This window comes from Ambystoma mexicanum, chromosome 13 (assembly GCF_040938575.1).
Source record: "Ambystoma mexicanum isolate Mex_15411 chromosome 13, UKY_AmexF1_1, whole genome shotgun sequence".
Taxonomy (NCBI): Eukaryota; Metazoa; Chordata; class Amphibia; order Caudata; family Ambystomatidae; genus Ambystoma; species Ambystoma mexicanum.
Genome location: NC_090938.1, coordinates 839316311 through 839604668, shown reverse-complemented (window position 1 = coordinate 839604668; position 288358 = coordinate 839316311). Strand labels below are relative to the sequence as shown.

Sequence of the window (288358 nt, the reverse complement as noted above, 5' to 3'; positions counted from 1 at the left end):
GCAGAATTCTGCCTCAAACACGGTCCTATCCCACGTGACCAAGCCGAACCTGACGAGATGCCAAGCCCAGGAGGAAGGAGGCGGCTGGATCCCTCGTTACAAGACACAGGCAGATACACTTGAAAGGATCAATGGACATCTGCAACGATGGGAGTAGTCGGCCGTCTAGCTCACGAATAAGTCTTCACATTGTCTGCAGGTACCAATAGTGAAACATTGTTGCAAATTGCAGGTACACCGAGAGCTGGGAACAGCGATGGTCCCAGGCTGGGAAGCTCACGGGCGCATCAATCAGAACATGGGGCTCTTATCACTGACGCCATTAACATCAACCAATCATTAGGAGTCTTCATGTAACAATTCTCATGTATCTAATTGTAGGGACAACCCAGATATATCACCTGACTAACCCTCAGCCACTCATATTATTCTCTATACGTATGCTATACTAACCCTACCACTCGAGCAACCAATTAAGAGTGGCGATAGGTTTTTTGTTAATCTTCTAAAGTGACGCGGGTAGCGCGTCATACAACAGTAAAAAGGGCCTGCGAGCCCCACGATTGTGTGTGTGTCAGGTCAGACGCGTATGATCCTTGACCCATCCCTGCCGTTTGTGTTTAATAAACAGCAGAGTCACATTGCTTCTTGTGTGTGTCTCATACTCTATCTCCTTTGGGATATACGGGAGGAGTTGGGGCCTCCCTGTCCGGAGGTCTGCGGACGGCCCGGCCGACCCCGGCAGAATTTTCCCCCCGACACCATCCTGATTACTCCAGATCAAGCCAAAAGATTCATTGTGGAATCAGATGCATCTCATCAGGCCCTTGGGGCCGTTCTGCTTCAAGAAAATGATCAAGGAATAGAATGTCCTATAGCCTATCTATCTAAAACACTGTCTCCCTCTGAAATAAATTATTCAGTGCTTGAAAAGGAACTACTGGCTATAAAAAGGGCATTTGAAGAGTGGAGACACCTGCTATTGGGAGCAAGACACCCAATTGAGGTCCGAACAGATCACAGTAATTTACGCACCTTACAATATTCTCAGACCCGAAATAGCCGACAGGCACGTTGGGCACACTTCTTTTCACCGTATGAGATTGTATTCACCTTTATTCCCCGGAAGAGCCAATCTCAAGGCGGATGCTTTGTCTAGAAAGGATTATAACTCCTCTACGCCCTTCCGAGCAGAGCCTCTGTTTCCCCGAGCCAAATTCGTGCAGGTAGTTACCACATTTCTTCAAAACGTGGCTAACTTGACTTTGCAATTCATCCAGTTGAATCCAAAATTTCTGTCAACCTGGAAACTTACCTTGGTCCAAGGATGTGCTTATAAAGACAAGAAGCTCTTTCTCCCTTCGAGTGCACTAAGAAGAACGGTTCTGAATCTTTGTCACGACTCTTACCTAGCTGGTCACAGAGGTGTGACTAATACTAAGGAATTGATCCAGCGAAATTTCTGGTGGCCGGAAATGACTCGAGACATCATAGACTATGTTTCCGCTTGTGCCATATGCTTGCAATCTAAATGCCCGCGATCTGCCCCTTCAGGTCTCCTCTCAGTAATGCCAGTTCCTAACCGTCCTTGGCAAATGATTTCAACAGATTTTATTGTTGATCTGCCAATCTCGGATGGTTGCACAGTAATCATGGTCACAATCGATTACTTTACAAAATTGGCACATTTTGTTCCACTTCTGCGGATTCCTACCGCATCCCAGATGGCAAAGATTTTTCTTTCGCGAATGTTCTCTCTTCACGGACTTCCTGAGACCATCGTTTCTGATCGAGGTTCACAATATACGTCTCGATACTGGCAGCAGGTATGCAAGAGTTTGCATATCTCCCGAGCGTTGAGTTCAGGATTCCATCCACAGACGAATGGTCAGACAGAACGTCTAAATCAGACTCTGGAGGGTTATTTGCGTTGTTACATCTCTTCCTCGCAAGACAACTGGTGTCCCTTGTTACCTTTGGCTGAGTTTGCCTATAATAACTCTCGACATTCAGCCTTGGGGTTCAGCCCTTTCTTTTGCTCCTACGGATATCACCCTATGTGTTTTCCCAGTGGTCCAATCTCTGCATCCAGGTTTCCCGATGTGGACGATCTCATCAATACTATTCAGACGGGACATCAAACAGCCAGGACCTCTCTTCTGGAAGCCCAGGCCCATGTCAAACGCTCTGCTGATAGACATCGCACTCCAGCTCCGAGATTGGTGCCGGGGGATTTAGTTTGGTTGGCTTCCCGATTTTTGCCTCGTCATCTGGTGCCATCCAAATTGTCCCCAAGATACTTCAGTCCCTTTCCCGTTTTGCAACGATTGGGATCGTCTGCTTACAGGCTCAAACTCCCTCCATCTTGGTCCAGGATTCATCCTGTTTTCCATGTGTCGCAATTGAAGGAGGACGTGGTGGATCGCTTTTCCTGAGTACGAATGGGTACACCCCCTCCTGTCATCACCCCGATGGGTCCTGAATATAAAGTGGCTGGTATTTGCGATTCTCGTCTTTTTCGGGGACGTCTGCAGTTCTTGATTGACTGGAAGGTGTATTCTCCGGCTGATCGCTCATGGGAACCTGCATCAGCTGTTCATGCTCCGGCTCTGGTCCGCCGGTTTTTTCGATCTCATCCGAATAAACCTGGTGGCCCGGGGCATTCGAGGGGGCATACTGTCACGCCCCTCCGAAGGCGGTGGTCCTTGTGGCATCGATGGACCTTAGGACGGCGGTGTCAGCCATTTTTACTAGCTAGATGGCCGCCGCAACTAGAGATGCGGGTCTAGCCTCTGCACGACTCGGTATCCAGGAAGTACTGTCTCCCTACTCGAGTGTAGGTATATATGTTCCTGTGATCAGCACACGAATGCGTTGCTACTCCGCTACAACAATGCTACGTAAGTTCGCATCTAGGTAATCCTGATACGTCTTGCTAATCACTAACCTTTCGGCATTCTAAACATTCCTATCCTGTCTCAATTTCAGTGCATTCTTCACCGCATCTCTGTCTCCCGATTCCACGGATTCCATCTCTTTCTCACCTAAGTCTGCCCGCCGGTTCCGTTCCGGAGCGCGGTAAGTTTCATTCAGGACTCACCGAGAACTGGCATATTGATTTCCCGTTTCTCAACCTTTTCCGACTCACTATTCCATCTTCCTTCTCATAGCTACAGGCATATGCTACACCGGTATTGCAACCGCCCGTGCAAAACCCTGCACTACCGAAACAACTCCCAGCTCCGCCCTTCTTGCCTCTCAGGTAAAGATTCCCCTGTGGCTTTCCCCTATTCAATCTAGTTCTCTTACTAGTTCTAATCACAACCTTTCCTTACTATCGTAGAGGTTCTCTGAAGTTTCTGACTGGCACCTTTTCCCGCACATCGTTCCTGTTTAAGGGTAATCTGCATTCCTAACCTCTTACATTTCCATATTTCACTTACCTGCTTATACTTACCAGTTTCTTTCTCTTTCAAGACGAACGTTCTCCGGACTTCAACTGAATCTCTGCTGCAATTGAAGACATCTTTCCCGCAACCTTCGACACAGGGTTTTCTTCCCCAGAGGGTTTCCCTGGGATCTCTTCTCCTATCTGGTTATCTAGGTGAGGGAAGAGGTACTTGGGAGGCTTTCACATTCATCTCCCCGTTTGGAACAAGGAGATTCTTCCCCTGCTGGACGGTGCCAGTCACAGGATAGGAAGAGAGGTAACGGTGAGTCCTTGGGGTAACCTGCCAGCAGTTAAAGTTTGTAATTATTATTGTGACTATCATCAATTCTGACAGTACGTGATCTGGACCAAATACATCGTGATGTCCGATTACATTTGCTTTGTGCTCAGGACCGTGCCAAAAAATCTGCGGACATGCATCGTTCTTCAGCACCGGCCTACCAGATCGGCTCGAAGGTGTGGCTTTCCTCCCGTAATTTGTGGATAGCAGGGAAGCGTTCTCTACTGCCTCGATTTGTGGGTCCTTTTGTTGTCTCTGCGGTCATCAACCCTGTTGCAGTCCGATTTTCTCTGCCTCCTTCCTGGCGCATTCACCCTGTTTTTCATGTCTCTCTACTCAAGCCCTTCATCTGCTCTACTAGATTGCCGAAATGGCCTCTTCCCATTCTGGTGGATGGTGAAGAGGAGTATGAGGTCTCCCGCATACTGGACTGCCGGTTTCCGGGGGGTACTGTGCGGTACTTGGTGGATTGGAAAGATCGCACTTGGGAACCTTTGGCCAACTGGCATTGTCCTGATCTTTTGAGAGAGTTCCACTCCGCCAGGGGGTTGCCGGTGACTTTGGGGGCAGATACTGTTACGTATTCCACACGGAATGACAGCGCTGGTTCATCCTCAGCGTTCACGCGAAGAAGAGCACACTCACTTCTGGAATCGATAGAGGTTGCCATGGCGCTTGTTTGCACGTCGGCGCGTCTCGTGTCAGCTGACACCTTGCAGGCGTAAGAAACGTGCACCTAAACCACAAACCTCTGTACTTTAAAGCACCGCTACTCGTACAGCTCTCTCCTGCTAATTGTAGCGTTACTCTCCTTGCGGTTACGTTCTGTATTCCCTTTTGACTTTCAGTCAGTGCTCTATTTTGGATCTTCTGGTTCCCGACGTTTGGCTATTCAATTTGGACTGCATTTGGATACTCCTTTGGTTTGGTTACGCCCGCTCCTTCACTGACCCGGACTTCTTCACGGACTGCCTGCCTTTTTCCTCTGTGACTTCCTGGTACTACGGCCCACTAAGGTAATTGGTTGTCCTCTGTTCTCATCCACGGCCTCTTTCTGGTTCCTGAGGCCATATCACTTGCTGCTATCCTGAACTGTGCATTCTAGTAAAAAAAAAACACTCTGCTGGATTTTTCTGTTATCCTTAACTTTGGAACTTGGTTTCTACATACTCTGGGACTTCAACATTCTACAGTGAACTACTCTCCAAGTGCATATTGACGCTTTCCGGTACATGCACCAACCCGTCACTAGTGCGTCCCTCGTGCCGCCCGGGTTACTCTCCTGTACTAACCTACCTTTTTCTTATTTTGTCCTTTCGTTGTTTTCCCTCTATTTGGACTTCATTCAATCCTGCCAGTTTCCCTTCAGGTCTGTGTTTGAATTATTTATCCATTTATTTCTGGGATGCTCTGGTGTATTACATTTATGTAGAGGGTAATAGTTTATTTCTTTTGTAGGTTAATCCTATAGCAGAGTCCACTTCTCAAATCCTATCTAGGTACTCCTTAGTACTATTTGTTTTCTTGCATTCCTTCATACCTTGGCTCCTCTAACCATCTTTGTATTTCTTTGCAACATTGGTTGGCGGTGTGTGTTCTCCCCGCTCTTTTAGGTGATTGGCAATTCTGCCTGTTCAGATTGAAACAGCAGAAGGGCATATCGCAGAAAAGAGCCCCTTCTTGAGGAAGCCTGAATCTTAGAATTCAGGGGGTGTCGGGTTACCAGAGGCTGTCTTGTGAATATCTGTGGAAACTACCGTCTCCAAGGTCGCCTATCTACAGGCAGTGATCAATCACCGGAGCGGTGAGTAACACCCCCGTAGCCAGAGCCCTCAGAGGAGGCCCCTCGATCTTGCTGGTTTAAAATATAGCCCCTAGTAGGAGATCCTCAGGGATAACCCCGGTGCCTTTAGTCACTGTACAGGAAACCTCGAGACTAGGCTCGGTATGTTTAGTTCCAGACTTGGAAACCTCAGGAATAACCCTGGTCAAAACAGCCCCAGAAATGTTGGACTTAACGCAGATGGGGAACCTCGGATGAATATCCGGTCTGGACAGCCCATTGACAGGGGGCCTCGGAGCAAACTCCGGAATCCAGGTTAGATCCTTTTCGGGACACCTCGAGGCGAACCCTGGTACCAGAGCCACTTGTGCCCCCCCCCCCTCCAACTCCTTGGAACCAGAAGACCCTGGGAAGGAGTGCCCTTGCCGGGGTGCCCGAAAAAGGAAGGAACTTACCGGATGCTTCCTTTTTTTCATTGATGAACTGCTGTAAAGCTGTAGGAGGAATCCGTTGGAACACCTACTACCAAATGACGAGCTGACGCTGGAGTGCACGGATGGAGAGGGGGTCGCAGTAGAAGCAAGAGTCCCACTGATGTTCTGGGGCCAAGCACTCCAGACAGCGAGAATGGGGATTCCGCCCTTGCGAAAACGACATTGCCACGAAGAACATGACACAAATCCCAGATGCTCTGGCATTGACGGAGTAAAGAAGACCATGGAACTGGAGCAGGAAGATGAAGGACAAGGGAACAAAAAATAAAATTTCCCTACGATGCAAGTGCGTGTGACCCCGACCGCGCAGAGAAAAGGACTGAAGGATGATGCGCGGGCCGAACCTCAGGAAGGCAGGGCTATGGTCAAGTTCGTGACTCCATGTCAAAATAGAAGGGCAACACGTTATTTTTGATGGAGGAAAGGGGACGGGACGTAAGAGTAATCAAATATATAAAAAGACAGAACAATTTGGGGACCAAAATGCACAATTGGCGTACACCCATTTGGATTGGAATTTCCTTAGTGGCCGCTTTAACTGTAGTGAGGCTAACTGTGAGGACTTTATTGCCGAAAGCATGAATTCTGCAGCCCTCATTTCCTGGTGGCACAGTGTATTTTTGAGCGGATGAGTGGGCTTTCCTGCCTGTCCACAGACTCCGGCACAGGTTGAGCCGTGAGACATTTTGGTGCTGCTTCCGGGGCCTTAAAGGAAAAAATAATTCCTAGTTTTAAAAAGGGTGTTTAAATAGTGAGATATCTTGTAAGTTGCTCTCCAGAGCTTAAACATTACATTAAATAGTTGTCAGTTTCAGGCTAGCATAGTATTTCCGGACTCACTGGAAAGTTAGTTCCATATTTTGTAACTGCGCATGTTCACATAACGTTCTTATCAGCTTGATTCTGCACTACGGTATCAGGTAATATTATCCCCATATATATGGTCGCCGTAAATAATATCGCCGGGAAAAGGTTGTGGCGATATTATTTGGGTGACCATATATATGGGGACAGGGTAAGTAAAAAAAAAAAATGCAACCTTGCCAATCAGGGCTTTAGATGACAGCATTAGCCGCTGAAAGCCAATAGTGTATTCAAAGTATGTGCTAAAAATGCTGACAGTAGTCTGTTGTAGCACTTCCATTATGCAGTAATGAGCTACAAGGAATATGCAGGCCTAGTATGAAATAGGTCACATTATGCATTGTTGATAGACAGGCAGGGAGAGGGCCCTAGCTCTGTAGCTAATAGGTATTTTTGGAGTGTTTGGAACATTATGGCACCTATATAGCGCTTAGATAGCCAGTCTTAAGCGCTATAAACACTAAGCTATGAGTGCATGCCTTTTAGAGCTTGCAGATGGGGTTAATACATCCCTGCTTCCCTTAGAATATTCAGCCTCACTAACGGTAGCCCTGGCCCCAAGCTAATCTTCCTTTTCTCTGGGAAGGCACTGATAAGACATTCCTGAGCTTTCGCAGATGGGAGCCAGGGTGGGGCTCAGACGGAGCAGTGGAAATTAACAGAGTTGGGTTTTTTTCCATGAGCCAGCCTATATTTTGCACAGGGAAAGTTCTGGGCCTGTGCGTCATGGACGGGCAGCACGAGATTATAAAATATCCATGCTCCCATGACTCGGGGGGAGATTGTCCTGTGGACTTGGTTCGTGCAAGGTCAAGTGCCCGGAATTGGCTCTGACGGCGTCCTGCAGCACTGTTCTCTGAGCGGGGCTTGTTTACAGCTAGCTTATGAGGGCCAGGGTCTCCCAGTGCTGATTGAAGGGACGTAAGACTGTGTTTCTCTATGTTTCTCTATATTTCTCTATGTTTCTCTATGTTTATCTAAGTTCCATGTTTCACTATATTTTGCATTTCTCTAAGTTTTATGCTTTGTAATATTCTCTAACTTGAATCCCAAATGTATATGAAATTCACTGCTTAGAATAAATATGCTAAAACTTATTTGAAGGTGTCATTTGTCACTAGCATGAGATCACTGCTCAGCACAATAGAACCTGTATTTTGGGCTGAATTGGGTATTTTTTGCTCTCAAAGGGCTGGCCCCGAGGAAGATTTTGCCCAGATCAAGACATTTGGTGGCAGCTTTGTGGGATTTGTGAAGAGCGGTGCCTTGCTGTGAAATGACAAATTGTGTGAGAGAACACAGTGTACAGTGGGGAGCAGGCTGTCGCATTTCCTTGGGGGTCTCACTGCAGCTCTGAGACTTCAAAAAGACAGCAGCGTTGTGTCGGCTTGCCGTGGCCGATAGCTTGTGTGGTTAAGACTCCCTTCAGTAAATCAGTCGTGACTGACTTATTGCTTGGGAATGGAGCCAAGGGAGTACAAGGCGATAAACAAGCGGGAAATGGCTTTGTTTAAAGCGCTCCGATGAATGGTCAAGAAAGATGTATGCTCAATTAGAAAAGAATTTTATCATGCGGTTTCCCCAGTTTAAAGTTGTAATTTGAAATGCAAAGTGAGACGGTGTTCTCATCTCTATTCTGTCATGAGGGCAGGGAAAAATAATTGCAAGGATTTGACATGCAAATTGTGAATAGTAATCTAACCATTGACTCAGCCCCAGTGTGCTAGCGAGTGGGGGGCTGTAATGTTCGGAGGCGAAGGATCGCTTTTTTAATGTATGCTTTTGAAGTGTTGACATTCCTGAAAAATAACGTGGGGAATGAGCCGTGCTTAGGAGAAAGAGTAACATCTGTGCTGAGAGCCTAAAGGGTTTGTTTTTTCTTTTGGCAACTGTAAATTCCATGTGCTAGTGGTGGCGAATTCTGTTTAAAGGAAACTCACTAAAATGGTTATATTGCATTTTAAGCTGTGCCATGCTTATAATGGGTGAGAGACTCACTTAAAAAAGGAAAGTGAGTGAATGTTATTTGGATTTTCGATTTTTGTGTATTGATTTGAAATTGCAGAATCAGTTTGCAATGGTTTGGGGGGAGAAAAAACAATTTATATTTTTCTAAATTGCCTCTAAATTGCCCCTGGAGTATTTTTGACTGTTCCCACGTTATGCCATGGATTTGTACTGTTGCCTTATAAGTGATGTATGATTTGGAAATAGTGACCTGTTGACTGTGATACATGGTGAAAAATGTTGTTGACACATTTAACAGCCCACAAGCAATATATAGAGTGTGGGTTGCTCTTGCAGGAAAAAACCGTGCAGGGAGCTGCACTAAACATGGCATTTTTATTTTTAAATGCACTGAAATAAGTGGTTATATTCTGGCAATGGTACAACAGAATGAAAATCTGTGTGTGATTAGACAGCACAAAGATTTAGTGGGTTGCGGATTCTCTTGAAAAGGCGCGCATTACATTGGATTGAGCTCGTGAAACCAAACTACAAGGTTACGAGGAAGAAGGAAAAAAAAAAACGTATGCCTTTTAAATGAGACATTAATCAGTTTAAAACAGGCTAAAGACGCTTTGACATTTTGCAAAATTACATGGAGTAGAATCTGATGACAAGAAAAGTGCCTCTTTTGAAAATAAGAGTCTTGCTGTGTGTGCAGAGCTTGTGCCTTGAAGCTGTCTTGGGCGAGGTGCGCGAAAGGAAGGCAGACAAAAGCAGAATACTGCACTTCTGTTTAGTGAAATGATGCTTCAGATATGGGAGCTTTTCTGAGTTGCTGGACAAGAGCAGTGCAAGAAAGAGTTAATCTGGATGAACTGTCTGAAACGAGTGCCTTTCCATTGAAGCCGCCACAGTTTAAGAGTTATAGAGCAAAGAGATAAGCTTGCTGCGTGCTCATGGCGCTGCCAGGTGCACACGAAAGATAAACAATGACATTCCTGCATTCCTTCCCCTGTGAAAAGACCGTCAGTGAGCAGAAAACTGAGGAAGGGGGTGCAAAGGCAGAAAAGAGACTTTCTAACGGCATGCAATAACAGAACTGATCAGAAGTAAAGAATTTGCCCAGTAACACTGGAAGGAAAAGAAAGGCTGCATGCAGGATGGCAGACGGGCACATCACATCTGAACATTGGGGAACCTGTGCATCTGTGAATGGGCTAAGAAAAGACAGCTGCCCATTCCAACAGACATTGCCATGCAAACCACATTCCCATGCACCATGTGATGTGATGTAAAGTGAAACGCTATTACTGTGCAAGCTGCATTCCCATGCACCATGTGATGTGAACTGAAGTAAAGCGCTGTGCACTGGAGAAGAAACCTCTAGGCGCTTTGAGAAGAGAGAATACACAGCTGGCAAACTGCAAGCTACATTGCCAGGGATGGAGTAACTGACAAAGACATTATGGCATTCCAGATGGAAGCAATACTGACAAAAGTGCTTAGCCGTTTTGCAAGAGACAACATGCAGAGCGGGGCTTTGGAGTACAACATGAACACTGCACATTAGCCATGATCCAGAAGCCTCACGGCTTAGTGCAAGAATTAATGATTTGTTGAAGCAACAAAAGAAACTGACTTAGACTATTGCGCTCAAAGGGGTGGTCCAAGAAACAGCAAACACCCTTTGAGAAAATGACAAGTGAAAAAACCAGAGGCTTGAAAGACACTAGCTGTATGGAGAAAAATAAACAAAGCTGCTTGTGCAACTGCAGGTGGTATTGGACTGAAAGACTTTACCTTTGAAATATGGAGTGATGCCAGCAGGGCAAACTAAATCAAGATCATGAGACACTGGAAGCAAGTTGGCGCCTGGCAGTCGTGATCGCTTTGGTGACAAAGAAAAGCATTGATCCATTGAGAAGTGCGACCTGGGTACTTATTATATGGCTTTTGTAAAAATCACAGATCAGTCTGAGGTACCATTGACCAACTATGATCGCATTGCACAAATGAGTTTGTGATTAGGCAGTTACACCCCGTATGGTTGAGTACAAATAAGCCCCCAGAAACATGCAGAAGGGTGATAAATAATTGCAGTAGCAATGATAGAGTGTGTAGTTACCTGATGAGACTTCTGAAAATGGGGGTGGTGTTCAGGGAAGGGGTGGATAACGCTGATATTGAAGAATAATGATATTGAAGTTTTGATGAAATCCTAACATTTCTGTTTGTATTTTGCCTAGGCAAAAAAGCAAGACAATAGCGTGTCCTTATTGGCGTAAATGTGTGCAGTATGTGGGTGACACTGATCTCAGAGAATATGCGAGTTACTGCGAGATGCGAGTCAACTTTAAACGTGTCCTGCACCGCACTCCATGCTGCTATTTGTTCTGCAACCTGCGAAAGGTGTCCAACAGAGTAATAACTTTTGCTGAACTGGCACGGTGCAGACTTGGCTAATTATCAAATATTTGATGCTACACATTCAAATGATTCAGTTGCTGGAAATAACTTAATTGACATGTCTTGCCTTTCTTGTTTAAAGGACTATGGACAATGAGTTGTGGACTGTAACATCATGCACCACAAACAGCTGTGTGACACAGCAATTGAATGCTAACACATTGAAAAATGGTTTTTAAATGCACCTTTTGAGATGAATCTGAAAAAACGAAATGGTTTTACTCTTCCAACTGAATTGCTTTAACCAGAGATGTTTTGTTTTTTGAAAAAAAAAAAAAACTTCTACGTTGCACGTAGGCAGAAGAATGATTTATGAATTGTTGGGGCAGCAGGATTATGCAAGCAGGAGCGTAATTTATTTTGAGATAAGATGAGTGCGCACATCAAAGTCACATGTACGTAGGTTAAGATTCTTAATTGAAGTAATGCTGCCAAGTGTGTGAGCTCTAATTTGAGATGCTAACCTTTGAAACACTGGATACTTTTACAGCCAGCTTAAGGCAGGTAAATGAAACCATGACTGACTTGATGTTTGATTTTATGACACATAGTGTGACACGGTTTTTTGTTAAACCAACCATTTTCATGTTTTTGTGGGGACAGCTGTCTCCAGCACACTAATGCAAAGAGTCACCTTTTGATTGTAGACATTTGGAATAATTCTTTGGAAAAGCGCTACAAATGAGTATCCACATGGAATTGCTAGCGTACTGGCCTGGCACATTGTCGGGCATCTTTTGTCACTGAATGGATACGATTTGTTTAATTTGTTTAATGTGATGTTTTTCTGACCAAGAACTGCAGCGAGTGCTCTCGCCAAGATTTTATGGACTATAACTTGACTAAATGCATTTTTCACAATGGTGTGATGAAACAGCCACTGCCGGAGGGTAGTATGGTGTTTGTGGCTAAAACTAATAATATGGTAGATATCCCACTTGAAGAAGGGTATTCTCCAAGTCACAATAGGTAGACACTGTGAACATGTTAGATTTTCCAGTAGTAAGCAACATGTAAATTGTAGGCTGGTAATGCACACCTCCATTATTACAGTGATACACTTAGACATAGAATTATCATGAGGCAATGTTTCCTTAGTACTACCAAGCTGCTACAAATGGAGTCCATTTCTATGGCCCATCACTAGAGTGCGCGTAGCTAGGGAGCTAGATTCATTAATTGCAGGAGCTTTATATGCTTGTGACATAGAAACTGTGCACAATAAGCTAGCCACTATGGGTTCTGATGCCAGCTCTGCTATAGAACTTCTAGCCTAGTGGGGTTCATTGATACCGCCCAACACTGCTACAAGTATTGGCAACCACTGAAGATGGCAGAATTTTAGGTATGAAGACATTTTTTCTGCCATAGGGCAGGTCAACAAGACTGCTAAATACACACGATGCATTGTATGGCAAACATTGTTTAATCAGCAGGTGTTGGACTTTTTACTGAGTGGGGGCGACCATCCTCCACACACTGGCACGCAGAGCTACAGTTACCGGCATACATATGGATCAAAATGCTTGCTTTTGATTGCATGAATAACACATGCCATGCTTGATGTAAATTAGTAGAATTGTTTTTATTTAGACAACCTGGTGCCCATGGGTTCACCTTGTTCACGAAATTAGATGGTTTCTGGTTGGGTTCCACATACATGGGGGAAGTGTCTAGTCACACAGCCCATAGTCACGTCTGAATGCCCTGGGATCAGGGGGAGGGTAGGCCCTTAGAGTGAAAGGCTGCCAGGTTTTAGAATTGGTAACCATACATAAATGCAATAGTGCATTGTAGATTAGACTACACTGGATTGCCTTGACATTTTAACTGCAAGCTGCTTTTTAACTGACAATCAGTTATACAATAATTATTTAGGTATTTTTATGTAGGCCAGGTTTTGGCTAGAGTAAATGTCCATGTTCACTTTGTGTAGGTATTTTTGTGTAGGCCAGGTTTTGGCAAGGGTATATGTCACTGTTCACTTTGTGTACATTTTTGTTTAGGTAGTGTTTTCACTAACCTTGCATGCCACGCTAACTAACCGCTAGAAGGTAGTTTACTTAAACCTCTTGCAAAGCCCCAAGGTCTTTATCACTGCAATAAATACTATATTGATAGGTATTAGTCAGCATGTGTCGCACACACGTTGAATAGGGGTGGAATGTAGTGATACACGAAATTGCAACCTTGCCAATCAGGGCTTTAGATGACAGCATTAGCCGCTGAAAGCCAATAGTGTATTCAAAGTATGTGCTAAAAATGCTGACAGTAGTCTGTTGTAGCACTTCCATTATGCAGTAGTGAGCTACAAGGAATATGCAGGCCTAGTATGAGTGATAGGTCACATTATGCATTGTTGATAGACAGGCAGGGAGAGGGCCCTAGCTCTGTAGCTAATAGGTATTTTTGGAGTGTTTGGAACATTATGGCACCTATATAGCGCTTAGATAGCCAGTCTTAAGCGCTATAAACACTAAGCTATGAGTGCATGCCTTTTAGAGCTTGCAGATGGGGTTAATACATCCCTGCTTCCCTTAGAATATTCAGCCTCACTAACGGTAGCCCTGGCCCCAAGCTAATCTTCCTTTTCTCTGGGAAGGCACTGATAAGACATTCCTGAGCTTTCGCAGATGGGAGCCAGGGTGGGGCTCAGACGGAGCAGTGGAAATTAACAGAGTTGGGTTTTTTTCCATGAGCCAGCCTATATTTTGCACAGGGAAAGTTCTGGAACTGTGCGTCATGGACGGGCAGCACGAGATTATAAAATATCCATGCTCCCATGACTCGGGGGGAGATCGTCCTGTGGACTTGGTTCGTGCAAGGTCAAGTGCCCGGAATTGGCTCTGACGGCGTCCTGCAGCACTGTTCTCTGAGCGGGGCTTGTTTACAGCTAGCTTATGAGGGCCAGGGTCTCCCAGTGCTGATTAAAGGGACGTAAGACTGTGTTTCTCTATGTTTCTCTATATTTCTCTATGTTTATCTAAGTTCCATGTTTCACTATATTTTGCATTTCTCTAAGTTTTATGCTTTGTAATATTCTCTAACTTGAATCCCAAATGTATATGAAATTCACTGCTTAGAATAAATATGCTAAAACTTATTTGAAGGTGTCATTTGTCACTAGCATGAGATCACTGCTCAGCACAATAGAACCTGTATTTTGGGCTGAATTGGGTATTTTTTGCTCTCAAAGGGCTGGCCCCGAGGAAGATTTTGCCCAGATCAAGACACGGGGGTGTCCCCCGCATGTTCCATGCAATAATGTCGCCACAAAAAATGGCCATTTTTCGCCGATATTTTTGTATGGCGAGATTTTTGTGGTGACATTATTACATGGAACCTTCACTACACAGTTTACGGAGTGTAGTATCTGACGTACGGAGACTTTGTTTTCTATCATTTCCTTGCATTGTTCTCCGCCAGCATCCACCTTTGTGTGGTGGAATTCGGGAACCAGATCCCTTTAGTTGCTCGCCTATGCAGTTCGGGTGCCGTTTTGAAGTCCAGCGTCGGGCACGCCACCGCTGAGAGGAAGGACGTTGGCGCAGATTCCCCTCCTGTGGTGGGAGGAGCGCTAGTTGGAGAGGTTTCTTGCACTGGAGGTGAGAGGCGCGGCACACTCCGCGTTGCAAGCCCAGAGACTGTTTGAAATAGAATTTCTTAGGTATAGCCTAGTGTTTGTCACAGAAACTATTCTAGTGCCGTATTCAGGAGTAGGCGCTAGTTTACAAGAACAGAGGGTCTTCTTCATAAAACTCAGTAAAAAGGATTTAATATGGAGTGCAACAAATAAATATGTATACTGTCAAAGGATTCAATTAGAAAATAGTTCATTAGTCCAAGATTTGTGAGTTGAAGACTCTTAGTTATTGACATTAGAAAGGACTTCCTTTGAAACCAGTTTGAGAATTGCAAGTTTCATGTTCAAATGTGAGAGCAAGAGACTGAGACAGGAAATGCAATTATTTTAGCTGCAATTGCCATGTGGTCAGCTGGACATTTTGATAAGAATCTATATTTCTTTGAAGAAGTCTCTACAGTCAAGTAAAAAGGGAAATTATTCCTTTATGAAGTTCTTTAAAACAAACTGAACTACCAAAGATAAAGATTTCCTCTGGGCCTCCCGCAGAGGAACCTCAGGTACTGTTTCACAGCTAAGGCATACGGGAGAGAAAGACCAAGGTTACGTTACACCACTACATTTACCTCTGTTTATCTCTATTCTTTCGTGCAGATTCACCAGGTTACTCACCGTAGTGACCACCTTACTCCTAGTCCATAGTCCCCTTTCCTCCATACTTATGGACATCTCTCCGTCCTGAGGGACGGGACCGGAGCACTTTGTAAAAAGCATCCAAAATGTTTCCAAAAATGTGTCCTTCCTCTCTTTCCTGCGCGGGGCCCGGTGTGCAGCCGTAACCCCGCCCACCTTAGCTCCGCCCCATGCATCGCTCATCAGTCCTTTTCTATCGCCAGATCAGAGACCTATTAGCAATAACAGAGGAACCTTATTAGAGTGGACAGGGGGCAGGCGTATGGAGGAAAGGGGACTATGGACTAGGAGTAAGGTGGTCACTACGGTGAGTAACCTGGTAATGCTCCTACATCCCGTCCCCTTTCCTCCATACTTATGGGAGATTCCCAATCACTCCTAACAGGAACTACGGGTGGATGGAAAGACTCTTTACTGATAAAGGTTCTTCAGCACAGCCTAACCAAACTGAGCATCAGCTCTTGAGCTCATGTCAAGACAATAATGCTTACAAAAATCAGACGGGGAGGCCCAAGTAGCTGCCCTAGCGATGGACTCCCAGGGGACATATTTCTGAAAAGCAATCGCGGCTGCCTTGCCCCGCATCAGGTGTGCGTGAATACCCTTAGGAGGTTTCAGCCCTTGGACAGTGAAAGACTCCGTAATGCAGGCGGCGATCCACCGAGAAATAGTCGCCTTAGACACCTGCTTACCCTGAGGGTTACCAAAAGTCACAAATAGTTGAGAAGAACTCCTAAGCTCGGAAGTTCTGTCCAGATAGAACTTAAGAGCCCTTCTGACATCGAGACAATGTAGAACCCTTTCTGCCTCAGAGGTAGGGTTCGGAAAAAAGACCGGTAGGGAGATCGACTGATTCAGATGGAATTCAGTCACCACCCTCGGCAGGAAAGCAGGATTCGTCCGTAGGACTACCTTATCTTTGTGAAAGACCAAAAAGGGATGCTCCACCAACAAGGCCTGGAGCTCACTCACCCGCCTCGCTGATGTAACAGCGACCAAAAAGGACACTTTCCAGGATAGGCACTTATGATATGATATGGCATTTATAACGCGCCTATACACAGGTGTTTCAAGGCGAGACGAGGCAGGGAGGGGAGGAACAAGGGGAGACAGACAACGATCCTACTAGGCCAGGTGTCATTCAGATCGCGCAAGTGCAGGGGTGGGGGAGGGGGAAAAGTGCAAGGGGAAGGGGAGGGGGGGAAGTGCAGTACAAGGTAAGTGGCGTAAAGTAATACATAAATAGGGCCAGCTGGTGGCAAGTGCAAGGTAAGTGCAGAACAAGTGCTGGAAAGGGGGGGGCTGTAGGGATACAGAGACAGTCCCGCAGTGCAGAGGGGATTCCAGGGCATCAGTGCAAGTGGAGAGTGGCTGGGCCCAGGACCGAGGCCGTTAAGAAAGGTCCAGTTGCAGAATCAGTGCAGTTTCAGTGAAGAATATTAGCTGTTCAGCAGGGGAGAGGGAGAGAGAAAGCAGAAGCAAAGAGGAAGGTTTTGAGGTGCTTCCGGAACCGGAGATGGTTCTCCTCAAGTTTCAGGGAGGCAGGAAGGCTGTTCCAGAGGGAGGCCCCTGCCGTGGAGAGAGATCTACCCCCAGCTCGTTGCTTGAGAAGCGGCTGACCCTGAGGGAGTTGGAGGCGGATGAGCGAAGGGCTCGGGAAGGAAGATATTTGGGAAGAGAGAGTTGAAGGTATTTAGGACCAAGGCCCCAGAAGGCCTTGTGGACAATGCAGAGGGTTTTGAACTTTATCCTCGCAGCCACTGGGAGCCAGTGTAGAGATTTCAGTCCTGGAGAGATACGGTCCCTGGGCTTGAGGCCAAGGACAAGTCTCGCAGTTCTGTTCTGGATGAGTTGCGGAGGGCGGAGAGTGGAGGCAGGCAGATTAAGATAGAGGCTGTTACAGTAATCCAGCTTCGAGAGAACCAGGGCTCGGGAGACAGTGAGCTTCTGGGGGAAGGAGAGGAAGGGAAGAATACCTCTGAGGAGGTGCAGCTGGTAGTGTGACTTCATAGCGACGTCAGAAATATGAGGAGAGAAGGAGGTCCACCGTGGCCATTGGTTCAAAAGGCTTATGGCACAACGCCGTCAGGACTACATTTAGATCCCACGGCGGGTGCGGACTATGAATTGGAGGGTAAAGGCGTGTCAAGCCTGCAAAATGCCTCTTAACCACTGGATTACACAGCGAGTAAGAACATTGGTCCGTAGAAAGATAAGCGGAGACCGCTGAAAGGTAAGTTCTGCATGACAGAACGTGAACACCAGACTCTGCTAGGAAGGATACGAAGGACAGCACCGTGTCAATCGTAGCCCCCCCCTTGGGTCTGACTGTTTTTCCAAACACCAATGACAGAACCTGAGCCATTTAATTCTGTATTGGGATCTAGTCAAGGGTTTCCTGGCTGCCTGGATAATATGCATGTTATCCGCAGACAAGTTAAGATGTTCTAAAGACTTGAACTCAGGCACCATGCCGCCAAGCTGAGCGATTGTGGGGAGGGGTGCCACATCCGCTGTTCCCCCTGGTGAAGAAGATCGGGGGTCACTGGTAACCTGATAGGCTGATACACCGACAGGTGTTGAAGTTCTGAGAACCAAAACCTGGCCGGCCACCACAGGGCTATGAGTAGAAGGGAACAGTTCACTGAGTTCTTCAACTTCCAAATTGCTCGATGGACTAGAGGGAGAGGCGGGAAGGAGTAAGCTCTCATGTCGTGCCATGGAATCTAGAGAGCATCCTCCTGAGAGGAGGCTCTCAGCCCCCTTCTGGAGGCATACTGAGGAAGCTTCTTGTTTGCCACCGTAGCAAAGAGATCCACCTCCGATGTGCCCCAATGCAAGAAAATCCATGAGGACCTCCGCCTTCAACTCCCACTCGTAACTGACCACTGTCCGCCAGCTGAGAGCATCCGCTGTGACATTCAGCTGGACCGGGATGTGCACTGCAAGCAGCCAAACACCATGAAGCACAGCGCACTCCCAAATCTGGATGGACAGGTCCACGAGGGGGGGAGACTTGGTTCCCCCTTGCTTGTTGATGTAATACATAAACACCACATTGTCCGTGCGTATGCGGACCACCTTGTTGGCTATTATCAGTCTGAATGCCCTAAGCGCAAGGACGATCGCCAGAAGCTCTAAATGATTTATGTGGAGGAGCTTGTCCTGAGGCGACCAGAGATCCGAGACCTGAAGAGGATCTAACGTCGCACCCCACCCCAGGAGGGAGGAGTCCGTCGTGATCGTCACCATGGGGCTGGGTCCTGAAACCCTGCACCCACCGACAGGTTGCTGAGAGATGACCACCATTCCAGGTCCACTCTCATGGAAGCCGGAATCATTATCAGCTTGGAATCCGGGTCCACAGCCTGACGCCAAGAACTCCGAAGAGCCATCTGGGTCCATCTCATCTTGAGGCGAGCAAGAGGAAGAGCCAACACGCACAAGGCCATGAGGCCCAGAGCCTCTGGAACCACCAGGCCGACATGCTCTCTGACTGCACAAACATCTGACACGTGGCTAACAGATCCGCCATTCTGTCCCGGTCAGGTACTCTCTGCAGTTGATCGTGTTTCAGCGAAAACCCAGGAAAATCAAGTCCTGCGAGACCGTCATGGAAGATTTCCGCCAGTTCACTGACAGCCCAAGATGGAACAGGAGCTGAAGGAGAGACTGAAGATTGCCCGCTGCTTTCAGCGGACAAGGGCTGCTTAAGAGCCAATCGTCCAAATACGGATACACATGGATACCCTGCAGACGAAGATATCTTCGTGAAGACACGGGGCGCCGGGCTGAGGCCAAAAGGAAGCACTTGAAACTGGAAGTGCTCCTCTCCCAAAGAGAAACAGAGATATCTCCTGTGTGGATTCCAAATCAGAATATGCATGTACGCATCCTGAAGATCCACCACACTGAGCCAATCGCCCATCTGCAAGGAGGACTATATCTGGCTGAGCGTGATCATCTTGAATTTCTCTTGGGGTAGGAAAAGATTGAACTGGGAAAGGTCTAGGATGGTGCGCAGGCCAGCCCGGTTGGGTTTGGGCACCGTAAACAGCCGGGAGTAGAAGCCCTCCCCTCGTTCCCCGAGCGGAACGGGTTCCACAGCTCTGAGGTCCAGCAGTTTATGAACCTCGGCTTTGAGGGAGGGCGAGCCCGACAGCTGAAAAGGAGGGTTGAAGGGTGGGGTAGGGGTAAGCAGAAGCCCGCCCGAGCGACTGTCCAGACCCATCTGTCTTCGGTGATGGTCTACCACGCCTTCCAATGAGACGCAGTGCATCCTCCCACCGGGGTCTTATGCGAGCGCGGAGAACCCTCATTTTGTAGGTTTTTCGGTGGTGTTGCCACCTGAACCTGAGGAGGAGGCTGAGGAGCGGAAGAAAACCCGAGTCCGTTGTTGCCTATAGCGGTTATTCCCTGAATCCCTGAAGGGGTATCCACTCAGCGAGATTTCCGGTCGAGGAAGCCCCTAAAGCCAGAGGAGGGTCGGCTTTGCGACAACGGTCTCTGGGTTTTGAAAGGGGTCTGAACAAGGAGCGACAAGGATTTAGCTGTCTGAGTGCTATCCTTCATCTTGGTGAGCTCTACATCTGTTGTAGAATGAAAGAGCTCCTTACCATTGAATGGAAGGTCCAACACCTTGTCCTGTACTTCTTTCGAGAATTTAGTGGCATGCAGCCATGCCTGCAGTGAGGTATCAACCCCCAGCATAAGGCCCCGAGCCGAGGTGTCTACGTGATGAGCCGCTGCCTCCAGGAGATCGTGGGCGAAGACCCTGGCATCGGATAATCCCCCCCTTAAAGTCTTCCAGCTTCTCGACCGGGATGAATTCCTCAAACTCCGACAGACCTTTCCACATCCGCATATTAGCCCCTGCTAACACCAGTTCGGCATTGGTCTGCCTGAGCTGCAAGGCCGAGTTGGCAAAGATTTTTCTCCCAAGGGAGTCAAGGAGCTTGTCCTGCTTTTCCCAGAACCTGAGTAGCCGTCGTGGAAGAGGATGCTGCAGGCCTGGACTGCAAAGTTGCTGCAGCCACCACTGTGGAGGAGGGGGGCGGACAAGATGACAGGGCCACCTCTTCCGAAGAATGCAGCCTGTATCTCACATCAATTTTGTTATTGGCGAAAAAGTCCAGAGTGTGGCTTTTCCCAGACCCTGCGGACCTCAGCCAAAACGTCCTTCTGCAAGAACAGGCCGGGACGCTCCAAAGGAGACAGGGTGAACGCCCCAGAAAGCATGCCCTCTTGCGGAGCGGATGCCTCGGGCACCGGAACATCTAAGAAGCACATCATGTCCAGTACCCGGTCATGAAAAGCTCTAATAGAGCGGGGCAGGTCCTTGTTGTCCTGATCGCCTTGCGCGTCGTCAGACAAGTCAGGATCCTGCTGAGCCGTTTCGGACGCTGCCTTGTCCACGGGGGACAATTGGGGTAAAGGTGGAAGAGTCGGGGATGGCACCGTAGGCAAGGGAGGCGCCGGCGGAACCACCGTAGGAACTGGTGCAGCCAGAGGCACGGGCGGACATATCTCCCTAAAAAGCCCTTTGAAATACTCCCTCATGGGGTCGCATGAGCATTTGAAATTTACTGAAAAAGGCGTCCTCCGGGGACTGCATTGGAACCTAAGGAGGCCTCTCATGAGGACGACAATTCCAGGGACGTAACGGGGAAGGGTGCCACACCGGCCCCTCCACTGATGTATCCACATAAATCAAAGGTTCATACCCCGTCGGCAATGAAACATTGTGCGGAAGGGGCATCCGGGCGTTCCAATCGTAAACTGGCCGATAAGGATGCGCACAAGGAACTCTATGTTCACCCAAGGAACCAAGCCCTACACCTGAGGCCGATGGCGTAGTTGTAGGGGTAGCACCCAAAATGGCCGCCGCGGTCGTGGCGGGAAAGGGCGCCATTTTGTCATCACCTGAGGGGAACTGCGGCACGTGAGGAAGTGAGGCAGGGGTCCCTGTCGATGGATCAGGGGTCTTAACTTTAGCCTTAACATAAGGAACCTCGGCAGAGCCGGTACTATGAGGCCTGGAATGTTTCTGCGACATACCAACCGCCAAATTAGCCTTCCTAGGCAGGACCTCGGCACTGCCGGTAAAAGAAGAACTTTCCTTCTTTGCCCCCTCAACTGATATGGTATCACCGCAAGAGCGGGAACGGTGAGAAACAGCCTTCACCGATAAGGCCTTGTCAGGCCTCTCAGAAATGTTGGTAACTTTAGCCTCTGTAAGAGGGACCTCAGACCCACGTCCCGTAACAGCCTTATCCGCGCGGGCCTCGAACATCCGTTCGGTGACACCCAGCCCCCACCAAGGCCTCGGGGCGCACCCCGGTCTTATTTTTTTAGGGGAGCCAATAGAGAGGCCTCAGAGCGAGCTCTGGTATCCCACGACTCAGTAGAACTGGATCTACAAACAGCCCCCACACGAGGGGCCTCGGAGAGTGCTCCGGCATCCACAGGCCCCTTACGGAGACCCTCGGAGAAAACTCTGGTACAATTATTAGGCCCAACGGGCACCTCAGGGCGATCCCCGGTGACAGAGCGATCAACGCTCCTCCCAGCCCGAGAGGAACCTGGAAAGGGTGCTCTGAAAAGTAAAGAACTTACCGGGCGTTTTTTTCTTTTCGTCGATGAACGCCTGAAAATGCGAAGGCGGAGTTCGTCCGAACACCTCCTCCCACCGCTCCACCTGACGTTGAAGTGCCTGGACCGAAAGGGAGTCGCAGTAAAAACAGGAGTCCCAACGGTGATCCGGACCCAAACACTCTAAACAAAGAGGATGGGGATCCGCCCTCGCGAAGCGACGGTGACACGATGAACAATCTGGAAAGTCTAGTTTGAACGACATAGACAAACTAGTACACGATCGCTAGCGAGAGCCAGAGAGGAAAAAAGGGAAGAAAATCTTCGAGGATGCAAGTGCATCCAGTCCCGAACTAACGGAGAAAAGGACTGATGGGCGATGCGCGGGGCGGAGCCAAGGTGGGCGGGGTTAGGGCCGCGCACCAGGCCCACATTTTTGGAAACATTTTGGATGTTTTTTACAAAGTGCTCCGGTCCCGTCCTACAGGACGGAGAGATGTCCATAAGTATGGAGGAAAGGGGACGGGACGTAGGAGTATTCCTTTTTGAAAGAAGGATCCAGTGTCCGAGTTTTTTGTTTTATCCACTTCCCCTCCTTTCCCCCAGGGATTTTTTGAACTCAGCTGAAAGTTTATAGAGTAGTTGAGAGCGCAACATCTTTGTGTGTCTGAGGGGTTCAGCAGCTCTTCAGGAACTTTGAAGACAGGACCTGACAGCTGCCACCACCTGCACAGTAAGCAGTCTTCTGCCCCCTCGCTTTCTGCCATGATTCCCCGCTGCACACCCCAACCAGTTCAGCTCCCTCCTCTCTTCCCAATCCACCCCTGTACGATCTGATTGGTGGTTGCTCCAGGCATGTGAATGGGGTTGACCTCTTATAAGGTCTCCCATGGGCAGCCTTTCCCGGGCAGCCATAAGCTAGAGGCCAGAGGAAAAGGGCAGATCTCCCCCTCAGCTGCTCCATTCCCTATTAGCCCCTGTTCACCTCGGGATGCCTGATGCAGACAACCTACAGTGACAGAAAAGGTAAGTGTGGTGTATGCGGGGAGCACAGCCATTACTGTACTCCAGTAAAACCCTGCCACTTATTAGTGTGATGAATCCAAGGATGGCATTACTCCTTTCCTTGGGGCAATCTTTCCCTATGTGGCCAGCGTAAAACAGGAGCTACCTGAACCTCTCTTCTTATTGATGATATATTTTATCCATCAGCAGTGATTTTTGGATAGCAAGGCTGGAGACTCATTACTCCATCTTCTCAGGTTAAGTATGTAGTCGTGGGTTAGGATTCTTCATGGTCCCTGTGGACTTGTCACGGTTGGGCTAGTTTCACAGGGTCTTTGCCGTGATGGGCCGCAGATAGTGGTCGAAATGGTTTGCAGTGGTGGCAGTGAGTCCTCTTCTCAGAAGATTCGGGTTCTGGTCCGGTCCTTGGCAGAAGTTCTTATTCAGCTTTGCTAGATGTTCGTCCAACATCCAGATGCTCAGTTCTCTGTGAAAGTCAGCTATCCTAGTGAAGAGTGGAGCTCCAGACGCTATCCACAGGGCTTTGTTCTGGACTATCGGAAGACACTTCCGGTGTCGCTCATGGCAGTTCATCCATGCTGGGGAGGCATACGTTAGGGTAGGTCTGATGATCGCCTTGTAGATGTTGATCTTTGTCCTGAGGGGCATGGACTTGGTCTTCAGGAGTGGGTACAGTGCTGCCATCTCAACTGTTGCCTTCTGCTGAGTATTCTCGATATGGCTTCTCCAGTTGAGTTTGCTGTCCAGGGTCACACCGAGGTAGCAGCTGCTGCTCTCCAACTTGATGGTCTCCCCGTTGAGAATGATGTGTGGGTGCTCCTTGATCCTCTTTCTGGTGAACGGCATGGCAGTTGTCTTGCTGGTGTTAATGCTGGTGTTGAGTTCTTTCCGCCAATCGCTGTACCACATTGAGATGGTATCCAATGAAGTTTGCAACTTCTTTGCCACTCCTTTTCGCTGAATGACTGGGAGATGACTGCAACATCGTCTGCATACAGTGCCAGGTCAGTCTCGTGGAGATCTATTGGGATGTCGTTGAAGATGTTGAACAAGCAGGGTCTGAGGTTCAATCCCTGTGGCACGCCTGCTCAGATGGGATGTAATGAGGACATCTCAGACTGCATGGAAACATGGAAGGTGCAGTTTTCCAGGTAGCTTGCAATCATCTTCACCAGGTTGTACGGAAATCCCAGGCCGATCATCTTGTGCAGCAGTCCCTTGTGCCAGACTTGGTTGAATGCTTTGGCGACATCAAAGAAGACGATTCCCGTGGACTTGTTGATGTTGAATCCGTGGCCGATGGTGTCCACCACTCTCAGCAGCTGATGAGTCATTGCATGCTCCTTTTGAAATCAAATCCAAACTGTTCCTTTGCTAGTAGATTTTGTTCAGAGGCGAAGTTGCTGAGACGGGCGAGGAGGACCTTCTCCAGGAGCTTTAAGAATCCAGAGATCAGGGGTAGTTTGCAGGATCCCTCAGTGGTTTGCCGGCCTTTGGGAAGACGATGACCCATGCGTCCTTCCAGGATCTCAGGAAGTGCTGAAGTCTCATGCATGCATTGAAAATCTCTGTGAGGTGTTTCCATTGATGCCGGCGGGAGGTTCTTAATTGCCAGGTTGGTTGTTCCGTTGCTCCCTGGTGCCTTTCCGTTCACCAGCTTCTCTGCAAGTCCTGCTACCTCAGAGCTTGTGCAGTCCTTGGTATCTCCTGCTCCCATACCGGTTCGGTCTTCTGCGAGATGCTCCTCAACTTCTTCTTCCACTCCGTCTGAAAGCCTGCTTGACTTGTTCAGGGTGAACGAAGCCTCAAGTGTCTTGGTGAGGACCTTTGTCTTGTCCTTGTTGCTGCATGCAAGGAGAGCACATCCCTAGATTGGTGGCCTTGGCTCCTTCTTCCCAGTCAGACGACAAGTCATTCTCAATACTGAGTTGTCTGCCTCCTTTAGCTTGGCTGTTGCGGCCTCCCACTTCTCTCCGCGGTGCTGTCTGATTTTCTCTCGCAGGAGCCTTGTGAGTGTGCTGTACTTCTACAGATCATCAGACATGCGGAACTTCTGCCACTGGTGTCGGACCCAGTTCTTGTCAGCGATTGATTGCTGGATGCCGCTTGGAAGGTCATAGATGGAACATCGGTTTGTCTTCTGCTTCAGAGCGCTGCTCTCGACTGCCTGCTGGACTGCTATCGTGAAGACTTCCACAGCCTTGTTGATGTCTTCCTTGGTGCTCAGGGAGGTAAGGTGTGAACTTGCTTTTCAGCTCTTCCTTGTAGCAGCCCCAGTCAGCTCTTCTGAAGTTGTACCTCTCGGACTCCATCTCATCTCCTACAGTGATTGCTACTGGGTTGTGGTCCGAGGTCAGCTCTGCCAGTGTTTCCAGCTCCACAGAGTATTGCAGGTTCTTCAGTAGCACAATGTCCAGCAATCTGAGTTGTGACTTGCTGCACAAGGTAGTGCGTGGGCTCAGTTGGAACTGCTACCATTGTAATTCTTCATGGAGTAGACAGCAGTGTCCGTCCCCTCTGGTTGGCAGTCCTGGAGTTCCAGCATCGATGTTTGGTGTTGAGGTCTCCTCCAATGATTGTCAGAACAGCAGAATCTAGCAAAGCATCCAGGTCTCCAAGGTCCAGCTTTGCTTTCGGAGGGAAGTAAGTTGCCATCAGCCAGAGTGGTCCCGTCACAGTCTTGACTTGCACTTCAGTGGCTTTGATGCTTCTGAGGCACGGGAATGCAATCTCATGGGGGGTCGATCGCTGTCTTCACTATTTGATTTATTTATTGTGAATTTGTAAGGCGCTTATACAACAAGTAAATTGTGTTTCAAAGCGCCCACAGGGCAACAGGGAGGGAACGTAGGAATGAAATTCAATTAAAACAATGAAGGATAGGGGCAGACCTAGTAGGCCTTGTGAGCAGTGGGGAAGAGGCAGTGGGCGTAAGTGCTAGATGTGCCAGGAGTGAAGTGCTCGGGAGTGAGCAGCTGTAAGTGCCAAGTAGAGGAAGTACTAGGGAGTGGTCAGCTGCCAATAAATAAGTGGAGCCCTGTGATGGTGCAGGCCAGTGGGTGCCAAGACAAGTGATGGGGGCACACAGAGGCTGAAGGCAATTGGGTGTGGGAGGCCAGAGCCCAGAAGGACACATAAGGGCCCTGCTCACCAATCTCAGCAACTGTGGGATTAGCAGCGGAGGTGAAAAGGAAAGCCTTGAGGAGCTTCAGGAATTTGAGGAGATCCGGCTCAAAACAAAGAGGAAGGGGGAGGCTGTTCCATAGGAGGAAGCCTGCTGAGGAAAGAGATTGACCGCCAGCTCTCTGTTTAGCAAAGAGCTTGACACGCAGAGTCGATAGTTGATGCCGGAGGAATGTAAAGATCTGCAGGGAGAGTAAAAGTACGAGCAAGTTGTGGATCCCGTGGTCTCCAGCCCCAGACAGCTGTTTGGATGATGGAGAGGGATTTAAATTTGATCCTTGCAGCAACAGGGAACCAGTGGAGAGTTTTTAGGGCTGGAGAGATGCATTCTCTGGGCTTGAGACCAAGGATAAATCTCACTGCCCTATTCTGGATTAGCTGGAAGGGTCGTAGAGAAGAAGGGGGTAGATTAAGGAAAGGTCTAGTCTAGAGAGAACCATAGCTCTAGAGACATTGAGCTTCTGGAGAAAGTGAGGGAAAGGAAGCATTCCTTTGAGGATGTAGAGTTGAAAGTGGGCCTTCTTGGCAAGGTCCTGAATGTGAGGGAGGAAGGAGAGGAGTCGAAGATGACTTCAAGGTTTCTGGCTTTGGGTGATGGAGAGGGGGAAGAGCCCATTGAGGATGGCCAGAGGGCAAGAAAGAGGGAGCAGGAGCTCCAATTGGAAGGATCTCAGTCTTGCTGGCATTGAGACAGAGATCAATTATTGTAAGTGCACCAGCACTCGATGGCAGATAGGCAGTCAGGAATGATGGAAGAAGTAAGGAGAGGGTCAGAGGAAAGTTTGAAGACGAGTTGTGTGTAATCTGCGTAACACTGGTAGTCAGGGGAGGAGGTGGAAATGAGGTGTGCCAGTGGAGCAAGGTAAGTGTTAAAGAGCCATGAAGAGAGGTTAGAGCCCTGCGGGGACACCACAGGTGGAGAAAGAGGTAGGGGAGAAGAATAACTGGGACAGACGCTCACTGAGGAAGGTGGTCAGCCAGTCCAGTGCCCGCTTCGAGATACCCAGGGGATAAAATGGTTGACCGTATAAAAAGTAGAGGAGAGATCAAGAAGAATGAGGACAGCTGACGAGTTGGAATCAAGAGATGCAGCAGTTCCTCACGGGTGTTCAGAAGAGTTTTTCATGCCCCTGGATGCTCATAATCCAGATTGATGGTCATGGAGGAAACCAACAAGTTCATTGTGCTGGGTAAGTTGGGGGAAGGCCAGCTTCTCCAGGAGTTTCCCAATGAAGGGTGTGATAGATATGGGGTGGTAGTTGGCTGAACGAGTAGGGTCTACTGAAGATTTTTTCAGGAGGGGGCGCACAAGGGAGTGCTTGCGGGAGGAGGGGAAAGATCCAGTAGCAAAAGAGTGGTTGCAGAAATCAGCAAGTACAGGGGCAAGAGAGACAATGTTGTCCTTAATGGTTCTGGAAGAGCAGGAGGAAAACCTGTTTGGCGGAGACCTTCATGGAGCAGACAACTCATCCGGTATGATGGGGGAGAGGGAAGAGAGGGAAGAGAAAGAGAGACAGAGAGAGACAGAGAGAGAGAGAGAGAGAGAGAGAGAGAGAGAGAGAGAGAGAGAGAGAGAGAGAGAGAAGAGAGAGAGAAAGAGAGAGAGAGAGAAAGAGAGAGAGAAAGAGAAAGAGAAAGAGAGACCATAGGAGGCAGGGGGTTGCTGGAGGGGGAGCAGGACACAAGGGTGTCCTGAGTTTTTGTAGTAAAGTGTGTGGCCAATGCATTGCAGAGTGCCTGGGACAGAAGAGGTGAGGAGGAGACTGCGGAAGGGTTGGCTAGTTCCCTGTAGATTATAAAGAGTTCGCCCATGTTGTTGGATGCACCAGAGATGTGCGCCTGGATGTGGGCCCTTTTCTTACCGCCTATGGAGAGTCTGTATTGCCTTTGGAGCAGGCGACAGGCCACTTTGTCAGAGGATGAACCTAAGGCCTGCCACTTCCGCCCTGCAGCTCTACACTTGCGTTTCAGGGCTGCAGGTTCAGATTCGTACCAGGTGTTACGCTTAGAGGCAGGTTTATGGGGGATCCTCATGACTGAGGAAAGAATGTCTAGAGTGTTAGTAATGGCAAGATGGAGGTTGCTAAGAGCAGAGTCTGCAGTGGTGGGGACGGGGGGGGTGAAGGTGGATGCGAAGGCAACAGCTGACACTCATTTCATCTGACGGATGTTCGTGAAGGAGGTTGGCAAGGCTGGAGGAAGTGTGGTCAGAGGACCGAGGGGACCCAGGTGAGAGGAGAGAGTGGTCTGACCACTGCTGTCTCCCCTCCTTTAGCTCCTGCTGGTCGGTCAGTCTGATATACACTGGTGTGCCAGGCTCAGCTTCCGATTTCCTTGCAGGTGGGTCTCTGACAGCAATGCAGCACTCATATTTCTTGTTTCCACCCGGGAAGGAGTTAATTTGTCTACTTCTGGATACATTCCGATGGCGTAGCTGGGTTTAGATGCCATGTTGGTTATTCTCACCCGAGAATATGCTCACGACGAGCCTTGCCACCCATGCCATGGTGGGGTCTATGTTCAGATCTACAAAAAAAGCGATCATCTTCACAATGGTGGTCTTCCATTCCAGTTGATGGAGCTCGCTGTTCCCTCTTCCTGCGCTGGGGCGGCATCTCACAGCAGGTTGGTTGGCGGATTTAGGACTCCAGCATAGCTCAGCCCCGATGTTGTGGGTGTCCTGATCCTGGGGCAGCTGCATGAGGGAGGACCACGTGGGAGGAGGAGGTGGTTGACCCTCAGGGAGACCCAATGAATTCAGTGGAAGAAATCATATACCATCCTTTCTCCTTACATGATACTTCCACCCCCAGGCCTTGATGGCATGCGGCTATCCTCACTCCTTCCCTCTATGTAGAGTTGATGTATCTAAGATCCAAATTCCCACAAGAGAGGATTACCACTGAGAAGAGCAGATGGGTAGTAGTGAAGATCACTCTTCCGGTAGCTCAGGATCCATTCCCTTTGAGTAATCTGAATATTTCTTCAATGTCTACGTACAAATCATCAAGTTTGTCATGCAGAACTACGGACAATACTTCTTTAGACTCTGCCTACAAGTAATGAAGATCAATAATGACAGAACGCAAGCAGCACTCTTGTTACAAGTGCATATCATTTAAACTGGAAAACCAGCTGATACAAGAGAGCTGGCTGGAGAGGTCAAATCCTTGCAGTACTGACCGAGGGACTGCTAGGCAAGTACAAAGTCCATGGAGCAAACCGGCTCACAGGAGAAACCAAAGGCAGCAGATTGTGAAAGTCAGTAAGCTTTGAGATCACCAGAGGAGGAAGGACCTCCTCATGCACAGCGTTACTGAAAAGCCACCTCTGCACCACCAAAGCCCAGGGTAGCACAGAAAAGAAAAGCGAGAGATGAGAACCACAAGGCAGGGACGGCAAACCTGAAAGAGGAAAGCGAGATGCCAGCGAACAGCTGCAGGTTCACAACGGGGAAAGCAGTACCCGCTACAGCAGACTGGTGAGTCCACGTGAGGTAGAAGGGAACACTGGGGCATTTCGGCAATGAAACTGAAAGCAAATAATGATGAATGACCCAATGCGATGGAACAAAAGTCGGCATATTTCTTAAAGAAACAGACCAGAACATAAGAGATCGTCAACTTTGTGAGTGTGTGCGAGACACAAATAAGAAAGCCCTGGCTGTAGAAAATACTAGACATTTCAAGTCACAAATGTTTTGTACAAGAGGACAAGTGTCTGCGTGTAAAGAAAAGTCCTGGCAGACAGTATACCAGGTGCTGCAAGTCCTAAGAGTTTGTGTATGAGGGAAGCAGGTATTTACATATGAGAGAATCCCAACAGGAGAGTACACCAGGTAAGAACAGATTGAACAATCTATACAATATGCTGCATGAGAAAATCTGGATACACCAGTAAAATAGTCAGAGTGTAATTGAGAAATCAAGGACTAAGAAGAAACCTGGCAGGAGAGAACACCAGGTAGTCTACCAAGAACAAGACTGTCAGCCAAGCTACGTTGTACATTAGGTTTATTTTGATCCAATGGAACTTAAGGAACCAGTACAAAGCTGAGTGAAGAGAAAACCAGGAGAAGGGAACTACCCTCTGGATTTGTGAACTTTATTTGCATGGAACTTTTGTGTTGGAGTTAAGCATTCTTCTTTTAGAACATTTGTACACTTTCATGCCCAAAGACCTTTCCCTTTTCACCTTATAATTGATTTTTAGAATGCGAGGGTCAGAATAGTACCATGGACACAGGACAATTTGCTTAGGACATCTGGACAAACGGACTGACCCATTCGTTTTGTTTTGGGCAGGGAAAATACCTCTTCGAGAGGCGAAAGAGGCATTTTCCAGACCCATTTCTGTTTAATAAATGCCTGTAGCCAAAACCATGAATCACCTGTATCCAAGTTTCATTCCGTACACCTCACATTACCTAAAATCATATACATACCTGCAATAAGCCGAATTGTGTAATTTGGCCGTATTCTATATCTGCCCTATTTGCATAGGTTGGCCTTTTTTGCACTTAGGCCATTTGAGCAAGTTAGCCATGTACTAGCATTCTGCTTTTATAAATTATCCATATGCTTTCTGCTGTGCCTGGAGATAGGCATTGTGTAACATCTGTATTGTCTTGGGTTCTGCTCCCTGAGATAGAACGTTGGGGCAGGAACTTTGTCACACTGGAAGGACATGATGGGTGGCAGAGTATTGCACCTGGATGAAATAGTGGGTTACCCTCTCATAACAATTGTTAGTTTTTAGTGCACACACCCCATCTGTGAAGATTTGCCTGACCACGAAAAGTGGTTCTGTCTGCGACAATTCCTGAGTTACAGCAGCGTTCATTTATCGAGCATGCCAAGATTAAATAGCATTTTTCCGGCTCTCTGAGTAGTCATTATAGAAGGCTTAAAAAGGCAGTTACAGTTAAAGACACCCCAGTTGAGAGATATTTGGAAAGTAAAAACGAATTGCATCAAAATAACAAAGAGAAGAAACTTTGGCCATCTCTTTGTTCTGCGGCCTAAAAGGTCTAACTTTAGAAATTGTGACTGCAGGAAAGAAAGACACTGCTGCAATCAACTGAGATATTATCCCTCTCTGCTCATTGAAGAGGATAAACAGGTACAGCTTACATTCTAGAATGGGGGGTGAGGAGGAGGTATTTAAGGGAATAATGTGCATGAACAGGTGTAACTGTGCTTTGTTCTTTCATTTCCTCTGACGATGTTCATTTCATGAGATGAAGGGAATCTGTTGTTATTTTCTCCACTTCCCCTGAGGGTGTACTAGTTTCAACTGTGGATTTTTCAGTTGTTGATCAGACATCTAGAGGGGTCTGTGGGGTTCAGCAGCTGCTGCAGACAGGATCATCAGGAACGGACAGAATGAAAGGTCATTTTTACTCCGCCTGAGAAACTGGAGCACTTGGGGGAAGTGATTCAGGAGTTGAGGGATGAGCTCAAGATAGCTCATCAAGAGAATACAAAATTAAGTAGGAAGGTGGATGAGTTGGGGGGGAAGAAGATACAAATTCAAGGTTTTCTGGAATTACAGCAGTCCTTAGAGGCAGGAGATTTAGGGACTGGAACACAGCCCCCAATATTGGTTAGGGAAGATTCAGATATGGGAAGAGGGGCTGTAGGAGGGGAGGGGTGTTATCAAGTTCTCGTCCCACTAGCACCTCTGGAACGGTTTGGTGGGGATAATAAAAATAAAAAAAATACAAACCTTTTTGACTCAATGTGAGTTGCGTTTCCTTTGCCGACCTGAAGGGTTTCCAACTGAGGCAGCAAACATAACTTTCGTACTGTCATACTTAACAGGGGAGGCAGCGGCATGGTCAGTTTTGTTAGTGTCTCAGGAGAATCCAAATGTTTCTTTTTAAACTTGTTTTTATTCAGCTATTACTTCAAGTTCAACAATCATTCATTTCAAACATATACTCACTGTTTTTTAAGTAACAAAAAATACTAGAACTCTCCTCCCTCCCTTTGCCTCCCCCTCCCATAGATTCAAATGGGTTGCAAGTGTCAGTCTTGGTGGTGGGTCAGGTTTCTTCCTTTGAGGCGGCTGCTAGCTGGGCCTTGTCCCGTCACTTGTAGGCCTCGAGGAAAGGGGCCCAATCCATTTCCCTACTCGAGGTGATTTCGTTAAAAAATTGATCCTCACATTTTTATGGCAAGGGAAAAAGCAGCGCATAGCCTATGATGACTTGACCCAACCAAAGGAAGGAGGGACAGGTCTTCCAGATATGTACACATACTATCGAGCAGCCCAACTCAGAGCGATAGTACCACATTTGAGAGGAGATAAGCAGAAACAATGGGTGGCCATCGAAAACCACCGAATGAGGCCAGTGAAGTTGGGAGAATGGCTATGGGCTCCAAATAAGTCTTTCCCTGCCAGTGTCATCAAACACTTCTCAATGGGGACCCTCCTGCGGCTTTGGTGGAACAAGGAAGAAATGAGAGGATTTATGACCTGGCCATCCCCCATGAGTTGCATATGCCCCCCCGCCCCTCGATTACCAACAACATCAACGATGTGCAACGCTATCAGAGATGGTACGAGGCAGGGCTGGAAAGAGTAGGACAACTGATAAAACGTTTTGTTCAATTTAGAGAACAGTTCAGGAAAATGTTTGTTGAAAAGGAGATTGAGGGGGGAGTTGCTGGGACTTAAGCAGGGAAATTAAGATTTAGAAAATTATATCACACAATTTAGATCTTTAATTATGAAGAGTAGGTGGCTGGGGGAGAAAAGGGCATCCTTGTTCTACCGAGGATTACGAGATGATTTAAAAGATGCCTTCTCTGTAGCAGGTGGATTATCGGCTGGGGGGAATGGAAGAGCATAGAAAGGGATGGAGCGAGGTCAGGATTTCTCCACGCTTACATAGGCCCATGGTAGATGGTATGATTAAGGAGGGGAGAATAAGGCATTTGATCAGGGTGGAAGATTACAAGGGGCATTATCTAAGGAGGAAAAGTATAGATGAAGGGCCAATCATTTGTCTGTATTGTGGGAGAAGTGGCCATTTCCTAGGGAATTGTCCTTATACTTCTAAGAGAATACTCTCCCAACAACAACAGATTACAGCAAGTGGCCAACACACTTCAGGCAAGCAGTTCCACCTATCACTGTCAACGTATCCTTGCATTTATGGGGAGAGTTCAAAGGGTCCGGGCCAGCAATGATTGATTCAGGTGCAACAGGAACTTTTATGGACTGGGGATTGGCGAAGACCTTGGGAATTCCTTTAGTTCGAAAAGTGTTGTGGGTCAGGTGAGGGCAGTGGATGTTTCCCTGTTGACTTCGGGTCATGAAACAGTTCCATTACCAATGTCCATGATAGGGGAGATGGGAGAGAAAATTGGCTTTGAGCTAATTGATGCACTTCAATTATGGATTATCCTGGGCATGCCATGGTTAACTTTCCACAATCCTGTGATCGATATTAAGTCCAAATTTTGTTGAGAAAATGATATACATTTCAGTCTGGAAGATGAGGCAGAGAGTGAGGATGGGGAAAGGATTTTAGCCCTGGCAGATGGTTGTGGAGACACTCCATTGCACCTGTTGTTGGAATTTTGCCAGAGTGCTATTGGGACATTGTTGATGAAGCTGGGCAACTACCACCACATAGGTAATATGACTGTAAGATTGACCTGGAGGAAGGAGCGATTTTGCCAAGTAGTAGGGTCTATGCCTTCACAGAAAAAACACAATGAGTACTTAAGAGTATATTGATGAAAATTTGAAGAAAGGTTTTATCAGACATTCTCAGTCACCAGCAGCCTCGCCTCTCTTCAAAGAAAGAAGGGGAGTGGAGAGCATGCATTGACTAGCACTAACTAAAGTTACCGTAAAAAAATCAATACCTATTACCTTTCATTTCTGAGATGCTGGATCGAATTCAAGGATCCACTATTTTTACCAGCTTAGATTTGAGGGGAGCCTATAACAGGATCAGACAGGGGGATGAATGGAAACCAGCCTTCAAAACCAGATGCGGTTTGAGCACCAGGTAATAAAATTCGGTTTATGTGATGCCCGAGCAGCTTTTCAATTCTTTATTAATGATGTTCTCAAAGAATTATTTGATATTTTTGTTGTCTATATTGACATTTTGATCTTTTCTCATGATCTGGAACAGCATCCTGATCATGTAAGGCAAGTGTTAAAGAGATTGCGAGACTATCATCTCTTTGCCAAGTTGGAAAAAAAATCAATTCCATACGGAGGTGGTAAAGTTCCTGGGTTTTGTAATTTCTCTGCAGGGATTGGAGATGGACAACAATAATGTGCAAGCAGTGAAGGATTGGTCAACACCTATAGGGATTAAAGAATTTAAAGTTTCTTGGGGTTCGCTAATTTATTCCACCAATCACTAAGCTTCTTAAAAAAGGAGTTACGTTTGTTTGGAGTCAGAAGACGCTTTTAGTGCATTGAATGAAAAGTTGGCTTCGGGTCCCATTCTGTTGCATCTAAACCTTTTTTTGTGGAGGCTTACACATCCAACCTAGCTATGGGAGCAATATTATCTCAAAGCCATGCAGAAACGGGCCAATTACATCATGTAGCATATTTTTTCGAAGAGGTTTTCAGCGGCATAGTGTAATTATACAATCATGGAGAGAGAGTTACTTGCAATCAAGGTGGCCTTTTTTTGATGGGTGGTAGGCATACCGTCCCTGTACTCACCGATCATCAAAATGTACTCTTTCTTAAGTCAGTCAAAACATTAACTCCTAGGCAGTTACAATAGTCCCTGTTTTTTGCCGATTTTGATGCGACATCCAGACCAGGAAAATTAAATGGTAAGGCTGATGCGAACTTCCAGGAAGTGAACAAGAATTGGAAATTTGTCCTAAACCCATTTCTCAAGAACATTTAATTTCAGCTAATATTTCAAAGGAAGAAAGCCTTTACCGACAGATTAATCAAAGTTTCACTATGAATCAACTGAACAATTGGGTAAATCAAGACCCTGCTCTAAGAGTTTCGGATGGTTTGCCATTTTTTTGAGTCAAAGTTGTTGCTTCCCAATAAAGCTCTTCGAGAAAGAAATCTCAGGGAATACCACAATTCCGTTTGGGCTGGTTTCCGGAAAACTTTGGAGTCAGTACAAAGAAATCTTTGGTGGGAAAATATGAGAAGACACGCTAGAGTTTGTGAAAATTTGCGCAAAGGCTAAAATTAGTGTGAGAAAACCTTCTGGATTATTAGAACCTTTACCAATACCTCCACAGCCACGGCATACTGTTTCGTTAAACTTAATTGTAGATTTACCCAAAGATCAAGGATGTTCAACCATACTTGTAGTTGAGGATTGTTTTACGAAGGAAGGTCACTTTATACCTATTAATGGGGAGGTAATGGTCTCTAATTTAGCTCAAAGGTTTCTTCAAGACTTCAGGTTATCAGCCAGAAACAAATGGAAAAGTGGAAAGGATAAATCAGGAGTTAGAAAAGTATTTACAATGTTTTTGGCGTGACAATTCAGGTTGGGTTGAACTGTTATGGATGGCAGAGTTTGAATACTGTAATTCAAGAAAAGATTCCACATCTAGGTCTCTTTTTTGTTGTTGCAGTAGGGGTTTTCATCCACGCTTTCTTGGAGATTGAGGAAGATTAAAGTAGTAATCCTGCAGTGGAGGAAAGATTATCGGTTTTGAGGGAAGGTTGGTCAAAAGCGACCGAGGTCTTGCAAGACAGCAAAATTAGTTAGAAGAAATCTGCTGCTACAAAAAGTAGAGCTAGTCCAAAGTATGTAGAGGGAGATTTGGTTTGGCTTTCCACTAAGTATCTCGGACAAAAAGGAAGGCACACATTGTGTCCAAAGTTTGAGGGGCCATTGGAGATTGAGACAGTGTTTGGTCCAGTATCAGTTAGGCTTAAGTTATCTCGTAGTCTAAAAGTTCATCCAGTATTTCATGTCAGTCTGCTGAAACCTATAGTCAAGGGTACCAGGTTAAGTTCTATTCCTCAGCCAGTGTTTCTTGAGCCTAATACAGGAGTTTGAGGTTAAGACAATTCTAGATTCAAGGAAGTCTAGAGGGCAATTACAATATTGCATTGAGTGGGAAGGATTTGGTCCCGAAGAGGGAACTTGAGAATTGGCTGTTAGGGAGAATTCTCTGTTTAGGCTGAATTTCCTAACCTAGCGAGTCCCCCAGCAGCTCTGCTGGATTTCTGGAGTTTGTTTTTGTCCATCCTGCCAAGAGTGAGACTCTTTTCTCCCACTCTTGGACATGAATGTGGTTAATTCCTGTGAATGTCAATGTGTTCTACGGGCTATAGGGTCTTTTACTCCATAGGGTCTCATGTGTTTTGCTATGTGTGTTACACCGCACCCTCCATGCCGTAACACTGGGGCGTCCTAGAAGATCCCCACCATAGACTCCATACCCTGGGACTGACTACTGTCTCCCAGGGCATGTAAAGTCACCATTGGCTTTACTAGACCTAAATTTACTAACAGAACTAGTACAAACCATCCTATTGTGGACGTACTAGTAGGGGTAATTCGATTACCCCTGGGTCTGTTATTCGAGGGGGCACTGTCCCGTCCCCCCTCGTCGAGTTTTGGCTGGTGGCAGTGGAAACTACTTGTTATATTCGACCCCGAATATAACTCTATGGGATTCTTCCCATTGTTGGAGGCTAATACTTTTTCCCGTTAGTCTCTAACATACCGCCGGTTTATTTGTCTTAAATAAATCTACCGTTCGGTATTTTCTGCCAGAACTCGGTTCTTAAAATGGCGTCTGTGTTCACCTCTGTAACTCCGAACCAAAGGTTGAGCCCTTTGTTCCACTTTTGGCGGGCTTCTGCACAGAAGCCCTCCAAAGTGGTGCCATTCTGTCTGGGTACCACAGGAGGTGTGGGAGGGGGTTTAGGCATCCTGGACTGAGTTGCCTTGCCAACTCAAGTCGCACTCTGGTGTGATTGGCCCAAGTGGTGAGCCACCCCACTCACCACTTAGCGTGTTTTGATTGACAGCTAGGCTGAATGAATGGGGGTTTTCTGCATAAAAGCAGGGCTTTTGGGACTGGATCTAAAGAAGTCGCCACAGGACCTAAGAATCCGACGAGGGTAAAGCTGAGCTGACCTGCAACGACGACACCTCTGGTGGAGCCCTGCTGAACCGACTCACCACTTCCCAACGACAGAGGAGATCTCCCGGCTGGAGAGACTTCTTCCCCTGACTGGTGGGAACAACCAGTCCCTTTGCTTTTTCTTCGCTTCCAGGGCGTAGTGGTCGAATTGCCTGTGCTGAGCACCCCGGCAACCGGATAGCCACTAGCCCATACCGTGACCAAAAGGTGGTGCCTTGTGACGGAGCACTCCGCGGCTGGTCTCTTCCCTGGTGGTGCAACAATCTTCAACTTTCCTTCGACGACGAGATCATCTCATCTCTTGGCAAAGCCCCGACTTGCATCCACCACCAGGAACAACTGCCCCCGCCGGAGCTGTCTCTCCACATACAAGGTACCGTGTCCGCCTGGCTTCCCTTGTGACGGTTAGCGTGAGGTGTCTTAAATCCTTACCTTTCCTTGGGTCGCCTCCAGACCTTCTTAACTTTTTGTTCTAAACTGGTCCAACCTTTCTGTGACAATTTGCTACAAAGACTCGAAGTGCATTTCCACTGTGATACTTTTTGGGACATATCGCCTTGCCTCTCTCCGAGTGGGCCTGGCCTCTGAACTTTGTGATCCACAGTAGACCCTGCCTTACTTGCCTTGCATTTGCTTCGTAAAAGTGTTAGTACCGAGTTGGTTTCATACCCTGCCTTTTCTCTCCCGTTCTAACGAATATTAGAGTGCCATCTAGGTTAAAGCATTCACCTCTGTCTGCAAATAAGTGGTGCCGTTGAACCTAGACTTGTCGAAATATTGTTAGAGGAGTGAGATACTTAGAGTAATTGTAATTGAAGTTGTTTGCCTTATTAGTGCCAGTGTTTTTCATAGATGTGTTTTTATAAATAAATAACTATATATCTTTACACCCAAACTCTGTTCCGTGTCTGCTTGTTCTACTGTGTAAATTGCCCTATTTTGTATACTCCACATACTGCCTAACTCTTCTTGAGGGAAGTCTGACTGCTCAGCCACAGCTACCAAGTGAATCTGTGTGGTACAGACTGCTACCAAGCAGGTTTACTGCCAAACACCTGTAGGCCTACATCTTTTGCAGTGGTCCCAGAGGGAACTGCACAGGTTTCCGCTTAACATTGGCTTTGAATGGTCATACTGAAAAATTGGTAGCCAGGTTCCATAGAAAAAATTCCAATGAAACCAGGCCCTAGGTCTGGGGAGGGGCAGGTTGGGGATTGCCAGGTCTGGGTCTATCTAGCTAGAGTTAGATTAATGTGTGTTCTGCCTTTTAGTGGGAATGTTTATCCTAGTTTGATAACATTTAGCAATTTGTTTAGCCTTAACCTAATCTTACATATTACAGAAGTTTCCCAATCCATCATGGTGCTGGCGAGGCTGGACACCGATTGGTGGAGAGGTGCTTGCCAAGATTCCACACGAATTGTAAAACTGCCTTTCATTGTCCCACTTCACCATTCAGGCAGGAAGGTCCTGTTTAGGTTAAGTTCCAGGTTAGGCCCAATTTTGAAGATGTTCCACTTGAACAATACAGCAAGATCTATTGAAGAAGCTCAGCACAACGTGGGACAAATAAACCAGACATATTGGTATAGTAGAATTCTGAGTATGCGCATGGCAAAGGACACTGCTTTTAGTTACTTGACAGTTGCGTAGAGCGGCGCTGGACCGTGATACGTGTTTCAGTCTGTGACAATTCTGGAGTTAGAGCAGTGTTCTTTTATCGTGCATGCGCAATATTAAATCGTGTTTTTTCCGGGTCTCCAATCTGTCATTAAAGGAGGCTTAAAAAGGCAGGAACAGTTAAAAATACCCCAGTTGAGAGATATTTAGAAAGTAAAAACAAACTGCATCAAAATAAAGTATAAACATTTTGGCCATCTCTCTGCTCTGCTACCTAAAAGGTCCAAGTTCAGAAATTGTGACAGGAAAGAGTCTAATTAACAAGGAGCCAAGACACTGCTACAATCAACTGAGATATCCTCTCTGCTCACTGAAGTACAGCTTACATTCTAGAATGTGGGGGGGGGGGAGTTTAAAGGAATAATGTGCATGAACAAGTGTAACTGTGTTTTGTTCTTTCATTTCCTATGCAGATGACCATTTCGTGAGATGAAGGGAACCCGTTGCTTGTTTTTTTCTCCACTTCCCTTCCCACTCACACCCGCCCGAAGGGTGTTTGAGTTTCAACTGTGGTATTTTCAGATGTTGTCCAGACACCCAGTGGGGTCTGTGGGGTCAGCAGCTCCTGCGGACAGGATTATCAGGACCGGAGAAGCATAGCCTGTCGCTTACCATTTTATCGCAGCCAAAAGAATCAAGAGGGTGACTTACCTGATTGCGTGCAAATACAACCAATCCCCATCCCAGTTTCGAGGTATGTATAAACGCACCGACACTGGCCGCAGCATGGCTACCTGCACGCATCAAAATACAGCAACGATAAAATTCAGTCTTGTTGGTCACATAACTGTACCACCTGCTCACACCAGACTATGCCTCAACACCTGATATCAGCATGCAGCAAAGACCTACAACAAAGTCAGGCTAGCTAGACACATAGCAAGTCTCTAGCACTCATGCCATCTCATGACCCCTCTTGGAACCCTTCCACATGCCCGATCTCACGGGTTGCTTTTCTACCAGAGCCTGGCCAACCATGCTAAGTCTTATCGCGACCAAATGCACATACGCATTCTAATTCTACTCTGTGATCTCCATACTCTGGGCTTAGTTTCCCCGAGGGCGTTCCCACCACTGGCGCATTGAGACTATAAGAATGGTGAAAGTCACTAAATACATGACAAATACAATACTTCCTCCTGTAGGTCATCCATTGGGTTATCGGTGTGCCACTGGGTCATCCATGGGTGGGGGATCCGGTTGTAGTAGATGTATCGCCTGGGGACCACTCTGGTGGTGATGGTGTGTGGTATAAAAACCTTTAACATAGAGTGGGCCATCTTCAGGATCGGTATATGCAAGTTCCTCTTCCCGTTGGTTCTTCTGCCCTGGACAGGGGGAACTGAGAACCTGTGGTAAGCGAGTGTGACGCCATCAGCTGTAGGCCTTCTTGCTTAGTCACCACCTTCTGATGACACTGGGGCGAGACTGAACTTCGTGGAGATATTTATCTGGCAGGAGATGGACCTTCTGGATGGTCTTGATCTGTGGGCAGTGCATCTTCCTGGAGACACAGATCCCGGCCTTTGTGGTGATGTGGATTTTTGCGGATAAACTGATCCCCTTGTAGGATCACCAACAGGTGATGCTCGGAGTGGCTGGGTTGCCTTAAGTGTTAATTGCAAGAGTAGGCTTTGCAAGGATGCAATACCTGCAACAAGGAGGGTTTGCAGATTTAGTAGTAGTTGAGGTGGCTCTGTGGACGGGTTTGATCCCGATGCTCCGTTAGACAGCCTCTGTGTTGGTGTAAGCAGCCTGGGTATTTGATGCAGTGGTTAGTTAACATTTTTTCCCCCCACAACTCTCCTTCCATTGCAGATGCACCAGAGCACCAAGAGACCACGCAAGTGGCAACAAGAGCGCAGTACAAGACCCATTAACATTTTCCCATTATGATGGCGTTGTCCCGAGTCTGAGAAGACAGGTGACGCTCTTTGCTGTGCTTCAAAATCCGAATCCATTTCATACTGCAAGATTTCTTCTGGCATGACATGAGAGTATGTGATGGAGGACACCACTGGTGATGGGATTGGCTCTAATTGTGTACACAGCCTTCTTGTCCCTGTGACAGTCTTTTTTTGATGCAGAGTAACAAGATTCTGCTAGGGGTTCTTTCCAAGATGCTGTAGTTTGTTAGCCTCAAGTTCCCCATTTCCTGCAATAATAGGTACTTATGTGATCATGGTGGGGGAGGGAGGGAAATCAATATCTCTTCAACTGCGCAGCTATTCTCGTCCCTAAAGTGTAGTTTGAGCAATTTTTCGGGTGGCGAAGAGGAGTTTTTTCCATTTTCAGAGCATGAGGCGAGAACAGGGAATTAGCGTATTCATGACCCCATCTGGCAGAACTCTGAAATTGTCTTTAACGCAGATGTTCAATTGCAAGTTGCTACCCATATTCATTAAACTCAGTACACACAGTCTGAAGGCGAGACAGATAAGAGTCAACAGCGATAAGGCAAGAAATTCCATTATGCATACGCAAGGAACCAAACGCTGCTGCAAGGATGACAATGCATTACTTACCGTAAAAGCATTTCTGATGGTTGTATCTGCTTAGATTCACATGCTGTGCATAGGTCCGACATCCAGTGGTCACTGCGGAGTATTGCATTTTGTTTTTCGTAGTCGAAAAGGGACGTCGACAAGGCGTGTCTGAAATACTATCCCCTATAGTGACGTGTGTTGTACCCACAATCCCTCACGCGTCGAGGTCCCTCCGTTTGTATTTTTCTGCCCTGAGGGAGCCTTCTAGACGCGAGTGAGTACAGAAAAGAGAGATATAAAAGGAAGTCTATGTTCCTTCCATCCAAGCGGGGAGGAAGGGTGGGCGCATGTGAATCTAAGCAGATACAACCATCAGAAATGCTTTTACGGTAAGTAATGCATTGTCTTCTGGCGGTGGGTTATGAGAAGGAACAGTAGAGAAAAGATGTCTTAATACTGCCTGACCCACCTGGGAGTCAGATCTCGAGTGTGCATCTAGACAGTAGTGTTTTGTAAAGGTGTGCACAGAACTCCAGGTAGCCGCTTTGCAGATGGACTCAAGGGGAACATTTGCAATGAATGCTATGGACGCCCCCGTGCCTCGAGTAGAGTGTGCTCTAGGCTTAAAGGGCAGTTCTCTCTTAGCAAGAGTATAGCAGAGAGTGATGCATTGAACAAGCCATCTAGAAATAGTGGACTTTGAAACTGCATCCCCTTCTCTTCCTGCTGCCACCGAGACCAAGAACTGATTAGTCTTCCTCAGTGGTCTCGTTCTTTCCATGTAGAACATGACCGCTCTGCGCACATCTAGTGTGTGTAGAGTGTTTTCTCCCGAGTTGGAAGGGTTTTGAAAGAACGTTGGCAGTTCTATAGACTGGTTTAGGTGGAATTTCGATATGAACTTCGGAGCAAACCTTAGAACCACCTTATCTCTGTGAACTGTAACGAAGGGGTCTAGAACAGAAAGAGCCTGTAGTTCACTTACCCTCCTGATGGAGGTGATAGCTATTAAAAAAGCAGTCTTAAGAGTGAGGTCTTTAAGAGATGTTTTGTGCATGGGTTCGAAAGGTGAGCCCATGAGTCTGGTAAGTACCACGTTAAGGTCCCATCCGGGAGCTGGGTCAGCTATCGGGGGGTGTATTCTCTTTATTCCCTCCATGAAGGCCTTTATAACAGGGATCTTCCACCACGACACCTTGAGTTGGGAAGTGGTGTATGCAGAAAGTGCCGCTAGGTGGACTTTAATGGAATTGAACACTAGACCTGAATCCAACAAGTGGGTCAGGTATAGAACAATATGTGTGGGAGAGCAGTCAATCGGGTTGATGCTTTTTCCTCTGCACCAGATGACAAATCTCCTCCACTTGCTAGAATAGCAGTGGCGAGTGATAGGTTTTCTGGCTTCCCTGAGGATGTCCATGCATCTCTGCGGGAGCTGTAGATGTCCGAATTCTATGATCTCTGGAGCCAAGCTGCTAAGTTCATGTTTGGGGGGCATGGATGCAGAGTCCTGCCCTTGTCTTGTGACAGCATGTTGTACGGGCAGGGGAGTTTCACTGGGGGAGATAGAGACATCTCCATCAAGTGAGCGAACCATGGCTGTCGGGCCCACATTGGGGCCACCAGTATCATGGTTACTTGTTCCTGGTGCATCTTGTGCACCACCTTGTTGAGAAGGGGAGTCGGGGGGGAAAAGCGTAAACAAACTTACCTGACCATTGCATCGACAGACCGTTCCCCTTGGATTGGTTCTGGGGGTACCTGGAGGCGTAACTTGGGCATTGTGAGTTCTCCAGGGTGGCGAACAGGTCTATTTCTGGGAATCCCCATTGTGTGAAGACGTCGAAGACAATGTCTTCGTGCAGTCGCCATTCGTACTCTTCGGGCAGGGGGAAATCTCTGCTGAGTTTGTCTGCCAGCAGATTGAGTTCCCCTGGTACATGTTCTGACAGTAGGAACATGTTTTGTTTCAGAGCCCACTTCCATATATTTTGGGCCAGTTTGGACAGTCCTGGAGAGTGGGTGCCCCCCTGCTTGTTGATGTAGTACATGGCTGTGGTGCTGTCTGTAAGGACCAATACAGTTTTGCCTTGTAGGTGTTCCTGGAAGGCTTTTAGCGCCTTGAACACAGCTAGTAGCTCCAGTAGATTTATGTGTTTGGATGCTACTTTCAGAGTCCACACTCCGTGAGCAGTCTGATGGGATAGGTGAGCCCCTCCCCATTCTGTTAGGGATGCGTCTGTGGTTAGAGTGGCTTCCGCCACGGGTGTGGCAAAGGGTTTCCCTTTTTCCAGGTTTTCCTTTGTCCACCATCGTAGCGAGAGAACCAAGGCCTGCAAGGACCACCACTGGATCGTCCCATAATCCGCTGGCCTGACACCACTGGCTGTTGAGCCACTCTTGCATAGGGCGCATGCGCAGGCGCGCGTGAGGTACCAAATAAATACACGACGCCATCATGCCTAGCAAGCGCATTGCTTTGCGTACCGTCACCTCTCGACTGGTCACATATTGAGGGATCTGAAACAGCATGTTTTGGACCCTCTCGTTGGAGGGGGAAGACAAGGTCGTCCTTTGTTTGAATTAGAGCCCCTAGGAATTGTTTGATTTGGCTGGGGTCTAGGCTGGACTTCTTTTCGTTGATGGAGAAGCCCAACTGGAACAAAAGGTCTACAGTCTTTTGGGTATTGGAAAAGCATGTTTCGTAAGAATCCCCTGTTATGAGCCAGTCGTCGAGGTAAGGGTAAACTGGGATGGACAACCTGCGCAGGTGGGCCGCTGCCACTGCCAGTACCTTCGTGAATACCCTTGGTGCTGATGCTATGCCGAAGGGTAGCACTCTGAACTGATAGTGTTTGCCCTCTATCATAAACCTGAGGTATTTTCTGTGCGCTGGCAACATTAAAATATGAAAGTATGCATCTTTCATGTCCAATGTTGTCATGTAATCTCCCTGTGATAGCAGTGGGATCACTTCCTGTAAGGTCACCATACGAAACTTCTGGGGTTTGATAAACTTGTTCGCTGGGTGCAGATCTAATACAGGGCGCATGGTTAGATCCTTTTTGGGTACAAGGAAGTACACTGAATAAATACCTTCCGTTACCTGAGATAGAGGCACGACCTCTATGGCTCCTTTTTCCAGCAGTTGTTGTACTTCTTGGAGAAGGATGGCAAGGTGTTCCGGTGACATGCGTCGTCCCCTCGGGGGTCTGTATGTTGGGGAACTGTTGAATTCGATGCAGTATCCGTGGGCTACGGTGGAAAGTACCCAGCGCTCTGACGTTATTCCCTCCCATGCTGGAAGAAAGGATGTTATCCGGCCCCGGACCGGTGTTGCATGGGAGGGGACACGAATCTTCGCGTCACTTGGTGTTGTTGGGGGCTTGGGAGCCTCTAGGGGTGGACCCCCGCCCTCTCCCTTTGCCCCTGCGCTGTCCTCTTTGGCTGTACTGCCCACTATTGGTCTGGTAACTGGTGGCAGGGTACTGTTGCTGCTGATTCTGCTGTTGGCGTTGGCCACGAAAAAAGCGTTTGTTGCCATAGCCGCATTTGGTAGTGGGCTTAGAGATCTGGTCAAGAGTCTTGATAGAACTCTTTTTTAGCCATTTCCAGAGCCTCATCCACCGCCTTCCCGAAGAGGTTTGAGTCTTCAACAGGTTTATTTATTAAAGACGCCTGTGTCTCCGGTTTGAACCCTGAGTTGCGCAGCCATACATGGCGTTTTAGGAGTATTCCCTGAACCGGGGAACGTCCCGCTGTCTCAGCAGCATCCAGAGAGTTCTTTACAATACTCTGGTTGACCTGGGTTCCTTCGCCAATAGTTGAAAGCAGGCGTGTACGTAATGGTTCCGGCGCTTCTTCGGCGTCCTTGCGCAGTTTGACCCACTGTTGTTCGCAATTCTTGCCGAAAAGGCAGCCGAGGATGTGACTCTTTTAGCAAGGGCATATAACCTCTTGCCCTCCTTGTCAGGTGGTGCCTCACTGGTGGACAGCGGCACCCCTGCCCTCTTCCTTGCATTAGTTACTGGAATGGAATGTCCCCTGATGTACAGCGGGTCTGAGGGTGAAGGAGTGAAAAGTTTTTCAATCCTTGGATTGACTCCTCTGATTAGTGCGGGTGTGGCTAGCGAAGGGATGATTCTTCTCTTCACTGAAGCGAGGAGGGGAATGGTCTGGCTGACTGGGGGTTTCTCCTTAATTACTCTTTCCACAAAGTCTATTTCCGGAGAGATCTCCCCAGTGTCCAGTTCGAAATGCACTGCTGCTCTGCGCAACAGGGCATCGAATGTGGGCTGATCATCAATGTAAGACGTGTTTCTAACAGGTGAATTGTCAGGAGGATTTAGGTTCAGGACATCAGTGTCCGAGTATACTGATGGGGATTGCCAGGGATGAGAAGGTCCTCCTTCTGGATTTTCTCCAAAGTCTTCTCCTACCATGTCTGGGCTGTCTTCCAGACCTTCCTCTTCGTTCTGTCCTTCTTCATTGTCCACAAAATCATCCTCCTCTTCTAAGTATTGTTCCTCACCAGTGAGGTCATACACATTATGGAAGTCTAAGGGTGTGTCCTGCCTCGGGTATTTGGCCCTGGGGTCCTCCAGAGGCCCTTCTCTTGTTCTCTTGGGAGTGGGAGGGTTCTGGGTGTTCATAAACTTCTCCAATCTCTCCATGCAGAGATGGAGCCTTTCCATGGTTTCATGGGGTACCCCTGAGCGGTCTAGCGGGGGAAAATTAGTGTTATCTTGCTGAAAACGGCTCGACCTCTCCCACAACGTCGAGGAAAGTGTCCCGTCGCCCTCCGAAAAGCCTTCCGGTATGCTGGGGGGTCCCCCCGATTGAAGGGGGGTAGTCCCTGTTTTTCTTTGGGCTTTTTCGGCGTGTCTTTCGACCTTTGCGTAGCGCTCGACATGTTTTTCGGCGTACGCTTCTGGGCGTCGGCCACAACGATCCTCGCCAAGCTCTCTGACTCGTTTGTCAGCAGAGGGCTGTGGTTTTGACGTTACAGGTGTCGAACGTTCTACGGAGGCGTGCGCTCTCTGCTGGTGCGCGCCGGCCGATGGTTTGGGGGCGGCGCCCTTATTTGCTGCAAGCCCAGTCGCTGGTCGCGGCTGCGAGAGGGGCTTCGAACCCGAACGGTCCGAGGAGGCCGCCGGTGTAACCTACGTCTCCTTGGGCGCTGATGCTTTCTTCGTCTTCGACGACGAAGAAGAGCTATGGGTTGTGTGTTTATGTGTTGCATCGTGTGCGTCAGTGTCGCCGGGGTGTTCATCCCCATAAGCAGGGCGTGAGCCGGGGCCGGGGACAGACGACGAAGAGCGCGAGCGCTCTTTAGAGGGGTGTACGACTTCCGTAGCGGAGGTCGTGTTATCACGTTCCTCGTCACTGTCGGTGGTAGCAGCGGCGGGTGAAGACCCGGCCTTCGACATAGCGTAGGCCGCCCACCTCTTGACCCTACGGTCTTTTAGGGTCTTTGGCTTTAGAAGCCGACAAGCCGAGCAACCCTCCTCTACGTGATCGAGGGGCAAGCAGCAGTTACACCGTGAATGCTTGTCCTTCCAAGTAAACTTGCCCTTACAAAGTGGGCAAAACCTAAAGGGTGTCCTCTCCATAGCCGAGGCAATAAACCGTGATAACTACCCCAAGGGAAAGGAAGGGGAAAAGGAAAGGCATTCTCAGAAAAAGAATCAGAGATGTCCCACGACCCCACTCTCCCAACTGTATTTGGCCTGCGAGGCCAGGCCACGTGTTCGGCAACGCCGAAGGATCTCCTCCGCTCGTCCCCTCCGTCGAAGATCTTGCTCGGCGGAGACAGCTTCACAACTGCGTCGAGGGATCGATATATTAAATCTTTAACCAGGAAAAAACGACCAAAGGTCGAGGAGATGGAATCTGCAATGTCTCTCGAGGAGCTCCGCATAAAGGCGACCAGTAGCTGGGCGGAAAAAAACAATCTGAGGGACCTCGACGCGTGAGGGATTGTGGGTACAACACACGTCACTATAGGGATAGTATTTCAGACACGCCTTGTCGACGTCCCTTTTCGACTACGAAAAACAAAATGCAATACTCTGCAGTGACCACTGGATGTCGGACCTATGCACAGCATGTGATTCTAAGCAGATTAACAAGCATCAGAAATAGTATTACATACGCATGAGCATAATTTACAAGAACACAACTTCACGGCAAGCTCGCCAATCAAAACAGGCAGGAGTGACAAGAGCCCCCAACTCCTTCTGACGCGGTGCAACGGAAGGTAGTACGTATTTTAGTTAGGACCAGTAGGAGTTGCAAGGCGGTTCGACACATTCTTCAGCTCTTTCAGTGGGTTAGAAGACAATAAAGGAGTGTTAAAAAAACAAAAAGGCACACAATTTTCTCCAGGCTATTAGGAAGAACTATATAATCAAGAATTGCGTAAGAATAGAATTAGCTGAATCAAAAGTTAATCTGTTTTTTTCTCTTCCTTGATCTGCAGATTTCTGGGTCACGTGTGACAGAGGCAGAAATCTGTTCTTTTGTTATTTTATCCAATTCCCCTTTCCCTTTCAGGATGACAAGTCTTCAGCTGAATTAAGAATCAGCTGCAGGCAAATCATCTTGGATGGGTCTGTGGGATTCAGCAACAGCTTCTGGGAAAGAACTCTGCATAGCCGTCGTTCATGAGTGTCTGTGGGGCCATCGTCAGGTTCCGTGGAACACTCAAGACCAGATCCTGATAGTTGATTTCATTTTGAAGTTTCAAACCTTGGCCGTTTGTAATTTTGGGCCAGTCAACCAAAAATAATGCCCTGTCTTCTAAAGAAGCTGACAGCGACAGTCATACCAGACACGAAACTCTTCACCATACTTCTCTCACCATGGTGATTTTTTACTTTGATTTCCACCAGATTTATTAATATACAAAATATACAAAAACAAAAATGGAAGATATGTTGCACATTTGGAAATTGTGTCCCAATCGAGACAGTTAAAAGAACAAGTTTTCATAGAAAACAGCTTTACAAATTGAGTGCCTCATATGTAATCTGCAAGGCTTCGCACAATACTGTCTGCTTTTAATTTGAACTATACAGTCATGAGTACTAATACACAGATCAGATGACATACCAGTTAAATAGCTATGTCATAGCAGCCTCATTTGTGCATTTTTCTTTACCTGAAAATACTATAGGCAGTCGCAAGGTACAACCCGTTAGAAACAGTGCAGATGATTCAAAACCTGCTTGGATGACCGGTACCCACCTGTGCCATCGACCACGCCTGCTAACACTGGTTCAAGGCATCTGCTGCAGGTAACTAAAGCCACAAAGTTTAATACTTGGGCAAATGCAAAGGAATAAGCCATGCTTTGGTGAACAGCAGGCAGAGGCATCCTTTTTCTTTAGTGTTCAATGGTTTTTCTACAGGGGAGTTATTTTCTGGTGGTCAGCCTCTGCTGGGAGATACAAAGTAAGAGATCTCACACTTCAACCTTCCAGGGATCCCAAATAGGAGACATCTCCCATCACCTGGTTTACTATAGGAATGGAAAAGTGATGGCCTGATGTGACAAAAGGGTCTTACTGATGTTTTAGCAAGTTAGACAGTAGATTTACACAAGCAGTAGCTGGCTCATGAAAACCCAAATGTGGTAGATGGACTAGAAACATGAAGGGGAACTTACAAAGAACCAAACGATTTTACAAAACAGGAAGACATGAACAATGTGTTGCTGAGGAAATTGAACACAGGGGTCATAGAAGCGCATCAACTGTGACAATGCAACAGCTCTTAATATACAGCGTAGTGTTAAATTCCTATTTCATTGACATCATTTAAAAAAATACTTTTCACTTTGTTCTGGACCCCAAAAAAAAAAGTTCAGGTGTCTGCAGTACAAGAGAAACCTCAGTGCAGACTAACACTTTCTCCTTTGCGCTTCTCGAACATGACAATACCATACATCAAGTCAGCAGTTTAATTGCTGGCTCTATTCTTCGCGCATACAACCACCTGTTGCACTCGCTAGGAGCAGTTTCACGTATATTCAAGCCCGCTTTGGTGTATGAAATGCTTTGAAAACATGATTTAAAAAGAAAAACAAATCTTCAGAGGTCCACAGCACAAAACCAAAATGCATTGTTGTTTGAAGGAATTCTATTTGTCCACCTGTCTTGAAGGAGCAATGCTCCGAAGTCTTTGGCGATGCAAGTCAGTGCGTGTTCACATGGCAGTCGGGGCTCACCCAGTAACAGCCAGGGCTCATTCAGAAGCAATTGAGGCTTTCAGGGTTTTTAAAAAAAAAAAAAATGGCCTCACAGAAGCCATATAAAGGGGAGACGATGCTTATCAACATACAGAAGACAACTGCCCCTCCCAACCGTTCATCCCGTCAAGCCAGTTCAGACAGCCATCAAAGCTTCGTTCATCATTTCTGCCTCCATTTGGCGGCTGAAGTGGATGAGCCTGCCTCCCACAGGCAGGATCGATCTAGCAGACCTATAGCTCAGAGTTCTAGAGCTATGGCGGTCCATTGACGCCAGGATGGTAGAAGGCACAGTTCTGCTCATATCGGCAGTTACCCTTAAACATGAAATGCCGACAAGTGGGTCGCCTGGTCATACCTGATTAGAGAAAAAGAAACAGCTGTGAAAAGACTAGTAGCCACAGAAACATTTTTTAGTGCATTTCTTGCGTGCATTTTCATGAATTGAGACCACTTAGTGAATTAAAAGTTTGTCAAAGCGTTAAAAAATATCCAATGGGTCATTCCTACAGATCAAGCAGCGTACACATTTGGCCATCTAGTTATTTAAAAAGGCACTCAAAAAAGAAATGACGCAATGTACACCATCAATACATTGACATTTCAAGGAGGTGCAGTGAACGTAAATTGTTTTAATTCACCATGCTCCCTGCACATTAAAGCCAAGACAACAAAAGCATTAAACTAAAAAAGTATCCATTAAGGATTAAGGGAAGACAATGTTGACATGTAAAGGAGACTCATGGGTGGGAGGTCTTTCAGGGCTGGGTTTAGATATATATATATATATTTAGCTCCAAAGTAGTGTCAGTCATTAAAGCACAGAGTTCCTATGTACACTGCTGAATCCAGCTGTGGATTGAAGAGCAGACTATGGAAAGGAACATGTGCTCCAAGAAGAATAAAGAAAACAAAAAAAATGATTTTGTTGCCAGGTCTGTTCAAGCAGGCAACAGGTGCACTCTGTCAAAGTGAGCACACTTAATTATCCAGTTTCACAAGAAGCAAAGACCCATCCCACAAGAGCTCAATATTGAAATGGATTAGGTTTGAGAGTCGTGCAGCTACACAAATCCAACTCCATGGCAGCAGCATGGACTTCAATGTAGTATTTTTGTGCTAATCCCAACAAAGATGGACAGCTTCTCCAACTCAATGCCCCTACCCCAAAAACAAAGACCACCAACCAGCAGCTGTTAGATCAGCGTTAGAAACTCACCTCCATGTCCCTTTCCATGGCCTCGGCCCCGCTCATGGCCGCGGTTGTGACCTCGATCATAGCCTCGGTCATGTCCTTCATCGTAGCCACCATCATAGCCCCGATCATGGCCACCGTCATAGCCCCGATCATGGCCACCGTCATAGCCCCGATCATGGCCACCGTCATAGCCCCGATCATGGCCACCGTCATAGCCCCGATCATGGCCTCTGTCATGGCCACCACGACCCCGCTCATGGCCTCGGTCGTGTCCTCTGTCATGGGCTCTGTGACCCCGGTCATGGCCTCTATCATGGCCACCTCTTCCTGCATTTGGTGGTCCACCACGCCCTCTGCCACGGAAGTGTGGCTCTCCGCCATGCCCTCGGCCTCGGTGGAAGGGTGGTCCACCCCTCATACCTCCATGGGGACCACCTTGCATGTTGTCATTCGTCTGCTCCCAAAAACCTTCATGCTGCTGGGGAGGCGGCGGGGGAATCGGAAGGGGAGGACCCATCATACGAGGACCAACTGGCCCACCAGGACCACCAACTGGCCCACCAGGGCCACAAACTGGACCACCAACTGGACCAACAGGGCCACAAACTGGACCGCCAACTGGACCACCAGGGCCACAAACTGGACCGCCAACTGGACCACCAGGGCCACAAACTGGACCGCCAACTGGACCACCACCGGGACCGCCAACTGGACCACCACCGGGACCGCCAACTGGACCACCGGGACCGCCAACTGGACCACCGGGACCGCCAACTGGACCAACCATCCCTCCAGGACCAAGAATCCCTCCAGGACCTAAATGAGGAGGCCCTAAAATATAAGAAAACATTTAGCAAGGACAGCACTATGGTGGCAAAGTACAAAATGGATTCTACAAACTCTTGTAAAACAAGGGATCAGAGAATGACACTTACCTTGAAAAGGAGGCACTGGCCCTCCGGGTGGAAAATGGATCATATTCTTGAGTACTGGGGGAAAACCATTCATGAGGACAGGAGGTCCAAGGCCTGCAAGAAAGAGAAGCCATTTTAGGGAGGTAAGTAATGGTAAACAGGATTTTTTGCCTTTCACTGCCCATACAACCTTAGCCACCAGCTTCCATAAATTCTGAACAAGCCACACAAATGCAGAAGTTTACATTCACCACAGACACCCCATTAAGCACCCCCAGGCTCACTTTTAACATCTTTTCCTCATTTCCTGGCTACTTACAAGGAAGGACCTGGCAGAACAACAGCAGTGGGATCAGTGACTGCAAAGAAGCCCCCCAAGCCGCTTACTTACTGTGAATGGCCAGGGCTGGCCCCATACTTTACTTCTATTCCTCAGCCTATCCTATGCCAAGTGCACCCAGGCGATTCTACAGATACCCGGAGATACCGCGCATCAAGCCCATCCCACTCAAAACGTCTACATATTGTGCTGGCACCAGATTACAAACGTATCCTGGTACATATGGAGAGCTTGGAGAATCTACTGGGATGGAGAGGATTGATCTTGCAGACAGGGACGTCATGTGACTCAGTAGCTAGCAGACGTTGAATATCCCACACCCATGCTGATCTACAGGCAGGAGCAGAAAAGACCACTCAAACACGCGAGGCATTCAAGAAGGGTGGGACGTTACTTGTAGTGATAGACAAAATTGCAAATTTGCCAATCAGGGCTTTAGATGACAGCATTAGCCGCTGAAAGCCAATAGTTTATTCAAAGTGTGTGCCAAAAATGCTGACAGTAGTCTGTTCTAGCACTTCCATTACGCAGTAGTGAGCTACAAGGAATATGCAGGCCTAGTGGGGGTGGTAGGTCACATTATGCATTGTAGATAGACAGGCAGGGTGAAGGCCCCAGCTCTGTAGCTAATAGACATTATTGGAGGAACATTATGGCACATATATAGTGCTTAGATAGCCAATCTTAAGCGCTATGAACACTAAGCTATGCGTGCATGCCTTTTACAGCTTGCTCACATGGGGTTAATTCATCTCGGCTGCTCTTAGAATATTCTGCCTTTCTAACGGTAGCCCTGCATGGCTTCGTAAACAAATCCTCTTTCTCGGAGAAGGCACTGATCAGACAATCCTGAGCTTTCGCGCAGATGGGCTCCAAGCAGGGAGGAGCACAGAAAAGGAGCACAGTGGAAATTCACAGAGTTGGGTTTTTCCATGAGCAAGCCTATATTTCGCACAGGGAAAGTTCTGGAACTGTGCGTCATGGACTGACAGCACGAGATTATAAAAATGCATGCCCACATGACTCAGGTGGGAGATCGATCTGTGGACTTGGTTCGAGCAAGATCAAGTGTCCGGAATTTATGGCTCTGTCGGCACCCTGCAGCGCTGTCCTCTGAGCGGGGCTGGTTACAACTAGCTTATGAGGGCCAGGGTCTCCCAATGCCGATTGAAGGGGCGTAAAACTGTTTCTCTAAGTTCTATATTTCTCTATATTTTGCATTTCTCCAAGTTTTGTGCTTTGTAATCTTCTCTAACTTGAATCCCAAAATGTTGCTGAAATTCACTGTTTAGAATAAATACTAAAACGTTTTGAAGGTGTCATTTGTCACTAGCATGAGTTCACTGCTCGGCACAATAGAACCTGTATTTTGGGCTGAATTGGGTAATTTTTGCTCTAAGGGCTGGTCCCGAGGAAGATTTTCCCAATATCAAGACACTACTTCCATGCAGACGGATGGATTCAAACAATGCAATGAAGCAAAACTCTTACTGTCACTAGCGTCCTCCACCACTTGCAGAACCATCTGAATACTGGCCTATAAACTTGACCATATGCCGCCCCTGCCGCCCCTGCCACCCCCGCCACCCCTAAAGCTCCCAACACCAGCTGCACCTACCTGCAGGAGGGACAGATTGCACACCCTGCAGATTGCCCAGCAGCTGCTTGATTTTGTCAGAGAAATCCGGTTGCTTCAGCAGCTCCTCCTGCTTAGGGTTTCCTTGAGCGCCCTGCATGAAAAGAAAAGCAAAAACAAAATTGGTTAAGGAGAGACTTTTCCTGGAGCTCAGAGTGGCGTTTTCTACACTGCCAGGCAACTTCATCCCAAGACCATGCTCCCCACTTGTAATGCCAACTAAGAAATGTATCAAGCTGAATCATGAGAATATACAGCAAAGGTTTGAGGAAGGAGAGCTGGAAAGTGACAGCATTAAGCCCATAGGAGAAGGCGCACAATGCCCTAAAAATCCATTCACTGGAAAGTGGATTCCATTTCACTCACCATGATGGTGGTCAGTAGCTCCTGCACATTAAGGGCGTTAATAGCAGAGAGTGTACTAGGTGCCGGCTGCCCCTTGGTAGTGCCCATACTACCAATCAGGTTGGCCAGAACAGGGGGCAACTTGGCTCCTGGGCCACCGTCGGGGGACTGAGATGTAATCCCTTGGTCAGTGACATCCTGGAAACCAGTGACATCCATCGAGGACTCCTGCAGGAGAGAAGAGCATAGATTCAGCACAAGACTGAACAGCGGGTGCAGCAAAACCTTTTTATGCAATGTCCCCATGCCTGAAAAGTCAAGAGATCCACACAAAAGCCTATAAAAACTAAGTACATATTTAAGATTCAGCCGGTGCCTAGAACGATCCGCTATGCCATAATTCACTCCATGCACAAACACATGCAAAAGTCTAGAAGTAGGCATGTGGCGGAAACTTGACAGCAACACCTACTCCAGCTACTCACGGGTGGCTGTAGCGTCATAAAACCAGGTACCCAAGCCAAACAGAAGCAAATGAAACCGATAGATAGATAGATAGATAGATAGATAGATAGATAGATAGATAGATAGAGAGATAGAGAGATAGAGAGATAGAGAGATAGAGAGATAGAGAGATAGAGAGAGAGAGAGATAGAGAGATAGGACTATATTATATATGAAAGGGTTAGCAATGGTAGGTCAGTACAGCCCAGCCTCCAGACACACAAAGATAAAAACCAAGAAGGCCATGTGCAGAGAAACAGCTGTGTACTTACCTCGTCAAGAGGGATGAGTTTGGGAGGGACAGGTTCATAGGACTCTGGATCGGGCTCATGGGGGCTGTCAGGAACACTGAAGAGGGAAATGGAACCATCACATATAGAAATAGTTTAAGCATTTCAATGCTTGAACGCGTTTATGCTGGAGAAAGCGCAGATACCAGGATTGTGCGATGCAGCCAACGAGATGCCAAGAAGCAAGAGGGCGAGTAAACACACAAAACCTGTACTTGTTGCCACATCTCTCAAATGATACTCATTTTTATGAACTTCAGAAACATGCCAGGTCCACTAGATCCCGCAAAACTGGGATCCTGGTGTTTACAAGTTGCACACAAGGCACTGCATCAGGTGTTTAACCAATATGCTAGCATAGTCACTTGGGGCCAGCCACATGAACATAATCATTTCTAATCCGCCCCCCCCCCCCGGCCTTCGATTACTAGTCCTAAGGCCCCATTCCCTTCCTTGCCTAGCATAGAGGGGAATCGGATCCCACAACATTCAAAGATCCTGCTTACCGCTCTTTAGTCAGGAAGATCTCCTGCAAGATGAGCTTCTCACGCTCGGCCTGCGTGTACTTCTCTTGACTGCTACTGCCCCAGTGCACAAGGGTTGGGGTCATGTCAATGCGTTTAGGGTAGACCCAGAGGACCGTCTCTTCCATGGCATCATGGCTCAAGCGCCGGGCATTCTCAAAGGCCTCACGGTCCTTCAACATCTCCCGTCTGGCAGCTTCACCAAAGTCCTTGACCTTGTTCACATTAACTGTAGAAAGAACAATGTAAGCCATAAAATGTGTGAACGCAGATGTGCAATTATTGCAGGGTTATGGCAGTGGACGAGAAGGCAGACTCCGTTCGTTGGACATGAACTGCAAAGACATTCCTATTTGCCCTCGGTTACTTAGAGGAACGGCAAGCACAAATGTGGATTCCAAGTGTCATCAATACACCGACTCGTTAGCCGGGGGCGTCGCACCAGAAGAGCCAACCACAACCTCCAAATGTCAGCCCCACAGTATTTTCCCCATACACAGAAACAAAGAAAAAGAGCAACAATGATCTCTGTTGAACCTGGATTCATCCCTGGCTTTCAGATCAACCATCCGCCACTGGATGTCACTTCTTTGTTCAACGCTAAAAAATCAGAAGCCATCTACTCCGCCGTGATTCTCCTAGCGACTCACCTTGGCTCCCTGCTCCCAAGTTTTGCTTGCCCACCCTAAGCCTCTCAACCTCAGGGTCCTCTTAATGGCGATTACAAACGCAACTTGTACGGGTCCTGGACAGACCCATTGAATATTTCACACATCTAGCCCCACCTTACGTATCACACAACCAACCCCCTAATTTCGCACTCAGCGGGCAATACTACTGCTCAAGCCTCCTTATGGGACTCGCATACCCAGCTTCATTCGTGAACTTTGCAAGATTCGCTCCCCTCTCCATCTCCTTCCCGCAGCTCTGTTCCGTCACTCCACACATGGACACCCATACCAACCCCTTAAGCTCCCCGTTTCATGGCAACTAGGCATGCTCTTGCGCCTCTTTACCCTCCTCCCTCTCACTGACTTATGTGCAAGAACTTAGATTCCAGCCAGCCATTGAGTTCAGATCTACGGCTCGGGATGTGAAAACTACTTCAAATGTAGAACACGCATCAGTCCTCACCTACGTCTGTTAGTAACTGAATTATTGTCCAGTCCACTTTCCACGGTCACACCTTAACACGTCAGTGATGGGGATGTTAAAAGTACTACTTTTAACCTGATGGAGAGCGGCTTGAATCAAATCGTTATTTTCCTGAACAGTAAACTGCAAACACTTGTTTGGTATCGAGACGCTGGAGACATCACCTCTGCAGCTCAGCGTGTAGGCTGTCATGGTGACCGTGCAAGGCACCCATCTTACATTCCTCCCCCAGAGCACACGCACAGGGAGCCGACCAACTGAAATAGCATGTCTATCTAGTGTTAAAATTTACCCCTCTCGGTCTCATCCATCTCGAAGTAAAAGTACTCCCGCAGTTTACTCTCTTCACACCATGTCACAGTCTTCTTCTTACGCCCCTTCCGGGTCAATGGCGGCATTCCCAAAGGATTCTCTGCAGGCTTGATTTCAATGGGCACGATTGCTTCAGGGGCTACGATAAAGACGAGCAATGTATGAAACCAACATGAAGAGACTGAATGGCTGAGAAGGTTAATATTTCTTCTAACAAACTTGAAGCCCGTTTTCTACAGCTTTTCACCCCACTGCTGCTCAAGTTTCTCAGCACGTTATTTTGGCTCGGTGAGATTCCAGCATCCTTAACAAGGCGACAGCAGACCAGAAAGTTTGTTTGAAACATGAACACACGGGCACTTAGTGCCACTTACCACTTGTTTCCATGGGCTCAGGTATCTCCTCCGCTGGCACGGGAGTGGTCGGCCTTTCCAGCTCCATGGAATCATCAGCAGACAGAGGGTCAGGAGAGGGCGGCTTTGTGTCACTCGCCTCAGGTGTGGTTTTGATTTCAAAGGGACTAGACTACAAAAACAACAATGAAAGACAACAATCGGTACATATTAAAATGTTCTCTAAACCAAACTACAGCCAGGAAGGAGCCCGGATGTAGAAGCCACGCCATACACAGGCATAAGGTAATGTAGTTCATGCAGAGCAGGTGTAGACATGAGACAGCTCTTAGCACTGAATGGTCAATTCAACCCCATCCGACTACTGCAGCGGTCTGGCACCATCGTCTCCCCAGAGGTTTTGAATTAATATGCCCATGGTCCCAACCATTGACTGGTTTCAAAGGCTAGTCCAAAAGCCTGCGAGCCCCTGAAATACAGTCACGTGCGTGGCTTCTCACCTTGCTTGAGGTTGGCGACAGGGCCTTCTTCTTCTTCTTGATCTTCACTCCAGGAATCGGGGCAGAGTTCAGTGCATCCAAGAAACCCAAGCTTTCCATGGCTGCAAGAAGGCAGAGAACGGGTCAGAACGGAGGCCCCAGTAAGGGGGCAATGCGGCTTGGCAATGGTAGATGAAATACTGCGTGACCAAATGGAAGGTGGTGAGGGGGAGACACTTACGTTGTGCAGGAATAATCTTCACTTTGATCTCTTTGGTCGTGTTTGGGGTGGTGTTGAGTGGTTTGTACTTCTTCTCGGCAGGTGGAGGCTCGGCAGGGCTGGAAACTGAGCTGTGGTGATGAGAAGGAAAGGTCTGAGTCCATGAAAGAAAATGAGATGTACAGGGTCTTTCTTATAAGCCACCAGACCACCTCAATTCAGGAGCACACAATCAAAAGTCCTTCCTACTGCACCACATCCATTGTACCAAACGAGACACATGAATATGTGAGCAGGCAGATATCTTGAATTAAAACAAAGCTGAAATGGTAGACCTATCAAGCCACTTCCAATGGTCGACCCAATTCTCACATCAATCTCTCATAGTACAAACAAGCAAGGCTGCTCCAATCTATGGGACCAGCAAACAAAATCTTCTGCGGTCCCATGATTTCTCTCGCCTTGAGCTCTCAACGGACAACATTGGCACAGTGGAAAAGTAGTCTTACATCTATGGTATTGGTGCGTTGAGAATACCCTCCATCCCAAAACGACCTTTCTTTACCCACCCAGAATACCACAACAGCGTCTGCCTGCACAGCAAGCACATGGCAATGAACTGATGCAAACTGTACGTACCCTTGCCGCTTCAAAGGGGCAATCTTGATATTGTATTTGTCCGAAATGACAACAGCGTTGATATTCTTCTTCAATGGAGCAAGGATGGGGGCTGGGGGCTCCAATTCAAGACCTATTGATGGAACAGAAACAGAGGAAAACGGTCACAAGGGATCACTTGCCATCAATAATATTCTTTGCAAGGCTCATTTAGGGACACAGGGAGAATTGCTGCGGCACCCACAGACCACGCCTGCCATAGCCATGCTATGGAGATGAATAGGACACGACTAGGAAGGCTACCCTCAATTAGAGAAGATTTTCCCATCTGCATCGCAACCACATGCAATGAATGCAAAATTAGCTGCTTCACGCACCGGTTGAGCGGAACTTGGCATGACTTGGAGCGGTCGTCCGCTGGGTCTTTGGCTTCTCCTTTCTTTTCTCAGGACTGTCTTCGTCCTTCACCTCAACTTTCACCTCTGGCTTTGCAGCATAGAGTTTCTCGTGGACTGGTGAGCGATTCCTGCCATCTTCTCGTTTCTTTTTCTTGTCCTTTTCTAGAAGAGATGGGGCATCACGCTCTTATTACCATAACAACCATCATTTTCAATCTAGGAAAGAAGCATTACATCCTGAGCGAAGCCTGATGTCCTTACCTGCAGGTTGAGGGTTGCTTTGAGATCGTATCATCCCCATCCATTCATCAACCAAAATGGCTGCCAGCCTTCGCACCTCTAAAAGAAAGGAACCTTCAATTACACATTGGTCTTGCATACTGTAATGGCAGACACTAAATCCCATCCCAACGCCACTACTTCATTTCTTACATCATGTATTCCCACCAGGGGAGTTGCTAGGTCTGGAAAAGACCCGGGGCTAAGCTGATGTCATAACTGTTGGGACTGGGGGCTAGCTAGTCTTTTGGCTGTAGCTCCTGAGATTCTATCCGGGGCTACAACCAAAAGATCAGGGGCTATAGCCCCCTTAGCCCCCCCTAGCAACGCCCCTGATTCCCACAGCTCATTTTGATAGCCGTCCCTTAAGCTTATTAGCATTTCGCGGTTGGCCCTAGAGGGTCCATTCAATGTAGAGAGCATGTATTGAGCTTAATAAGCGCAAACCTAGCTGGGACTGTCCAGAGGGTAGCAGAGGAGACGGCTGCTGAGGTAGCAGGAGGGGCAAGGGGGAGGGTCGAGTGTAGGGTCCTCGGAGAGGCCTGCAAGAGCTTGAACTCACCTTCATCCTCACTGGACTTGCTCAACTGCTTCACAAGTTTGGCAGTGTTGTTCTGAAAAAAGAATTATATAAATAAATGCAGAATCAAGTGCGTAATCATATCCATTTGCAATAGCTTTCCCCAAAGTCGTTGCCAAAGGGTCAACGCAGGTACGAAATACAAACATTCAGTGGCAGTTTTAAGAATACAGACATCAGAGTATGCTTGAACTTACCCAAGGACAGCCCCATTTGCCAAGAGCCCAAAAGGCATATTATGGAAACAAAGCACAAGATCCTAAATGCAAGCGTAGACACATCAGAGCCATATGGCTGCCGAAGCACACCAGCAATGCAGACGCTGTGATAATACGGTAGACATCCATGCCATAGCGGAACAGGACCAAGCACTGTGCCACAACCTCGGAATGTCCATGCCCTATGAAAAAGTGTCCGCCAGTCTCAACCTTCCAAGGATCTCAGACAATGGCTAAGGCTGGGGTGCACCAACAACACACACAAGGACAAATGCAGGTAGAGTGCAGTCTCAAGACATCCCCTACTAGGTGGTATGAAAGGGGCCGGGTGACACCACCCTGAAATCAAGCGCGGCAACTTCATTTGAATTTGATCCAGAGCAGAACCATTTGTTTTTCCTTTTAATGTAAGGTGCTCCAGAAACCCAGCTGACCTGCTTGAGATGATCCACGGTGAGTGGCAGACTGTGGAGGGTGATGAGGATTTGCTGCAGCAAAGGGGAGTTGCTGGTGGACTTGGAGTAGGTTAACCAGGCGTTGAGAAGCTTGTAGCCCCCGACTTTAATGAACCTGCAAAAAAAGCAGCAGCCATGAAAATATGGTACTTCCAATAACCAGAGTTCTGCTGAGTTGCTCTCACACACAAACTTTTAAACATCCAAGAGCCTAAGGCGAGTCGTGGCTGTGCTCAAACTCTGGCAAACTAGCACCACGGCTACGCAGAGAGGTTTCTACTATAGGAGATCCCACATGCGCTCAGGTATCAAATCAAAGACTACATTGTAACAGGGAATATTCAACAAAAAATAAATAAAAAACAACAACAGGTGCTCGCTGAACAGACTACAAACAAGAAAAAGAGTTCCTCAATACTGGTGCAAAAGGCGAAGACGCTTACTTTGCAAGGATGTCGGGTGAGCGGGTCTGCTGGACGATGTTCATATAGATGCAGCGACTCACCATCTTACGGGATTCCTTCATAAGGCTGTGAAAACAGAAGAGGGCACTGAATACCTAGGAGCAGACACTGGGCCAAGTGCAGAACGTTTCCCAAATAAGGCACAAAACGACCACTCTATTAACAGCCGGGAGCAGACAGTGTGGTCTCCCCCCACCCAAGCACATACAGCCAATCCTCATCACAGACCCTCTAGCTTGGAGTGGCAGTGTTTGGCGAGAGCAGCACCGGCGGAGGACTAGGTGCAGGTCAGCCGATAACAGGGAACTCACGAAGCAACAAATCAGAATCAGACGTACTTGAAGATTTTGGTGATGCCATCCACGGCCTTGATTTCGCCATCCTTCCCAAGGAAGCAGTCTAGGGCGGTCAAAAGCTCTCGTGGATCAATCGGTCCAGAGCCCATCGTTGAATCTGCAAAAGGGGACACAAGAAATGCACACTTGGTTAGGCAACCGCTGCAGGCCACATTAAGAGAAGGCTCTCACCACACACCAGTCACTTCAGCAGAAGCCTTGTTACACTGTAGGAGGCACAAGGGAAAAGGATTTCAAATTAGTAGCATAATGTTGCAGGAGCTCTGGGGACCATGTTAATGACTAGGCATCATACAACAGGGCGGGTACCTAAGGGTGATTTGTCGCTGCCACCAATTGCCTGTGTAATTAGTAGCCTGTATCGACGCTTACGCAGAACAGTTGCACTTTCTCGATAGGGTGATCATGGTATTAAAAAGATGCGACAAAACATGAAAAGGCATGACTGTCCAGAGGGACGGGGCGTGGGGTGCACCATACAGCACACACACCAGGTGTATTCTCATACTGCTTGCTACGCAGACAAGACTTTCCTGGACAAGGTAAAGGGTACATACATGTTCCCAGGTCTACGAGTGCTCAATTGCAAGTCCCACACCATCATGCAGCCATTTTGAAACTTAGCTTTGACAAATCCATTAACCTGTGTAATGCTAACTGCTTAAGAGTGGCAGGAACTCCTGCTGGTGTAGGGCCACTTAACAGGTGGTGCTAGGACAGACTTCAATGCTCCATAATTAAGCGGTTATGCAGGAGCCATCTACCAGCATGGATTCACAAGGACTCAAATATAGGTCACCCACGTAGACAGCCACGCCCCCATCAGGCTATACAGGGCCAATACTGGGGTACTGACTGAAACAGCACAGCGGTAGATCGGCCCAGACGAGGCTTTATCTATTGCCACAAAAAAGCTGTCAAAAGGAAGCAGAAATAACAGACTATGAATCCCTATTTCACCCCAACTGTTTATTGCAAGCACACATTAAAAGCAACCTGGAGAAGGACTTTACTGGGGATGCAAACTGAGTGTGCTCTCTGGGAAGCAGCACTACCCACAAGTTATCCATTTTAGAGGAAACAAAATCCAGCTGCACGGGAACCAAGCAAGGCACCCACCCCATTTACCAATCATTGCCCTTCAGTGATTCGGTGGCAGAAGTCGGAGCACAAAGTCAGTCCAACTTGGGCTAGTGATCTGATAAATCCCAAAGAGCGGCCACAGTCAACGTCAGGAACCAAAAGTGGATGCACAGAGGGAGCCAATCCTGGCCACAATCAGGTTCATGGGCTATCCAAAGGATTAAGGGTAGCCCCGTTCTGTGGGCTGGAGGGAGCGGGAGTTACTGGCCTGCACCTGACCAGTCACTTTATAGAAGTCAACACTAGACCATAGGCAGGCAAAGCTGCGAGGAGCGCATGCACCCTTTAGCCTCTAGTACACGGCGAAGGCAGCATTACTGAGCCTAGAGCAGCATTTTGGTGGAAGGGACCTGCACGAGGTGAACAGGGTCTCCCTCATAGTCGCGCAAAGCTGCGAGGAGCGCATGCACCCATTAGCCTCTAGTACACGGTGAAGGCAGCATTACTGAGCCTAGAGCAGCATCTTGGTGGAAGGGACCCGCACGAGGTGAACAGGGTCTCCCTCATAGTTGTGCAAAGCTGCGAGGAGCGCATGCACCCATTAGCCTCTAGTACACGGCGAAGGCAGCATTACTGAGCCCAGAGCAGCATCTTGGTGGAAGGGACCTGCACAGGGGTGAACAGGGTCTCCCTCATAGTCACGCAAAGCTGTGAGGAGCGCATGCACCCATTAGCCTCTAGTATACGGTGAAGGCAGCATTACTGAGCCTAGAGCAGCATCTTGGTGGAAGGGACCTGCATGAGGTGAACAGGGGCAGCTGCAAGACTTGGCAGTGCAAATTTACTTGCTGAGATCGCAGGGCCAAATCCTTTAGTGGTCGCCAGTGCGGGGCCTTCCAACATTACTACCGTGTGTCAATTCATAGCCCTTGCAAATCCGGACCAAGAAAAATGAATACCCAGGAGGGCAAACAAGGGAGAAAAAAAAACCCAAAAGGTCTTTATTTCCATAACAGCGGAAGCTCAATCACACGAGCAAAACAAACCTGGTCAATCAAATGCGAAGGAAAAGTTCAAATATTTTCGACCAAGTAGACCCAAACCCAAAAAATGCAGAGGCCATTCCCATTTCTACTTGCCAGGTCATGTAAAACACCCCTGCGCTAGTCTCGGTGACCCTGGTGTTGCAAATCGCTCAAAGTTTTGCAGGGCAGAATAAAAGCACTTGAACTATTCCTTAAATCATTATAACATTTGCTCCACGAGCAGCCTTTATAAGTGCTGCTCAATGACAAATGCGTTCGTTTGCTTTCTTGCCTTACGATAACGAGGGGAGGAGGGATATCCAACAGCAATACACAACCAAAGAAAAAGGAGGCGCAGGCAATGTGCAGCCCAGGCCTCCACCAAGAGCACGGTCTGCAAAGCAAAAATCGAAAAAGGCGGTACCAAATGCATTGCCCATTCACCGAGCAGCAACCAGCGTCGCCGCCAGACTGACACGAAGAACAAGCCGGCCTAGGTGTTCTGGTCTACTGAGCCCCTTACTGCCTTGCCTGGCTGCGTGGGACTGGGCCAAAGCGGCTGAAAGCAAACCACTGTCAAAAAATAGTCAAGAGAAATGTGCAGGGGGCTCGTTGGGTACTTCCTCCTCATCTGGAGCAAACACGTTGATGCAAAACCATGGAAGTGGGATACCAGTGTACTGTGGATTAAGGAAATTAAAAACAAAGAGGCTTTGTTACTTATTTTTATTAACATTTAGGAATTCACATCCGGTGTAACAGATTTAAATGGTCAGTCACGCAGGTTTTCCAAAGATGAACTTCGGATGAAAACGTCCAAGGACCACATCCTGCTGAACCCAGAGGGAAACACAGAAGCCTTTCCCACACTAAGACTTGCTGCTGCAGTCTAGCTGGAAATCCTACCCCACATTACCTGCTGAACCCAGAGGAACACGCAGAAGCCTTTCCCACACTAAGACTTGCTGCTGCAGTCTAGCTGGAAATCCTACCCCACATTACCTGCTGAACCCAGAGGAACACGCAGAAGCCTTTCCCACACTAAGACTTGCTGCTGCAGTCTAGCTGGAAATCCTACACCACATCCTGCTGAACCCAGAGGGAAACACAGAAGCCTTTCCCACACTAAGACTTGCTGCTGCAGTCTAGCTGGAAATCCTACCCCACATTACCTGCTGAACCCAGAGGAACACGCAGAAGCCTTTCCCACACTAAGACTTGCTGCTGCAGTCTAGCTGGAAATCCTACACCACATCCTGCTGAACCCAGAGTAACACGCAGAAGCCTTTCCCACACTTACTGCTGCAGTCTAGCTGGAAATCCTACACCACATTACCTGCTGAACCCAGAGGAACACGCAGAAGCCTTTCCCACACTTACTGCTGCAGTCTAGCTGGAAATCCTACACCACATTACCTGCTGAACCCAGAGGAACACGCAGAAGCCTTTCCCACACTTACTGCTGCAGTCTAGCTGGAAATCCTACACCACATTACCTGCTGAACCCAGAGGAACACGCAGAAGCCTTTCCCACACTTACTGCTGCAGTCTAGCTGGAAATCCTACACCACATCCTGCTGAACCCAGAGGAACACGCAGAAGCCTTTCCCACACTAAGACTTGCTGCTGCAGTCTAGATGGAAATCCTACACCACATGACCTGCTGAACCCAGAGGAACACGCAGAAGCCTTTCCCACACTAAGACTTACTGCTGCAGTCTAGCTGGAAATCCTACCCCACATTACCTGCTGAACCCAGAGGAACACGCAGAAGCCTTTCCCACACTAAGACTTGCTGCTGCAGTCTAGCTGGAAATCCTACACATTATCTGCTGAACCCAGAGGAACACGCAGAAGCCTTTCCCACACTTACTGCTGCAGTCTAGCTGGAAATCCTACACCACATTACCTGCTGAACCCAGAGGAACACGCAGAAGCCTTTCCAACACTTACTGCTGCAGTCTAGCTGGAAATCCTACACCACATTACCTGCTGAACCCAGAGGAACACGCAGAAGCCTTTCCCACACTTACTGCTGCAGTCTAGCTGGAAATCCTACACCACATTACCTGCTGAACCCAGAGGGAAACGCAGAAGCCTTTCCCACACTAAGACTTACTGCTGCAGTCTAGCTGGAAATCCTACCCCACATTACCTGCTGAACCCAGAGGAACACGCAGAAGCCTTTCCCACACTAAGACTTGCTGCTGCAGTCTAGCTGGAAATCCTACACCGCATTACCTGCTGAACCCAGAGGAACACGCAGAAGCCTTTCCCACACTAAGACTTACTGCTGCAGTCTAGCTGGAAATCCTACACCACATTACCTGCTGAACCCAGAGGAACACGCAGAAGCCTTTCCCACACTTACTGCTGCAGTCTAGCTGGAAATCCTACACCACATTACCTGCTGAACCCAGAGGAACACGCAGAAGCCTTTCCCACACTTACTGCTGCAGTCTAGCTGGAAATCCTACCCCACATTACCTGCTGAACCCAGAGGAACACGCAGAAGCCTTTCCCACACTTACTGCTGCAGTCTAGCTGGAAATCCTACACCACATCCTGCTGAACCCAGAGGAACACGCAGAAGCCTTTCCCACACTTACTGCTGCAGTCTAGCTGGAAATCCTACCCCACATTACCTGCTGAACTCAGAGGAACACGCAGAAGCCTTTCCCACACTTACTGCTGCAGTCTAGCTGGAAATCCTACACCACATCCTGCTGAACCCAGAGGAACACGCAGAAGCCTTTCCCACACTAAGACTTGCTGCTGCAGTCTAGCTGGAAATCCTACCCCACATTACCTGCTGAACTCAGAGGAACACGCAGAAGCCTTTCCCACACTTACTGCTGCAGTCTAGCTGGAAATCCTACACCACATTACCTGCTGAAACCAGCGGGAAACACAGAAGCCTTTCCCGCATAAAGACTTGGTACATATAGTAGCTCTTCGGATTGGAGTGGGATGCAATCCCATGAGGTGCCTAGCGCATGAAGTAGGAATTTCCTTCAGAGACGAGCAGTGCATGGGACACCTTAAGAGACATACAGAACTGGCCAGAAGGCCTTCTTCCAACAGTGGTGTGCAATGGTGCAGCTTTTTATTGTACAACGAGCAGCTAAAAGAAAAGCACCTCAAGCACTGGGGAGGTCAATGAACGGTCAGTGGTTGCCAAGACATGGTGTCCAACTTTAAGACAAGGAGGGGGCACAGGAAAGGGAAGATATTCCAAGGCAGGCCTACTGGGATGGCAGCTGCACTTGTATCAAAGGTTATCGCCACCACACAACACGTTAGCCAGACAGATAAGTAACCAGGTTTACCCACTTCACTCCACACCTAACCCGAGCGGGCCATCTGCTTCCTCCCCTGCTCGGCTAGTAGATCCCTTGCTGCCAAATTTCTTGCCCTCCCCCCTCCAGCGTTCTTAGCTCCCCCATCCCTAGCGCTCCACTGCTCCCCAAAGCGAAGTCTAATAATAACACAAAGTAGGACACTGCCCACCATCAGTGGAATGGAGCCATTTTCTGACCCACAGAGGCGGAAGCACAGCAATGGAATTGTTTGCTTGCCCCATACTCCCCTTCCATGAAGGACAATGAGCAGACCCCTATTGTGGCGTAAAGCAGGCGCTACGGCCAGCTAACCATTCACAGTAGGAGGAACTACGGCAGGAAAATGGTCCAAGAGATATAAAAGTAAGGAAGTCCCCCATTTTAAATGAGATCAAGAGGTTTTTGTATAGTTCATACATTTGGTGTTTGTGCATTTCGCGCCTTTCCTGGGCCATAAATAAGGGGCTTTGTGTGCCTTCATAACTTATGAGTTGTCTTAACGCAAGCAGAACCGCCAACAGCCTCACTTGCAACACCAGTAAAAAATACATACATTATGATTGGCGTGTTGCACCCATATAGAAAGCACCTATAGAAAGCAGGTGGCCCAACAGGCCAGAACTACCAAGTCCAGAGTCAGAGATTGCGAGCTCACTGGTCACAGAGGGGGTTCTCCGGCAAGGACTCCTCAGAGTTGAGGTCATCACTGCCTGTTCTCCCCTCAGTGCTTACGCAATGGAAATCCACGAGACTGGCAACAACAGAGCGCAGACACTTCCAGGACACGAACAAGAAACTGGTCCAACTTCCTGAGTGGGGGTGCTCTGGTATTGATCACTCACAGATGGACATACAGGATGCTCCTCTCACTGCTGATGTGCACGTGCGGTCCCACATAATTAATGAGTCTCCCGACTAGATGAGGATAATACCAGATGCATGCAAAAGCGTATGCACATTTGTAGGCACTCTAGAGCAACACTGCACACCACTGGGCAGACCAAGAATGAACAGATGGCAGCAAAAAGCAAGACCACCCCACACTGCTCTAGCAAGATAACCAATCTTGACCGTTAATGGCATACCCTAGACTGGCTTTGTGCCACTGCATGAAAATCCATCCACCACAATCATCATGGGAAGGAACCAAAGCGCTCATTGGTTTTTCAAGATGGATTTGGTGATCTGTGTGGTAGCAATAAATCAAAGCCCTCAATCCATCTTCCCCAGAATTGGCCTTCTGAAGCCCCGGTTTCCCCAGAATTGGCCTTCTGAAGCCCCGGTTTCCCCAGAATTGCCCTTCTGAAGCCCAGGTTTCCCCAGAATTGCCCTTCTGAAGCCCAGGTTTCCCCAGAATTGCCCTTCTGAAGCCCAGGTTTCCCCAGAATTGGCCTTCTGAAGCCCAGGTTTCCCCAGAATTGCCCTTCTGAAGCCCAGGTTTCCCCAGAATTGGCCTGGTTTCCCCAGAATTGCCCTTCTGAAGCCCCGGTTTTCCCCAGAATTGGCCTTCTGAAGCCCAGGTTTCCCCAGAATTGCCCTTCTGAAGCCCAGGTTTCCCCAGAATTGGCCTTCTGAAGCCCAGGTTTCCCCAGAATTGGCCTGGTTTCCCCAGAATTGCCCTTCTGAAGCCCTGGTTTCCCCAGAATTGGCCTGGTTTCCCCAGAATTGCCCTTCTGAAGCCCCGGTTTTCCCCAGAATTGGCCCCTTCTGGAGGCCTGGTTTCCGTAGAGAGCCCTGGTTTCCGCAGAATTGGCCTTCTGGAGCCCTGGCTTGCCCAGAATTGGCCTTATGGAGCCCTTGTTATGTAATACAGTTTCCTTATGGGGATTTAGGACACGCAAACTCACCCATAGCACTAAGGGGCCAAACCTTGCCTGAAGATGTGCGATTTGCTGTCAATTTATTCTAGTCGCTTTGAGCACGCCTGAGCACCAACAGAGTTTGTGGTGTGGACTATACAGGCTTGTCAAATAAAGTCAAAGAAGGCTGTTGCAACATTTAAAAACTACCTCGGCTTTGCGCATAAGAGCCACACTCATATTGGACTCCGAACCAGCAGCAAAGCCATCAACCTAGCTCAGAGTAGCCTGCAACTGAATAGCCACAGAAAGAGTCATCTGCATTTGTTAAGCGTGCGCAATGTTCTACCTACAATTTCTATGCATGCCACATCTTGCATTTTTACAGCCCTGCCCCGTTAAGCGTTGTTTGATCTCCAATGACCAAGTTCCAGAAACTTGGACCCAGTGCAAGTGCAACTTGGCACAGTAATGGAACAGTATTACCACTTCTGGCACTTTTTATCCTCCATACTATATCCAGTGCCCCCCGGAAACAAAGGACGCAACTTCCTTCTAAAAAATGTTTTACAAAATAAAAAATAATAAAGCGCTTGAGTAGCATGGCATTAATGCCACGCTACTCAGCTTTTAAAACTCGCCAATCAGCACTTTAGTGAGCTAAAGAGGAGATGGGGTAACAGGCAGATACAAAACCCAGGAAACGGCTGAGGTGGCTGGAAAAGCAAAGATTGGGAAAAGGGCAAACAGAGGGGAAAGGCTCTGGCGCTACATATTGGATAGGATCAGTATTTTTTGCTGTCCCCTGATGTATCTAGATCAAGATTAGCAGAATGCTTCATTTAACTTTTTAGTAAACATCAGGGGCACCAAAGAAAATGAATAGACTACACGCAGTTACCAGAGCAAAAGGAGCCATCAAATGGACTTCTGTGCAGAGTGGTTGGGAGCCATTTTAGAAAGAATCGTTGCCACTCTAACAGATTGAGAACTGAAGAGCAACATGGTTCACCGGTGGCTCCGCCTGGTCTGAAAGGAGAAGCAGGGCCACAATGCAGCACTGCACAGTAGTCGGTGTGCTATGGTCAGCTCGTCATTTCCAAGGACAAAGCCCACCTTCATCTATTCTTGTGAATAACATTTGACAAGTGGGGGCGAGGTACATTCTAAAATGGCTACCCAAAGGAGTACACTGAAGGCTCCTTTTGGGCTGAATTCTCACCCCCCACCCCCAAATACTGATATTCTCAAAAGGTGCCACTGAGAACATTAAAACATTTTTTAAAATCCCAGTAATGGTTTGGGTATTGTATTAATAATTCAAGGTTATGAAAAATGGGACAGATGGGTTTGGGGTGGAGCCAGTTTTTTAAAATAACTTATTGTTAGAACGGGCCAAATTAATTTGCTCCATTCATGGCCCCACCAATGTTCTGGAATTCCCCAGAGCATTCAGAGCACAAAAAGCCATGGTGTTCATTCATTTGAGAAAATAACACTTCCATTTGCTGTATAGCCCAAACGAAGCAAATACAATTTAAATAGACAACTATTTCTATTTTATGGCCAAGATCAGGTCAGTTATGATATATGAAGTTGAAATATGGGGTGAAAAGATATCTGCATACATTTATTAGAAAAATGGATCCTGCAGCCCCCATCCTTACCAATTGGATATTTAAAACTGAAATGTAACATTGTTGGCTGCAAAACCGTGTTCCTGAAAGAGATTGGTGTTACAGGAAAGAACGTGTGTTAGCGCAGGATACAAGCCCACGGAACCAGAGCTGGGCGTTTTAGAAGCATTGACGTGTGTAATAAAAGCATGGATTACAAATAAACAGCTGTGAAAAAGGCACTAGGGTTACGAGAGAAAGAGCAAAATCTAGTAAACCTAGCTAGTGAGCTCAATAGTGACAACTTTTAGAACGTTTTCTAACAAGTGAGATGCCTGCGTTTCCAAGAGCTTATCCTCACAGCTTCACAATCCCAAGAGATATGGCCATTAATGTAACACCATGCCGACAATGGAAGTGTTGGTAGGTCGGACTGGCATCCCAAGGCAACACATGACGCGCTTAATAGCCAGAGGTTTTCAAGCGCGGAAGTCTGTGCGGCGAGCTGGCTAGAAACCATAACCAATATTTTAATAAGTCTGGAGAAGTTGAGCCAACAACGCCTCTGCAAATATAACAATGAGGCAAGAAGCTAGTGTATGCAAACACTGTGGTACACTTTTCTTCAAGGAAATGATTTTAACTTGATATATTACATTATAAAACTGAATGTGATGAAGCCAATTGAGGATTTGTATAAATGGTAGTGAACCAGACATCATATATACTCATTGTAATTTTATTTTAGTAATGTGATGGGTAATGTATATATGCGTAAAAGACACACTTGATAGGCGGTCATATGTATGCTTGTAATAAACATAAAATGTAAATGCAATCACAATTAACTGAAATTATTTTGCATAAGTGTTGAAATGTCAGATTAAGTGAAATATTCATGTATTCGTTCCTTCAATGGTTCCCCAGAATCCCAGAAGACACATGGGACTGAGCTGCTATTGGTTGCAAACTACGGTGCATGGAAGCCCCCAACCGAAGGGTTACGAAACCTCACAAGCCAGGGGACCTGCATTTAGACGACATGGGCCCTCGTTCTGTTGCAGTTGGAGGCGTTGCATGCTACATGCTTCCCTTTGGAGCACATCAATGGGCAGAAAGCAGAAAACCCGTTCCATCCCAATCTTGCAAAAATTCAGAGAAAGCTTGTATGCAGGGACAATCATTAAGGACTGGTGGAACGGACCAGTAATCTGGGGAATTCCGATCAGTCATGAACCCACAGAGAGGTGGCCCAACTGCCTTTATCAAGTTAATCTAGCAACACAATAAAATTAAATTACAAACGTTTGAGCTTATTTCTTGCTGGGAGTCTGCATAGAGGGTTCACAGGAAGGCATCTTTTTCAGTATGATGGCTTCCACAGAGCTGGAGCTGCAGAGTTCTGGGCTTTTGAAGACCCTCTCACTGAAGTGTCCCAACGGTCAAGTACACAGGCCGGTTTGCCTGATGGCTATGCAATGCAGACCAGAACCAATGGCAGTGGTGAGCTTGTGTATATGTATCATTATGTAAATATATGTAACTGTAACCTTTAAGAAATGCACAGAGATGCCCCTGGGCTAGGCGCTCTATACAAATAAACGTGTGTTCTAAAAGTCATCACCAGTCCAAGCAAAAGCCCCTCAAAATGTCACAACCCTTCATCGTCTCCTTTCAAAAGTTCTCTGAAAGGATCTGGATTTATAAAGAGACCATCAGCTGCATTAGAGGCCTACAAATATCACCGCTTAGATTAGTCTCTGCGTGCACTGTAGCAACACGCCAAGCGGAACCTGAAATTGGGGGTTTTCCAATGGAGTAGTCCAAGTAACCATCTATGTGACAAAGATGGCAGAGGTCAAGAAAGCACCGACTGTACTCTTGCTACTGGGTTGGACAATGCAAGTTGCCAGCGAGCACAAACACGAGACATTCAAAGCGCAATCTCTTCCAGGCAGATGGTGTCCAGGCTTTACTCAATTCTAATGCAATCGGGACCCCTCCTACATGGGGGTACATGAAGCGATGGGAGGATATCCTAAGGGAACACCGGGGAAACCTATGGAGAAATATCCCAAACGAACGAGATCAATCCGAGTTAGAGAGGCCTGGTAGAAAGTTATGAAGCAGTGGTACTACACCATGGATGACATACCGCAACTTCTCTGGGATGCTGCAGGAGGTGCGCGGGATCGGGACATTGGAAACATACATGGTGGGAGGGCCCGGAACAGGGCTCATTTTGGGCAGAGGTCATCACGTTTGATGTGGCTCCAACACCCTGCGAATGGATGTGTGGCCTTTGCCATCCAAAGCGCACTGTATGCCTTTATGATGAACACAATAGCAGCATGGCTGGTGATAGCGACACAGGTCTAGAATGGATACAGAAACGGTGGGTGGTTCTGGCAATAGAATGGGGCACCCACGGTATACAGGGAGAAGCTGGGACATACTATGTGGCACCCACACAATCTGCGTAGATGGAATAAACTCCCCCATGGTTGTGATGGGGTCGATGGACCCAGAGAAGACAATGCTGACCGGGGAATGGTGGGCAAAGGGGATGGTTATGGTTTGTATAATCATAAATGCCTAAAGAATCGGGTTAATGGCAGAAAAAAGGCATTGTGCTGCCATTTTGGCAACCGTCACTGTGCAACTGTAGGAGGTCTCACTCAAGACACAAACAGTGGCTCATAGCTTAGCCTCACTTAACCAAAAGCACAAGTCTTGACCATCCCTGGGAGACGAGCGACAGCCCCAATCAATGCTGGAGGACTTACTGCAGTGGAGGGAAAAAACTGCTTATAACTAAGTCGGTGGAAATATTTCTCCCCACCGCCCACACGCTCTTCAAATACAAGCTGTCATCTTAATCCCTTTACTAAGAGCCTGCCCCCCCCCCCCATGCCCCCACATCCTGTGGCAAACTCATTCATGTCAGGAGGACATAGGATCAGAAGAAAGAGAATTTACACGATTTACGCTCAAATGTGTCATGTTGGGGGGTTTCGAGATTAGCCTGTTGGTCCAAACAAAACAGACCGAAACTACAATCATAGCACATCGGAAACAACCTGCATATGTTGGGCAAGATTACACTTCCATACATGTGTGTAGATGGGAACACGTGGGAGACCTTCAGAAAAAGGAAGGATCCCGTGGGAATCTGCGCAGGTCAAGAAGTCGCCAAGACATTTAGCAGCATTCATAATGGAGAAGTTCCAAGAGAAGGACGGGCAAATGGCGGGAGTTCCCTCACTCACTCTGCGGATTGCAATAGCTAGCAGGATTCAGACAGACTGGCGTGTGTGCTGTAGGGTGCTCCATGGCCTTCCTCCACTGGCAGCGTGCACTAGGCCTGCTCTAGGAATCGGGGGGACAAGGGCACAAGTTTCAAGGTTTGTGCGTTGCTTTCCATTCACTCGCATTTATTAATTCTGTACCCAAGAGAAAATACCAGGGCAAGCGTGGCTGAGAACCCATCCAGCATTCACAGCCAAATCACTCGGGACCAACTAAAACGTACCAAGTAAACATTGGTTGTGCCAGTTAAAAGCGGTTCTAAAAAATATATATTCCAGTTTCACGCACTCCACCATGGAAAGGCAAGTCGGCAGGGTGGTCATGGGAACTTGGGGTCAGGTAGTGCGGGGTGCATGTACCCAGAATGATCTCTTTGCTCCGGGGTTGGGTGGGTGCAACAATGGTGCTCCATAGAGAGTACAGGTTTACAAAAGACTTGTTTTACTGTCAAATTTGAGAGCGTGGAGGTTTGGCCCCTGGGTTCAAAACCAGTTTGTCATCTAGCAAAGTCTACAGGTATTCTATAGCTGCAGCCGTTGGACCTGCAAACAATGGATGAGAATTGACCGGTTCCTGTAACCGAGTTACACTCGAAAACAGATAAGTGGGGGGTTTGCTCCCCAAGCTGCCACTCTATACAGCCAGTGAGCCGATTAAGGAGGAGGGTTCCTGTGGAGGCCAAGGCTGCAGAGCGAGGCTCAGGCCTGCAGCAAACACAGGAGCAGACGCCTCCTTTCTAAGATGAAAAGAAAATGCAGAACCCAGCTCCGAGAGAGTCCAGTTACCGGCTCCAAGAAATGTGCAAAATAATAGAGGAAACTTTATTTACAGAACACAATATACATGTGGATCCAGACAGGAAGGGTGCAGAAATGAGGCCACATGCCCCACTTTAGGAACAGAGGGTAGGACGGGCCTAGAGGTTTATTTGTGGGTGCCTTTCAGGGGAAACCTTCCAATGTGCACACAAGATTGGAGGAGGCCTGGTTTTCGACGCTGTGGGGCAGTTTGCTTGGAAATGGGCAAAGGAAAGGTTCTGTGAAAAGCTTGGAACATAGAAAGCAATCCCCGTCAGGTGTGTCCAAGTTAAAACAGTGAACTTAGAAGTGGGGATATAACTCATAACTTCACAGCGGGGAGGCAATATTGCGCTCAGTCATAGTTAGACACAGGGATTCTCCCCCCCTCCCCCTCAACAGCTCAAACCCAACGAGATCGCTTTCGGATTCCAATGTTGACACCTGGGCAAACAAGCTAGAACTAGGGATCGATTGCCCAGGATCACAGCATTTGGTTAAGTGGGGAACCCAGGCTCCCCGGTTGAGTCGTCCGCATTTGTACCTCGTGTCCTCTGTAAAGCTTGAGCTAAATTATCTATTTCTGCACAGATGTCCTTCGCAGCTAAAAATGGCTCTTAGTATCCAATAAAGCAGACTCGCAGACCGTGGAATTTCCACACTAGGCCAATTGTGTATACAATCTGAGAAAAAGCTAAAGAAGACGGCGGTGTAGGGCCAGTACCCAACAAGTCGGTCTCCCTTCCCTGGTACTGCTGTCCCTCTAGAGCAGTCAGTGGCATTTGCAAAAGGTTTCATAACATGATATCGCATTTATAACGCAAGTGTTTCAGGGTGCGATGAGGCATGGAAGGGGGAACAGAGGGAGGACAGAGACAACGATCTTACTAGGCCAGGTGACATTGAGATCGCACACGTGCAGGGGAGCCGGGATAGGCAAATGCAGAACATGGAATCAATGCAACAAAAGTGCAGCCAACAGGTGTCTAATAAGTGCAGGAAAGGGGACTGCAGGGTTACAGATAAACACCACTAGTGCAGGAGTGTGCAACTGGGGGGACAGGGACCTGGCCCGAGTTCAGAAGGTAGCCAGACAGGAGATCAGCAGGGAAGTGGATGATAGAAGGCAGAAACAAAGAGGAAAGTCTTGAGCTGTTTCCGGAACCAGAGATAGTTCTGCTCAAGCTTCAGAGAGGCTGTTCCAGAGGGAGGTGCCAGCCGAAGAAAGATCTGCCCCACCTCGTTGCTTGGAGAAGCAACTGACCCTCAATGAGCTGGAGGAGTGAAGAGCTTGAGTATGAAGATATTTACGGAGAGAGAGGTATTGCTGTCCCAGGCACCAGAAGGCCTCGTCAACAATGCAGATGGTCTTGAACTTGATCAGTGCTGCCACTGAGAGACAAGTGAGAGATTTCAGGGCTGGAGGCCAAGGACAAGTCTTGCAGTCCTGTTCTGGATGAGTTGTAGAGGACGGAGAGTAGAGGCAGGAAGATTTATAAAGAGGCTGCTGCAGTAGTCCAGTCTTGAGAGGACCAGTGCTCTGGAGACAGCGAGCTTCTGGGGGGAAGGCGAGGAAAGGACTGTGCTGCTGGTAGTTGGACTTCTTAGAGATGTGAGGCGAGAAGGAGAGTATGGAGTCGAAGATGACCCCTGAGCTTCTTACCCTCACAGGTGGGAGCAGCAAGAGGGCCCAGAGTGAGCGGCCAGAGTGACAGGAAAGGAGGGTGCTGGTGAGCCGATGAGAATATCTTACTGGCAGAGATGAAAGCTGAAAGTTGGAGCAGAGAGCAGCCCTCTTTTTACGAGATTTTCATAGATCGGACTTGGCTAGAAACATCATCAGGGGTGAACAAAGGAAAGGAAGAGAAGAGGCCACAGGAAAAAGTAGGAGGGAGAGAGTGGACAGGATGTCCTAGGTTTTTTAGATAAAATGTGAAGCCATGACTGTGCAGAGGGACTGGGAGGGGCCAGGAGATGTTGATAGCTTTCTCCTTGCAGATTTTTAAAGAGTTCGGCTGAGCTGTTAAAATACCCCGAAGCGGGCTTGGATGTGAGCTCTCTTCTTAAGTGTGGACTGAGTCAGCCCTGCCTTTGGACCAGGCGGCACGGCAGTTTGTCAGAGGGTGCACAAGATGCCTGCCATTTCCCCTCAGCCACCCTACACATACGTTTAAGGGTGACGAGGTCTGAGTCGCACCCAGAGTTGCACTTGGCTTTGGCCGTTTGATAAAATCAAAAACACAGCCTCTGAACCCGCTATGGCACGGGCTAGGGAAAAATCGAGGTCGGGCCCAGGAGAAGGCAGTCGCCTGTGGTCAAAGGCAGAGAAAAGGACATATTCTGCCCTTTAAAGTGGTAGAAAGCGTTGCATCCATGTTTTGACAGCGAAATGGGGCCATATATATAAGATTTCTTGTGGTTTTTAAAAATGATCACTTTTGTTGTGCTCAGGTACTGCACTGTTGTTGGAGTAGACTTTATTTGGGGCCTGCTTGTTTATGGTCTGCTCATTTGTCATGCACAGTAATTTGCCCTTTCCCAACATACTATATTGTAACCATATTTATATCCGGTTTCAATAAAATATTTATAAAAAAGTCGACATCGCATGACAGGCATAGTAGTCAGCAACATCTTGCCATGTCAGAGGCGTTATCAGTTGGGAGTCCCAGAGTTCTGTCCTCATTGCCCAGGGGTACCAACCAAGAGAGACACAGGTAGGCAATAGCATCACTGCCAGTCATCGCCAGGGAGGGACACAGAGAAGGGTACCAACCAGCTTCATAGGTAGACAGCCACCAATCAGAACTTTACCAGACACTGGCAGCAAAACTCACCAGTAGGGCAGGGACACAGCTGGATGTTGCGGGCTATGATCAATGCAAATAAAATAGGTTTTCAATCCACTCACATGAGACAGCCCAAGATATTTCCCAAGGACCAGAAATGATATTCGCCCAATAAAGCCATGGGTTGGTAGAGAACGGTCCACTGTGCCTGGACTACACAGCCAGGCAAATCTAAGGAGCAACCCAGGGCCAATAATTACAACCGGCTCTAAAATCAGGTTGGCCCGAAAGAGCAATCTCATGGGTAGGAACACTATTAAAGCCATTACACTCAGCGCTCCAGGAAAGATTTTGCAGCTGGGGGGACTTTACTCTCTAATGTTTAACGTTGGGAGCAAAATGATTTTTCAGGCGGTAGAAAGCAAGTGCTGATCCCAAGGGGAGTATTTAATAAGCGAGTAAATAGGTTTTAATTACATAATAAACACGTTTGCACCTAGTTATTAATGCACATGTTGGCCCCTTGGATCAGGCAGCACTACGTGCGCTAGTGAGTCACACATCTATGGCCTGTGGATGAATAACCAATGAGCCGCTTCCTATTTCTGTTGGTAGGGTTGACCATACCAAGCGGTTGCCGAAACCTAGGTATGAAGGATTTCATCAAGCCGGAGCAAAGCCATCAGAAAAAGTGAAAATTGAATTAAGCCACTGCCCAATTCCATCCATGGCAGTTGGTGCAGGGGAGGTCTATGCAGAGAACACAAATAAATATGGATGCATTAAGCAGCACAAACTAAAAATCCTAGCCACTCTTTGCCAGTGTTTATAAGGCCAAGTGTCCGTGCCCAGAAGCAGGCCACGGGAGAGAAATCCTTCAGAGCTAACCCTCCTCAATAGGCCTCGATTCTAATAAGCGTAAACCCCCTTTCCAATGGGCAAGAACCCTACTTTTTGAATGCACGGATGGCCCAGTGAGGGAAAATTGTAGTGTCTCAAGGCAACATTTTTACCGTGGTGAAGGGACACCAAGCCGTGGCAAAATACGACATGCGACACCCTTAAATGACATAAGAAGCCAGTCATGAAGCGTGGAAACGTGGCCAGACTAGGGACTTCGTGGCTGCACAGTACCCCGAGTGTGTAGGGGAAGTAGCGATGTTGCAGAGAAACTGAACACACGAACAATGAGTCTTTCTTTGGCGGTAAAGGCCCCGTCTATGCCTCAACAGAAGGGGTGCCTTCATTGGCACAGAACTAGTTAGCCAATGTACATTATTTCCCCAAAACTAGACAAAATAAAAGTTTGGGGAACACGGCCACAGAGTATTGTAAATATAAAACCCAGAAGGCTCGAATTCCCTTGAAACCACATGGATTGCCTGGCAGAATGGACCACTTTGCATTTAAACTCTGTAGTTATACAGCAACCAGACCCAAGACTAAACAGAATGGCACAAACTCGTGGGACTGTTGGGTGTTGCACTGTAGGGACACTTGAACCCCAGTAACTGGTCAATACAGTTCCATGGACAGCTAGACAGCTAAAGTGGGCTGCTGGACAGTCTGGTGACGACTTCCTGTGCAGGCAGAGGCTTCCAGCCCACTGCAAAGAGCAAGGAACAGGAACAGTGTGTGCATACGTAAGGAAGCATGGAGAGTGCCGCCCTTTAGAGAGATCAGCTGAGGGGCAAGGCGGCAGCGGGGCAGCCAGTCCTCGGCTCACATGTAGCACTGCCGTGCTGGAGAAGCAGTTGAGCAAGTGTTGTAGTTACCCTGTGATGCTATCTGACGTCAGTCCACGCACTACGAGCACACTCCTGTACGGGAACAGCGATGGATAACTCAAGCAGGCAGACTCGGGTGCAAAGGCAAGCGAAGCCTGCACGCTAAAGCTAAAGTATGCTGGCCAAACACACAGACGTCTTCAGGCCTAGAGAGACAGGAGAGAGACAAAAGGGACTTCATAAATGAGGGAGGACACAGCACAAGCGCAGCTCTTTCAGGCAGAAGGGGTGACTTGGTTTCCGCGGCTCATGCAATTTCGGAAGGCGTTTCTTTTCAAACGATTGCCATATATGCAACAGCCAAGTGCCACCGTCATGGCCAGAACTAGGGGTGGTCTGGGGTGCAGGCACATGGCAGCTGTTGCCACTTCACTGGTCGCTGGATTCAGCTTATGGACATGCTTGCTGAAGAGGTCGGAAATAACGTGCATGCGACAAGTAGGACTCGGCTAGGCCCCCACTCACCAGACTCTATGAAGGGTGATTCTAGCAGAGTCGTGGGCACCCCTCGCATATAGATACACCTGCCCAGGTAAAGGTGTTCCAGGGCGGGACGATGTCAGAGATGACTTGCTGCCGTGGGCTGCACTAGGTCACTTCTCAAACTTCACATGCACCCCCCGTTAAGGCCCCACGCAAATGTTCCCAACTAACAACAAACGTCCAGGTGGCCCCAGGGTTAGAGCTTGGCCGCAATTTGAGGGCACTTGACCTACCATTCAAAGGAAAGCACAGCAAACGTGTGGCATTCTCTTAAGCACTGGTGGCAAAGACTGCAATGGGTGTCATTGCAGGGCTCCACCAGCTAGCTAGCTGATGCCAAAACCCAATCCTGTACCATGTGCAGACTCCTGTACGATACCAGTGGCAGCGCTGGTGCACATCTTTAGCTGGGGTCGGGAGCTGCAGCAAAGGGCAACCCTTGCAGGGCATCCCCAGAAGGTCCTCTTCTGTAGTAGCCGAGCCGGACTAACCAGTCCTTGGCAGGGAGAGTGCTCACAGCTCGCCCATGGTTTCGGTGCCGCCCATTCCTGGCACTCGCTGGGTGGCACTGCGGTGCCGCCCGGCCCTGCTTTCGGCAGGCAGGAGCATGCACCGCTGCTGCAGCACTGTGCCACCCCCATCACCAGCGAACGGTGCAATGGCTGTTTTCAGGATTCTTCTCAAGATTCGGGGATGTTGGGGGCCCACCATCAGTTCTAGATGTAACAATAATATGTAGTGGGATCCGGAATTAGCCCCAACCACAAGTCATTTATGCGGAATGTTACAGTTGTACCATTAATGCGGATAAGTCCCGCATGCAAACAAGGTACAAAGCAAATCGCGGCTCGTACTTTACTAAATAGGAGCCTGCACTGCAGCTGCGGCAAGCATGACTGGCATGGCTGCACACGCATGATGTCAAAGCAGCTGATGCGAGTGGGCGAGTGCTGCAGACTACCCCCAGCCTCCACAGCTCCAGGGAACGTGGCAGCGCGCTGGGACAGATCGGACACACCTGCACACCGAGAGCCACACCACCCGTGTCCAGTTGGCCATGCCAGGAAAGCAGCTCAAAGAAAAGCCACCACACCACTGGCCCCCCCAGAGCGCCGACTGGTGGTGCAACAGCATGCGGGGGCACAGCGTCACACGAGATGACACAATGCAGATCAGAAAGGCGGGCGGGGCTACACCCCCATCTTACGCCTAGTACAAGTAGAGGAGCTAAGCTGGGGCGGGGAGACCCTCGAGTACCGGCGCTGGTACCCACTTCGGCACGAGCTCCACAACACAAGTTAGTTCACAGTGCAGGCCTGGGGTGCCAGGGCCGAGGGGGCAGATTTACTACATACGGATACCACTTCCGGGGAACCCCCAAAGTGAGCAAGAACTTGCGGCGAGAATGGTCCTAGGGGGGGCAAGTGCTGGGGCGCGCTTCCTTCAGAAGCGAAGAGCAAAATAGGAAGAATAGACAAGAGGGAGGGCAGGGTCCGAGCGAGGTGAGGGGGTGTCGGGGTGCCACAGGGAAAGGGGCGAGTACATGATGGGAGGAGGGGAGACGTGGGAATAAAGCACTGCAAGAGAGGCACTGTGGGGAATGCTAGGGGAACAGAGCGAGAGACAGGAAGAGAAGAGGACAGGGCAGGGGGCATGGGAAGAGGCATGGGAAGAGCGCAGGAGGCATGGGAAGAGACATGGGAAGAGCGCAGGAGGCATGGGAAGAGCGCAGGAGACATGGGAAGAGGCATGGGAAGAGCGCAGGAGGCATGGGAAGAGCGCAGGAGGCATGGGAAGAGCGCAAGAGAAGCTAAGGGGAGAAAGCGTAGTTGACATGCACAAGAGACATGGGAATAAAACATTGGAAGAGAGTTAAGGAGACAGAAAAAGCAGGGGACAAAGTGTAGTTGACATGGAGATAGAAAAAATCAGGACAACGCGCGCGACAGAAATGGGAATAAACACTGGAAGAGTGCAGGAGACAGAGCGCAGGAGACATAGAAAGAGAGGGGGACAGCACAGGAAACGGGAAGAGTGCTGGAGGCCTAGGAACAGAGCACAGCAGACAGGAAAAGATGGGGCAAAGTGCAACAGGCACGGGAAGGAAACACAGGAAGAGTGCAGGGGACAGGGCGCAATAAACATGGGAATCAAGAACTAGAAGCGTGCAGGAGACATAGGAAGAGATGATAGCAGGAGAGGGGAAGAGTGTGCAGGAGACGGAGCCCAGAAGGCCTAGGAATAGAGTGGGACACAATGGGACACACAGCAAGAGTGCAGGAGGCCCAGGAAGAGAGCACAGCACAGGAAGAGATCACAGCACAGGAAGAGATGGGGACAGAGCACAGCACAGGAAGAGAGCACAGCACAGGAAGAGAGCACAGGAAGAGATGGGGACAGAGCACAGCACAAAGAGAGCACAGCACAGGAAGAGAGCACAGCACAGGAAGAGAGCACAGCACAGGAAGAGAGCACAGCACAGGAAGAGATGGGGACAGAGCACAGCACAGGAAGAGAGCACAGCACAGGAAGAGATGGGGACAGAGCACAGCACAGGAAGAGAGCACAGCACAGGAAGAGAGCACAGGAAGAGATGGGGACAGAGCACAACACAGGAAGAGAGCACAGCACAGGAAGAGATGGGGACAGAGCACAGCACAGGAAGAGAGCACAGGAAGAGATGGGGACAGAGCACAGCACAGGAAGAGAGCACAGCAGAGGAAGAGAGCACAGCAGAGGAAGAGAGCACAGGAAGAGATGGGGACAGAGCACAGCACAGGAAGAGAGCACAGCACAGGAAGAGATGGGGACAGAGCACAGCACAGGAAGAGAGCACAGCACAGGAAGAGAGCACAGGAAGAGATGGGGACAGAGCACAGCACAAAGAGAGCACAGCACAGGAAGAGAGCACAGCACAGGAAGAGAGCACAGGAAGAGATGGGGACAGAGCACAACACAGGAAGAGAGCACAGCACAGGAAGAGATGGGGACAGAGCACAGCACAGGAAGAGAGCACAGGAAGAGATGGGGACAGAGCACAGCACAGGAAGAGATGGGGACAGAGCACAGCACAGGAAGAGAGCACAGCACAGGAAGAGAGCACAGCACAGGAAGAGATGGGGACAGAGCACAGCACAGGAAGAGAGCACAGCACAGGAAGAGATGGGGACAGAGCACAGCACAGGAAGAGAGCACAGCACAGGAAGAGAGCACAGGAAGAGATGGGGACAGAGCACAACACAGGAAGAGAGCACAGCACAGGAAGAGATGGGGACAGAGCACAGCACAGGAAGAGAGCACAGGAAGAGATGGGGACAGAGCACAGCACAGGAAGAGAGCACAGCAAGAGATGGGGACAGAGCACAGCACAGGAAGAGAGCACAGCACAGGAAGAGATGGGGACAGAGCACAGCACAGGAAGAGAGCACAGGAAGAGATGGGGACAGAGCACAGCACAGGAAGAGAGCACAGCACAGGAAGAGATGGGGACAGAGCACAGCACAGGAAGAGATGGGGACAGAGCACAGCACAGGAAGAGAGCACAGCACAGGAAGAGATGGGGACAGAGCACAGCACAGGAAGAGAGCACAGCAGACAGGAGATGGGGACAGAGCACAGCACAGGAAGAGCTGGGGCCAGAGCGCAACAGGCATGGGAGTAGAAAGCAGTGTTAGAGCGTGCAGGAGACGGGAAAAGAACAGAGCGCCTAGACACGGGACCAGAGGTGGAGGCACATGGGAGGAGCACAGGAGTCACACATGCGATAAGAGGCCAGGGGCCACGGGACTACCTACCCATGCTCCTCTATATACCCTCCCACCCCGATTACCCGCAATCTGGCCCAGTCCCAACACACACGGGGCCGCCATGGGTGCAGCACTATTACCCCAGGCAGGTGTATGGAGGTTAGCATCTGTAAGATATTATAATGTTTCATTGGTGTATTTGAAGACTTGGGCCTAGGCCAGGCTACAGCGTTGGCGTGTGGCGGGCCTGGGCAGCTCATGGGTCCAGGGCGCCCCTCCCCCTGCGGGCATCCCGGCCGGGCGACCGCTAGAGGGCGCTGCGGAGGCGGGGCTCCCTCGCGCGGTCATGGCCGCCATCTTAGCTGCTGCGGCAGCCGCCGCCATCTTGCGGTCCGTCCGCCGGGGGCGGCTTCCAGTGCAACAAGGCTTCATCCGCGACTGCACACGCCCGTCCCCATTCACACGCGCATCGCTCACACCACACGCCGTTACAAATCACCGTTTCACATTTAAATAGTGCCTACTCTTACGTTCACTTTAGTAGACTTTATGGTAGTTTCCATTCACTTCATTATTCCCCCCCCCCCGCCGCCCCCCGGACGGCTTTGGCGTCCCTTTACCTCCATGCATTTCGCTCCGCTTACAATCTTTATACGTAGATTGCTCATGGCGGCTCCCCTCTGCCTGTGGGCTCCTGGGTCCCGCGCGGCGCAAGATGGCGGCCAGGCCTTCTCCAGAGCTACGGCCGCCATTTTGTGCCGCGCGAGCTCATTTCCCTCTTATGAGGCATCACAACCACTAAACTTAAAAAATGTTTGTACAAAAATCCATATCGATTATTTTCCTCAAAAAGTCCTTTAAAAAAAATAGGTTTTTAAAAAAGGTTTGTGGCCGCTTCCCGATCCACGGCCGACACTTACTATCCAAATTCTGTCCTTCAGCGCCTTGAGGGGGTCTGTGCTTTAAAAACACAATGCGGGGGCTGGGGTCACACACACAAGGCCATGGCGCCTCCTCGGCAAGGATACTTCTAGAGAGGAGCACTGTGTCTACAACGCTACGTATTCGTTTCGGTCACAAGAACAAATGGGAAATCGTCGAATTGTCCTTTGGGCTGACGGGGCCTTTTGTTGTTGCAGTGACTTGTCAGTCGTACACAGCGTCTTCCCCCAAAGAAAAAGTGAACCTGCGAGAGAGGGGAGGGAAAAATAAAAAGGATTTCAGTATAATGTCGGAGCCTCACCGCGTTTCTTTCCCAGCCCGCTCCCTCCCTATTGTCTTGTCGCTAACCGCGCTGCTGCGTATCATCCGTACTCACCTGAAACCGACCCCCAGAATAACAGGGAGCGCGCGCGGCGGCGCTTTTATATGCCCGCGACGTCACAAAGGAAGGAGGGGGGGTGCGCGCGCACGGATGAAACGGCCACACCCACATCGGCGGGCTTAGCGCTCGCTCATCGCCCCTTTTTCTAACTGACTCCAACACTGATGTTGAAGTTTACCATATAGATCGCAAAAAGTCCCTTGTTCACACATATACTTTCTCACGGCACTGAAAACAGTTTTTAAGCCCTACTTTAAACGTGACGCAGCAATTTTTGGCACGCGCATACGTCATGTAACCGCCCCCTAATGCGCGTGGCCGCGTGATGGGAGTTTGGGAGCGCCGCATGCGCAGTCGCTGTTTTTTTGACTTGGCACGTTTATTCGCTTTTTCCACTCAGGACGTTAAGGGTTAAGGATGGGGTTCTGCGGAATGTGCCCATCCCTACGTAGGCGCGCGGCTACAATGGCTGTGGCGGAACTTCGCAGGCGCTCCCGGCCGCGTCCCCCGTCTCACGCGCAGAGGGAACTGGAAATGCCGGCAGCCGCCATATTGCTCTGGGAGAATTGAATGGAAAATTCATCGGTGGGTGGGTAGATTTGGGAAATATGACCCCATTACATTCCCAATCCTCGATTTTGGAACACGTATTTTTTTGAAGTAGTTACACCGAAGCTTACCGAATTTGTAATGGCAGTCAGATTAAAACGTTTACACTATTTCGTTCACACAATGCTAAGTTTAACATTTACACTTTAATAAAGGCCAATCAACAGTGTCTGCCCACAGCTGTTGTGTTTCACCTGTGATACTAAAACACTTTACGCACGCTGATATATATAACTTGGTTTATTTGGAGGAGCCCCTATCATCAACATTCTGGAGCCATACACGAAGATGTTGTCATAGTTACAATCCACGTGCCAATGACAACACAAACTATGTACAATAGTTATGACATCCTCACATCTCCCTTTCTAAATAAAACTCAATTTATAATATTTTCAAAATATAGAACTATTCTGAAGTAACATTTCTGCTATATTTTTTATATAAATATTTAACTTTAAATTTCCACCAACATAAAGGATACAAGGGATCATATGTTACAAGATGTGTAACAAAATCCTGGAACCATGTCATGTTCTCGGGTTCTCAATAATGCACATAGTCTTGTTTATGTTTCCACATTCTTTTCCTGTGTCTTGATATTGGCTGACTATTGTCATTCCTTCTCTCATGTGGATTTTCCTGTTTCCTTTCCCTGTGTTCTTTCTTTGCACATCATTCTTGACTCCTCAAACTTATCTCCAACTGTCTTATCTAGAAATGTCTCTCCATAAATTTCTCGTTCTCTTTCGTTTCTCATCACTTCCTCCTCCTTTGCCAAAACTATATCATCACATGACCATTTCTTGCCATCCTCTAAAATCACCGATTTCTTTGTACATTCTATCACCCTTTGGGGAGGACGAAACTTTGACTCTCCTTTCATTATGCGTTTTGGTTTTTTCACTCTCACCCAATCACCTTTCTCAAATTGACTCTCCTGAACATGTTTTTGCTAGTCGTAATAACGCTTTTACTCTTCTTGTTTTTTTTTTACTTTGTTGACAATTTCTTCCAGATTTACCTCTTTGCTTCTTTTGTTCATCATCCAAGCAGGCCTTAGCCTATTTGCAGATACTCTTCCTCTCATCGATGTGAAAGGAACTTCCTCAGTCACCGAATGTGGTGTAACCTTAAGGAACTCAAGACACCTGCAGCCCCCCCTGACTCTTGCTCCAAAGACAACACTTGGTGCACCAATATTCAGTCAGCATTCCTGGGTAAAATTGCTACCCTCCAATCTAAAATCGGGGACAAACAGAAATCCCTACAGCTTGACCAACCACCGACCACACCTACACTTAATACACATTTAACCTATCCAAATAAACCTTTCTCCTTCTCCCCACTCACTACTCTCGAAGTAGAAAACATCATAAACAATTTAAAACCTTCCAACTGCCAAGGCGAGCCCTGCCCAGCTCCTATTATCAAGGAAGCATCTCATGAGCTAGCCCCGTTCATTACAGCATTCATAAATGCTTCTTTCAAGACGGGTATTGTCCCCGACAACCTAAAGGATGCATGGGTTATCCCACTCCTCAAAAAACCCTCCCTTGACCCTAATATCCCAACTAACTTCAGACCTATCACTACAGTCCTGTTCCTGCTCAAGATCCTGGACCACGCAGCCTACCTGCAGATTCAGGATTACCTCGAACTAAACAATTTCCTGGGCTTAAGACAATCAGGGTTCCGCCCTAAACATGGCACGGAGTGAGCTCTGATCGACTTGAAAACTCAGATGGAGTCACTGAAGGACAATGGGAAGCTAGCTCTTCTCCTTCTCCTCGATCTCTCTGCGGCTTTTGATCTGGTCAACCACCAAATACTCTGCCAGCATCTCAAATCCGCAGCCCACTTCTCCGACTCTGCCAATGCCTGGATCCACTCATTCCTGAGCAATAGATCCATGAGGGTCTTCTCACCGCTGGCATCAGCGGATCCCTCCCCCATTCACTGTGGCGTTCCTCAAGGCTCGTGTGTATCCCCTACGTTGTAAAACGTATTCACCAAGCCCCTCTTCGATGTGCTTGACTATCTGGGTGTCTCCTACACTAACTACGCGGACGACACCCAGATACTCATCCCTATCACAGGAGACTACACAGCTGACACCAAAGCCCTTAACAATTTTTACTCGGTCATCCAGGCCTGGATGGCACAGCACAAACTTTGCCTTAACGATGATAAGACTGAGCTCTTACTTTTAGGATCAAATCATCGGCTCAACAAACTAGACCAAACCTACAAGTCCTTCATTATTGACGGCAATGACATTAAAGTCTCCAAAGATACAAAGACGCTAGGGGTCTATCTTGACTCCTCGCTTTCTCTGAACAGGCAAATAAATGCAGTTAGGTCAGCTTTGGCCTATACCTGCAAACTTATCACTGCCTGTAGACCCTTCCTAAACTCCACCAACTGTATCACACTCGCCAGAACTCTTGTTATGGCCAAAATCGACTACTGTAGTGCTCTCTACCTAGGGACCAGTCAGGCTAACCTTAATAAATTGCAAACTGTACAAAATAATGCCTTAAGGGCAGCCTTACACATCCAGAGACGCTCTCATATCGCCTCCGTCAGATTGGACTTACGCTGGCTCCCGGTAAAACAGAGAATTGCCCTGAAAACCCTAGCTTTGACCCACAAATGTCTGAACAACAACGCCCCACCTTACCTGTCCACTCGCTTCTCACGCCACACCCCCACTCGACCTACCAGAGCAGCCCAAACTCACAGCCTCATCGTGCCTAGATGCAAACTCCAAAAAGCTGGTGGGGTGAGCTTCCCCGTCCTGGCCTCCACACTCTGGAACACCTTGCCCACACCTATCAGAATTGAACCATCATTCCACTCCTTCAAGAACAATGCTAAAACATGGCTGCTCTCCCAAGACTCATGAGACCTTGACACAGTCCAGACTCCATGTGGGGTACAGAACTGAATATACATTTTCTCTCTGCTCTGTCCCTGTATTATACGCTGTTAATGGTACCCTTCGGTACATGTATATATGCTGTATATTTTTGTAACTCACTGTAACTACTGCTCTTTGTAACATGTTTAAGAGTATGTACATGTATATATGCTGTATATTTTTTGTAACTTCTGTAACTACTGCTTTTTGTAACATGTTTAAGAGTATGCGCCCGGTTGCCCCTGGGCCTGGTTTTTTGCGCTTTATAAATAAAATAAAATCAAATCAAATGTATTGAGGGCTTCCTTGAGCGTCTCTTTCCACGGTAGACCATTCACAACAGCCAATTGAATAATTCCCTTTATGCAATGATTCATCCTCTCCACCAAACCGTTCCCCATTGGATGTACAAGGCTGTAGTGCTATGTTTAATGGCTCTATCTTTCAAAAAATTTTGAATTTCCAGGGACATAAATTGAGCTCCATTATCTGACACAATTTCTTGCGGTTCTCCTTCTCTGTTAAAAATTTCCTCCAAAAACTTCACAACTTTGATAGCCGACACAGAATCCTCAACAACACCACATTCCACCCACTTGGACGTATAATCCACCAAGACTATAATGTAAATTTTTTGTGATCCCAATGTTTCATACGGTCCAGCTATATCAATAGCTAATTTTGTCCATACTGCACTGGGAATATTTACTGGCTGCAATGGAGTGACACGTGTCGATTTACTCTTGTCGCTCACTGCACATGCGGTACAATCTCTGACCAGAGTTTCCATTTCACCCCACACGTTAGGCCACCAATAGGCTTCCCTTTCTCTTCTCTTTGTCAACATTCTACCCACGTGGCCTTCATGGGCAATATCCATAATCCTCTTCCTCAAGTTTGCCGGCGGTATAATGCGTTCTCCTCGATAGACACATATCTTATCACTTGACAACTCGTCTTTGAATCTCTCCCAGGATTTCAAATTGTCATCAATGTCCTTCCAACCACCTTCAATGGCTCTCCTTAACATTTCTTGCTCTGGGTCACATTCTCTGGCTTCAATTCATTCCTCTTTTGAGAAGCTGGGATGCACTTGAGCTATGATGCAATCCATGTCTTGTTCTTCCATTGCTCCGCCCTTGCCATCACATTCAGCCGCAACACCTTCACACGGTAGACGAGAAAGACAATCTGCTACCACATTGTTTCTTCCTGGAGTGTATTTTATAGTCACGTTAAATTGCATGATGATCAGTGTCCATCTTCTTATGCGCGGGGACGTCATGTGAGGGTTCTTTGAGTTTAGAACATGAACAAGCGGTTTATGATCTGTTTTAATGTCCACTGGAATGCCCCAAATGAGACCTTTGAAATGTTCTAATATCCACTTGACACCAAGAGCTTCCTTCTCTATTGTCGAATAGTTTCTCTCAGCACCTCTTAATGTCCTCGAGGCAAAAGTAATGGGAACAATTTCACCTCCTTGTACTTGTTCCAGTACACCTCCTAGTCCTATATTACTTGCATCAACTGATATTCTTGTCTTTGCACTCGAGTCAAACATCTTTGACGCTGGTGCCTTGTTGATTAAAATTTTGATTTGTTCAAACTCTCTTTTGCATTCTTCAGACCAATCAAATTTCATTCCTTTGCACATTAAATTCCTCATTCTCTCCGTTCTGTCTAAATAATGATCAATGAATTTAGAGTAGTATTCTGTCAACCCCAGGAAACTCCGAAGTTGGTCCTTATTTTTGGGCTCAGAAATTTTGAGGATAGTGTCCACTAATAATTCCTTTGGCTTTATCCCATCAGCATTTATTCGATGACCCAAATAAGTAACTTCACTTTTCTTGATCTTGCATTTTTCAATTTTTAGTGTCATCCCTTTCTGCGGCAGAACTTGTAGCACACCTAACAACTTTGCATCATGTTCTTCTTCAGACATACCTGACACTAAGATATCATCTTGGAAATAATATACTCCATGTAATCCTTCAAACAAATGATACATCAACCTTTGGAACACAGCGGCTGCCGAAGCCCCAATCCAAAAGACATTCTCTTGTATCTAAAAGCCCCCAACGGTGTTATAAAAGATGTCAAATGCCTAGACTCTTCTTCCAGCACGACTTGGTGATATGCTGACGACAGGTCTAACGTCGTAAAATACTTTGCTGGCTTCATAGTGGTAAACCTTTCCCCAATATTCGGCAAAGGATGTCGATCTATCCAAATATTGGCATTCAAGTCTCTTAAATCTACACACATTCTGATAGATCCATCGGGTTTCTTAACAAGTACTATTGGGGATAACCATTCCGAACTTTCAATGGGCTCAATAATGTCTTGCATGCATAACTTTTCTAATTCAGTCTTCAACGCTTCCCTGGTACCAATGGGTATGTTTTTCACTTTGTGTACCACTGGCTTCGCATCTCTTCTGAGTATGATGCGATGTTCAAACCCTTTAAGCAAACCAATTTTATCATTGAATACTTTGGGAAAAGACTTTGCCAAATTCTCTGCAGTGTCACAACTGTTCTCGTTGATACATAAAATGGGTACATTCTCACCTGGGTGAATTCTGATTCTTAATGATGCTTGCTCCCACCATCCTACTATTGAAACCCCATTCTCAGCCACATACAGTCTGCAGTATGTCTTTCTTCCTTCAAAGTTTAAATGTACCCAAACAAAACCAATAATGTTGATGGGGGTTTTACCATAACCCGTTGCTTTAATTTTTGTCATCTGTAACTCTTCCGTCTTTTTCTTCAATATGTTCACATGTCTCCACATCAACCATGGTATATGGCGAACCAGTGTCAACCATGATTTGTAAAGTTATGCCATTTATCTCCATTGGGACCCAAGGTCCCACTCCACTTTCACCTGGTGTAATGGCAAGTATCTGTACTCTATCCTCAAATCGATCAGCTACTGCTAGCAAACTTTTAGACCCACCAATTTCCTCCAATGCCTTTATGCTCGTCATTGTTGCACTTCTTCCTCTATTGTATCTACCAGTATTTCTTCCATACCGGTTGTTAAATCTGCCCCTTCCTCTACTGTTGCGACACACTTTTCCAAAATGACCTAATTGACCACATCGGTAACATTCTGCCAACACAGCTGGGCAGTCTCTTTCAGCATTTGCATGTCTATACCATCCACAATTTAGACATCTGTTATTTTGTCTGAACATGCCCCCTCTCTCTTGTCCAGAACCACTGCTCGCATTGGACTTAACTAACCTCTTAACCATGGCAATCAAATCTTCTTCCTGATTGCTATGCTGACCATCATCCATATCCTGAATTGATTTTATCTCAGCGATCTCCACTTTGTTTTGGACCTCTTTCATACACTTCTCACCTAGTTCAATCGACCTTGCTATCTCAATTGTCTTCTCTAATGTCGGGTTCTTCGCTTGCCAAATAGGAGTCTATACTTTCATCTTTACTTTGTTTTCTCGTTAAAAATCTGTACCTCTCCAATACAATGTTAGTTTTATTTCCGAAGTGTTTATTAAGTTTGGCAAACGCTATGTCATATTTCCTTGCTGTACTTGAAGACTCTCCCCAGCTTTCTTCATGTTCCAAATCAGGCAATGTCCTGAATATCCTGAGTGCCTCTGCTCCTATACAATTTAAAAGAGTAGCCTCTTTTTGGTCATCATTGAACTTGGGGCCGCCTACTGCCCTCAGGTACACTTGAAAATTATCTTGCCATTGTTCCCAAAGACATGTTGGATTCCCCGGTAGTGGCAAAAATTTTACTGGGGCAGCTATGCTCTGCATGTTGTGTTCAATCTGCAAAAAAAAAAAAAAAAAATGTTCACCTCATCTGTCACTAAGGTCGTTGCACTCCAATTACTTCCAAACGAAAACTGCGTTACCTGCAGTGCGGCTGCCGTCCCAAATCTCTTCCTGCTACCCGGGGGCTCCCTCCTGTTGAATAGATCCTCGTCGCCAATTGTTGTGTTTCACCTGTGATACGTAAAACACATTACGCGCGCTGATATAGTTATAACTTGGTTTATTTGGAGGAGCCCCCAGGAGGCCAGCTTCCTTCACAGCAACATCTTCATTTATGGCCTCATCAACATTCTGGAGCCATACACAAAGATGTTATCATAGTTACAATCCACGTGCCAATGACAACATGAACTATGTACAATAGTTATGACATCCTCACAACAGCTCTCAACCTTTCATGATATATGATATGATCGTTTATATAGCGCCTATACACAATGTGTTTGAAAGCGCTTCAAGGCAAGGGAGGGAACAAGGGAAAATACGACCACATTCTTACAGGCCATGAACAGTAAGGATGTGAAATTAACTATCGTACGCGACATTTCAGATAGTGCAAGAGTTAAGACATAGATAAGGAAGGGAGGGGGAGAGTGGGAAGGAAATGGAAACAGACAGGCGACTACCGTACTAGGCCTGATGACATTTCTGGTAGAGCCAGAGAAAAACAAAACGTGAGGGAGAGGGGTACAGAAAGGGAGGGGAGGGGAGGAACAAAACAATCGACTATCATACTAGGCCTAACAACGTTTCAGATAGTGCTGGAGGGGTGGTGGGGAGGAAAAAAACAGTAATGGGAGGGTGGAGGAAACAGACGAGGTTGCTATCATATTAGGTCCAGGGACCATTCTGATAGAGTAAGTGCATAGAAGAAAGTAAGGGGAGCAGACAGGAAAAGGGAGAAGGGAAAGGAGGAGAGAAAAGAGAGTAAGCAGTCAAAAATAGTGGGTAAGCAGTCAAAAATAGTGGAGAAGCAAGAGTGGAGAGCGAAATACAATTGCAGAAGTCAGTAGTAACACATAATGTTGCAAGCTAGGATACAAGATGAAGATGGGAACAGCATGATTCAGGGCCACCATGAGTACAAGATGCAAAGGAAGTCCAGCATGAGAGTTAAGAAAGAGTGACGCACCGTGAATGAAGTCCATAAAAGTCAAATCCAGCATTGGCCACAAGACGGTGATGGTGAAGGAAAGCATCAGGTGGGTGGGGCTTGCTAAGTGGTGAAAAAGAGCAGCAGGCAGGAAGGTACCAGGTGGGTGGAGCTTAGGCCAGGTGACCTAGACCCACTTGCACCTGCTCCCCATCTGCAACGGAAAAGAAGCTGGAGGGCTCCTTAAGTAGGCAAACAGAGCGGCAAGCAGGAAGGCACCAGGTGGGCGTGGCTTGCTAAGTGGTATGCCCCTTGGGAGGGTGAAAACACCCGTTTTGCATTTGGCGGGTGAAAGCCCATTGATTCCTATGGGCGTGTAGGGAGCTTGGCATGTGAGGGAGCTCCCCAAGTGGCAGGTGACAGCTGCCAAAAGTGTGTGAGTTGAGAGGTATGTCTGCCGATCTCCCATGTGACAAGGCCGCGTTAGGGAGCCCCAGGCATCAAGTAGCCTGCAACATCCAGCATACTCCCCGCATGAAGGATCACAGCGGTAAGATGTCCGACGCCAACGAAACCAACACTCTGCACGCAGTGGCGTCCCTAGGTGAAGCTCTGGGTGGGGCAGTGCCCCCCCCTGAAATCCTGGGCTCCCCCTTGTGCCCGCCAGTGCTTTAAGTGGGGTAAGAAATTGAGGGGGGGCCCTCGTTTTGGGACGTGGCCTAAAAGTGCACAAATCATAATAAGGGGCGCAAACAAATATATAATATATGTGAGCATTTATATGTTTGTTTGTATGCATACTACTATGGTTTGTGTACTTTTCAAGTCATCTTTTATAACCGTAGCAATGTTACACATTTCTATGTTTATAAAAGGTGGCTTGAAAAGTGCACAAACCATAGTAAGTTACGGACACTTGTGTGCTTCCCTTACTATGGTTTGTGTACTTTTCAAGCCACCTTTTATAAACATAGACATTTGTAACATATTTCTACATTTCTAAAAGATGGCTTGACACGTAAACAATTGAAGGCATCTTTTATAAAGCGTTATTGACGGACAAAACCCAAGGTGGCGTTGTCCACCGACAAAGCTTTCTAAAAGATGCCTTGAATTGTGTACGTTTCAAGCCGGCTTTTATAAACCTAGAAATATTTCTACGTTTATAAAAGATGGCTTGAAACGTACACAATTCAAGGCATCTTTTATAAAGATTTGCCAAAGGAGAAAGGTGCCTCGGGCTCAGTGATCTCTTCTCAGAGCACATAGATCACAGAGCCCAAGGCGCCTTTCACCCTCTGCGAACCCTTGGGCTCCGTGACCTAATCTGCATATTAGATCATGGAGCCTGCGGGTTCGCGAGGGTCAGTGACCTGGGAGGGCAAACAAAGGGACAGTAACTTCCTGTGATGACCCTGATGAGGGGTCATCAGAGGAATTACACTCACTGACAGAAGTGCCAGCCAGCCTCAGCGTTGCTGTGGCTGGCTGGCACTTCTGTCAGCTTGCCTGACATAATGGTGGGCACATCTCCCGTCGCGGCTGTGGCCGCAGCAGGATAATGCATCCCGGAATGTTGTGTGGGACCGGGGGGCCCCGGCAGGGCTCCGGCTCAGCCCCACTTTCTGGAGACTGCCCCCGGCATGCCCCAGCCCACTTAAAGCACTGGTGTCCGCCCTATCTAAGGCGAGCAGTGACGGTGTTCTCTGTTCGTGGTGTTATTTGTGACACTCACTGAGGCAAATGTCTGCAGATCACACAGCAAATGCTCTCCTTTTGTCTCAAAGCTAGCAGTGATAATGGTATGCATTCTGTCATCGGTATGAACATGAGCACAAGCCACTTCTCAGGTGTCCCTGCCCAGCTTCTGCACAGCGACCTCCATAGTGTGCAGAGCAGCTTACAGCCCCTGCCATCAGAATGAAGCGCACAAAACTGCTCATGATGGGCCATTAGTAACTGCATTCTGATGGGAGGGGGGTGCAGTGGAGTGTTGGTAGTTGGTGTGCACAAAAGCCTATCTGCAGGAGTGCTTGTGATGTCACACATTACCTTTCATAGGTGGCTCCTCCCCACTTTTGTCTGTGACTCCCCCTACTTTTGTCTTTGGCCCCCTCTGTGCCCCTCCTACATTTGATTCTTGGCGACGGCACTGTCTACATGGTCCCTGCGCTCCAAGCAGAGTGCCAGCTGATTGGGCACTTGCCCTTCCAATGGAGGAGGCCACTGTGAGCCGGATGGCGAAGCCAGCCAACCTGGAAGGCCAAGCAACAGTGTCTCCGCTGGCAATACTGCGCAGTTCATACCCTACCTAACGTGCCCACCTCTATCTGCCCTGAAGGTAAGCCAATGTTCGAGCCTGCTATGAATGCTCTTGCTTTGCCTTGTTCCCCACGTGTGCAATTGAACCTCACCTCTCAGTACAAATTACATCTTGTTTTCCTATATCCCTGTGACATGGGAAAAGGCTCACCTGCAGTTGGTCCTCAGGAAGAATATGAGATAGAAACCATAATGGATTCCCAAAAATACAGAAATTGAGTGCAATACTTGGTTCATTGGAAAGGTTATGCTAAAGAAGCTAGATCATGGGTAGCTTCTAAGAGCATGAATGCACCTGTTCTCCATAGAAGATTCCATAGCAGACATTCCGGCAAACCAGAATCTGTTATCCCTGGTGTTGATAGGACCCTTAAAGAGGGGTATACTGTTAGGAACCATGTATACTGTTAGCAAGTACCATTTCCTTGCTTACTACTCTTAATGCGCACTGCCTTCCTTGGCAAGTGCGATCACAGCGGCAACCAAATCCGCTTCCTTTACTCCTCTCCCTTGTCGGAGTGGAATCCCTGCGACGAGCGTAGGCTGGGTTGAAGCACATCATGATCACTTCCCCCTTCAGGAGTCAAGCGCACATAATGCTGCAGGGTCCTTTCCTCAGAAACATTGCTTGTTACATGATTGCATTATTTCTCTCGGCAAGACTATTTAAAGCATTACGAAACGCAGTACTCCTGTTCTCGCAACGGTTGCAGATACCCCTTTGGACCCTGGACCTTGGATCATAAAGTATCTTTCTTGATTACATCTTAGTTACTTAGGTATTTAGTTAGTTTCCTTGTTTTGAGATTTTGCTACATGGAACTCTATGTTGACACACTGGCATTGGACATATTACCTTTTCTTCAGTGCTGTACATTACAAGTGGCCAGGTATTGTTCTTTCCTCTGTTTCTTTTTGTATTCACCTACTGTACTACTAATGCTGCCATCATTGTACTTGCCCCTTGCCTTGTCCTCCTCTGCAGCTCCTTTATTCCAGAGTCTCCACCCAGCTACCATAGGAGGTGTGTCATGTAGCACTTCCGTCAGGGGAAGCCACTCCATTGTGTAGTAGAACACCTGCCAGTGGATTGTGTTCCTACTGGTGGACAGTGTATGCTCCTGAGAGACACTCAGCTCGCCGTGATCCCTAACAATAACATGCGTATAGTCTATAGGTAGACCTATTCCCCTAATCCAATCCCACCCTTTGATAGGTTTTTGTAACTTGCCACGTAGGATGACTTCATAGATGACGCATCTAGCATTATATAAACTTAAGAGTGATTGAAAAGACATTGTGATTCAGCATGAGTAGATTTGATGCGTGTTTATTCACCCTGCTTTACTTCATTGAGATTAAAGCAGTATTTTACCATCTCCTTTGAGTCTGTCCGGTTATTTGGTCCGAGATATTTCATTGGTAATTCCATCTAGCACACATGTGCTTCAAAGTGCTAGAGCACATTTGGTAGCAGTGTGGATGGTTCAGGTCTAATCGACCTAGAGCCCAGACCTAGAACCCAGACCTAGATTCCCGTATGATCGACATCTCCCGCCATAAGCCACATGAGCGCAGAGTTTCCCGCAGTGAGCGGTGCGCAAAAGTATCACTCTGCACATGATCAGCATATGATTGACAGGTCCCCCTTTTTAAGAAATTGATGTTCAGTCCCCTGTGAAAAATGTAGGGGAGGATTGGTCCAAAAGACCCCCCCTTGCCTACATCCCCTCCACAGGTGAGGGCCATGGCTCATCAGGCGTCCCCTCCTTACCACCAGGGCCCAGGTGGTGGATGGCTCACCTGCTGAAGACATTGCCCAAACGTATTGAATTTAGCTAGGCCTCAGAAACCATTTTGTCTAACAAAGATGGTGTGAGCTCGGCGCACTGCAGCGTGGCCCCCACCTTTGGAGAGTTTCAATTATCCCTGTGGCCGCAGCTCCCTGGCAGATCCGCTGCAAGCCCGCTCCCACAAACAAGACGGACATGAGCTAGTGTAAGATACAAACACTGTAACATTTCACCTTCCGCAGTGTATCACTGCTCCCAACATGACCCGGCCAGCAGAGCCTGGGTGGAAAAAGAACTGTACAATGGCCATCAGATAAAAGCAGAAGTTCCCAAATACTAATGCCAAAACTACCTGCAATGGGCGTATTTTCTCCACAAACCTCTTTGATTAGAAAACCTGTAAAATGTACAGATATGGCACAATACATGTTCACATGGCATTAGCAATGAAGCACCCCCACCACTGCAGTTATGTGCAAATAGTAGAAGCGTCCCGGGGTTATTTGTTATGCGTAGCATTGAAATGTTTACACCCCACGGTCCCGCGCCATAACCAAACTAATGCTGCTAGAGTGCAAAGGAAGACAAATGCAACCATACTGAGGGCTCATGTGAAGGACGCGCGAGAATGCACCCCCCATGTGTGTAAGTCCAAGCCCCTAATGTGCCACTACCGTCGTGTACGTTGGCAAGTCGTTTTCTATGTGCTCCACTAACCTCACTACTACCCCACTTACTGTAAATGTATATGCATATAACAAAATGTTGTAGTTGTTAAAACATAGTGTACAAATAATGTGCTCGGACTGGCTATATTTGAGAGGCATTTAGCAAAGTTAAAATGTAAGCTTTGGAATGATTCAATGAGTATTGTATAGTATTCGAATGTTTATGATGCTTTCACCTAAGGTCGGCAACACACGAGGAAGATACCTTTGTGAATATGAGCAAGGCCATTCCCCCTCCCTCCCTGCGAAGCCTGCCAGACGAAAGAGCAGAGGCCAGCGCTGCACTGCTCCACCTCCCCCAACTAGGCTGGAGCGGCTTCAAAGATTTGTAGTTCCCTCTGCAGCACCCAAGGCCACGGCCCACCACCTGCATTATTTACAGCCCGGCAGTAAACCTCCGCCTGAATACACAAATCCAGAGGCGCCCCCTCTTAAACCCCACAACCCACCGGATCACCTTAGGTTAATGGCCCCTGTAACATTAGGACCCCCAATATTATGGCAACATTACAGCAACACATTCATAACGACTTCTAACAAAACAGGAGGACATGTACCGTCTGTCCCATGCCTTGAGACCCAGCCCCACGACCTATCGTACCCGGTCAACAGGACACTGGTAACCATGTACTGATGAATCGCCATCGAACCCCTCTCAAGGTGCATTCCTCCTGTGTTGCATTAACCTGTAGAATAACCTATTGGAAGATTTACTAAAGAAGATAATATTGCAATGACTGAATGACTGCGGTGTGCATGGCCTAGGGCAAAGAAGTCAGGAAAAGACATTCATCTCTGACACTGGCCACAGTGGCACAACAACACCGCCCGGATGAACCCAGCTGACCTGCCAGGCCCAGCCCAACCCACGAGGCAGACCAGTGACGTCCTCCAGCCAAGGCCAACCACATCGCAGCAGCACCTATAGCTAGTCGTCGCCACCCAATCCCATTGAACTTGTGCCCCCTATAGTATGTAGGTTCTGATGACGTTTTTTGTAAATATATACGCCTGTCTTTGCTATTGTCAGACAGAGCGCTCTCGGAGTTTGCAGAGTTCTTTGCATGCCCTATTCTGATTGATAAACTCCCATTTACGCTCACCCGCACTTGTTTTGGCCTTATTCCCATTTTGGGAGAGTCCATCATTGTCTCTCATTGAAGGGAGGATCGTGCTGGTTGGGGACGCATGCCTTCAGTGGTGACCCCGAAAGCGTGATTATTATTTTTTCCCAACATATCCCTACCGTCCCCTTTTGGCACGAAAATCTCCGGTCGAAAAGGGATACGCACGGTGCGCCGGCTCCGGGAGGCTGCCCGCCAACTGCGACCGGTACGCTCAGAAGTGCACACTCAACAGAGAGAGTGTACTGGATCCCGGTTGAAAAATCCCCTTTGAGTACAGCTTGCCGGAGCCGGGGCTGACTGTTGAGCGTACGGCAGCACTGCCTGGACGGACCCAGTTTCGGAGACTCTCGGTTCAAGACGGGCACGTGAGTATTGAGTGCGAGCGATCATAAAGGGAGTAGAGGAGGAAATTTAGGACAGGGCACGAGGCGGGGTAAAAAGGGGCACATTGGGTCTACTAAAGACCATCTTAAACTTTCTTTGCTTTTCTTTGCATATGGCCATTAGGATTAAGAGGTGATTAAGAGATAAAAGTGACGGGAACCTAGCTCCGAGAGGGGGTGGAAGGCGGCGCCGCATAGTGCTATCTTGACTAGTACTGGGAATATATGAAGAAGTGGAAAATAAGATAAAAGTGTCTGGCAAAGGGAGACACGGAGAATATATTAGTGACTGCTATTCTTTTCTTTAGGGTTACGGGAAAAATAAAAGTGGGTCAGTACAAAACCAAAGAGATAGAGTAAAGAGACAGAGAGTTTTACCCTAAAATTGAAGATCAAAGTTATATATATATATACATATACATATATATCTGAATAAGACGGACAGGGACAGCCGGCCAGGGAGGAAAGGGAGGACAAACTGAACTGTGAATAGAGTGTTACAGAGGGGTGTGTGAAAATTGTATATGTAAAAGAGACAATTTGGTGTAATGGTTGTGTACAAATGGTCAGAAATGTATAGCCATTGAGTGGTCATGGTAAATGAGACAAGACAAAGCATCATAAAGACAAGAGTAATAAGGTGAAGTGAGTGTGTACCTTTCTGATTTTTGGGTTAACATTGTTGAGATTACTGATGGTTTGCTCTTGTACGTGCCCCCCGAAGAGAATGGAATAGAGGCTGTGCGCAGCCAATCTCATGGTGTGCAGGCGGAGGGAGGAACACGAAGGTCCCCACGATTCAGTAAGACATAAAATACGCGAACTCACATGGTGATACGTTTGTATTGAGACATCGAGATACATAGAGATATACAAGCACCAGGTGGGCACAAGGTATGGGGGCAGAAACACCCTTATCACATATTTGCAAGAACCTACCTGGGTACGCGGAACGGATTAAGAAATATCATGACCAATGGATCACAGAGTTGAAGGGAGAGGGGTTGCCTCAGATATGGCCCGAAGGGGGTTCATTTGACAAGAGTGTCCTAGATATGGTAGCCGCATGCATTTGTTTGAAATACAAGGGGAAGCTGTTGCATAATAGGAGAGAAATATTAGATCTCTGGAGGCTGTTTGAAGAGATACCGCCACCTAAGGCAAGGGAATCCGATCCAGATCTGCCATCTACCACTGATAATCCACTAATGATACAAAAAGATGATAAAGTATTGCCAGAAGAAGAGGCACCGATAGAGGTAACAAGGTTGTACCCAATACTAAACAAGCCAGTGCCCGCAGAGGGATACAGTGCCCCTACTTATGTGCCCCCACCGAAAACTATCACAACCCAAGGGCCAACAGCACCCCCTCCATACGAGAGTCATAGGGAGCGAGCTCAGGTGAGCACACCAAGGGTGGACATAGAAAAACTAACAGATGATCTAGAATCGAGGCTCTCCATAGCGAAAGACGAGCTCTCGAGAATAAAACGCATATGTGAGCGGACCGCACTTAATGCAGCCAGATCAGAGCACGCGTCTAGAGCACAGAGCGAGGGTAGAACATTTGAAGAAGGGTGGAAAAAAGGCGAGATACTGTTCAGAATCCAGGAAGAACCAACACGAATAATTGAACTAGAGACAAGAGAGGGATGTACTGACAATGAAGAGAGGCCTATAGGGGACAGGGAGGAGCTACTATGTGATATAAGGGATGATTTGGAAGAAAGCGACAGGTTGAGTATGGCAATGGGAGGGGGAAGCGAAGGGTTGGATGGTGCATGCTCAATGAGAACACTGGATGATGAGTGGACGGGGCGATTAAGGAACCGGGTGGGGAAAATGGCATCATTAGGAAAACCAGGAGTGAAGGCAGGTACAGATACGACGACGAAGGGGAAGTTGCAGCTCCCGCTAATACATAAGGGAGGAGAGAGGCCGAATTACATGGATAAGGCCAACTTACTAAAGTTATTGCCCCCGTTATCCGGAGGGGCGAGCAAGTGGATATACGCCTTTGAGAAACACACTGCCGGGGTACCCCTAGCAATAGGGGATGTGAAGAGCTTGCTTGTATCAGCAGTGGGAGATCAGGCCGACAGAGTATGGGTCAAGGCTGGTTTCCCAGGAGTAACATTAGACTGCGATCGCCATGATGGGGCCTCCTTTAACACAGTGCGCGCAAGGGTGTGGGATGTTTTGCGGGAAACGTTTCCAGATACCCCAGACTTACAGCCAGTAATGCAGTTTACAATGAATGACGGGGAAGATGCTATGGATTACATTTTTCGGGTCCAAGAGATGTGGAGAGCAGAAACGGGCAGGTATTGAGGCGAAAGGATGGCCTGAAATTCAGAGCATAATAGTGCACCACTGTAAGCGAATAAAAGAAAGGGAGAAGGAGGTGGCGCAGAAACGATTGGCAGACAAAGCGAAACTAGTGCAGACAAAGTTGGTGAAGGTCGCAGCAGTAGCCGCGCTCCCATACAGCAGGGAGGGAGATGAGGAAGAGGAGGGGCTGGTAGCAATACAAGGAAGGATGGCAACTAATTGGGCAGGAGCAGGACAGCGGCAGTGGAACGAGCAGGAGCAGGGCGGAGGTCCGCAGTGGCAAGAGTGGGCCCCTCGAGGGGGACGAGGTGGGTACAGGGGCCGAAGAGGAGGTGGACCAGGGTACGGGGGAATGGGAGGAAATGGATGGCAGGGTCCCAGAGGAGCGCAAGGGAGTTGTTGGAACTGCGGGAGGTGGGGACATTACTCTAGGGAGTGCAGAAGCAGACTAAACAACAGATTTCCAGAGGCAGAACATTATGGCCATCCCCATCCGGGGAGCCCATATGGTCTCGTGATGGGACAACAACAAAGAAACCCAGGCCAGGGGTACAACGAGCCACAACAGGGACACCAATACAGAACACAGAATGACCCACAAAACAATGACACTATGCACTACACGCCAGGCAACCCTTTCGCGACAACAGCCAACGGAGCCCCAGCACCAGCCCCCTATAATGGCGTGTCAGTGGTTTCAGGGAGCGTATTCAACCAAGGGGGGGCAATGAGACACCCCGCATAGGACAGCCCACAGAGAACACTTGCGTGTCCAGTTCTATCTACCACCTACGATGCAGCAGAGGAACCATTGGTAGGGGCGCAGATAGGAGACAAGCAGTTCATATTCATGGTGGATTCGGGAGCGGAGAAATCATGTATTAGGGAGGGCCGGTTCCCATTATCTAACCGGAAGTTAGAGACGCAGGGGTTCTCTGGGGCTGTAATTGAAGTTCCTTATACAGAAGCATTGGATGTAACGGTAGGGGGTAAAACTGTAAAAACACCCTTATTGTATTATGAACATTCGCCAATAAATTTACTAGGGAGGGATCTTCTTAGCAAACTCAATATGACAATATCATTCACTGAGAGAGGCATAGTGTGTTCAACACCAGGAATATGCCCATAACGTGTGATGCTGGTAGTACAGGCTCACAAAACTGCACCAGAAATACATGGTTTGCCAGTGGACGAGAGAATGTTTATTGAAGGACTAAAGACGCTGGCCCTCATAGTTCCTGAGCTGAAAAGAATGGATTGGAGAATACCAGCGGAGTTCCTCTTCCGCCCAATAGTGCACCCTGACATAGCACCAGGATCAGTGGTATCATTAGACTTGCACGCTGTACAGGTATCTGCGAAAAGGATCTCTGTGATTGGAATGGATATAGAAGGATGTGAGTGGTGTACAGTACTGTGTACCAATGCAAATATTGCCCTGAGAGACTTAACTGATGAGGATCTCTTTTCAGATTCGGAAGGGGATGGTGAAATAGTAATGGAAATAGCAATTCCCTGTGACATTTTGATTCAGGATAGAGAAATCCCTGTCCAGCTGATGGCAGTGGTGGGAGCACCACCGTCATTCTTCGATGATGACATGAGGCTAGTACCAAATAACTTGTGGACAACAGGCCCCCATGACGTAGGGTTGTTGCATGGAGTACAACCAGTGATAATAAAGCTCAAACAAGGAGAGATCCTACCCTGAGTGAAACAATATCCATTGCCCTGTGAAGCTGAAGAAGGGATAAAAGAGACAATAAATGCACTACTAGCACAAGGGATAATAGTGCCTTCAAACTCCCCATGTAACACATGCATTTACCCAATTAAAAAAGCAAAGGGAGGGTCTTGGAGGATGATCCAGGATTTACGCCCCCTAAATGATGTAATACAGAAAGAGTTCCCTTTGGTCCCGAACCCTGCATCAATATTATGCAGCATCCCAAAAACGGCATCACATTTCACGGTGGTCGATTTGAAAAACGCATTTTTCTCCATCCCCTTGGCTGAAGAGAGCAGATACCTGACAGCATTTACACTAGGGGGGAAGAGATATGAACATTGTAGATTACCACAGGGCTACTGTGAGAGCCCGAGCATATTCAACCGCATACTACATGAAGACTTGGGAAACTTATCAGTTGAGAGCATAATTATTCAATACGTAGACGATTTACTCGTCTGTGCACAGGATGAAGAAACATGCCGAAAAGATTCAATAACACTCCTGACCCTGTTGGCCAATAAGGGGTACAAAGTAGACAAGGAAAAGTTACAATATTGCTTGACAGAAGTGCTATACATGGGACAGCTAATATCAAAAGATGGAAAAATAATAATCCCCGACAGGGTAGAAGCAATAAGATCCGTAAGAGAACCCACAACAGTGAAAGAGATGCAGAAATTCTTGGGAATGTGCAACTATTGCCGAGCATGGATATTAGATTATGCAGCATACACGAGACCCTTACTGCAAGCGCTCAAGGAGGCCCAACAGGAGAACAAGAAAATAGAATGGTCAGAATAGAGTTGATTTCAAGCGCTCCAGTGCTCGCAAATCCTGATTCTGGCCGCGAATTTTACCTGTTCTCACACTGCAAGGGGACACTAATGACAGCTGTACTGACACAAAAGACGTCCCTAGGACAGAAACCTTTGGCTTACTATAGTGGCACTTTGGATGCTGTGATGCAAGGACATTTTGCGTGCGAGCAATCGCTCGCTGCAGCCGCGTTAGCAATTGAGAAAAGTGCCACAATAGTAATGGGATGCCCTGTGACATTGTATGTGGAACATTCATTATTTGCAATACTGGAAAGGTCAAAGAGCACACTGACCACACAGCGAGCAACCGCCTACGAAATAATATTGTCCAGCCCCAATATCCATGTGGTGCGATGCAGGACAGTGAATCCGGCAACATTCATTACAGAAGCATGCACACTAGAAGACATGCAGGAACACGATTGTGCGACTTACACAGGAGAAAGAGGGGAGGACACAGTGGTGTGCGAGAATGCCCTGACAGAGGGGGAAGTGTACTTTGTAGACGGATCAGCATCAATTGACGTGGACACAGGAGAAAAACATGTGGGTATGGCAGTGGTGAGATTAGAAGACGGTGAGTATGAGACACTAGTGCAGTACCGCCTTCCATCACATTTCTCAGCACAAGCAGCAGAACTCATTGCCCTAATAGAAGCATTGCACGCAGCTAAAGGGTGCGCAGTGACAATTTACACGGATTCAGATTATATGACGACAACAGTACATGGGGGTCTGGCAAGATGGGGACGAAGGGGGTTCCGGCGAGCAGATAGGACTCCAGTGCAACATGCAGAATTACTGAAGGAGTTAATTGAAGCTCTACGAGATCCCATGATGGTAGCAATAGTGAAGTGCCAAGCACATACGTCCAACACAGACATTGTGTCTTTGGGAAACGCGGCAGCAGACGCGGCTGCCAAAGAAGCCTCATACTTTGAGAAATATGAAGCAGGTGAGTACATGCTACAGCAGAAGACAAACGAGGAGCTTCCAGAAGGATACAATACAATGCCTATCTCACAAATACTAGAGTTGCAGGAAGGAGCAAGTGCAGATGAACAGGCGATATGGGTAAAACGAGGGTGCAGCCAATCAGCGACAGATTTACTATGGCAACAAAATAACTCAGGAAAAGTGGTAATGCCAGTAAAATTATTAGAAATAGCGTTTCAACAATTACACTTCCCAGCACACAACACGAAACAACACATTGCAGCAGAAATACAGGAAGAGTGGTTCGTGCCCTGTCTTCAGGAGCACTTGTCCAGATTGACATTGGAGTGCACAACATGCCAGATATACAGTTCAGGAATGACATTACGTACACTAAGGGGAACAATTCCAAGACCGATCGGGCCATTCAGAGAGCTACATATTGACTACGCGGACATGGGAGAGAGGTGTAATGGGGCACGTTACATGATTGTGGTTGTGTGCCCATTTTCAAGATGGGTGGAAGCAGGCCCATGTGCACGACCTGATGCTAAAAGCGCTACAAAATTCCTAGTGAGAGAAGTATTCCCGCGCTGGGGAATTTGTGACGTGAATCGCTCAGACAACGGCACATACTTTGTAAACGAACTCTTCAAGGAGGTATTGGGAATAAAGCACAAGCTGTGCTCTATTTATCATCCTCAAAGTAATGGCGTGGTAGAAAAGATTGACGGCCTGTTAAAAGGAAGATTATCGAAACTATGCTTTTCATTAAAAAAGAACTGGATTTACTGTTTACCCCTCGCACTGTTTGAGCTGAGAAATCAGCCAAGCAAGGACCACCATTTGTCCCCGCACGAAATCGTGACCGGGAGACGAATGCACACAGCACACTCCCCACTACGCGAACACTCAGATGCACACAGAAGCGCTTCGATACTGGGAGATGAGTTCACGGACTACTTGAAAAAATTAACAAGGGCAGCGCGCGCAATATCAAAGCAGCTCTCACCACCGTTCACGAGAGAAGAAGGGAACACAACAGGGTCAGTTACAGAGCCTGAAGCCCAGGTACAACTGACGCCGGGTGAATTCATTTATGTACGAAGAGCATATAATAATGTGCAGGAAGAGGTGGATGAGGGGGCACAGACAACATCAAACAATGCAAATGAAAAGAATGACTGAATATGAACTTGTGTGTGTGGCAGAAATGCACCTGATTGAGAAAGTGGCTGACAAGTATAATTACATTTAAGGGTATTTAAAAAAATATATATATATTTTTGTGAACTTATATGTAATTAATGATGTGATAAAAATATGCAGTGTCTACTCCCTTGTCTGTGCATCCCCAACCCTACAGCCCTACCCGCTTCCATTCCCTTTCAATATATACTGGCACTGGTAGTGCCAACAAAATGTTTACATTCATGCACTTAATGCACTTTTATATCTCAAACAGGAGCTACCGTGGCATCTAATGGGCAGCCTGCAATGGATAGATTTATTAGATTTAGAGAATTGTTAGCTGAGAGATGCAGATACTCGTATGAGTGTGGATTGTCTGTGTGCATCACATTGTTTTTTACAATAATGTATGACTGGTTACATATTGGTTCATAGCGTTCATCTCTATCGAGATGAACGAGGGGGGAGGGATTAACAGCACTACTGTGACCAATGCAACAGCACGTGTAAATACTAAAGAAGGTGATTTTTTGGTATGGGACGGAACTAAACTTGTATGGGGATATTATACCACACCATCCAATGCTGTCATCTCGAAAAATGAAGGGCTACAGGGAGAAATGCAAAATAACACAGTGTCTCCGCCAAAAATATCTAATTACAATGCCCGCAGCTTAAATGACCGAAACCCCTCCGCCATATCTTGGTTGTATAACACCCCCACCAGCCAGCCTGCCCCCATAGCAAAAAACACACTGACAGACAACGTGAAGGAAGAGAATGAAAGAATGATAGCAAAACACAAAATATTATATGATGATTGTGCAAAGGGGGGCGGGAAGGAGAAAGGGGGGCCCACTTTGTCCATCGCCCATGAAGCTGGGAAGTACATGAGGAACAAAAATAACAGACGAAAAAGGGAGGCGGGGAGGAGAAATATGATGAGTATTATGGGTTAAGACTAGATAAAATGGAAGACCCGCGACACCCCCACCAGACAAATAAATGGTATGCGGACATGAGTGCGACAGCTAAACAAACAACAAATGAAAGCTGTTACTTCTGCTCCCTCATTCCCCATGCTTCAGGCACGCCCAAGGTATTGTTACCCAAAGAGTTGCCTATTGTAGATGCCCAATGTCTCCTTCATCTCACGTTGTGCAGAATTAAGAACACCTTCCAGGCACATGAGGTTACTTTTAGGATGCTGCAGAACGAGAAAACTTGCTATCCAAAGACAGTAGGAGTGGTATGTCTGGAAGAACCATTTTTTATAATACAGGGGACACTTTTTTCAAGCAACAAGTGGAAGGACGAAGAAGTAATGTGTAAGGCTGAAGCGCTGAGGGGTGTGGCACCAGAGAAATTGCAATGGATAGAAGAAACGTGCACACCAGTATGGAAGGAACACATTTCAAAACTAACTTGGGTAACAGCCATTGAAAAACCCTTCAAGCTGCAGAAGGAAATAGACTATGAACTGTGTTTTAAAGGAGAGGGGAAAGCCTCCATGGGGACAAACAAGAACTGTAACAAGACCCTCACCATCCCAGTTTAAGAAAAGGGACAGCGGCCCTGAAGGACACGTATTGGGTATGTGGCAACCAGGCATAACTGCACCTCCCACAATCATGGAGTGGCAGCTGCTCAATGGCCACTCTGCACTCAGCACTAATGGTAATCCCGGAAAGCCACATTGATGGGAGCAAAAGGACGCGAGAAAACACCCAACAGAGTGCGGCCCAGCCCACTGCAGAGTCACAAATCTATGTCCTGTCTTCCGGGAACAAGGAAGAGGTGCTGTCCCGAAACAGACGAGCATCAAACTACATATCAAAGGCATCGTCAGAGTTGCTGGCACAGATCCCAGACAGATATCGATTATTCAGCTCGGCAGAAACATTCTTTGCCTCACTCATCCCAAGTATCCAGGCAAGAGCAAACGCAAAATGGCTCCAGATAACACGTTGGGAGCTGATCCAGCTGGCAAATGACACCGAAGAAGGGTTCAAAGTAATAAAAGTGGAACTAAGAGCATTACGGCTGATGACCATGCAAAACAGGTATGTCTTGGACCTGTTGACAGCGATGGATGGAGGTGTTTGCTGAAAAATCGGAAGTGCCTGCTGCACTTTCGTACCTTCCGAAGACGCAGACAACGGCTCCCTGTCCCATGTGATCGAAGCAGTACATAACCTAGGAGAAAGAATGAGAATGGAAGGTGGTGCGGAAGAAAGCACTTGGTTCGACAATATTTTCTCCTGGGTTCCATCATGGCTGGGAATGACTGTGAAATTTTTGATGCCGGCTGTGGTGTTCCTCCTCTTTATTTTTTGCCTGTGCCAGGTGGGTCTTCGATGTTGTGCTAACGCAGTACCGAATGGTGCAATGATGATGGTGACAATGGGCAACACCCGTGGTACAATACAAAATATGCAGGAAGTGCAGGTACAAACAGGAACAGATGACACACCAAGATATCAGCTAGTGCCTATGTATCACGACAAGGATATCGTAGATAAATTGTGGCATACCACCATTAGAGAGCCCCGTGTACTAGAATGGTACAAGGAGGTGTGGGTAGACTTAGAAGGAGAGAGCGGATGTATATACCTGACTTGTACCCCAGATGAGTATGCTAGGAGAGGTGAGAGTTTAAGGGGGGTGTGCAGAGCGTGGATGCCCATAAAAGGCACACCTGCATGGGGTGACGCAATAATTGACGAAGAAGAGTGCAGGAGATTGGAGGATTTAAAGAATTCATTACTTAAGTAACGAAAGGGGGGAAATGTAGGGGAGGATTGGTCCAAAAGACCCCCCTTGCCTACATCCCCTGCCCAGGTGAGGGCCATGGCTCATCAGGCGTCCCCTCCTTACCACCAGGGCCCAGGTGGTGGATGGCTCACCTGCTGAAGACATTGCCCAAACGTATTGAATTTAGCTAGGCCTCAGAAACCATTTTGTCTAATAAAGATGGTGTGAGCTCGGCGCACTGCAGCGGGGCCCCCACCTTTGGAGAGTTTCAATTATCCCTGTGGCCGCAGCTCCCTGACAGATCCACTGCGAGCCCGTTCCCACGAACAAGACGGACATGAGCTAGTGTAAGATACCAACACTGTAACATTTCACCTTCCGCAGTGTATCACTGCTCCCAACATGACCCGGCCAACAGAGCCTGGGTGGAAAAAGAACTGTAAAATGGCCATCAGATAAAAGCAGAAGTTCCCAAATACTAATGCCAAAACTACCTGCAATGGGCGTATTTTCTCCACAAACCTCTTTGATTAGAAAACCTGTAAAATGTACAGATATGGCACAATACATGTTCACATGGCATTAGCAATGAAGCACCCCCACCACTGCAGTTATGTGCAAATAGTAGAAGCGTCCCGGGGTTATTTGTTATGCGTAGCATTGAAATGTTTACACCCCACGGTCCCGCGCCATAACCAAACTAATGCTGCTAGAGTGCAAAGGAAGACAAATGCAACCATACTGAGGGCTCATGTGAAGGACGCGCGAGAATGCACCCCCCATGTGTGTAAGTCCAAGCCCCTAATGTGCCACTACCGTCATGTACAGTGGCAAGTCGTTTTCTATGTGCTCCACCAACCTCACTACTACCTCACTTACTGTAAATGTATATGCATATAACAAAATGTTGTAGTTGTTAAAACATAGTGTACAAATAATGTGCTTGGACTGGCTATATTTGAGAGGCATTTAGTAAAGTTAAAATGTAAGCTTTGGAATGATTCAATGAGTATTGTATAGTATTCGAATGTTTATGATGCTTTCACCTAAGGTCGGCAACACACGAGGAAGATACCTTTGTGAATATGAGCAAGGTCATTCCCCCTCCCTCCCTGCGAAGCCTGCCAGACGAGAGAGCAGAGGCCAGCGCTGCACTGCTCCACCTCCCCCAACTAGGCTGGAGCCGCTTCAAAGATTTATAGTTCCCTCTGCAGCACCCAAGGCCACGGCCCGCCACCTGCATTATTTACATCCCGGCAGTAAACCTCCGCCTGAATACACAAATCCAGAGGCGCCCCCTCTTAAACCCCACAACCCACCGGATCACCTTAGGTTAATGGCCCCTGTAACATTAGGACCCCCAATATTATGGCAACATTACAGCAACACATTCATAACGACTTCTAACAAAACAGGAGGACATGTACCGTCTGTCCCATGCCCTGAGACCCAGCCCCACGACCTATGGTACCCGGTCAACAGGACACTGGTAACCATGTACTGATGAATCGCCATCGAACCCCTCTCAAGGTGCATTCCTCCTGTGTTGCATTAACCTGTAGAATAACCTATTGGAAGATTTACTAAAGAAGATAATATTGCAATGACTGAATGACTGCGGTGTGCATGGCCTAGGGCAAAGAAGTCAGGAAAAGACATTCATCTCTGACACTGGCCACAGTGGCACAACAACACCGCCCGGATGAACCCAGCTGACCTGCCAGGCCCAGCCCAACCCACGAGGCAGACCAGTGACGTCCTCCAGCCAAGGCCAACCACATCGCAGCAGCACCTATAGCTAGTCGTCGCCACCCAATCCCATTGAACTTGTGCCCCCTATAGTATGTAGGTTCTGTTGACGTTTTTTGTAAATATATACGCCTGTCTTTGCTATTGTCAGACAGAGCGCTCTCGGAGTTTGCAGAGTTCTTTGCATGCCCTATTCTGATTGATAAACTCCCATTTACGCTCACCCGCACTTGTTTTGGCCTTATTCCCATTTTGGGAGAGTCCATCATTGTCTCTCATTGAAGGGAGGATCGTGCTGGTTGGGGACGCATGCCTTCAAAAACCAGCAGGGATCTCTCTCAGGTGGCCAGGGCACGGCCATCGCCTTTGGATCCGGAACCTGGAGGTGGACCAGTGTGGGAGGATCGCCTGGGCAAGGGGTCTTCTGGGGCTGGGGTACCCGATGGTGAGACGTGGGGTTCCCCCTGTTTTGTTTAAATAACCCATCCGTTTTTTTAGGATTCTCTGAGGTCCCAATCCCCTCCCCCCTTTTTACACAAACACTGGGTTGAGGAAGAGGGTGACTTAACCAGACTAACTCTCACACATCGTACTGGACATGTCGCGTTAATCGGATCAGGCACTTGACTCGTAAGTGCATACACCTATTACCAATTAGCTCTCCTCACACAAATAAAAAGCAGAACCTAGAGACACACTCTGAGCAAGGCAGAACACGAGTATGAGCAGGACTTCCGGGGCGAAGAAAACCTACTCGCTAGAGCAAAGCGATGGACCAAGGGATGAGAGCAGCAGGTTGAAAACCCCAAGAGTTCCCTACTGGAGGTTTTTGCCTCAGACAGCCTGCGAAAGACACATGGAGAAGGCTGCATTGTGTTTCAAGGAAGCCAGCGACCCTCCCTGGTGAATTGCAGAGTTGGGGAGGCGAGGCCAAGCCTGTGGTACTAACCTTGACTCATGAATTGAAAATAGTAAAACCAAGAAAGAAACGCATGGAGCCGGTGAGTTGGCAAACAATCTGAGAGACCGGTGTGTGTTCAAGTTTGAAGTAAGCAACTTTTTATCGCAAGTGAAGGCTGCACGCGTGTGGATGTGAAGCGAGGAAAGGCAGACCTGTGAATGAACTTTGAAGTTAGGACAGCTGTAGAATCAGCAATACTGACTAGCAGAGTTGTCTGGAGAAAGGAAGTAGCCCACTCGAAAGTCTCTGTAAAGGCACATTGTTTGTAACGGTAAAGCAAAAGCGAAGTAAGAAAAATTGACTCCTAGAGAAGGGGAGAATGAAAGTTGAATTCGGAACTTTGAGTCAAAGTGGTCCTGCGGTGGTCTGTAAAGAAAGCCACGCACATCCGAAAGTCTTTGACATCCAAAAGCGGTCTGAACCTGACTGAGGGAGAGCCGAAGTGTAATAAGCTTGGGGAACGAAGCTCCCTTTCCAGGTTTTGTTGAACTCTGTTTTGAAGAGGTCTGAGCCCGACAGAGAGGGACCTATGTGAATTTTGTTGAAACATTATTTGGAACTCAAGAAAGAGAGACTTTAACGTGGAAGGCCAGGCGGGCCTCGATCCATATTTTGGAACTATCTATTGTGTTGAAAAGCGAGCCTGTGTGTGTCATCCTGCCTACAGGGATTGCCTTCCTCTGTGGGGTCTAACTTGGGGAGGAGAGCTGGTTCAACCACATTTATTCTTTTGAACACAGACATTTCTCCTGTATTCACTCTTTGTGCAAGAAATAGGGCAGGCATTAGGTTTTGTTAGCATGGGCCATTTTAATTTGACTAACTCCACTAGGACTGTTCCTTTGATGGTCGAGACTACTCCCATCTTAGTTATAGGGCAGAATAGGAGTTTTTCCAACCCCAGAATCTACAATAAAGGTTTTATGAATTGTGTCTATTGTGTCAGTGTCGTACTTGTGATACCATGCCTCCCTTACACCCCGCGGATGAAAAGGCAAACTGGTTGATTGTGGGAGGGCCCATGCCAGGGGACTCGAGCTTAGTAGCAGACATAGACTATTGTAGTTTGTAAAAACATAAGGGGGGAGGGAATGTAATTATGTTATGGTATACATAAGAAATCTAGATAGTCCTAGTGCACTCCCAATGCATTCAGTGACTTACAATCTTTAAATTGTCTATATGTACTTTAATGGGGTGCGGGGGAGACAAAAACAACCCTGGCACTGGGTTGTGGTACTAAGATACAATACAACAAATGTCCACTACCTTGTGGATCTCTCCCGTCCCCTGCACACCCAATGTTTATTGTAAATACAACCAAAACGTAATTTGTTTTTTGTAGGTTCAAACCTTATTATAAATGTAAATTCCAAAAAAATAGTATCAAACAATCTTGTGATGTATTTCATCAATCAGTTTATAGTAAAAAGAACATTCTTTTCCAATCTTCATTATTATTCAAACAAAGTGCATTTCGAAATTGGTATTAGCTTTTGACTTATGTTTTGTTTCAACATAGTATGGATAAACAAATTCAAATAATTAATATCAGATAGTTTTTCATTCCTTTCAATAATACTTCTTATTGAACATCCAATATTAGATTATGTGTCTCTACGCGTTTCGGGGTATTATCTCCCCTTCTTCAGGAGTTGTCTATCCTTTTTCATGTGCAGTTCTCACATCTAAAATAAGTAAATAGAGTATTGTCACTCATCTGTTACATTTACATTTTCTTATTTTATATCTGTCATTCATTTTCATCTCATAATTACCTGTGTCCTTTCTTATAGCAACCGTTTCTGTTATGCTAGTGAAATCGGCCTGTAAGGTTAAAAGAATAAATATAAGGATGAACCCACTATTGTTTATACTTCCAGAAAGGTTCTTGTGATAAAAACCCATATGTGGATAATAAGAGTCAAGAGTTACCTGTTTGCTGTCCTCAGCTGATGCACCAATGGGTGCTCAGATGCCTCTTTCCTACGTCGGTATTCTTCAATCAATGTTTTAAAGAGAAGATTTTGGTTCAGGAAATCAACCGGTACCATCATCCGATGATATATGTCCTTGTTCCAGTAAGGGGTACTCAAATTGTCCTCCTAGTTAAGTAGGTTAACTTAACACCCGATGGTGAATCTGTAGAGAATGAATATGGAGTTACTTCCTCATCAAGTTTAGAACTCATGCTCCAGTCTATTAAGTCCTCAATGGTTATGTGCATATGGTTCTGAGTTCCCCATGTTTTTAGGGCGTTTTAGTGCTTACCTCAGTTTGCTCTCCTAATCTTGCTAAGCTGCCGCGGTAGAAGGGATCCGCAAAATGGCCGCTTTTGTTTATGTAAGCGTCACGGTGATGACGAGTTTGCGTGGTGACATCACGCAGCAGCGTGATGTCACGCATGTGTGATCTAAATAAGTATCAACAAGTTAATATTCATATGTGTCACTAGCTTATAGAGGTGACGGTAACTACGGATGTCTAGATCATGATGATACACTGTCAACATGATCTGGATTGGAAGTGTATTCCGTGTAGAAAATTGTGACTAATCTCGCCGTTTATAGAAGATTCCACTAGGGGTTAGGTAATGTATGTTAATGTACTTTAATCTTAAATTCTCTAGTGTCCAATTATATACTCATCTCCTGATTCGTGAAATCTTTTTGTACTGTGCAGTACCCTGATCTCGTACCTTCATAATTCATATATTCAATATGTAGGTAATTATGGGATGAAAAGGTGTGCTCACATTCTGATTTCAGGGGGAAGATCCTGCCTTCTTTTTCACCAGTTTCGAGAGGATCGCCAGGAATGCGCAATGGCCTCCAGACCGTTGGGGACAGTATGTCGCCCCCCCCGCTATCCGGGGTGATGCAGGGTGCCTATCAGGCGGTAAACCCCAATGGCAGCACTCCTTACGGAGAAATTAAGGCCGCAGTCCTGGATCGTCTAGGCCTAGACGAAGAGGCTTACCGGATACAGCTGAGAGAGATCAGACTCAGGGTGGAGGAAAGCCCGCGCCAGTTATACTATCGTATAAAGGACTTGGTCGAGAAATGGCTGCTACCTCCCACCCCAGCGAATCAACCCGTCCTCGACAAGATCATCCTGGAGCAATTCATCGAAGCCCTACCAGGACAGATGCAGAGGTGGGTTAGACAGCACCACCGGCCCACCTTGACTGAGGCGGTAGATATCGCCTCAGCATACCAGAAGGCGGGTCACCACAAGATGCAGCCAACTGGAGTAACAGCCCGGATAGCAATCCCGATATCCGACCCCCTTGTATTCCAGAGTGTTAGGATCCTACCCACGAAATGGAGACACGCCGACGACAGCTCCAGAAAACCAGAAGACAAAAAACCGGGAGGCGAGGAAAAACACCCATTGGCAGCACCAGGATACAAGCAACCGCAATGCTACGAGTGCAACGAGTGGGGCCATATAGCCAGGTTCTGCCCCAGAAGGAGACCAGCCGAACCGATGGACATCGGATACCTGAGCCCTGGGTCGGAGGAGAGCATCCCAGGTCCCTATGTGGTGGACATCCGGGTGGATGGCAGACCATTGCGCGCTCTACTCGACAGCGGCAGCCGGCAGACCGCCATATCACCAACCGTGAGTAACACTCCCTACTTATCTAATATAACAGTACTCATTAGATGTATCCATGGGGATGTGAAGTGATATCCAATGAAGAATGTGATGGTAGAACTAAACGACACAACCACTCCCTTGAGGGCTGCCGTCCTGCCGTGTCTGCCTGCCCCGGTAGTTATAGGGACCGACCTGCCTGGCTTTGAACAGGCCATGAATGCCCTGGAGGGAAAGAAAAGGATTCCACGCGATTCCGGCGCCCCAGCGTCGGACTCTGCTTCCCTGGCCCCCTTGCCAGGACGGAAAAGACGAACCCGGATGGAATGGTGTCAGGCTAGTTACATGACCAGACCCATCGACTGGAGTTTGGAGGAGAATGAAGACACCATTAAGGGGGAGACCCTAACTGACCGACTCTACGGGCAGCACAAGAAAGGGCAACACAAGATTGGGAACCCGATCTAAGTAAGGGACCAGGGTTCCTATTATGCCGGGGTCTGCAATATCGAAGATATAAGGGCGAAGATGAAGTCGCTAAGGAGCAATTGGTGCTACCAAAAAAAACATTGTGCCATAGTTGTACAACTGGCTCACAACCATCCCTGTGGCGGCCATATGGCTTCCCTCAAGACCCAGCAGAACCTATTGAAGCGGTTTTACTGGCCGGGCATATACGGGGAAGTGGCGCAGTTCTGTAAAAACTGCCCTACATGCCAATTGACCAGCGGTGTCCTACCAGCAAAGGCGCCACTACAGAAAATGCCTCTCATAGCGGTTCCCTTCCAGAGAATCGGCATGGATATTGTCGGTCCTTTGGAACCTGCTAGCAGGGGGTATAGATATCTGTTAGTGATCGTCGACTATGCCACCCAATACCCGGAAGCGTTTCCCCTAAAGGGGGCATCCGCCAGAATTCTGTGTGATCAGCTTATCCCGTTTTTCGCACGAGTGGGGTTGCCTTCGGAAATAATCACAGACCAGGGTACGAATTTCATGTCCGTCCTCCTACAGCAAGTATGTGAGCGTCTCCAAATCAAACAAATGAGAACCTCAGTATACCATCCCCAGACAGATGGACTGGTCGAACGGTATAACCAGACCATCAAGAAAATGCTGAAAAGGGTGACAGGGCCGGACGCAAAGAATTCGGATCGGGTTTTGCTTCTGGTGTTGACGATATTAAGGGATACACCCCAATCTTCCACTGGTTTCTCCCCCTTCGAACTGCTATTCGGAAGACAACCCCGGACGATATTGGATCTGGTTAAGGAAGAATGGGAAACCAGCGAGGAGGTATCACTCACTGAATACACTGAGGAGCTAAAAAAACATCTGACGGCTCTGCGTACCTTGGCGAAGCGAACCTCAGCCAGGCTCAAACCACCCAAGAGAAGAACTATAATAAGGGGAGCCGAATGAGGACCTTCAAACCCGGAGACCAAGTACTGGTACTCCTACCTACGTCTGCAAACAAGCTATTGGCCAGATGGAGAGGGCCATACAAAATCACGGACGTGCTCAGCCCAGTCACTTATCGGGTGCATCAACCTGATAGGACCACAACCGACAAGGTATATCACATCAACCTTCTGAAGGAGTGGAGCGAGCCAAGTCTGGGTGCATTCACAGCACCCGAGGAACCAGAATCAGAGGAAACCGTGAATACCATTCCTGACACCCTCGAAGCCATCAATTGGGGCAACATCCTCTCCCCGAACATGAAATCAGACGTCGTAGACAAGTTATCCCCCTATGCCGATGCCTTTTCTACGTTACCCGGTCGGACCAGTATATTGGAACACGGGATCAACACAGAGCCCGGACAAACCATAAGGCTTAGGCCATATCGAATCCCCAAAGCCAGGCGAAGTCATAAGTTCAGAAGTAGACGAAATGCTGCGGATGGATATCATTGAGCCATCCAACAGCGTATGGTCATCCCCCATAGTGCTGGTTCCCAAGCCGGACGGGTCCGTCCGCTTCTGTATGGACTACAGACAACTAAACACAATTTCCCAATACGAAGCGTATCCTATGCCGCGGATGGACGAGCTCTTGGAAGGCCTCGGAGCGGCCCTCTTTCTAAGCACCCTAGATCTAACCAAGGGATATTGGCAGATCCCCTTGCGTTCCCAGGACAAGGAGAAAACCGCCTTTTCCACATCAAGGGGACTCTATCAATACAAGGTTCTGCCCTTTGGACTACATGGCGCCCCCGCCACGTTCCAGAGGTTAATGGATATCATCTTACGACCACATGACGGATATGCGGCCGCTTATCTGGAAGACATTGTGGTGTATAGCAAGTCCTGGGAAGCCCATCTGAACCATCTGGAACTGGTGGTGGCCGATCTGCATAGGGCTGGTTTGCATATAAACCCAAAAAAAAAGCATGATCGGAATCCATGAAACCAAATAATTGGGGCACATAGTGGGTGGGGGTGTCCTGAAACCGCAACTCTCCAAGACTCAGGCTATACACGATATTCCGACGCCCACCAACAGGAAACAGATTTGAGCGTTCTTGTGGCTCGTTGGGTATTACAGGAGGTTCATACGTGACTTCTCCTCAGTGGCCGCCCCCTTGACTGATGCTTTAAGGCTCAAAGGTGTTCCAAACCTAACCAACAACCAGAGCGCCCTGAACACCATAAAACTCCTGAAACATAGGATTTCATCGAATCCTATTCTTTGTTGGCCAGACTTTCAAAAACATTTTTACCTACAAACAGACGCCTCGAACCAGGGCTTGGGGGCTGTACTCTCACAAGACCGGGGGGGGTGACCTGCGTCCTGTATGCTTTATCAGCCGGAAGCTGCTGCCTCATGAGGCTGCCTATTCCACCATAGAGAAAGAATGTTTGGCCATCCGATGGGCCATCGACTCCCTTAAGTACTACCTATTGGGTCACCGGTTCACCTTGTACACGGACCACGCCCCCTTGCAGTGGCTTGCGTGACATAAGGACACCAACCAGAGAGTGTTCCGCTGGTTCCTCTCCCTCCAGCCTTTTGACTTCCTCACTTTACACAAACCGGCCAGGTTTCAGCTGTTGGCCGACTACCTGTCTAGGTGTGCTTCCCGGCCCGAACGGCCTGGGACTGGGGTGGGGATGTGTAAGGATACGCCTCGGCGCCAGCAGGGGGTGTTGGGTGCACCGGTGATCGGGGCCCCTGAGAACCGAGGCAGCGGGTCGGCCCCTTCACTCTCGGCTGTCATAGGTGCCAAGAGCAAGGGAACGCAAGCCGCTGCTAGGAAACGCGGCGCATCACAGCTGCGCTCACCTGACTGGAAACCCGACCCGAAGGGGTGGGGACGAAGGCGCAGGCACTCCATGGCGGCGTGGGGTGGGGGCCACCGGCCCTTCAGGATGGCGTGCCCCGCGGTGGCCCCGGTGTGGGTCGCGGCTGGAAGGCACCCAGAGCCCGCCCATACCCAACGCAATCACGGTCACGATCACGTGATCGCCTCCAACGTTTTCTAGGACTCCGGAAGCAGGAAATGGTGCACGCTAGCACGGCAGCCTTTAAGGGAGGCGGGACAACCCCTCAGCAGCCAGTAAGGTGTAAGCCAGACAAGGCTGATGCCGATTGGTGGGGACTTGAAACTAGGGAAGCCTATAAAAGCGCGCCAAATGAAACTGACGAGGTTCTCTCATTTTCCAGGAAAGAGAAGAGGACGAGGAACGAAGACCGGAGTGGTGGGCCTATCCGGACACCACGAGATAGGACAAGGTTGGGGACTGCCTCAATCTACTCTGGAAGGGCCAAACACTGGTGAAAGAAACCAGAAGACTATATTCTTTGTTTTGCTAAGGACCCTTTACCCATTAGAATAAATATTGTTTCAGCATCCGCCTGTCTCCTGAAGTCTCCTTATCACAGTCGCAGTTCGTTCACGTCCCGTTCTCGAGACAGGAAGTGAACACCATTAAACAATCTATCCCTGACATTAGGAAGAATCCAACAGGTTTCTACAAAGAAATAGAGTCTGTTTTGCAATCCTCAGTATTCACTTTAAATTATATTGATTTGTTATTTCCTGTACTCCTGCCTGTTGATTTGTGGAAACAGATTAGAACTGTAGATGATATACCAGGGTTAGGAGATACATGGACTAACATGGCTAGACTTGATGGAGAAAGGCCAGCTGGCGAAAGACCGCCTCAGGTAATACTAACTTTGCCTGATAGAATAGTAATGAAATTGAAAACTATAATTTCCCGAAAAGAGAATTATTTGAGAGAAGCTTACTGCCTGAGTCCAAGGGAAGTCTGAGGGAGCTACCGAGTTCTTTAATCAGTTCGAACAGGTATTTTCAGATTTCAGTGGACAAGACTTAGGCACAGAGTCTGGGAAAATATTATTCGTGGACAAATTTGTGAGTGGATTGCTGCCCGACATCCAGTCGCAAATTATGTCCTCCGAGAGTGCTTGGCAAGCGAAATCTCAGTCAGAAGTATTGCACATGGCTCATTACTACGAGAATCGTGTCAATAACGAAAAGGAAAGAGTTGAGAGGAGAAAAGGTGACTTAAAGACGAAAGTATTATTACAACAAATTGTTAGAGGCCCTAGAGGGGGTAGTATGCAATTTAGAGGTCAGTATGTTCCACAGGGGAACGCGCCCTTGGGTCCTGTAAACATTAACTGGTGTGCTTATTGCAGACAAGAGGGTCATTGGTGTGCACAATGCCTGATCCTCCAACAGAGGTCAAATAACACATTTGGGAATATGGGTAGACGATCCAGAGGTCGCCCAGGTGTAGGGGGTTGTGGTAGAGGTCAGTTTTCACAGGATCCACAGCAACCTTTTTGGCAGGACAATTAGGCACCTACTGCGGATAATAGAAACATTTTTGATCATTCTTCTGCTGCTTACCTCTCTGAAGAACTTCCTTTTGATGACATTCTGTTTCGTTAGGATTGCCCGAAGCAGGGTTTGGAACCAACACCTATTCCCATTAATCAGAAAGGTCCCTACGTTGAGATGTTAGTGGGAAATAGGAAACATCTATTCTTGATAGATACAGGGGCACAGAAGTGTTCCATTGATCATTCCCGGGTTCCAAACATTCCACTGTCAGGGCAAACCAATGTTTCTGTAGGGTTTTCTGGCACAACAGTTGTTTGTCCGGTTTCTTCGCCGTTACCTATTTCTTTGGGTCCCTTTACGGACCACTGTCCATTCCTTTTGACTACGAATTGCGGAGAGAATTTGTTGGGGTTGAATCTGTTGAAGGAATTAAATGCGGTAACTCATTGTTGTTCTGATGGAGTGCGTTTGACGATTTCACCACAGCAACTTTCTGTCTCTCAATTCTTGACCAGACCTTTGCCACCAGAATTTAGTGATGTTCCGGAGTGTTTGTGGGCTATTGATGATAATGATGTCGGTGTTTTACAAATTGACCCTGTTAAAATTGTCTTGAAACATGGAGTAAAGCTTCCACGTATTCCACAGTATATGATTTCGGTCGATGGTGAGCAAGCTTTGAAATGCATCATCTCCGATTTTGTGCATCGAGGGGTGATTGAGGAAATTGCAGGTAGTTTGTGCAATAGTCCGATTTTGCCCATGTACAAAAAAAGGCGATAATGCAATTCCCTTTCGTTTCATAATTGATCTATGTGCCATCAATAAGATTGTTGCTCCACAATTTCCAATTGTGCCTGATGTGATGACCATATTAACTATGATCAATATTAACTAGGGGTTTCAGCTACTCATTTTAGTGTCGTGGATCTAAAGAACGCTTTCTTTAGTATTCCTATTCACAAAGACAGTAGATACCTCTTCGCGTTCACCTTAGGGGGACGTTCGTTTACCTTCACCCGTGCACCGCAAGGTTACACGGAAAGTCCTAGCATTTATAGTAGGGCTTTGAAAGAGATCGATACCCTTGAGTTGCCCTCTACTTGTACACTGCTTCAATATGTTGACGACTTGCTTTTAGCTGTTGACTCAGAGAGCGGTTGTAAGGAGGGCACTGTGTTGTTGCTTATTCACTTGGCTAAACATGGACACAAAGCTTCGCTTAAAAAATGTCAATATTGTTGTCAGGAGGTCACCTATTAAGGCTATCGCCTCTTAAAGGAAGGAAGAAGGTTGACGCCTGAACGTATAAAACTCATTTCTAGCATGTCTGTCCCAAATACGCAGAAAGAAGTTAGAGCCTTGATAGGAATGGCTTCTTACTGTAGGTAGTGTATCCCCAATGTATCACTAGTGATTAAACCAATGTTGGCTTTGACGAAGAAGGGCATTACTTCGCCATTGCCGTGGAACTTGGAGCACCAGTATGCATTTGATCTGCTCAAGACTGCATTGTGTTCAGCACCAGTTCTGTGCACACCAAACTACGAAAAGGCCTTTGTGTTGCATGCGCATGAATGTGATGGATGTGCTTTGGCTGTATTAACGCAGGAACATGGAGGGAAGAATAGGCTGTGCGGCTACTTTTCTTCCGCCCTTGATCCTGTAGCATGCGCTTTGCCAAGATGTTTGCGAGCTGTCGCTGCTGCTGCTGCTGCGTCTGTAAAACAGAGCGAGGGAATGGTCCTAGGCCATGCTTTAACCCTGATGGTACCTCACTCTGTAGATGTTCTACTGAACAAAACACAAATGCAACACCTCACCTCCGCACGATTAACGAGATAGGAATTTATCTTGTTTGCACCGCACATACAAATTAAGAGGTGTTGTGCTCTTAAACGGGCTGAAGTTTTACCTTTCCCGCAAAGTACTGCTTGCAGTGATGAAGAGTCACATTACTGCCTTTACACTACTGAACAAGAGACAAAGGGTAGAATCGATCTGAAGGATACTCCTTTGAACAATCCACAAGGCGAGCTGTTTTGCGATGGCTCCTGCTTCAAACTCCCAGATGGTACATCCACAGCTGCTTATGCAATCTCTACATTGAGCACGGTCGTGGAAACCAAAAGAATCACGCATAACTCGGCGCAGGCCGCAGAGATTATAGCATTGACTCGAGCTTGTGAACTTTCCGAAGTGCTTACGGTAAACATATATACTGACAGTCAGTATGCCTTTGGGGTGGTTCACAACTTCGGTAAACTTTGGGCAGAAAGAGGATTCTTGACTTCACATGGTACGAAAATCCAACATGGCTCCTTGATAGTATAGCTACTCTCAGCACTTGCACTCCCTACTCAGTTAGCTATCCTAAAATGCGCAGCACATCAGAAGATTGTATATCATGTAGGAAAAGGGAACGCTTTTGCTGACCAGATAGCCAAACAGACTGCCACTGATCTCTCTTCAGAAATGTAAACTTCAAGGGAAGCCACAAATGCATGTACTTTGGATGTGGGTATTGACTCTGTGAGGGATATCCAAGCCGATGCCACATTAGAAGAGTCTAAGAAATGGGCTGAGGGCTTGGGGAAATTGGATGATGATGGGTGTTGGGTGGACAAAGTTGAAGGGAAGTGGTTACTGCCTGACGCATATATTATGATGATGGTTGTTATGGCTCATGGTCCCACCCACATATGTGCTCGTAAAATTACTGAAATGTTGCAAAAAGTATGGGTAAATGACAAAATTCCTAAAGTAGGTGAATGCTTCGTTCAGGGATGCATGATTTGTTTGCAGCATAATGTGGGAAAGGGCACATCAACTCCTAGGGGTAGTTTTGGTCCACCTTCTGTCCCCTTTGAGGTTATTCATTTTGATTTTATTGAAATGGAGCGTTGTAACAATTTCAAGTATGTAGTAGTCGTCATCTGTGCTTTCAGCAAATGGGTTGAGGCTTTTCCCGTCAAAGATGCCACAGTTATGACTGTTATGAAGATGAAGCGGAAGCATGTAAGTCATATAATTGGGTTTATTTAGGTTAATAAATAAGAAAAGAAGACCCCACATCTCATGGGCTCCCTTCCCCTCAGCTCTCTCCTCCAACTGTCCAACTTAGAACCTACCAAGCAAAACACACACCAACATTCCATGACATCATAGTGTATGCTCCCTTCACTGGAGATATCTCATCCCCAAAGGAGATGCACTACAACAATGACCACAGCAAAGACTATGTTAAAGGAATATTTTCCAAGATTTGGGTTACCGAGAGTCATCTGGTCGGACAATGGTCCATATTTTATCGCTGCTGTAATTCTGCAGATATGCGTGGGATTACAGATTGATAAACGGTTCGATTCGGCTAGACACACTCAGAGTGCTGGATTAGTGGAAAGACACAATGGCATCATCAAGAACAAGCTCGCTAAGACGTGTGCCAGCACCAAACTAAAAAGGCCAGACGCCTTACCGATCGTGTTGTTATCAATGTGAACAACCCCTCAAACTAAGACTGGGCTCTCTCCCTTTGAGGTGGTTATGGGTAGGCCAGCTAATATTTGGAATGTTCCAAAGTCTCGCTCTTTACGAGACGTTGAAAATGTACTTCTCTCTGATTACTGTGGCCAGTTAACTAAAAACTTGTATTTGATTTATCACCAGGTGCGAGAGGCTTTACCTGTACGGTACGAGGGTCCCGGTCACAGCATACGACCGGGGGAGTGGATCCTCACCAAATCGTTTGAGCGATCTTGTTGCCTCGCACCTCGTTGGTGGGCCCCTTCCAAGTTTTGCTGGTCACACAGACTGCGGTGCGGGTAGCAGGCCGGAAGAATTGGATACACGTGTCACATACCAAGAGGATTCCACACCCAGTGCCATACGATACAGAAGATACAGAACCCCTCACCAATGCTGTAACCAACGATCACGAAGCAACAATCAGCATCGAGAGTGTATCGGAGACTCTCCCTGAGCCTGTGAGGTCTGGGGAAAAAGCCATTTCATCTCCACACTCTCCAACAGTTTTGTTTCCGGAAGTCGTTCCTAGTCTTGTCTTTGATCGTGCTTCCGATCATTCGCCACTTCCAGTGGGAAGTGAAGACACGTTGTTTACAGATCACTCAGTACCAGGGATCACAAGGTACGATCTGCGTCCGAGGAAATAGACTTACTGCACGGTTCGGCTGTGCCATCGAGGAGAATCATCAAAGGGCTTGTCTTTTTGGCCCGGCCATTTATACATAAGGAGATTCTGTTGGCTAGGGTTTGTGGAAGGACTAAGAAAACACTCAGCCAGGAGGTCGCCAGCAAATAACATTGGTGCACTCGTTTGAAGACAATGGGCCTCATTACACGGACGGCGGTAAGGGTTTACCGGTACCGGTAAGGACACCGGTACCGGTAAACCCTTTCCGCCTTACTACGAGGTCCCTTTGCATGTAGGTACTTTAACCCCTGCTGTTTAGCAGGCGTTAAAAACCAACCCGCAAAGGAACCAGGGTGCTAATTACGGTACCGCAATTTGCGGCACCGTAATTAGCGCCTTCCCCATTCCCATAGAGCCCTATGGGGCAAGAATGGGAATGGGGAAGGGCAATGGGGGAAGGGGGAATTACCGCCCCGCCAACCTTGGAATAGGGCGGTAATTCCCCTTTCCACCAAGGCGGTGCCGGTATTTTACCGGCATGGACCAAGGTGCTAATAGCACCTTGGTCCTCCGCCTACCGTGTAATGAGGCCCAATGCCTGCAACCGCCTCAGCTCGCACAGAACTGATAAGAGAACGTGTGACCAGCTGCGAAAATGGACAATCTAATATGTGGGCCCCTGAAAACATATTGCTGTCTTGTGATAATGTTAATTGGTTTCACAATAATCATTGTCTTAGGTTTCTGGTATCTAGAAGAAGTACATCCGTTTGAGAATGTGTTGCCTACTGAAAATGTACCTACTGTTTCTACTCCTTTTGTGCATCTGCACAATCTCCTAGAGACTCTCAGCACATACAGAGTTATCACAACAACACACTATTACTCATCATGATTGCTACACATGCCATTTTTAACAAATCTAATTGTTGGGTCTGTTCACATTTACCGCAACACGGGGATAAGGGGCTAGGTTGGTATATTCATCCTTTACCTTTGACAACTGCATGCTATGTTTCTCTTAGAGCACTATTCTTTGGCCGATGGAACAATAGCATCTCGAGGAACTTTGATGGGACTAATTTGAACAAGTTTGAAAAACGTGTTTTGACGCCCCTGGGATGCTCGCTCTTTGCAAATAGGAGTAAGCTTAATGTTGCATCTATTAGGCCTTCTGATAGACTGTCCCATCCTTTTCAATCTTTGATCTCTTTCAAGATGGCTCCTATAGGTAATAAGGATGCCACGCCTCCTTCCTAAACTGTTAATCATAGCCCTGATTCAGTTTCTTTCTGCATACAAAGGAATGGTACTCAGTCAATGGGTGATTTTAAAGGTTGCGCCAACGTTGCGAATTTGACTAGCGACGACAGAACTTCTATGTAGGCGAACCTGTCTACTTTGTTTGCGGTAATGTAGTATTTCCATGGTTACCTAGGTATTGGCAGGGAACCTGTTATTTCGGGATTCTGTTAACCGAGGTATTAATCTCTAGTACTGTAGAGATTTCAAAGGCTCGTCTAAATCCTTTGTGCCATTTTGGGGACAAATAATGAACTCTGAAGATATCAGGAGACTTGCGAGAGTACTGGAGAGGACCATCAACCGGACCACTGACATACTCTATTATATGACTCTTGAACAGAAAGGAATAAGGTTAGTAGCACTTCAGAACCGGATGGCATTAGATGTCATCCTAGATGAACGTGGGGGATATGTAAATTAGTGGGGTCCGCTTGCTGTGTTTTTGTTCCAGATTCCTCCCCAACTATCTTCAAGGCAATACAGAATCTGCATGTCCTAAGTTCAGAAATATATGTTCCCGAGGGAAACTGGGATCTTAGCGCTTGGTTCTGGGATTTCTTGCGTTCTTGGGGATGGAAACTACTTTCAGTCTTGCTGATCATTTTAGGTATCCTGTTGTTTCTTTGCTGTTGTATACAATGTCTTCCTGGTATGTGTTCGGTGCTAGGGGGATATTGCGCACAAGCGATGGGTACATTAGGACATAAAGTATACGCCTCAGAGAAAAACTCCAATGAATATGTGCTGAAAGAAATCTTAGTATCTGATCTAATGGCAATTGATATCTCTGATAGTGATACAGGATGTATGGACATTGAGACGTGGAGTTATTCGTAAAGTGACTAGAAGTAGTTTAGCGCTTGGTTTAGGCCAAAAGGAGGGTTTGTTAAACGGGATATCATATTGTGCCTCCTTTATTGTATATATTGGCCTAAGCCCAGTCGCTCTGCGAAGAAATCCGTGTTGCGAAGTTCTGACCTTAGATCGATTTAGCCGCCATTTTAGGTTTATCCGCCATTTTGATTCTCACTTCAAAGTCATCCTGTGTTCTAAAATGGTGGACAGTGTTCTTCTGTTTGTAACTTGGCTGTCTTGACCTCTATATGCAAGTTAATGCCTAAACTGCCCACAGGCCAAATCTTAGGGTCATGTAATGAGAGCTTGTCCTTCGTTGACCTGTAGATCAAGGATTACCTGTGCCAACGATACTGATCCGCGAACATATATTAAGCACAATGCTGTTTAAATACTGAATGTGAACACTTGTTGAACTACATTGTATAAAACGTGTACGAAGGCTTAATGTTAAATCCAAAGAATACACTGTTGCCATTGTGACCTATTTGTGAATATACTAGGAATAATCCATATGCCTATAGATGAATAGATTAGAAGTGAACTCGGCACGAACCCCTAGCCCGAGAAATGGTTAACCTGTAAATGGGTTGGACATCATGTTTTAAAATTGTATAAAAGAGCAAATGTTCTGATGTACAGCCCCACTCACTTCTCACACCGAACGGGCTGGTATTCGCTGTGATGTACTGAGGGCCTGATAGCTATCTGATGCTTTGTTTCTTTGAAAACTGTTCAGTTGTAGAATAAATATCTGTGTATCTTTGTAAACCCGCGTTTAATGTATTTCCTTTTGGGGTACTCACCCTCGATATTTCCTTTTGCTTTTACAATGTTAAAGGTGACCCGTCATCTTCAATGGGTATGGACTGTGGTTTAGTCCATAGCGGTAAGCCGTTTTCCTTTGCCCAAGTGACGTCCATGAAGTTTCCAGCCGCCCCGCAATCGAGCATCGCCAGCACTTCCCAAGTAGAAGAAGAGCCGAAGGATAACACAACTTGAAACACCATAAGCCTGTTGTCTTCTTTAGTGTTGAGACGTAGAGTATTGTTGCAGGGATTTAAGGCAGTACCCCCGGTCCCATCCCTGATTAGGTTCAGGGCATGGCGTTTCCCTGCCAACGTGGTGGGACTTCCGGACATTTTCTACGGAGATGTTTTTGTGACCCGCAATACATACAGAGACCAATGTCTTGCCGTCTCTTGCGCTCATCTGCGGTTAGAGGTCTCCGGGCTGCTCCGATCTGCATGGGTTCGTCCGACTGGGCGCTGGTAGATTGCTCACCCTGCAAAGAAGGACCGACATGAGGCGGGGGGTGGGAGGTCTGGCCTTTGTCCTTGCCTGTTGTCTTTCTATTAGGCGGCACTCGATCTGTAAAGAGAGTGTCACAAGTTGCTGGAAGGTGGAGGGTCTTGCAGTGCGAGCCAGCTCGTCTCAATGTTGTCGTGGAGCCCTCTCCGAAAGAGAGTCTGTTGAGCGGAATTCGGCCATCCAGCATTGGAAGCCAGTCCAGGAAGGCTGAGACGTAGGTTTGGACGTCTTGGGTTCCTTGCCTGAGATCCAGCATGGCTTCATAAGACGAAAATTGCACTTCTGGTCATTCCAACCTAGTCCGGAACAGTAGAGTAAACAATACATAATCATTGGTTGCGGGATCCGCCTGGGTGATTAGGGGAGTTGCCCAAGCTAATGCATTGCCCACCACGTTAGAAACAAGGAAGCCCACACAAACCCAGTCTGGATCGTAGGCTCTGGGGTAGAAGGTGTAATACATCAAACATGCATCAAGGAATTCCTTAAGGGTCTTCGGGAGCAGATCTCCTCGGCCCTCATCTCGGACTGCAATCTGTTGTCTTAAGGTGACGTTCTTGGAACGAAGGGACTGGACTTCCGCAGTCAATCCCTGTAAGGCTGCAATCAGATCCTGGTATTGTTCTAAAGAGGCCACAGGGGGCTCTTGGTGTTGCAAGCTATCAGACTCTGAAGACTCCTCCCTCCTATCCTCCTCACCTGGGACTTCAGAGGAGCTGTCTTGTGGGTATGATTTCTTTCTTCTCCTGCTCTTCTTCTGTTCTCCTTCTTTTCAATCCTTTTTCTTTTCGTGTAAATAAGGGCAAGCTCCTCTGGAGGCCACGTTGTCAGGAGGCTACCTAACAATGTGGATTCCCCGGGAGCAAACCCCAGACAGGCAAAAAGCCTTGCGACAGAAAAAACCCTGTAGTAGCTCCTGTTGTCCAATGGTGCGCAAATGACAGGATCCTGGAGTAATGAAGTGTATCTTGTGTCTTGCGTTAAAGGAACCACAACTGCAATCCGATCTGATGCAGTTATTCCGTATTAAACTCCAGTTGGTTGCAGGTATCACTGGGAAGAGTGGACTGCTGTTTGGGCTAGCAGCCAAAAGGAAACAAAGCTGTGACAGTCCCAGGTAAACTGTTGCTGGAGGGCTGAGAATAGCGGCTTTGTGAAGTGGGTAGGAGGAGCAGAGTATACCCGACCCAGATAAGAGAGAATCAGAAAAGAAGAGACCTGAGAACAGAAAGAGAGCCAGGGAAGCTGGGGCAAGACCCGTAGCGGGAGAGTCCAAAGAAGGGAGAGAGGCATCTCCCGCGAGGGGGGAAAGGCAAGAGAAAACCCAACAAGAGGGAACAGCGAGAAATGGCGAACAGGAGCGGACGCTGTAGAACACGGACAGAAGCAAGGTAGGAAAAAAAACAGAACGGAGCATTAGCCCCAAAGACAGAGGAACACTAGTGTCTTACCAACGAGTCATGAAGGTTGCAACACACCGGGCAGGGCTCAGAAGGCAGGTAAATACTGGCGGCGGCCATTTTAGAAAACACTAGACCGCTCAAGGAAGAACGGCAGAACACGTGAAGTGCAATTCAATGGCGTCTCCACCGGTGCCACAGCTTCCAAGGGTGCCGCGTGACAATAAGAGCATCTGTGCTTCATACAGATGTAGCAGACTCATCTTTAAGGCCATCCTATCTTTGGTAATTACTCTTCTTTCAGGTTTATGGTACTTCAGAGATCACAGAACTGACAATCCACATACAGGTAAGCAGGGTCGGCCTTAGGTCAGGGCGGGCCGGGTGACCACCTGGGACGCCATGCCACCCAGGGTGCCATTAGACCCCTGCCACACCAGTTTGGAGGAATCTTTCAAGGGCTTCCCCCAAACTGGCGTAGTGGGAGAAGGCACAGCAGGCGCCCTTCTGTTATTAAATGCGGCCGCAGGGCACATCACAATGCCTCCCTTGTCATGTGTGAGGGGACAGGGAGCTGCGGAAAGGGGAGGTGCGGGAGGAGGGAAAGGGAAGTTAGATAAAGTTAGGAGTTGGAAGAATAAAGACATGTTGTCTCATCCTCCTGTGTCCGTCAATTCAATCAAGTTGTGATTGCGATTGTGGGTGACCGTGTGGGTGCCTCAAGCGAGGCAACAACGAAGGATAGTATACTGGCGACGAAGAGGTTCCAATACCCACAGCACTGATGAACCCTCCTAGCGACGGCGCGAGTGCGAGGGAAGGCTGCCACAGGGTGGGATCACCAACCCGTCTCCACAGCAAGCCGTGAGGGGCGTGCGGACCGCTGCATCAGAAGAGCGGCAACACAGAGTTATCAAGGAGGGAAACACTGTGACGCACATCCGGCAGGACGTGCAAGCCCTCAGTGCAGTTAAAAAGAGACCAGGCTGGTCCGGTCACAAAACAAAGCTCTGGCAGCACACGTGACCACACGATACCCCACCACTGATACAAGCAGATCCTCCTGCACACCCTCCGTGGCAGACCCTGACACAGCCTTCAGGAAGTGGGGCTAAGTCATCCGCACAGAGAGCAGTGGGGAGGAAAGGAGAACACAACCAAGTCACGAAATGTTGGGGGATGACACACTAACGGTGCTCCTCACGCCTACAGTAAACCTGCCCACGAGAATGCATGACAACCTCATAACGCAGTTACCCACACACTTCGACCTCGCCGAATCCAGCAGCCTGGGACCACGCTGGAAACGGTGGATTAGAGACTTCGAAGTATGCATCAAAGCGATTGGTCCCATAAATGAGGAAAAGAAGCACAGCCTCCTCACACTGTCCATCGGCCCCAATGTCAGCGACATCGTGGATGAACTCCCTGATGACGCAAAGGACACCTATACAAATCTAAAGGCGACCCTGACAGACTATTTCACTCCCCACACAGCAAAACAATCCCAAGGCAGAATCAAGAATTAGGAGTCCGTGTGCAGGCAAGATCGGTAAACAGAGAAAATGGGAGACTTCTGGAATTAAGGCACAGAAAGTAGCACTTCAGAAAAATGCCGGCTGCAACTATAAACAGAAGAGGTGTTCTGAAAACCGCTGTAGGTTAAGTACAACAAGGAGGCGGAACATAGTTGAAAACGAGGCTCCCATATTAATGCCCGAAAACTACAACCCACGTTAGGTTTTCTGGGAAATGTAGTTTATTGCAGCTATTCTCCATGGCAGCTGCCACCGTGAGAAAAAAGGTGCATGACAGCGCCGTAGCCCCTTATGAAGAGCAACTACTCTCTTGTTCCTCCTTCTAGCTTTACATAGAGCTCCCCAACTGTCCTTGTTAACGCGGGAGACCGGGGGGGCACGGGGCAGACACTGGGATGTGGGATGAGGCGAATGTCGGGGTGTAACAGCATCCACCCCCAAAGGCGGCGCAGACCCCCTCCGTACATTGAAGCGGCGTAAGAGCACTGGGGAATGTATGTTGCATAATGGTTCCCAGGATCTGTCCTCGGGACCAGACCCTTTCCAATCGACCAGATAGAAGGGGCGCCCCCTGCGGAGACGAAAGTCCAAAATCTGCCGCACTTCATACTCATCACCCCCATCCACCTGAAACGGAGGAGGGCGATCGGGCAGCCGAGTAGAGGGCGGACAAGGTTTCAAAAGACAGACATGAAACACAGGATGCTGCTTCCAAGAGGTAGGTAAGGAAAGATGTACAGCCACCGGATTTACAATCTCCGTGATGGAAAAAGGACCCACAAACTTAGGCAGCAACAAGCGTTTGCCAGGCATTCGCAAACTGCGGGTGGACAACCAAACCTTCATGCCCACTTTATAGTCGGGTGTAGGTTTTCTGTGACGATCAGTGTTCTTTTTACCCCTCGCTTGGGCTTGGAATAGATGCGACCGGACCGTACGGATCATTACCAACTCCCTCACACAATCCTGAGCCGCCGGGTTGTCCATGGGAAGAGCCGGGTTTAGTGGCAATGACCGTGGATGACACCCATACAGAGCAAAAAACGGCGAGACCCCTGAGGCGGTATGCATAGAGTTATTATAAGCGAATTCCGCAGAGGGAAGCATCGTCAACCATGAGTCTTGAAAGCGGAGGCAAAGGCATCGAAGGAATTGCTCAAGGGTGGAATTAACCCTCTCAGTTTGTCCATCAGTCTGAGGATGGTAAGCAGAACTGAACCGGTCGTCAATACAAAGGGACGCAGTCAAGGCCCTCCAGAAACGTGATGTAAATTGAGAGCCACGGTCCAAAATCATGAAAGTAGGCAGATCAAAGAATCGAAAAACGTTCTTAAGAAAAAGGGAAGCCAAGACAGGAGCGGAGGGCAGACCCGAACAGGGAATGAACAATGCCATTTTGGTGAAGTAGTCAATGACCACCCATATGGTATCAAAGCCCTTCACAGGAGGTGGGTCCACAACAAAGTCCATAGAAACCATGTACCATGGCTTATGGGGCACAGGAAGAGGCCGTAACAGACCCACAGGTTTAGAACGGGAGACCTTGCATTGAGAACATACTGAACAGGATGCCAAATAGTCAACCACATCCCTGGACATAGTGGGCCACCAAGACCATCGGCGTAAGGCCTCCAGTGTCTTCTGTTGACCTGGATGAGCCGCGAATAGGGAGTTGTGCTACCAAGCCAGAGCACGCAGGCGTGCCTGCCCTGGAGGCACAAACAGACGTCCCTGAATGTAGGGCAGGCCTTACCCCACATCAAGATTAAGAGTGTCACATTCATCCTTATGCGTGGTGACCCAGTCTGAAATCAAAGTCCGCAGAGTAGGTTGAGGGGTGCAGGCACAGACAACGTTACAAGGTAATAAGAGAGATTTGTCAGACATTTTGCTACCAGAATGAAGGGCAATGCGCGACAAAGCATCCGCGCAAGAATTCAATCGGGCCGGCCGATATGTGATAGTGAAATGGAACTGGGAAAAAAAAAGATGCCAGTGAGCCTGTCATGCAGTAAGGCATTTCATTGATTTAAATGCCAAAAGACTCTGATGATCTGAAAAGACCGTGACCTGATAACGAGCCCCCAAAAGATGATGCCACCATTCGGAGAAAGCATCCTTTATGGCTAGGAGTTCCCGCTCAGTGATCGGATAGTTACGCTCATAAGGGGTCAATTTCCTTGAAAAGAATGCAACTGGATGAACCTCTACCGAATCTGGACATTTCTGGGAGAGAACTGCCCCGATAGCCGACCCAGAAGCGTCGGCCTCAACCAAAAACGGGAGTAAAGGGTTAGGATGCTGTAATACTGGAGCGGAAGTGAATGCTGCTTTAGGGGCATCAAAAGCTCGCTGTGCCTCCTGGTTCCATTGGTAGGATTTCTTAGAGCTAGTCAGTGCCATCAGAGGTGCAGAGATAGAGGAAAAAGAACGGATGAAGCGCCTCTAGAAGTTCGAAAACCCCAAAAATGATTGCAAAGCTTTAATCGATGTAGGAACGGGCCAGTCCAAAATAGCTCTAAACTTGAAACGGCTCATTCGTATACCCTGGCTGGTCAAATCATAACCAAGAAATTCCACATCAGTGGAATTGAAAAAACATTTTTCAGCCTTGACATATAAGTGGTTTTCCCTCAGCCGTTGCAGGACAATTTGCACATATTTCGTGTGTTCCTCTTTGGAGGACGAATAAATGAGGATATCGTCCAAATATACCACTACAAACTGATCTAAATAGTCATGGAAAATGTCATTCATAAACGCCTGGAAAGCGGCCGGGGCGTTGCATAGACCGAACGGCATAACCAGATATTCATACAATCCATAACATGTGTTGAAGGCGGTTTTCCACTCGTCACCTTCTCTAATTCGAACGAGATTATATGCACCCCGAAGATCAAGCTTAGTAAAAATTACGGAGGAACCGAGCTGATCTAATAGTACTGAAATGAGCGGGAGGGGTACTGGTTCTTTACCGTCACCGCGTTTAATGCCCTATAATCTATACAGGGGCGGAGGTCTCCCTCCTTCTTAGGGACAAAAAAGAGAGGGGAGGCCGCAGGGGACCTGGAAGGTCTGATGAAGCCTATAGCCAAGGCCTTGTCTATATATTCCTTCAACACCTTATCGTCTGGTAAGGTAAGAGAATAGACCCTTCCAGCAGGAATCTTAGCCCCTGGCAATAAGTCGATGGGGCAGTAGTAGGGCCTATGGGGTGGCAACTGGTCTGCCCCTCCTTTGTCGAATACGTCTCGGAATGACTTGTATTCAGGAGGGATTTCAGGTTCAGGAGACTTACTGATGGCTCCAATTACAGACGTGGATACCACCAAAGCCTGACAGGAAGACTCTGGGGACACACTAGTGTCTTGGAAACATTTCTCATTACACTCTGATGAAGGAAACTGAACGGTTTTCTTTGCCCAATCAATAGATGGATTATGGTGTTGCAACCCAGGGATGCCCAAAATGACCTGGAATTGAGGGGCTTCGATTAGATTGAAGGAAATCGACTCTGCATGTCCTTCCTCTGTTTGCATACAAACTAAGGAGGTATTTTGTGTAAACAGGCCAGAGATCAAAGATGTACCGTCCACAGCGTGAACAGCCTCGGGTTGGGCTTTAGACAAAATAGAAATATTATTACGTGTGGTGTAATCGTAATCCATGTAATTTCCGGTTGCCCCAGAATCAATGATAGCCAAGGAAGAAAAGGTATTAGCTTCAATAGTGGTAAACACCACCGGAAGGCTAACGGGAGCAGAAGCAGCACCATGGGGGTCCAAGGAAAGTACCCGCGGCATAGGGACTCTGTCTATCGCCGGCTTCTGGCGTTTCCCGTCTTTTTGACAGGTTTCTTAGGGCAGTCCTTCAATTGGTGTTCAGCAGACCCGCAATACATACATAGATTATGTGATCTACGATATTCGCGTTGTGCAGGGGTCAAAGGGCCTCTTACTGCCCCGATTTGCATAGGTTCTGGAGCGGAAGTGGAAGGAGAGGCCTGGTCCAAATGGGGAGTAACAAGGACTGGTGCCTTGCGTTCCCCTTTTCTTTCGGACCTTCTAGCATCTATTTGCAAAACCAAATCTAGCAATTCACCAAAAGTGGTAGGAACCACCGGTACTGTAGCCAAAACGTCCTTTAATTCTTCTGACAACCCTTTTTAGAAAACGGCTGATTTTTTCTCTTCAGGCCAATCTGTCTCAGCTGCCTTGATGCAGATTGAGGAACTCCAGGTCAGTAGCCTGAGATTTATAGCGGGTGTCAAAAACTCTGTTCATGGCAGTGATGAGTGCATCACAATCGTAAAGGACATAGCTATTGGATTTGAGTAATGGATTAGCACAAGCTGCTGATGTACCCCCAAGATGGGAAAGAACAAAGGCTGCCTTTGTAGTGGAACTAGGAAAAGCAGTGGGCCGACACAGAAAATGTAACTTGCACTGGTTGATAAATGTCCGGTATTGTTTGGGTTCCCCGGAGAAACGTTCTGGGGGGGCCAGCGGGAAATGAGTAGCCATAAGCACCGGGGTTGCCTTAAAGCCAGAAGCAGAGGCCGTAGGGGCACTCGAACCTGATCCAGTAGCACCAGAAGTATCCACCCCCAGGGGAAAACTCCGTAAACTGTCGATCCTATGATGGATAGAATCATGTGCAGCTGTCATGTCAGACCGAAGTTCAGACACCAACCGAACCAAGGTGGCCAAAGGATCGACCTCTTCCATGGCTTCTGTTTTTGTTACTGACCGGTATGGGGAGTGCGTAAAAAACAGACTGGTCCTTTTGTGCTGGGTATTTGCTTGAAGAGCTCGGGTTGGAGCCTCCACCTGAGCCTCCTCTCTGTGAGGGAAACAAACTCTTTAAACTGATATGACCACCTGCTGAACTGTACCAGGCAAGGGGACCGATCAATCAAAAGAGTGGGGAGAACACAACGCCACAGACCCAGCTGTAAAGAAAAGACAAGAGATGAATATTCTAACAGAATCAACCCTGGCCTTCCCCAAAACCATAACCCTTAATTGAGTACCTGAGTGAGTTCCCCTTATGCCATAAAAAAGGACCTGGAGCAACCTATAAGGCAGAAGAGACTTTAGGTACTAGCTAAATGTGAAACTGCCCAATGATGGTAATCAAGGAATGATACTTTACCACTGGTGGAGGCGAGAATAGTGCAAAGAATCCCGGGCAACAATGAAAGTATAAATTAAAAAAAAGGAAGGTCAGTAGGGTAGCTATCCCCGGATGGAACGAGGGTCGCACTGGTTTCGGGATGGTGCACCACAGCAGAGCGTTCCAAAATGCACTTAGGAATGAAGGCAATGTAATCCAAAAGATGGGGTAACAGTTCGGTGAAAAAGTAGGACTCAAAATGAGGAATTGGCCCTACCAGTGTTATTCCCCAGGAAAAGGCACACACTCCGAGGAATGAGCTCAATAGTCCGTGGACAAGTGAGAAATGGTATTCACAAGGGAAGCAACTGTAGCAAAGTCATAAACCAGGAGTCCAGATGCAGGCAAAAGGTCTGGTGGTGTCAACAATCTCGATGTCAATATCCCTGCTTCCCTCTTCAACCTCCTCACCTGTTGAATCAGAGTCCTCTTCAATAGATCTGAGAGTTCGATGCGCTCTGTAGTCCTTTTCTTTTTTTCTTTGTTGCAGATATCTCCCACGAGAAGAAGCCACAGTGAGAACGATAGAAACGCCCTGAACGTGACCCCCTCCCGGGAGAGACCGGAAAGGAGAAAAAAGCCAAGTGTAGGCAAAAACCCCAGGAAATCACAACGGCAGGTGGGAATCCTGATGGAGGTTGTAGCAGTTGAACTCAACGGAAATCAGCAATACTCAGTAATAGAAAGCGAGGAAGCAATAACAGGAAACAGGAAGTGTAGGAAATGCAATAATTCCCACATCAAAATAAAACGGAAAAACTGCAAGAAAAACAGGATGGTTAATAAACCAAAGAATAAGAAGGAAAATAGAGAGAGAAAGGTTCTGGGAAACGGAACCCGAATGGACGAGGAGGAGTAGAGAGAGGAAAGCTCAGCGGAGCCAGAATACAGCGTACAGCAAACCGCAGCAGCAAAAGAAAGCACAGCTGACCGGAAGGGTTGCAACGCACAGAAGGAAGATAGGGTGTGGCTTAAGTAACGCCACGTTCTCTTAAACGGAGAAAGACTAGACCGTTAAGTGGACGTGACGTGAAAGACGTGACAGGAATTAAGAAGTGCGTAATCAGAATCGGGGCCATAGACGCCAGGTAGGAATGCGTTGCATGACAGGTGGGGGCGTGGCTTGGCAGCCATGGAATAGGCTGGAAACCCTGCGAGCACTGTGATCCGACAACTTGATCCGACCAAGAAACGCATATTTTTCTGATCAGTGGCGGCCCCGAAAGGACGTGCAGGCGTGGGAAGGTACAGAGCAGAGCATGAGCAGGTTGACTGCAAACTTATGGCGGAGAAAAGACCGCTTTGTCGCTTTGTTCTGAGTGGCTGGCCGCGGAGAGGGCATCAAAATGGCCACGGACGAGAACAAAGAGGTCCCGAGGGGCGCACCCCGAGACGGAGGAGCTGTCTCTGTCCCACGGCAGTAGAGGAAGATCGCTAGGGATACGAAATACTAATCACATTGCCTAGTCCGGGTGGCTTCGGAGAAAGAGAAAGCAAAAGGGAAAACGCTGGTGGAGTGCCCCAAACAAAGAGTGGACGATCGAAGGAACTAGCAGAAATCACCGGCCCTTAGAGGACGGCGAGAACCCAACCGTGCTGGGACTGAGGACCACGGGTGAAGGGGCTGATCCAGGACTCATAGGCACAGCGCCATGTTGAACAAACCTCCAAGACTGAAAAGTAAGCAACCCACGTTAGAGGAATACACAAAGACGCCGCCAGGCCCGGAGGGAGCCTGGAGCAAAGACAAAGCCCAAGCTGGGAGCAGTGCCACCATGGGCGCGAATCAGGAGGTCCTCGACGCAATAGCCGATCTGAAGGCGGCTTGGGAGACCAAGCTCAAACTGGCGGTGGCAGAACTAAAAACAGCACTGGAGCTCCAGGTCGGGGCAGTGCAGGAGGATGTGAATCTGCTGCGGCAAGACGTAAGGTCTCTGGCGGAGCGCATGGAGAACCTCGAGAAGGAGGTGGGCCCCAACACGGCGGATTGTGCTTCCCACCGGTCGGAGCTTCACGCCCTGGTACAACGAGTGGGTAATCTGGAGAGTAGAGCGGAGGAGGCAGAGGGACGGGCCCGGAGGAATAATATCCGTATTGTTGGACTACCAGAAGGAGTGGAAGGCCATAACCCCACGGAATTCGTCGAAACAATGCTGCTACAAGAAATCACTGGAGGAGCGATGTCTCAGGGGTTCGCGGTGGAAAGGGCACACAGGGCCCTAACGAGGAGACCGCCACCAGGAGGCCCACCTAGGCCGGTGATCACTAAAATACTTAATTACAGGGATCGTGAAAGGATCCTGGAACATTTCCGCAAAGGTGGGGCAATACAAAGAGGCTCGGCAAGCATAACGGCTTACCCGGATTACACCCTGACGGTGCAGCGGAGCAGAATGAACTTTGGGGTAGTCAAAAGGAGATTGCGAGAAGCGGGCCATAAATACATGCTGCTTTACCCGGCCAAACTGAAGGTGTTTCACAAGCACAGAACCTTGTTTTTTGAAACTCCGGAAGAAGCCATGGGATGGCTCGACACGCAGGGATGCCCCCAGCAGTCGGACGTTCGGACAGGAGAAGGAGGTGATGCGGATAAGTAATGCACGAGAGGGGCACCAGGGGGTCTCAGAACTTAAAACTATGGGACTTGAATATAGTTGCTCAAGATCCGTGAATACTGCGATTCAGACTAGGGGCCTTGCAGGACCAACCTGTACATCCCCCATTTAGGCTTAGTTAGGTCACCGATAGTGTGGTGACGCCCTGCTGGGGTCTTGCCCGGTTATCAGGGTAGACCCAAACGCGGGGAGCCTGAGATCCAGGGATGGAGCTGGGCAACAGTTGGGGTTGGGGTAGGGTATGTAGGAGGGAGGGAAGGGGTTGTGTGCTGTGGTTTGTTATAGTTGGGGAAAAGTTATGGGGAAAGCCTACACTTCACGAAAAACGAGATGAGCCATGGGAGACCTTAAGATAGTCACTTGGAACGTTAGGGGGCTCAATAGTTATCTAAAGCGGAACAAGGTAATGATGTATCTACGTAGACAGAAAGTGGACATAGCCCTGTTACAAGAAACTCATTTAACGAAAGATAAACTAGAAGTGATACGGAAAAAATGGAGAGGAACAATGGTGGGGGCAACATACTCCGCCTACGCAAGAGGAGTGATCACATGGGTAGCCCTGCATGTTCCGTTTCAGTTGCTGAGCTCGCAGGTAGAGGTGGACGGTAGGATGGTGATTATGAGAGGGATGGTGGAAAACAGAGAAATCTGCATTGTGAACACTTATGCCCCGAACCAAGATACAGCTGTGTATTTTAGGACCCTGTATAGTAAACTCAGTGGCAGCGTGGGAGGGCCATACTGTGGGGGGGAGACTTCAACTGTGTGTTGGACCCCCCATCGATACATCAGACACCAAAATAGTTAGACCCACCCCGGCTGCAAAGGCACTACATGCCCTATTGGCGGAGTTTGGGCTTGCAGATCCGTGGAGAACATGCCATCCGTAGGATAGACACTATTCGCATTACGTGGCCCCACAGGGCCTACATACAAGATTGGACTATATATTTGTCACGCAGGAGTTGCTGACCGAAATACCGCAGGCGGAATACAAGGCTAGAGTCCTCTCAGACCACTCGCCACTGTTGCAGTATCATGGCAGTACCGACCCCCTAGGGGAAGGATACCCACATGGCGATTGCGCGCAGAAGCTCTTAAAGACAGCGTATTTAGGGAGTATATGCGAGAGGAAATAATAAGTTATTTCAAGATAGATACTGGCAGTGTAAAGACAGCGGGCACACTCTGGGAAGCCTTTAAAGTGGTAGTGAGAGGAATAGCCATAGCCAAGTCTAAGGGATTGCAGGATGGGATTCAGACCGAATTACAGGACTCTGAGAAGGAATTGGAGAGGGTATTGGAACGGGGCGGTAACACTAAGGCAGATACAGAAAAGGCTCTGGGCCTGCAGCAGAAATGTGCAGGATATTGGGATAGATTATGCAATGTTAATTATAAAAAATACATTGAAAGACAACATGCTGGAGGCGACAAACCAGGAAGACTCCTCGCATGGCTTTACAAAAACGAGACTCCTAGGCCCCCAATTAGAACAATGGTGAGAGATAATGGCGATGTAGTGGACACGCAGGAGGGGGTTAACCAAGAATTTGTAGACTATTATAGACGCTTGTACGGAGACGAGGCGGGAGACAAGAAGGGGGAGATAGAGAATATATTGGAAGACATTGGGCTACCCCAGGTTAGTGTAGAAGAGAGGGAGGAGCTGGATGCCCCGATCACTCTAGAAGAGTTAGATGAAGTGGTGAGGCAGCTGCCCATGTGTAAAACCCCAGGAACTGACGGACTCCCGAGCGAATTTTATAAGGCATATAAATTAGAGATTCTCCCCCCACTGCTGGAAATGCTTAACGAAGCATATGAAGTTGGGAGACTACCAGAATCACTGCGCAAAGTAGTCATTGTGCCACTCCCCAAGCCTGACAGGCCTGGTAGCGACTGTATTTCCTATAGACCCCTATCGATGTTAAACCAAGATAGTAAGATCTTAACAGCGGCGTTAGCAAATAGATTGAAAAAGGTCATAACCAAATTAATCCACCCAGATCGAACAGGATATGTCCCAAACAGGAATATTTCGAATAATTTGAGGCGACTCCACCGAGTGATTGAACATACTGAAGGGAGCACTAGCGAAATGGCGATAGTGTCACGGGATGGATCAAGGCATTTGATTTGGTCCGGTGGCCGTGGCTGAAGGCGGCCCTAGCTAGCTATGGTATGGGACCGGGATATCTCCACTGGGTAGAACTTCAATATAGCGAGCCACTAGCGAGAGTGAAGACAGGAACTGTGATTTCTGAGAGTTGGCAACTTGGTAGAGGGAGTAGGCAGGGATGCCCCTGGTCCCCCATGTTGTATATTCTGGCTTTGGCTAAGGCAGCAGTATGACGAAATAGGCATTGTAGTTGAGGAAACACCACACTTAATCTCTCTATACGCAGACAATATGTTATTGTATTTGCGCTACCCAGAGGAAAATCTGCAGTATGTATTAGAAGTGGTAGACAGGTTTGCAGAACTCTCAGGTATAGCCGTGAACCCAAGCAAATCCTGTGTGTTTCCGCTGGGCAGATATAGAGGGCTCATGGCGGAGAACTTGCCGGTACTTCAGATACCGTGGGAGACCACGTCCTTTAGGTATCTTGGGATAGGTATATATCACACAGTAGAAGACGAACATAGGCATAATACAGTTAGAACGGTTCGGAAACTGGAAAATAGCATGAAGTTCTGGGCGAACCTCCCCCTGACAATGATGGGAAGGTGGGCGATGCTCAAAATGGTGGCATTGCCCAGACTGTTGCATTGCTTTGTGAACATCCCATACTCCATACCCCGGCAATTCTTTACTAAACTGGATAGCATATGCAGGGAAATCCTATGGCACGGGATGAGGAATAGGCTAGCCCTATGGAAACTCCAAAACCCGCATGAGAAAGGAGGCATCAAATTACCCAATTGGGAAGTATATTATGTAGTGAGCCAGTTGCAACATGTAGCCAAATGGCTCTCTGCGGAGTCCACCTTAGAACATAAGCTGCATCAGGGTGACTGCTCCCCATACTTTTTGAGAGAAATGATATGGTTACCCAAGAAGGAGCTGAGAGGCCGCCCGGGGATGTTGGGTCTTGGGTAGGGGATGTGGCAGAGGGCATGCCGGTTGATGGACAAGCCGGCCCTGTGCTCGCCGCAAATCCCACTGGTTACAATGATGGGTACAGATGTGCAACTCAGGTTAATGTTTAGGAAGTATTGGGAACCGGTGGGAATAGCAACACTAGGGGATGTGTGGCAAGAAGGGAAAATACTGGATTTTGAGGAGCTGGTGGAGCAAACGGGGTTGAGCACTGGGCAATATATCACATAGCATGGGATGGTGCAACGAATCAAAGATACCTGGTCCGAAGTGGAACTTGCAGAGGAACCAGACACCACGCTAGATGTGATATATGATATAGCGGAAGGTGGGCATGAAACGTCTAGAGGGTACGAGATGATGATGACTCAAGTGGGCAAGGAGGTGACGCCACTTAGACTGGCCTGGGAGGAGGAAGTAGGAGAGGTGATGAGTGACGGGATGTGGGAAAGGACTCAGGGGTATCACACGAAGGTGTCGAGGAATGCTAGGTTGCAACAAATACAGTTGTATATAACGCACAGGGCATATCTGACGCCATTGAAGGTTGCTAAATTTAAGAATGCTGGAACCCAGGTGTGTCCCAAATGCAATGATGAAAGCGCAGGAATGGTGCATATGTTCTGGGCATGGCCGCAGATAGCGGAATATTGGAAAGATATAGCACAGAAAATGGAAGACAAGGGAATCCGCATGAAGGTGGACACGGCGTGGGCTTGTTTGCTGGGAGGGTTCCCTAGACCGCGGAAGCTTAAACATGTGAGCAAATTAAAAGATCTGGCATATATATTGGCGAAAAGAAGGATTGCAATGGGATGGAAAGCGTGCAACAAGCCCAAAGTGGAGACATGGTGGAGGGACTTGCAGAAGTGGGCGGAGGCAGAAACAGTGGCATGGCAGGAAGCGTGCAAAGGGGACATAGTGGGTGAAGCTGGAGCCCTAGAGGGTTGGAGACAGCTAATAGCAGAGCTGTTTGGGCCCACGTATGATGGACCAAGTGACGATGACTCAACAAGCATTGCGGGAGAGGTCTCCCCACCACAAGAGGTGGAGACTAACGATGGGAGAAAGTAGGCTTGGGTGGCAGGTGACACGGGGAATACAGTGGGCGAAAAGATAGCAATGTATGTGTACTTATGAGCAAGATGTAACCACTGTAAGTTGTTGGGTTTGTTATTTGTTGTTTGTATAAAATGAATAAAAATTATTTAAAAAAATTAAAAAAAGGTCTGGTACTTGAGCGGACAGCAAACAAAACCAAATCACAATCCAGGAGTCCAGGAGCAGGCAAAGGGTCTGGTACACGAGCGGACAGCAAACAATCCCAATGGAAGAATCAAGAATTAGGAGTCCGTATGCAGGCAAGATCGGTACACGGAGAAAACGGGAGACTTCCTGAATTAAGGCACAGAAAGTAGCACTTTAGAAAAATGCTGGATGCAACTATAAACAGAAGCAGTGTTCTGAAAACCGCCGTAGGTTAAGTACAACAAGGAGGCGGAACATAGTTGAAAACGAGGCTCCCATATTAATGCCGCAAAACTACAACCCCTGTTAGGTTTTCTGGGAAATGTAGTTTATTGCAGCTATTCTCCATGGCAGCTGCCACCGTGAGAAAAAAGGTGCATGACAGCGCCGTAGCCCCTTATGAAGAGCAACCACTCTCTTGTTCCTCCTTCTAGCTTTACATAGAGCTCCCCAACTGTCCTTGTTAACGCGGGAGATCGGGGGGGGGCACGGGGCAGACACCGGGATGTGGGATGAGGCGAATGTCGGGGTGTAACAGAAGCACTGAGGTCACAAATCATAGTGGGCTGTGAATGTGCAGACTTTAGAAAGAGACTACTACAGAAGCAACACACGCTAGAGGAAATACTACGCCTCGCACGCTCAGATGCAGCGCTTGCCTCCCAGGTAGAGGGCCTGGGTGAAATCAAAATAACGCATGGCAAAAGCGAGTGCATCAACAAACTAGACACGCCACCTCGAGGCAACAGTGAACCGTTCTGTTACAGATGTGGCTACGAGTTCCTGCATGAGGGGCCATGCCCCGCCATTGGCCAGCAGTGCTCTGCTTGTCGGGGAGACAATAATTTCAAAGCAGTATGCCGCATGTACCGAAGTCAGATGCGAGGCGAAGGCAAACAATCCTCTGGAAGGGACAGACCAGCGCAAAGCCCCCCTAGAGCCTCCCACCAGACGTTCGAACCCCCTCCATGCAAACTCAAGGAAGAGAAACAAGAAAGAAGACCACAGGACAGAGCATCGAGTGACTGGAGGGAGAGCAAACCAACACCGATGAGGTCGGGAAGAAGACCCAGGCAATACATACTCCACCTAGTCGAGCACTCCCAGTCTGACAGCAGGTCAAACGCTTCATCCAGAAAAGAGACACAGAGGAACGTAAAACGCTGAGAGGAACCTTGCAAGAAAGGATACTTGTATGCTCTGGGCAATGCAAGAGCAAAGGAGCACAGCCCGACCCTTGTCATTCAAGTAAACCAGACACCCGCCGAATTCCTTGTCGACACGGGAGCAATCGTTAACGCAATTAGCGAAGACGTGTACGACAGCATATCGAAAGCCCGACGGCTTCAACCAGCAAAATTCCACATCTACCCATATGGATCAAGGACACTGCTACCATGCAAGGGGTACTTTATGGGATCATGCACATATAAAGGACAAGCAAAGAAAATCCCCATGCACGTGGTTGAGGCTACCTCAGAAAGTGGCTGCATCTTAAGCTACAAGGCATCCATTGACATGGGCCTGATCCATGTGTTATACAGACTGATGGTCCACAAATATCTGGACCTGACAGCGAAGATTGAACAACTCTTCCCAGTGCTGTTCAAAGGTCTAGGGAAATTAAAAGGATGCCAAATAGACCTGCAAATCGACTCCAGAGTTCCCTCAGTGGCCCAACACTTTTGAGGTATCCCGATAAACATTCAGAAACAGGTCTAAGAAGAGCTCCTAAAACATCTCGAAGCAGACATTATTGAACCAGCAGAGGGACCCATCCCATGGGTATCCTCCATTGTCCCTGTGCCGAAAAAGGACTCAACAAACATACGCAAAGGTGTGTACATGCGCAGGCCGAATGAAGCCATCCTGCGAGAACAACACCAAGCCCCTCGCATTACTGGCATGATACACTTGTTAAATGGTGCCACTACATTCTCTAAACTGGATCTCAACAAGGGATATCACCAACTGGAACTGAGTAAAAACTCCAGATATATCACCACGTTTGCCACTCACCTACGTTTATACAGGTATAAACGGCTCAATTTTGGAGTTTCATCAGCAACGGAAATTTTCAATCTGAAATTCACAATGTAATAAAACACATACCGAACTGCATGAATTATAGCGACGACATACTGGTGTGCGGACAAGACCAAGTGCAGCACGACAACACGCTCGCACGTGTCTGCATAGGGCTAGAGGAAGCCCACCTCATCTTAAACAAAGACAAATGCGAATTCAGGAAGAAAACCCTCAGATTCTTTGGACATGTATTTTCGGCAGATGGCGTGGCACCGGACCCGGAAAAAATTGTTGGCGCTAAATGAAGCTGAGCCACCCAAAAATGTGTCGGATATTCGTTCCTTCCTCGGGCTTGCCAGCTACTGCACGCGCTACATAGAAGACTTTGTCTCTGTCAGTGAACCCTTCAGAGCTCTTACAAAGCAAAATGCTGACTTCACATGGACAGAGGAGTGTCAGCGCGCATTTTAAGTGATCAAACAGCGTATTTCAGATGCCATGAACATGGCCTACTTCAACTCAAAGAGAGATACGGAATTAGTGGTAGACGCTAGCCCGGTTGGCCTAGGTGCCATCCTGATGCAAATTGGCACTAAGGACAGCACTTTGAGGCACATTTTGTCCTATGCCAGCAGAAGCCTCTCAAGGATGGAGCAGGCCTACTCGCAAGCAGAAAAGGAGGGTCTCACTGGGGTGTGGGCCTGTGAGCACTTTTACCTATTCCTGTACGGTAAACCGTTTACAGTAGTGACCGACCACCAGGCACTCTTATTCCTTTATGGGAACCCACAAGCCAAGATGCCACCTAGAATAGCCCGATGGGCACTAAGACTGCAGGACTACAGCTTCGACATGGTGCATAGACCAAAGAACATAACCCGGCGGATTTCCTGTCGTGGCACCCCTGCAAAAAGCCTCACAGCCCTTGCTCCATCACAGATCAGTACATTCACTACATCATACAGAGCACCAAACCAATAAGATTGAACCCTCATCAAATTGCTCAGGAAACGGAGAATGATAACGGTCTGCAAGTCATCCTTCGATGCATCGAGACAGGACACTGGAAACATGCTTAACAGGCGGGGAAGAACACCTGCGAAGAAACGAAGCAAGACATCACCTGCCTGATGGCCGTCAAAGATGTGTCGTAAATCTCCCCCCGTCTCACCTGAGATCGCTTCTTGCTCTGTTCCGCGGGAGGATTCCTCTTGTGGACGGATCGGGTCTTGTATAGACTCGCTCGAGTCTCGTCCGGCTGCAGAGCGTGTTCAGAGTTCCGGGAAGGCCGCTGTTCCAGGATGTCCAGGAAAGTAAGTAGCAGTCGCTAAGAATGGGGGTTCCAGGAGTCGAATAGAGGAAAAGGGGGAAGGAAGGAGGAAGGAAACCAGGATCTTGGATAGAAGATTCACCGAACAGCACACACACGTCAAGCCACTACCTAATGATAGCGTTGAGACGCGCGGGGTGGCGGGGGCGGGGCCAATTTATAGGACGTGCCGTGTGCGACATGAAAGCTGATGTGAGGCAAGTCGCTTGTTGCGGCCATGTTGGGAGTAACAAGGAATACAAGCCCCGGCGCGATAAGGACCAGGAGGTCCAGAAGGGGCAAGTTCTATGGGTCATGACAGCATGCCTCCTCCGAAGACCTGTTCCACCAGGTTTTCCCGGGTGTATGAGATGGCAGTCGAGGGGTATTTAAGTTAGAAACTGGTTCCCAGGTTCTCTCGCCAAGAGGGTATCCTTTCCATTCAACCAGGTATTGAAGTCGACCCCGTTTATACCTGGAATCGCATATTCGGGACACTTCATATTCTAGCTGATCATTCACAACAACATGACTGGGTCTGCAGGATTTTCGGGAGGATTGGAAGTAAGGTTTCAATAGGGAGGTGTGAAAGACTGGGTGTATTTTCTTCCAGGAATCGGGTAGCTTGAGTCGGAATGAGACAGGATTGACGACTACCTTTATGGAAAATGGTCCATAGTACCGAGGAGCCAATTTGTTTGGCGGTAGAGGTCGGGGTAATAGTTTCGAAGACAACCAGACTTGATCACCAACAGAATAAGAGAGCGCTGGTCTTCTCTTGGAATTCGCATAGAGCTTAGTGCGTGTTTGGGCCTATTTCAATTGTTCCTTGGCTTCCTTGTGAATGTTGATGAGAGTCTGTATCCAAGAGTCGAGAGTAGGTACTGGAGTGGGATGTGGAAGAACAGAAGGTAAAACGGACGGGTGAAAACCTTGACTGCAATAGAAAGGGCTGACCTTGAGTGCTGAATGGTCGGAATTGTTGTAGGCAAACTCGGTCAGGGGTATGAGGAGAGACCAGTCATCCTGAACCTTGGTGGCAAAACAACAAAGGTATTGCTCCAGAGTTTGATTTACACATTCCGTGGCTCCGTTGGTTTGTGGGTGATAACCTGATGAGAGAGCGCGTTGGATCCCTAGAATACGACAGAGATGTTTCCAGAATTGTGAGACATATTGAGGTCCTCGGTCCGATATGATCTTGGAAGGAAGTCCATGGAGACGGAAAATATGTTCCAGGAAGATTCCAGAAAGTTCTGATGAGGATGGTAGTTTATACAAAGGTGTGAAATGAGCCATATGGGTGAACAAGTCTATGGTTACCATGATGGTCGTGTACCCTCGGGAAGGTGGTAACTCCACAATGAAGTCTGTAGCAATAAACTCCCATGGTCTTGTTGGCAGCGATGGTTGCAGTAGAAGACCCGCCGGTCTCTTGTTATCATGTTTGTTTTGACTGAAGACAGTACAAGTCTTGACATACTGCCTTTACGTGTTCTTCATGTTTTAGAGGATCTTTGGAAAAAATCAATATGTCATCCAGATAGACAATGACGAAGAGGAACAACATAACAGAGAACACCCTGCCATAAAACGCTGAAAGACTGCAAGAGCATTGGCTAGTCCAAAAGGCATGACTAGGTATTCAAAGTGACCAAAGGGTGTTCTAAAGGCTGTCTTCCATTCGTCCCCTTCCCGGATTCGAATTAAATGGTAAGCACCCCGGAGATCCAGCTTTGTGAAAATTACAGCTCCTCTCACAGCTTCCAGGATATCCGAAATCAGGGCCAGTGGGTATCGATCTTTGAGGGTGCATTGGTTTAAGCCTCGATAGTCGAGGCAAGGTCTGAGTTCCTTGGTGTCTTTCTTGGGAACGAAGACAAACGAAGCACCCGCTGGAGATTTCGAGGGTCTTATGGTGCCGGTTTCAAGATTGGTGTCGAGGTATTCCCGAAGGGCCTTTTTCTCAGGTTCGGAAAGGATGAACATTCGGCCGAAGGGAATTACAGCTGAGGGATCTGTATCAATGGCACAGTCTTCAGGCCTGTGAGGGGGTAATGCTTGGACTATGGCGGTAGAAAATACATCAGTAAACTCCTGATAGGACTCTGGAATTTGTATGATATTGGAAACCATGAGCGGTGTTTCTTGGTCTCTTGGAGGTTCTTCAGGAGTTATCGAGGAAGGGTCCAGGGATAGACAGTGGGACATACAGAACTCTGAGCCCAAGAATAATGATCCTGCTGTCCAATTGATATACGGATTGTGCTTTTGTAACCAGGGCATCATACCCAAAACCATGGGGTAATGGGCTGACTTAATGATGTCGAATGTAATCCGCTCTTGATGATGATTTATGGAAAGTTGGATCTCTTTAGTCTGCAGGCTTATGGGTCCTGAAGAGAGGGGTCTTCCGTCAATTGCTTCCACCGGCTGCATGGTGTTTCGTGTCTCGTACGGAATAAGATGACTAACAACCCAGTCTTGATCAATGAAAATTCCCATAGCTCCGCAGTCCACCAAGGCCAGAATGGGATAGGTCTTGTCTTTGGAGGGCGAGAGGAAGGCCTGTAGTATCACCAAACTATTTTGTCCAGGAGAGTTCAAGGATGGAATTGATGTGGAGCAAACATCTCTCTCCCGACACCTTGCTCCACCTAGGATCGGGAGCTGGCGTTTCCCGAATGCTGTGGAGGGGCTAGAGGGCATTCTCTAACAAGATGTTTATCCGAGGCACAATATATGCACGTGCCTGTGTGGATCCTTCTCATCCTTTCTTGAGGGGAAATAGGCCCACGGAAGGCTCCGATTTGCATGGGTTCCGGATCTGTGTCAGGGGTTGGGTCAGAATTGGTTTTAACAGAGGTCTCAAGGGAATTCTTTTGAAAAGGTGTCTTGGTCTTTCTCCTTTCAGCCTTTCTTTCCTGGATTTGAAAGTCTATCTGCAGGGCTAGATCCATAAGAGCCTGGAAGGAACTAGGACGAGCCACCCGGGCTAATTCATCCTTAATGTCCTCGTTTAGACCCCTGCGAAATAGAGTGAAACTTGCTTCAGAGGACCAATCCGCTTCCTTGACCAGTTGTTTGAATCTAGTGACGTATGTTAGCATATCCTGGGTACCCTGTCGGAAATCAAGTAAGCGTTCTTGAGCACTAAAAACCTGTTCTGGGCGGTCAAACATAGTCTTGAGTGCCTGAATGAATCCATCATAATCATCCAGGAGGGCATCCCCTGAGTTGACTAAGGGCATAGCCCAGGTCAACGCGTTCCCTGTGAGGTGTGAGATAATGAAGCCCACCTTCGCCCTAGAAGTTGATAGATAATAGGGCTTAAAGGTGAAATGCACCAGGCAGGAATCCAGGAATCCACGTAAGGATTTTGCCGTTCCATCATATTTGTCCACCACGCCACCAAGTAACACACTGTCCTTGTTAGCGGGGTTGCGAGACAAAACTAGCTGCTTTAGCGCAGCATTCTCAGCCTTTAAGTTCTGTACTTCAGTTGTGAGCTCTTGCATGCCACGCATAAGGTCCTGGACTGCTTTCTCCATAGCAGTATCAGTGTCGGTCGTTTGGCGTCTCAAACTGTCGTAAATCTCCCCCCGTCTCACCTGAGATCGCTTCTTGCTCTGTTCCACGGGAGGATTCCTCTTGTGGACGGATCGGGTCTTGTATAGACTCGCTCGAGTCTCGTCCGGCAGCAGAGCTCGTTCAGTGTTCCGGGAAGGCCGCTGTTCCAGGATGTGCAGGAAAGTAAGTAGCGGTCGCTAAGAATGGGGGTTCCAGGAGTCGAATAGAGGGAAAGGGGGAAGGTAGGAGGAAGGAAACCAGGATCTTGGATAGAAGAAGAACAGCACACACAGGGCAAGTCACTACCTAATGATAGCGTCGAGACGCGTGGGGCCGCGGGGGCTTGGCCAATTTATAGGACCTGCCGTGTGCGACGTGAAAGCTGGTGTGAGGCAAGTCGCTTGTTGCGGCCATGTTGGGAGTAACAAGGAATACAAGCCCCGGCGCGATAAGGACTAGGAGGTCCAGAATGGGCAAGTTCTATGGGTCATGACAAGATGAGCTAAGCAAATCACCTGAAGGACTCCTGATAAAAGGAATCAAACTATTAATCCTGTGTACTCTATGCCGCAAAGTGCTAGATCTAGCCCATGAAGGCCCCAGAGGCATAGCCTCAACAAAACGGATGCTCAGGCAAAAGGTGTGGTTTCCTCGTCTAGATAGCTGTAGTATTGGGGATCCTGGAGGAGTCACAGGAAGATAGAGATGAAGCTGGAGGCAGGTCTGTATCAAAGTAAGTTGTTTTATTTAAGTTACAGGGCAAGTTGGGAAGAAAGAGGCAGGAGGTAGATATTATGCATCCTCTCTTGTCAGATCTCCCATCCTGAATCCCAACTGACAGTCTTGAAACCCTGATGACCTGTAAGGTTCCAGGAAACCTCATAGCATCCCACTTCCTGCACTGGTGCACACAATACAAGCACATACTACACATCCTCTCTCTTTTCAATAAACACACACAACAAGATTCACAAACTAGGTTCCCTGAAACCACCAAAACCACTACCATAGAATAAACCATACTCCTCCTAATGTCAACTTCATACGGGCTCATCATCACTTCCTGGCACCTAGCACTTCATAAACCGAACATGCAGTGTCACTACTCATGTAACTGAATATCACCATAACATTTCAATATATTTCATATACATATATAATAATCCTGCATCATGTATTATTGCACTAGACCAATTTCATAATAATAATAATAATAATAATAATAATAATAATAATATCAGTCCATAGTATGTAAAGTCCATAGGTGATCATCACCATTATCCTGCAACTCCTATGAAAATGTTAATAATTCTGATATGGATTTCATAAACGTATCATATCTGTGCATTTTCCATCTATAACATATTTAAATAGCATAAACCATTGTGCACATTGAAACCTATCACTTCCATTTGCTAGAACAACTGTGCACTCTATCCATCCATTACATTCACTCTCGACCTTCCCAGCCAGGCACATCACACAAACATGCACACCATTCATGTCCCATTAAAGCTCTGGCCCACATCACATATCCATAACAGCAGTATTTCAGCCACATACACTAATAGAATATATAGCATCTAATTGTTTCACCAGCTTTACCTTCAAACAATAAAAAATGGGAATAAAATATTTCATTTTATAGCAAACAATATTTCACTTGCTTATAATTGCTCTCAGGCAACTTTCCGTTCTGGAGTGATAGTGGGAATACGTATTACATGACTCAACAAACGGTAGCATGATCAAATGTGGGGAAGATTTTTGGATGAGTAATACTTTTGTTTATTAGGTACTTACTATTACTTTATGGTATGATGTGGGGTGGTGGTGTTTGAAGAGATTATATGTGATGAATTCAATGGTTTTAATGTTGATGAATTTGATATTTTGTTTTGCTGTACAAAAAATTAATAAACTTAATTTTAAAAAAAATTGAGAACATAAAGAAACTAACGGTAGCATTGCATTAACTGCATTTAAATTCCTAAAACAAAATTGCTAAACCAAACAGCATTTCATAGCCAATGTCCATAAATTGCTCGTAGCAGTAGTTCCACGCTCCTTCTGGCAAACGGAATAAACAGAAAATAACAGTACCTCATATTCTCACGACGGAATACTACTTCTTTTAACCGTAGCGTTTTTTTATTTTTTTGTATTTCCTTTCATCTTCGTTGGAATACACGTGCAACACAGCAGCTTGCATTTCAACTCAAAATGAAGACAAAAGACACGGAAGGCATTGCTAGTGCTCCCACGGTGTTCCATCAAAGACTGCTGCTGACGGAATTCCCATACCGATCCATCGCAGCACAGTAGCTGCCTTAAGAAAACATTTACTTTTCATCACGAACATCACTAAAGGCTTATTCCATTGATTGCATGGCCTTCTCTGCGGCACGGATCATCTGGAAAAAGTCATCATGTTTGCCCACAGTCCTAGGGCCACTCTTCAAACATTTTTTTTTTTACACTAAAGGGAAATATTACAGAGCACTCCTTAATGGAATCATAACGCTCTGCCCCACCGAGCTCCATTCTTCACCATGCCCTCAGAGTTCCAAAATGTCATCATTTATGTTATGTTATTTTGCATTTGTATAGCGCCTTATGTACCATTGGTATGATCTCAAGGCGCTGGTAGGTTGAACGCCCTCGGGAACCACAGTTCAATTCCATTGAAAGAGAGAGAGTCGTAAAGTGTGCGGGCGCACCAGGTATGTGTGCAGCTGGTGTGGTTGTTGCATGATAGCTGCTTCTTAGCGGTAAGTGTGGTGCTGAGGAGATCAGTTGAATGTGTTCAGTCTGGGGGGTGGACGTCCAGACTGAGTTTTGGCTGCATTAGGCCTGAGCAGACGCCTAAGCTAGCCGGTATGTGCAAGCTAGCAGTGTTTTATTAGGGTGATGGGTAGTTTGATGAGTCATGTTAGTATGAGAACAGCTTTACCTTATGTGTCATAGTTCTGCTGTGTTCTAGTTGAATGGTGGTGTATAGGAGAGAGTAAGCATAGTAGTGTGATATTGTGGTAATCAGTAAAGTGTATGCGACCAGGCAAACTCAATGATGTTGGGAATACCTTCAAAATTCAACTTTTAACACATTGATGCTATTAGTGCACACTTTCTAAGTTCAACTTTAATACAGTGACGCTATTAGTGCACACCCAATGATGTGGAATACCTTCTATAGTTACGCTATTAGGGCACACTTTCTAAGTTCAACTTTAACACAGTGACGCTATTAGGCCACACTGAATGATGTTGGAATACCTTCTACAGTTACGCTATTAGGGCACACTTTCTAAGTTCAACTTTACCACAGTGATGCTATTAGGGCACACATTCTAAGTTCAACTTTACCACAGTGATGCTATTAGGAACACTTTCTAAGTTCAACTCTAACACAGTGACGCTATTAGGAGCACTTTCTAAGTTCAACTCTAAAACAGTGACGCTATTAGGGCACACTTTCTAAGTTCAACTCTAACACAGTGACGCTATTAGGGCACACTCAATAATGTTGAAATGCCTGTAGTGATACACGAAATTGCAACCTTGCCAATCAGGGCTTTAGATGACAGCATTAGCCTCTGAAAGCCAATAGTGTATTCAAAGTATGTGCTAAAAATGCTGACAGTAGTCTGTTGTAGCACTTCCATTATGCAGTAGTGAGCTACAAGGGATATGCAGGCCTAGTATGAAATAGGTCACATTATGCATTGTTGATAGACAGGCAGGGAGGGCCCCCAGCTATGTAGCTAATAGGTTTTTGGAGTGTTTGGAACATCATGGCACCTATATAGCGCTTAGATAGCCAGTCTTAAGCGCTATAAACACTAAGCTATGAGTGCATGCCTTTTAGAGCTTGCAGATGGGGTTAATACATCCCTGCTTCCCTTAGAATATTCAGCCTCACTAACGGTAGCCCTGGCTCCAAGCTAATCTTCCTTTTCTCTGGGAAGGTACTGATAAGACATTCCTCAGCCAGCGCAGATGGGAACCAAGGGAGGGGGTAGGAGCGAGCAGGGAGCATCTCAGAGAGAGCTGGGTTTTTTCCATGAACCAGCCTCACAGGGAAAGTTCTGGAACTATGCGTCATGGTGACTGGCAGCAAGAGATTATAAAATATCCATGCACACATGGGATCAGGGGGAGATCGCCTGTGGACTTGATTCGTGTACAGTCAGGTGCCCGGAATTGGCTCTCACGGTGTCCTCCAGCCTTGTTTTTCTATGAAAAACCCAGGTCTCCCAGGGCTGAGATTAAGGGACGTAAGACTGTGTTTCTCTATGTTTCTCTATATTTCTCTATGTTTCTCTATGTTTATCTAAGTTCCATGTTTCACTATATTTTGCATTGCTCTTTGTTTTATGCTTTGTAATATTCTCTAACTTGAATCCCAAATGTATATGAAATTCACTGCTTAGAATAAATATGCTAAAACTTTGAGGGTGTCATTTGTCACTAGCATGAGATCACTGCTCAGCACAATAGAACCTGTATTTTGGGCTGAATTGGGTATTTTTGCTCTCAAAGGGCTGGCCCCGAGGAAGATTTTGCCCATATCAAGACATTTGGTAGCAGCTTTGTGGGATTTGTGAAGAGCAGTGCCATGCTGACATGACAAATGGTGTGAGAGAACACAGTGTAGAGTGGGGAGCAGGCTGTCGCATTTCCTTGATGGTCTCACTGCAGCTCTGAGACTTCAAAAGGCAGCAATGTTGTGTCGGCTTGCCGTGGCCGATAGCTTGTGTGGTTAAGACTCCCTTCAGTAAATCAGTCGTGACTGACTTATTGCATGGGATTGGTGCCAGGGAGTACAAGGCAATAAACGAGCGGGAAATGGCTTTGTTTAAAGCACTCCGATGAATGGTTAAGAAAGATGTATGCTCAATTAGAAAAAGAATTTTATCATGTGGTTTCCCAAGTTTAAAGTTGTAATTTGGAATGCATAGTGAGACGGAGCTCTCATCTCTATTCTGTCATGAGGGCAGGAAAAAAAAAAAAAATAATTGCAGGGATTTGACATGCAAATTGTGAATAGTGATTTAACCATTGACTCAGCCCCAGTGTGCTAGCGAGTGGGGGCTGTAATGTTCGGAGGCGAAGGTTCGCTTTTTTGATATATGCTTTTGAAGGGTTGGCATTCCTGAATAATGAGGATGGGGAATGAGCCATGCTTAGGAGAATGAGTAACATCTGTGCTGAGAGCCTAAAGAGTTTTTTCTTTCTTTTGGCAACTGTAAAATTCCATGTGCTAATGGTGGCAAATTCTGTTTAAAGGGAACACACTAAAATGGTTATATTGCATTTTAAGCTGTGCCATGCTTTTAATGGGTGAGAGACTCACTTAAAAAGGAAAGTGAGTGAATGTTATTTGGATTTTCGATTTTGTGTATTGATTTGAATTTGCAGAATCAGCTTGCAATGGTTGGGGGGAAAAACAATTTATATTTTTCTAAATTGCCCCTGGAGTATTTTTGACTGTCCCCATGCTATGCCATGGATTTGTGCTGTTGCCTTATAAGTGATGTATGATTTGGAAATAGTGTCCTGTTGACTGTGATACATGGGGAAAAATGTTGTTGACACATTAAACAGCCCACAAGCAATAGAGTGTGGGTTGTTCTTGCAGAAAAAATAAACATTGGCATTTTTATTTTTTAAATGCACTGAAATGAGTGGTTATAGTTTGGCAATGGTACAACAGAATTGACATCTGTGTGTGATAAGATAGCACAAAGATTTAATGGGTTGTGAGTTCTCTTGAAAGATCGCACATTACAAGAAAAGTGCCGCTTTTGAAAACAAGAGTCTTGCTGTGTGTGCAGAGCTTGTGCCTTGAAGCTGTCTTGGGCGAGGTGCGTGAAGGCAAACAAAAGCAGAAATAGTACAAGAAAGAGTTAATCTGGGTGAACTGTCTGAAACGAGTGAAGCCGCCACAGTATAAGAGTTATAGGCAAAAGAGATAAGCTGCGTGCTCATGGCGCTGCCAGGTGCACACGAAAGATAAACATGCCTGCATTCCTGAGGAAGGGGGAGCAAAAAACAGAGAGCTGTTCAAAAAGTAAAGAATTTGCCCAGTAAACTGTGGTACGGAGCAAAGGCTTCATGCAGGATGGCAGACGGGCACATCACATCTGAACATTTACCTATGCATCTGTGAATGGGCCAAGAAAAGACAGCTGCCCATTCCAACAGACATTACTGTGCAAACCGCATTCCCATGTGATGTGATGTGAAGTGAAACGCTATTGCTGTGCAAGCTGCATTCCAATGCTCCATGTGATGTGAACTGAAGTAAAGCGCTGTGCACTGGAGAAGAAACCTCTAGGCGCTTTGAGAAGAGAAAATACACATCTGGCAAACTGCAAGCTACATTGCCAGGGGATGGAGTAACTGACAAAGACATTATGGCATTCCAGATGGAAGCAAAACTGACAAAAAGTGCTTAGCCGTTTTGCAAGAGACAACATGCAGAACGGGGCTTTGAAGTACAACATGAACACTGCACATTAGCCATGATCCAGAAGCCACACGGCTTAGTGCAAGAATGAATGATTTGTTGAAGCAACAAAAGAAACTGACTTAGACTATCGCACTCAAAGGGGTGGTTCAGGAAACAGCAAACACCCTTTGGAAAAAATGACAAGTGAAAAAACCAGAGGCTTGAATAAACAGCTGTTTGTGCAACTGTAAGCGGTATTGGACTGAAAGACTTTACCTTTGAAAAATGGAGTGATGCCAGCAGGGCAACCTAAACCAAGATCATGGGACACTGGAAGCAAGTTGGCGCCTGGCATTTGTGATCGCTTTGGTGAAAAAGAAAAGCATTGTGCGACCTGGGTACTTACTATATGGCTTTGTAAAAGCACAGATCAGTCTGAGGTACCATTGACCAGCTATGATTGCATTGCACAAATAAGTTTGTGATTAGGCAGTTACACCCCGTATGGTTGAGTGTAAATAAGCCCCCAGAAACATGCAGAAAGGTGATAAATAATTGCAGTAGCAATGACAAAGTGTGTAGTTACCTGATGAGACTTTTTGAAGATGGGGGTGGTATTATGGGAAGGGGTGGATAACGCTGATATTGAAGTTTTGATGACATCCTAACATGGATAATAATGATATTGAACTTTTGATGAAATCCTAACATTTCTGTTTGTATTTTGCCTAGACAAAGCACGACAAGACATTTTACAATATCAGAAAGTTAATATGCAGTTTGTGGGTGACACTGATCAAAGAAGGGTCAGACGCATTCTCAGAGAAAGCGAGCCACTGCGACATGCTATTTCAACTTTAACGTGCCCTGCACCGCACTCAATGCTGTAACCTGCGAATAGTGTCCAACAGAGTAATAACTTTTGCTGAACTGGCACGATGCAGACTTGGCTAATTATCAAGTATTTGATGCTACACATTTAAATGACATGGGGCCTCATTACGACCCTGGCGGTAAGGGGTTAACGCCAGCGTTAGCTGCGCCGACCCCTTACCGCCAACTACGAGGTCCCTTAGCGCCATGGCGCTTTTAACACCTGCTTTTAGCAGGTGTTAAAATCCATGGCGCTAAGGGACCATGGAGTTAATTACGCCACCGTAATTTACGGTGGCGTAATTAACGCCTTCCCCACTCCCATTATGCCCTATGGGGCAAAAATGGGAATGGGGAAGGGTAAATGGGGATTGGGGACTTACCGCCCCGCCGACCTCGGAATGGGGCGGTAAGTCCGCCAACCACCATGGCGTAAACGTAGTTTACGCCATGGTGGTAAAGTCACGGCCCAGGCGGTAACTTACCGCCTGGGTCGTAATGAGGCATATGTTTTGCCCTTTCTTGTTTAAAGGACTATGGACAATGAATTGTGGACTGTAACATCAGGGACCACATACAGCTGTGTGACACAGCAATTGAATGCTAACACATTGAAAAATGGTTTTTAAATGCACTGTTGAGATGAATCTGAAAAAACGAAATGGTTTTACTCTTCCAACTGAATTGCTTTAACCAGAGATGTTTTGTTTTTTGAAAAAAAAAAAAAATATTCTACATTGCACGTAGGCAGGAAAATGATTTATGAACTGTTGGGGCAGCAGAATTATGCAAGCAGGAGCGTAATTTATTTTGAGATAAGATGAGTGCGCACATCAAAGTCACCTGTGCGTAGGTTAAGTTTCTTAATTGAAGTAATGCTGCCAAGTGTGTGAGCTCTAATTTGAAATGGTAATCTTTGAAACACTGGATACTTTTACAGCCAGCTTAAGGCAGGTAAATGAAACCATGACTGACTTGATGTTTGATTTTATGACACAGAGTGTGACACGGTTTTTGTTAAACCAACCAGTTTCATGTTTTTGTGGGGACAGCTGTCTCCAGCACACTAATGCAAAGAGTCACCTTTTGATTGTAGACATTTGGAATAATTCTTTGGAAAAGCGCTACAAATGAGTATCCACATGGAATTGCTAGTGTACTGGCCTGGCACATTGTCGGGCATCTTTTGTCACTGAATGGATACCATTTGTTTAATTTGTCTAATGTGATGTTTTTCTGACCAAGAACTGCAGCGAGTGTTCTCGCCAAAATTTTATGGACTATAACTTGACTAAGGCATTTTCCATGGTGTGATGAAACAGCCACTGCCGGATAGTAGTATGGTGTTTGTGGCTAAAGTTAATATTGTATATGGTAGATATCCCACTTGAAGAAGAGTATTCTCCAAGTCACAATAGGTAGACTGGTAATGCACACCTTCATTATTACAGTGATACACTTAGACATAGATTTACCATGAGGCAATGTTTCCTTAGTACTACCAAGCTGCTACAAATGGAGTCCATTTCTATGGCCCATCACTAGAGTGCGCGTAGCTAGGGAGCTAGATTCATTAATTGCAGGAGCTTTATATGCTTGTGACATAGAAACTGTGCACTATAAGCTAGCCACTATGGGTTCTGATGCCAGCTCTGCTATAGAACTTCTGGCCTAGTGGGGCCCATTGATATGCCCAGCACTGCTACAAGTATTGACAGCCAATTGAAGATGACAGAATTTTAGACATGAAGACATTTTTGTCTGCCATAGGGCAGGTCAACAAGACTGCTAAATACACACAATGCATTGTATGGCAAACATTGTTAAATCAGCAGGTGTTGGCTTTTTACTGGGTGGGGGCAACCATCCTCCACACACTGGCACGCAGAGCTACAGTTACCAGCATACATATGGATTGAATTGCTTGCTTTTTGATTGCATGAATAACACATGCCATGCTTTGATGTAAATTAGTAGAATTGTTTTTATTTAGACAACCTGGTGCCCATGGGTTCACCTTGTTCACGAAATTAGATGGTTTCTGGTTGGGTTCCACCTACCTGGGGGAAGTGTCTAGTCACACAGCCCATAGTCACGCTTGAATGCCCTGGGATCAGGGGGAGGGTAGGCCCTTAGGGTGAAAGGCTGCCAGGTTTTAGAATTGGTAACCATACATAAATGCAATAGTGCATTGTAGATTAGACTACACTGGATTACCTTGACATTTTAACTGCATGCTGCTTTTTAACTGACAATCAGTTATACAAAATTGATTTAGGTATTTTTGTGTAGGCCATGTTTTGGCTAGAGTAAATGTCCATGTTCACTTGGTGTAGGTATTTTTGTGTAGGCCAGGTTTTGGCTAGAGTAAATGTCCATGTTCACTTGGCGTAGGTATTTTTGTGTAGGCCAGGTTTTGGCAAGGGTATATGTCACTGTTCACTTTGTGTACATTTTTGTTTAGGTAGTGTTTTACCTTGCATGCCACGCTAACTAACCGCTAGAAGATAGTTTGCTTAAACCTCTTGCAAAGCCCCAATGTCTTTATCACTGCACTAAATACTATATTGATAGGTATTAGTCAGCATTTTGTCGCACACACGTTGAATAGGGGTGGAATGTAGTGATACACGAAATTGCAACCTTGCCAATCAGGGCTTTAGATGACAGCATTAGCCTCTGAAAGCCAATAGTGTATTCAAAGTATGTGCTAAAAATGCTGACAGTAGTCTGTTGTAGCACTTCCATTATGCAGTAGTGAGCTACAAGGGATATGCAGGCCTAGTATGAAATAGGTCACATTAAGCATTGTTGATAGACAGGCAGGGAGGGCCCCCAGCTATGTAGCTAATAGGTTTTTGGAGTGTTTGGAACATCATGGCACCTATATAGCGCTTAGATAGCCAGTCTTAAGCGCTATAAACACTAAGCTATGAGTGCATGCCTTTTAGAGCTTGCAGATGGGGTTAATACATCCCTGCTTCCCTTAGAATATTCAGCCTCACTAACGGTAGCCCTGGCTCCAAGCTAATCTTCCTTTTCTCTGGGAAGGTACTGATAAGACATTCCTCAGCCAGCGCAGATGGGAACCAAGGGAGGGGGTAGGAGCGAGCAGGGAGCATCTCAGAGAGAGCTGGGTTTTTTCCATGAACCAGCCTCACAGGGAAAGTTCTGGAACTATGCGTCATGGTGACTGACAGCAAGAGATTATAAAATATCCATGCACACATGGGATCAGGGGGAGATCGCCTGTGGACTTGATTCGTGTACAGTCAGGTGCCCGGAATTGGCTCTCACGGTGTCCTCCAGCCTTGTTTTTCTATGAAAAACCCAGGTCTCCCAGGGCTGAGATTAAGGGACGTAAGACTGTGTTTCTCTATGTTTCTCTATATTTCTCTATGTTTCTCTATGTTTATCTAAGTTCCATGTTTCACTATATTTTGCATTGCTCTTTGTTTTATGCTTTGTAATATTCTCTAACTTGAATCCCAAATGTATATGAAATTCACTGCTTAGAATAAATATGCTAAAACTTTGAGGGTGTCATTTGTCACTAGCATGAGATCACTGCTCAGCACAATAGAACCTGTATTTTGGGCTGAATTGGGTATTTTTGCTCTCAAAGGGCTGGCCCCGAGGAAGATTTTGCCCATATCAAGACAATGCCTTCTACAGTTACGCCATTAGGCACACTTTCTAAGTTTAACTTTAACACAGTGATGTTATTAGGGCACACTTTCTAAGTTCAGCTCTAACACAGTGTAACGCTCACCTGGTATCCACAGGGACGCCACTCAGCCTGTTTGGACCTCTTACGACCTCGAACCCTTCCCTGGAATCTGTTCGACTGGAGACTGGGCCTGAAACACAGGATTGCCAGAGTTTAACTCTGTTGTCTCTGCTTGCTTGACCCTCTCTTCCCTTGGGGACCAAACCTTCCCCTTTGTCCACTGCTCACCTTGCTTTCTTGTGCGGTGCGCTCTCCGTCCTGCCCTTCAGTGCAGGGGTGCGTCGACTGATGAGGGCTCTAGGCTGCTTAGTTGATTCACCTGCGCATGCCCAACGGACTGGGCTTGCTGTAATTTCAGCCCGACCGTAGGTTAAACGATTCTTATGAACTGTCCTTTTGACTCTTGTCTCTTCTATAACGTGTCTCACCTCCATTAGGTGTTGGAGAGGGTCGGAGATGGCGTTGTGCTGCTGAGGGGAGCCGAGCACTAAAGTGAGTGAGAGCATGATGCGCAATGCTGCCCGCTCATCCTTGTATTGACCAATGTTTGTCTCTGTGTCCTTTTCAGGTGCTGCAATATCCCAGCGTGGCTGCCGGCTGGGAGGGTAAGGTGCGGTGAGTAAGCGCGATATGTGGCGCTTCCTTATGCTTTCCGGGCTAACCTGGAATGTCTTTTCCCCTTGCAGGTCGATGAGATGCTCCGGAGCTGAAGTTACCCCAAGCAGCTTGAGTTCAGGTAAGTGTTTGACTCTTCTTACAGTTTTTTTTTAGTAAGCCAATATATGAAGAATGCTTACTAATGTCTTTTCTTTCGTTCGTTTATCCTCCCTTAGGATGCGGTGTGCCGAGATGGAGATGACACCGCCGTAGCTGTCCACAGGACCGGAGGGGCGATGGATGGAAGCCGACTGCTCCCCAAGGTAGGTATAATATTAATGCTGTTCTTGTTCTTGCAGGTGCGCAGGATGCAGAGGAAAGGCGAAGGCCTTCAGGAGACCGATCCGAGCACGGTGAGCGTCTTGCGCTGCCGGTGCAGAGAAACGCAAAGCGTGTTTCTCGAGCTGGGCGTGGTTTAAATAGCTTCCAGGTATCCCAGGTATCCCTGGGATGAACCATACCCAAAAGGCTAGACTGCATACTCAGTTCAAGGAACTGTTTTATGTGGGGGCATCCATCTTGCCCATAATGCATTACAAGTTCAATGCCAAGTGCTTCTTTAAAGCTATGTGTGAGCCTGGCGCCACAGGCGCCAGGTTTGACTCCAAGTGGGTCTCTGGTAGGATGGAGAGGCCCTTAAGGGCCATATAGGGGATAGTGGCCTGGCTCCAGCCTGATGTCTCAGAGGGCTGGGGCAGGAGTCATGACAGCACCCCCCCAAGGCCCCTCCATTGGTGGTTCTCCAGTCTGGCCTTGGCTTGGTTGGATGGTTTTGTTGGAACCTTCTAAGCAAGCGAGGTGCATGGATATACTCACACGGTTCCCATGTTCTGTCCTGCGGACCATACCCTTTCCAGTCCACTAGATAGTATAGATTAGATCTGACATACTTTGAATCCAGGATGTCTTTGACCTCAAATTCTGGCTCTCCATCGATTACTACTGGCTTTGGTGGTGTAACACGGGTTCCAGGTTGAACAGGTTTTGGGAGAGATACGTGGAACACAGGATGAATCTGCATATTAGATGGTAAGGCTAGTTTAACTGTGTCTTGATATTGGGCAAAATCTTCCTCGGGGCCAGCCCTTTGAGAGCAAAAATACCCAATTCAGCCCAAAATACAGGTTCTATTGTGCTGAGCAGTGATCTCATGCAAGTGACAAATGACACCCTCAAAGTGTTATTAGCATATTTATTCTAAGCAGTGAATTTCATATACATTTGGGATTCAAGTTACAGAATATTAGAAAGCATAACACTTAGAGCAATGCAAAATATAGTGAAACATGGAACTTAGATAAACATAGAGAAACATAGAGAAATATAGAGAAACATAGAGAAACACAGTCTTACGTCCCTTAATCAGCCCTGGGTTTCTCATAAGCTAGCTGTAAAACAAGCCCCGCTCATAGAAAAACAAGGCTGGAGGACACCGTGAGAGCCAATTCCGGGCACCTGACTGTACACGAATCAAGTCCACAGGCGATCTCCCCCTGATCCATGTGTGCATGGATATTTTATAACTTCTTGCTGTCAGTCACCATGACGCACAGTTCCAGAACTTTCCCTGTGCAACTGGCTCATGGAAAAAACCCAGCTCTCTCTGAGATGCTCCCTGCTCGCTCCTACCCCCTCCCTTGTTCCCATCTGCGCTGGCTGAGGAATGTCTTATCAGTACCTTCCCAGAGAAAAGGAAGATTAGCTTGGGGCCAGGGCTAACGTTAGTGAGGCTGAATATTCTAAGGGAAGCAGGGATGTATTAACCCCATCTGCAAGCTCTAAAAGGCATGCACTCATAGCTTAGTGTTTATAGCGCTTAAGACTGGCTATCTAAGCGCTATATAGGTGCCATGATGTTCCAAACACTCCAAAAACCTATTAGCTACATGGCTAGGGGCCCTCCCTGCCTGTCTATCAACAATGTTTAATTTGACCTATCTCATACTAGGCCTGCATATTCCTTGTAGCTCACTACTGCATAATGGAAGTGCTACAACAGACTACTGTCAGCATTTTTAGCACATACTTTGAATACACTATTGGCTTTCAGCGGCTAATGCTGTCATCTAAAGCCCTGATTGGCAAGGTTGCAATTTCGTGTATCACTACAAACTGATACTGGATTTTTCACAGAGGTGATAGTGAATGGACCTAGGTATCTTGGAGGAGGAGAGTCAGGGAGGGGAGTGGAGAAGAAGGGATTTCAAGGAGGAGCGGAAGGATGAGTAGGTGGGGGAGGAGCGGGTGGAGAAAGGTAGGTGGTTCCAGTGGAGGGGGGCCAGGAGTTGGAAGGAGCGGAAGCGTGATGCGGCACAAGGGGTAGGAGGTACAGTGAGAAGGTAGAGATCGGCAGATCGGAGAGAGCGGGAGGGCTGGTAAAATGAGAGGAGGGAAGAGAGATAGGGGGGCGAGGTCATGGAGAGATTTGTAGACAAGATAGAGGAATTGAAATTTCAATTGTGAGAGGAAGGGAAGCCGGCCGATTTGAGAGGGCACGGTAGAAATAGTCACGAGGACCTAGAAGACAAAGAGTACGGATGGAGGAGTTGTAGATGGATTTTAGGGGAGTCAGGTGAGAGACAGGGAGTCCAAAAAGAAGAGAGGAGCAGTAGAAAAGGCGGGAGAAAATAAGGGAGGAAATTAGGAGTTTAGAAGCGTGGAAGGTGAGGGAGGAGCGGATCTTGCGGATGTTGAACAGGTGAAGCCGACAGTCGCGAGGGGTTAGGGAGATATGGAGAAAAAGGAAAGAGAGGAGTCGAGATGGAGGCCAAGATTGCGGGCATGAGACGAGATGGGGAGATTGGAAGGGGGAAGTGGATGAAAGGAGGGGGGATGGGGAGAGAGTGTTAGGGGGGAAAAAAGCACTTCAGTCTTGTCAGTATTGAGGGAAAGAAAATGGGAAGACATCCAAAAAAGTATAAAAGGGCGTCTGCCCAGTGCTGGTCTGTAGAGAATTATTATAGGCATATTCAGCTATCCGTAATAGGTCTGACCAGCTTTCATCAGCTTTCTTCATTTATACTACAGCCACCACGCTGTACAGATCTCTGGCACCATAATTACAGCAACGTTGCGGTCGCCGTTGCACACCATAAGAAGTCATTATATGGCCCAAAATGTCACTATCACTGGGCAACGCGCATAAATGAGGTGCCTATGCCATAAACACACACTGCGATGTGCGCTCACACGTAGCTGTAAGATTCACCATGCTGGTGCTCTCTCTTCAATTATACAGTACCTTAGACAGACAGCAACTCCATCCAGCTGTCCATAAATGTGCGCAGACACAGCGCGCTGTCTTCTGTTTGCCTGCACTAGGATCATGCAGGACTTATACCATGATGTAGCCCTCCAGGAACCTTTACCTCGGCACAAGGCTTATGGAAACATTTGTACAGACATCTGCTTCGTTCTTCTTCTGTGGCTTTATTTATTATTGTCTCTTCATGGATATAAGCCACTCTCCAATGTATCCTCCTCATCTCTGGGCTCAGCAGAATCACTTGTATCCCATCCTCGTCGCCACTTGTAGTATTGGGGATACTGGAGGAGTCACAGGAAGATAGAGATGACGCTGGAGGCAGGTATGTATCAAAGAAAGTTGCTTTATTTAAGTTACAGGGCAAGTTGAGAAGAAAGAGGCAGGAGCTAGATATTATGCATCCTCTCTAGTCAGATCTCCCATTCTGAATCCCAACTTACAGTCTTGGAACCCTGATGACCTGTAAGGTCCCAGGCAACCTCATAGCATTCCACTGCCTGCATTGGTGCACATAATACAAGCACATACTACAATACCCAGGTGGAAGACCTCCTTCAACACTGCCCCACCTGTGCAGTCATCAACCCACACACACACGACCAGAACCTCTGTGCATGACAGAATTACCGGAGAAAGCATGGGATGAAATCGCAGTAACTTCTTTGGCCCGTTGGAAGGTGGCGAGCATATCCTCGTGGCTGTAGACGAGTACTCCTGTTTCCCCGATAAACAAATAGTGCCATCAACCTCTGCGTACCACACCATCCCTGCGATGGACAGGATGTTCACCGTCTACGGCATCCCATGCATCCTAAAATCAGACAACGGGCCCCCGTTCACCGGACAGGACTTCAAGGCATTCTCTGAGTACATGGGCTTCGTCCATCATCATATTACGCCCCTGTGGCCACAATCGAACAGCACTGTGGAGCGGTTCATGAGTAATGTAAAAAGGAGCGTAATAATCGCTAGACTAACTGTGGAACCTGTGGAGAAGATGTTATACCAGCTACTCTGTGATTATCGAAACACCCCGTACAGCACCACCGGGAAAGCACCATCAGAAGTAATGTTCGGCAGGAACATAAGAACCAGGCTGCGCCACATGACGAGCCCTGATGAGCACTTCAAAGGTGACGCTGAAATGCGAGAGCAAGACTCAAGACACAAGGACCAAATGAAACAGCGAGCCAATGGAGATAGGGCAGGTCGACCCAGCACCATGGAGCCCGGAGACATTGTCATAGTGCAGCGACCACAAGGAAGGAAGGCGATGGCCGCTTTCGACAAAGAACCCCCAACGGTGACACAGATGAAGGGCTCCCTCATCACTGCTGAAGGTACGAGGAAAAGCATAACACGAAACTCATCACACTTCAGACACATGCTGGGCATTATTCCAGACCAGGCCCTCAGCACAGACATCATCACCCCAGGGTGGGAGGGACTCATCCTATGAATGAGATGGAGAAGACTCTTGCGAGAAGCATACCCCGCCAGATCCTCCAGACACCGAGGGCCCTGAGCCTGCAAGGCTCATGAACTGACCTCAGAGAGTACGCAATCGACCTCAGCATTGGATCGAGGAGATGAACTAGAGACATCATTATGTTAAGTAACGGAGGGTGTGATGTCGGCACATCGCAATGCTGCCTGTGTCACGTGTGAGGGGACAGGGAGCTGCGGGAAGGGGTGGGAGAAGGGAAAGGGAAGTTAGATCAAGTTAGGAGTTGGAAGAATAAAGACATGTTGTCTCATCCTCCTGGGTCCGTCTCATCAATCAAGTGGTGATTGCGCGAGGCCGGGTGGGTGCCTCAAGCAAGGCAACAACGAACGATAGTATAACCTCTCCGCTCTGACACGGTAGCAAGGCAGTTTTCACTGGAATAGCGCGCTCATGTGTTAGCATGAGCGACCTATTACAGTGATTAACTTCCTGCCATGTGCCAGAGCGGGGTGTTAGAAAAAAAAAATTGGTGCTCTTCCCGCCCGAAACCCCCATTGACCAATGGTGCGCAGGGAGGTGGGTGCCGGAGCATCCACATTTTTTTAAACAGCCCAGGATGCTGTCAGTGCTAAGGCCGCCCCTGCAGGTAAGGATAGTTTTTTAGTGATGGTTATGTTACATCTTTATTTGCAGCAAATGGCCTTGCTAAATAATTCAATGGACTATTTTATGTTTTTCCACCTTTTCTGAACTCGCCCCCAACATTTCCAGCAAAAGGCGCGGCGGGTCAAAAGTTCAAATATTGACATTCATGCGCCATGCGTTTCAAAAGAGTGCTGCTGCGGTATATTTTCAGTTCTTTAGTCAAAATAGATCATACACAATAATGATTTTAAATAAAAATATATCATGCACTTATATGTCAACATGAGATAAGACCGTAGAAGAACACGTACTTCTGGGATGAGCGCGTGTGGGAGGGAAACGGGCCGCTCCAAGATGGCGGCTGGGCGGCGCCCGCCCGCCCGCCGAGCTCCGGTGTGACGTGGCTGTGGGGGCGCGAGGCAGGCACGCGCGCAGGCACGCAGGCACGCACGCGCGCAGGCACGCAGGCACGCACGCGCGCAGGCACGCAGGCAGGCAAGATGGCGGCGCCCCTGAGCCGGAGCGCGACATGGCGGCCGCTGCTGGCGCTCGCGAGAGCCCTGCCCCGCGCACAGGAGGTGACGGTCCCGAACGGGAGAGGGAGGAGGGAGGAGGGAGAGAGGTGTAACCCCAACCTTGCAAGGGCCGGCTTCGTTATTCCTCGCGCCCTCCCAGCTGCGAGCCGGGCATCCGATGACTGCGCTCTTGCCCAGCGAATGCACAATAGGCCTTCCGTACTGTGGGGCGCGGCCCTATCCCAGGGGGGCCGTCAGAGCCTTGCATTAAATACATTATTATTTATATATTTTTTATATTGGAAGAAATGGCAGGGGCTGCTCACGTGGTCGGGCAGAAGCATGAAACTGTCTCAGGCACCAATGAAAAAGTGACCCAGTTGTAAATGGATATTCATTCCTTTAGTCACAGACTGTTTGACTAGTACCCAAGGGGGTGCTTTTGTGTTAAAATGTAAGTACATTGTGATATTTGAAGAATATTTATTCAGCAACACTGGTCTAAATTAGTAACTGCTCAATGGTCAAAATCTAACTGCATAGTGAAGAAACTCATCAAACTGACCCACATTGGCCAAAAAGGTGGCCCATTTGAAATGGTCCACACTAGCATTTTGCATTTTTGATACATGCATTGCCTATAGGCCAGTTCGAACCTGGCGGCTCATCCATAATGGTGAGGGGGCGCCCACCCAGTGGCCCCTCACCCATTATGGAGGAGTTAAGGAGCCAGCCCAGTGAAACACTGAGCACTCCCTCAGCTGCTTTTTCCAGCTGAGGGAGTGCTCCTGGGCTGGCTGAACTATCAAAACGAAACACTATTTACCTTTGACAGTTCTGTTCAGTGCCCCAGGTGCCCGTGCTCACTGAGCCATACAAGGCTGGGGCATTTTGCTTAGCCAGCATTGCATAGCTCATTGGAAATGCTGGCTGGGGCATTGCTTGTCTGTATGTGCGAAGGGGAGCACCTGCGCCCCCTCCTCACACATGTGCAGCCTGGAGTGGGACGTTTCTGCACCCACGTGCAGGCTCCTGCAGAAGGTACGTCTATGTTCATTTTTTAAAATGTTAAACGTGTGTATGATTGTGTTATGAGTGAATGTAGGGTGATGGATGCTTGTGTGAATGAGAGTGATTACTGTATGAATGTGTGTGCATTAGTTTGTTTTGGTCTGTTGAGCTGATTTTGGCAAGTGTTGGATAGAGAGGGAAGGAGGGTTGGCCAACAGTCATTTAAAAAATGCCTAAATGCGTTTGTAGCACAATCCCCTCTACTCGCCTGCCAAAAACGGCTCTCCTTCTGAGGTGGTGTGGAGCCCAGAAAACAGGGATGGTAGATGTCCAGTAAAAAATGTCATGCCTGCCCCCGGGCCCCCAAGCAACTGTTTGACTATTTACCCATTTCTTTTTTTAAAGTATGCTCTACAATGCAACATTTTAACCCATTATTAAAAAAAAAAAATACAAAAAATCACGGGGGAAAACCCCCCGATCTCCCCCTTGATTGGTTCAGGCTCCCTCACTGCGCTCGGTCACTTACGTGTTTTTAGGGCAAATAGTTATGCCCCTCCACTTCAAAAATGTACCAGCTGCCTCTGGCCCTCATACTGTGTTGGGAATGGGATGGGGGAGCCCAGAGACTGTGGTGGGAGCAGGATGGGCAGGAACCATGGTATAGTGGTGGGAGCAGGGTGAGGAAAGCTCAGGGACTGGATAGGAGTGGGATGAGGGAGCCCAGTAACTGTGATGCGAGCAGGTGGGGGAGCCCAGGTACTATACTGGGAGTAGGGTGTGGTGACAGCACGCAATAGTGGTGACAGCCCGGGAGGATAGCTCAGCGGCAACGTGCTTGCCTTGAAAGCAAGACAAGTAGCAACACAGTATTGAGTGCGTTATAAATAACTTAGCATAGCATATATCATACATACTGTTCATTTTGTGTTTTTTGGGGGGGTCCTGGCCTGCCCAAATTTTGCTCCTGGGGGGGGAAGGGGCGGAAAAAGGTTTTGAGTTAGTGTGACGGGGGCAAGGGGGGCACAGAGTGGGTACCAGAGTGGATTCAAGGCTTTTCTATTGACACGGGCAGTGGGAGGTGATTAGTATTAACAGGTAAATGGCAGTGACTGTTATTGTGCCCCCCCTGCAATTCTATATGGCATTAATGAGCTAGGATTGCTCGGGAATTAAATATTATGGGGGCACAGAACCTGTTACAAATGATGTGAAACAATGATCCCCGTCGCTTTGTTTTTAGGACATTTCTTGTAGGTTCTTGTTTGGCTGCTGTAATTTGTAGATATTGTTCAGGATGAGGGAAATAAATGTACAATGATAAACGTGAGTTTTCCATGTCCTGCAGAATGGAAGTGGTAAAAGCGTTTATCACCACGTTTTATGCCGCACAGGATTTTGTATAATTTGGCAGGCAAAGCTGGAGCCTTATCCATCCAGGTCCGCCTGCCACATCTACTTGGTTTCCACTCTGGAGATTCTTGCAGGGCCGCCTGCCACATCTGCTTGGTTTCCGCTCTGGAGGCTCTTCCAGGGCCGCCTGTCACGTCTGCTTGGTTTCCGCTCTGGAGGCTCTTCCAGGGCCGCCTGCCACGTCTGCTTGTTTTTCCGCTCTGGAGGCTCTTCCAGGGCCGCCTGCCACGCCTGCTTGGTTTTCCGCTCTGGAGGCTCTTCCAGGGCCACCTGCCACGCCTGCTTGGTTTTCCGCTCTGGAGGCTCTTCCCGGGCCGCCTGCCACGCTTGCTTGGTTTTCAGCTCTGGAGGCTCTTCCAGGGCCGCCTGCCACGCCTGCTTGGTTTTCCGCTCTAGAGGCTCTTCCAGGGCCGCCTGCCACGCCTGCTTGGTTTTCCGCTCTGGAGGCTCTTCCAGGGCCGCCTGCCACGCCTGCTTGGTTTTCCGCTCTGGAGGCTCTTCCAGGGCTGCCTGCCACGCCTGCTTGGTTTTCCGCTCTGGAGGCTCTTCCAGGGCCGCCTGCCACGCCTGCTTGGTTTTCCGCTCTTCCAGGGTCGCCTGCCACGCCTGCTTGGTTTTCCGCTCTGGAGGCTCTTCCAGGGCCGCCTGCCACGCCTGCTTGGTTTTCCGCTCTTCCAGGGTCGCCTGCCACGTCTGCTTGGTTTTCCGCTCTGGGGGCTCTTCCAGGGCCGCCTGCCACGCCTGCTTGCTTTTCCATGTTTTCCCACCGGCATGTCTTTTTCTCCTGGTGGAAAACAATGGATCACTGTGGAATCTGCCTGACTTTTTTACACCTGGTACACTGTGGATGTGTTAACACAATCTTTAATTGTGGGGTGACATTTACACTTTTCTAAACACATCGGGCAGTGGCATTCAAACCTTTTTATGCCAAGCTCCACCCCTTTCATTCATGTAATAATTAGAAAAAGAAAAAAAACTGTTCTCTTCCTGTTCAACTTGAGACAGTTTTTATTAGTCCTGTAAGTGCTAGCTGGTTATAGCCTGTGTTAAATCCAATGACCGAAGTAGACCAATCGCTCTGAGTCTCACTCTTGTCGGTGTCCACAATGTATCATTTTCCACAGATGATCTTTAAGTACTCTATATCCCTTTGTCGCATGTTCCAAATGTCTTGCTCTTTTATCAAATAAACTAGGACACTCCACCAATAGATCTGTGTTTCATTCGGAGAGATGTTCTTGCAAAATCGAAAGATGTTCTGTGTTGGAGGTATTAACTTGCGTTTTGCATTAACACTTGTTGCCCATATATTGAAACACTGTCTCATAAATCGGTTCTATGGGCAACAGAAGGTGATTTAAGTATATATTGTTCCGTTGAACCATACTTCTTAACCCAAAATGGATTTTCCTTAAAGTCACCAATATGTGTTCCTTATCCAATCACTGTGAAAGATTTTCGTTTTGGCTCCAATAGGATTATGTATTAAATCGAGCAATGTGTGATCAGCCTCTGGCTGTGTGTGTGTGTGTAACCAACCGATGCCTTTTGGAGACAGTCACATCTCTAGAAGAAAATATGTAGTTAGATAACACACCTATCGTGGAGGTTTTCCCAAAAGGCCATAATAACACTTTCTAAACAGTGCTGTTAACTGCCATAAATATCGTGCATAGAGTGATAAGACCCAGCTCATATCGTAACCACGCTACCGGTATGGATTTCGGTAGATGTAAAATGCTTCGCCATTATTTAGCTTCCAATTGTGACCACATTCTTTCCGATAATACAGGCTTGGTTTCAGACGCATACAGTAAAATGGGAGACACTTTTTGTAGATAATATGTAATGGCCGGTTTGGTTGTGAATTTACCATATTTTGCTTGTATGATTGAGGCTTGAGCAAGGCACAAGTAAGTTTGTTCTTTAAATTTTCACTATAGTTTGCCATGTCGTTCGTGTCACAAATGTCAATTCCCAGCTACGTATATCGGTGGACGCATTCCAATTGGACGTTTGCAACATTTTTTCTTGATCTTTCTACTAGCATTACACCTCATTATTTTAGTCTTAGCCACATTTATGGACAAGAGGTTCTCTTGAACATAGTCTGCCAGGGCGTCCAACAAACTTTGTAAACCCTGTGGCGTTTTTTTAAATCAAAACGTAATCGTCTGAGTAGAGTATGGAGGTTACCGCCTTGTTTGCTAATTTTGGAGAATCTGCCACAATGTTTGAAAAACTCTCTTAGTTCAGAAATACAGAAGTTAAATGGAGCTGAGGCAAGTGTACAACCATGCCTCAGCCCTCCGTATGTGACAATTGGAGATGTTCATTTCCCCCTGAGACAACCTTGAGTATTATCACCAAGTGATACATTTGTTTTCGAAAATTCATTAGCAGAATTTGCAAATTAAAATTGTTGATTAGCAAACAAACTTATTTGATTAGCAATTTTGTACTCCAGACATAACATTAGAAACAATACAGCATTGCTATGTCCCTCTGAAGTAATACATTAGTGCAATGAGTGTCTGTAAAATGTAAAGATTTAGCTACATAAATGGACAAAAAAAACATAGATAAGATAAAAAGGCTCTGTGCGACTGGGTGGAGTCAATGCTGCACAGGACAGTGTCCTTCAAATTGTACGCTTGACCCTTCATTGGCGGTGTATGGACAACTTCAGAAGTTTCATAAAACCCAAAAGTTCACAAGTCAAGTCTTAGCTTGAGACGTATGGTTTTGCGGCAGGGGGGTCAATAATTTCAGGTGGACAAGATGGCCCTTGCCTGTCATTGATATCAACTGTTTTCAATATAGCATTAATTACCACTTTCAGGTGGAGGGCAGGGCCTCCAACAGTCCTTAAGCCCGAGTCAGGTAAGCGCAAGCACAGCATTCCAGCCCTAAGCATACATGAAAGCAATGTTTATCGCTATTAGCACCTAGAGCAGTAGATCTGTAGCTGTACATACTGGGTGCAACTACTAATCACTAATTTGCGTAAACCTCTAGTTAGCTTTCTGTATTCATTATGTAAGAGGAAATAAAGTAAGCGACTAGGCAGAGTGGATGGTGTAGCAGGCAAAGAACTGGACAAACTAGGTGGAATAGTGTAGTGCGGCCCTCTCACTTTCAGGGCAGCTGGTATAAAGCGACAGCATGAAACAATAGGATGACGAGGAATTTGAGATTAACTCATGGGTGGAGCACCAGTTGCAGAGATTATGCAGGTCATAGAACTAGGTTTGCCATCAAAAAACATTTGGCCATGTGATCATGTACTTTTTCAAAAGTGTTCACTTGTCAATATGATACACTTTGCCCAACAAAATAAAATCTAGTTGACGCTATGAAATTTAGATACAATGACTTAAACTGTACTGAAAAACATGTGGACAATGCTGTGTCGAAATACTGTAATTGTACATTATTTAACAACTTAGATTTTTAGGAAGGGAATTGCAGGGCTGTTCAAAAATAAATTGTAAACAAAATTTCAAAAAGAAATCACACATACTGGACTTTGGCAGACAGGATATAGTTAGCTTGGTAAAAGTATAATCCAGATTAATTCTGTTTTGCAATTTGTAAAAAAAAAAAGGTTTCGTGCCTAGAACTCCCACACACGACTTTGGGAATTTTAATAGTGGAGATGATTTCTGTGCACTGTCGCCCATTAGCCACTTTGCACTTGCAGTGAACAGATAAAAGCGGGTGGAGGGAACCCCAAGGGCAATAGGATTGCTGGGTGAGCTGTGCTTTCATTGAATAAGGTAATTTAAATAGCTAGATGTGCTACACAAGTGTCAATTTAATGAGCAAACCTAAGAAATTGCATAGCAAATTGCCATACGACACTGCTTATTTTATGCCTTGATCACAGATCAAGGAAACCAAATAAGATGGACAATCTTGTTGAATTAATTTCTTAATTAGTATGTACCTGGAGACCGAATCAAAAGTGGCCCAGAGGTTTACAAATATGTTAATGTCATTAAATTGACGCTAGTTCCTATGCCCAGGACGAATCCTGTTTGTTGAGGATCACAATGGAATTGGTCCAACGTCCACTTTTTAAAATCTCTAAGTATGAACCGTGAAAAGCTTTTTCCCGGGGCATCGAGATGGGCGATCGGTCTATAGTTGTTAGCATAAGACCGATTGCCCTTCTTAAAAAATAGGAACAATAATAGAGCGTTGCCAAGAGCTCGGTATAGAGTTAGATTTTATGACCTGCTCAAAGATGTTCTACAAGATCTTCGCCCACAGATATATGGTTATTTAAACCATCGGGGCCCGGTGCTCTTGACCTGCTCAGTTTGGTGATACAAGACCTCTTCCTCCAAAATAATGAGGCCCTCGTAATTGGATTGTTTTACAATCGATGTACGTTCCTCAGAGTTTGGAAGGGCATGCAACTCAGTGAGTAATCCACTGAGCTTCATTCGCTCATTAACCTGAACTGATAATTGGGAGGAATGATTAGCAGCATTGAGCATGGTCCAGATATGGGCCGTATTTTTAGAGGAGATTGCTTTTAACAATCTCACCATCCGATTGGTGGAGCTGTATGCGGTGAGATCTAAGCCAATTCTTGTATCTACAATTATCTGAATTAGTTTAATCTAATCATAGTATCGGAGCTTAACAGTTATTTTATCCATTCGCAATTTTGCCTTTCTTTTTTGCACTTCATCGTACACGTGCCTTGGTCTACAATAGACATACAACCTTGTAGTTGAGTGTACTTGATAAAGCTGTAAGAAGGCAGTATATGGTTTCCTCTTTTATATCAAGCTCTCCGGAAATGCATCTGGTTCAGATTCTACAAAATGAGTTTTCGGCGACCATCGGAATGCTGTTAATTCCTGATCACTGTGCGGTTGAGGCAATACCTTTTAAATTTTATGGCTCTGTTAAATGTGTTAGCATCTACGTATATGTAATCAATGATGGAGGAGCTCCGGCCTCTTTGCCAAGTGCTTTGAGGTGGGATGTCTCCCACCATGACCCATTACACATAATAAAGTTCCTTTCCTTCATTAGTGTCAACCATTTTCTGCACAGCAAGTTTTTGAGATTCGTTTTGGAATTAGTTTCATGTGTTAGCTGCATGTCTAGATCCGCTGTTAGTACAATGCTGGAAATTTGTGGGGTAATTGCTATCTGATTTTAATAAAAATTCCAGGTCTGTAAAGAAATTTTCATCAGTTATACCTGCTGGATTTCTATATATGTTGATTATTGCAAGGACCCCTCCTGGGCATATAACTTTAACCAATTGTAAATATAGATTGGGTGTTTCCCAGGGGAGTATTTGTTGTCCCTTGTTCTTGATCACTAACAATAGACCCGAAGAAGGTCTGCCTTTAGGAGCCACCCTCGCAGGATGTCAAAACAAATTTTATTTGCTTCATATGAGCCCACGGGTCAGCTATTGACTTGAGACGACTGTCCCCCAGGTTCACATGGTTCATCTTATTTAGTCCTCAAGTGCTTTCTCTGAGGCCCTGAATGTCTGGTGGTTGGCATCCATTAAGCGTATGGGTTAATGTAGATGGAGGTGTGTTATGCCTAAAGGTTACATTGTGCTGAGGACCATTGCATAGACCAGCAGTTATCAGAGGTATAGTATCATCTATAGTGCATTCCCTACCGGTAACACTAATTCAAGTTACAGTCTTGGCACACTGCACACTCGTGTCAGGGTGTTTTTGAGCAACACAGCTGTATGAGGCTATTTTGATAGACACTTCTTGGTTTAAAGATACTTGATCTACATGTTGACCATGATTACACTCTGGCTGAATTTTTATTACTGGGTTTGCCTTTGGTAGCTGTGTTGTCTCCTTATACTGTTTTAGAGAGGTTTGAGATTCAAGTTTAGATTCAACTGAACATAGTTGGCTAACGGACGAGGTGTCTGCCGTCAATGGATCTGATTCAGACACCAGGGAGTGAAATCTTTTGCTGAAATTTTAAATATTTCTCGATTGATCTCTCAATCTGAGCTCTCATGTCCGGCAGAATAATTTCTGTCGTCGTTTGTTCGGTTCTATTTAGCAATGCAGAATCCTTGGTAAGATCTAGCGTTTGGCGTGATGTTGCCAATATCTCACCAGATGGAGTAATTTGAGAAATTAATATGTTAGCTTCAGAATCCGTGATGGCAGACACCAGGTCGTTTAAAGGCGAATATTCCCTCACCTCTGTTGTGAATTTATTGGTCTCCTCACTGTGATTACTTTGTCTTTCTCTGTTCTTAGAAGCCTGCCCTCGGAATGGTTTTAAAGCAGATGACTTCGTAATTATCCTCTTGACAAACTGCTTAATGCTAGCTCTGGAATGGGTCAACAAACATGTTTGATCCTTTGTTTTCTTCATGCGTGGGCCATTCTCTCTACTTAATTTCAGTTTAAATACATTTATGTGTAGATGGATTACTAGGAGAAACGGTCTCTTCAAGTGGCAGCTGGTTAACCACTTGTAAGTTCTCTAATTGTATGGCCGAAGCTGGGCCTATTGATGAAAACGTTTGTGGTTTATTTTCTTCAACTACCCCTATGACTGCGGAAAAGGCTGGAACTGCATTCTCAGAATGAGAAATGCGGCACTCGCATGCTTATTCAGTCATTCATCACACATTCATTCACTGAGTCAGTCAACTCCCGTTTTTTGGATTATTTACAAGGTCAAGATGTGCAATTTTATTTGCTATGCCAACATCTCTTATCTTTGTCTAGTTAATTCATCCATGATACGATCAGGTCCATTTGTTTGGATTGGGACATGAGCTTGTTGTTCAACATGTCATAGTTTTCAGTCTGTCGTCATTTGCATAGCTTTTAACCCTTTAACTGCCATGGGTCCCCCCCACCCCCCCACCCCCCCAGTGCCAAGGCCTTTTTTTGGTGACTTCGGTATGTCGCCATTCAATGCTTTGTAACATTTTTGTTGCATGAGATATCTCGGCCGAATTTGGCCTCTTTTGTTTCCCCCACATAATGGCGGTCCTAATGCCACCCAGGAATCCTAGGTTGCTGTAGGGGGTTAGAGAAAATAACCAAAAAGGGGGAAAACTTTAGGTTTTTTAAAAAAAAACTCCAATAAAATGATGTACAAAGAAGCCTGTAGTTTTTTCCTTGTAAGAGCTAGGAACAAATCGCCCCTTCCTAAACTTGGGATTTTTGTCTACTTTTCAGAAATGTAGGCCTTTCTGTCCTCCAATTCGGCTTTCCTACCCTTTTCTTCCATTCCGTCCACGCATGGACAATTGGCAAAAATGGCCAGAATCTCCAACCTGTCGCAAAACGGTTGATAACCACATCAAAATTAAAATAAAAAAATAAAAAACACGTTTCCACTCAACCTGTTCAGGAAATTGGGGAATTCAGCACAGCAAACCATTTGTTCCTAGCCTAGAAATCTGCCCCCAGGGAGGGCTACAAGGGGTGGCCCACCTTTCCACTTGGTGTGGGAGCGGGAGGGCCACCATGCTTTCGTGTGCCAGAAATATCCATGGTGCCTAGTGCCCCCCCCCCCCCATCACCTTTGCATTTTATTTTTTTTTTTTATTTGCCCCCTTCCCTGGGGGCAGATGATCAGCCTTCTGCCCCCAGGGTTATCCATATGTGCCCCCATGCTTTGGGGGCCGGGAGGGGAGAGGGCTGCTTTCTCTAAGCAACCCCCGCTTCTAAAACAGATCCCTGGTGGTCTAGTGGGCATTGCTTGGCGTGAATCGAGCGCTCTGCGCCCGATCCACGCCCAGCAATGGTACAAAAAAGGTGTCGTTGGAAAGGGGAGACTCTCCCCTTTCCAACAACACCTCCCTCGATCTCCGACTTGAAATACAGCCGGAGATCGAAGGGGAGAGAGAGAGAAGGCAGCTTACCTTCTCTTTTCACTGCGGCACCCCGAAATGACTGCCGTAGTGAAACTGAAGTTAATCCAGCCCACGGACAGTGAGAAGGGACCTCCCCCTCACATAGCCCGGGGGTTGGATTACTGTTTTGACAAAACAAGGTGCCTAAAAGGACGAGATACCTCGTCCTTGCCGCTAAAGGGGTTAAAGTAATTCCCAGTAGTACAGTTTGAGATTGTACTGGAGAAGGAAACATTTGGGAATTGGGAGGTTGCCCGGTTTTTTGAGTTATGTTTTGGACAACACTTATATTTGACACATCTGTGTTTGGGTCGTGATTTTCAAATAGATCGAGCGACTGATATAAACTATTATCTTGAAGATGCTATAATTGAGATTTCCCACAAATTGACCCGGTATAGACACTATAGACTTCTGCGAAAACACAGCTCCTCGTGTTCTCCCTGGTATGCTAGCATTAGATTGACAAACAAGAGGAACCACGTTTGGGACTTGTTTTTCTATTGAGACCGCTTGTGTAACCAAATCCACATTTGTATGGGCAGTTGATATGGTTGGACGTATCTCGTCAAGCAAAATAATTTTTGTGTCGGTGATTGACGTCCTTAATGGAGCTCAATTGTCTGGTTCCATATCAGGTTCCACTAGAAGTGTATCTGATATAACTGTTTTGGAATTATCAACCTCTAGTGAAAGGGTATTCAAATTGGGACACGGTATACAAAAATCCCTAATTTCACCTACACACACTTTTTTGTTGCTTGCCAAGATCCCTTGGCCCAGTAATTAGCGTTTTGTGGCATTTATGGGAGATGGTTTCAAGGGCGTTGATTTTAATACTACAGAAGCACTTGTGGTAACAATATGTTTTGGCATCCCAGACATTAGCGAATATGTAGTCGGTGCCATAATTATGGACAACTGTTAATGTAGCTTAATTTAAATCGCAGATTAAATACACTGTATACACCTTTTCACTTGTACACTGTTACCACAACTCTCAAGTAGAAACAGTGATCAATGATAAGTTCAAAACAATTTTCAATCGCAGATGTAACTTGTATGCACACTCAAATGACCTGACAAATATGCCTTCAGTGTTCAAAATACATATACAAACAATCGTCGTTGTGATAAGCAAATATTGCCAAATCAATCAAGTTGTATGAGCTCCCGCGCTGCTCAAAGAGCAAGGCTCCACAGTCACAGCGGGTATTCTCTGCAGCCTTTAACACCTCTAGGCCGGCAGCAACTTTTATCCACAAGTACGGTAAGTTGCAGCCGAGCGGGACGTGAGACTCTTTTCCGGCTGGTGTAAAACTTGCCCGCCACTGCCTTGGGTCTCTGCTGCTCAAAGAATAACTCTGTCCTCCATCACAACCAGTGTGTTTTCAAGCAGCAGCCTCCGCCTTCCCAAAGAATGTTTGTTACCCGGCCGGTGCTCAAGGAGCCGAGACACTCCGCAGTCGCCACCGATATTTGTTGTTCTTGTATGTTACAACAGTTAACAGGACGAACAAATTGTATTGAATGCACTTCAAGGTATTGTAGGTTCCTTTGTTTCCGGGCACACTACAATGTTCAAGAGAAACCGCTAACAATAAGCTAATTATAAATGTCTTACCAGCGCCGCAGTTTTAAAAAGTAGGTCCGATCGTCCATCGCCAGTGCCCAGGCACAAGACACAGGACACACTGCAGCGCTCCGTGCATGTGCGGTGTTTAAGAGGAGTTCCTTGGATGTTTTGGAGGAAATGGAAACAGGACTCCCACGCTGGAGTCCCAAGTGGATACAACCTTCTCGCAGTCAACACAGGACATACTGCAGCATACCTTTTCAATTGACTTATGTGACTCAGATCCGCAATGTTATCCCATCTTTTTAACCCTGACCTTAATATGGAATCCGAAACGGGACCCCAAACTCATCCATGAAATTCACACTTTTATTTAATTAGACAGGAAGGGATTAGATCCTTTTTCCATTAAGGCATCTGGGGATGTTCTGCTATTTTGAACTTTAAGTATACTGTAAGGCAACGCTTCATCAATTGCGCCCACCTAGACAACACTCCCAGCTCGAGTCTAATCAGACGAGGTTGGCAGTCCAAGATCCCTCTTCAGGATCCTACCTTCCATAATGTCATAGAATGTTCTATTGCTACCAGTGGATAGCTCGCAACCATACAGGGCCACCGCAGGAATCTTTGCCCGATAGAACTCTATGAAAGGAAGAAGCGAGAATTCACATAGAGTACTCTTGACTCTCTTGGCCAGGAATAGACATGCCCCGACCCATCCTTCTATCTTGCATTCCTCAATTCTCCTTTTGCTCATAAAGCAAACAGAATCCTAAGTATTGGATGCACTCAACCTTCTTAATCGGTACGTCCTTCATTCTCCATGTATAGCTGGTTTGCTCCTTCCTTCTGCTGCATTTCATTAGCATGGATTTGGCTGGATACACCTTAAGGTGGTTGTTCTGCAAATATTTTCCAAGCCCAGTCAGACTGCGCTACAGCCCAGCCCAGCCCGAGTATAGTCCACCAAGACCAACTTGTCAGCGTAGGCTATACAGCCGACCCGCAAACCCTCCACCCCCTTTACCCCCCATTTTAGAGCACATCCACCCCAGGTCAATGCTTCCTTCCATAGGTCAGCCATATACGGGTTAAAGAAGGTCGGTGCCACAATGCAGCCTTGACAAACCCCTTTTGTGACCTTGCTATCTCTGGAGGGATCCCCCCTGCGATTGAGCCTAACTTTGGTCTTGCTGCTGGAGTACAACATCTGGATCATTGCCAACAAGCCCTGGTCGATGCCCCAGTCTGATAATTTCTTCCACAGGCGTTTCGGATCAACATTGTCAAAGGCTGCTGAAAGGTCGACACTAGCTACATACAAATTTGAATGCATAGCATCCCCAACCTCTGAAAGGCAAGCATCAAGAATCCTACCACTTTGCAGTGTACCCATCTGTCTTCTTAAACCAGTTTGTAGTGGGTGTATGCGATTGGCCTTCTCTGACCATTCAATTCCCTGAGAACCATTTTTGAGAATACCTTCGATGTGGTATCTAATAGAGAAATGGGCCTATAGCGTCCCAGGGACCATCTGCCCAATTGTTTGAAAATGGGGATCAGGATAGTTGTGGCATGAATCCGGGCACTTACCTGCCTAAATAAGTTCACCCGGATATTGGCCCATAGCTGCAGGTTGTTTTTCAGCACTTGGTTTGTTACTCCATCTAGGCCACTGGCCCTGGAATTATTTAAATTCATAATAATGAATTCTAGGTCATCCTTCTCGAACTTGACATGCCACGCCTGACTGTACCTCCACTACGGGCTCCTCCAGGTATTGCGAGGGATCGTCACTGAACTTTTCCTGAAAGAAGTGTACCAATGTCTACAGCCCTGTTGGGAATCTATTCTTTTGGTTTAATATCCACCAAATTTCCCGGGTATCATTCTTAACCAGCTTAACATGTGTGATCTGATTATTAACATAATTCTGTATCCTGGGGTGTTTGCGCCATGCCCTGTATTTTAGTTTTAGCGAGCTGACAGCCCTTTTCTCCTCTGACCTATTCTGCCCCCTAGACGTTTTCAGCAACCTGATTTTTTTTTTTTTTTTTTTTTTTTTTTTTTTTTTTTTGGTCAACAATCGCTTTCTCTCACTGACTTCCTTATCGAACATGTTGCAGTGCCCTTCAAACTTTAGACTGGAGGGTCGTCCCTGCACCCTATCCACCACTTTCCCTAGCTTCCTGAGCAAGTTCGAGAATGATGCCGGCACACACAGCTCCCTCTTTTCCTCTGGACCCAATTTATTGCTTTTCTGGTCACACACCAGGGCCTTGGAATCCCGCAGCATGTTACACAGACCAAAAGCAAGTACTTGGACTCAGGGAGGCAAGAATTGCACTTGGACTACTGGCTTAAGAGAAAATAAACGGCTCGTTATAGGCCCTTTATTCACACCCAATATACATACATGTAAAACGTATAATCCATTATACATAGACCTAGTAAAAGAGCATCACCATTAGTATAGCTGCAGAAGACCTTTTCATCTCGGCCTCCACAACACTGCTTAGTCCCAGAGCAGGTAGGCAGAGAGATCACTTGTGCTCAGCGAGACTGCATCACCTGGGGTCCAATTCTCTCTGACTTCCCGGAGGAAAACCTCATCTCTTTATGGGGGTATCCCCGCCCCATCATGGTTACCACTGCCCTCGACCGAAGGGCAGACAGCAAGCATTGGGAGCAAAGGGTGGAAAACCCCAGCTTCTTTCCCTCGCCACTGTGCCCAGCACCCCTTATTGCTGCACCTGCAGAGCCCTCCAACTCCCTTTCTGCTCATCCTTCAGCGGACAATAAAATAACTATTCTCCACAGTTAGTTCATCTGACCCCATTATGTGACCTTGCAACTGTTGCAGAATTCTCGTTCGCTTACTGAGCCCACAAAAACGTAGGCTTTCATTGCGGCAATGGGAGTGAGTGTCCAAAATGGGCGCGCATCAACGCCATGTTGTGTAGCTCATTTTAGCACACGCACTACATCTAGTCCGGTCCACCCAGAGCCCCCCTATTCTCCCCCATCCAGTGAGCTTTTTATTTATTTTCTTTAGTCCCACATTGGATCACCGCTGGATCAATCTTCCCCCTTTATTCCCAATTAGAATATTTGGGTCCCCTATGGATTCCATTACTTCCAGTTTGGGAAGCATGGTGACCCTAAGCCACAACAGCGAATGATCACTGTTTAGTTGGAATTATTGTCCGCTCTTGAAGCCTAGCATGTTCTATATTCTTTGTGAATATGTAATCAATTGTTGCAGAACTAAATGCATTGGACCAAATCGGGGTATCCTGCAGTCACCCGTCCCCCATCAAATTTGTCAGTGTGTAGCCCCAGCTGGCCAGAAAGAGACCATTCCTGCCCTAAGTGGACCCTTTTGTTTGAGCCAATAGATAGGCTTTTAGTCTCCCCTTCGTCTATGAGTTCACCTGTTAAAACACTACAGTGACAATTGAAATATCCTCCTAAAATGATTGGCCTGCCTTCCCCCTCTTTCTCCCAGTTGAGCAGAGCATTCTCCATTTCTTTAGCAAATTTATCAAACGCACTCGATTTAGGATTAAAGTAAATATTAATAAGGAGGAGCTGTTCCTCGTGACCATCCCGCCAATCCATTACTTTTGTAATCAACAGGCCTTCTGTGATCGGTTTCACTAAATGTAATGACCTCCTCCTTTCCATTTTGACCTCCACCCACCGGTCTTCCTATCTGCCCCTTCTTAGGATTACTAGCAAAGGAAATCTAGCCATGCAATGAGGGTGTGTTCCCTAACCAAGTCTCCTGCAGGGGAATAACATCTGCCCCCTTGAAAAGAAGACTGAGATCATATATGTGACAATGATTCCCAATCTGCCCACATAAACGACCAGGATTCTAACCGAGAGCTGGTAGCCAACCCCATCCTGCTGGCTGTGCCTTCATTCTGCAGCCCTGTCTCTGCTGATCTTCATCAAAGTGGCATTGTATGGTCCACTTTTCCCTCCCTCGGAGTGATGTGGCTCCTTGGTTTCCTTTATGGTAATAGATTTCAAAACCGTTTAGCAGCAATTGTGCGTGCCAGTCGCCTAACAACTTCTTGATCAAGTGTGAGTGAAAAAAAGACTGTGCATTTACTCAATTGCCGGCGGTCATACAAATGAACAAAATCAATGTCGGCCGAGGAGATGTTTTAATGCAAGATATGCCTATTGAGTGGAATATTTTTTTCCTCCTCAAAGACTGATCCAAACATGTTGAGCCGACTACCCAGTCTGAGCAGCAGGACCCCACTTTCTAGAGGCTGCATCCTCCCTCATGGGTACTGTGAGGCACCTCACTCTGTGTTTTCCTTGGTTTCGACTGTAAGCTTGATCTGATTCCGGGACACTAGGCAGCCCTTTACCCTCATTGGGTTGGGCAGCAGCTCTGGAGACGCATACTGGTTTGACCAAGCCCCCCCTTTTTTTTTTGTTTTTTTTTTTTTGCTAGATTTCTGAATTGCTCTTTTGTAGGAGTGCTTTTATCCCATATCTATTGGGCAGATTCAGGGCTCCCTTATTATCATTGCCTAAAGCTTTACCCAACGCCTTTGCTTGTATTGGGGATGGGGCGGTGTGCACTGCCCTTGCCCTTTGGGTGAAGCTGGGATTCCGTGTTCACCACTCCTTTGCTCCCCTTAATATTAGTGAACCGCCAAATGGACCTCAAGAACTTTCGAGAGTCTGAATCTGCCAACTGATTGGCACACTTCTTCCCATGACAGGACTGTCACCGTGCCCCCTGCCCAAGGTGGGTATTAATCTGTGCAGGGCAGTAGAGTTGGCTTGAACTTCCAGAGCTAATAAAACGCCTGTAGAACGAGGGCTGCCAGTGAGCTCAGCCCATCCTCTGCAGGGTCTGAAGCCCCTGCTCCATTCGACCCTCCAGCTGGGCATATTATCCTTTGTACCAAAGGGGAGTTCGGCCTGACCAGGCGGTGACCCAGGGGACCTTGAGTTTTAAATATTCCCGGTGACCTACTCAAGCCCTCAAACTCCCCTGCCGCCATTCTGATTTCCTTCTCAAGACTAAGGCACACTTCCGTCGAGGGCAAGCTCGCCTCTAGTAGAAAGGACTGTCCCAGAAATATCCAGGTCGATCCTCGAGCACTCCAAATCCCTCAGACTGCTCGCGGCTTTGGACAGGTTCAGCACTGAGGACTTGCCTATACTATTCCCCTTCTGTGGGGAAAACTTTGTAATTACAAAGGTGTAATGGTGCTAGGCCTGTCTTAACGCCTTCATTCACGCTCTGTGAATTTTCATTGTTCTTGAGGGCAAAGGGCGGGGGCAGAACGGACGGGAGTGTGCCCACTGCTTTAAAAAGCAACTTGTTTTTACGGCAGCCTGAGTTTTTCACACTGGCGTGATTTACTATGCCATGGGCCTGTTTTTTGCACCTGCGTGAGTACATGCAGGCAGCATTTACTCTGTTTGTACCGTCGAGTGTGAACAGTCATCCGTTGTCTCTTTATACTTTAGAGTGTAAATGACTAAAATTGCCCACAGGGGAACTGTTTGCACGTGCAAACGCAAGCAGGCCCCTCCAGGCAATATACGTTTTTTCCACAAAATGAGTTCCATCGTGGAAAAGTGAAGACTAAAGTAGATTTCGCCTGTGTTTTACAATTTACTTTTTTCCCTTAAGTGGTGAAAACTATTAAAATTGCATGCAGATAACAAGTGGTCCCTCCCGTCCAATTTACGAATGAAAACAAAATCACCGCCATGCGCTATTTGATCCACCTGCTTTTTACAATGATCTATATGTACATTGGTAGATGTGACCTTTGCGTTCTTTAATTCGTCTGTAAAAACATAGGTCTTCAAACCCACATTATTAAATATTTGTACCATCTTGAGTTGGGGAAAATACCTGGTCAAGTACCACATTTCAGGCTAGGCTCGAATTCCAGCTGCACTACTTAAGCAAAGTGTGTGCTCTTAGGCAAATCTTGTAATCTCACTGTGCATCTCCCTGTGACTTACCTGCCAAAATGAGTGGCCCCTAGAAGTGTTTGTTTGCAGTGTACACTATTCCAGCCGCTCCCAAGTTTCAATAGACTCGTTTTGCTGCATAATTATTCTCACGAAGTGGCAGAGGTTTTCAAGCATACATGCCACCATAAGGCTATTGGTTACATTTCCAATTAATGTTGTTGTTCCATCGTGGCTCTCTCCAGCATACTAGCACTCTTTCACAATTCAACAAAAACAAATGCACTGCCAAAATACAATTGTGTACTTCAAAATGCTATTAAGTCACTCAATGTCCCATTCCGTGCTGCAGTATTCTCGGGGGTCTGGGTCTGGATGTTATAGCAAGATACCTGTATCCGAAGCCTCTTCTCCACTGCCTGCTAGCAGTAGCCACAGGGTTACCGGAGCACACTGTAGGAGTGCGCTGATGCTGAGCTAGAATAGGGACTTGGGCTCAATGCTCGGTCGTTGCAGAGGAGAGGCGCCATCATCATTGCGTCTCCCCCCAGCCAGGCCACAAAGACATAGTGGGGTCGCATTGGAGTGGTGGTAAGGGCCAGTGAATGGAAGGTAACTGGGTGTGACATTTCATGGGAGAGTGGATGAAATGGAAAGGGCACAGCATATGGTAAGATCCATACATTGTTGTTGCCACACTACGTGTCCGTCTTCTCTTTTGCTCTGGGTTTGTACTGTACTTTTCTATGTCAGGTTATGCATATATGTGGGAAAAAAGGTGCACAACTTTTATTCTTTGGAGATCGATTAATTGAGATTCACCTCAGGCTCTTGTTGGGGATCTTCAGTGAACAGTTTTTCATTTTTCATGCTGTGGGATAGGCAATTCTTTCCTTGTGGGAAAGGGGAGAGTGGATGGAAGTTAGTGAGAGTAGCAAATAGAAGGTAAGAAGGATAATGGTACATATGGAAGCTAAAGGGAGTAAAGGTCAGATGCAAGAGGAGAGCAGAAGGCTTTGGAAAGCTTTTTATATTGAGAAAGTGGTCACTCCTTCATGATTACTCCATTCTCCCTGAAACACAGATGGCATATTGTAAAGTGGGGCGAAGCAATGTAACTGCTGTTCACATAACATCTCCTAGCTTCACTTACTTTCAGTTCAACAATCCACCATTATTGACTTCAAGACCCGTAATGCCTATGGTACTGGGACGAGGAAGAAGAAAATAGTCAATGATGATCAATGGTGCTATGAAGAAGACTGGGCGGTCTCGTTTCAATTCAAATCACCCAAGCAAGGACATGTGGGAATCCTCCACAGGTGGAGGAGGGATTAGCAGGCAGAAGCAGAAGTGCCAGCAGAAGCCGACACGAGAGAGGCCCAGCTGTATGGGAGATGTGCTCCTGTCAGTGTGAGTCGCTCATGTGTGCTGAAGACGCGTAGACCTGATGGAGCCTGTGGAGCTCCAGAGAAGAGCCACGCAAGCAACAGTATAGCCGGACTGCAGAGGGTCTGACAGTTCACCAAAGTCCTACCCTCACTGATACTACAACGCAGCATCAAAGAGTGATGTGGCGACGCCACACGAAGCCGGTGAGTTGGTGTTAGGGGGAATTCTCATTCTATGGCTAATTACCCTTACCTAGTGAGTCCCTCAGCAGCTTTGCTGGATTTCTGGGGTTTATTCTTTCCACCTGGTAAGAGTGTGAACCTTTTTCTCCACTCTTAAAGTGTATTTCTGTATGTGTTGTATTCTATGCTATGTATGAGTGTGGAGTTCTACTGCTGTAGAATTCCACACTCCCTCGTTCTATGCTTGTTGATTTATGTGTTTGGTTCTAAAGGCAGTCAGTCAGAGGATGATGGTGAAGGTGGAGTCCGCTGGGCTCAGGCTTATCAAATAAAGGAGCTTGCCTGTATTTCGTGTACGCCTCATTACTACACTGGCGACGAGGTGATAGCCTGCAGACCCACACGCCACATCGGTACCCAGCGGGTCCCTTTGTCTCCTTCCTGCCGCCGGCGTGGACTCGGTGTCCATTGTGCTTCGTTCATCCGTCTGGCGGTGCCGCAGGGATCCAAGAGGGCCACCCCAAGGCAGGGTGTGTGGCCCGACTCGGAGGACCGAAGGGCAGTGACGGTCCTTCATTGCTGGCATACCTTAAAGCCCTCTCCGATACCCGGAAGCTCAAACACGAAGCTGCAGCGTCTTCAGCCTATCAGGAGGTGGCGCACTGCCGGAGGGAGGATTTCAGCCTATCAAGGTATAGCTGGATGGTAAACCGGGCCTGCGCGTAGAGCCGTAGTACGCACGCGCTGTGAACGCGTAAACAATTTGGCGGAGTTCACAGCTGACCCAGTTTCATCCCAGGTGGCACTTAGAGCTGTGGAAGACTGTTGCACTTATCCGAGCCCTGCACTCCCCTTCCCCGGGTAGAGCGTGGGCACCTGGGTAGAGCGTGGGCACCTGGGCAATCAACTTTGGCAGAGGATCAGGTGAGGTTCCGACAAACAGGTGAAGTCCTGACAAACGGGCGGGCTTGCATTCTCAGCGCTATGTGCATATGAACATTTGGCAGTGTAGCAGAGCCACCGTTACGCGTCTGGACTACGTCAGACACAGTAGCAGCATCGTGTTAGTCTGCGCGCTCTTGGACGTCTAGGAAGTGGGCGGTCCATTTTCCCAAGGGTTGCTGTGACTTACTAACGTTTGGTTCCTCCAGGCTATATTATACCTTCATTACAGAGAGTCAACCTTGGGACAGTGGGTTTATTGCTGACTCTGGGCTTCTCATCCTTTCGCTAATAAGGTTTTGTGCAACCAGTCGCCTACCCATCTTTTCAGCACTGTCGGGAATGCAGAACAGCAACACACGCCCACCCCCCCATTTCTTCCTACCCCGGGGGAACCTGCAATAGCCTGGGACTTTTGGGTAGACACGTTTAAGGTGTATCTTAGGGCTGCTGGCGGTGCAAGACTTTCAGATGACGACAAAGAGGCAGCACCATTAAATTGTTTGGGCACAGAAGGCTTGAGGATTTTCAGACACCTACCTGGACCAAATGTAATGGCACCCCGTCTCCAGGATGGTGAAGGAGGTGATGCAGCCCAGGATGTCATGCTAGCTTATGAAACTGCCCTCAGCAAGCTAGAGGCCTGGTTCGGAAAGAGGGCAAATGTGGTACTTGAGCGCAAAGTGCGGGAGAAAGCATAGACTCCTACATAACTGCCCTTCGTACATTGATAGCTACCTGTAAATTCACGGGCCTTATTGATGAGTACACCTGTGATCAGGTTATGATGCGGACAAGTGATTCGAGGGTTAGAGAAAGGTTATGGATAGAAAAAGACCCACCTTTAGAGAAAGTCATTGAAATATCCCGTGCTATGGAGGAGTCCAGGAAGAGCGTGAGGGAAATGACTGACGGGGGTGATGTGGTACATGTGGTGATGCCCCGCAAGAATGAGGGTTCTAAAAACAAACCCAAGGATGTCAGAGGGACACTGGCGTACAGGGAAATGTGTAAATAAAAATGTGGGTGGCGGGGCATGCTGCAGGATCTAAGGAATGTCCGGCTTTTAATGTAGAATGCAGAAGGTGCAAAGGAAAGGGACACTATGCCCTTTTGTGCAAAAGTACAATTCTTAGCAGAGTCTGTGAGAATGGTTGACGCTATCAGTGAGGAGGATGTTACCGTGGTGGGATATGTAGGTTGTTCCAATGTTGATAGTGGTTCTGCCAAGGAAGGATTATTATTGAGTGTGGGTCGGGGCAGAAAAAGTGCTTGGGCCACGCTTCCAATAAATGGGTTCCTGGCTGAGTTGATGGTGGACACAGGGTCCCCCTATACTATGATAGCCCCAGAACTGTATGTGTCTAAATTCCAAAAAAAAGGGTAGCTGATCTGTCCCCATCTGATATCAAACCATGCGCGTATGGTCGTGTGCCTATTAGAGTTTTGGGTTTTGAGTGGGTTGATATAGAATTTCAAGGACGCAAGACCCGGGGCAAGCTCTACGTAGCCCACAAGGGGGATCCGGTTGTTGGATGGGACGAGCAAGCAGCTTTAGACATTGAGGTACGCCTTGGAAAGGCAGTTCCAGTTTTGAGTGTGAGCAACAGTGGCAGCAGTGATGATGCGTTGATTGGTGTGATTGGGCCGCTGACAGCTGAAGGACTTGAAGTTAGGTTTCCTACAGTGTTCGCTTCTAAATTAGGCAAGTTAAAGGGTTTTGCGCACAAAATAATTATCAAACGGAGAGTTTGTCCCAGTGTCCACAAAGTTAGGAGAGTGCCCATAATGGCGCGTGACGCTTTGAAAGCAGAGCTGGTGAAGCTCACCGAAGCAGGGATCATAGAGGAAGTGGAGTGTTGGGAATGGTTGGCCCCAGTAGTCCTGGCACAAAAAGCAGATGGCAACTTAAGGATGTGTGTAGACCTAAGAGATCTGAATTCCAAGATCTGGGTCGATCGGCAATGGATGTCTAACATCAATGAGATGCTTTCCTTGGTGAGTGGAGCGTCCTGGTTTTCCAGACCTACATGTTGAGTCGCGCCCCCCTCACTTCTTTTGTCACTCCTTTTGGAGCATTCCGTTTTTGCAGAATGCCATTTGGGTTAGCATCTACCTCCTCCGTATTTCAGAGAGTTATGCAAAAGCTATCTACTGGTAATCCAGGGTGTGGAATGCTTTCAAGGTGACATTCTAGTGCGGGGTGCGACGGGTGAAAAGCATGACATTAGAGTTGTAAGAGTGATGGAGATCCTGAAAGAGTGGCATAACTGTTAAACTGAGTAAGTGTAAGGTAGGAGTGTCCAGTGTGACTTACTTGGGACATACGTTAGATGCCGGGGCATTCATCCCAGGAAAGATTGTCAAGGTTCTGTGTGAAGCCCCTTCCCCAGGTAACAAGGAACAACTCAGGTCCTTCATGGGACTAGCTGAGTATTACAGCCGATTCATATCGTCATGTGCAGACAAGACAGTTGCTATGAGAGCCCTGCTTAGGAAGGGTGTTCATTTCGAGTGGTCCGACCAGTGCCAGAGAGAGTTTGAGGGTTTAAAAAAGGAAGTAGATTGGCCACCAGGGGGCATGCGGATGAGTATCTCTCCTGCGTGAGCTCCGTCCCTGTGGTCCCGAAAAGCGGAATGAGCCCCCGCTGATGGATTCCCCCCCACGAAAGCTCGAAATTTCGTGATCTGAACGGACCCCCCCCGCAACTGAGAAAAAACCCGACGAAAATCGGACCCGCCTTGACCGAGAACTCGGCAGTCTCAGAAGTGCCTAATCACTGCGCCACGGAGGGCTCGAAGTCTGGCGTAGTCCGGCCTGTGATATAGGCGTTACCCGCGGCGCGCATCTGTGACCTAAACTTGTGGTAGTGAGATAGCGTGCCCAAAGACTCCCAAGGATACCGGGCGAATGCACAGGGTGAGTGAGAGACTTTTATGCAAAACTCTGCGGCACCAGAGCCCGTGCTGGAGACCGGAGACAATACGGAACCCACAATCCGAGCCTCCTCATAGAGGGTAGAGCCCCCTCCTCAGGGGCGTGTGCCTCCTCTACCCAGGATTGTGTCGCATGGACCTAAGCCACAAACTGGCCAGATTTGCCTACGAACCATACGTCTCGCCTTGCGGATCTACCGGTGCATTGACCACGGACCCATCAGTGACATCGCCACACTATTGAACGAAATAAAAAATATGGGAGCTAACCTTGGCGGCAAGATCGACAAAATCACACAGAGGATGGACAGATTCGAAGAACGCTTGGAAAGTGTGGAAAATAACCAGGCCTCGATCGACACCCTTGAGGTTCAGATGGACGTACGGATCCAAAACATCGAAAAAAGAGAAGTTGAGGCGAGGCTTAAGATGGATGTCTTAGAAAACAGAGAAAGGAGAAACAACCTCCGTTTTTTCGGCATTCCGGAACGCGAAGGTGAAACTGAAAAAGATCTCAAAGACACCATCCACGACATCATTAGAATATTGACCGCCGATGAAGACATCGACGAGCCCAAAACCGAACGCATACATAGAGCCAGTGGACCAACCGGCGGCCCGCGGTCTGTTCTGGCCAGGTTTCACCGATATCAAGACAAAGCTAGAATTCTGGAGAAGGCCAGGTCCGGAGGCCCGCTCACAATGGGAGGCGCTCAAATCACCATCTTCCAAGATCTATCCTCGTTAACTTTAGCCCTGAGACGCCTCTGCAGCCCCCTCACGAAATGGCTCAAGGATCAGGGCACAAGGTATAGATGCACGACAGCAGGAAAATAGTTCTACGCTCTGAAGACGAGATCAAAGACTGCATCGCCGATCTCCTCGGTGCGGAGCAAGTAAGGCGGCGACGACGGACGACCGGGATCACAGTGGGAGCTCCAGGGCCCGAGGCGCAAGAGGGTAAAGGGATCGAGAAAGTTTAGATGCCCCAACAACACCCCCGATCATGATTAACCAAAAGAAACAGCGCTGGAATTGTACTAGCTACAGTCACATCTAAAACACGTGGCAATGTCTCCCAAGAGGGATGCAACATAGCGGAATCACACGCTGCGGACAAAGCACCCCCCAGGAATGGAAGATGAAGTGGACTCCTGTGGAAAGTCCTGAAAGCCACACGTAACGTTGAAACTTTCATAAGTTTATGGTTATTACTGTTAAAATTGCATAATGTTTGGGGGTAAGGGAGAAGAGATGGGGGCTCACCCTTAAGCTACGATGGTAAATTTGCTCGGGACCATAGGTCAATGGTCCCCACTGATGGTCCGCCGACTGACTGCAAATTATTATCCAGTCTGTCCCGGACGCCGTCAACAGCTGCCAATGCAGCACCCCCTGTTTGCAAGCTCAAACGAGCACCACCATTTATGGTGGAATACGAGAAAAGGGGAGAGGGGTAACGAACACTTGGGACATGTACAGATAACAATGAGTTTGCTTCGAAGTATCACAGCCAAGATGACACAGGGCACCCACTTGCCCCTCTGCTCGCTGATGGTGAGAGACCCTCGTCTCCAAACCGCTGATGGCATCACATGAGAAGTCTAAGGGCAAGGGTCTCCTCAGAATTGGGACTATCAATGTGAAGGGACTGAACTCCCCTACTAAGAGATCGCTAGTGCGCAGAGAATTCCGAAGATCCGACATTGACATTCTCCTCATACAAGAGACAAAATTTGCCAGAGGAGAGGAGCGAGCGGTCCTGGGGAAACGGGGAGGTTTAGAATTCTGGGGCTCTGGCCCACTCAGGAAGGGAGGAGTTGGGATCCTCATCAGGAAAGGAGTAAGCTTTGAGATAGAAAAGACCTGGTCAGATGTGAGTGGACGAACCCTTCTGATAGTGGGGAAAATCGCAAGAGTACAGGTAACGATCGCTACTATATACTCGCCTAATAACGGACAAGCTGCATTCCTTCGGAAGACAATTCCAAAATAGTACTAGAGACTGCAGGCCACCTCATTATAGGCGGCGACTTTAATCAGTGTGTGAACCCGACTGTTGACTGGAAGCCAGGCAACCCCGACACGCGGGCCCAGCATAGGAGGGATCGCACTGAATTCGCTGCCATGATGGAACTTTACGATCTACGAGACGTGTGGAGAAAACAACATCCTGACGAAGGGGGTTTCACCTTCTACTCGAACCCCCATCGCACATTCTCACGCATAGACTATATATTCCTCGCACCTGACCTTGCAAGGTCAACAAGTTATACCAACATTATCCCGACAACATGGACAGATCATGACATGGTCCTAGCAGACGTCGACTGGAGCGACCTGCCTGCCGCTGGGGGATCCTGGCGATGCAACGAGTCCCTCTGGACCGACGCGGCGTTCAGAAGTGAAATGGAAACCGAGATTGAGGAATATTTCAAGACAAATGACAATGGGGAGGTCTCCAAACAGGTGATCTGGGAAGCGGAGAAGGCCACGTGGAGAGGTATCCTAATACGTGAGGGCTCCTCTAAAAAAAGAGAGCGTAAAATTGTAGAAAACAAACTCCGCAAAGAACTATACCAGCTGGAGGCGGGAATAAGAGACAAAACAACGGTGGACCCCTCCAAACTCGACATGGCCCAACGGAAAAGAGAGGAACTACGGCTGTTAGAACATGGACAGGTTGTGCGGAAGCTACAATTCCTGAAACAGACATATTATGAGAAGGGGGATAAGGCCGATGCACTCCTAGCCGCCAGGCTCAAGGAAAGGAGGGAAGAACGTAAGGTGAAAGAGATAAGAGCCCAGCAACCCCGCGACACATCCACCCCACTCGATACCCGAGAGCTTCGCCACCTTTTATGAAAACCTATATACCTCTGAGCTGCTTGCGGCTCACCCTGATATATCCGCTTACCTGTCCCCAATTACTATGCCCACAATATCACACACAGAGTCCGAACTCCTCGATAACCCAATAACCGAACATGAGACACGAGAGGCGATCAAACTGCTTGCACTGGGGAAGTCACCGGACGAGGATGGTTATACGGCCGGCTTCTATAAGACCTTCGCCGAGCAGCTCTCACCCTTTCTCACGGAGCTCTTTAATGAGATAATGAGTTCTGGGATCGCACCAGATTCCTTTAGGAAGGCCCTCATAACTGTCAACCCTAAAGTGGGTAGGGATCCCAAATTATGTGGGTCATACCGCCCTATTTCCCTCCTCAACCTCGATGCGAAGATTTACGCACAAGTACTGGCAGCCAGACTAGAAACTCTGATGCCCAACTTGGTCCACCCTGACCAGGTGGGATTTATCCTCGGGAGGCAGGCCGCCGACACAATGCGTAAAACCCTACACCTTGTCCACGCAGGGCACAGTATAGCAGATGACCCGGCCCTCCTATCGATCGACGCAGAAAAAGCCTTCGATAGGGTGGAATGGGAGTTCCTGGGTGCAGTACTCCAGAAAGTAGCGATATGCTCAAAATTCCGTGATGGAGTGCGAGCAATATATACCTCTCCCAAAGCATCAATATTTGTGAACGAGGAATACTCCAGATGGTTTGAATTGCAACGGGGGACCAGACAAGGATGCCCACTCTCCGCGATCCTGTTTGCACTTTCCCTGGAGCCCCTAGCCCAAAAGATAAGGAATGACCCCCGAATAGAGGGAATTCACCTGGGAGGGATGGAATACAAAGCAGGGCTGTATGCTGACGATATCCTTCTACACCTAACGAAACCGATGACCTCCATACCACATGCCCTAAATCTAATAGAATATGGCCGGTTCTCCGGGTTTAAAGTAAACACGTCCAAATCCATACTCTTTCCACTCCAAGGTACCCCAGACGATAACGACACCAAGTTCCTCCCCTTAGGACTCAAGGTAGAACACACAACATTACGATATTTGGGCATACAGATCACCAGAACCCTAGGCGAACTATATGAGGCTAACTTCCCCCCGCTCCTTCAAAGCTTTGAGAGAGACCTTGAGAAATGGAGCAAACTGACGATCTCTTGGCTGGGGCGCATCAATGCCGTCAAGATGGTATGCCTCCCCCGCTTCCTCTACCCCTTTCAGATGCTACCGATAGAGATACCCCAAAAATTCTTCGTGGATGCCCGTAAGATCATGCTGCGGTTCCTCTGGCAGGGAAAAAGACCGAGGATCTCATATGACACGCTTATTCTCCCCAAGGACAGAGGTGGATTAGGGCTTCCCGATTTGAGAAAATACTACAATGCCACTCAGTTGCGCGTCCTAATCCCACACTTCAGAGACCACAAACAGCTGCAATGGGTCCAGATGGACAACCACTACTTGTCCCCCACCACGGTGGCGGAGTGGCTGTGGTCGCCACACCAACGGGTCCAGAAGAGAATTAAACACCACCCCATACTATCCACCATATGGGCTATATGGCGCATTGGGAAAGAGATGCGCGAAGTCACTACCTGGCCATCCCCGCTCAGTCACTTGTGGTCTCCTGGCATAAATGACCAAATCCCGAACCTAGACCGGTTCCAGTCATGGTACGAGGCAGGACTAGAGAGGGTGGGAAACCTCCAGAAAAAAGATGAGTATATCACACTACCTGAACTGACAACGGCACTGGGGATAGGCACTCTATCGACGTTCCACTTCATTCAGCTAAAAGGGGTGTTAACGAGAACCGAATGGAGGGAAAAACTGAAGAGATCTCACCGCCTTTGAGAAACTCCTAGACTCTAGAGCGGAAATGAAAGGCCTTATCTCAATAATGTACCAAACGCTATTGTGTGCAGGCGGCGGGAACACGGAACTCCTTAGGGCCAGATGGGGAAAAAGACCTAGGCGAAGAGATACTTCCCGAACAATGGGGATTAATGTGCAGAGCTGCGCCTAAATCCTCCATATCCAACCAATATAAGCTGCATGCAATAAAACTCCTACACCGATGGCAATACGATCCGCTTCGACTCTCCAAAATGTCCCAGTCCATGAGCCCAAAGTGCTGGAGAAATTGCGGAGAAACTGCCAACTACTGGCACATGTGGTGGAGTTGTCCGCACATCAAAGTGTTTTGGACTGAATTCCTGGGATGGATCAAAGAAGTAGACGACATCCATAGAGAACTTGACCTACTCCTTGTCCTGTTTGGCCTTGAGAGAGTTGAGGAGGATTGGTTCCGGGTCAAAGGCCTGGCTCCCCAGCTATTACTGGCTGCGAGGGCCCTAATAGCGACCAAGTGGAAATCCCCTCAGGTTCCAGGTAAGACTGAATGGATTAAATTGGCCACGAGCATGTATGTAATGGAAACAATCACTGCCTCCCTGCACAGTAAATCAGTGAAATGCGAAACTCTATGGATGGACTTCAAGAATACATATATCACGCCTACTCATGACTCCCAACCTGGGGGAGGAGGGTGGGAGTGGGCTTTGGCGAACAGTCGATGAGACTCTTCCAGACAACCGGGACTGTCGCACTACCAAGAGAACCTAGTATACTGTTTTTACTATTCATTGTTTGTTCGACTTACGCCCCTGGCAGATGTATGATCCTGTTTGAATACTGTTTGCTTCTTTCTGTTTTTTGTAAAACCAATAAAGCTAAATTTAAAAATAAAAAAATAAAAAAGGAAGTAGATTTGGGTCCTTCCCTAGGTTCTTTTTGTCCGTTCAGGAAAACGGTGTTGACAGTGGATGCAAGTGAGTATAGAGTGGAGGCTGTACTTGAGCAGAAGGATGGCGGTGCATTCCGTCCTGTGGCTTTTGCGTCTAGGGCACTCGAAGAGGCAGAGCAAAGGTATGCAGTAATTGAGAGGGAGGCGTTGGCGGCAGTATGGGCCTCGAAACATTTTAGGACATTCCTGTGGGGCGTTGAGTACACAATTCGTACCGACCACAAACCTTTAGTTCATGTCTTAACAACCAAGGGGTTATCACAGTCTTCCTCGTGGATAATGAGATGGATGGCCGATATGTGTGAATATAATTTCACAGTTGAGTATGTTCCGGGTGAGAGGAATGCTGTCGCTGATTGTTTATCGTGTTTTCCGCGTTCTGACGGTTTTGAGGACATGCAGGAGGTACCTGATAATGGGCAAATGTTGGTTGCGGGTGTTGCGCCAGCGGTTGGTGAAGAAGTGTGGAGTGATGAGTGTTCTCGAGACCCAGTTTTGACAGACATTAAGTCTTCTCTGAGGAATGGAGTGCAGAGTGAGGCTTTGTCCAAACTCTATGGCCATGTGTGGCATGAATTGTCGGAGGAGCCTTGCGGCGTGCCCCGAGGTTTGAGATTGGTTCCACCAGAGTCACTGAAGGGAAGATTAGTAGCTCTTGTGCATGAGGGGCACCTAGGGAGATCAATGACCAAAAGAGAAGGCTTAGGGAAGTGTACTGGTGGCCCAGGATGGATGAAGGTGTAGAGGCTGTTAAGGATTGTGCGGCCTGTTCCTCCAGTGACAAGAGCAAATCCACTTCATCCCAACCTGTTTATCCCGTCGCAATTCCCGAGAATGTGTGGTCTAAGGTGGCAATCGATATAATGGCTCCTATAGGGGGTCTGGGAGATGGCCTTAGATACGTGGTAGTATTGGTGGATTACATGCCTAGGTGGGTGGAGGCTGCTGCTTTGTCCTCTACCACATCGGAAAAAGTGGTGGAATTTCTGTCCAAGGTCTTTGATAGGGAAGGCATTCTGGCGGGTGTGGTTACTGACAATGGGGCACAGTTTGTTTCTGTCTTCATGCGGGAGTTTCTTGAGAATCTGGGAATACGCCACCACAAGGTTGCGTTGTATAACCCTGAAGCGAATGGTTTGGTGAAGCGTATGAACTGTTTCGTGAAGGGTGCCATACAATTAGCATTTGCCAATGGTCTTCCGTGGTGTGGGGTGGTCTGAGGCTCTCGAGGCGTACAGATTCACTCCCTCAAGATTCACTGGACTGTCCCCATTTGAGATGATGCGAGGGAGGAAGCCTGGATTTCAATTGAGAGTTCCAGTGTTGGGTGGGGGCTCTCAGTCACAAATTGATATGGAGGAGGTGTTGAGGCGAGTATGCCAAAAGCAGTCGACCTTTTTAAAAGGGGAGTTGAAGTGTTCCAAGCCTCTTGCTCTGGAGGTTGGTGATTTGTGGTGGTCAAAATCCGAGGTTTGTTGCGAAGGACGCTAGCAAGTTTATGCAACCCCGAGTTGTGGTGAAGGCAGGTCGTGGTTATGGTAAACTAGATGATGGAACCAGATGGAGTCGGAGGAGAGTGGTGGTACTAGATAGAAGTTCCAAGAGTGATGGTGCAGGGCGTGAGGTCGCAGGTCCTACCGTAGGTAGTCACAGTGGCGGTCGCAGGCCTGAAACTGTGGCTGGTGAAGTCTTTGTGGATGGAGATTTCACCGAGCCAGCTGACCTGTTGAACTCGTGTGAAGCGGGTGCCCCGGCGCATCAGGGTGAGCACAATGTAGATGCATGTTTGGGGCCAGTTCAAGATGCTGGTGGCACTGGCCAATCCGTAGCCTAGGATGAGAGTAACCAAGGGTCTGTTAGCTGGTGGTCAGGGGGTGCAGATTAGTGGCGCTGATGTGACATCTGCCGGAAATGTTTCGGATCTCATTCCTGCCGGAGTTAAGTCATCCTGTGAGGGTGAGGAAGTTCCCCCGCCAAGTATAAGGAGTATGTGGTAGGGTCAGTTGTAAATTAGTTATTTCCAGCATTCTCTTTTACGATTTAACCTTTCTTTCTCTCTTTCTCTTCCATTTCTTCCTGTTTGCATGCACCTAGGTTTGTTTAGCGGTGTGTTTGGGTAAAGGGGGGAGAAGTGTTGTATTCTATGCTATGTATTAGTGTGGAGTTCTACTGCTGTAGAATTCCACACTCCCTCGTTCTATGCTTGTTGTGTTTGGTTCTAAAGGCAGTCAGTTGGAGGATGATGGTGAAGGTGGAGTCCCCGGGGCTTAGGCTGATCAAATAAAGGAGCTTACCTGTATTCTATCACCAACTCCCTAGGCGTCTTCATGTGTGTTACACACCACCTTCAGTGCAATGAAACAGGGTTGTCTTTTAGACTTTCCACTGACTCCATTTTTCTGGGGCTTACTACTGTCCCCCAGAAACATGTAAAGTTGCCATTAACTTTATATAGTCAAATTTACCACAGATCCGGTACACCCCATCTTACATAGAGTACTGGAAAGGGTTAACTACTATTCCATTTTATCTGTGCCTCTTGGAGCATTGTTTCGCTCCCTTAACATTAAGACTTGGCTGGTGGCAGTGGTATCTACCCTAACTTTTCTACCGCGGTTATATTACATAACGTGGTAATGTTTTAGGCTAATATAGTAGCCTCGAACATGAAACCTGCCTGACCATATTGGTTTTAATATGGCTCCAGTTGGGTTTCGTCGCCATTTCTTTTGTTAAAATCTTTCTTGTGTTTTACTTTGCGTGGCAAACCAGGTTTGCCTCCTTTGTTCAGTCGTTTGGCGGGCTTCTCTAGAGAAGCCCTCCTTTTGGCCCCTGGGTGTCTAGGTGGGCTGAATATGAGGGAGGGGTGTAGTCACCCCCTGCACAGGATCTCCTAGGAGACCCAAGTCGCACTTTGTAGTGATTGGCTGAGGTGGTTGTCCGCTCTGGACAACCCCCCTGCTGAGCGATTGACAGCCAGGCTGTGTGAATGGGGGATTTTGGCATAAAAGGCAGGACTCGTGGGCTGGAAGTCAGAGTAGCCACTGGAACTGCAAAGAACCGAAGAGAAGCGGATAAAACGGCTGCTGCAATCCCGAGCCCGGTGAAGCCCTGCTGCAGTCCTGAGCTATCTACCCTTCAACTACAAGAGAAGATCCAGTATGGAGTCTTCTTCCCTTGAGCCTGGTGGGATCAACCAGCTCACCTTTCTTCAGCCAGAGAATCCTCTCCTGGGTTGAAAGCACTGCACAGTGCTGTAGTAGTCCGGATAGCCATCTGAAGAGCCCTCTCCTGATTTAAAGGAGCGCACCTTTTATTCATCGTTGCTTTTGCTGGCCTCATCCCTGGGTAGTCGTCCTTGTCCCCACGACTGAAGCTTCAGGAACCGTGAGTCTGCAGGAACTAGCAGGAACAACTGCCGTGCACCAGCTTTCTTCAGCGGAATAAGGTACTGTGCACCTTTGGTGGTTCTCTCCGTCCGACCTTACGGAATCTGGGTGAACCCTTTTACTCCACGAAGGTTTGTCTTTTCTTCCTTCCCTCTTGAGACTTTTGCCTCCTTTTGACAATATCTAAGTACTCCTGGCATCTTGAATCTCAAACTGTTCCTAACGTGTGATCCTCGACAACCGAGCATCAGCTCCTGTGACACTGGCGCAGGCGTATTGACTTTATTTGCCTCCTAGAGGGAGTCCTTGGATTCTATTGCCTTGACAAAAGTATTGCCTATGATTTTTTCCTAACTATTCCCTTGTTTTAATTCTTTGTGCTAAGTGTGTTTGACTCCGATAACATTTCTTTCCAAGGGTACGCGTTTATTTAGTAAGACCGAACTGTCATTACTGTCAAAAAGTGATTGTGCGTATGTACCACCGGTAACGTCTTTGTTTCACAACACCGGTCTGTCAACTCCTAATGTACTTACCTTGAATTTACCTAAACAAGAGGAATTGGTTGTGTGTAGTGTATTTACAGTGTGATTTGATTTAATAGAAGTTAAGTGTTTTATGAACAGATGGTTTAAAAATAAATTTACTTTTACTTTTTAACCAGAAACCTTGAGTCAGTGTTTGCTTGAGTTACAGTAATTGTAGTCCTTTGTGTAATCTTTACTACTGCTCATTTGCTCTTGAAATAAGTCTGGCTGCTCAGCCACTGCTACCACTTTTTCTGTGTAGTACAGGCTTGTACCAAAGGTGAAATTGTACTGCCACTTGTAGTCCTAATCTTTTGTGTAGTGGTCCATAAGGGTACTGCACAGGATCCTGCCTAACAGTTGGCCTAAAGAGAGAGGTAACCCCCGAGGTGCTTCGAGCAGAACATTATCTTATTTTTTTTTCAAACAATTTTATTGGTTTTTTAAATACAACTCAACAGTGCATCTGCTGTGAAGCGCGATGCGAACCCCCAAACCCTTTTGCACTCTGAGCATCAGCAAACTAGTTATTAGACAACATCACAGTCCGTGTAACATAATGTCTCATTTACATTTACTTGTTCTCCGCTTTCCCAAAGGGTGGATATTTTGGCTAGGCAATTGAGCAGAACATTATCAGTAAAAGACAGTATTTAATATCGAACAAGTAGGAAAGAAGGGCAAAAAGGCGCAATTCTCCTTTCACATTGTCAACAGCCAAGAGAATATAAAGACAGGCATTGTACAACCCTCCTCACATGGGATATTGGTGTGGAGAAACTTGGAACAAATATTGCCACTAGCAGAAGAGATAATTTACAGTTGTAGGAGTTTATTCCTGGCAGGCGAGTACACCAGGAAAGAAATAGCTGCTTGGAAGCAATGTTGTAGTGGGAAAGGAAAACATGTTTGGGGAAAGAAACTGTTACATTTATCATCCTTACAAACTGTTATAGAACAATACATTTGCTGTGCTGTCCTGACAAAAGTATTCCACTAGAAGAGTAATTGTGATATTCCTATAACCGCTTTACATCTTGGGAAGAATACTTTGTGGAATAAACAGTTACTTTTTTGTGTTTGAACAACGTGTTTTGTGAAAGAGACATTTACTTACCAATTTGAAAGACGTAATGGATGGAAAAGACATTTTGTATTGAACGGATTAGAACTTTTTCAACAGTCTTACTGAATTGATTTAGGGGAAGGAAGCCACCATGGTCACAAGTGCATTTTGTGAGAATGATAAGTTTGAATGTTTGCACAGTTTTGTTAAACTGAAGCCAGATGCATTTTTGAGGGTTCTAAACCTCCTAAGGTATTGGGAAGGAGTTTTCCCAAATCTAGCTATCAAAGCTAGCTTCACATTTGCATACTCAAATCTTTCAAGTTATTCCATTACAGCATCAGTTGCAACCTGGGGGCGCCTAGACAAAAGCCAAGGAATCGCATGATTCCCAGGTGAAACCCTGAATCCCATAGTTATATTCAAAAGCACCCAACCAATCCAAAATATCAAGTTCCAAATCATACATACTCGCTGCTTCTTTAGGCATGCAAGGTCTCTTTGGACTGGAAGACCAGAAGACTCTGAGATAGAAACATTTTCAAGAGACGATTTCTTCATTTCAAGAGCATGTTGCATTCCCATTTCCCTTAGTTTCCCTTAGTTTGATGTCCTGGTTTCAGCTCGGATCTGTAATCTTTGAACTCTAACTCAAGTCTCATTTTTCAAGAGACACACATTCTGGATTCAGTGATGGACCTTGTGGGGTCCCTGTGGCTAAAGGTTGAGGCAAAGGGGCCTGTTGAGGTAAAGAGGGGCTCGCTTCCTGAGACTCTTTGGACTCTTCAACAATATTAGAGTTACTCTGAATTATCATGATCATTTTCCACATTTCCTGGGATAGTAGGTGTGACGGGCCTACTACCCAGACTTTGATTATTCAACAATCTTGCAATTAGTTCATTTTTCTTTCCTTTACAGGGAGATTCCTGACTTGAGAGTGGCGTTCTCTCAATCGGGTTGGCATAGTACCATTTTATATGAAGAAACAAATGCTGCTTAAGTCGTGGTTCCTGGCAGATCCTGCAGATCTCGCTGTTCCTGAGCCTCAGTCGTGGGGACAAGAGGACGTTGGGACTCCTGCACTGCACGGGATCGTTGAAGAAAGCAAACCAGATGGGAATAACTTCAGTTCCAGTAGCTGTACATTAAAGCGCAAAAAATGATGTCCCTCTCCCTGGTTAATACTAACCAGCCTTGAGAATGGTATCCAGGTGGCTTGTGAGTTGATTGGTCTGACCAGCTCAGAGGAAGAAGCCCCCCTTGAAGGAGCTTCTCTGTCGAATGGAGTTTTGCAATTCGGACCTGCAGCAGGGCTTCACCGGGCAAACCAACGGGCCAGGATTTGAAGCAGCCGTCCTCTTCCAGCTTGTCTTCGGTTCTTTCGTTCCAGTGGTCGACTCTGCCCTGCAGTCCTGGAGACTCGCTTTTTAAACAGTTTTCTCCCATTCATTCCAGCCTAGCCATCGCTCACCCAGTAGGGTGGCTGTCCTTGCCGGACAGTCAGCCAGCCAATCATGCCTGAGTGCATTTGGGTCTCCTAGGAGACTAAGCACAGGGATTTTCGGGCACCTCCCACACTTCCTGCCCACCCCAGACACTCGGACGGCAGAGGCGGTCTTCAGTCCTGAAGCCCGCCAAAGGTACACGAACAAAGGGACCAAACCAGGTTTGGCGCGCAGACGCACACTAGAAGGACCTTTCCAAAAAGAAACAGTGAAAAAAGACGACCGGGACCTGTTTTAAACAAAGGTGCTTAAGGCGCCATATTGAAAAACATGGCTCCTGTGAGATTTAGCTACCGGTGTTCGCGGTCTGGAAACCTCATGGTGGTTCGTTGTAAAACCACTGCCACCCGCCTTTTCAATAGGAAAGGGTAGCATATGACTGCTACATGAGTATTTAGGAACAGGGGATTCTAGGTAACCCCTCCAGCACTCCATTGTAAGATGGTGTGTGCTGGGTCTAGTAATTTGGAAAGACTAGTAAAGTCAATTTCACTTTACATTCTCTGGGAAACGGTAGTTTATCCCAGAGAAGGTATTTAAACCTTTGGGAAGTCTAAAAAGACATCCCTGTGTCACTGCACTGAGGGTGCTGTGCAACACACATGAAAAGATGCCTATTGAGTTATCTTAAAACTCCAAAGTCAAAGAACACAGAGGTAAAACACACATCAAAATACATGAAGGAGTGGGAAAAAAAGGCTGACACTCTTTCCAGGTAAAAAAAATCAAGTCCTCAAAATCCAGCAAAGTTGCTGGGGGTCTCTAAGGTGAAGGTAATTGGCAGAGTTATGAGAATTCTCCTTAACACTCGTCCCACCAGACTAAGGGACAGGAGGATTTAATCCACCCCTGGATGAATCTCCTTACTCCAGTCGGTCAAACATTATGCAGAGCCCATCAGCATTTTGGTGATTACACCCTGAACTGTGTTCAATGGTAAAATCAAACCCCTGTAGGCTGATTGATCATCTTAACAATTTAGGATTTTCCCCCCCTTCATCTGCATTAACCATCTCAAGTGTTGGCGGTCAGTCTGAATCACAAAAGTAGATCCATACAAGTATGGTCTAAACTCCAGTGGGCACACAATAGCAAAACATTCTCTTTCAATGGTTGCCCACCTTGTTTCTGGTTCCTTCAGCTTTCTGCTGATGAAGCAGATAGGGTTCTCCCTACCTTTGTCATCCAGCTGACACAGAACCGCACCTATACCTGTATTCGAAGCATCTGTTTGCACAATGAAGGTTTGGTTGTAGTCGGGAGCTCTTAAGACTAGAACTTGACAAAGGACTTTCTTAAATCCTTCAAATGCCTTGTTGCACTTGTTAAGACGGATTTCTGAACTCTGTCCTGGTGGCGCAGAAGTTCAGAAGGCCAACCTAATTACTTGGAACATGGTAACCTCTGGACGAGCCAGACCAATCAAGGTAGCAATCGCGGCGGTCAAGACTAGGTCTCAAGAGGGGTGAGGGTGATTGAAAGCCCGCAATGAGCACACAAAGCAAGAGCGCTTACAAACTACTCCAAACAGTTGTTATATCAAAAATATATACACATTTATTTTAAGGCCTTTAAAACATTGACCGTAGCGAGAAAATCACAATATCACAATATTAAGCCAACACATACCATATCAACACAATATATATATACAAATACGACAGTCTCAAGCATTAGAGGCACGAAATGTGTAGTCCACCTGCAAGGGAAGGAAAACAGGCAGTGCGATAATGCTTTAGACTCAGTTCGCCTTCAGAGGCACCTAACTAGATGGAAGTCCGAGCCCTGCGAAGAGTGGAGCCTTGTGCTCAAAGTACCTGCACACGCTGGTGCCAACGGGCAAAAGGAGAAGCTCTTCGGAGGAAGTCAGGCAGTTTGGGTTAGTGCACAACAGAAGAACAGGTTCCGCGACTCAAGCGCAGCCTCCACAGTGAGCAGAAGCAGAGCGCGAGTACGGACAAAAGGGTGCTGTTTTTACACAGCGGGGAAAAGCAATGGGCTACTGCAGGAAGGCGACCAGATCCTAGCTATACTACTCACCGGTCCCCGATGCAAGCAGACCCAGGCTTCTCCACGTCCGTTTCAGCAGCTGGCAGGTTCAGAACAGCCGGGAATGCCTCGTCGTCGTGTAGAGAAAAAAGACGTCCCAATCGAAGAAACCTGCACAGTTTTGTTGCCGCAGCAGGACAACGGAGCGGCCGTGTGTATCTGAGCCAAATGTACACTACTCACTTCAGACTTGGGAACGCCAAGTGTACGAAGCGTGTGAGAGTGACCAGGACTCGAAATACAACACAACCTGGCGGCGGTTACAGAGCAGGACTCCCTTGTAAGCTGGTCAGTCAACTGGATGGCCCAGAGACGCTTCCGAAGGCTTACTTGGCAGGAGATGATGAAGTCGCCGGAAATAGCTGTTCCTGCTATTCCAAAGGTCGAAGCACCAGTACAGGCCTTCTGGTTCGATCAAAGGAGGAAAGGGTTTCACAGGACGACAGCAGTGCCAAGGAGGATTCCTTCAGCGGGTCACCAGCGATTCCTCGGTCCAGCCTCGTGGTTGCAGGATACTTGGCTCCTGTATTCCTTCGTTCGTGAGAACTCAGGAGATCGACATGGTAGTGGTGTTTCCAGCCCCCTCTTATCCACGGTTCCCTTCGCGGCAAAACGGAGGGGAGCCAATGGGAGATCCGCTCATCAACACACATACCATACGTGGACCAATCACGGACCACGGTGGTCCCAGGCATTCACACCACCCTAGACTCTCTGGCACCCAGGATGTGTATTGGGACCAGACATCCCAGCCCACACCCTGGAGGCACACAAACGACCTGTAGAAGCCCGCGAAAGCAACCACGTTTCGCGGGAAAGTACATGCCCAAATAAGGAAGGCCCCTGGTCGCTCGACCTGGGGAAGGTGAAGGGAGCAAGACGGTCAGTGGACAAGACAAAGGAGCCTCGTGGTCTGGCCATTTTGGGAGCCAGGCCACCATTTTGGGTTCAGCGCGAAAAACGCGCTTAGAATGCCAAAAGGAGCTCAAAATACACAAATCGATCGCTGCCACCATTCCAGTCCCTGAATGACTTGCACCGATCAAATACCATCCTAAACGAGTATCTAGGGCCTGTAGAAGGCTAGAGACCCAAGAGAGCTGTAACTTAGCTTACAGTGCCCTCTTGTGTCATGTTGCACTAAAGCCGCAACATGATAAAAGAAACTACGGGAAACAGCGTTCCCCGGTACTGACTGTCTTAAGGGCATGTCAGTTTCCCCGTAAGAAAGGAGCGAAAGCCCAGAGGAGTGCGGCAGAAGGCTGCACTTCTCTGGCAAAGTCAAGAACAAGGTGAAAAACAACAGCAAAAAGTTTAGGGGTTGCCACATGGAAGGAAAATTACCTACAATTACGAAATCTTTCCTAACACTCGCCCCTCCCAGACTATGGACAGGGGGAACTAATCCACCCCTGGATGAGTCTCTTGTTCAGGTCGGTTAAACATTCTGGACAACCCATCAGCATTGCTATGTTGGACACCTGGCCTATGCTCAATAGTGAAGTCGAAGCCTTGTAGACTTATGGACCACCTAAGCAACTTTGGATTCTCCCCCTTCATGTTCATTAGCCACTTTAACGGCTTATGGTCAGTTTGCACAGTGAAGTGGGTCCCATAGAGGTAGGGCCTCAGCTTCCTTAGGGCCCACACAACAGAGAAACATTCTTTCTCTACCGTGGACCATCTGAGCTCTCTGTCCTTAAGCTGGCGACTAATAAAACCGATAGGGTGTTCCTTACCCTTCTCATCTACTTGTGATAGTACAGCTCCTATCCCAGTGGTCAGAGGTGTCCGTCTGCACGATAAAAGGTCTTTGATAATCAGGGGCCCTGAGGACAGGGGCCTGGCACAAGGAGTCTTTTAAGCCATTGAAGGCCTTCTCACACTCGTCGGTCCAAGTTACCTTCTTGGGTTTCTTCGGAGTTGTGAGGGCAGTCAGAGGGGCAGCTATGGTGCCATAGTCTGCCACAAAATTGCGGTAATACCCCGCGAGTCCTAAGAAGGCTCTCACTTGGGTTTGCGTGGTGGGGGTAGGCCAGTCTTGTACTGCTTGTACCTGACCGGGTAGAGGCTGTCTCCTCCCTCCACCTACTTCATGTCCAAGGTAAACCACTGAGCCTTGTCCATTTTGGTGAGGGGCCACTCGGACACCCTCAAAAGAGCTTTCTGAAGGACTGCTTTGGAACAGGTCGGGGAGAGGTTCAGACTCCTCTTCCTCAACGTCTGAAGCCAATAGCAGTGCTGCGATTTCGCCGCTTGGGACGAAATCCTTCAGCCTATTCACGTGAAACACTTTTGGAGCCTGTCCAGGCCTTCCAAGGTCCACTGAATAGTTAACCTCACCCAGAGGCTCCACCGCTGGGTAAGGGCCTGACCATTTGTCCTGTAAAGCTCAAGGCCTTATGGGATTCATGATCAGGACTTGCTGACCAAGTGTAAAGTTGATGAGGGAAGCTTTCTGGTCGTCCCAATGTTTCACCAGCGCTTGCCCTGCCTTCAATTTATCACTAGCCAAGCCCATCAGAAGTACCATCCGTTTTCTGAGCCCTAGCACATAATCAACTACATTGGTAGTAACAGGGGGAGTGGGCATCTCCCATCCCTCCTTGACGATGGCTAAGGGTTCCCCGTACGGGATGACCGAACAGAAGTTCGAAGGGGCTGAAGCCAACACCCTCCTGTGGTACCTCTCGGTAGGCAAACAGTAAGCATGAAACAAGAAGATCCCATTTTCTTCTCTGAGGCTCCTCCAGAGCCCCAATCATGCTCTTTAACGTCCTGTTGAAACGCCCCCCCAGACCATTGGTCTGGGGGTGGTATGCAGAAGAGAACCTGTAGGTGGCCCCACATTCTATCCACATAGCCTGCCTATACTTCGACATAAAGTTGCTGCCATCATCCGGCACAACTTCTTTAGGGAAGCCAACCCTAGTAAACATGCCGAGTAAAGCTTCTGCAACTGGCTTGGCAGTTACAGTTGTAAATGGGACGGCCTCAGGATACCGGGTTGCATGGTCGACCAGCACCAGGATAAACCTATTGCCTGAGGATGTTTGTGGGTCAAGGGGACCAACGATGTCGATCCCTACCCTTTCAAATGGTACCCCCACAACTGGGAGCGGTACCAACGGAGCTTGGATTGTCGCGCCAACCTTACCAGACAACTGGCAGGCGGCACAACTCCTGCAGTGACTTTCTACTTGCTCCCCCATCTTGGGCCAGTAGAAGTGCATGGATAACCTTTGCTTGGTTTTCCTTATACCGAGGTGACCAGGAAGGGGAACTTCATGCGCCAACTGCAGGAGGAAGGGCCTAACAGCAAGGGGAACCACCAACCTCCTATGGTCTCCTTCTGTAGACTCTGTGGGCTCACTATACAGGAGTCCACCTTCCCAATAAATCCTATGCTTCCCAGGAGGTTCACCCTCAAGCTGGGAGCAGGCCTGTCTCCTTAGGCCTTCCAGAGATGGGCACTCACGTTGGCCTTTACTGAATTCGTCCCTATCAGGACCTCCTTCAACTAACAAGTCTTTTAGTTCAGGATGATCGTTGGGGTCGAATACTTCAGGCATCGCCACCTCCTCGTCAGGCCCGGGTGATTGACCAACTTCCTCCACCGCAGTGGTAGGCGAGCTCGGGGGAATATTCTCTTTCCCTCGTCTTGACTTGTCGACTCCTTTCGCCTTGGGTTTCCCCTTCGGCTGGGGCGGCGTATTGGACTTGGCCAATGCTGCCCGTGCTTGAGACCGTGTGTAGGGTCTTTCGGCAGTGTCTCCTACGAGCCCTAAAGCTCTGAGATCATTACCTAACAAGACCTTTCCCGGGACGTTTCTCTGAATGCTCACTGGAATCCTGACTGCTGTACCATTTAAAGTAAGATTTACAGGGATTACGGGAAACATACGGAGGGGGCCGTCAGCCAACTTAGTGGGCATCAGAGTAGCTCTGGCAACTTCCTCTGAGTCTACCAAGGTAGAATCCACTACAGTGCGGCTGCACCCACTATCCCTAAGAGCTGGAGTATCTACTCCATTGATCAGCACACTGTCTTTAAAGTAGTGCTTGGTATTATCCGGAATCCTAGCATAAGCCTCTGCGACTTTAGGCTCCCAGGAACCCAGGGACACTAAAACTACCTCAGCCTCTATCCCGCTGGGAAATGAGTCTGAGGAGAAGGATGCTCCTGTAATCTCTTCTTCCTCGTAGGAGGAGAAGGCCAGATTAGCGGAGTGGACCCCCAAAGGTCTAACCTTACAACGGGGATCCCCCTTCACGTGGTCAGTTGCTCCACAAGCAAAACAAGATCCATTGGGTCTGTTTACATAGGGAGGCTTATTGTAACCAGAGTTTTGTTTCGGAGGCTGACCTCCACTACCCTGTGAGTTCTCTTGTGTCCTACCCTTATTTTTCTTTTTGTGGCCCTTATGGGAAGAAGATTTAGCAGATTCTCCACCCTCCATATCTTTGGACTTTTTCCCTTCCTCCTGCTTACCAGGATGAGTTCTGTCCTTATGGGACACTCGATGTGACACCCATAAGTCTGCTGCAATGGCCAGCTTCTTAGGATCTATCTCCTTCGAATCGGCCAAATGCTGCTTAAGCTCCGGGGAAGAAGCAGCAAAAATGTGTTCCAACATGACAAGATTTATCATGCCTTCGAAGGTAGAAACCTTATAACCTTTGACCCAGCCAGTTAAGTTTTTCAAGGATTCAGTGACATAAGATACCCAAGTACCACCTTCCTTTTTCTTATACTCTCTGAAACGTTTCAAATATTGGGCCGGAGTCTTCCCAAACTTTAAAATGAGAGTTTGCTTTAACATTGCGAAATCAGCTCGCTCAGCCTTCGACATTTCCATAATGGCACTACAGCCAGAATGGGGCAGTCTGCTGAGTAACCAGGCAATCTTATCAGCATTGTCAACTTGTTGGACTTCGCATGCCTACTCAAACGCATTCAGCCAGTCCATAATGTCATTCCTTTCCTCATACACACTGAGCAGATCTTTCGGAAACCGTGGATGAGAGGAAGCCCCAGACCCATGTCCAGGACCCTTGGACCCATTTTCAACCTGAAGCTTGGCCAGTTCCATCTGGTGATCCCTGTGTTTTTGTTTTTCTGCCTGTTCGATTTTTAGTTTGGCTATGCTGAATTCAAGCTCCTGCTGCCTAAACCGCAGCTCTTGCTTCTTGAATTCAAGCATAGCCTCCCCATCAGCACTGGCAGAGGAAACATTAGACATCACATCCTCCCTGTCCTCGTGGTCGCGATGGATCAGTGCAGCGGCAGAACCGTCGGTTCTACCAGTGAGAGCAGCCCCACCACCTTCTGCACTGTCCTCAGAAGTTATAGCGTCAAGCTGCGCTTCTTGCCACGCCACGATTCTTTGGATCATTTCCAATTTCGTGCCTTGAGAGGAAACACCTCTCTCCGCACACATCTTCTTCAATGTTTCTGATTTGGAAGCATTTAAAGTTAACAAGGGATTTGTTTCCATACTGTTAGATAGGACTATGGCCTTTTTAAAGTTATACTACAACAATTCACTACGTGTCCTGGTTGGAATAACCTGAAATGCCTTAGTTCGTGCGCAACACTGGATACCTTCAGTCGTATCCCACGAGACTACATTCAAGGGAGAAGCTATGGACCCATAGTTCTCAATGAAGTTCCTATAATAACCAGTGAGGCCTAAGAAGATTCTCACTTGGGTTTGAGTAGTAGGGGTGGCCCATTCTTGTACGGCTTGTACCTTGCTAGGCAATGTCCTTATTTCACCTCCTCCTACCTCATGTCCAAGGTAGACCACTTTACTATGACCAATTTGACATTTACTTGCCTTTATGGTCAGATGGGCCCGCTCATGAGCCTGCAAAGCATATCCTAAGTGGTCAACATGTTCTTTCCAAGTTGGGATGAACACTGCAATGTCATACAAGTATGCCATGCAAAAGTTCTCCATCCCATTCAATACTTGATTAACCATCCTTTGGAATGTTGCAGGTGCATTCATTAGTCCAAAAGGCATTACATTAAACTGGTAGAGGCCTGCTGGGGTTGAAAATTCAGTTTTCTCCTTGGCATGGTCTGTCGGGGCTATTTGCCAATAGCCTGACGTTAGGTCAAATGTACTGAGTTACTTGGCCGAACTAAGTTTGTCCACCAGATCATCTGTCCTAGGTAAAGGATGGGCATCAGTCTTTGTGACTGCATTTAGAGCTCTATAGTCCACACAGAATCTCAACTACTTGGATCCTGCCTTTGGTACAAGAACAACTGGGCTAGACCATGGGCTAGTAGAGTGTGCTGTTGCCCCGAGATCAAGCATCTTGTTGACATCTTCGTTTATGTGGGTTCTGACGTTATCTGACATCCGGTAACCTCTGCCTTTAGCAGGTAAACAATCACCAGTGAGAATATCATGCTGGCCCCAAGGGGTCAAGCCTGGTGATAGTGAAAACAGGGAGGCAAACTGATTTAACAGAAACTTGCACTCCTCCTGTTAGTGTCTGATTAGAAGAGAGATGAACTCCTATTTTGCCATCTAAAGTTTGTCCCCTGAGGAGATCAGGTAGAGGTTAATTCTCTTTCTCCTCCTGAGCTGAAGCTAGAAGCAAAGCTCCCACTTCTGGTCTGGTGACATAAGCTTTTAGACGATTGGTGTAAAAGACCCTGGGGGCCTCCTTCGGATTGCCTAAGTACACCAGATAGTTGACTTCTCCAAGTTTTCCCACTACCTTGAAGGGTCCTATCCATTTGCCCTATAAGGCCCTCTGCCTTGTAGGAACCATACTTAAAACTTGCTGGTCTTGAGTAAACTCCACCATGTTGGCCTTCTGGTCATGCCAATCTTTCACCAGATCCTGACCTGCTTTTAAGTTCTCAGATGCTTGTGTCATCATGTGTGTCATTCTCCTCCGGGACCTGACTCTGACTGGCTTGGGGGAAGGAGCACTCTCCAACCCTTCCTTAATTAGGGCCAATGGACCTCTAACTGGATGGCCATAGAGAAGCTCAAAGGGACTAAATCCAACTCCCTCCTGAGGGTCTTCTCAATAAGCAAATAGAAGGCAGGGCAGTAGAAGGTCCCACTTTCTTCTAAGGCGTTCCTCTAAAGCACCTATCCTGCTCGTCATAGGACGGTTAAACCTCTCTACCAATCAATTTGTTTGTGGATGGTAGGCAGTTGATAACTTGTAAGTCACTCCAGTTTTTCCACATGCCCTGCATGTAGTGGGACATAAAGTTTGATCCCTGTCAGAGATGACTTCCTTAGAAAAACCTACCCTGGTAAAAATACCAAGTAGGGCCCTAGCAACAGCCTGAGCTGTAACAGTCCTCATAGGTATGGCTTAAAGATACCTAGTAGCATGGTCTACTACAACCAATATAAATCGATTGCCTGAAGAGGTTGGAGGGTCTAAGGGACCAACAATGTTGATTCCTACCCTCTCAAAAGGGACTCCCACCACTGGGAGGGGCACCAAAGGTGCCACATTCTTGGCTCCACTCTTGCCAGAAATCTGACAAGTGTGACAGCTCCTACAGAATTTATCTACATCAGACCCCAATTTAGGCCAGTAGAAATACAGAGAAAGCCTTTCATTGGACTTCTTGAAGCTCAAGTGACAAGCCAAAGGAATCTTGTGGGCTAACTGTAGGAACTGGTGTCTTGTCTCAAGAGGCACTTCAAGTCTCATGTAGACCCCTGGGATAGACTCAGTTGGTTCACTGTACAACCTATACTTCCCTGGCTCTTGCCCGTCCAGCTGGGAAGCTGCCTGTTGGCGAAGACCCTCAAGAGTAGGACACTCTCTCTTTGGCCTTGTTTGCCCTACAGGGGACAATTTCTGCAAGTAAAGACTGCAGCTCAGGGTGGTCTTTAGGATCCAAATCTCCAACAAGGGTCAGGTCTTCTTCCAGCTCTGAATCTTCAGCAGCTGATTCAACCTTTCCTGGTTGTTCTCACACTCTGCCTCAGCTGGTGGAGTAGTCACAGGTGTGACCTTGGACAATCTACTTGGGGATGTCCTCCTTGGTAGCACAGGAGTACTTTCTGCTTTTTCCTTGAGATCTTGGGTTTCCCCTTTGTCTCATTTTCCTTGAAATAGCCATTAGTAGCTCCATGGGGCTAAGTGTTATAGATTCTTCTGTAACATCCCTTGGAGAGACATCTAAGGTACTCTCCCCGGACCTCCTTGTCGGATCCCGTTTCCTTTTGCTGGGAGGCCTGGGGGTGCTTGATACAACTCCAAGCGTTTTCAAGTCATTCCCCAACAGGACTCTCCCAGGCACCTCACTTTGCACACTAACCGGTATCCTGACAGTCATGTTGCACTGGATGAGAGCTGGTAGTCTAGGAAGCATTTGGACAGGGCCTCCAGCAAGCTTAGTGAGGTTTTTGGGTGCCTTGGCAACATCCTCAGCCTTGAAAAAAGATTCATCCACTACAGTAATGCTGGCCCCAGTGTCTCTGATGGCCGCGGTCTCCTGACCATTCACAAATCATGTCCTTATAATATTCTTTGGTGTTATCTGGGATCGAATTATAGACCTCTAAATTTCCACTGACCCAGGGACACTAAAACACAGTCAGAGACTCCAATGGGCTCTTCAGCCAGTACCTGAAAGTTACCACTTGTCACATGTACCTCTTCCTTGGGGAGAAGGCTACAGAGACAGTGTGGATCCCTGAAGGTTTACCCTTGCATCTGGGAACCCCTTTCAAATGGTCCGTAGACCCACAAGCATAACATTTTCCAAATGTTTTGACAAATTGGGGTCTCTGCTGTCCACCCTCTGGCTTGGCACCAGAGGTTTCACTAGCCTGATGGTGGTTTACCCTTCTTATGTTTTGGGGCCCTCTTTTGGATTGCAGGTATTAGAATTCTCTTTGCTATCTTTCTTTTGCTGCTTTCCATCATCCTTCGCAGCCACAGAATCCTTGTGAGTGGCCCTGTTGGCATCCCACAAGTCAGCAGCTTTTGCTCACTTCTTTGGATCAATTTCCTTAGTCAGCCAAGTGCTGTCTCAGCTCAGGAGAGCAGGCATCAAAAATAGATTTCTCATTCGTTCAAAAGTGTTAACTCTGTAACCCTTAACCCAACCATCTAAGTTTTTCAAACATTCACACACCCAGGTAGCCCAAGGGGTACCCTCATGCTTTATGAGGGTCCTAAACCTCTTAAGGTACTGGGAAGGAGGTTTCCCAAATCTAGCTTCACACATTCATACTCCTATCTTTCAAGCTCCCCCACCTCCATAACAGCATTGGTTGCAACCTGGGGGAGCCTAGACAAGAGCCAAGGAATCAACTGATTCCCATAGTTATATTCAAAAGGTACAACGTTGTTTCATCGCTTGCTGTTACATCGGCAGGCTTTTAAACGTGCACATTACATTGTATGCGCTCATCAAATTTTTTAGTGGAGGGTGGGAAAGGGCAAATAAGGGTTTGGGTGGGTGGGCAATAGTAAGTGTGGGTGGGAGGGTTTTGGGGGGACCCCCCACAAAAAAACAACTAAAAACGATGAGCATATTCGATGGGATGTGCACGTTTAAAAGCCTGGAGATGTAAAAGCAGGCAATGAAATCACATGGAACCATTCAAAAGCGGCCAACCAATCCAAAATATCAAGTCTCACCTCCTACATACTCGGCTTCTTTAGTCATGCAAGTCCTCTTAGGACTGGAAGACCTAGAAGACTCAGGAAGAGAACCAATTTCAAGAGACCATTTCTTCATTTCAAGTTCATGATTCAATTCCATTTCTCTGAGCCTGAGTTCTTGTTTACTTTCAGTTTTCATTTGAATTCTTTTGAACTCCAACTCAAGTCTCATTTTTTCAAGAAACAAATTCTGGACTCAGTACTGGACCTGGTAGAGTCCCTATGGTTATAGCTTGAGGAGCTAAAACAAGTAGAGGTGCAGTTGTGCTCACACCCTGAGACTCCTCTGACTCTCCTGACTCATCAACATCTGAACCTGACTCAAACATTCTCATCCTCATCAACATTATCCACATTCGCTGGGGGGTTAGAGGTTATAGCTCTACCTCCCAGTCTTTGATGATTCAACAATTTCTCAATTCATTTTTTGTTTGTTTTTGCCCGTAACAGAGAGAGACCTGACTTTACACATCTTTCACTCATCTACTGTTAGAATGATCAGGGCTTCCTGTTTGAAGTTATCCATATCTGGCATTATAAAAAAAAAATTGCTTCTTTAATGGTGCTTATCCTTGTGAAGGTTATTTGAACAAAAGTAAGAGCAGCACTCTCAATGTGATAACCATACTTTATCCTCACCGCTGTACACCAATGTTAGGCAGAATTGCAGGCAGTACACTCTGGGACCACTACACACAATTTGGACTACAGGTGTTAAGCCAAACCAACCTTTGGTATAAGTCTGTACCACACAGTATTTGGTAGCGAGCTGAGCAGCCAGGCTTATCTTAAGAGTGAATGTGAGCAGTAGTTCTACAGAGGACTTTCAATCACAGTGGTTCAAGTTAAACACTTATACTCAAGGTTTCTTGGTGAAACACTTATTAATTTATTACACCATCATTTGGCTCCTATTTCAGGGGAGATCAAACTATCTCAAAACCTTAGACTGTTGTATTGAAGTGTATTGGTTTATAATAAGTTGCCTTCTAGTGAAATGTTTTCTAAATGATTGTGTAATAAATTAATAAGTGTTTTTACCAAGAAACCTGGAGTATAAGTATTTACTTGAATCACTGTGATTGAATGTCCTCTGTGTAACTACTTGTACTGCTCGCATTCACTCTTGAGATAAGCCTGGCTGCTAAGCTTGCTACCAAAAACTGTGTGGTACAGACTTATACCAAAGGTTGGTTTGGCTAACACCTGTAGTTCTAATTGTGTGTAATGGTGTAACGCTCACCTGATTCCCGCAGAGGCGCCGGTCTTGACTGGGTGAATGCCGTATCTTCAAAGGTGATGTGTAACACACGGTTGGCTCTTTGGGCTGGACCTCTGTGCACTGTATGTCTGACTCGAAGAGTACGATGTCTGCAGATAGAAAATATGGGATTAATGAACTGGGGTTATTGGGTGCCTCTCTCCTCTTCCCTTTCTCTTCTCCTGTAGAACCCCAAAGGTTAACGCCCTTACCTTAGGTAAGTGAACGCCGAGCTCTCCATCTGCCTCGGGGCAGGGTGCCGTAACCAGTTTCTTCACTGGATAAGGGTGCAGACCTCTTGACCTCAGAGGACTGCTGTCCGTCGTTAACTGCACGAACGGTAAGTTCTGGGCACTTCAAATGTCTTAAAAGTCTTTTGTAATGATATCTCTTGTTTTGCAGGGTTCTGGCGATGGCGGATGGCGGGCTGATGAGAGTTGAGGATCGAACCCGCGTGAGGAATAGAAGCGCCTGGAAGCACGTAAGTAAGCGCTTGTAGCCTACTTCACGATGCGCACTAACTGTCTTTTATCTTGCAGGTACAAGTTCGGAGCTTTAGAGAAGCTGAAGGGTGCTGGAATACCCACTGGATTCGGCGTGGGAAGGAGTAATGGCACGTGAGTAATAAAGTTGCCCAATGTCTTTAAACGCACCTTCTTTTGTCTCTCAGATGAGGGATGCAGCGCCGAAGGCCTCCGGAGCATGCGAAGAGTAGGTAAGCCTTTATCTTTCAGATGCCAGAATGCAGCGCGAGGCGTTGGTGACAGCCGATGGACCAGGTAAGAGATGCGCTGCCACTGAAGATCGTAGTGCTAACCTGTTCTTTCTTTGTCTTTACAGGTGCTGCTGAAGACTGGATTCCAGGATGGTAAGCCTTTGTTCCCTTAGGCCCAGGATCAGAAGCAGAAGACACGATGAGCGTTCTGCTGCAGAGAATGCAGAATAAAACAAAGCAAGATTCATCCATCGGGTGTGGTTTAAATAGCCTCCTGTAGTGCTTAGGTGCCTCCTTCCACAGCCACACCTAGGTAAGAAAAGAGTTCCTGCTTTCCAGAAGTGTTCCAGTGTTCTGAACCTAGGGAGTGGCTCCTGCCCCACCCAACAGGAAAAGTAGTCCCAAACAGAAGAGGATCAGGGGTTCAACTGGCAGGTAAGTAAGCAGCATGGTCTGCTGCAGGTAAGTCCACCCAAGCATTATGAGCCCGGCGCTTCCAGCGCTGGGACTGGGCATCTTTATGAGCCTGGTGCCACTTGCGCCAGGACAGGGTCCAAAAGGTCCCAATTGGGACTGGCTGGCACTCGGAACCGGGGTTATGGGTCTGCTTCCAAGGGAGTCGGGCAAGTCCTGATCTTTTGGAAGCAGAGATCATGACAGCACCCCCCCTCAAGGCCCCTCCCAAACCGGGCTTCTCCGGGGGTTTGGGCTTGTTAGGAAATGTTCGATGAAATCTTTTGATTAGACGAGGCGCGTGGACATATTCTGCAGGTTCCCAGGATCTTTCTTGGGGACCGTAGCCTTTCCAGTCAATCAGGTAAAATAGTTTAGATTTGGAGATCTTGGAATCCAGGATGCTTTTGACTTCAAACTCGAGTTCTCCATCAACTAGAATAGGTTTTGGAGATGTAGTTAGTCGGGTTTGAGGTTGCACAGGTTTTAATAGAGGGACGTGGAAGACCGGATGTATCTTCATGTGAGGGGGCAAGTCCAACTTGACCGCTACTGGATTTACTATGGTAGTGATGGAATAGGGACCAAGGTATCTTGGGTTGAATGTGCGTGGTCCTTTTAGAGGTAGATATTTGGTGGATAACCAGACTTGATCTCCTACTTGATATTGGGGGGCTTCCTTCCGATGTTGGTCTGCTCCTTTCTTGTATTGTTCTTTAGCCCTTTGAAGGTGAGAAACGGCTTCCTTAAAGGCTTGGGTGATTGTAGAATGCAGGTGGTCTACTGCTGGTGTTCCAAGATCTTGGAGTGGATCCAACTCCGAGGTTCGTGGGTGACTACCGTATAAAAGAAAAAACGGGGTCTTCCCAGTTCCCGAGTGGACAGAGTTATTGTAGGCATATTCGGCTATCCAAAGGATATCTTTCCAAGTTTTTTCAGTTTGTTGTAGCATGCAGCGCAAATACTGTTCCAGAGTTTGATTGGTCCTCTCGGTTTGTCCGTCGGTTTGAGGGTGGTGGCTGGTCGAAAGTCTCACATCAATTTGAGCCGACCGACAGCAACTTTGCCAAAAATGAGAAATAAATTGACTACCTCGATCCGAAATTAGAACTGAAGGAAAACCGTGCAGTCGGACGATGTTTTCAAGAAATTCTCGGGCCAGAGTTGCTGCTGTTGGTAAGCCTTTGAGTGGAATGAAATGCGCCATCTTGGAGAATAGGTCCACGATTACTAGGATCGTATTGTATCCGGAGCATGGAGGTAGATCGGTGATGAAGTCCATAGAAAGCGTATGCCAAGGGCGAGGCGGGATGTCAATAGGGCGTAAGAGGCCGGCTGGTTTTTCCTTTTGACTCTTGTTTTGGGCGCATACTCCACAGGACATTATAAAGTCTCTGATATCTTTTTTCCAAGACGGCCACCAGAAGTAGCGCTTGATCTTTTCCGAGGTCTTGGTCATACCGGGATGTCCTTCCATTAAAGAATCGTGATAACAAGAGATTACCTTTTTCTGTAAATCTGTGCTGGGCAGGTATAACCGTTCTTGGAAATATAATAGGTTGTCCTTCACCGTAAAGTCCTTTCCCTGCAGATGCCAATTCTGTATGTCTGCTGGAGTTACCAGTAGCCTGGCTTTATCCTTAACTTCTTCTATGGATTGTGTGGCGATTACACCTAGAATTCTTTGTCCGGGAATGATAGGTACAGGTTTAGGATTGAGCAAATGTTCTTCCACTCCCATCCGAGAAAGGGCATCAGCTTTACCGTTTTTTGTACCAGGTCGATAGGTAATTATGAAGTCAAACTCGCCAAAGAATAGTGCCCAACGGAGTTGCCTAGAGGATTGAGCTTTTGCGGTTTTCAAATATTGCAGGTTTCGGTGATCTGTAATCACAGTAACGGTGTGTCTGGCCCCCAGAAGATAATGCCGCCAAGCCTTAAAGGCGGACTTGATAGCTAGAAGTTCCTTATCAGTTATAGTGTAATTGATTTCAGGAGGCGAGAATTTTCGGGACCAAAATGCCACGGGATGCAACTGATTGGTTACTGGGTCCTTTTGTGATAGAACTGCCCCCAGGGCAAGGCTCGAAGCATCAGTTTCAACGATGTAGGGGAGTTCTGGGCGAGGATGTTTTAAGATCGGTGCAGAGATAAATCTAGTCTTCAAATTCTGGAAAGCTTGTTCCGCCTCGGTAGACCATTCAAAACGTTTGTTTTGCTTTAACAAGGCGGTGATGGGCTGGACTATTCGAGAGAATTCGGGGATGAACCTGCGGTAAAAGTTAGCGAAGCCTAACATGCTTTGAACACCTTTTACGGAGGATGGCGATGGCCATTTGAGAATTGCATCGACCTTCTTTGAATCCATACGCACTCCGCTAGGTGATAATATGAATCCGAAGAATTCAACTTCAGTCACGTTGAAAACACATTTTTCCAACTTAGCGAAAAGTTTGTGTTGACGCAATCTCTCGAGGACCATTTTCACGTGTTTCCGATGTTCAGTTTCCGATGAAGAATAAACGAGGATGTCGTCAATGTAAACAACAACACACACATCTATGAGCTCTCTGAGGACATCGTTCATAAAATATTGAAAGGCGGCCGGGGCATTGCAAAGTCCGAAGGGCATGACCTGATATTCAAATAGCCCATACTTGGTGCGGAAGGCCGTCTTCCATTCATCGCCCTCCTTTACTCGTACCAAGTGGTAGGCTCCTAAGATCCAGCTTTGTATATATGCATGCTTTTCTGACTTGGTCCAGGAGTTCAGGGATCAAAGGTAACGGATATCTATTAACGGTGATCTGGTTCAGGGCGCGATAATCTATACAAGTTCTAAGGTCCCCTTCTTTTTTTGGAACGAAGAACAAAGCTGAGGAAGCAGGGGACTTGGAAGGACGAATAAACCCATTCGCTAGGTATTGATCCAGGTATTGTCGGAGGTGAAGATTCTCAGGCTCGGTGAGGGCATAAATTCTACTACAATGAGGAGTAGATCCAGGTATCAGGTCTATCTGGCAGTCATAAGACCTATGAGGAGGTAGAGAGTTAGCCTGATCCTTCCGGAAAACATCTTGGAATTCTAGGTATTCAGGAGGTAACTGGGGAGCCTCTGAGGAAATTGCTGCCAGTGCAACACCAGGTCGAGGGTGACAAGTAGAGACACATTCTGGAAACTGAACCGTTCTTGCTTGCCAATCGATCTGAGGATTGTGCTTCTCTAACCAAGGAATTCCTAGAATAATCTGGAAGTGAGGGGCCTTGATCACATCGAACACGATCTTCTCATGGTGTCCATCTTGACTTACTAGCGTCACTTCTTGGGTGGTATGCGTTACTGGTCCGGAGGCTATCTCCGTACCATCCACCGTAGTAATGACGTCCTTTACAGCCTTTGGACAAAGAGTCAGATTCATCCTCAAAACCATTTCATGATCCACATAATTGCCGATGGCACCGCTGTTGACGTAAGCTTCAATCGCATGTAATCGATCCGGATGTTCAGGGCTAATGAGGACCATAGGTATCACGAAATGCGAGGTCACGGAACTGGTTTTAACGCTCGGCAAGAGGACCTCTATTCTTGTCGGGCGAGGTTGTTTCCCTGCTCAGAGTTTGTGACCCTGGTAACTGCAGCTCTTACTGCCTTCTTGGCTGGTTTCACCGGACAGTCTCGAAGAAAGTGCCCCGAGTTTCCGCAATAGAGGCATAATTGCAGCTGTTTTCTCCTTTCCCGCTCCTTTTGTGTTAGTGGTCCTTTCAAGCCCCCTATTTGCATGGGTTCTCCGGAGTCTACTCCTTTGGTAGGAGTTGGTGGTTTGGAAAATACTCGAGCATCAAACTTGGAACGATCGGCCTTCCTGTTCTGCAGTCTGTGGTCAATTTGAACGACTAAGTCAATATAGTCCGAACAGTCTTGCGGGGGATTCACTACTTGGGCTAACACATCTTTGAGCTCTCCACGTAGACCTCTATAAAACAGCGTAATCCTTTTGTTCTCAGGCCATCGAGTTTCCACTATCAGTCTGTTGAAAGACGCAATATAAGCCAAAAGGTCTTGATTACCTTGTCGCAATGAAAGGAGCTCATTGTCCAAGGCCTGCCCCTGTGAATGTCTTGCAAACAGTTTTTCCATACTGAGCTGAAAAGCTTGAAAATCATGGAGAACCGGATCATCTTGATTAACTAGAGGGATCGACCAGTCTGCCGCATTGCCACTAAGGTACGAAAGCACGAAAGCTACCTTAGCTTGATCAGTTGGAAAGGCTGCTGGCCGGCATAAGAAGTGCAACTGGCACTGATTAATAAATACTGCAAACCTCTTTGGGTCACCAGAAAATCGTTCGGGCGGAGCCAGAGGTACATTCCCAGGTAGGTTGATCTGAACTGGGTTCGTAGAGGATGTTGAAGGAAGATTTGCCCCTGATGCGGGTAACAGAGTTTGTCCGGCTTGTGACTGTAGCAATTGTCTAGCGAGATCGTCTGTTCGCTCCTTGGAAATAATCAGTTCCCTTCTTAGAGCATTCGTTTCCTGACGGGCTGCATGCACTTCTGCTCTTAGTTCCCCAAGTAACTGGGCTAGCTGGTCGGTATCCGAGGTTTCCATAGCGCCTGGGTGGGAGTTTTGCGGTAGGCTTTGTGTTCTGTAACGCTCACCTGATTCCCGCAGAGGGGCCGGTCTTGACTGGGTGAATGCCGTATCTTCAAAGGTGATGTGTAACACACGGTTGGCTCTTTGGGCTGGACCTCTGTGCACTGTATGTCTGACTCGAAGAGTAAGATGTCTGCAGATAGAAAATATGGGATTAATGAACTGGGGTTATTGGGGTGCCTCTCTCCTCTTCCCTTTCTCTTCTCATGTAGAACCCCAAGGGTTAACGCCCTCACCTTAGGTAAGTGAACGCCGAGCTCTCCATCTGCCTCGGGGCAGGGTGCCGTAACCAGTTTCTTCACTGGATAAGGGTGCAGGCCTCTTGACCTCAGAGGACTGCTGTCCGTCGTTAACTGCACGAACGGTAAGTTCTGGGCACTTCAAATGTCTTAAAAGTCTTTTGTAATGATATCTCTTGTTTTGCAGGGTTCTGGCGATGGCGGATGGCGGGCTGATGAGAGTTGAGGATCGAACCCGCGTGAGGAATAGAAGCGCCTGGAAGCACGTAAGTAAGCGCTTGTGGCCTGCTTCACGATGCGCACTAACTGTCTCTTTTATCTTGCAGGTACAAGTTCGGAGCTTTAGAGAAGCTGAAGGGTGCTGGAATACCCACTGGATTCGGCGTGGGAAGGAGTAATGGCACGTGAGTAATAAAGTTGCCCAATGTCTTTAAACGCACCTTCTTTTGTCTTTCAGATGAGGGATGCAGCGCCGAAGGCCTCTGGAGCGTGCGAAGAGCTGGTAAGCTTTTGTCTTTCAGATGCCGGAATGCAGTGCGAAGACCTCCGGAGCATGCGAAGAGTAGGTAAGCCTTTGTCTTTCAGATGCCAGAATGCAGCGCGAGTTGTTGGTGACAGCCGATGGACCAGGTAAGAGATGCGCTGCCACTGAAGACCGTAGTGCTAACCTGTTCTTTCTTTGTCTGTACAGGTGCTGCTGAAGACTGGATTCCAGGATGGTAAGCCTTTGTTCCCTTAGGCCCAGGATCAGAAGCAGAAGACACGATGAGCGTTCTGCTGCAGAGAATGCAGAATAACGCAAAGCAAGATTCATCCATCGGGTGTGGTTTAAATAGCCTCCTGTAGTGCTTAGGTGCCTCCTTCCACAGCCACGCCTAGGTAAGAAAAGAGTTCCTGCTTTCCAGAAGAGTTCCAGTGTTCTGAACCTAGGGAGTGGCTCCTGCCCCACCCAACAGGAAAAGTAGTCCCAAACAGAAGAGGATCAGGGGTTCAACTGGCAGGTAAGTAAGCAGCATGGTCTGCTGCAGGTAAGTCCACCCAAGCATTATGAGCCCGGCGCTTCTAGTGCTGGGACTGGGCATCTTTATGAGCCTGGTGCCACTGGCGCCAGGACAGGGTCCAAAAGGTCCCAATTGGGACTGGCTGGCACTCGGAACCGGGGTTATGGGTCTGCTTCCAAGGGAGTCGGCAAGTCCTGATCTTTTGGAAGCAGAGATCATGACAAGTGGTCCCAGAAGGTACTGTCTGCAATTCTGCCCAGCAGTTGGTTATTTTGTGATCAAAAGAGCAATGTTCCTCCCTTTTTAAATAAAGGAAATGAGAAAATGGGTAGTCATCCAGTGGTGGTTCCCTCCAATTTAGCTAGGCTGCCATGCGTTATTTGAAATCCTCATGGGGAGGCCGTGCAGGTATGGCTCTGCATGGCCCTCGCTCTCATGGGGAGGCCGTGCAGGTATGGCTCTGCATGGCCCTCGCTCTCATGGGTAGAACGTGCAGGTGCGGCTCTTGCATGGCCCTCGTCCTCATGGGGAGGCCGTGCAGGTATGGCTCTGAATGGCCCTCGCTCTCAAGGGTAGGACGTGCACGTGTGGCTCTTGCATAGCCCTCATGGGGAGAAGGTGCAGGTATGGCTCTGAATGGCCCTCGCGCTCATGGGGAGGCCGTGCAGGTATGGCTCTGGATGGCCCTCGTGGGGAGGCCGTGCAGGTATGGCTCTTGCATAGCCCTCGCCCTCATGGGGAGGCTGTGCAGGTATGGCTCTTGTATGGCCATCGCCCTCATGGGAGGGGGAGGCTGTGCAGGTATGGCTCTTGCATGGCCCTCGCGGGGAGGCTGTGCAGGTATTGGCCCTCACCCTCATGGGGGAGGCCATGCAATTGCTCTTGCATGGCCCTTTCAATTGCTTGCCCGTATTGCCTCTCCCACTGTGGTTTCCCTTGGCTCCGTCATGTTTTAGAGTCGGCCTGTCAGTCCCATATTATATCCCTGGGGTATCTACTCTACCGTTCTGACCTCAACACTTCAAGAACTTCCTGAGCACATCTTGGGGGAATCACACAACCACATTTTCACACATTTTAATGCCTCCTTCCAAGACATTCTAAACTGCCAGAAGTCGAAAATTGCTAGTTATCACTGGAATTCTCATTGCCCGTTTCATGATCGGCGTTCGGTTTGATCCACTGTCGACCATTACACATGTTACACCTGCTTACACAACCACATTCCCTTTACCTTAACTCCATCCCATCTCCCCAGTTTGTATCGCTGTCCATCCCTTTCCTACCCCCACTGCTCCCTTCCCCTCACGTTTGACATTTTCATTGCGTGGTGCGGGAGGAAGATGGCCTCTGCCTGTGGGGCCATGTATGGAAGGTGACAGTGCTGGTTCTTGCCACACGATGGATGAATGTGTGTTGGCTACTGGATTGCTTGTGAGTGGCAGGGTTGGGGTCTCAACCTCCCAAAGGATGTCCAGTGTTCTCCTGAAGTGAATAAGGGTCAAGGTCTGCCCCATGCCCTCTGGGGTGGGTGGTAGGCAGTGATGGGGCTCTTTGCAGACTCGGGATTTGGAGTGTGTGGAAAAGAGAGAGGGAGAAACCTCCTTAAAATAGCTGTGCTTACTTGCTCTGTGGGAAAGTGGGACATATTTTGCCATGATCTGTAGTTGGTGGAAAATGTTTTGTATGTTTTTGTTTTTGTAAAGATTTATTTGAAGAACAAGGATGGATTTAATTTTTTTTATCAGAAATGACTTACAATAAAACATTTATAGATGACAAAGTCCTTCCCTAGAATGGTGCCTATACGATAGCAGAATCTGCGAACAAGTGGTGTGATAGTTAATGAGGCTGCAAACAAAGTGGGGCAGTCCAGGTACAAAACAATAAAAGAAACAGGTGACTTTCAAAAGTGACTTTAATCCAGGGGGGCACGCGCTTTAAATAGAACTGTACAAATAGACAAAATAGCATCATTATGCAGCACATGAGACCGTGGTCAGGCAGGGAGGATGGCTGGGAAGGCACGGGGACTCGCCCTCCTTTAGCAAGTTAATGAAGTTTAAGCCAAACTTTGATGATCATGTATCATATCCACGGTTGGGCTGGCTTTGATTGTGATGAGCTGCAGGTTCTAGTGGAGCGGGGCGAGTGGGGAGGAGTAGAACCGAGAGGAGGCACAAGGAGGGCACGGAACAGTGAGATTGAGTGCAAAGGAGGGTCACCGGGAACAAGGTTATTAGTACAGCTGGATTGGAAAAGAGTAGCTTTGTAGACTAAAAGGAAGTGTTTGTTCCTGTAGAGCCAACTGCATGTCGTCAGTAAGTAGAAATGGCAGAGGATCTGTGTAGGTTGTAAAGAGTGTAGGTAATGAAGTTGAGACTTTAAAGAGGGGGGGTAGTAGAAGAGGTGGCCAAGGAGTAGGCACTAGTCAAGTTTGCTAGCACGACCGTGGAGTTTAGTTTTTCATAGAGTAAGAAATGGGACGGAAATGCCCAAACAGTGATGGTAATGAATTGTGTACTCGTCGCTAGCAAGGCTGGAAGCTTTGGGAGCAGCAACAAGGTAGTCAGGCGGGGAGGAGATACAGTAAGGATGCCGGTTGAAGCCGGGAGAAAGAGGACTTTCTTTTTTCAAGAGGACTTTCTTTTTTCAAGAGTTCAGCAAGTAGCAGTGGAGAATCATCCCCGACTAATTGCAATGACCCAGTTGGTAATCTGTTCCGAGATGGCTGTAGTGAAGGAGGGAAAAGGAGAGCAATATCTGAGTGTTGCCAACAAAGTAGTGATATTAGAAGCCAAAGGACGAGAAGTCTTCCCAGGAAGAGGTTTAGTGGGTGAAGAGCAGGAGTCCAAGGACTGACCAGGTGAGGGGCAGGGACAGAGTTTAGCAAGTTCCAGGAGACTTTAAAGGAGAAACCTTCCAGGTAAGAGAAAATCTAAGCGAGAGCAGATTTGTGAAACCCAAGGTCCTGGTGAGTAAGGAGGAGAGGGGCATGGTCTACGATGTCAGAGTGACAGCCGTACAAAAGGATGAATAAAGGGTTTAGAGTGGTCCGCATCAGAGAGAATGTGTGAAACCTGCCCAAGTGCAGTCACGGTGGAGTGTATAGTTTGGAAGCATCTCCAAGGTCATTATTCTCAAGGTACTTGGTGAGCTGGTTGAACACCACCTGCTCAAGGATCTTTGAATAATGGGGAAGAAGCAAAAACTTGGTGATGGCTTGCCAGGACGTTCGGGTTCACAGAGGGGTCCTTCAAAAGGGATAGGGCAGTTGCCCATTTGAACATTTCAGGGAAGCGTCAAACTGAGGGAGAGGGGTGAAAGAACTCTGAGTGATGAGGGCAGCGACTGAGATGAAGTCTTAGACCTGTTTGAGGAGGAAATGGGTCGATTGGAGTGCAAGATAGGCTTGTACTGGAAAGGATGGCTGCTAATCCAATAGGAGTGGTAGGGGAGAAGGGCTGGTGTGGGGCATGGTGCAGCGGTGTGTTATTGGCCTCCCTTTGCTGTGACCCAGCAGTGTTGTCTAGGATGCAGGGGGAATTTGTCTGTTTTGTGGAATGGGGTGCAACCGTCTGCTCCCTTCTCTGTGCAGGGTGTGAGTCTGTTTAATCCTGTACATATTGCATAAAAGTGCAACTTGCACTGTATACTTTATTGCTATCTGCTTAGTCACAATAAATGATCGGTTCGCTCCTGGTGTGGGGGTGAGAATATCTACTTGACCCTCGATGGCCATTTGACGATCTGCTCAGTGACTGACACAGAAGTATGAGGGTCAGAGGCTGAGAAGTCCTCCATATAGTGCTGTAAGGGTGCACTTGTTCCTCCTCACAGGGGATGTGAAGTTTCACTTGGTTCTCTACTGTAACGGTGTGAGGTTCAGCACTGCACTCTACACTGTTTATGGGAGTCTGCCTGGTCTGTGTGCAGAAGGAGTTGAGGGTTCATTCTTTTTCAGACCGAGGGTACAAGGGTCCACTTAGTCCTGTTAACGGCTGTTGGTCTCTGCTGGAAGGCAGGGGTTCACTAGTTGAGATGCTGCCAGTTCTCTCATGGTTCTTGTACATTACCTTTCAGGTCCCAGCGGCGGTGACTCTTCGGAGAGTTGGTCGGCCATTCGCTCAAGTCTTCAGCACACAGGTGGAATCCGAAGATGCTGCTTTGGCGACATCCGTGGCCTCCCCAGCCACATTCGACACGATCTCCCGCTACAAGGAGAAGCCCTGGGATTACTTGACGAGTGAAGGTATGTGAATAATGGCTTCATGCTTTCCACATGACCGCCTGCGCCCTTCAAGTTCCACCCACATACCCCAATGGGCTGGTTGTGACATCGCACAGCAAAAACAAAGAGGTGATGGCTGGAAGGTTTAGAATGAATCTTAACCACTGGCATCGCTCTGGGCACCTTCCAGACCATCGTTCTTCGCCTGCCAAGCCATTACAGAAGGGGAAAGACCATATGCAAATCAGGCTTGGTCGGCCTGCTGGGCCTAGGGACCCAAGCTACTCCTCACTGATGAGCCCCAACGAGGGCGAAACATTGGGGATGCTTGTGGTCTTGTGCAGAAGCGATGTGGCCTAGCAGTTCGGGCTGGACTGGCCCTTTTGGGGTGGGGCCAAGCCTGATTTGCATATGGTCCTTTCCCCTTCTGTAATGGCTTGGCAGGCAAAGAACGGTGGTCTGGAGGGTTGCCCAGAGCAATGCCAGTGGTTAAGATTCATTCTAAACCTTCCAGTCATCACCTCTTTGTTTTTGCTGTGATATAGCACAGCCAAGGCCTGAATGGGCGTCCCTGCTCTTAACAAATATATTAATTACATTTCTTGTTGTGTGTATATATTAGAATTACACGTGTAGAAACGGGATATGCACAATTCTAACCAATTCTTGATAAAAACAATTCTTATAACATGGGCGCAACCGTAGACTCTTGAAATTGGATATAGAAATAAGTGGGACCACTCTTGCCTTCATAAATATGAAGGCAAGATTGGGGCAGTAGTGCTGTATTATAGTCTTTGTGGAGAGAGAGTGTAAGTAATTATGTGCTGGCAAGTCTTGTGCAAATGCTCATGCTAGGGTATAGCTCGGCCTCGACATTGTTATTAGAACTGGTATCTTGTTGATTCATTCCCAAAAGTTTTTCGAAATCATTTTTTAGCCAACATTTTCTCGAAAAAAACTCATTCAAATATATGTGGGGGTTGGGTTAAAAGGTTATAAGGGGCGCGGCGGGGTCAGTGTAGGGCTTATACTATAGGGAAGGGGGACCCCTCAAATAATGCAAAAGGTGTTTTTTCGAAATAATTTCAACAAAGAAAATTATTTCAAAAACATTCATGTCACTCTAGGGACATAGAAACATTACAACTATAGACCTAGTGAGTGCTTGAGATTAGATTGTGAAGTAGGAGTTTTTTACTCCCTATCTTTTAAAGTTGGGAGTAAAATGAATTTTTAGGGAGTATAAATGTAAATCCAGTTCTCAATGGGAGTATTTTATGAACGAGTAAAAAATGTTTAACTTGGGGGGGGGGTGGGGGGGAGGGGAGTTTTTGTAATCATTTTTTATTTGCACCTAGTTATTCATACACATGAAAAGATACAGGTTTACTTCTTCCAATCCGGCAGTAATAGTTTCTTCCTGTGGTACTACATGCATGACTGGTTCAAACCTATCCATGGAGCTTTTTGGGTGGGGAAAGCAGGGGCACAAGGTTCTAAATGTTGATTTCCTATTTTTGTTGGGAATATTCTTACTCCCTATTTTAATATTTTGGAAGTATTTGCCTATTTTTAGGAGTAAATGTGGCCGGCACACCCCTTATAGGCAGGGCTGGACCTAGTGGGCGCATTACACAGATGGCCAGTGCTTGCTGGCCTCCGTGTCCACGCCACACACCAGTCCTGAATGGTTGCCCTGGCTAGCTGCTCTGCCCCTGAATACATACACGTGGACATGTGCTGCCTATGTAGAGGTCCAGGGAAGGGATGAGTTGTTGATTGTGCTGCTGCTTGCCTCACTTTCACCAGGTCGCAGAGGTGGACACAGCTCCTCCAAAATCACAACCTAATCACTTGTCTTTCCTCTCTTCTCTAGAATACCTTGAGAGGTACGGCAGTCGCCCAGTGTGGGCGGATTATCGTCGGAACCACAAGGGAGGCATCCCGCCCCAGAAGACACGGAAAACCTGTATCGTAAGTCTTGTACCTTGGCATTGGAGGGGGTGATCATAATATTTCATTGTAATGGCTAACTGTTTTAGTTGGTTGCTGAATGTTGCTGGCAGGAAAGCACCATCAGTTGGAGCGCAGTGTTTTAACAAAGGGCAGCTTTGACTCTTGGTTGTCTGCAGGAAATAGTTCTCTTTGGCTCAAATCCTGGGATCTGTGGTTTGTGCACATCTTGGGAAAGGGAGGTCACTGTCACCTGTGGCCCAGTAGAGTACAGTGAGGCAGACTCTGTGCAGGCCCCTACAGCCCTACACCAGATTGTGTACTTCTCAACCGGGGGCATGAAAACTCATTTTTATCCCAAAGAACTCTGATCGAAATCATCTGCCACCTTGGAATGATGATCATGTTTTGGGAATGAAAGTGAATATGTTCAATATGATACATCCTGACAGGTGTGGTGGGCTGTGGCACTGTGTTCTGGCCCCCAAGATGACTTTCTATGGCCTTTATGGCTGTCTGGGGACACTGGCTCTCGAATAGCGAAACATGAAAGTCATGACAGGTATTGCTTAAAGGAATAGGGTGCCCAAAAATATTGTCCCAAAATATGGGCAATAATCCAAAACGTGCATTAAACATAATTTTAATGAAAGTTCCTATGTAAACCTTTGAGCAAACGAGGCTCAAAGCGTTTACATGGGAGCATCCATTTTGCTAATTCAGGCAGCCTCCTCCGCTCATGTTAAGCTCTGCCCTGCCGGCACTAAACAAGCAGTAAAAGCCCTCTACTGGGAGCTTTTGCTTTACTGCAGCAGACCTGCATGAGCTGAGGAGGCTGCCTTCACTTTCATTTTACGTTTTCAGTGCTCCCCAAGCCCAGGGAAGCACTGAAAACGTAAAATAAAAGGCAAAAAGCAAAGGCAGAGCAATTATAAATAGGTTGTATTTCTGACTGCAGCAGCTTTCGTTTTGAGTTGTATTTAAATATGCTGCGGTTTTCTTTCTACGTTTCTCGGGCTCCAGGAAACGTAGGAAGAAAACCGCAGCATTTTTAAATACAGTGTTGTATTTGTTTGCTGTGGCTTCAGCTTTGAGTCTCCTGGGCTCCCCCGGCTTGGGTCGGGGGAGCCCACGAGATTCAAAGCTGAAGCTACAGCAAACCTAAATACAAGTTATAAATGCTGCAGTTTTCTTTCTAAGTTAGAAAGAAAACCTCAGCATTTATTTTCCAGTGCTTGTTAAAAAAGAAATTAAAGCACTTACCAGCAGCAGGTTGTTACTCTCTGCTCTCTGGCAATACTGAAGCAAAAGCCACCTGCTGGTAGCTCTTGTGTATTACCGCAGCCGGCATTTTCTTCATTAGTGCCGCAAGAGCAGAAATTACAAAATGGATGCCTCCTAGTGCTTTAAATCTGTGACTTTGAACCTCATTTGCTCAAAGGTTTACATAGCAACTTTCTTAATGAATTTTTTAAATATATATTTTTGAAGATGGCCCATCTTTTGAGCCAATAACATTTTTTATGGCAATATCCCTTTAATGTTACAGTGCACAGTTAGGCAAAGTGAAATGTCCATAAATGCAGCGGTACAAAAGAAGGATCCTTTGCTGGACCTACTGTGACTGACTGTACTGCTACTCGCTGCCAGGGCTGTAATCACAAAATCTCCTTCCCTTTTCCATCCCCGCCACCCACTTCTCACAACAGTGTTCGCTAAGGATCAGTATGAGCTTTTGTTCATATGCTGCTTCTTTCACAGGTTCACTTTACTCCACTGCAGGCCTAGCTGCACAGTAATGGGGGGGGGGTCATCTTGCTATCGGATGTTCTCGTCCTGCCTTGGTTTCGAGCCTTTGTTGAGCTAAATAAACATCTATTAGGTGTTGGGTCGCCTTATCTTACTATATTGCTTTGTGTGCTGCGTAGTATTCAAGGAAGGGGAGCCAGGTCACATCGATATGGGAGTAGCAACGCGGCTGTAATGCTTTCCATCTGGTACATGTGTGCTTTGGTTAACATTCCTTTTTTTGTGGGGAGCATGTTTCATTTCCATCGGATTGTCAGGCATACTCTTGCTGCTAGGAGCAGGTTTCTGGGCATGTGTGATAAGACTGTGTATACCTAATCCGCCTCAGTTTCCATCCGGAACAATAGGAGCAGTGGAGAAGGGTTTCTGTGTATCCCATCAATGGCCTGTACCATCCCAGGACTTCCTTCCAATATGTCTGGACTTTCTGACAGTTCCACCACTGGTGCCAGTAATCGCAAACTTCAGAGCACCCTCTCCAACAATGTGGCATAGCCCCTGGCTACATTTTTGCTGTGGGGTTAGATGCCATCGCAATAGTAGCCTTCCGTTATGCATCTTGTACTGCATTGAGATTGACAATCGTTGCCCAAGCTTCCTCGCTATCTTGCAGACCCAGCTCTGTCACCCATTTGCATTGTGTCTTTGGCTTTGGTAGATGACCTCTGTTGAGAGGGGATCAGCCCTCTGTAAGTTTGACTCTCGTTCAAGATGCTTTCTAAGGGGGGGGTGAGTGGCCTGCTGAGGGCGTCGGCCCAGCGTGGGTCTAGCAGCACACTTCTAAGCTGCAGATAGCACAGTGGTGAGATAGTGATGCCCTGTAGGGCAGCTTCTAGTTCCTGTTTTATGGAGGTGCCCTTCTTCCACATCTGCCCTGCCCTTACAAGACCTCCCTCGTACTGAGGCTGAAAGTTACTCTGGTCTACTAGCAAGTCTCTTATAGGGGGCGCCCATATACAACTGAGTGGTGATGGCCTGGTCATCACCCCCTCCTCCCCCACCCCCGCTGCTTTGGTGAAGGATTCCAGAGGGACGCACTTCAAGCACAGGCCGTTTGCAGATCTTATGTGGCATGGCACCGGTGAGGACCGAAAGCCATTCGCTCAGGATCACTGGAGTAAATATTTCATTTTCACGGCCAACCCACTGCTTTACTAAGTTAACCCTCAAGTGGTCTGCCAGCACTCATAGTTGGGATGCTCTGTAGTATTAAAAGAGGTCTGGGAAGCTCATGCCTCTATCTTTTGGGTGTCACCAAGGTCGTGTATAAGACCCTGAGCATCTGGTCCGCCCACAGGAACTTGAGTAGGGAACGCTTGATCTCTGTATGGAACAATTTGGAATTACCACTGAGTGATTGGTAGGGGTAGTCTTAGAAGTATCTTAATTTTTATGGATGTGAAGCGCGCTGTCCAGGACAGTCATTTTGGACTACTTCTGCAAGTCTACTTTGATTATGTTCCATAGGGGTGTGACATTTAAACTGAACAGCTTCGTGATCACTATCCCTAAGATATTTTCTGTTTGCAGCTGAAATTCTCCTTCTGTAATTAAGTGATTTGGGAGAGCGAAAGGCTGCTTTAAGGACAGGGATACAGTCTTGTTTAGGTTGATGCGAAATCCAGATAGCGGTCTCTTTTGGATGGGTCAGGTATGCTAAAATGTCGTTGGTGAATGCTAGCTTATATACGCTCCCTGATCAGCCCGTGTATCTGGGTGTTTGCTTGGATGATTTGCTCAAGTGGTTCTAAGACTAGAGCACATAGGAGGGATGACGGGGCAGCCTTGACGTGTGCCCCGTGTCAGGAAGAAGGGTTCTGAGGCAATGCCGTTTACTACTACTCTGACTGTAGCTTCTCGATATAGTGCTTGTGCGCCCTTTATCCATTGTTCCAATCCGTCCTAGACCATCACCGCTCGCAAGAAGGGCTCACAACAGTTCAATCACTTTTCTCCAAGACTTTTGACTGTACGAGGGGAGCAAAACCCCGTAGGACCACTTTGACACGCCACACTGGCCTCTCCTAAGGACTCTTGGTTCTCGTAGTTTCAACAAACAATACAACCCACAAAGGCTTCAGTCGGAATCCTTCAAATGAGCACCCTGTGACACCTGACCACTCTGCTTCGGAACCTTCTACTAAGGGTTTCTTTAAACTTCAGTTATACAAGTTCTTTGTTCAAGATTGCCGCCTGCACCCTTGGGCCCGGCACAGTTCGGATTTACTATCTGTCGTCTTCGACTCACCGGCTGTCCTAAACTGTCGGAGCTTCTTGTCATGGTAGTCGAGGACTGCACCATGGCGGCAAGCACTTCCTCCCTTCAGTGCAGGGGAGCGCTGTGTGCTGTTGACACCTTTGACACCACACGCCAGCTGGACTTCCCGGTCTTATGATTTCCCCTTTGAAGGCTTCCTGGGTCTGAATCGAAAAGGGCCAGGCCAGTTCCCCCCTCGTCATCCCTCCAGGTCTTGCTGCCTTTTGCCTACGTTTGAACTGCCAGTTCGATGTAGCCGTTTCCTCGTGCGTTCAGCCTCGCTCAAAGAGTGCTCTCGTGCTCTGCCTTTTATCCCTATGGTGAAGGGAAAGATGTGCGTAGTTATGGTCAATTGCCTGACCCTTGTGTTGGGACATGTCAGGGAAATGGCTGTGGTTTGAGTCCGTTGTCTTTCACGGTGTAGGACAGTGTTTGTGGCGTAAAGGGGGTGGGGGTGGTAGCGCTTAAGTATCCCACAGGGAAGATGGGGGTGTGGGGGGGAAAGGGGCTAGAAGGAAGGGGGTACTGCGTCTCGCCCGTCGGTGTCCCAGTGCCACTCCCTGAAGACTCCCCATCCAGGTGATCCTCCCCCCACTGGTCCACCCCCAGGAACTGGATCCAATAGCGACACCACTTCCTAGCCACCTGGATGACCGACCTCCAGGGACTAGCGGGTGCGACACCTTCAGGTTTCTCACATCGGGACTTTTCTTTCATGCTGGTTGGCCCTGGTAAAGAGGTGGTGTTGGGGAGAATTTTGAGATCTTGTGCCAATTCCCCTCAACCTGAGACCCCCAGCACTTTTGCTGGACTTCTGTTTTTTTTCATTTATTCTCTTGAGTGAGAATTTTTACCACTCATTCATTCTTGCTCAGAGATGTGAACCCTATTTTTCCTCTACTGTATTCTGCTTTCCTCAATTATTTTTTTTAAAATACGGATTACCATGATATGATTGAATCTGAAATGAGCGAGGGATTAATGAAATGTCCCCGCTTCCCTTTTTATGGTAGCAGGGAAACCCTGCAACCCTAATTTGCCTTCATTTACCTTTTCAGGATTCAGGTTTTTTTTCTATGCTGTATTCAGCATTTTCTTCCCTTTGTTTTTATTTCGTAATTTTGTACAGATACCTTTTCACTACAGGCATCTAATAAATTGTTGCCATACACAGCACCCTGTGTGCAGTGTTGCTGGGCACTCCCTTGGGCTTCCCTTCCCATTCTTTTTTTTTTCTTCTTAGAACGACTGTTCTCAAGGATAGTAGGATAATTTGATATTACCTTTTTATTTTTATGGGATCAGCATACACCACCGTATGTGCAGTGCTAAGGGACTACATTGTAACTCCTTTTATAGTTACAGTAACAGACACACCCAAATGGCTGGTGGCAGTGGATACCTTTTTTACCATGTTTGTATTAGTTACTTGCAAGCTGTCTTCACAGCTGCAGTACAGCACCCATGGGTGACCATTTTCCCACCCATGGGTTCCTGCATAAAAGGCGAGGATTTTGGGACAGAAGGCAGTCGATAACGAACTGGAACTGGAACTGAAGCTCTGAAGAAGACGACCAGAAAGGCCTGCAGCACCTCCAGTAACCGCAGAAGCACTGCTGCTGTCCTGACCCTGTTTTTGCATCGACCGGGAAGCTCCGCCAAGGATGACTTCCTTCTCTGGGCTGGTGGGCATAACCAACCTCAAGACACTCTTCAATTTGAGCCGTCCTGCGACCGTCCTTGGCTGCCGAAACCCATTACCCGGGGTACCTCTTCCACCTTGACGTGGATTGCCTTGCTGTTGACTAATCTTGCTGGAACTTCGGTGGCATCCGTGTGGACCTCCAGAAGCAGCAATCCTCTCCTCCGTCCCCTCACCAGAGTGCAGGACTGAGAAAAATGATTCCAACTAGCAGTGGTTTTTAGCTGCTGGTGCTGAGAAAAGGTGCTAAAACCACGAACCGACGCAGGAGTACACAAATGTTTTTGCTGCCGAGTCCTTCTCTCGACTACTGCTGCAGGAGCCCATCCAGGGTCCCCCCTTTCATCACCAAGGACTAGGAGACCGGGTTTGAAGCTGTGCATCCAGAAGGCGTCCAGTTGTATCAGATGCTTGACTCTCATGGTACTGTGGGGCCCTTGGTAAACTTAGCAGAAGCAGTTTGTGTTGCTCTGTTCTTTGGGAGCACGGTCTCGACTGTTTGGGTGTTCACCCATTTTCAGTCGCTGTTAGGCAAGATTGTATGTAGTAACGCTGTGGGAGACTACACCAGCCTTTTCCTCTTGGCAAAAGGTAACCCAACCTTCGCTACAGCTCTGCACAAGATGGTCAGTCTGAGCTGGAGAGGTGTAACATAGAGATGCACAGTGACAGGTATTCAAATAACACAAACTCAAATAACAGTCAGGGCAATATGCAACAATAAAATACACTCCTTAACTAGATACCCTTCTCTCTCTCACACACTCTAAACGTTAACACTGACTGCAATACTGAGGTTGTGGAAAAAGGAATAGGTTAGGGAAGGAAGCAAAGGTTAACGAGTTTCTCAAAGCAAATAAGCACTTTACAATCCCCCAATGAAATATAGGTTGACCCTTCCCCAGCTATACAAGTAACTTCTGTATGACATTTTGAGGGACAGATAAAGTCAGAGGGTAAGAAGAGTCTGCAGAGAGCCAGGACAGCCAATGTTAATTGAACAAAGTCTAGGGGAGCTGTGGTACGTCTTGAAGATAGCACAAATGTCTTGGCACAATGTTTTGTTGTAAAAAGAATCACTGTTGGGCCAGAAGCTGGGAGACTTGTGAAAAGCAAAGATGCAAGCAACTCTGCATGGGCAGCGAATGCAAGTTTCCAGTGAGAGCAAGCTACACACAAGAGGCAAGTACCCCTAGTTGCACAGTACCTCGAGTCTGAAGAAAGTGCTCCAGCTGGCTTCTGTTCCTGTTGTAGTCCTGCAGATCCTGTTGTTCCTAGGCCTCAGTCGTGGGGGCAAGAGGGAGGACGTCTGGGAACTCCTGCACTATGGTTTGAAGGTCGCGGCAGCAATGGGCTTACTCCATATCAGCGACACTTCACGGTTTCAGCTACTTGCAAATAGCATCACTATTTTTTGGACACCTTGTGGGCTACCCTTGCGTCTGGGGTCCAGCACTCTGTTGTGGTGGCTCAGGCTTGGGTAGTCCTGCTTTAAGGGCGTCCTTAGGATCTTCCTGGAGCACGGGTCTGGCTTAAAAACGATGCACTCATTCCTGGTGTTCCTGGCCTTCTGTTCCAGCAGCAGCAAAGAAGTAAAGCTAGCAGGGAGGAGAGGGGTTCCAGCCAAGCTCTTCTTGTGGTCAGTTGGTATGGTCATAATAAAGACCATATGTTTTAAGCAACTTTGAAAATGCAGTTCTGTTCAAGAGGGCAACTATTGCCTGTTTGCCTCTGACACCTCATCCTGTGGGTGCAGAATACTTGCCATGTGTCACGGAAAAAAGACCTTGTAGGCTGTGGACCCATTTTGGATTTCAATCCCGTGTGTTCCTTGCAATTGTGGGAAAAGGAGCAGCTGGGGATCTATATGAACTGGGTTGCTTCTTGATGCAGTTCTCAGTGTTTTGTCTTTCATATGATTTTACTTGTAGTGTAGACCGGTCTTTCTGCAGTTGCTTCTGTGTATTGAACAGTTTGTATCGTGTTCTCATGCTGCATTGACATGTTAAGCTGTTCACAATGTCCTATTTAAATTGACGATAAGCGGCTTTATCCGTTTTAATGGTAAATGGATTTCATTTGGTTGATGGTGTTTTCTTGTTCCATGCTTCGTGCTCTGCTTATGTAGAATATGTTTGACCCGCAGTTTATTTAAAGAATGTGGATTTTAAGTATGTATTTGTACGTTTCCATGTGCATCTTCATGACGCTGTCTCTGAAATAGTTTGAGCTGGATCCTTAAGCTCACCACTTGGAAGACTACTCTTTCTGCTCCCACTGTGAGCTTATTGCCCCTCCCTACATTCCATTGTTGCCCTTCCCAATGAATCTTTGCCATGTTTTCCCCTCAGCCAGTTAGTAGTGAGCCCCACTGTGCTCTCTAGTTCTGGGCCTTATGTCCGCCCTGTACCCATATCACATCTCACCAGCCATATATCGCCTGTCTTTGTCTATAGAGTAGGTTCACAAGTCCACCCAAAGCACTACTGGGGGTGCGATAGTGCTCCGCAAGCATCTTCTCTCATTTCATGTTGCTAAACTGCACATCTAACCTGGCCTGTGAAAGGGGTCGTCTGAAAGTCGCACACAGCACTTGATTGTCAGCCTAGTATTCTCACTTATGTCATTGTCCACCTTAATTTAGAAACTCCTCACCACCAAACACTCCCAAATCAAAGTTATTAAATTTGGGAAGGGGTGGAGGGAGTTTTTGGGAAGGTTTGGCATATCGGATGGGGGGAGGTTGGAGAGTGTCTCAGAGCAGGCAGATCGTGGTTCTGATGAAATGGACGATTACTCTCCTGATCTGACATTGTCTGGTTTCCTCCCATCAGAGAGGAGAAGCCATCTGTGGCAACCCCTGCCCCATCTGTAGAGACCAGAAACTGGGCCTTCACCACCAGGTAAGACTCTGGCACTCCTTTTGCCGACTCTGCCTTGCTCGTGGGGGTGGGCGAATCTGTGTGTGCCAATGCTGGTCTCCGGCCTGGTGTGCTATCCTTTCATTCCTGCTTACATGTACACTGTTCTTTGTGCCGTTGCAGAACGTGAAGCTTCTGGAGCAGTTCATCTCCCCGTACACCGGCGAGATCCTTCATCCCACACGTACAGGTACGTGTCATGTCAGTGTGTGGTCTATTGAAGGAGCTTGCTGCTGGTAAGCTGCTTGCTTCCCTTTGTGAGAGATTGGAATGGGAGAATATTTTCTCTGGAGTAATTCCTCCACCATTGATTAACAGAGCAGGACTCCAGGCCACCAGCCAGGAATTGACAATCCCTTCCTAGAGAGGAAATAAATGTCAAAAATAGGGACAATGTGGCAATGTATGTTCTTTGAATGAACGGGGGGCCTTGCAGCGTCACGTTAAGATAGCCACCATGGAGAAGGAAGGCGCGGGGCTCCATGCAGAGCACCTCTTCTGTTTTCACAGCTCCGGCAAGCTAGGACACAAGCTGGAGCGGCACAGCGGTTGCCGCCATTAGAAGAATAAGGTGAGTGGGGTAGGGGAAGAAATGGTTACTGGAGGGGAGCGTGGGGGAAGATGGTGGGGTGAGGTGACACCTGGCTGCACGGAATGTGGACTGAGATTGTGGGATTCAGCCCATGATCAGCCCATGACCCGAGGAACCGGATTGGCTTCTTTTCCTGCTCTGGGTAGAAATGTGGGGGTAATTTCCCTCTGGTTGGGTGCAAGCCAAAAGGTGAAGAAGCGGAGGTCTCAAGAGAGAATTAACATATAGCCTTACCTTGGCTCAAAATCTTGCTCTGCGTGTCTGCAGCTTCTCTGTCAGCAATGCTGTGTGTATTTTGTTGTCTTGGGCTGATTTCCTAGCATAACTGTTAGGAAAATTTCTCTCTTATGCAACCTTTCCTCCATATTGTATGGACTGTCCTGACTTTCTACAGTACAGTGAAGCCTTCCGCTCCACTGCACTGGCCTTTTGCTAGTTGTTACGGGGAATCCAACATGTCCTAAAGACTGTTGGTGATGAGAAACTGTTTCCTTTTTGACATTTTATCTGTTTGGGTAACGTTTTCATATTCATATTGCACACAACATCTTTTAATGCAGTGCAGTGGGGATACTTTTGTATCACCCTCGACCTACACTCAAGGGATTTTTGGTTAATTTTAAATGTGTCTAGGGGCAGCAGTTACATTTTGACAATTTTTGCTATATTTGTAGTTGGCTCATTCGCGTTTACCACGTTTGGCTAATAACTGTGGCTAAGGTCCTAACATGGCTGTACCACAAGGTTTCTTTGCTTATTTGGCCATCTTGTTCTGTGACCTTCTTCCAACCTTTTCGGGTCAGGAAATTCCTTTTGTGGTCATGCACTTGACCGGGAAAGCTGCTGTTTTTTTGGTGCAGTTCGTTGTTCGCACTGTGGATCAGCGTTTACCTATTGCAGCACGGACTCAGCTCATTGGGGCACCCTGCGCTTTCAAAAACCTCTACTGCTTGCGATCCGCACGCAGAGTACATTGAGTGCTGTTAGCGCCATTTGTCACTGACTAAGTGAAGGGGGAGCTGTTTGTTCTTGTTTATTGCTGAAGTCCAATGTACGCGTGGCACCTGTCCAACTTGGTTAAAATGTTGTGTTGGGTCTGCCTTATAGAGGGCCTGTGCTTTACGGTAAAGGTGAAGCACAGGTCATCTCATCTACAAGGCTGACCCATTGCATAACATTTTCCCAAGTTGGACAGGCACCACCCGTACATGGGCAGCAGCAATAAACCAGAAAAAAACGGCTCACCTCTCACTTTAGTCAGCGACTCCAATGCTAACAGCTGTTGGTGTTCTTGTTTTGCCAGAGGTGCAAGCTGGTAAACGGAAAAAGGCGGTGAGAATTACGCCCTTTTTTAACATGATTACAAAGGACATGGATGGTACTGCAGGTGAACCTGGAGATGTAACTGGGGTAGATGTCCATCATTCCCTGGTCACGGGCGCTGAAATGCTGGGTGTAATGGACGCTGAGCGAGACAGACAGACTTGAATGGCCGTATTTAGTCTGATGGGGCAGTAATGATGGCGCGTCTGCCTCTTTTTCATGGTCCCGCCCAACCCAGGGATCTTTTCTCATTGTTAAGGCATGTTAATAGTACCACCTCCATTAATAGCAAATCTGCTCTTGTGGCTTTAAGCTACGACTTGTCCTAGTTTGTTTCCTTATACGAGAACAATAAGACAGACAAAAGTGCATCCAGTCATTTTGGAATCTGTATTGGCTAAACTGGATATTGCTGGAAAGGAATCCCATCTAAGGGAGTTTTTCAAGCACCTACGGAAAGCGGATATAAAGCAGGTTCTGGTAACGGGAGCTTAAAAGATCTTGCCTTGATTTAGACTGTTGACCATGCAACGCAGTATGATCCAGTCTGCATCGTGTTAGGACAAGTCCAACTAAGGGCTTCATAAAACCATACATCTGGGACAGTACAAGACTCCACTCTTAATATAAGGCCGTACCACCTGAGTTCAGGGTAGCGTAGAAAGAGCAGCCAGGCTCATCTTAGGAGGGAGAGAGAGAGGGCAGTAGCTTTGTACAAAGACATTGCAGCATTCATATGGTCCAACGAAACCCTGAAACACTATGCGTTGTAAAAACAAAGGCTTTATTTAAAAACTGGTAGACCAAGGTAAATCTTGGGTAAGTAAGTACTATAACATCATATAAACGCAGTCATAAAAACCAACTCAATACCGGTGGTATGCAACCCAAGGTATAACTTTGTTTAGAGGAGCAAGTCCAGGTGAATCAAACCTAAGTTTAAACATTCAGGATATTAATATCCAATTTCTGGATGAATAAAACCAGGTTAGATAAACTATTAGAATACAATCAGTATTTCAAGGGTAGTTGACCCTGCCAGTCATGCAACGACACTCAGTCATGAAATCGCATGATAAACCAACCCTGTTACAAGTATACTCCTTGCAGCATTACTTTTTAGAACTCTATTCAGAGCTAGAACTTGTATACTTTCTTAAGCTACTGTATGATAAGTATGTATACACATCTATTTTCGAATGCACGAAGCACACCAGGGAAAGCAAAACCCAAGTACACTTGAAGAAAAACACAATGTATTTCCAGGTGAGTAGTTGACCATGCCACTATATTGGAAATGCTCTAAGCACCTTCAGAGGAGGCACACACCAGTGTTACAAGTTTAGAATCGCAGCAGCTATTCAAGATAAGGAACCATATAATTTTAAGAGGGGCTTCAAGCAACTCCTGAGACAAATATTAGCTAATCAACTGTTTTAGGTCTGTACAAAGCATATTGGGGGGAGCAAACGCCAATTACACTTTAAGAAGAACAGAATGTTATTCAAGGTAGGTCAATCCTATTGGTGCGCGTTTACACTCATTCAGTTATGCAACGATAAACCAGTACCAACACTTTTTACTTTCTAAAAGGGGGAAACGCCATTCCAAGCAACCTATGGACATTTTAGGGGGCACAATGCAACACAAGGTTAAGTATACCTTTTGTAACTTCTTCTTTCACAGAGATACAGTTACCACACTAATTCTTCCAGAAGGAAGTACATTTACACTCGTTATACTCTTCAAGACAGGAGCCTTTCCTTATCCCGTCCTTCCCTGGTCTATTGCATGAGTTCTCAGAGGAAGATGAGGGACCTTAGTGGTCTAGATGCCAGCTGTAGGCAGGTTTAGCCTTCAGTTGCAAGAAAGTCTAAGTTCCATAGGAAATATCCTTGAACAAGTAAGTATTCACTAGTGTTCAGGGGCTTCACAGGAGGCTCCCTAGATATGCGTTCCAGCAATAGGCAGGGCAAGTGGTATGGGCAAACTCCCAAACCCACAAATAGCCCACTCAGCCTCACAGGATGCACACCAGACCTAGTATTACTTAAGCCCACACAGTACCTTAGGAGAAAAGAAGAGCTTTGGGGTGGATACCTTCAGGATGCTGCAGCACAGGACCCGGTCCCTGGTCTGGAGATGAAAGAACTGGACACTGGATGGGAACATGCAGCAGCAGTCGCCAGAGGAGGCTTCCAGCATTGGATACTTGGCACATTCTCGTGGCTCTGTGGATTTGGCACCTTTTTTCAGCAGCCAGATGTAGAACGAATATCGCTGGTCGGATTCTCTTCACTCTCTGTCCTGCACTCTGTTGAGGGGGTCTTCAGGGATTTGAATCGTGTTTCTGGAGATTCAGGAGGAGGCCAGCAAAGTTTCGGACGGTTTCGTACTTTGGAAGACGGTGCACCGCACAATGGCTTGAGGCCCCAGGGAGCCTGGACGGGGAAATCCACAGGTTTCCCGCCAAAGACTAAACCTCCACTGAGGTTGTTCCTGCCTAGAATTGCAAGGATAGACCTCAGAAAAACAAGGATACTTAAAAATGACAAAAAAGAAGGAACCCACTATTATAGCAGAATGTGCATTACTGAGGCTGAAATAAACATAGAAGACTAATAAATCACTAAGGTAAAACCACTGCCACCAGCCGTTCAAGTAGAACTGCAATTACGACAATGGGCAAGTCAGAAAGGGGATCCAGATTGTATCCCGCCAGCACTCCACATAAGGTGGGGTGTGCTGGCTCACTATATAAAATGTAAAGGAGATGAAAATCCCTCTTTACTACCTGGGAACTGTAGTTCACCCAAGTACATGAAGGAGAAATTAACAGGGGAGCCCAAAGGGGCAACCCAGCCTAAGCCCAAAAGGTATAGGAAACTATAACTGCAACCATACACTATGAAGAGACCTAAAAAGGTCACCCATAAAGAGTAAAAGATTAGGTGAGCGGGGAGAAAGATTCCCACTCACCTAGGGACAAGGTAAAGTAGTTACCAAGTCCAAGCAAAAGGTTCTGGGGTTGACACAGGTCAGGAAGATTTATCATAATTATGAAAACCTTTTCCAACAGCTGTAGAGAAGCCCCTCACGTTGACACCAGAAGAAATACAACCCACTAGCACACCTCTTGCAAGGAGAACAAAGCTCTGTTATGGAACGATCTGGCAAAATTGATACGGGAACGTGGGATTTAAAGGCACACAGCATCCTCTGTGACAAACTTAAATACAATACAAATCCACATGCTGGTTGGTGCTACCCTATACATGGGCTACTGCTCCGTGAGGGATGCCAGGCCATTGGTCCCAGCCCCATCTGTCCATCTTCATCCACGTGGGCTCCTCCTTGCACGTCGTCGGGAATGAAGATGCAATGAATTGCTTGTTAGCCAAAGAAAGATAATGTATTGTTTATGTCTAGCCTAACATGGGCTAAGAAGAGACCTTGAGGCCATCGCTGCTGACTAAGTACAGCTTGATTCCAGACATGTTGTCCCCCCTCCCCAAGCTTCCCACCCTCGTTTTGGCTATTTTGTTTGATCCCTCCCGGTACCTCGCAGCGCAAATCACGTGACCTATGGTGAAGGCAACTCATCCCTGCCTTCTGATCTGCATTGATCCATTAGGTGCCCAACAGGTTTATGGTCTGTGGTCTGGGGGGAGATTGGCACCTTGGAATGCAGGGGGTCTTGGAACGGGGGCATTTGGGTGCTCCTACTTGGAGTTGGAATAGGGCAGGTTGGACTCCTGAAATTCCCAAATTCTTTGACCCACCCCCTTAGAGCACATATATATGGTGGTATGGGGTATAATAGTAGTATGGGGGAGCTGCGCCCCCCGCTTATGTATGTGGTATAAAGGGGGTTGGAAAAACAAAATGAATCGCCACTTTCGGCCGTCAGAATTCTGGGGGTCGGAGTCGTCTCCTAGATCGTATTCTTTGATCACAAGCCCTTGTTTTACAGACACATTAACAAAGTCTCCCTATCCTATCACTGTTGTCGCAGTGTGCTTAAATGTATCTTGCCATACCTGAGCATGCAACAAAAGGTTGCAATAACAAGATTACCAGTGTAATGCAGGCTGGACTACTGTCTCCCAAAATATCAGGACGAAACCTTGCAACTTAGTAAACGCCTGACCAATATTTATTTGTGTGTAGCAGCCAGACCCGGAGGTATCCCGGTGCTTGTACATTGTTGTTGCAGAAATTAACAGTAGTACAGGAAGTCAAGGCAGAAACCAGGTTAGACATGTTTGTTGAAAAGCCACCTTTTCAGAGGGATTGTTTATTTTTGATGTCGTCGGGGAGAGTGTTCCAGAGGGTAGGTGCGGTAACGCAAACACTGGTGCCCCCTGCTATCTTGGAGTATCTGGGAGTGGGTAATGCCCGACTGACTGGATAAGTGAAGGCATCGAGACCAGGATTTTGCTGCAGTGCGGCGGATGGGGTAGGAGGGTGCGTTTAGGTGGAGGCATTGGTGGGCAAGGACCAAGATTTTGAATTAAATTTGAGCTTTTAAATGGAGTCGGTGCACATCCCTTCTTGCTGCAGTTATATGGTCAGTGCGATTCATGCCAAGCGCTGCCCTTAGTGCCTTGATTGATAGAGCTGCAGTTTTGACAGGTTATTTACTAAGGTGCCGGAGTAGAGGGCATTGCAATAGCCCAGTTTACTGCCTATGATGGCACGTACAAGGGCGAAGCAGTAGATGAACGGAATTTCCTACTCTGAGAAATAAGCTTGGCTGTTTAGGCTGCAGAGGAAGCGAGCATGTTGATTTGGCGGGCCATGTGAAGTTCGACATCGAGATAAATGCCTAGAGTTTTCACAGATATAGAAACCTGGATAGTCGTCTTATCAATGGGGACGAAGAATAGGACGGGCTAAAGGAGTTTTGCCGGTGAGGAGAGTCCACAATGACAAGCCCTCTTTTCGTCATTGAGGCAGTGGTTGTGGGCTGTCATCCAGTTTTGTATGATAGGCAACAAAGGTGCAGGCTGTGCCTCTCCTGCACTTGGCCCAGGAGGGCCTGCATCCTTTCCAGCGCCGGAGCACTTGGCCACGCCACGTCACTATATCATCTGCTCCATTCCCTGCCAGGGCAGAATCCCACGAGGGAGTGGGGTGTTTGTCTGCCGCAGGGGTGTTCCGCGGCAGAGGGGTGTGCGGTGAAGACTTCCATGAGCCCAAGCACTGTATTGTTCCTGAGGACCACCACGAGTAGTGCAACACAAGGTGAGCGCAGAATGGATTGGGTTGTGGCCTTTGATGGGCTGTTGTGGGTGACTGTTTACTCCCCAATTCCTGTGTGTGGACAATACTGAAAATCTATTATGCAGATGCTAGAGCTCGCCTCACTGTACACCCCACTCCACCCTCCCCCCCCTTCCGTATTCTCATTGTGCACAGCTGATCCCGGAGTCAATCATGGAAAATGGTGTAGAGCCCAAGGGCAAGGTATTAGCCGTAAGGGGAAAACTGGGAACTCAACCACCCCAACATGGCGGGGACTCTAACATTGATATCAACACCGACACTGCCAAGTGTGCAGCCCCATTCAGTTTACGGGAGAGGCCTTCTTCCTGATAAAAGAAATTAACCGTTTTTGGGTTCTAATCAGTGCGCATTGAGGGGGGCAACCTATAATTCAGGAGCTCATCGTGGAGGAGAGCTAAAGGGTAGCCCAGGGCTCCGACTGGTGCACGTCGTGACGCAGACTCTACGCCCAACAATCAAGTTGAACTGGTCATAAATGGTCTGTTTTGCTAGCGATATGGACAAAGCTAAAATTACAGGCAGCGATTTGACTAGTTATGGGAGGGAGCTACTGTTAGGGAGACTTATCGTTTTTATACTTCATCCCCCTCTCCTAGTGAGACCCCCAGCACCGTTTGCTGGACTTCTGAACCTTTTTTCTTTCAATCCTGAATGAGCAGAGTCTTTTCCCCCTCATTCATTCTTGTGAGCTCTGTTTTTTGGAGCTCTATTCTTTGTAATCTATCTGAACTATGCAGTCTGTCTGTTCCATAGTTCTTAAAGACATCTGTGTTCTTACTACTGCAGCACACCGCTCCCTATGGGCAGTGTTGCTGGGGACCCTTAGGGTCCTCCTTTAAGATTCTTTTTCTATATCCATCTAGTAACTACAGTTCTTTTAGTATCTGTCCCAAAACCCTATAGTGTGAGATTGGCACACACCACCTTATGTGGAGTGCCAAAGGGATAACCAGTATCCCCCTTCTCTCTTCTACTGTGACATTTTAGTCCCATAGACAGTCTCCTAGTTATGGCTGGTGAGCAGTGGACGTGTTCTAACAACTATTGTATAATTTTCTACTGCAGGCTATGTCCATAGCCCCGGTAGTGCACAATAGGGGCACGAAAGTACTAACTTGGGGCCTCCTTTCTTTACTAGCGTGGTTGTCCTTTATTAACCCTTCTTCTAACATTCTGGGAGGGGGGAGGTCAGTGTGTGTGGTTTTGCCTTTGGTGGGAACCCTTGAGGTTTCCCAGCCTAGTCTCCAGAGTGTCTGGGCAGGCAGGAAGTGGGGGGGGGGGAGTCTTCCACCCCCTCTTTCCCCCCCTGTCCTTTGGGAGCTGGTCGTATTCAGGCACTCTGGCAGACAAAGGGGGTCCGGTGGGCCTGATTTGGATAGCCAAACGCCCTTTTCTGTAAAATGCTGATAGATTTCAGAGGAGTGTGTACTGGAACAGTAGAAAAGGTGAGGCTTCTGGAGTGAAAAGCAAGTCTACCACTGGAAGCTGAAGTAACCAAAGAAGACGACCAGAGACGCCTACAGACCCTTTGCAATGCTGTGAAGCGACCACTGCTGACCTGACCCAGTTTTGTAACAGAGGAGCACCGAAGAGGACTCCTTCCCTTTGGCTGGTGGGAACAACCAGTCCCAAGACGAACTTTGAATTGAGCCATCTCCCGAGGTTCTAGGAGTTTCCAGAGCTGCAGAACCCCAATACCAGGAGATATGCTGCCCATTTCGAGTGTTGCATCGTGGACATGCCAAATCCATCTCAATCTTTGCTAAACCCGTAAGGACACTCCAGAGATCCGATCCATCTCGCCCAGATCCCCTCTCCATAGTGTGGGACTGCAGGAAGCGAAGAAGATTGACCGTGCAATCTGTGTCCTTTGTTGGTGCTGCAGACTCACCCACCGGATGCTAAGGGGTTTTTATAATTCCTCGACGGAATGTCACAAAAAGCTAGCCAAACCTGGTACATTGAACTCTGAAGAGATGGCCTTTGGCCACAAAGCTGACATGAGACAATCTCTGGTCTCCACCCTTTGTCAGCCTGGTGTGTGTACCCAGATGCAGACACCCCATGTTGAGAAATCCATCCAGCAATCTACTGAGCAGAACACACCCAGGGAAGCCATTCAGACTCCTGCTGCTATTCCTTGCACTGCACAGGAGGACAGGGATCCAAGCGTGGTGGTAATTCAAGGCTGCACCATGGCTTAAAATAGAATATATAGATGATGATGGCCGAATAAAGTTATTTGATGATGATACTGTATGTCTGGTTCATCGCTTTGACATAGTCCTCGGAGATTGGGAGTAGAGACTTGAGTGTCTGCAAAGTTGGTGTCGGGGGTCCCCAGGGCGTCAAGGTGATCAGAGGTTTGGTTAGGTTTTAGAGTGTGTAGGCGAATTGTGGTACATGAGCCTTGTGGGACGGTGCAGGGGACTGGGATAGGGTCAGCGATGTGGTTCCCTATGAAGACCTTTGATGTGCGTCACTAAGGAAGGATTTGATTCAGAGAATTGCCTGTTGGGATAAACGTAAGTTAGCAAGGAAGTGTTGGCAGAGGCTATTGTTAACAAGGTCCAATGCAGCAGACAGGTTAAGGAGGAGCAGAATGTTTAAATTACCTGTGTTATGGGTGTGGTCGAGTTGGATTTTAAGATCCAGGAGGGCCGTTTTGGTCTGAATCCAGACTGTCTGGCACCTAGTAGTTGGTTTTGCTGAGGTAGCTTTGTATTTGGCTATACACCACCCGGTTAAGAATTTTGAGGATGAAGGGGAGGGTGGTGATGGGTCGATAGTTTGTGGGGGTGGTCGGATCAAGGGAGGGTTTTTTGATGGGGGGGTAGGGTGTAGGGGGGGTTGATAAGGCTGTTTTGAGTCAGGTAGGTACAGTGTTGGACATGAAGGATGGATGCATTGACAAAATTGATGAGGGCTGGGTCAAGTGTGGTTGTGCAGAGTTTAACAACGTGGGCAGGGCCGGCGTCACGTTGGCAGTTTGACGGCTTGGGGCGTAGGATAGTGGTGGTAATTTGTTCTGTGGAGATGGCTGAGAAGTGGAATTGGGAAGGGGGGGTTTGAGGGAGGGTGTGCTGCAGTGGCTGAGTAGGAGGGGAGTTGGTGAGGAGGAGTTTGAATGGCGGCACACCAGGATTTGTTGCTGTGAGTAAGAGTGGGGGTGGGTGCAGGGTATTCCAGTTCTTTGGGAATGGAGAACAGCTCCTTGGGGCTGGAGCTAGCTTCGGCAAGCCTCATGTTGAGGGAATTGGCATTGGTAAGGATGAAGGTGTTTTGAAGGATTTGGAAACCATGCGGAAGGCCTCGAGGTTGGGTGGAGTAGGGTTGCTTCTGCAGGTGTGCTCACGGCAACGAATGGTTCTGCACAGCGTGGCAAGTTCCTCTGAGAACCAGGTGTTGGTTGATTTTTGTTTGATTTGGGAATTCTGTGTTTGAGCGACATGTGTTGGTCTATGGTTAGAGAGAGGGCCATGAGAATCATTGAAGCTTGTGCATGGGGATGGTCCCTGGCCTGGTGTGTTTTTAGAAAGGTGATTGGCTAATGTTAGGCAGGCTTCAGTACGTGCGTGAGAGTTGGTTCGGCCGCCGGTGAGCAAGCAGATGGAGAGCATGCAAGGCAGAAATGTATGCCTGCAATGGAAGTAGTGGAAATAGTGGTATTCCATGTTGGGACCTAATCCAGGGTGCGTCCTTTAGAGTGGGTAGGAGATGGGATGTGTTGGGTGAAGTTAAGGTAAAGAAGAGCCTTGGCAAGGTCTTTGACTTTAGAATCTGAGGTGTCATTAAACCCAAGGTTGAAGTCGCATACTAGAATGAACTTGGTGGCTGTTTTGATAAGGGGTGCTAGGAGCAAGGGTATGTCAATTTCTGGGCAAAGCTGTTGGTTGGGTTGTCGATGGATAATGAGAACCTTAATAGTGGTTTGAGGGTTGATCAGAAGCTTAGTCATGAGTAGCTCCTAGCCTAGTTGAGGGGGAAGTGGGATCTCCCTGAGGGCTAGGGACGTTTTGAAGATGATGGCAATGCCGCCACCTGTTCTGTCAACTCTGTTCTGAGGATGGAGTGGGAAGGGGGGGGTAAGGCCATAGAGAGGGAGGGGCTGCAGCGGTGCGCAGCCACTGTCTGAGACTGCCAGGAAATCGAGGCACTGTTCCTCAATGAGGTTGTGGATGTTGGTTAGGTGGGCGCAAAGGGTACGGCCATTGGTCAGGGCCCCGTTGAGTGAAGTGCTTTTATTAAGAATGACTTTGGGTGGGTGTGGTGTGCAGGTCTGGAGAATGGGTTGGAGGGGAGGGGGATGGGTTTTGAGCTGTGAGGTTCTAACTTTCTGGGAGATGGGGTAAGTTGTCTAATCGTGGACAAGAGGGGGTGTGTCCTAGTGTGGTGAATCTGGGTATGGCAGCTCTTGGGTTTCCTTGCCACGGCGATGCAAGCTGTAGAGGGGTCCTGGTTTTAGTTTTGGGCGGAGTGCTGGTAAGCTGGAGGCTGTGGCTGTGTTGGGCAGGATGAGTTTTAGCTGTGGGGCAAAGGCTTTTGGTGTATGCACTAAAGGCGCAGTAGGAAAGGCGGGGGGGCGGCGCTTTGCTGAACAAGGTCTTGCAACCTTGTAGCATTGCAGGTGGAGTAACAAATAGAAGTATTGAGTAAGCAGGGTAAGAAGCAGGTGGTGGGGGGGACTGGTGTTGAAGGAGATCGTGAGACAGAGGCTAAGAGTGAAGGTGGAGGTCGCAGGGTTGGTATTGGGTAATATTATCCCCACCAAAAATATCGCTATATAAGTAGTCTGGAACGGCAATAGGTGATATTTTTAGTGGGGATAATTTTTGGGGTTATTGGGATTGGAGGTTGCAGGGGTGTCCCCCGCAGGTTCCATGCCTTAATATCGCTGCAAAAAATATGCCGATATTTTTGTATGCCGATATTTTTGCTGGGATATTTACACATGGAACCGCAGGGTTGGCTGTTGGTGAGCTATGGTCAGGGGGGATTGGGTCGGAGAGGAATGGCGAATGTTGGGGGTACAGCGCGGTAGCGAGATGCGTGCTGAAATGCATGCGAGAATAGCCAAAATCATTCTTTGGCCCCCAAGATCCTCTTAATCAAATATCCTCAGCAGCACTGGCTTTGGGAAAACTAAACTTGGCCTTGGGTTTCTCTGCCCAAGTGAGTGGTGTCCTTTGGAACTGCTATCTGTCATATTTGGAGAAAGCCACCCCAATTAAGCAAACTCCTCAAGCTTCTCTTCATGCAAGCATAACTCGAAGCCTGATGAAGGGTCTCCTATTCTAACCTTCTCTCTCCTGGTCGCCAGATGCTGGGGCAAAGGCTTACCTTTGCTTATGTCAGAAGCTGAAGGCCAGACTAAGTCTCGGTCTAGTAACCCTATGACTGCTCAGATGTTCACCATTTACAGGGATTCTCCTAGTCTTCTTTGTATGTATCTAATGAGATTTATAAAGCGCAGCAAAGACCTGGAGGCATCAAGGCACTGTGGAGGAGAACAAACTCGAGAGGGGGAGGAAGGAATAAACATTTAAAACAGAAATGTTTGTAGCTGCTTGTGAAAAATGGATTGAACGTGAATGCTCCTAGTATGCAGAGGAAGGGCATTCCTCAAAGCTGGAGCCAGTACAGAGAAGGATCTGCCACCCACCCGAGCCTGTCGAAAGCGGGGGACAGAAAGCAGCATCTGGTTGGACGAGTGGAGGGATCTCTTTGGCTGATAAAGAGAAAGCTTTGCGTGCAAGAATTTCGGCTCCAGTGGAGTGAATAGCACAATGAACCATGCATAAAACCTTACATTTCACCTGGGTTCTTACAGACAACCAGTGGAGGCGCTTGAGGAGGTCGTGAGAGTGGGACATTCTGGGGGGCACTAAGGGCAAGCCTGGCTGCCACATTCTGGAGAGTCTGGAGGCGTTGGAGTAGTGCCTCTGGCTGGCCAAGATAAAAACCATTGCAATAATCAGTTGCACCCATTATAGAGGCAGTTACAATGTTGGTCCTGGCCTCATTTGGAAGAAACAGAAGTACCTTATTCAAAACCTTCAATTTGGTGAAGCCACTCTGGCAGACAGAAGAGATTTGCGCTACTCTAGAGCCCAAGGAATGACCTTGATACCAAGGCTCTTCACTACAGTAGAGGGTTTCGGACAGCGACCAAGACATACCAGTCAGTAATCGGGGGTCCAGCTGTTGGGACCCTGACCAGTCACCAATACTTCGGTCTTCTCTCCGTTTAGTTAATTTTCAGACATCCACTGACCCACAGCAGGGAGACACTGTCGTAGAAGTTCAGGGGGCCTTTCTTTAGGGGCATTAAGACAGAAGATCTGGGTGTCATCTGCATATATAAAAAAAAATGCACACCAAAGCTAAAGATGAGCATAGCTAACGCCACCATATAGAAGTTAAAAAGCAGTAGGGAAAGCGCTGAACCTTCCAGGACTCCACTCTCAAACACCATAGGAGGGGAGGTGAAGAGACACCACCTGGGTACGATCAGATAGAAAGGACGAGAACCACTTCAGAGGAACCCCCGAGACTCCAGCATCAGAGAGGTACTGAAGAATTCTCTGGTGGTCAATGGTGTCGAAGGCCGCGTAGAGATAGAGTAGAAGTAGAATATTCGGCTCTCCACGGTCCTGTGACGGTGCAATATCGTCATGAAGTGTGATCCTTACCGATTCCGTGCCCATCCCAGGCCGGAAACCAGGGTCTAGAACGTTTTGACCGCATCCAAAAGTTTGCATGGACAAAAAGTCCTAAAAATGCTACCACCAAAGGATCGAAACACCAAAAGGTAGAACCTTGGTGGTAGCATTATAGGTAAGTATATAAAAAATAATACTGCGGGGGTGTCCCCTGCAACACCCCGCTCACTATACTGTGTGGTATAGTGAGCGGGGTGTTGCGGGGGACACCTCCGCAGCACACCCAAAAAAAAGAAAAGGACCCTGCGGCATGGGTTCCCGATCACGGAAGTGAAAGGAAACTGGCGCAGCAGGGACTCTGCGTGAAGAAAAAGGTAAGTAGGGTATTATGTTTATGTTGGGGGTGTGGGTGGAGAGTGTGTTGTGGGTGGGGGGGTATGGGTATGTAGGTGTTGTGTATGTGTGTTCGCAGGGGAAATGTGCGAACCTTTGGTGGTTCGCACATTTCTCATGCAAACTTTCCGTCTGCGGCAAAATCGGCTGCGGTCGGATCGCGTAGATCCAGAAACCAGCCTGAAAGGGATCGAGAATATTGTTGGCCTCGAAATAGTTTGAAAGCTGTGGAGTAATTATAGATTCCAGCAGCTTGGTCATGGCAGGGAGAAGCGAGATTGGGTGGTAGTTTTCAGCCACTGCAGGGTCAAGGTGGGGCTTCTTGGTATGTTTGAGAGGGAGAGCAATAAAACCATTGGCACACAAGTATTCAAGTGCCTCAGTAAGTAGAGGAATCAGATTCATAGACTGATCCTGCAAGATGTGCAAAGAGATAGGGTCGGCACGAGAGGCAGATTTAAGTTTAGAAGTGACTGTCGCAAAATTAAGTGCTAGTGCAACTTTCCACGGGGCAAGTCAAAGATTTGGAGGTCTATCGTGCTCTGAAACACTTGTGTATGAGCGCAATATAAATAAAATATCATATCAGGTGCCAGGAGAAATAGAGCTCCCTGCACAAATATTTGCTTGGAATATGGTTGCACTGCACTTGAGTGCGGGTAATGATGGAGGGGGCCTCAGCATGTGTAGACAGTTTTATAGCTGCCAAAAAAGCTCTTTAGAGGAGCAAGGAGCATTAAGAATGCAGTCAGCAGCGCTGAGCCTTAGCTGTTTTTATAGAACATTGATAATGATTCCTAACTTGTGTGTAAGCCACCTTTGTAGACGAATCAAGACTCTTTTCTGTGTATCATAGCACTTAATCTTGTTGACTTCACCGTTTCTCCTCTTTTCCCCATTCACCGTGTCTGAAGGCTTCAAGAACTGTGAATGACCATTTTTCCCCTTTACCTACTTTTGTCTTGTCCCTTTGCCATAAAGCAACCTTTGTATTAAGCTGACCACTTACAAGTCAACAATATCCAAATACCTTCATTCATGTATGCATTCATCTGTGTTAATTAGCCCCTCCAACCAAGATACTTGAGACCCAACCTGGTCTTGTGAGAGAGGTGGCGAGGAACCATGGAGGCCCCTCTAGGTCTAAGGGATTCTTTTCTGGACCCCTTGAAAAAGCCTATTGTAGGTTGAGGTTGTGAAGAAAGAAAATAAAGGGCGCCTGGCGGGGTCCTGATATGCCCAGGTGTGTACATATATTGATAACACAAATAATCAGGATGCAAGATACTCACAAAAATCCACAGTTTTTGGACACATTTATTTCAATCTCAAAAACCAGTGTCTTAAATTATTACAAACTTTCGCTAAGCACGAAGTGATACCGGACAGTTTTCAATAAAAACATAGTGAAGTGCAGTTGTGCACCCTCATCGGGATGTAGAGGATGAGTACCCTAGTGACAAGCACATGTGAGTATACGAAGTAGGTGACACAAGTAACTCAGATCGGTGCTGCCGAAGCTGTTCTTCAACCCGGGTGTGGTTTTTAAACAAACGGTGTACACAACACAAAATTAGAAACATACAACAAAGGGTATTTTCACAGTTGTGCCACAAATGATCGACCCAGTTGTGTTTCGGCAACAATGGCTTAGTGGAAGCTTGTAGTTGTGGTGGCCTTCATCAGGAGAGACTAAGACTAGTTTAGGAGTCTGTCGGTGGGTAACATCTGTGGGAGGGAGGAGAACTAGGAGGTTCTCAAAAACTACATAATGAATTAAGGGTTAGTAAATAACAGCTCATTTGTGCTAGAGAAATACACCAGTGGTGTATTGGAGAGCGCAGTTTACCGTCCGACCGGAGTGAGGCGCTATGCTGTCAAAAAACCTGGGTGAAGTCCTAGGTCTGGTGGTGTGAAAATATACACCAATGGGTGTAGATCGGCTGTGCCGGGGAGACCGGATTCAAGCCATTGATCTAGAGAGAGGGAGACACAAAAGTATGCCCCTGTCAGAGCACTGGTGGCAAGAAGTCCAGTTGGTGAACCAAGACGTGTCAAAAGTGCAACAGTCTTGTAAAGTACAGGAGTGATGGGGCATTAGGGCCATCCGGGGCCTGGCTTACCTGATTTACATTATTTTAGTTCTTGCTGGGTTCACGGCAGCGATGAAAATGGCTGCCTGCCGTGAATTCAGCCACAAAGACTTCGAATGGACAATGAGGAGTCACACGAACTGCGAGAGCAAGTACGTCATCTATGTCATCAGATGCCCATGTGAAAGCAACCCGTATAAAGATCACATCAAAATCTGGCGGCGGTACATTGACGATATCCTTTTGATTTGGGAAGGAAGCAAAGAAGCCTTGACAGCATTTCACCTGTGGCTCAACCAACGGAACGCACACATCAATTTCACCATTTAATGGCATTTCCAGGCCATTTATTTCCTGGATCTACACATCTACCGCTCTGGAAACCAACTCAAAACCAAACTTTTCTGCAAACCCACAGACAGGTACAGCCTACTACATTTCACGAGTTACCATCCTCTGGGCCTTAAATACAACCTGCCCTACGGACAATTTCTTCGGATACGCAGGAACTGCACCAAGAGAGAAGTTCGAACTACATGCCTCACAGCTACAAACACAGCTTACTGAGAGAGGATACCCCAAGAAGTCCATAAAATCCACACAAAAAAAGCCGCCAACACGGAACGCACCATCTGCCTCACCACCAAGATCAAAGATCCGACAGACAGAACAGTCTGTGTGACCACATTTAGCCCTGCAAGCAATCTTATCAAGACCACCATGAACAAGCACTGGCATCTCATCAAGAATGAAGGGAGCCTCTCCCAAAAACCTCTGTTCGCCTTCAAGAAAAATAAAAACCTCAGGGACACCTTGGTGCACACCTTCCTTGAACCGGCTAAAACAGAACCCACCCTTTGGAACCTACCACCGGTCACTGGACATTACAGCTGTGGCCACTGCCTAGCCTGTAGATACACCAAGACCAGCAAAACCTTCAGCCACAAAGACTTCGAATGGACAATGAGTCACCACACGAACTGCGAGAGCAAGTACGTCATCTATGTCATCAGATGCCCATGTGATCTCATATACATAGGCAAAACAATAAGGCCCATGAAACAAAGGATCAATGAGCACAGATCCTGCCTCAAAAATTCCGTTCAAGACAAGCCTCTGGTTGAGCATTTTTCCAAAAAAGGACACACACATGAACAGTTTACATGGACCGTCCTCCAGCAACTAACCCCGCAGAAACGAGGAGGAGATATCAATCTCGCTCTCACCAGATTGGAGCAGAAATGGGTCCACAGACTTGACACTGTAAAGAATGGACTCAATATTACAGTAGAATGGAAACAATTCTGGGACTAGTCCCCTAGAATCATGACTAGTACCCCTTGTGTGGGATCCTTTACCAACCACACCACTTTGGTCGCGTGCCAACAATAGGTTAGAGATGCTGTCACAAATGCAAAAATATGCAATAAACAAAAATGGCCCGAATGGTTCATACACGTTGCCAGCAAGAATCTGTGGTGTTGCACTGTTTGATTTTCTCTGCAAAATATGTACGTGAATACACATGTGGTAAAATCATACATGTGCATGTTTAGTTTGCTCTGGTTTTTCTCTCAGAATAACACATATATGGATATGTATAGAGAAAACTTGTAGTTATTGCTTGTGGCATCACTGTCCTCCCACCACACGTGAGCACAGGGTCATGTTGATTCACACGAGCCCCTTACCAGCAGGCTCGCTCGCGCCTCTCACCTATGCACTCCCAGAGACTACCTTTCCCACGATACATCCCAGTGTAGTTCCTTCACTCCATTCCACACTGGATGCATACACCCCAGACACGGGATGGTTCCCGTTGAGTGACAGTACCAAGAAGCCTATCATAGGGTGCTCACGACACCTTCACGAGTCCTCCACACACCCTCACTGGGATTGGCCCAGTACATGGGGGGGCGTGTCCACCCCCCCAGTCATATCTGCTGATTCACGGCAGGCAGCCATTTTCATCGCCGCCGTGAACCCAGTAAGAACTAAAAGAATGTAAATCGGCTAAGCCAGGCCCCGGCTGGCCCCAGAGCCCCATCAATCCTGTACTTTACAAGACTGTTGCACTTTTGACACGTCTTGGTTCACCAACTGGACTTCTCCCCACCATAGTGCTCTGACAGGTGCATACTTTTGTGTCTCCCTCTCTCTAGATCAATGGCTAATCATAAGCCCAGCGCCGTTTGAATCCGGTCTCCCCGGCAAGGCCGATCTACACCCATTGGTGTATCTTTTCACACCACCAGACCTAGGACTTCACCCAGGTTTTTTGACAGCATACCGCCTCACTCCGGTCAGACGGTAAGATGCGCTCTCCAATACACCACTGGTGTATTTCTCTAGCACCAATGAGCGGTTATTTACTAACCCTTAATTCATTATGTCCTTTTTGAGATCCTCATAGTTCTCCCTCCCACAGATCTTACCCACGGACATACTCCTCAACTATTCTCTCCTGATGAAGGCCACCACAACTACAAGCTTCCGCTAAGCCATTGTGGCCGAAACACAACTGTCGATCATTTGTGGCACAACTGTGAAAATACCCTTTGTTGTATGTTTCTAATTTCGTGTTGTGTACACTGTTTTTGTTTAAAAACCACGCCCGGGTTGAAGAACAGCCCCGGGCAGCACCGATCTGAGTTACTTGTGTCACCTACTTCGTATACTCCTATGTGCTCGTCACTAGGGTACTCATCCTCTACATCCCGATGAGGGTGCACAACTGCACTTCCCTATGTTTTTATTGAAATCTGTCCGGTATCGCTTTCGTGCTTAGCGAAAGTTTTGTAATAATTTAAGACACTGGTTTTTGAGATTGAAATAAATATGTCCAAAAACTGTGGATTTTTGTGAGGATCTCGCATCCTGATTATTTGGGTTCAGAGGAGGTTGTTACAACTTCTGAGGGACTGTTAGAGCAGATCCCCTATACCTTAAATGAAAGATGTACCTACCAAAACTGTGTAGTACAGACTTATACCAATTGTTTTTGCTTACACCTGTAGTCCTAGTTCTGTGTAGTGGTCCCAAAGGGTACTGCATACAAACTTTGCCTAACAATTTTTATGCTACATTCTGTACAAATCAAAGGCAAACCATGTGCAGGGATGAATAAATGCATATTCCCTGGGTCTCCCACTGCGGTGGACCCGACTACAGGGAAAATAAAAGCGGAAGAGCCCATAAAGGGTCGGCATGCTGCTTGATTCTCAGAAAATCCAATAGGACCAGCAATAAGGGAATCCTTTGTCTCTCCTGCACCGGCCCACACAAGGCAATCTGGGCAAATAACTGAGCCTGCCTCGAGATGATTATCTGATGAAAAAGCAGAAATTAACGAACCTTCTGTAAGAAGAGCGAAAATAAAGGGGTGTGTTCTCCAAGAGGGAGGGGCAAAGACATGAATTTACCAGGCACTGCATAAAGCAGGACATTGATATACACAGTAGCCCCCCGTCCTTAACATCCGAGTAACGGAGGAAAGACTCGAGCTTTGAGAAGTCCCTAGAAAGTGTGAGTCGGAGGAGGCCACAGTGATGGGGAGAATTCTCAGAAATGTGCTAATTCCTCTCTACTTTAGGCTGGACTTTAGGACTTTTAATCTCTAACCAGGAGAGTGAGACTTTTTTCCCACACATGTATTTTGTCTGTGATTTGGACTGTTTCTTTTGACTTTGGAGTCCGACAAACTCCATATGCATCATCTTTACATTGTGTCACACAGCACTTTCAGTGCAGTGGCACAGGGAAGTCTCTTGGATGTCCCAAAGGTTTAAATACCTTCTCTTGGTGAAACTGTTTCCAGAGCAGTGAAGTGAAATTGACTTGTTTTACATTTTGTAACTTTCTAGACCCAGCACACACTATCTTACCATAGGGTGCTGGAGGGGTTAATTAGTATTCCCCCTTTGTCTAGTTTTGCATGTAACATTTTTACGTTACCCTTTCTACAATCAATGGCTGGTGGCAGTGGTTTACTTTTTTCTACCATTGTGTGTTTTTACCACGGGCTGCGTTCGCAGCTGCAGTAAGGCACCCATGGGTGCCTAAATTGTCAAAATGGCTCCAAGTCTTTTTTTTCACCATTTCTTGTCAGAAAGGTCCTTCTTGAGATTTACTCTGCGTGCCAAACCAGGTTTAGTCCATTTGTTTGTTTTGTCTTTGGTGGCATTCACGAGTGAAGCCTGCCTCTGGCTCGAGTATGGCTGGCAGGGGCTGGAAGTGAGGGAGGTGCCCGAAACGCCCTGTGCTTAATCCCTTTGGTTACAGGAATGCACCCAAAGGTGATTGGCCGGCTGGCCGTCCTTGGAGGACAGCCACCCTGCTGGGTGAGTGACAGCTAGGCTGGAATGAATGGGAGAAACCTGCCTAAAAGGCGAGGCTTTTGGCTTGGAAAGCAGTGTCGACCACTGGATGAATCAATCCGAAGAAGAACTTGGAAGAGACGCCTGCTGCAACTCCCGAACCGTTGGCTTGCCCCATGAAGCCCTGCGGCTGTGCTGAAGCTCTGAATTAGTTTTGACTAGAGAAGCCCTGCAAGGACAACTCCTCCCCTTGAGTTGGTGGGACCAATAAACTCCAAAGTGAACTCGTGTGGACATCCTCTCGGAGCTGACTGTACTTCTGCTGGAACTGCAGTGCCAGGGACAGAAACGCCAAATCGAGCGGATCGCATTTAAGTCAGACCCTAGCGCCAGGAAGATCATTCGGACTCCCTGAAGCAGGGCTGACCAAGCCTGAGCCACCTCAACAGAGTGCTGGACCCCAGATGTGAGGAAAGCCGGAAGTGGGAACCGAGAACCTCAGTGTTGCTATTTGCTGTCGCAACGCGAGGAGCTGAAACGCCGAAGTGCCACTGAATTAAAGTTTGCCCATTGCTGCCGCTGACGTCCCATTGCAGTGCAGGAGTCCCCCGACGTCCTCCCTCTTATCCCCACGACTGAGGCTCAGGAACACATGGATCTGCAGAGCTGCACAGGAACAGAAGCCAGTTGCAACCTGTAAAGTCTAGAATTTACCTCTTGTTGTGTAGCCTTACTTGCTCTCAGTTGAGACCTGTCTTGGTTGCCCTTGAAGAGTTGCTTACAGCTTTGCCCCCTCAGAAGCCTCCCAGCTTGTGGCCCTTCAAGTGAATCTTATTTCTACAAACCTTTCTACAAACATTGTGCAAGACTTGTACTTACCTGTAAAGATCTTCAGCTCCCCTAGACTGTGTTCAACTAACATTGGCTGTCCAGGCTCCCTGAGAGACTCTTCTCACCTTTGACTCTGTATCTTTACCTTTCCTCCAGTAAAGGGTTACATTTACTTGACATTGGAAGGTTTGAATGTACTTACCTGTTTATGAATTATTTGTTAACCTTTGTTTTATTCCCATATCTAACCTTTGCATCAAACTCAGTATTGCTCGAAATGTACCAGTGAGAAATGTCCAGTGTCCTAGCTATTTAAGTCACCTGAGGGTGTAGGAAGGAGAAGTGTCTGTGTGCCATCCCCAATGGGTATCATCTGATTTCGAGAAACTGAGTGTTTTGAAGTGTATTATAATTGTTACATGTGTTGCTCCCTTCTGAAGAAGGCTTATATAACTGACTGACAAATTAATAATTGTTTAATCGAGAAACCTTGAGTGTAAGTGTTTATTTGAATAACTGTCGCTGTGAAACTGTGTCACAACCCTACTGCTCACATTTACCCCCCTTGAGATAAGTCTGGCTGCTCAACACGTTACCAACCTGTGTAGTACAGACTTCTACCAAACGTTGGGTTCTTATTGCCAGGAGGTGAAGGTTGCTGTAGTGCACCCAAAGGGTATCGCACACAATATTGCCTAACACAGAACAAGCACAGGATGAAATATCACCTACTGTACTGAACTGACTGTAGAGCCGGTCAGATGGGCTTCATATGCGTTGGGAAATGTAACAGAGAAAGGGGTTGAATAGGACATCGAAACAGGGGGTTTGAGAGGAAAGTGTGCAGTGGGCAAAAATAGGGGGGTAACCGAGATGTGCTAGTGAATATGAATTTCATCTGCATGCAGCCTTTCACAGTACATAAGCGGGAAGTGTTCTGAATGTCTAAAAAAGGTGACCAATTAGCCTAGTGTGGCAGGGAAAGGAGAGGGGCGGTTGGGCAAATGACGGAGCGTGTTAGCTGTGATCCCGAATGCAATGCGTGATCCAGCAATATATAGGCCGACAGTGATTATCAGTTGGAACGATCTAAACACAAAATAGAAATACAGAACATCAAATTACAGACTTAAAAAAACCCTAGCAATTTTCTTACCAAATTGTTCTGCAGAAAATGTCTGCTAGGAATTGTTGGTCTACAGAGCTGATCCTAGGCACGTGCGGAATACAGGTCCTTGCTAACAACAAACCTCATCACCCTCTGCTCAAAAATTTCCCTTTTTCCCCTATGCTCAGTGCGTTATGAGAAGGCAAAACCTGTATGGTCTCCCGATTGCCCTTTTCGGAACTATCCCCATATTATCACCCAGGTCTAAAGGCCCTGTGCAGGGTACACTCCCCCGGACCCTCAAGAAGAAAAGGGGCACACTGTCCAGACCGGGCCCACTGCCTCACATCCTTGCACCTGAGGTCATAAGTCAACCAGAAACCTCAGTGCAGGGAAATGGGGCACCAAGCGAGGAAGCTCAACCAGTGGCACACCATTTAGAGACCCTCTCATTACCCCTGAATCCTTCATGCAGGGGCACACCTCACCAGTCTCCTCTGTTGGAATCCGTTGACCATTAATGCAAGTCCCAAATCTTTCTCCACTGGGCTCACACCAATTAAACCATCTGCTTTGCAGACGCCCCTGTGTTGGAGAAGGGATGGGTCACCAATTGCAGCGCTGCACCTAGCGAATGGCATTGCTGCATGGCATGTTTCAAGGAAAAGGTTAACCGGACTAAGGGGAAGATGCTCTGGCCAATTGATTTCCTTATTACCTTGCCATTAAGGCTTAAGAAATGGGCAACTTGAAAGACCTGTGGCTTTTTGGAAGAAGTAGAAGCCCCCTCACTTATGTTGATAGACTACCGCCAAATAGGACCCCAGTTTGCAGGGTACTTCATCAAACCTTGCCCATGCATTTTTGTATTTCTAATGTTACTAAGTTGAACAATTGGTTTTCCTATCCAAAACGGCGGCAAGTACATTAAGAAACCCCACCTCCTGAAGTGCAGTGGACTGCAGAGGATTCTGTAGGGGCCAAGAAGAGCAAAGCGCCTAAACAGTGTCCCCTTAAGACTCAAGGGGAGAAAGAAGGGCACCAATCCCAACCCACCTGTCTTTCCATTCATAGCAGAGCTTGTGTTCCATGCATGGTGGTCGTACCCTGCGTGAGTGCATGGCCAGCGAGTCTACTCTAGCTGCGATCATGCTGGGTCTCATTCTTTGTGTGTTATTTATTACAGGTGTGTGCATGAAGCAACAGAAGAAACTCACTGCTGTCATCGGCATGGCCCGGGATTTAGGTATGTAGAAATGGGAATCCAACTCGGTGAAATATTGGAGCCAGGCACACAGGCATATTTTTAATGTACCCCCTGTGAAATACCTGAACAGCATGACATGTACTCCCTCTGGTGTGTCTTCCTGCCCTGCTCGCCACCCCACAATTGGCAGCTTGTGAATTGGGTGTGCAACCTTTTGTGTCTTGATGCCACAGTGTCCCTTTTACTCTTTAGTGTCCCTCCTCCCCGCCCTCCCCGCCCACTCAGTTCACGCCTACTTTCTGGTATACCTCACCTACAGTCTTTAAACTCTTTAAATCTAACTAAAGGCCTGCATTCCATTCATTGTACCTTCTGCACATTGCTTAATTCCATCACGCGCTGTTATCCTTTCCCAAAGTCCTTAACCCACAAAACTAAGGGGGATCCACCCCATTCACTGGATACCACCGCCACAGCCCTGAACCCAGTTGCCACCCCCTGCTCTACCACAGCACTCTCCTTGGTCCCAGACCATCCAGGGTACATGGGGGGGGGGGGGTCGGTGGGGTTGGGGGGGAACCTCTAGGGATCCAATTGGGTTTGGCTCTGGTGTGGATTCCTCCGGGACATGCCGACGCTCGTTGTTACTCCTTATAAATGATGCGCTTCCCCACCTCCTGAAGGTTGTTCTGTTAATTTGCCTACATGGCCTTCTAATATGTTGTCCTTCAACAGGTGAGGGCTGGCATGAGTGCCTCATGAGAGCCGCTAACCTAACTCCTATTCCATGACAACCTTTTAGTGAGGAACTCTGAGATCCGATCTCAACCTATAGCTCCTTCTCCTGTTTTCCTGTTTTCTTGTTTTCCTAAACCCTGTAACAGTGGACCTTAACTCGGATCTGTACATGTACACTGCCCAAGACACATGCCCCAAATCCTGCTGCCCAGAAGGAAGACCCATTTCTAGGCCTTGGCGCCACCAGCACATGCAGCCATGCTGGGGGGGATCGCAGAGTGGATTTTGGAGGATCCTCCGAGTGTTGCCTGAACTTCCTCTGGCCTGCTTGTCATAGCCCTGATCTCTTTGTTCCACAGGTTTGTTGAGCTCTTGCGTGCCCTTTGTCGACTTCCAGGATGAGGACTACACCAATTCACATGGCGCCGTCACCAAGACTCCTCCTGCACCTGCTCTGCAGACGGGAGCAGTCTGGTACCCCTGGTATGAATGGCAGCAGCCCCCTGAGAAAGAGGTGGCCCTCATCCGCAAGATCTATCGGCGCTACCTGAAGGGAGGGCCACCGCCTTCGCCACCAGAGCTTGGAGCCACTGGGTAATCTGTCTCGGTGGAGAGGGGGCAGCTGTTTCAACAGAGCACAGAAGTGCTGCTGGAAAAGGATGTGATGCTTGTAGGGGTTGAGGAGGTGAGGACATGGAAGACCACGGGAGCCAGTGGTGCTGAAAGAGTGCCGCAGATGCATGGGTCTGGCAAGGGATATGGAAGGGCACCAAAGCCAAAGGAGAAGTCCCTCTGTCGTGAATGCGGAAGGTGGCCAGCAGCCTTGTTTAAAATCCACTTGTCTCTTGCACGGCAGGATGTGATGTCAAGCTTTGGATAATAAATCTCACATGAATACCATCTCTATGTTCTCATTCCTGCCTGACAGAGTGTAGCCGGATATTGAATCTAGGAGCAGGTAGAATGTAGCCTCAAAACTGGGTGAGTCTAGCTATCCTGTTATACCAAGGTCATTGTTAGAATGTAGATAATGCATTAAACCTCCCACACTCCATGCATAGGGAAACTAGCCACAGACCTGCATGCATCTTTCATCATACGCCACTCAGACACTTCGCACAACACTTCTGCCATTAGAATGCAGCGATTGTTCACAACAAAAATGTGATAAGTAGCTGCATACAATGTCTCTCCGGCTCTCGCATCCCCTCTCTAGATGACCTAACACCACCTAGCCACATGCCAGCTCGACATGGATGGCTAGCAGGGACTCGGCCACCCCTCATATCTTATTGGCCATTATGCACACACGCAAACTGCCAATCCCTTGAATTCTTCCCATACCTGAACTCCGATCCCCACCACCCCGCTCCCCGAAGGCTTTCAACCTACAGCACGTTGTGACCATACTAATGGTAAAAGGTGCTATACAACTGGCGCATTACATTTCTCAGATCCTCTGATCTTTTCATTTTTCACTGTATCTTACTTGCATATGCAATTCCCTTTATCTGCTATATAATGCACATTAGCTAGCTTTTTTGTATTGACAGACGCTATAGTTGAATGCAATGACGCTTTGCTGCTCACTGTTCTTAGTCCGTCAGAGCTTCTCAGCTCAAAGTCCCTTTAGGCCTACCTTCATTTTGGAGGCTTCCTCGATGGTGGGTCCACCACTAGCTGCCCCCCACCACAGCTTTGGTTTAAACCACCTAAATGTGCCTCCTGGCTCACCTGCGGACCACTCATCACTAGTGTGGTAATGAAGATGTAAGACTTATGTGGACTTGGTTAAGTTCATTTAAGTTCACTGTTCCAAGGACATCTTGAGCACACAGGAAGATGAACCCATCCGCTCCTACCACCCAGGCCTCCAGCTGTAAGTGACCCTCCTGGAATCCCTGAATGTCATCCCAGCTAAAGTGAAAGGAGGATTCGGTTCCATGGAGGGGGTCTGAAGCTGGATTGGGCAGGGTTGAGAAGGCCATTGGATTCTGTCAAGCAGAAGAGAGTGGCTGTTGGAAAGTAGCTTCAGGAATTCGGAGATGGAGAACGAGCAGAGAAGGGAGGGAGAGGAGGGCTAGCGGAGGGAGTGGGGCAAGAGAGGGGATAGTTGCTGATATAGTGCATTGATGGTGAGTTTTCTTTTAATGGCGATGTTATAAAAGTGATCTGACAGGGCATCGCAGAGTGATTGGGAATGAGGAGCGGAGGGGGAAGAGCAGAGAGGGGCCTTGAATTCTGCGATGATCTTGTGGAGTTCCCTGCTGGGGTTGAGGACGTTGGAGATTCGGGAACCATAGAATGCCCTTTTGGCTTGCCTAACTTCAACCCTGCAGGTCCAGATTTGCCTGGAAAGGGTGGCTTTGTTATATATAGCAGGAAGGGTCAGCCTGCCATTTGCGTTCCATGCAGTGGTTGAAGGATCTGAGAGAGGTGGTGAACCACTTTGGTGAAGGACCTGGGCTGTGGAAGGAGGATCTAAATGGAATGAGGGGGTTGGGGGTATCGGAGAGCCATCTGTCGAAGTGGTCGATGGATGGGATTCCTCCTTGGAGAGGGGGGTTGGGAAGTGAGGAGAGAGGCAGTCAGCCAGGTCTGGGGAAATAAGGACCTTGTTCCAAAGGGGGGACACAGGGAGATGTGTCAGAGACGGTAAGGGGGGGGGGGGCAGATGGGTCATAATTGAGAAGCTGGAGTGATCTGTCCATACTAGGGGGGGTGGGGGGGGTGGGATTTTTGGGTCGAAGGTGAGGCGTTCCAACAAATGTTGATGATTCCTAGCAGGGTAAGCGAAGGGTGAGCGATTAGGATGGCCACTAGGCAGTCACTAAGGGAGTCTGCAAAGTTTCTGTTATAGCCAGGCGGGTCTGTAAAAGAGCAGGATGCATGCTAAGGGGGCTTGGGTGATGGCAGGTCCTGGCAGAGCTTGGTTGTGAATGTTAAAGGAGGGAGGGAGGGGTGGTGGGCTGGTTTCTGGTGCGCCACAGAGCACCTCTAACATTGGAACTGTTACTATGCATGATGGCGGTGAAGTCTGTTGGATGGAAACGACCCTCCTGAGGGGGGGGGCAGGGACGCTTAATCAATCCTGGAGAAGAGTGGGATGAAAGGAGGGGTCAGAAAGGTGGGAAGGCTTCAGTGTGGGAGTGTGGGAGAGGTGTGGGTAGGCGAGGTGATGAAATTATATGGTGCCCTGAGTTCAAGATGGCTGCTGGGAAGGGAGCACGTGTTACAAGTGTGATGTATGTGGGAGCAAAACATTTGCTGTGCCACGGGTCCCTTAGATTCAACACGCTTGCAGTGTTCATGTGCACCTAGATTCAAAACCAATAGTAAGCTCACCTGCAAACTGGATTAGATCCCAACCAATGTGCCTGGAGAGCAGCAGGCGTCAGAATAGACCGAATCTGAAATACAACTTGAGATCAATACTTTGCTCTCGTACGCATGCACCTAGGGTTAAATGGCTGTTACCGTAAGGGATGTGGGATAGTTCTTAGTATGTGGGGGGAGCCAGCAAGGATATTAGGAAAGGGGTAGAATTCGAGAATCTGGGCACAGTTGGTAAGTTTGGAGTGAAGTAGAGAAGGGCTGTGTCCAATGGGTGGAAGAGTGGGCAGAGGTAAGTAGGCTACAGGAGATTGAGTCCAGCAGGGGTATTCGCAGGGAAGTAAAAAGTTAGATCATGCTGAAAGGCTTACAATGGGAGAGGCACAAAAGCAGGCCCAAGAGGTTAGGCAAATGAACGGGCCAGTGGATTCCAAAAGGGCTCTACATGTGGAGGTTGTCTTACCTTATCAAATTGGCTTTTACACTCCTGTCCAGGCTCCTTGGGCGAACAGGGGCAAACTGGGAATGGGAGCTGCCCAAATGGGCGCTTCCCTTTGCTGAATCCCAGGCAATGCTGCCCTGGGAGAGCCTATGAAGAATGCATTTCTGGGCATGTGTGCATGGCACACCGACCTATAGGAGGATGGGAGGGTGGATGGGCAGGAGGGAACCAAGGAGAGACTGGGCAGAGCAACAGAAGGGAAGAAGCACGAAAACCAAACCAAAACATGGTTTAGGAAAAAGGAAAGAAAATCACACACACAAGCACCACCACAAGTTAAGAGGCTGCAGTGAAGCCAGCAAATGGACCATAGAGTTCCTTGCTGATAGTAAGGCACCCCTTTAAATAGAATAAAGTTACAGGTGAATACACCATAGCCACTTCATAAGCCCCTGTAAATAAGTGCTCAAAGCACTAAATATCACTCTAGGGTCTATAGCAGCACAATAAGATTCCAAATTATTTGTATATGCACATTTAAAATAAAAGTTGCACCGTCACTGTTTCTGCAATGTACTTTTTGTTAACTTCACAACACAGTGTGTAACTAAACCTCAGAGTTGATACACATGTGCTGCAATCTTGATAATTCTTGAAAACCGAAGACACAAGGACATTCCAAAGGAAATGAAATCAATCCATGTCAGAGGACCTCTGCTTTGTCACTCTTCAAAATGAGACTAGATTGGCGGATGTTACCAAACGTGGCATAAGCACAGGTGTTGATCGGGGTTTCCACGCCTCACCCAGTGTAAATGTCACCAAGACCACCTGAGATGGCTTGAGGAAATGGATCAATTGCACCATTGTATGGGAGACCATTTTCTTTTGAAGGGAAGGAAGGAGGGCATGGCCAAAGGGGCAGCTTGTCTGGGAGTGGCTGACATTTGTCTCCTGCTTCTTTACTGCAGCCTGTAATGCTGGAGGAGGAGGCTTGTTATTGGCCCTGAATCGAGCTATTCTATGGTGAGAGAACACTGGTGACCTCAATCCAGACAGTCCTGTGGTTTGTTCGAACGGGAGGAGACAGCGTAGATACCGCTAAGATGGCAGCACTTCAATGAAGGGGAGTGCCTCCCAAACAAGAATGAGGACTTTCCCATATGGCTTCCCTGAGTCACATAGTGCATCGAGATGGCACCACTTACTTCCTATGACCCAAGCAATGTGCAGCTGTGGTGTTTTGGGTCAGGAGCTCCCCCACTAGCAGTGCACAAAACACAGATACGCAAATCAAATTGCTGACTCACCTGGTGGCTTAATCGTGTTTAGTGATCAGATCTGACCAAAGTGGTTGGTGCACATGATGCTCTCCACGAGACCGGAATCTTCAAGCGGAGATGCATGCTGAAAAACTCTGCATTGAGGAGGGGACCATGTTACTAGCTCCCGTTTGGGGTTTTCTCTTTTCCTAATCGGAAGGTTCCTGCTGAAAGGTCTGTGGGCAGGTATAGTTCCGCACACAGGATTTGTGCATATCTATGCGGCTGTAACTCTGTATCCTGTGGGATCGCTATAGACTCGGTAGCTGCGGACTGAGAAAACTTCCCCATTGCATAAGGAATGTGACCTCAACAGATAATGCATACATGCAGAAGTTATTAATTATAACGTTGGCATTTATCTGACAATCCCTGCCCCTAGCCCAGGACAAAGGTGGGCTCCCTCTGAACTCTTTCCTCCAATTTGCTGAATACCCTGGTGCCAATCAATATGATATGGCATTTATAACTCGCCTATACTCAAGTGTTTCAAGGCGCGACGAGGCAGGAGGGGAACAAGGGGAGACAGACAACGATCCTACTAGGCCAGGTGTCATTCACATTGCGCAAGTGCAGGGTGGAGGGGAAGGGAAAAGTGCAAGGGGGAAAGGGAGAGAAGTGCAGTACAGGTTTAGTAGAACAAGATAAATAATAAGGGCTGGTGAAGCGCAGGCAAGTGCTGGGAGGAGGGGCTGTAGGGATACAGAGACAGTCCCACAGTGCAGGGGTTGCCAGGGAGGCAGTGCAGGGGAGAGTGTCAGGGCCGCAGACTGGGATAGATAAGTGGCCCTGTTGCAGATTCGGTGCAGTTTCAGTAATATTAACAGGGGAGAGGGGGGGAGAAAGCGGAGGCAAAGAGGAAGCTTTTGAGGTTCTTCTGGAAACTGAGATGGTTCTCCAAGTTTCAGGAAGGCTGTTCCAGAGGGAGGCCCCTGCTGCAGAGATCTACCCCCAACTCGTTGCTTGGAGAAGCGGCTGACCCTGAGGGAGTTGGAGGTGGATGAGCGAAGAGCTCAAGAAGGAAGATATTTAGGAAGAGAGAGTTGAAGGTATTTTGGCCCGAGGCCCCAGAAGGCCTTGTGGACAATGCAGAGGGTTTTGAACTTAATCCCCGCAGCCACAGGGAGCCAGTGTAGCGATTTCAGTCCTGGAGAGATACGGTCCCTGGGCTTGAGGCCAAGGGCAAGTCTTGCAGTCCTGTTCTGGATGAGTTGCAAAGGGCGGAGAGTAGAGGCAGGAAGATTCAGATAGAGACTGTTATAGTAGTCCAGCTTCGAGAGAACCAGGGCTCTAGAGACAGTGAGCTTCTGGGGGAAGGAGAGGAAAGGAAGGATGCCTCTGAGGAGATGAGGCTGGTAGTGTGACTTCTTAGAGACGTCAGATATGTGATGAGAGGAGGAGTGTGTGGAGTCGAAGAGGACCCTAAGGTTTTTAGCCTTGCAGGTAGGAGCAGGAAGAGGGCTAAGAGAAGAGAGGCCGGCCAGAGAGCTGCAGGGAAGGAGGGCGTGGGTGTGCCGATGAGTAGAATCTCAGTCTTGCTGGCATTAAGGCAGAGGTCATTGGTGGCACACCATTCCTGGATAGCAGAAAGGCAGTCCGAGATGAGGGAAGGAGAGGAGGAGGCTGAGGGTAGCCTGAAAATGAGCTGGGTATCATCCGCATAGCACTGAAAATTGGGGCAGAGAGCGGCGATGCGGTGGGCAAGAAGTTCCAAGTGCTGGTTGAACAGCCAGGGAGAGAGGTTAGATCCCTGGGGGACACCACAGGTAGAGAAAAAGATGTCAGAGAGGAAGGACCCCAGTTGGACCTGCGAGGGTCGATTGGAGAGGAAAGAGGACAGCCACGCCAGAGCCTGACCAGTGATACCCAGGTTATCACAGACGAACAGGATGGAATGGTTGACAGTATCAAAGGCAGAGGAGAGATCAAGCAAAATGAGAACACAAGGAGTGTTTCAGTCCAGGTTCGAGAGCAGGTCCTCACGGATGTTCAGGAGAGCAGTTTCCGTGCTTCTGGCGGCTCTGAAGCCAGACTGATGGTCGTGAAGACTACCAACAGATTCAGCATGGAGATTAAGCTGGGAGATGGCCAGTTTCTCCAGGTGCTTGCCCAGGAAGGGAGTGATAGAGATTGGGCAATAGTTAGCCGGGCAGGAGGGGTCGGAGGAGGGTTTCTTAAGAAGGGGGTGCACAAGGGAGTGCTTGAGGGGGGATGGGAAGACTCCAGAGGCGAAGGAGTGATTGCAGAAATCAGCCAGGGCAGGAGCCAGGGAGTCGATGTGGTCCTTGATGGTTTTGGAGGAGCATGGGTGGACCTGTTTTGACGAGACTTTCATAGATCGGACTTGTCTCGAAACCTTGTCAGCAGAAAAAAGGGGAAAGGTAGAGAAGGAGGGAGGAGGGGTGGCTGCAGAAGGGCCAGAGGAAGAGCAGGGAGTAGAAGGGGGGGAGGTGATTGGAGGAGAGTGAGGACAGGATGTCCTGAGTTTTTAAAATTAAGTGAGAGGCCAGTGCCGTGCAGAGGGCCTGGGAGGGGACAGGAGCGGTAGAGACTGCAGCAGGGTTGGCCAACTCCTTGCAGATTTTAGAGTTCAGCTGAATTATTTGATGCCGCAGAGATGCTGGCTTGGATAAGGGCTCTCTTTTTGGTGAGAACGGTGAGCCAGTATTGCCTTTGGAGTAGGCGGCAGGCCAGTTTATTAGAGGATGCACATGAAGCACGCCATTTCCTCTCTGCCACCCTGCACTTGCGTTTAAGGGTGACCAGATCCGAGTCATACCAGGAGTTACATTTGGCTTTGGGCTTCAGGCGGATTCTCATGACGGGGGCAAGGATATCAAGAGTATGAGATAAAGCAGAGTGAAGCGTGATGAGGGGTGTGTCAGGGTGGGAATCAGCCGAAGGGGGAGGGGGGGGCGAGAAGGTGGCAGCGACAGCCTCAACTGACACGCGCTTCATGGGTCGGATGACCGAGAAGGAGGGTGGCAGTGATGAGGGTGGCTTGGCCTGTGGGGTAGGGAAGGTGAGGTGGGAGGATAGGAGAAAGTGATCACTCCAGGAGAGAGGAGTGGATAGAGGGACAGAGGGGGGAAGGTCAAAAGAGATCAGAGCATCAAGAGTGTGCCCTGCAGAATGAGTCGGCCCAGACGGGAGAATAGAGAGAGAGCGTCGCAGAGGTCGCGAAAGAGTACCGAGGGGGGACCGGATGCATCCAGGTGGATGTTGAAGTCTCCAAGTAAGAGTAGTTGAGTGGTTGAGGACAGGAGTGAGGAGGAGAGGTCTACCCACTCGGAGAGGAAGGAGGAAATTTGACCAGGTGGTCGATAGATGGTAGCCACGGTAAGGGACTGGCTAGGAGAGAGAGAGAGAGAGAGAGAGTCTGTAGACAAGGCATTCAAAAGAGGAGTAGGTCTGTGTAGGAGTGACAGTGGCACAAATCCACTCAGGGAAGATAAGGGCCACCCCCCCCCCCCCCAAGCATGGTTGGGCCTGGGCACGGAGAGGATATTGTAGCCGTCGGGTAGGAGAGTGTCAACGCTGGTGACAGAGCTGGCTGTGAACCATGTCTCGGTGAGACCGAGGACGTCCAAGTCCAGTTCCTCAAGAAGGTGACAGATGTCAGAGGAATGTTTGACGGCAAAGCGAGAGTTAAGAGTGGCAATGTGGAGAAGATTGCCAGCCTTGAAGGATTTCTGGGGAGGGGTACAGATCAGAGGTACACCCTGCAGAGGTGAAGGAGCACAAGAGGGGGCAGGGAGGAGGGTTGGAAGCAAGGTAGCCGAGGACAGAGGTGGGTGGACTGCAGGAGAGGAAAGGAAGTTGATGAGGCATGTCTATCAAAGAAGTGAAGGTTGGCCTGAGGGCCTTGGACCAAGACGGTCCCATTAGCGTAGACATTATAAGGGCCTTAGGAGTGGAAGGAGGCCAAGAGGACATCCCAACGGGTACCACCATTAATGGGAGAAGAGGAGAAAGAGAGCACAGAGACCATATGAAGGGTCCATAGGTCAGGCGAAGGCACAAAAAAAAGAGGACGTCGGTGAGAGTTTCCTTGGAGGAGGCACTGGTGTAGGTGTCAGCGATAGGGAGGCCTGGGTTGGAGACCAGGATGTCCTTTTTAAACTTTTTCCTGCCAGATTTAGTGAGGAGAGCAGGATAGTCAATTGACAAGCAGTTAGAGAAGAGAGGCGAGATAGAGAGCACCATAGAATGGGGGGGGGAGACGAGAGCAAGCGGAAAGGGAGTGAGCGGCAAGCCCTAGTTTACCACATATCAGAACACAGTAACAAAGTAATGCGTATTTGGTACCCAGTGGAGAGAGGCCACCTAAGTTTGAGAATCCTGCGAGGGGGGAAAAAGCCCTAGTTTACCACATATCAGAACACAGTAACACAATAATGCGTATTTGGTACCCAGTGGAGAGGCCACCTAAGTTTGAGAATCCTGCAAGGGGGGGAAAAAGCCCTAGTTTACCACAAATTTCAGAACACAGTGGATTGTGGACACCAACCAAGAATAAAAAGTGAACAAGTGTGGGTGGGGTGGGGTGGGCCGGGGAGCTGGTGGAGCTGACAAGAGGAACGTCGGAACGGCGCCTGGCGTCCCCTGCGGACACTTGCAGACACCAACAGGAGCCGCAGCCGAGTGAGCTGCTCTTTGCCTACGGGGCCCTTAGCCGTGGGGGCTGCCGGGCAGGGGGCTGCCCAGGAGGATCAGTATAAGGGGGGAGGTGGGCGGGCAGGGAGGCGGGATGGGGAGGGCACCAGGAAGAGGATGCAAGGGGGGGGGGGGGAAACACACCACGCTTGGAGCGCTGGAAAAAAGAAATTTAACAATTTAAACAATTTTACTCACTCAGGGCCCTGGATGGGCTGGCAGGAAGTCACTCCTGCACTGGGCTGCCCGGCGAGCTGATCTCAGCCCCAAAGCTCAGCACAAGACAGCTGAGGACTTTGGGTAAGGTCAGTTCTCCAGCATGGGGTATGGCATGGATTCACATGCTCATGAATATTCCCCGTCGTCGGGCCGGGAATCCTCGGTAAAGAAAAAATCAGTATCAGTTGATCTCTTTCTCAGTAGTAACCAATCACTGGTCTCTGGTTCATACTGCCCCCAGCCAATGACTGCCCTCTCCCTAAGCCCCGCCTCTGGCAGCCATCTTCAGATTTTTACCGCACGCTCAAGTGTTGGGAGTCCTCATGTTTAGCTCGCAAGCTTTTGCTGCGTTTTCGCGCTTTTGCAAAGAGAATTTCTAATTTTTCGGTCAAATAGAGCCTCAAGCTCCACCATCTCTACATCCGATTAACGGGTGTCGGATTTTTCTACGCCCCTCAAGGGTGAAGATTTCGTCGAGTTATGCTTCTTGGAGGTTTCCAGAAGTTTCTGCGGCCTACCCGAACATGGCCCAGGAGAAAGGAAGCTCGACGCCCGGAAAGCTGTTCAGGGTTTGCTCTGGATGCCAGCTGCAGAATGTGTTCAAGGAGGACGAGCACTCAAATGTCTCTACTGCCTTCATGTGGACAAAACGCACGTGGAGAAGGACTGTGCGTTTTGCAGGAACATGTCGGAAAGGACCATCGTGGACCGACACCTTCGTCTCACCAACTGGCTGGAAGGAAAGAGCCCGTCAGGTGAGAAGAAGTCCGTGCGGTCTTCTAAGTCCTGTGAGGGCGCCCCGGCGACGGGGGCCCAACAGAAGGCAAAGCACTGCGAGTCTGCAGGCACCGGGAGCGCCGAACGTCGGGCTCCTCGGCTGCCCGGCAGGGCGCACCCTCTCCAGCGCCATCAACCACGAGCCAACGCTCTGGCTCAGGGAAGAGGAAGGCCGAGAACCCGGCGAAGCTTCTGGAGAGGCCCCGGTCAAGCTCGAAGGATCCGGCCGAGGGGGTGCGAGGAGGTGACCCTCCCCCCAAGGTGAAGGCCACAGGCCCACACAAGGTGGTAAAGGCCTTGATTTACCCGGCCAAGGTATCTATCGAGGAAGTTGCGGCGGCCCTGGCGCAGCCTGTGGAGGTGACCTCGGGACCCAGAGTCTCCCTGCCTCCGCGGAGGGAAGCCTCTTTCAGACCCATCGAAAAGCCCCCCGTGAAGACCCCGGCAGAAAAAGAGGGGGGGGCTGTGGCCATTGTGGACACGGACACAGCATCCGAGGAGGAGATGGTAGAAGTCTTAGAGGGCCTCGACAAGGGCGTCGAAGAGGCCCGTCCCCACGGGAAGGATCCCGACAAGGGTGACAAGAGTGACGCGGCACCGGCAAGGGTCCTAGTCACCCATCGCTTCCAGAGCAGCAGGATAACTCTGCGGCCATTTTGTTGGCGATACAATCCTTATGTTCGGAGATGAGGACGACATTGCCCTTACCACCGACCGAGGATCCGGATCCAGGCTCGACGGAGGAGCCAGGGCCAGGCCCAGCGGGAAGCCCCCCGAACAAGAGAAGACGGATCCATCCAGCCCCACCTTTTCAGCCCTTGCGGCCTGCTCAGCCTTTACCCACGTCCCCCGTCCCTGGGGATGACACTGGAACGGACACGGCCAGGACGGGTACCGACGGCGGTGACGACGGGACAGAGCTCCCATCGCCCCCAGCCTGGGCCTCCCCACCCGACAAGATAGGATCTTTCCATGCAATGATCGCCAGGGCATCCAAGCTTTTTCAGCTCTGCCCCGAAGAGAAGGAAGGTTTCCTTTACCAACGGCGCGAGGCCAAGAGGAAGACAGTCCTCGCTGTGCCTCTGCTGGATGACATCTGGGACGAGGGTCTCGCCCTTCTCAAGAACCCGTCTACGCCGCCTGCCAAGAGGGATCGGTCCGAGAAGTAGTACCGGGTCCCCGACGCTGCCCCTTTGTGCCTTAGGGCACAACCGATCCCTGACTCGGTCGTCTCATAGGCGGCCAAGAAGAAAGTGGGGAGGGGGGGAGAATCAGTCTTAACGTCAACTTCCCCGCCGGACGGCGAAGGAAAGAAGCTGGAAGCAATGGGACGACGCGGCAACAACGATTAAGGCGGCCAATGCCATCGTGGCCCGCTACGACAGGGAGTTATGGTCCAAGATCGCCCCCCTGTTGGACTTCCTACCGGATGAGGGCCGAGGCCCTGGAGATCTTGCAAGAAGGCGAAGTGGCGTCGGACCACGCCATTACGGTGGCAACGGACATTGCCGACACTGGTTTCCGCCAGCTAGGCAACAGCGTTTGCCCTAGTCGACGAGGGTGGCTCAAGGCGACGGATTTCCGCCAGGACGTAGAAGCCAAGGCTTTGGACATGCCGTTCGACGGGAACAATCTGTTTGGGGAAAACAGTGGATGAGTCCGTCCAAGCCATCAAGGCAGACACAGAGATAGCTAAGGCCCTAGGCGTTCTCCGGCAACGAAGGCCGTTCTTTCGGAGCACCGGAGGCAAGCAGGTTGCCTCCAAGAGATTCGGCGGTGGCTCCTCTACGTACCGCCAGGTGGCCCGCTCCTCGTCGCAGGGAGCCTATAGAGGACTAGGCAAGTCCGGTGGACCCTGCCGTCGTCGCCAGGGAGGCCAAGGCGGCAAAGTGTCCTCCAAGCAAGATTGAACCAACAGCAGTGTCGGGCCCCCACCGAAGCACCACGGTGGGAGGCCGGCTGGCGAAGTTCGTCAGCGTGTGGGAGTCCATCTCCACCGACCGTTGGGTGCTGGACGCCCTGCCCCAGGGGCACGCCCTAGAATTTCTAAAAAGGTTCCCCCACATTCCACCCATGGCCAGGAAGGAAAATCGCGTCCCTCAACTGATATTGGAGGTAAGGGCGATGCTAAAAAAAAAAAAGGTGCCATCGAGCTCGTCCCGAAGAGGCTCCGGGGCTCCGGAGTATACTCGAGGTACTTCCTCGTGAAAAAGAAGACAGGAGGATGGCGCCCCATCCTGGACCTGCGACGACTGAACAAGTACATCAAGGGACAGAAGTTCCGGATGGTCACCCTCCAGCACGTGCTGGGACAGCTGGAGGAGGGCGATTTCCTGTCGTTGGATTTGGAGGATGCATAATTCTACATCCCCATTCTAAAAGGATAAGTTCCTCAGGTTCGTGGTCCAAGGACGGCACTACCAGTTCAAGGCCCTCCCGTTGGGATTGAAGTCGGCACCCAGGGTGTTCACCAAGTGCCTCGCACCGGTGGCGGCGCGGCTGCGCCTGCAGGGGATCCACGTCTACCCGTACCTGGACGACTGGCTCATCCGAGCAAGGACATGGGAACTTGCCGTAGATCACAAAGCGAAGACCGTCCAGCTGCTCACGGACCTGGGATTCTCCATCAACTTTCCCAAATCCCACCTGGCCCAGTCGCAAGTCGCACTGTTTCTGGGAGCCAAGCTCGACACAGTGGCGCGTCTGGCCTCGCCGTCGGAGGAAAGGACGAAGGCCATCCTGGGCAAGGTGCAGCGTCTGCTGGCCACGGACGTGGCCAGAGTGAGGCCCATCAAGTCCCTCCTCGGGATTATGTCCTCCTGCATATATCTTGTGCGCCTGTGCAGGCTTCGGAGGCGCCCTGATGCCCTCTGGATCCAAGCGACAGGCAGCTTCGAGGACAGGATCCGCTCAACGATGCCTTCCGACGAGCGATCAGGTGGTGGGGCACCCGCGCTCATCTGACGGCAGGCACAGACTTTCAGACCCCATCCCACCAGATAGTGGTGACGACCGATGCCTCCCTGGAAGGGTGGGGAGCACACACCGGGGAACTTCACGCAAGAGGCCTTTGGCTCCCGGTGGAGAAGACGCTCCACATCAACATCCTGGAGCTCCGTGCAGTGTTCCTCTCAAGGACAAGGTGGTGAGAATCAACACCACCACGATGTTCTACATCCGGAAGCAGGGAGGAACCAGATCCCTAGCCCTCTCCAAGGAAGCCCAGGATCTGTGGCAGTGGGCCGTCGCCCAAGGGATGTTTCTGGTGCCATTTCATCTGGCAGGGATAAAGAACACCATCACCGAAGCAGGGAGCTGCGCTCGTGCCACGAGTGGGAACTAAGTCAGGATCAAGTGGATCGACTCTTCCGACGATGGGGGGGAAAACCGCAGATCGACCTTTTCGCGACGGCGACGAACTCCAAGTGCCAGAGGTTCCCCAGCAGGTTTCCCCAGCCGAGGAGCATGGGCGATGCTTTCTCGTTCCTCTGGGACGGCCTGTTCCTATATGCGTTCCCTCCGTTGCCGTTGCTGCTCCGACTCGTCAACCAGCTCAAGAGGTCCCGGTGCAGGATGATCCTCGGCGTGGCCGAGGCAGATCTGGTTCCCGGACCTTCTGGACTTGTCAGCGTCCCCACCAGTCAAGCTGCCGACGGACGCGGATCTTCTCTCCAGAGAAGGGGCGCCGTACTTCATCATGACCCAGAGTTGCTGAACTTGCAGGCCTGGCTCCTGCAGAACTAGAGTTTGGAGGGTACGATATCCCGGCTGAATGCAGAGAGGTCCTTGCAAAGTCCAGGGCGTCCTCAACTCTCAAGTGCTACGGACATAATTGGAAGAGGTTCTCTGTCTGGTGCTGTGCACAGAAGATTAACCCTCTACGGATTACGGCCCCTCAAGTGCTGCCGTACCTACTGACGCTAGCCAAGGCTGGACTGGCTCACGCCTCTATAAAAATACATCTGGCTGCGATCTCCCGATACAACAGAACCACAGGACGGGCGTCCTTGTGGTCCCATCGCCTGGTGAAGGAATTTATGAAGGGACTGTTCCGATCGTTCCTGCCGGTGAAGGCCCCTGCCCCGGTGTGGGAGCTCAACGTGGTGCTGACCAGGCTCATGGGGGCGCCATTCGAGCCCCTGCATTCGGCACCGTTGAAGTTCCTGTTGTGGAAGACTGCGTTTCCTGTGGCCATCACCTCCGCACGACGAGTGGGAGAGATTCAGGCCCTATCCTGCAAGCCTCCATACTTGACTTTTCACGACATGAGGGTGGTGCTGAGGACGCACCCCTCCTTTATGCCCAAGGTGCCGTCGGACTTCCACCTCGACGAGCCCTTGGTGTTACCTGTTTTCTTCCCGTCGCCTTCGTCACCGGCCGAGAGGACTTTGCACTCGCTGGATGTGGCTAGAGCGCTGAAGTTCTACGTGGACCGCACGAAGAGTTTGCGGAAGACATCACAGCTATTTGTGAACTTTGGAACTGTGAACCAAGGGAAGGCTCTCTCGAAGGCTTCCATTTCCAGATGGCTCTCCGGCTGCATCATGCACTGTCATCGGTTGGCAAACCGGCCGTTGCCTGGCCGTCCGAGAGCCCTTTCGACCAGAGCTATCGCTGCTACCACGGCGTTCTTGTCTGGTATGCCCCTGCTGGACATCTGCAGGGCTGCTACAGGGAGGTCAACGCACACCTTCACGAGATTCTACTGCTTCGACCGGGATTCCAGGGTCGGCCAAGCGGTGCTGCGCAACCTTTTCGCCCAAGGTGAGTCTGGTGAGGACGTAAGAATTGCTTAATGTTGAGTTTTTGATGTAATGCTTAATGTTTTGAGCCTTTGCCACCTCCCATTGGTTGTGCATGTGTGTACTGCTATGTATTCTTATATTCATGAGCATGTGAATCCATGCCAGACCCCATGCTGGAGAAGGAACAAGTTACTTACCTGTAACTGTTGTTCGCCAGCATGGATCTGGCATGGTTCACATGCAAACCCTCCCTCCTACCCCTCTGCGGCTCTTCACTTGGTCATACTGCCACTTTGCGTGCTACCAAATCTGAAGATGGCTGCCAGAGGCGGGGCTTAGGGAGAGGGCAGTCATTGGCTGGGGGCAGTATGACCGAGAGACCAGTGATTGGTTACTACTGAGAAAGACTGATCAGGAACAAAACTGATACTGATTTTTTTTCTTTACCGAGGATTCCCGGCCTGACGACGGGGAATATTCATGAGCATGTGAATCCATGCCAGACCCATGCTGGATAACAACAGTTACAGGTAAGTAACTTGTTCCTTCACCACTCACCTCCACAAGGAGCAAATGCACCTGAATAACTGAGGTAAATCAAAGTACCAAATGTACACCACCCTCAAGGATTGACTGCATATGGAGCCCCTCCTCTCCAAAGAATGGATCTCCTGATGTTGCAAGAGCTGGGCACTGACACATCCTCAGAGAACACCCAAAGCGACAGTAGTCCAGCAACAAGAGCGGACATTCAACAAATCTCATCATAACTACATTCATATGAAAACAGAATTCACAAACGAAGTCAGCGGTAGACATTAAAGTAATACTTGTTAAGAGACAAGTGGCCGATCTGAAAATAATCAGTAGTCGAATAAGCTAAAGAGTTCTCAATTTAGAGGAAACTCAGAAATCATTATTGAATAAAACTGAAGACCCTGCAAAGTGATCCTGCTGCAATGACCTTAGAATGCAAGGTATTCCTATTGTGATCACAGATCCACATCTGGAGCAATGTGTGCAAGATCTGCTTTCTGACCTACTGAGCGACCTGGCAGAGCCGGCAACCCTGCTGTATGGGATTCATTGAGTGCTCTCTTAAAGTCAGTGCCGGAAAGACCTCTGTCAATTCCCACTTAAAATCCAAGAATGCATTCTGCTGGCTGCAAACATCACTTTGTGGATCAAAGATTCAATGTTTCCAATTTCTATCACCATCTACTCGCCAAGAGACCTACCATGAAACCTGTCGGCAATCTTCTCTGCTTGGCAAGCATATCTTGCCAGTTGGGTATTCCTTTCTGGTTTACTTTTATGTTTGAATGCAAACCTGTCTCGATCTCAGAAAAGAAGTTGTTCAGCTGCTAAATATAGCACAAGAAATGCCAAGTTCAGCTCCACCTCCTCAAGACAGATCTTGCTCTTCTTCACAATGGACTTGGGTGAGCATCGCAAAGGACAGAATTTGAGATAACCTGCAAAAGACAGACAAGAACCCATTACAGAATTTACAGTGGAGTCTTGATTTCTTCACCCAAATACAACTGCCTATTTCTCTGTACTTGCAGCATTTAGCCTTTGAGTGATGTTCCCATTCGCCACATCTACTTATTCTTACTCCTATTCAGGTATCCTGGAAGGGCCAGGAGCCTGAAAGAGCCCCACTCAAATGGTGGTGTGATGCTGGAAATGCATCGGAGGTTCAGGGCCTCCGTATCCTTGTCCTTTACTGCTTTTTATTGTGTGTTCTGTTGGGTTTTCCGCACAGGAGTTCATGTGGGACTCCTGGCGGTGCAGCTCTCTTGGTTTGGTGAACAGACCCATGGGATACCCTTATGGCACCCATGGGTAGGGGTGCCACCCTGTGCCCCTAGTGTGTGTTTTTGGACACCTGTGTGTGACCCACAGAGCAGGGTACGGGCTGGTGGCAGTCCCGTGCTGAAATGACTGGTGCCCTGAGCGTCCTCCATTTTGGGATGCCCAGGCCCTGCGATTGGAATCTGTAGATTCCGGATGGAGACAAAATGGCCCCCGTGGCCTCTTGCCTTCCATCACCTGTTACTTTGATTTCCCAAAGTCCCGGGAAGCCCTGCTCTGTTCCTTCCCCCTGACTGGCTGTTGGGTGGAAGTTCCATACATGGTAGTGTGGGGAAGTGCCGACCAGACTGGCTGGAGCCTTCTCAACGGCCGTATGTTGTGGGTACGCCTGTGGGTGGGACCTGGGTGAATGGAGTGTGTGATGAATATGCATTCTATGTTGTGGGTGTCTAGTATCTGGTGTTTGACACAATGACTGAGACAGCCCTGCCCGAAACCGGTATGAATGCAGTATGGAGTGTTGAATGACTCTGTACTTGTCCCAATACACATAACTTGTTGTGATGTCTGGAGAGAAGTGAATGGCCTGAATGCACTGTGTGCCTGATTGGCTGCCTGCCTGCATGAATGCCCTTACTCATGATTGGATGCTTGAGTGTGACCCAGCGGAATGAATGGGAGATCAACAGTATATCTGGGGACCTCTCACTGCTAGGAATCGTGTTCAGAAGCTGAAGTCCACTATGACGAGTAACTGAAGCTTGACCTTGAAGCCCTGCTGGATGAGAAGAATTGCTGTTGCTCTCCTTCACAATCTGAAATCTGCTGTGCCTCAAAGGACTGACCCAGAGAGGACCTGGTAAGGCGCCTTCTTCCCAAGCTACGAGGGACCATAGTGCACCAGCTGATCTTTGCCAAAGCTCCCTGGTAGACCTTTGACAGGCTGGCGACCCGATATGGGGACTGCTGCGGAACTCCAAGGAGAAGCGCCCGGACTGTTGTCCGCCACTGTTGACGACCGCCGTCGCCGACCGGAGCCGCCGTACTCCCGTTTGCCTAAGAACTTCATCTTATCCAAGGACGCTCTCGTCTGCATCGTCGCCGCTGTATTCTGCTGGAGAAGGCCTGATCGTTGACACGCCAAGGAGCATCTGCCGGTGGGTTTCCCCACCACCCAAAGACCACAGAGACGCGGACGACTCAACGCCCTTGCTGGGCCACAGTTCTTCAAACTCTTTGCTGTCCAGAACTATTGACCTTGAGGTGCCCCGCACGCCTCTTCCTTGCAGGACGTTTACGCTTCCCTGTCAACGAGCCCCGCTAGGAACGGCGCGGCCACTTCACCGTCGTAGCTCGACCTGTTCTCCGTCGGACATTCGACCCGTGACTCCTGCCTGAAAGGGAGGACACTCGAGAAGGGCTGTCGATTCCCCGACTAGGAACGCTACAACGCCAGGTACTTTGTGGTTGCAGAACTATTGGAAGGTCTAGTGAGAACAATATATGGACTGGGCTTATCTTTCTTCTACAGGTTGCACAGGTGGGGGGGATCTCCACACAACTGTGTTTAACGGTAGCGACTGTATTTTGCCAGTTGTTCAACCATCTTGCTTTCCTTCCTCTCTCTACTGCTGGTTTCCTCTTTATTTGATCTGTGTGTCATTCTGATCGTATGCACTTTAATGAGATCCGATAGCGTTAATGGTACCACTTTAGAACTGTATATATTTACCATTGTTGATTTTCGGAGTACAAAGTGAGTTATTGGGATAGTGTACATGACCTTGAATATTAATTATATAAAGACTGTTTTTTAACCAATACAGTGTGTGGACATTCCTTTATGGGTGCTTGGGGACTACACTGTACTTAAGAACCAGCCTGCATCAACTCCTGAGAAGCTAGGCCTTGATTGCTCGACCACGTACCAGTAATAGAGAATCTTGGCAGGGGTCCTCTGTGCCTCTTATCTACCATATAGAGAGCCGGAGTACAGACCACCAGTGCGTTTCTTTACAGTGGTCTAGCCCCTTTTGGTGTTTTGGGCACCAACTAAGCTTTAATTTCCTTAGACCCTAGTTAGCTGTAGACACAGTCATAGTTCTGGAGAAAAGCCCAAGAGATAAATTTGTTGTTCCTGATCATAGTTTTTGTTTTGCCATTACAAAGGTCGCACAACATTGCAACAGATCTATATGAAAATTTAGAATATAAAATACTGAGCTTGAAAAGGCAGAGTTTTTTTTTATGCGAATATTTCCTCTTTTTTGCACATTGTTTTATTGAGACGTTCTATGTCGGGAATATTGAAGCACATTATAATGTTTGCACCCATACAAGTTATGAGAAATGGATGATGAACTAACAATTTGGTCCATTAATGCCCAGGGTCTGCACTCCCCAATAAAGAGGAGACTTTTGTTAGATGGGCTTTGGGCAAAATAAGTAGACATAGCCCTTCGTTCCAGAGACTCTACTAGTCACAAGTGATGCTTGCAAGCTATGGTCCAAGACCTTCCTCTTGCAGATACTCCTCACTCCACTTCAAGTGCAGCAAAACGAAAACATTTTAAGATGATTATGGAAGATTAGTGGGATTCAAAAGTATGTTTAAATTGGCTTTCGTTTAAAATCCTCTCTATTTATGGCCGAACGAACAGCACAATCTTTTTATTTTTTTTTAAAGAAAATATTCTACCAGAAATAGCAAAGTTCTCTGGAGTGACCTTAGTACTTGGTGGAAACTTTAATGTGGCATTGAATCAGTCTAGATGGATAAATCCATAACCCTGCTACAAAATATGGTTATTCGGGTACTGATTGGCTTTAAGAATTGGGCAGTAATTCATATTTGGAAGGATCGCCACAAGACTAGAAGCGACAACACACATTATTCTCATGTATACGAATCTCACTCGTGGATTGACTATTTTCGGATTCCTAGTCAGCTTTCTGAATCTCGCTCTTGGATTGGCTATTTTCAGATTCCTAGTGAGCTATCTGAATCTCGCTCTTGGATTGACTATTTTCGTATTCCTAGTGAGCTATCGGAATCTCGCTCATGGATTGACTTTTCTGATTTCTAGTGAGCTAAGAGAATTTGCCACATACATAGAGCGTAAGATATCTTCAGACCATTCTTTGATTCTCTTGAAACTCTCCTTTCATCTGAAAAAAAAGGATACAGGATGCAACTCAAGACATATTCGCATTGAACACCACAGAGGGCTTGGCTTTTGAATCCACATGGTGGAGGTTCAGGAGGGAGCAGGGGTTTAGAGAAGTAGCCAGAGGAGAATGTATCAAATTTCCTTTTGCAGAGGGCAAGGTTAGGAACGTAAATCGCAGCACTGGAGTATCTAATCGAAGTATTTTAGGACATTCCTTGTCTAAATGTATATATATATATATATTTTGCTTCTTGATGTGTTTCTTTGGACTACTGTACTAACTGATTTCAGTGTACTTACCTGCAGCTCACATCTTCCTCTTATGATAAACCTGACTGCTCTGCCTCTACCATGGTTCCATGAGTAGTACAGACTGATACTAAGAGTTTGGGGCTCTACAACCATTGGGATAGCTTACTAAAGTCTTACCTCCAAGTGGGACTTTAGGGAAAACTCCCCTAACAGTCCCCTATGAAATAAATGCTTTTATGACGATGTTTCTTGAAAGGTAAAATGTAAATACGGGAACAGGATCAGGCTATAATAAATAGAGATGCTACGTGATAGAAAGGGGATCATTATGAGTGGTATGGTGGGGGGGCATTGGGACAGGGTAGTAACAGGGAAGTCTCCATATTGGACACTGGAAAATAATATTAGAACAGAAACGTAAGCAAAGCAAAAAGAAGTTAAGGAGACTAGTTAAGCGCCCATATTGAATTTGGAAGGAAAAGCGAAATAACGGGGGAAAAGAGATTTATATTGTTTACTAACAAATATGACCAACAACTTAATTATAAAAAGCGCTTTAAAATAAATGTTTCAAAATATGGCCATTTATACATCTTCATACAAATCTTTTTTTTTTTAAATGTTTGGCACGGTAAAACCAATGCAGATTGCCAAATATCTGGACCACAACTTGCAGGCGGCAAAAAAGAAAAAGGAAGGCGCATTGGTACAAGGGTAAGCATCAACAAACATCAAACAAACATTGCACATGCAAAGACATCCTTTCAGCTCAGAGTGATATACTCGGTCAGTAGCAGCATGCTATACTCGGATACCTATCGGATATACGTCTGTTCTGGATGTGTACAGTAACATTTGAACGTAAACCTCACAATTCTGCGCCCATGTGAGTTCAGTCAGCCATACCTTGGCTGCAGGTAGGTTCTTGTCCTTCCAGTTTTGCAACGTACATCTTTTAGCCATCATGCACCCCATATTTACAAATGCCATGAGACGCTTGACTGGGAAACTAGCCCAAAGCCCAAACAGCACGCCAAGAGAGAAATGCTCTAGCCAAAATCCTACCACTTCGGACAATGTTTTCAGAACGGCGTCCCAGAATCCCACTAGTCGAACGCAGCTCCAAAACATGTGTAAATGGTCAGCATTATGTGAATAACATCTCAGGCATACAGTACTCCCATTACAGTACATTTTACCAAGTTTTCCAGGTGTATAATGCAATATATTAAGCAGCTTAAATTGCATGAGTTTAAATCTTGAGTTCAACGATAGTTTTTAGCATACAAAAACATATTTTGAATGTATTGTGTCCTCCAACGTATTCCTCATCTTAGATATTCCTGTCCGGCTTCGGCTGCTTTGGAAAAATGTTCTCGGCGGGGGATGCCATGCATCAATTGAGTCGAGGACCCTCGAAGGCCTGACGTCAAGGATGATGTCATCGGGTATACAAGTACCTTGCGCAGCGCCAGTTGGCCTCAGTTCCGTTTTTCCGCACTATGTGTTGCTATCGGAGACTCGGCGCGCCTCATTGTTTCTGCTGTTTTCAAATCAAATACGAAGATGACTTCTTCACCGACCCTGAATATCCTGCACTCAGGGTTCAAGAAGGGCAAAGATTGCAACTAAAATGTCAATAACTGACCCTCATTGATCTTGTTTGTGGTGCCTCAGGAAAGATCACGACACAGAGGCCTGCACAAAGTGTCAGGCAATGACTGGTAAGGCCTTCCAAGACAGGAAGAGAAAACTACAGGTGGGTCGGCTAGCAAAATCCAACCAATCCTCAACCGTCAAGGCAAAATCCCATTGCCCTCGACGCGATAAGAATCACTGGTCGAGTTCCCGAAGTGGCTCCCACCACTCGTCTTCGACAAAAAGGTCGAAGAGACACCACCTGTCACCCTCCACTTCGTCGTCTGACGACTCTTCAAAAAAAGTTTAAATGCCCCACAAAACATTCTTCCCCCGAAGAGTGGGAAACTTTCAGGGTTAAAATGATGGAGGTATTTGAGAGAACCAAGCCTCGGACCACACCTTCCTCGGAAGCCGGCAGAGTGCGTTCCTGTGCTGACACTTGCGCGGCCGACACTTGCGCACCCTCCAGCCTGGGTGATCGAAGAAGAGCTGATCGGGAACCGTCGAGGACCCCAAGCAAGAAAGACAGCTCGAGTCGAGACGATCATTTGAGCTCATCGATGCCACACAAGGTCCGGCATACTTCGAAAGGAAAAGCCTCGAAGGTTACCTCGACGCATTCAACGCCATTTCCGTCAACTGTTCCTCTTTAATCGTCGCCTTGTCGACTCCAAAGCAGTCGGCGCCAAAAGCTCCTAAGGTTTCTGCTCAGTTATCTGAGCATGTTTCAGCAGGAGAAAAGGTTACAAAAGCTACATTCTCTTCAAAAATAGTTCCTCCAGAGAAGATTTTCACTCCTCTACTTAGGAAAGAATTCCCTATCTTCAATTTTTGAAGAACAGGAGAGGTCTGAAGATGAGGAGGTCCCATTTGGCCTGGAACATGGCACCCCTAATGTCCCAGAATGTCTCATCTCTGGAGAGTAAAATGAGATCTCAGAGACATTACATAATGCTAGTGGTGTAGATACATCCCAGGAAGCTGATTTTGGTGATCCAGTGCAACATGCCAGTTCCTCTTACTGCCAACTAATGATGAAAGTGGTTTATTATTTAGGATGGTCTAGACCACAAACCCAATTTGTCCAAGATGATCTGACGGACATTCCTGATCAAGGTCTGGCCACTGACCCAATTTTACCTTTTCACGTGGCCTTGCGAAATAGGATGGCCAAAAACTGGTAGACCCCGGACTCTGCCTCCTGTGAATAAGTCCCTTACAACAAAATACTGCCCTTCCATTAGCGGCCCCGGCTATCTGTGCAAACGCCCAACTCCCGAGAGTCTGGAGGTCCAGGCAGCCAGTGCTACATCCAACAGCCTACCCTACTATCCCCCCAGATAGGGGCGACAAGCACGTGGATGGATGGATGGGCACGCAAGGTATTTTGAGCAGGGAGTATGGCCTTAAAATCGGCCAACTCCACATGAGTCTTGGGCCAAATTCTCATACACTCTCTGGCAGTGCATCTCCATGGCGGCAGAGCATATACCAGAAGTGGAGGAAAGGGAGGGATTCCTAGCTTTCGTTAGAGATGGAAAGGAAGCCATGCACGAATCCCTTCAATCTGGTTTGGACACTGCAGACAGCGTCAGCAGGTCCATGGATACTAGCACAGTTATGTGCAGGTTTGCGTGGTTGTGGAAGTCTGGTTTTGTACCAGATGTGCAGGCCCGTCTCCTGAACATGCCTTTTGATGGGTCTCACCTTTTTGGCAGCAAGGCTGAGACCCTTGAGAGGTTGCAGACCTCAAAAGCGACTGCCTAATCTTTGGGAGCTGCCATCGGGCAACCACATGCCTTTTCGTTAATCACTTATAGGTATTTAATACAATCTGGGGCCCAGCAGAGATTCTTCTGCGGGTTCCTAATATAGAGCAGCACATCATCTGCATTTAGGGAAATTAATTCAGGAGGGCTCCTACATATACTGCATTCACTATGGCGGTAGCGCACCAGGTCTGCCATCGTTTTGATGACTAGGGCAAACCAAATGGGGGGACAACGGTCAACCCTACCGGGTGCCCCTCCCTAGCATAAATTTGTCCGAAACACATGAATTGATGAGAACCCTGGCCATTGGACGAATATATAGAAGCCTAATGTTTTGGATCATTATTGAGCCCAGACCTATTTTGTCCCAACACCACAAGAAGGTATTTCCAAGAGACCATATCGAATGCCTTCTACGCATCAATCGTTACTGCTACTGCATCGGATTCTGGATTCAACATGGTCATGACATTAAACAAACGTTGGATGTTAAGAGATGTGGATTGGCCTGGGATGAACCCGGCTTGATCCCGGTGGATCATATGTTGCATTAATGGGAGCAGGTGATTTCAACGGCCCTTTTGCGAAGATTTTTATGTCCACATTCATCAGTGAGATAGGGCGGTAAGATCTGCACTCATTACTGGGTATGGTGGGCTTAAGTAATCCAATTATAGTAGCTTCCCGTAGAGATTCAGGCAGAAGAGAATAATTTAGTGATTCCTCCCAGACGCTGAGCAGAAGGGGCGGGGGGGGCTAGTAGCACTCCCATAATAATTATAAAATTCTGCTGTCAACCCATCCGGGTCAGGGGCTTTCCCCTCTGGGGAGGTCGCTGATTACCCTTCACTCTTCAACTGTAAATGGAGTATTTATACCATCCATAGCCTGTGCGTCCAGCGGAGACGATGGCACACCATCAATTACAGAATGTATGGTCTGTTCTCTGTGGTGCTGTCCTGCCTCATATAACGATCCATAGAAGTTCCGGAAAACCTCAAGGATATCCTGGTCTGCCCACTTGGGAGTCCTCTGTGCATCTAGGACTTCGCTACTCTAGCCAACGTCCTCCCTGGTCGTTCACCCTCACTGTATTTCCTTGCTGCAATCGCTGCGCAAAATAGCTGACTTTGCGGAGAGCATGGGCCCTAAATTGTTCAGCTCTGTGGGAACATAGGCTTGTATCAGACGAGGTAGCACTTGTGCTGTGCAGTCCAGTGTTTTGGGGGCCGCTGGTGGAGTGATTTTTTATTTTTTTTTTAATTTTTGCATTAGGACATGGATGATGTTCACACCATAGTTTTGTGCTACTGTGTATACCTAGTAAAACAGCATCATAAACGTCCATACTACACTCCCTCATGGTTATTCAACCAATTCTCAATTGGTTTGACTTTCTAGGATGTTAGCCTTGGAAAACCTAAGTTGGCACCGGAACTTAAATAAAGCCAGAAAATCCTTGTAGATTACTAAACCAATTTCTTCCAGCTATAATTGGGGCCATCATCATGAACACATTTTTCTCTCTGGTGTTTGATTACTGCATTTGTATCCGCTGTTACAATAGTTGAAACAGGATAATAATATTGCAGTACTAATGTCCACTGCCGCTTTGAGTAGCAGATGAACGATTCCCTGAAAGGTTCACAGTAGCAAGAAGGCCCTCCTCACTATGGGACCTAACCTACGAAGGAGAGAAGGGCATCAAAGATAAACGTTTGTGGATCTTTT

The 288358-nt window shown here is 47.8% G+C and overlaps 3 protein-coding genes and 2 long non-coding RNA genes across 5 annotated transcripts; 3 read left to right on the top strand and 2 right to left on the bottom strand.

Annotated features, from left to right (window-relative positions):
• Nucleotides 1-48517: 48517 nt before the first annotated feature.
• PPP1R10 (protein phosphatase 1 regulatory subunit 10) lies at nucleotides 48518-84655 on the bottom strand. The gene is made up of 20 exons (XM_069635352.1): nucleotides 84633-84655; nucleotides 84235-84500; nucleotides 61522-61636; nucleotides 61163-61249; nucleotides 60699-60834; nucleotides 60029-60080; nucleotides 59449-59526; nucleotides 59167-59349; nucleotides 58811-58922; nucleotides 58193-58302; nucleotides 57973-58073; nucleotides 57494-57644; nucleotides 57100-57258; nucleotides 55635-55881; nucleotides 55111-55186; nucleotides 54356-54562; nucleotides 53972-54083; nucleotides 52035-52127; nucleotides 51121-51930; nucleotides 48518-50259 (listed from the first exon to the last, which is right to left on the bottom strand). The coding sequence occupies exons 3-20, from the start codon at nucleotides 61626-61628 to the stop codon at nucleotides 50156-50158; spliced, it is 2925 nt and encodes a 974-aa protein (XP_069491453.1). The 5' UTR covers nucleotides 61629-61636; nucleotides 84235-84500; nucleotides 84633-84655; the 3' UTR covers nucleotides 48518-50155.
• Nucleotides 81959-83242, top strand: LOC138520603 (G patch domain-containing protein 8-like). The gene has a single exon (XM_069632928.1). The coding sequence runs from the start codon at nucleotides 81959-81961 to the stop codon at nucleotides 83240-83242; it is 1284 nt and encodes a 427-aa protein (XP_069489029.1).
• Nucleotides 84656-113454: 28799 nt separating the features above from the next.
• LOC138520704 (uncharacterized) lies at nucleotides 113455-113967 on the bottom strand. The gene is made up of 3 exons (XR_011282870.1): nucleotides 113850-113967; nucleotides 113693-113741; nucleotides 113455-113602 (listed from the first exon to the last, which is right to left on the bottom strand). It is a non-coding gene; the product is annotated as an uncharacterized lncRNA (long non-coding RNA).
• A 53475-nt stretch (nucleotides 113968-167442) lies between these two features.
• On the top strand, nucleotides 167443-263380 carry MRPS18B (mitochondrial ribosomal protein S18B). The gene is made up of 7 exons (XM_069635353.1): nucleotides 167443-167598; nucleotides 227136-227304; nucleotides 229163-229260; nucleotides 237842-237910; nucleotides 238052-238118; nucleotides 261722-261781; nucleotides 262840-263380. The coding sequence occupies exons 1-7, from the start codon at nucleotides 167521-167523 to the stop codon at nucleotides 263076-263078; spliced, it is 780 nt and encodes a 259-aa protein (XP_069491454.1). The 5' UTR covers nucleotides 167443-167520; the 3' UTR covers nucleotides 263079-263380.
• Nucleotides 254331-257134, top strand: LOC138522098 (uncharacterized). Its single transcript, XR_011283240.1, has 2 exons — nucleotides 254331-256590; nucleotides 256709-257134. It is a non-coding gene; the product is annotated as an uncharacterized lncRNA (long non-coding RNA).
• Nucleotides 263381-288358: the final 24978 nt, after the last annotated feature.

Coding starts and splice junctions, on each gene's coding strand:
- LOC138520603 (XM_069632928.1), top strand. CDS start 81,959: ATGGGGACAGAGCACAGCACAAAGAGAGCACAGCACAGGAAGAGAGCA.
- PPP1R10 (XM_069635352.1), bottom strand. CDS start 61,628: ATGGGCTCTGGACCGATTGATCCACGAGAGCTTTTGACCGCCCTAGAC. Junction 60,081..60,698: donor CCGTGGATCATCTCAAGCAG/GTCAGCTGGGTT, acceptor TTCTTTTTTCAG/AACAACACTGCCAAACTTGT. Junction 57,645..57,972: donor TGTCGCCAACCTCAAGCAAG/GTGAGAAGCCAC, acceptor TTGTTTTTGTAG/TCTAGTCCCTTTGAAATCAA.
- MRPS18B (XM_069635353.1), top strand. CDS start 167,521: ATGGCGGCGCCCCTGAGCCGGAGCGCGACATGGCGGCCGCTGCTGGCG. Junction 227,305..229,162: donor GGATTACTTGACGAGTGAAG/GTATGTGAATAA, acceptor TCTCTTCTCTAG/AATACCTTGAGAGGTACGGC. Junction 238,119..261,721: donor CCTTCATCCCACACGTACAG/GTACGTGTCATG, acceptor TATTTATTACAG/GTGTGTGCATGAAGCAACAG.